Below are 284,836 nucleotides of genomic sequence, written 5' to 3' on the forward strand. Positions count from 1 at the left end.
AGAATCTTTCTACCTGCACCTCCTCGGACCCCCGCTTTCTCGTGCCAGTCGCGCTCGGTCCCCAGGCGGGGTGGAGGGGAGCCGGGGACCCTCCAGGCACTGCGGAGGTGGCGCTAGGACCTTGCAGGGCGGGGTGGGGCGGGGCGGGGCGGGGCTCCGGGCTGGGGCCGCGGTGGCCTCCGCAGCCTGGAAAACACCGAGCCCGGCGCGCGGAGCCCGCGAGCCCCGGAGCCGAGCCGGGGGCGAGGGCGGGCGGGCGGGCGGGGTGGGGGGGCGCGCGGGGCGGAGCGGGGCCGGGCGGGGGACCCACGGCTCCTCCCCCGAGCCCCCGCGCGGCCCCGGTCGCCCGGGGCAGCGGCGATCGCCGAGGCGGCGGCTCCCTCCCTCTCAGCCCCGCGGCCCCGGGGAAGCAGCGGGCACAGGCACAGGTGAGCGCCCCACCCCGCACCCCCACTCGCCCGGGGCGCCCCGCGCGCATCCCGCGCCCGCGGACTTAGTTGAGCGCGTCCAGCGGGGGGTCGGCTCGGCTCCGGGCCCGTCCGGAGTGGCCGGCTGTCACTTGGGGTCCCCGCGCTCCAGCAGCAGCGCCCCAACTCTGGCCCCTGAGGACGACAGCTGGGATCGCGCCTTTGCGGGTGGCCCCCCGCGATCGCCTGCCCGCCGGCAGCCTGTCCTCCGCCGCGGGAGGGAGTCCGCCAGCCAGCCCCCCGCCGGCCACGATGGCTCCACCTCCCCGGGGGGGACCCCGCACTGCCCCACCCGCGCCCCCAGCCGCGCCGCTGACTCCCCGGTCCCCAAACCGGTCTTACAGGTCCCGGGCAGGGAAGGTGGCGTCAGCATCTGCTGCAGCGTCGACGTTGTCAGAGCTTCCCGGGAGGACCCGCGACAGAGCCCGACTGGGACCTGGGCCCCGGGCCTCCCCCCCATGGAGAAGGCAGCCCCGTCCACTGAGCCCCCAGGGCCTCGGCCGGTCCTGGGCCGCGAGAGTGTCCAGGTGCCCGATGACCAGGACTTTCGGAGCTTCCGGACCGAGTGCGAGGCCCAGGAGGGCTGGAACCTGACCTACAGCAAGGCCGGTGTGGCCGTGTGGGTCCAGGCTTTGGAGATGGAACGGAGTTTGCACAAGATCAAGGTAACAGTGGCTGGCTGCAGGTGCAGCTGCGGGACTGTGTGGATGTGTGTTGGTGGGGGAAGGGTTCCCCACAGGGCCACAGGCACCTGGCTCTGCACCTGGGCTGGGCAAAAGACACCAGGAGGAGGCACAGTTTGCTGGGCAAGCCCTCTTGGCGCAGAGGGGCCCACTGAGGCCTGGAGAGGGGAGAATGGGTTCTGTCTGACTCTAGCCTGCTCAGCCCACAGCTTCCAGGTTCCTCTGGGACAAAGTCTCCCTCCCCCCAGAACTCTCTACCCCAGATGGGACCCTGAGCCCTTCTTGCCCTCATTTCTGGTCCTCACTACCCAAACTCTACCTGAGGGTAGGTCATGCTCAGGCCCTGACTTCTTCCTGTTCTAGTTGCTCCCTGAGACTCTTGCAGAGCCCCTCCAGCCTTCAACCCAGGCCCTGTTCTAGAGCCATGAATTGCCTCCAGCAGGGCCCTCTCCCTCAAGGCAAAGAGAGGTCCTCAGCACTGTGGCCTGGAGGCTTGGAGATGGTCCAGTGCATCTGCCATTGCTGTGCTTCCACTGCTGATCTGGCCGGCAGGAGGGCTCCCCTCCCGTCCTTTCCCCCGTCTCCTCATCTCCCCATCTCTGGCCCCTGAAGTCCTCTAAGGAGTGAGGAACATGTTCCTAGATGACTACAAGAGACCCCACTCCATCCCACCCCCAGTCCTGATTCATACTTAGCTCAGGCCTCTTGGGCTCACTGCAGCGCCTGTGTGTGGCCCTGTCTGACCTCCTGTCTCTATGCCTCTATGATGTCTTAGTCATTTTCAGCTTTGTCCATCTGTGCCTTCTTTCTTTTTGCTTTTATGACTCCCCATCTGTACCTGGCAGCCTCCCCAGCCTCCCTTCCCAGCTCTGAGGACTCTGGACTCTGGACTCTGGACTAGGGGGCCCTGGCCTGTGTCTGAGTATGGCTCTACCTCTGAGGACAGGGACTGGCTCATCCTCTTTGTACCCCCAGCATCCAACCCAGACAGCAGGGACAAATTGAATGGACAGTGATCAAAATGGTTATGAGGTCAAGGCTGTTCATGAAAGCCACCTAGAAGAGGCTCTAATGGCCAAGGTGTACCTTTCCAGTGCTAGCTCCCCCAGAAAGGAGGGAAGGGAAGTCTTAAGTGAGACCAGCTTTCCCATCCCCTATGTCAACAGGGTGGAGCCACCTTCCATCTGCCCTGGTTAATCAATACACCAGCCACCACCCAGAGGCCCAGACCTGATGTTGGTAGGTAGGTCTGGGGGCCACACTGCTCTACCACATGCCTGACCACCAGATGCACTTCTGCTTTCCTTGGAAGTGAGGAGTGTTACAAAAGCGGAGGTGGGTGATATGGGCATATACTCTCCCTGACAGCAAGGACCACCAAGCCGAATGGTGGTTGGAGAAACCAAATGGCCCTTTGCAATCCCTTTTGCCTCACCCCATCCCTGTCTTCTCTGGGATGCAAGTAAGGAAACTGAGGTTCAGAATAGGCAGGAACCTGCCCAAGGCACATAGCTGGTGTTGGTACCTGGCTCTACAGCCTTTCACTTTAGACTCCTCTAATTTCTGCCCATTTCGGTACTCAAGTTCTGCTCCCCACATAGCAGAGAGGGTAGGGGACAGGAGCTGAGCAGAACAGGACCCAGGGAGAAGAATGGCCCTTGCTATGGGTATCCTGAAGGCCAGCCCTGCTTTTTGGACGCCTCAGCTTGGAGAGGTAGATGAGATCTTTGAGCTCTCTCACCACCAAGATTCCAGGTTTTGTGTTGTTCTTCCCATTTCTGTTCAGAACCAGGCATTCTCCTCAATCAAATCATTACAGGCTTGTGGGTAAGTGGGCTTGTCTTCACACTACAAAGAAATAGAGGCTGAGAGTGGGTGTGTCACATACCTGAAGTCACAGAGCATGGCTCCCTGCTTGGTATCACCTCTTGGCCAACAGGATGACATTTAACCCCATCAATAACTCTTTGAAGGACACCATGTTCTCATCATCCCTTTCTTGTTTGAAGAATGAGAAAGCATGAGGGGAATGGCTTGCCAAGGTCAGGCTGTAGCAGGCTGGAAGCCAATGTCCTCGGAATGACTGGGCTGCTGCAGGAGCCTGGGCCTTACTCAGGTGTATTTGTATTTCTCTGTCCTCCCTGTCCTCTGCCCCAGCCCCTGCCCGCTGAGCTGGGCAAATCAGTTGGCGCCTGCACAGGCCTGTGCTTGTGATCCCAGGGGGGAGAAGGAATAGGGGCCAGGCCTCCCAGTCTGCCCTTTACATCTCTCCTCATTTCCCTGATGCCTATCCCAGAGATCATTGGTAGCCACTTGAAGCCAGCACTGGCAGCCAGGACAGGGGTAGGGGGCTGCTGGCATATACATCTTTCCTCTCTCCTGGCTTCCCACCAGGCCTACTTGCAGCCTATACTGGGCATTAGATACTGCGATGTCAGGCCCAGTCCCTGAGGCAGATGCTGGACTTGAACCTGAGCCCAAAACAAAGGATCTGGGATTCTGAATCTTCATCTGTAGGCCAAATCAGGTTCCCTGACAGCTCCCACTAATGGTGAGGGTCTGTCTTCTCTCCGTGTGAACATATTGCTCTCTGTATGACCACAGGGAGGTCACCTTTCTAAGTCAGTTATTGAAATTGGTTGGTGTTGGGGGAAGAAAGGCCACACTTGGCAGTGTTCAAAGCCTACTCCTGGCCCTGTGCTCAGAGATGACTCCTGGTGGGTTCAGGGGACTATATGAGGTATTGGGGATCAAATCTGGGTCAGCCGTGTGCAAGGCAAGTAAGTGCCCTACCCACTGTATTGTCTCTGATCATGCATGTCCATCATGTTATCTGTGACAGGTTGGAGGTTAGTCTCATCATGGGTTCTGGGACAGTTCAGGGTGGTCTCTGCCCCCTCTGTGACTTAGTTTTCCCCTCTCAGCCACTTGCAGGGCTGAGCACTTGTGAACACTGTCCTCACTGCAGGCCAAGGCCCAAGGTTTGTTGGTACCTAGATGAAGGGTAGGTGACAAAGTCTTGACATTTGTCCCTCTGAGCCTTGGGCTCTTCTGGTTCCCAGGACCTATCTTAGGACTGGAGCTGGGGCCCATGGGAGAGGGCTAAAAAGTGGTGAACACGGGGCCAGAGAGATGGCACAGGGGTGTTTGCCTACAAGCAGCCGACCCAGGACCCAAGGTGGTTGGTTCGAATCCTGGCATCCCATATGGTCTCCCGTGCCTGCCAGGAGCTATTTCTGAGCAGATATTCCTGAGCACCGCTGGGTGTGGCCCCAAAACCAAAAAACAAACAAACAAACAAAAAAAAGTGGTGAACACAACAGGTGACACAGTCCAGCCCATCTGTCATGGCTGTGCTTGGCTCTGCTGTGTGCTTAATGGAGATCAGGAGGAGATTGGCTCCCTGTTCCCAGAGGTCTCCAGGACTGACCAGAGAGGCCTGACTGTCCCAGGCATCCTTGCCTGCAGTGTGGCAGAAGTCCCCAGAGGCAGAAATTCAGAGGGCAGGCTTACAAGTTTCAGGTGAGCTGGGACCTAGAGGGGACTGGGTGGTGTCGTGGGGGGTGAGGAGAACTCCTAGGGGCAATGTGGCTGAGGATCTGAGGTTCCAGTTCCACTGTGATGTGAAGACCTGTTCCCACTGACTTCCTGTCCTGTAGCTTCACCACTTCCGCAGAGCCTGTCCCTCCCTGTGTCATAGTCTGTCTGTCCCATTCCACAGTTCTTCACTGAGACCTAAATTCCTAAGCCACTTCCTTCTATCCCCCCTGAGTGGCCCATCTCTTTCCACTGTCAAGATAGAACCACCTCAGTGGCCTCTCAGTCTTGAGCAGGACATGGGTGGATGGCTTCTCCCAGATATCTTTATAGCTATCTGGCCTAGGCCTCATGAGCCTCCCAGACACATGTGAAAAATGAGGCACAGAGGTTCACCTCAGAGCTCAGACCATATAACCAGAAACAGGAGTAGGACTTGGAGATCTCCTGGCTCCCTGGGGCTTGGTGAGGTGCCATCAACCCTTCTGCTCACCAGCCCTGGCTTCTGCCTGAGCTTGGTCTATGCCATATCATCATGGGAGGGCACCCTGAGTGTGACTCAGCTGGGCCAGAGCCCAGTTCTTGCCTGTCACCTTTAGGGTCACTCCACCTTTCCAAGTTAGTCTCCTTATCTGGTGGCAGGGTAGAGCTGTTCTGGCCTTAGTTCCTCCTGAGGCTGACTGAGCTAATTTCAGGGCTCCCTTCCTTTTTGGGGCACTATTTCTTCCGTGTGTGTGTGTGTGTGTGTGTGTGTGTGTGTGTGTGTGTGTGTGTGTGTGTATGTGTGTGTGTGTGCAACACCCAGCGATGAACAGGGGTCACTCCCAGATCTGCACTTAGGAATCACTCCTGGAGTTGCTTAAACACCACATGGGATGTGTGGGATTGACCCTGTCAGGATCCTACTTTCTGGGCTATCACTCCAGCCCCTCTTCCTCTTATTTTTATCTACTTATTTATTTTATTTTGTTTTTTGGTGAGGGGGGGCACTATGCAGTGCTGGGAATCCAACCCACCTCCAAAACCTCCAGCACTATGAACTCTCTCCAATCCCATTTTTTTTTTGTTTGTTTTTGGGCCACACCCGGCGGTGCTCAGGGGTTACTCCTGGCTGTCTGCTCAGAAATAGCTCCTGGCAGGCACGGGGGACCGTATGGGACACCGGGATTCGAACCAACCACCTTTGGTCCTGGATTGGCTGCTTGCAAGGCAAACGCCACTGTGCTATCTCTCCGGGCCCCCAATCCCATATTTTTATTGTGGTCAGGGCCACATCCAGCAGTGCATGGGTTCCAGGCAGTACCAGGAGTCTCAAACATACAAGCCACATGCTCCCTGCCAGGCAGTGGCTAGCAGGGGTATGAGAGCTATCAGGAAAGGATTGGACACATAGGGATAACTTTGGTATTCTGGGCTATCAGGGGCCCCTAGCTCTAGAGTTAGTATTCAGGTGCCCTATCCAGGCTGGCTCTGACCTGCTGTGGGGGCAATTAAAGGAAAAAATCCCACTAAGGGCCAGTGCCCAGGTGCCAAGGTCTCAGGTGGCTCCAAGGTGGGCAGGCAGGGAAGGGGGATGTCAAGGTAGCTGAGGGAAGCCCCAGGGAGTGGTTTCTGGCCTGAGGCTGGATGTTAGGAAGCCTGTCCCCTCTTGGGCCCCCATGCCTGCCTCAAGCTTCCAGGACTGTGAAAGGGACCGCTGCCTGCCTGGTACTTCCCTCACTTAATAGCTTTTGCCTAGCAATGTGCAGTTGGGGGTATAGGAGAGAGAATTCAGGGAGGTGGTGCATAGAAGGGACCGGGGTGGGGCATTGCCAGCCTTGTCTCAGGGCATTTTTAGTTGGCTACTGGGATTGCTCCTCCTCCCAGTAGCTGTGAAGGGGCCTCTGGAGGTCTTGGGGGCTAGCCAGGCCTCATAGAGAAGTGCCCCATGACCTCTTTGAGTCTGGGTAGAGACAGAAGAACCTGGAGAGTCAGGAGCAGAAAACAGCAGAAAAGGAGCCATGGGGTTTGGGGGTGTAGGGGGGTGTCTGCTTGGAATGTGTCTGGGGATCAGCCCTGAGGATGTTAAGAAAGCTCATCTGAAGACTCAGCTCCCAGAGTGTGGAGAGGGGTACATAGATTAGAGCCTATAGGGGCTGGGGCACAGAGCAGTCACTCAGAGAAACAAGGGGGGGGTCTGGTAAGGGCAGCATAATGCTCATAGTGCAACATGCAAAATGGGGTACAGACTAGGCTGTGACCTGGTATGGGTATGTGGCCCCTGGGGGTAGGAGTAGGCATCCCAGGTGAGGAACCGTTAGCTGGGCAGACTATATGCCTGTGGGCCCTGCTCCTGCTCTGGCTTTTAAACTTTAACGAGCCAGGCTCAGTTTCCAGCCCAGAGTCTTTAAAGTTTCAGGAGATGAGAGGAAGGAGGAGGCCTGAAGACAGATGGCTTCGCTTTCTTCCCCTGCATCTGTCACTTGTCTCTAAGCCCACCTGGCTCCTCTGGAGCTATGGGCAGTGGGTGCTGGGTCCCCAGAGTCCTGACCCATGCTGGACCTTTCCTGGAATACTCCTACCTGTGCCTAGGTGGCTGGACAGCCACAGACAGGGCACCAGTGATGTTTAAACTTTTCCTATTCATAATCACTTTGCGCCTCGTCACTTTTTGGGGTTTGGGGCTACATCTAGTGATGCTCAGAAGTTACTCCCTGCTCTGTGCTCTGGAGTCACTGCAACATTGCTTAGAGGACCATGAGTTGGCATCTGGAGTCCAACCCCGGCTACCCACTGGAATTGTCTGTGACACCCCACCCTAAGAAATTTCTACCCGGGTATATAGACGTATAAAATAAATATGCAAATCTGGGGCCATGGAGATAGCATAAGATGGAGATAGCGGGCCGGAGAGATAGCACAGTGGCGTTTGCCTTGCAAGCAGCCGATCCAGGACCAAAGGTGGTTGGTTCGAATCCCAGTGTCCCATATGGTCCCCCGTGCCTGCCAGGAGCTGTTTCTGAGCAGACAGCCAGGAGTATCCCCTGAGCACCGCCGGGTGTGGCCCAAAAACCAAAAAAAAAAAAAAAAGATGGAGATAGCATAGAGGTAAGGCATTTGCCTTGCATGCAGAAGGTCAGCGGTTCAAATCCCGGCATCCCATATGGTCCCCAGAGTCTGCCAGGAGCAATTCCTGAACATAGAGCCAGGAGTAACCCCTGAGCGATGCTGGGTGTGACCCTCCCCCCAAAAAAAACAAACAAAAAAATAAATATGCAAATCAAACCTTTGCTGCAAATGAATCATATGGCATTTTACTTTAAACTTGGCCCCCCCCCCCCCCCCCCCGTAGTCAGTTATAAGACACCCTATAGGCCACAACCTGTAGTTTAAGAAGCTAGACCCTAGCTTCAGGATAGAAGTCCTGGTCTAGCCTACCCTTCTGGGTGCAGGGTGAGGATGCAAAGGTGTGAGGTGGCCTCGAGGCCTTGCTTTATTCCCTCTGGCACACATGAGTGGCTCGATCCAGAGAGGAGGAGCTCAGAGCTAAGTGATGGGATTGCACCAAGCCCAGCCTCCTGCCACAGGGACATGGGGCAGGTAGGGTAGGAAATGGGACACAGGGAATGCTCAGTCTAATACACACACACACACACACACACACACACACACACACACACTTATTCACTCACACTCACACTGACACTTGTTTCTCTGCTGCCCAGCCCTTGTTCACTTAGGTGTCTCTAGAATCCCTGCCTGGAGCCATCAATGTATCCTCTACCCCATACAACTGGAATTGGGGACCAAGCTATGCCTCTGTCTTCCTTGGGTTCCTGGAATGTTTCACCTCATTCTCTGGGTTTCACGCCCCTGGTGCTCTAAGATCTTCCTGCCAGTACCTGCACCCCTCTCTGTCTTTGAGCCCCTCCAGGTTGGCTGGGACCTGGTTAAGGAGCAGGAGAGTGTGGGCTCTTCATGGAGGGAAATGCCTGAGCCCCAGAGCAGGCAGAGGCTCACTGAGCATCTCCAGCATTCATACAGCCAGCGATCATTTTTTTTTTGGGGTCACACCCGGCAGTGCTCAGGAGTTACTCCTGTCTCTACGCTCAGAAATTGCTCCTGGCAGGCAGGCTCGGGGGACCATATGGATTGCCAAAATTCAAACCACCGTCCTTCTGCATGCAAGGCAAATGCTTTACCTCCATGCTATCTCTCCGACCCCAGCAGCCAGCAATCTTTAATGAGCATGTACTATATACACTGAGAATTGTGATAGCCAGGAATTTAGCGGCACACCAGACGGATCAGATCTTGCTGTCGTGGGTTGACATCCCGAGGGGGAAACAATTAAAATAAACAACGAGATGAAGTACCAGATGGCTACTGTGTGCTGTGAGGGAAGAGGGTGCCATGGGGTTGTCTGGCCTTCTGTGCAGATCTGGATCCAGAACAGCTGTGCCATATGATCCTTAGTCAGGCACCCTCTAGGGGGCCTTCAGTGACAACCCAGAGCAGGATACGTTTGTGGGGAGTGCTTATGTATAAGTTGCGTGTGTATACATGTATGTGAGCATGTGTTTGTGTATACCTGAGTAAATGTGTGTCTGAGTGTACTGTGTTTCTAAGTATATGCATGCATGTGAATATTAGTGCACTGTATATATGTGAGTGTATGTACATGCATGTTAGTACATATATGTGATTGGGTATATGAGTATAAATGTGTGAGTGCTCCTGTCTAAGGTTGTGTGTGTGTATAGCTCCAAGTGTGAGCTGTGTGTCTGGGCTGCTCTGTGTGAGTCACACCCCCTCACTGCAGCAGAATTGTCTCTGATCCAATTTTGTCTCCTCAGCTGTCTCCCGCCCCCTGGCTCTACTCTGGCTCTGCAACCCTCTCCTCTACCAGCCACCATCCAGCCTCCCTTTTGGCCTCTGGCATCTTCCAGCCTCAGCATCAGCCCCTATAGGGGTATATTTTTTCTGGGTCTGTCACCCTGCCCCAGTCACTGCCTCAGCCTCTCTCTGTCTTTTTGTGCCCCTGTTCTTCCATTTTTTTCCATGTTCAGCTATTTATTCCAGCCCCCTACCCTGCCTCCACCTGCACAGCCAGCTTCTGTACTGGTTGGTGTGAGGGATGTGATGCAGAATGGCTCAGCCCCCAGCCTAGTTTTCAAGGCTTGGGGAATTATCAGGGCTGATGACAGTCTCCCCAACTCAACTTGGTGGTGGTGGGGGCGGGAAAGCTGGTCATTTGGCATGAGAGTGAGGTGGCAGTCAGGGAAGGTCTTGGCTATCTTTCTCTCAGTGGTGTTTGAGCTGAGCAGGAAGGGGAGGAGAGGCAGAGCCCAGAGTGTCAGGACACTTTGGAGTGAAGACATGATGCTGAAGGCAGAAGGGCCAACAGCCAAGACTCTCAGGTTGGGCAGTGCTGGCAGCAGCTCTGGGTTCTAGAAAGCTCCCTAGCTGCAGGATGTGCTCAAAAATTGGGGACCAGAGGGAAGACTTGTAGGGAGGAGTGAGAAATGAGGGTGAGTCCAGGACCTAGCTCAGACTCCTAGCCACAGAAGGGAGCTGATGAGACAGCAGGAGGGAAGGCAGCTGCTGAAGATAGTCTGGAGCTCAGGGCCAGGAGGTCATTGGCAGCCGCAGGATCCGGGAGGTCTGATCTCATTTGTTTCTGTCTTGTATCAGTGTCAGCCCCAGCTTCTGTCATGTGTCACTGGCCTCTCCCTAGCCTGGAGCAGAAGAGCGGAGATCTAAGCCTGTCCTGAGGTTGCCAGGGGGTGCTGGTGGGAGAGGTTAAGGCATGGGGAGGATAGAAAATACAGAGCAATGAGGGAGAACTGCTGAGGGTTCTGAGCACACCTGGGGAGCAGTCTGTAAAGGCTTGGTAGCCCCTCACTCTCCTCCAGTCTCAGGGCAGCCCACATTAGGTGAAGGTGGGGGTGTATGGGACCAGATTTGCTGCTCTGCAGATAAGAAGCCACAGTCACTGCAGCTGGGAAGTTCAGAGACAGCCCTCACCCTGCCAGCTCTGGGTCCTCACCAAGCACAGCCCCAGGAGTATTTTCAGGGTAGGTTTTGAGTCTGTCTGGTTCTTGGCTGCCTCTTCCCTCTTGGTTTTGCTGAGCCACCACTTACAAACGGCCATAATCTTCCTCCCTCCTCCCAGGGCACCGAGGCTGGAGGAGGGGAATTTGCAAAGCTTCAGCACAGATCTGGTACCCTGCGATTGCTTGTATAAGGGATGAATAAATGAGCAGGCTGAGGAGTTCCCCAGCAACAGCACCTCTTCCTCTGGCCTCTTCCCTGGGATTATCTAGTGATACTGTTCATGTCCTCTTTGTGCCAGGCAGGCTCCACCAACTCCTCCACTGGTTCCCTTCCCCATCTTTCCATAAGGGATTGGTTACTCTTCTGTTCTTCTGTTAGGACTCTGATGAGTGTCCCTCCCTGGACCTTCATCCTAAGTTCCCTATGTCCTGTCCTATTTGTTTTTGGGCCACACCTGGTAGTGCTTAGAGGTTACTCCTAGCTCTGCAGTCAGGAATCACTCGTGGAGGGCTTGGGGGACCATAGGGGATGTTGGAATCAAACCCGGGTCTTCAGTGTGCAAGGCAAGCATCCTATCTGCTGTACTATATTTCTTTCTTTTTTGGGGGGTGGGTCCACACCCGGCAGTGCTCAGAGGTTACTTCTGGCTCTATGCTCAGAAGTCGCTCCTAGCAGGCTCAGGGAACCATATGGGATGCCGGATTCAAACCAATGACCTTATGCATGCAAGGCAAACGCTTTACCTCCATGCTATCTCTCTAGCCTCTGTACTATATTTCTGACTATATATCTTTTCTCCCCCCTCCACTTTTCCCTGAAAACAAATTTCTATTCCTGGGGTTCCAGGAACTAAGTTGAAAGATAGATTTTAATGGTTTTTAAAAAATGTTTGCCAAATTGCTTTTCAGAGTAGTGGAGCCAGTGTGTGTGTGTTTGAGTGTGTGTGTGTGTGTGTGTGTGTGTGTGTGTGTGTGTGTGTGTGTGTATTTTTATCTTGTAGGGGGGAAGTGGAACCACACCTGGCAGTACTCTTGAGTCCAGGGGGTGCCAGAAAACACACACTTCAGCTCTTTTAGCCCACTGCCCAGCCCATTATTGAGCCCATTTTTACTGTTCCTAACTATGTGGCATTTTTATCATGTCCTCACAAGCTGTGGGCACTTTGTTAATCTGCTGAATAGCATTTGGCATTTCTGTACAATTATAATTGTCCTTAGCTTTCAGAACTATTAATAATAATCAAGAGCTCCCAAAATTTAGCCTATGACAGCCCTGCCACTGCATTTTACAGTGGTGTAAAATCCTTATCAGCATCATTTCAAGCTAGAAACTCTGATAGGAATCCTGGGGCTTTAAGCTAACCCTTCCCTTTGAAGGCCACTGTAGCCCCAAGGGCCATGGCCAATCTCTCAGTCACAGGGTACAAGTGGCTGACCCCATTTCCATCCAAAGTACAGCATGGGATTGTGATCCCTAAATACAGAACTGAGAATCCCTTTGATCAGTCTTGTGTAGAGTCTCAACCTGCTCCCTCCAGATAAAGTCAGAGAAGAGGCTGGGAAGATGGCCCAAGTAATTGGCCCTAAGTTTCAACCCCCTGTGCTGCATGGCCCCTTCAGCAAGAAGTAGTCCTGGTGACCTCTGAGCACCACCAGCCTGTGACACCTCCTAGAGGCTCTTCTATCTGTCCTGCCATTCAGGTGGCAGCTCTTTCCTAAGCACTCGCTACATGCCAGGCTCTATGCCAGACTGGACAGTGGGCCTGTAATATTGCAGTGTGTGCAAGTGGACTCTAGAAGGATGAGCCCAGTGTCCCCGCCACCCCTCAATCTAAAAGCATTAGGGATGGACAGGCTGCCTGGCGGGCTGCAGGAAACAGCCAGGCTGATCTATGAAGACAAAAATAGCCAAAAAGCTGAAGGTGGGGGTGTCCTGGAAAAGTTTCATGACAGGCTAGGGAGAAAGGGCCTCAGTGGCTCACCCACCAGCCCTCTCTTCTGCCTTGCGCAGGGATCAAGCCTGGCTTTCCACAAGCAAGGCCAGTGTTTTGTAACTGAGCCACCTGCCTGGCCCAGCCTACCCCTGCCCTATCATGAGGCTAGATCTTTGGGGTCTCCATTGTCCCATACAAGAGGCAAGGACAGCTATTCTCGTAGCTTGACTCCATGCCAGCCTTAGAGCAGCAATAGGGGGCCTCAAGGAAAGGCTGTAGCAGCAAGGACAGTGATTGCATCTGGTCCACTGCACACATGGCCCTGTCTGCATCACTTAGGTCTTGCTCCATTTGGACATGTGGGAGCTGAGCCTGGCTGTGGTAGTGAAGGGAAGTGGGTAGGTTGGGTAGGATAGGGTTCTTAGTGAGTGACTGGGACGTTCTTATTGTGTTTAACCATGTCTCTGTTGTCTCTGTGTATTAGGGATGGGGATTATCCAGACCATGGACTACATCAGGTCTGTAAAATCATTTATTTTGGCACCGGTCCCTGTGGGACAGACATGGATGCTTGTCAGCAGCCCATAGCCCTTCTGCCTGGATTGTATGGCCTGGATGTATAATGAATACCCAGATGGCCCTTGGCATAAAAGAGATTCCCTGCTCTTGATTAATATGTTGCCTTTTGGGGGCAGGTGACTAGTATGAAGATGGCCCCTTTGGCAAAGTCTGAGAAGTAGGGAGAGCTCTCCTGGGCTTAAGGCAAAAAAGGAAGGGTTATTTCTGCAAGTGGCTGGGTGTATCAGCCTCACTCTCTTCTCCAAACCCTCTCTAAAGAGAGATGGTCCTAGTCTGTCTGATAGAGGGAGAATTGCAAAGCACTCCAATTGCTGGGGCATCTGACTGGGTCAGGGTCAGGAAAGTGCAGTGGCCAGTGTTTCTTAGAGGGACTTGCCATTTCAGTGGGGACTTCACTCACCACAAAGGCACAGACAGCAAGTTGATATGTGGCTCCTGGCATCTTGTTCATGTCAATTTCTGGACCCACAGTTCCCAGTTTTTCATCTGTACCACCAAGACTGAAGGGCTGGACTGTAAGCATGTGGTGTGACAAGGTGAAGGAGACCATGAATATTGTGGAAGCTATTCTTGTTTTGAATCTAGAAATGGCAAGATCAGCAAGAAGATGATAATTTCTGATTTTGAACAAGTAAAGAAAGGCTTTGATTCTCTTAACCAGTAGATCATTCCATGGGACCGGAGAGATAGCACAGCGGTAGCGCGTTTGCCTTGCAAGCGCTGACCCAGGACCAATGGTGATTTGAATCCCGGCATCCCATATGGTCCCCCGTGCCTGCCAGGAGTGATTTCTTAGCAGAGAGCCAGGAGTAACCCCTGAGCATCGCCGGTGTGGCCCAAAAACAAACAAAACAAAAAAAAAAAAAGAAGAAGAAGAAGAAGAAGATCACTCCTTCCTTCTGCAGCTCAGGAGAACACCCCATCTGCTCCACCAGTGCTGTTTTGGAGCAGCTCAGATCCTGTCTTTGATCCTAGTGAGCTTAGAGGATGAAGCTGGGAATTTTGTTGAGAAGGATCTTAGATCCATTTTGGAGCTGCCAGAATCCCAGCTGCCATGGCAAAAATGAGGATTAATTTTAACTTCTCTACCTTGCCTTTGTGGGATCCTCACTCTCTGGAATCCATTCTGATTATTCCTAGCTGAGACAGCTTCTATGCCAGCTCCTCTGTTTCAGTTGAGCCAATTGGACCCCTGGCCATGCCCTGCACAGGCTCTGGCAATCTCAAAGCATGGGATCTCTCTGGACCTTGATGTCTGCATATGTAGAGTGAGGATGATAACACAGGAGGTGAGTTAGGAAGAGACAAGTTGATTTCTGCATGGGGTACAACTGGGCAACCCTGACAGCCAGCAGAAGTGGTTTGACAGGAAGCTGAGCTCTGTGTGATGATGAATGCGTGATTTGGAGTCTGCGGTAATGGTTTTGAAGCTGTGGCTTTAGCTTAAGACAGAGCTAAATTGCTGTGAGTATCACCCCCCCCCCCCCGCCCCAACCTCACACATACACTGGGCAGGGCCACTTCCTGTAATTTGAATTTGGTTCTGCTGGGAAAGGGTGATTTGCTTAGCAGTTAGCTCTTTACCAGAACTCTGCTGCGGTCAGCACAGCCACAGGACAGGTCAGAGCCCCATGGAGGGTCAGCTTAGGGAGTTTAGGTTCAGGGGACTCTGGAATGACTCCCAGTGACACTTGGCCAACTGACTGGATAGTTCCATCCTTGGCCCCAGTCATAAGATGCTTATAGGGATCAGTGGGACTGAGAGGTGGGACCTCTATGCAGTACAGGAGATCAGACTTGGAGCCTGGCACATGTAAGACTTGAGCCCTTGATCCCTGAGCTATCTACCTAGTGCTCCAAATGAAGTCTTTACACTTCTCTGGCCCTGAGTTTCTTAGGGTTAGCCTGCAGAGTGGGGCAAAAGTGGGACCTTGGAACTTGGGGACAGTCTCTGTGCTCCACATGTCACATGGGCAAGGATAATGGAGACCTTCTATGTGAGAGTCAGATCTGGGGACACCACTTGTGTGTTCATTACTGACCTGACTCATGGTCCTCAGCCCTGCCAGCTCTGCTGAATAACCTGGTCCTCTTCTCTGGTCCTCTGATTCTCGGGGGTCATTGCAGTCCTTTGATGTGGCCCTTCTTCCCTTCAGCCCAAGCCTGGGCTTGACTTCTGAAGAAGCACAGAGTGGGGAAGAAGGAAGAGGTGGACAGAAGGAAGAGGGGATAGTTTACTCTCAGGGCTCCTCAGTCCTTCCTGGTTTAATCCACTGACCCCTCAGTCTGAAATGCCCCAGTTCCCCATTCAGCCATTCTAGCTCCTTTTTTCTGTTTTTTTTTTTTTTGGGGGGGGCACACCCAGCAGCACTCGGGGGCTACTCCTGGCTCTGCACTCAGAAATCGCTCTTAGCAGGCTTGGGGGGACCATATGGGATGCTGGGAATCGAATCCAGGGCCATCCTTGGCGAGGCAAATACCCTACCCGCTGTGCTACGTCTCCGGCCCCGCTAGCTCTTTTTTTTTTTTTTTTTAAGCTTGAGGGTTACTCCTGGCTTGGTGCTCAACCCAATGATGCTTGGTGTGGGGGGGGGGACCCTACTTGATCCAGCTTGAGCCCCCTACAGGTGAATCTTGTGCTCTGCTCACTGAGCCCCCTCTCTGCCCCCCTCTCTGGCCCTCGATCCTCCTGCCTTTAGGCTCAGTGACTATCTGTTTCTACTGTTCCTTGCCTGTTCCTCTCACTACTTGTGCTCTGTCTTTCTCCTCTCTCTTCCTTTTTTTTTTTTTTTTGGTTTTTGGGCCACACCCGTTTGACGCTCAGGGGTTACTCCTGGCTATGTGCTCAGAAATCGCCCCTGGCTTGGGGGGACCATATGGGACGCCGGGGGATCGAACCTTGGTCCGTTCCTTGGTAGCGCTTACAAGGCAGACACCTTATCTCCAGCGCCACCTTCCCGGCCCCCTCTCTCTTCCTTAATTATTGTTAATATCATAGGTTTAGGTTTGGGACCACACCTGGCAGTGCTCAGGACTACTCTGGTGGTGCTCATGGGACCATGCAGTGTCAGAGATCAAACCCAGGTCTTAGACATACACAGCCTGTGCTTTGCCCATTGACACTTCTCCTCCAGACCCTAATTAGCATTTTTATAGGTTCCCCTCCTGGCTCAGAGACCTCTATGTCACAACTCACCCAGGCTAAAGCACACTGCTCTGGGTAAGTGTTCTTCCGCTTGAACCCCAATCTGGGCTCCCTTGCCCAACCTTGTGGGCCTTCACTGGGGCAGGGTCCAGACCTATAACCTACAGCCAGTAGGGCACTTGTCTTTTATGGGACCGACCCCATTTAGGTTTGATCACAAACATTCCATATCATCCCCTGTGCACCACCAGGGGTGATTCCTGAGCACTTCTGGGTGTGGCTCAAAAAGGGGAAGAAAATAAGAGAGATGATTTTGGGGGGTAACTTCCTTAGTAGAGCTTCGGAGCCCTGGAGCACTCTCTAGAGTACTTGGCTGAGCTGAGCCCTGTTGGTTTGGGGCTCTGGCCATGAGGGCTGCCATGAGTGTTTTCAGGAAAGCTATATGTCAGGAATTGGATCCAAGGCCTGTGCTCCAGCTACTATACTCTCCCCTACCCCTAGGAAACTGGGTTTTGAGGATTTACTATGTCCCAGGCATCTCATATGCATAATTCCCTGTAATTTAATTCCAGCATCCCTGTGAGGAGACTATTATTATCCCTATTTTTTATTTGAGGAGAGGAAGCCCTGGGAAGATAGATCCTGCACCCCAAAGCTTTCACTAAAGTTGACTTGGATTGGCAGATGCTGAGCCTCATGAGTGTCCCTCATGGCCATCCTGGCTTGTCCAATCCCTACTCCCCAAGGATCCATGGACACGGGGAATTGGGTATTGGGAAAGCCTATTCTGCAGCAGACAGGATGCCCAATCTAGAGTTTCGCTGGTCACTTATCTGGCTCTTACTTTGCTCATCTATAAAATAGCTGTAGGTCAGCATTCCAGTTCTGTATTAGGCATTAAGGCCTAGGGTTTGGATTGGTAGTACAATGGGTAAGGCACTTATTTTGAACCACTCACATTTGATCCCCAGCATCTCATATGGTCTCACATGCCCATCTAGGAGTTAGACCGAGCATAGAGCCAGGAGTAAGGCCTGAGCACCATGTGGCCCAGACCCCCCCCCCCCCCACCAAATAAAATAAAATCTTTGCAACTGAGACTGGCTCCTTGACTGAGCAAAGCCTACCAGGTCTGGTTTTAGAAGGGGTGTTTCCCTGGCGGTTAGCCACGATGACTGACTTGCTCAGAGCCCAGGGGTTGTGGCTTGCTGGAGAGTGAACTCAAAGGGCTGAGGACGTGCCTTGCATGCAGGAGGTCTGGGTTCCATCTTTTGCGGTGCAGGCAATGCCAGGAATGATCCCTGAGCAGGGAGCTGGAAGTAGGCCCCCTGAACTGCTTGCTGGGTGTGACCCAAAAACCCAAAAAGGAAAAAAACTATGTGGTGGCTTTGCTTCAGAATTGGCTGTGCTACCAGATGCTCTCTGGTTACACAAGACTCCTTAGGTCTCTTAGAATTTCATCTTGCTGCCACCCGGGTATGGCAGCAGGCTGGTTGAGCAGAAACAATGGGGATGTAATTTTCCCCACTTGGCCTGGCTCTGCTGCCTCCTGGGGTCTGTGGAAAGAGATAGACTATGTGTTGTGGGGCAACGGGTACAGATAAGGACTCTTAGGCTTTGCCTGCAAGCCTTCTTCAGTTACCTACCTGCAATGGGCCCGTCAGTGCCAACGTTCTCACCTCCCCAGCAGAACCTTCTGTTGACTACTTTCTAAAGAGTCACCAGTCTGGAGTATGGCTCAGTAATAGGGCACTTGCCTTGTAGGCTACAAATTCTACCCCCAGCACCACAAAAAACAGTCTGCCACCAACCTGGAAGATGTTTTCAGGTTTTCACTTTTATTTTATTATTATTACTATTATTTGGTTTCTGGGCCAAACCAGTGGCACTCAGGGATCACTCCTAGCTCTGCACTCAGAAATCACTCTTGGCGGGGTCGGGGGACTATATGGGATGCTGAGGATTGAACCCAGGTTGGTTGCATGCAAGGCAAACTTCCTACCTGCTGTACCATCACTCTAGACCCAGGTTTTCACTCTTTTTTTTTTTTTATGGTTTTGGGTCATACCTGGCAGAACTCAGGAGGACCATAGGGGATGCTGGGATTCGAACCATCGTCCTTCTGCATGAAAGGCAAACACACCTTATCTTCTCTATGCTATCTCTCCAGTCTCAGGTTTTCACTTTTAAAAGATCATACACACGTGGGCCGGGAAGGTGGCGCTAGAGGTAAGGTGTCTGCCTTGCAAGCGTAGGACGGACTGAGGTTCGATCCCCCGGCGTCCCATATGGTCCCCCCCAAGCCAGGGGCGATTTCTGAGCGTGTAGCCAGGAGTAACCTCTGAGGGTCAAATGGGTGTGGCCCAAAAACCAAAACCAAAACCAAAACAAAACAAAACAAAAAAGATCATACACACATAACTCGATTTATCTAGGTTAGCCTCTCAAATAGAGGGAGAAACAAGGGAGGGCACCAGGACCAAACAGATGTATGATCACTGATAGTAAGCTGGACAAAGAGGGGACCACCTACTCTAGCAGCCTGGGGGGTGATGGTGGGGTATATGGGTTGCAGAAAGGGAACAGGGAAGGGGGGAGGACAAATTTGGTGGTGGGTATTCTCCTGATTCAATGTTAATATGTACCTAAAATACTAATGTGAAAGATATGTAAACCACTATGATCAAAAAAAATCATACAAATGACTGGAAAGATACAAAGAACTTGCTTCGCACATGGCTAACTTGAGTTTAATCCCCAGCACCCCATAATATTCCCTGCGTACTACCAGGAGTGATTCTGAAGCTCAGAGCCAGGAGTAAGCCCTGAGCACTGCTGTATGTGACCCCAAACAAACAAAATGAACTGAGCACGGGCTTTGCATGCAGGAGCCATGGGTTCAAACTTAGCTTGCATCACTAATAACTGAGAGTTCTATCCCAAGAATCACCAGAAATGATACCTGAGCACACAACCCTGAGTACTCCTAGTTGTAGCCCATCCACCTCAGACTGATAATATGGGAGCTGAAGAGTTAGTATAGGGTTAAGGGTTTCCAAATGGCTGACATCAGTTTAATCTTTGCTATCGAATATGATACCAGAGCACTACCAGGGTTGACCTTTGAGCACTGAGCTGGTTGTTGCCTGTGATCACTCCCCCCAAACAATGTTTATTCAGAGCTTTGACTCGGGTCTTGTGACTCCTCATGCTCTAACTATTGTCTGCAGTGCCAGAGGGAGGCCCTGGAGCTAGACACCCGACACCCTCAATCCAGGAGTCCACAGGAGAAGGGGCAATGCTCAGGGGTTCACTCTTCATAGTGCCTCAGGGAAGAGGCATCCAGGATAGGATTCCAATGTACAAATTATCATTCTGAGGTGCAACCTTGACATATGTTCCATATCTAGGAAAGCATGCTTGTAGACTTAGCAAAGCCAAACCAGATTCCAGTCTTTTGTTTTTGGTTTTTGTTTTTAAGCGACACCTGGCAGTGCTCAAGGCTTATTTCTAGCTTTGTGCCCAGGATTATTCAGGCTTGGGGAACCATATGGGGTACCAGGAATCAAACTCATATCAGCCACATGTAAGAAAAAGTCATTGTACCATGCTCTGGCCCCCTCTACCCGCAGCTTCCAGTTTCTGTCTTGGCTTTAGAACAGTCCTACTTTCTTCCCAATGCCCCATCCTGTGAGTGCTATAGGATGGTAGAGAGTACAGGGAGTCCTGTTTTATACCCTCTCTGCTGCTTGCATGCTTTACTTCCTCTCCAATCTACTGAGTCTTCTATCTGTGACACAGAAATAAGATGGGCTCAGAGGCTGAAGTTAAAGTGCATGTGGAAGTGCAGGTCCTGGTTGGCCATGTGGCCTTTGTATGCTCATAGAACTGGCAGCTCTGGTCCCCTCTGTCTTCTCCTGCACTTTTTCTCACCATCCCAGACTTCTCTCCCTTGGTTCATTCACATATGCAGGCAGAAACATACTCACACATTCATACTCTCTTACTCTAATTCATTCACTCATTCATTTACTCTCTCCCATTACTCTTATTCACTCACACTCACACTCACTTGTTCTCATTATTTACTCACTTCTCTCATTCATTCATTCACTTTCACTTACTCTTATTTATTCTCATTTATTCACTTTCACTAGTGTATTCAAGTTTCATGGTCTCCTTTGGTCTGAATTGGTCTTTCCTAGTCTTGATGTTCTATAAAATAGCCCGTATGTTGAGTTTGTCTGTTTTTGTTTTTGTTTTTGTTGTTGTTGTTTGCTTCAGGTTTCCTGAGGGTAAAGTTAACATCCAGAAGTGCTTGGGGGTTGCTCCCATCAGTTCCTAGGGGAGCATGCAGTGCTGGGGATCAAATCTAGGACTCCTGAGTGCAAAGCATGTGCTCAGTCTCTTGAGGCATCTCTTTGGCTCTCTTAGGGTTTGTATGTGTGCCTGATGTTTTCTTTTTCTTTTTTTTTGTTTTTTGTTTTTTGTTTTTTGGGCCACACCCGGCGTTGCTCAGGGATTACTCCTGGCTGTCTGCTCAGAAATAGCTCCTGGCAGGCACGTGGGACCATACGGGACACAGGGATTTGAACCAACCACCTTTGGTCCTGGATCGGCTGCTTGCAAGGCAAACGCCGCTGTGCTATCTCTCCGGGCCTGTCTGATGTTTTCTAAAGATTAGCTGGAGATTATTCATCTTTGGCAGAAATATTATGTCCTACCAGGCATCCAGTTGTGACTGGTCCTGTCACCAATGACTTGTACATTTACTACTTGATAAAAGTGGTACTTACCGGATTTCTCTACTGTGAAGTTACTCAGCTTTTTGTAATAAGCATTTGATTGGTAGTTACCATGAAACTATATAAAGTCTCCACTTCTCTATTTATACAGCAGGGCTCAATGGGCTGAAGTGCTTGCAAGAACTCTAGAAGTAACCACTGACACCAAATTTGCCAGTGCAGGGAATATCCCCTACACACCACTGAGTGTTACCCCTCAAACAACAAACATCTTTATCCCTTGAGAAAGTCTCAGCAAACCTTCAGGCAATGGGTCCTGGGGTGAGTCTCAGGATAGCTCCTGTCTACACCAGGCAAGGGCAAGGTTATCTGAAACTTCCTTACCTTCTGGCCTAATAAGATTTTACATCTTGGGCCAGATGTCCTCCAGCACTGCTTGGAGTAATCCCTGAGTCCACACACATATACCAGGTATCCCCTAGAGCTCCTGCTTCTCTGAGAAGATGTGTCTCTCAGCCCCTTTGATATCAGGCTGTGGGACTTGCAGCAGAGGCAGTGCCTGCAGCTTCCCTTGGGCCACACTGGTCATGCCTAGCCCAAGTGTTCTCTCCGTAGGACCCACAGAGGGGCATTCACCTTCCAGACTGATCTTCCCCATGAATGCTGATGTCCCCCCTCACCCTGGCATGGCTGACCTCTGTGCCCCAACTGGTCTCCCTTTATTTCTACTGATCTCCCCTAACTGGAAGCTTCTCAAGAACAAAGCCGCAGATGTGTTTCCACTATGGGGAAGATGGTTCCTTGGTTAGGTTCCTCAGATCTGCTCCTGGAGCAGGAAGCTAAGGAGGGCAAAGAGGGAGGGCAACTCATTAGGGTCCTGCAGGACATTTTTCAGGCTGGTCCTGGCACTTGTTTTGTTGGGAGGAACCATATCCCTTTTATGGCTGGCTGGTTCTGTACTGTAGGACTAGACATACCAAATGGTTCTCAGAGCTTATCCTGGCTTTATGCTCAGGGATCACTTCTGGTGGACTCAGGGGACACTGTGGGGTGCTAGGAACTGAACCCAGGTCAACTGCCTGTATGACATATGACCTACCTATTGTACTATCGCTCCAGCCCATGTCCTAGAACTTGGGACTCTGCCATGGTGGGTTGTGGTGGACTGTGGGTGGTCCATAGCAGCGCCTGACTATGGATCGTGCTTTTGCAGAATTTCAGGGGTCCTTTGTATTCAAGAGTTTTTTTTTCATGACTACATAAGCAGTACTGTGCATTGTAGAAAGTGAGAAGTATGAACTACAGCAAGAAAATGCTGTACATTTTGCTTTGTTTTCAGTCAACCATGTCTCCGTTTTGTTGTAGTAAATATTCAGCGCAGCTGATACTCAGACCATATGCACACTTCTCCATCTGTCTCAAGTACGGCCTTTAAAGCTGTTGTGTCCAAGCCACCCCTTGTATTTCAGTCCTGTTAGGCTGGCAGAGTCCCTGCCTTATGACATGGACCTGCCAGGGACACAGCCCAACCCCTCAGCTGATGTCCTGATCTAGCTTAGCTTGTATGTATCTATTGTCCTGGAATTGCTTGGCTGGTTCACCTGTCCCTTGAATTTCCTGTTAAGGGATGAGTAAGAACTGGTGCTTGCTGAGAATATTTGAGAGGCAGGATGTTGTATCCTTGGTTTCCATTTATTCTACCAAAGCCTTACCCAAGATTGTGTGTGGGAAAGTATTATTCCCTTCCTTATGGGGGTGCATTCCCTTTTCTGTTCAAAGTAAAGTAAAACATGTGGTTCCCTGGCACCAGGTAAATGCCTAGTGTTGAGAAACCTTATATAAGACCCAAGATGGGCTGGAGAAATAGAACAGGGATAAAGACATGGTTGATCAGGGTTTGATTCTTAGTATCCTATCGCTCCCCCAAACCTACCTCAAATTATTCCTAAACACAGTAAGGAGTAAACCCTGGGAACTGCCAGGTATAGCCCCAACAATTTTCTTTTTTGTTTCGGATCACACCGGGCAGCACTCAGGGGTTACTCCTGGCTCTATGCTCAGAAATTGCTCCTGGCAGGGTCGGGGGAACCATATGGGATGCTGGGATTCGAACCACTGTCCTTCTGCTTGCAAGGTAAACACCTTACCTCCATGCTATCTCTCCAGCCCCCTAACCCCAACATTTTTAAAAATAAGGGCTGGAGAGAAAGTACAGTGGGTACTACTGTGGGTAGATAGCTGGTCTTACATGTAGCCAACCTGAGTTTGATCCTGGCACCCTATACCAGAACTAATTTTTTCGGGGGGGGGGGTCACACCCAGCAGCACTCAGGAGTTACTCCTGGCTAAACACTCAGAAATCGCCTCTGGCAGGCTTGGGGGACCATATGGGATGCCGGGATTCGAACCACCGTCTTTCTGCATGCAAGGCCAACACCTCACCTCCAAGCTATCTTTCCAGCTGCCAGGCCTAATTTTTTAGTGTAGAGCTAGGAATAACCTCTGAGCATCACTGGGTGTGGCCAAAAATAAATAAGCAAATAGTTGACCCAAGGAATTTGCTGAGAGGAATTTGTTTCTGGAGTTTGGGCACTTAGACGAAAAGAGAAAGATCTTAACACACACACACACACACACACACACACACACACACACACACACAAAACAAGTACACAGACTGAGTTTCATCTTGCTGAGTATAAAACTCTTTGGAGCCAGAGTGGTGGTGCAGGCAGTAGGGTGTTTGTCTTGCACATGCTAACCTAGGACAGACCGTGATTTGATCCCCTGGCATCCCATATGGTTCTCCAAGCCAGGGGCGATTTCTGAGCACTTAGCCAGAAGTAACCCCTGAGCATCACCAGGTGTGGCCCAAAATAAAAAAAAAAAAAATAGGGAAGCCTGGTCTTGTTTTTACTTCCTTTCCATACATGTGACTTGAGTTCACTCCCAATTCTGCTGTTTTCCAGTTGAGTGACCTCAGACAAGTTACTTAACCTCTCTGAGCCTCAAGTTCCTCCCTAGATTTCTTGTCTTGCAGAGTTGTTATGAGAGTTAAATTGAAGAAGTATCAGAAGCTATTTTTCTCTTGTAGTTGGGAACCTCTCTGAGGATAGACTATCAAATAGAAACAAATCTTGAAATGTTTGTTAAATGAAAAAAAAAACACACACACCTAAAAACAAAAACAAGGACATCAAAAAAGAAAGGGACCAGAGATATCACTTAGTGATAGAGCACTTGTCTGGCATGTGTGATGTTTTAGCACTACAAAGAAATATAACAGAACAAATGGTGAGACCGGAGTGATAGTACAGCCAGTAGGGCATTTGCCTACTGTTGCCATTTGCATGCTGCCAATCCGGATTGGATTCCTAGTATCCCACATGGTCCCCTGAGCTCTCCAGGAGTGATTCCTGAATATAAAACCAGAAATAAACCCTGACCACCACCAGGTATGGCCCAATAATACCAAAAAGAAAAAGGGACAAATGGTGTTAAGTACCATGGAAGGAAAAAAACATTCAGGGTCCAGAAAGACAGCACTGGGTGTAGGACACTTGTCTTGCATATGACCATCCTGGGTTGTATCCCAGCCATCCTATATGTCCTCCAAGCGTTACCAGGAGTATTTATGTATTTATTTAGGTTTATTTTTTGGTCACACCCAGCAACACTCAAGGGTTACTCCTGGCTCTATTCTCAGAAATCATTCCTGACAGGCTCAGGGGACCACATGGGATGCCGGGATTCCAACCACCGTCCTTCTGCATGCAATGTGAATGCCTTACCTCTATGCAATTTCTCCGGCCCCTATTTATTTATTTTTGTTTTTGGGGTCACACCCGGTGGCACTCAGGGGTTACTCCTGATTCTGCGCTTAGAAATCACTCCTGGCATGCTCAGGGTACCATGTGGGATGCCGGATATTGAACCCTGGTCTGTTCCTGGCCGCGTGCAAGGAAAATGCCCTACCACTGTGCTATTGCCTCAGCCCCAACCAGGAGTAATTCTAAGGCATAGCCAGGAAGAACCTCTGAATACCATCAGGCGTGGTCCCTAAACAAAACAAAACAAATGCAAACAAACCCAGAAAGAAATATCCATTTAGGTTTTTGCTATTGCTATTCAATTGTGTTGTCATTTAATGTGGACCTAGAACCAGACTCTATGATAGAGCTTATCCTCTGCCCTTTAAGTTTTTAGGACAAAAACCTGGGGAAGCTCAGATAGAAACTTAATGTCTAAGAGTCTAAGTGGTCCTCAAACTTTTTAAACAGGGGGCCAGTTCACTGTCCCTTAGACTGTTGGAGGGCTGGACTATAGTAAAAACAAAAAACTATGAACAAATTCCTATGCACACTGCATATACGTATTCTATTTTGAAGTGAAGAAACAAAATGAGAACAAATACAATATGTGGCCCACGGGCTGTAGTTTGAGGACCACTGATCAAGGTCTGGTTGGATAATCAAGGAAGGCTTCCTAGAGGTGGAAATATATATATATATATATGTGTGCATAAATATTATATATGTATATATGTGTATATATCCATATATATGTATATATCCATATATATGTATATATGTATATATGTATATATATATATATATATATATATATATATATATATATATAAAGTTCCATGAGGGAATAGCACGGAGGTGGTTACTGAGTACAGGGGATAGCTGTGTTCTGACCCAATTTCTGGACCATTGGACAGGACTTGTGGCAAGAGGTTAGTCCACTAGCTCCAGAAGTGACAGCTTCTCTTGTTGTCTTCTCCCTGTCCACATTGCCTAGCATCCATCTGGTCCTCCAGCCTCTGAGCCCTGACAACTATGTGTCTGTCCACAGTGCCGGATGGAGTGCCGCGATGTGCCTGCCGAGATCCTCTACGATGTCCTCCATGATATTGACTACCGAAAGAAGTGGGACAGCAACGTTATTGAGACTTTTGACATTGCACGCCTGACAGTCAACGCGGACGTGGGCTACTACTCTTGTGAGCATGCAGCAGCATGCCCAGCCCTGCCTCCTCTGCCTGCCTCCGTCCTTACCTCCCATCTTCTCTCTATCCTGCTCGTCCTCATACACTCATACGCCAGCATTCTGTGGCCAGGAAAGCAGCCTGACTGCCCTCATGATATGCTGGTCCCTACCCATCCGCCCCCTGCTCTGGCACATGCACCACAGCATACATGCATGGTCACATATGCATGTAGAAGGGTCACATCATTACCAGCCAGGCTAGGGCAGAAAGCTAATACAGCAGGTAGGGTGTTGGCTTTGCACACAACCAACTTGGCACTACATATGGTGTCTTGGACCCCACCAGAGCACAGAGTCAGGAGTAAGCTCTGAGCACCATCTGGTATGGCCCCCAAACAAACAAACAAAATCCCAAAACAAAGTCTCCAAAAACACAACTAGCCAGAGAGGAAGGGCACTGGAGATGGTGAAGAGGAGTTAGGATCATAGAGGCCTGAAGGTCTCTGCCCCATTAAGGTGGGGGACCTGTTGGGAGCTGGCAGTTATGAACTTTCTGCCTGGCTGCTCCCTCCTGGGCAGGCAAGCAGGCAGGATCTGGCTGATCTGTCACTTGCCCTCCACAGGGAGGTGTCCAAAACCCCTGAAGAACCGTGATGTCATCACCCTGCGTTCCTGGCTGCCCATGGGCACCGATTACATCATTATGAACTACTCAGTCAAGCATCCTGTGAGTCGTGTTGTTCTCCCCCTCCCTGCTGGGCGGGCATTCCTTCCTCCACAGTGTGAATGATGACTCTCTTCCCTCTCCCCACCCACTGTGGGTGAGTGAGCTGGAGGGAGGGTAGGGAAAGCTTGAGATAAGATAGGGTGCTGCAGCCCTCTGATGCTGGGTCCCTTGAGCTCCTGCAGGCAGGTAGGCAGTTGTCTGGGCTGTGGTGAGGGTGTGGGTGAGTCCTCATGAACTTTTCCTGGGAGAGCAGGACATGCTTAAGGGAGGCAAGGATGACTTGGTTCTAGTCTGACAACTTTCTTTCTGTCCCCTGAGCAATAGGCTTTACCTGAAGTAGATGCCAAGGGGTTAAAAACTGCCTCAATGTATATACATGTGCATGTATGCACATGTGTGTGCATGTGCCTACATTTGCTACATGTGTGTATTTCTACAGAAACCCCCTCCCAACTCCTTCGACCCTGAGTCTCATATCCCTATAATTTCCATTCCCAGAAATACCCACCTCGGAAAGACTTGGTCCGGGCCGTGTCCATCCAGACGGGCTACCTCATCCAGAGCACGGGGCCCAAGAGTTGCATCATCACCTACTTGGCCCAGGTGGACCCCAAAGGTGAGGGGTTGGCCCAAGCAGACTAGTTATACATACATGGATCCTTCCCTATGCCACTGGATATGGGCTTAGCAAACTAGGGATCCAGACATGCCTCTTTAGAAGCAGTTGCATTTGGGGTGGGAGGCACATGCATCCCAAACATCATTTGAACTGAGATATGTTTGAGAAGTGCCAAGGTGCCAAGATGCCACTTCCTGAAAGTACGGGGCTCTCTACCTGGGCTCCTCTTCTCTACCTTGCTCACTGCTTACTAGCTGCTCCTAAACTGTCTGCCATCTGAAGGCCTGAGTTCCCAAGTCTTAGTCCTCTGAACTGTCTTCGTGTGTGAACCACTTGTCACCCAATGTCTGAAAAGTTTCAGTCCCAGCAGTTAACAGGTCTCCTGGGTAGCTTGCTCCCTCAGGATATCTGTTGAGACCTGATATCAGTTGGGACCTGAGATTTAGTGCTATGTCCTATGCTGAGGTCCTTACTTTCTCCTGCCAAGCGTGCACCTAAGTCTCTGCACCACCACCCCCATCCCATCCAGACCAAGAACAATGTGGGTGTCCACTGTAGCTCTTCCATCTACAACTTTGGCCTCTGATTTTTTTGTTTGCTTGTTTTGGGGTCACACCCAGCAGTTCTTACTTCTGGCTCTGTGCTCTGGATTTATCCTGGTAATGTTTGTGGGATCATCTGGTGTGACAGGGATTGAACCCAGGTCATCCACATGCAAGGCATGCACTTTAACCCTCCATCTCTGACACTTTGATTTTACCTCCCGAATAGCTTCAAAATCTGATTTTCTTTCCACTTAGCTACCTTGTCTACCCAGACCCATTACCAGCAGAAATTTTTCAAACCACTTCTTTTTTTTTTTTTTTTGGTTTTTGGGTCGCACCCAGCAGCGCTCAGGGACCATTCTTGACTCTATGCTCAGAAATTGCTCCTGGCAGGCTCGGGAGACCATATGGGATGCTGGGATTCAAACCACCATCTTTCTGCATGCAAGGCAAACACCTTGCCTTCATTCTATCTCTCCGGCCCCTCAAACCACTTCTTTGCCCTGACTCTCTCAGAGGCAAGAATCTTGTGCTGCATTCTGCTCTGACTCTCCATGTCCCTTCTCAAAACTCCCTGTCTACGCAGCCTAGAAATATCTCCTGAGGTACCCCTATTGGGCCAGCCTCAGATATCACCTCCTTTTCCTCGAGGCCCAGTGTGGCAATGATTCCAGGCTCTGCAGGATCATTCCCTTCTCATAGGACACTTGCCACACCTTTGGGACCCTTCAGACAGTCCCTTAGGGCTAGCAAGATTTGGGGGTCTCACTGTGTTACTGTGGAGTGAGTGAATGCTAGCACAGATGACCAGAGCATCTAAGCATGGTACTTGGTTCACACACCTCACTATGCTTAGAGGACTATAAGTTGTACCAGGGATTCAAACCTGGAGTGCTAGAAGTGTGGCTGCATGTAAGGCAAGTACCTTACTTTGGGTACTATTCTCTCCAGATCTCACCCTGAGCATCTTTGTCTATGGTCACTCTGAACTCCCCCTACCCACTGGGCCCAGTGGCTCAGAGCTCCCTGGCACCTGATTGAGGATGCTGAGTGCCAGAGGCAGAGAGGACAAGTGGAAATGAAATGGTAGAGCAGGCTGGGGACTCAATTCAGGTGCCTCTAAAGCCAGACAGACTTTTGGAGCAAAGATCAGAGGAGTGTTGGCCCTTGGGATATCAGTGAAGAGTTGAACATGAGAAAGGGGTGTCAGCAGGAGTAGAGGGGCAGTGGAAGCTACAGCTATGTACCAAAAGTGGGTGAGAATTTCAACTCTAACACAGCCTGTGATCACTCGTTCTCTCCCACTCCCCTACCTCCATGAAGGAACCTCTGGTTTTCTTCTATGTCTTTTGGTATCCAGAAGGGGGTCTGAGGATAGAAATCGCACTTAACCTGAAGATTTTGTTCTTAGGTAGAGTTTGGCCAACCAAGTCTTACAACAGAGCAGTTTCCAAAGCCCCTCATCCCCCAGAGATGAGGACAACCCTCCCCAGGCTGGGGAAGGGGAGGGGATGGTTCCAGAGGCCCCCTTCCATTCTCACCCTTATTCCCCCGCCCTCACAGGCTCTTTACCCAAGTGGGTGGTGAATAAATCTTCTCAGTTCCTGGCACCTAAGGTGAGTGGGCCCAGAGAGAGGATTTCCGGGGTAGGGGGGGCGGAGCAATCAGCGTTGGTGCTAGCTAGGCCAAGAGGGGCGGGGGCGGGACCGGGCCAGAGGTGGGCGGAGCTAGAACAGGGGGCGTGGTTAAGAAACCAAAGTGTCAAGGGCCTCCTACTTCCCTGGGCTGGGCTGCTAAACTAAAGGACCCCTGGCGAGGCCTTAGTCCCAGGCTCCTCATCTCTCACTTGGACTCCGGCTATGCCGTGGGCCCTCAGGCCATGAAGAAGATGTACAAAGCGTGCGTCAAGTACCCCGAGTGGAAGCAGAAGCATCAGCCGCATTTCAAGCCCTGGCTGCACCCGGAGCAGAGCCTCTTGCCCAGCCTGGCTCTGTCGGAGCTGTCAGTGCAGCACGCGGACTCGCTGGAGAACATCGACGAGAGCGCGGTGGCCGAGAGCAGGGAGGAGCGCGTGGGGGGCGCGGGGGGCGAGGGCAGTGACGACGACACCTCGCTCACCTGAACCCCGAAACCATGGCAGGGACCTAGACCACAGAGTGGAGTCCGGGGATGGAGCGGTGGACACCCCCGGCTTTCTCCTCTTCCCCCATCCTACTACGCCTCTGGGGGGAACAACACATTGGGCTCCAGTCTTCCCCGGAGCAGGGAGTCGTAGCTGGACACACCCCCCAAATAAACTTATCCCACCGCCTCAGCCGGCTTGGCTTTACGTTGTGTGCCTGTTTCTCTAGCAGCCAGGAAAAAGCCAATTGTTTTGCCCTTTTGGAAAACGTTCGTTTTGTTAACTTTATTGTTGATCCTTTCTTTCTTTCATTGCCTGTTGTGGAGGTGGGGATGGAGGGGGTTATCTCTTCCTTCTGCCCACACTATGTGTTCCTTTCTCACTCTGTTCTCACTCCACCTGATCAGCCTGTGACATTGACCTTGCACGGCTCTAGGAGGAGCAGTTCTGGCCCAGGGTCAGTTCCTGGGTTCTACAGTGTGACCCTTGGTCCAAATGGGGGTCGGGGACTCCTATTATTGCAGAACAGAAAAGGGGAAGGATTCTGGTCTTGACCACAGGACTGGGGTTGAGGTACAGTTTGTTCAAGAGACTTTGGGAGCCGATGTGAAGGGTACCAGCTCCAGTGTCATGGCAGGATTGGGTGCTGTGATTTATTTTATTTTAGTTTTTGAAACAATCAAACCCAAGGACTCTCATGTAAGCAAGATCCTCTACCACTCAATCATATCTCTGGATTCTGGGTCATTTGGAAGATAACAGTCCTGGACCCGGAGAGATAGCACAGCTGCGTCTGCCTTGCAAGCAGCCGATCCAAGACCAAAGGTGGTTGGTTCGAATCCCGTGTCCCATATGGTCCCCTGTGCCTGCCAGGAGCTATTTCTGAGCAGACAGCCAGGAGTAACCCCTGAGCACCGCTGGGTGTGGCCCAAAAACAAAAAACAACAACAACAACAACAACAAAAAAGATAACAGTCCTAACAGAAAGTGCATGTGTGGGGGTATGTGTCCTAGATATCAGTCCTAAACGAAAGTGTGTGTGTGTGGGGGGGTGTGTATTCTAGCCTCTTGCCTGTTATCAGATACCAATGTCCTGGTCCTTGTTTCTCTGGCTCTTGCCTGTTATCAGATACCAATGTCCTGGTCCTTGTTTCTCTGGCTACTTTGAATCAAAGAAGCTTTCCCCTGTCCTCTGCAGCGCCCTCTGCTCCTCTCCAGTGCTTTTATATCCCAAATGAATTAAGGACTGGCATGTTCTCCTTGAGACATGACCTTGTCTGTCCCTCCCTGGAAGCTCCTTGCCTATGTGACACAATCTACTTGGAGTTGGTGCCTTCTGAGAGGGGCAGGGTGAGTGCCCAATAGGCAGGAGGTTCTAGGGCCCACCAAGATTTGAGTTTTAATCCAGATCAACAACACACACACACACACACACACACACACACACACACACACACACACCCCTCTTTGGCCAAGTTCTGGAATTTTTTTTTTCCTCTCCCACCCCCTGGAACTTTTTTGAACCTTACTCATTTTCTCACCCATAACAGGGCAAGTTTGTGTTCGAGCAAAAGTTAACCAGCATTGGAACTGCCACATAGTTGGCGCTCAAGTGAGCATCTTCTAATCTCCAATCTTCAGTTCTAACACAAAGTATGTGTGTGTATGTGTGTATGCATGCGTACGTGCGTGTGTGTGCACATTCTACCCTGATACTGTCAAGCAGAGGGGGAAATAGAAGCACAGAGAAGTAAAGGTCCCTGCGGTCAGAGAGATAGCATGGAGGTAGTGCATTTGCCTTGCATACAGAAGGTCGTTGGTTCGAATCTGGCATCCCATATGGTCCCCTGAACCTGCCAGGAGAGATTTCTGAGCATGGAGCCAGGAGTAACCCCTAAGCACTGCCGAGTGTGACCCCCCCCCAAAAGACCAAAAAACAAAAACAAAAACAACGAAAAAGAAGTAAAGGTCCCTGACTCGGGAGCCCTGGACCAACCCTTAAATAGCCTCATTCCGCCCCTCCTTGCTCTAGGTGCGCTGATTGGATGGGCGGGGCCTGCACTGCTCTAGGCCATTGATGCTGTTTGGAGCCAAGTTGAGACCGCATGCAACCTTCAGCCAAGGTATTCTTGGCTCTCATTGATTGGAACTCCCCTTATTTACCTGTCAGTGAGCGATAGGGATCTAGGATTGAGGGTGGGGGGGAGTTTTCTCCCAAGATGATGTGCGAAAGAAAAGTCTTAGGGGTGGGGATGGGGGGGCAGATCAGGGACCTTTACCATCCTGTTTCCAAGTCCTCCACTCTTTACCACCCTGGGGGACAGAGCCCCTAGCTGTGACTCCTTTGAACAGAGTTTGACAAGTGGCCTGAAGATTCAGGAAGAAGAGAAGCGGGTGCTGGGAGGTGGGAGGGAGGGAGAGAGAGACACACAGTCGCAAGGGGCCCTGAGTCGGGAGGGGCGGGGCGAGCGCGGGGCGTGCGTGGGCGTGGTCTGTGTACGCCCCGCCCACGGCCCTCCCGGGGCGTGTCACGTGGGGCGGGCGGAAGCGCCCGGCGGGGTGGGCGCGCCCGGCCTGTGGCCGCGAAGTTGGCCGAAGCGGCGGGATTCCCTCCCCGGCGACCCCCGGGAACCCTGCGGGATCGAGTGATTGATTCCCTGCGAGGAGGAATCTTCGCGCCCAACAGGTCAGTGCGACGCGACGACCGGAGCCACCTGAGTGGCTGCTGAGTCCTTCGCCCCTTTGGGGCAGGTGTGGCCCGAATTTCCCCATTCTGCAGACGGGAGCGCCGAGGCCATTGGGTCCCTCTGCGCCCGCCCGGAGCCTGCCTACTTCCGCGGACGCTTCTCCCCGGCCCGAGTGGGTCTGTCTGGAGGAAAGGGGCCTGGAAGTTGCTCCCCAAGGTGGTGCGATCGGACCCGAGGCAGCCCTGATTTAACCCCTGGGTCGGTTCTTGAGGACTTGGGCCTGAGCTCCCAACCTTGTTTTTCTCTCTTTTCCATGAGATGAAGAAGAGCGCCCACCGCTCTTCAAGGTCCCCCAAGACCGCTCCAGCTCTGCAGATTCGCACGACCCCCTGTTATCTGCACCTGAGGCTTCCCTGACCTTGGGCAGAAGATCACTTTCGGTCTCTGCGTCTAAGTGGGGGGTATGGCCTCCCCAGAGCCAGCCACACCACCTGGCCCACTTGCTGGGAAGAGGAAGTGTGTGTTCTCACACACACACACACACACACACACACACACACACACACACACACACAAAATCGGGGTCAAGCCCGGAGTAGGTGCTGCTGAGCAAGGGGGGGGGGGAGCTTCTGCTTGGAATGCAGCCTGGAGGTGTGGTCTGGTTCTAGGGACCCCTGCTTTAGAGCCCTCACAGTCTGGCATCTGCTGCATGCACCCCTTGTCCTGAATCTCCGACCTGGGTAGACATCCCTGACCATCAGATCTGCGGGAGTTTTTCTCAGATCCGGAGCAGTCAAGTCGTCTGGGAAGGATTTGACTGCATTCTGGGCCCCTCCGGGCTGAGGGGCCTTGGAGAGAGCAGAGCGTATCTAGGGGACACCTTCCAGCAAACTCATTATAGGGTAGAAGGGAGACAGGTATGAACAGGTCCAGGGAGGAATGAAGGGGCTAGGACTGTGATAGCCTGGGGGGGAGGGAGAGAGGAAAGGAGGGAGGGAGGGAAGGAAAGGAGGGAGGGAGGGAAGGAAAGAGGGAGGGAGGGAGGGAGAGAGGGAGAGAGAGAGAGAGAGAGAGAGAGAGAGAGAGAGTAATTCTTCAGGATAAAGGTCAGGAAAACTCTGTCATCCCTCCATCAGTCAACCTCTTCAGGGACTGACTTGCAACAGAACTCCGTCATGTGCTGAAGCATGAAAGTTGGATGTGTGGATGTGGCTGTGAGACAGGTGCAGAGAATAGAGAGAATTTATCCCCCTATTGTCAATTGGGGATTGTTCACTTGGGGATTGACCTGGGACCCTCCTCATTGGTGTAGGGTAGCAACGGGGTCGTTCCAGGCAGAGGCTGATGGTGAAGGCAGACTTGCACTCCCCCTCGTCCTGACCATGTCCCACATTTTTTCTAGCTTCATTTTGGTGTTCAGAACGCCCCATTCAGTCCCAGTTGCATCCCCATTGCCTCCTGGACCCAGCCATGCTTTTCCAAATATCAAGCCAAGACTGCTTTCACTGCCTACCCTCCAGTTTCCTTTGCATATGATCTCTCCAGACCTAGGGGGCTTCTGGATGCACTACCTGTCTGGCACAGTGGAAGGAGGGTCTCCTTGAGCTTCAGATGGGGAGTTATATGGGGGAGGGAATGAGAGACCCTGGGGACCTGGCAAGCTTCTACACACTATGCTCTGTGGGTCTCAAAACTCAGAGCCTGTTTCTCCCTTCATACCATGGAATGATACTGGTCCTAGACTCCAAAGAGAGACTTGTATGGGAGCAAGCTTTGGGTCTGTCTGAACCTCCATCCTGCCCTGGTGGAATTTTCTTCATGAACAAAGGGAGAAACCTGGATGGGAAGGGGCATGGATTCCCTAGGGCTCAGACCTCAAATATGTGAGGGGCTAGGGGTAGATGAAGCTAGAAATTGTCCTAGAGTATTCACTGTAGAAGGGAGTCCCCTCATTTGCCTCCCTTTCCCACCCCTCTCTTTCTTTGGCCAAGCTCAAAGCCAGCCGGCTGGTGTTCAGACAAGTGGCCTCTGTTCCCAGGGCAGGGGGAGGGGAGGGAGACACTGGGCTGCAGGCCCGCCTGTCCAGCACTGACCCGGACACCCCCCTTCCCGCTCTCTGCTTTTTGTGCTGCATCTTAACCCTTGGGAGTCTGGATTGGCCCCCGGGGCTGCTAGAGGGCTGATATCCTTCCCACCAACTTTCGTCTCTGCCCCTCTGCAGGTGCCCCATTGGTTTGGTTGCAGCAAGAGTTAGACATGGTGGTGGCTGCATGGGAGGCAGCAAGAGCAGATGTGGCTACTGGCAGGGATCACTTGGCCCGGAAGTGCCTGTCAGATTGGGTGCCAGAGGCCACAGGCTATGGCTGGAGCAGGATGGGCTCAGTACGGCTATCTGGGGAAGGAAGGAGTCAGTAGGAGTGAGCTCAGACCTGAGAACCTACTGTATGTCTATCTGTCCCTGTGCACTTGTGTCTTAACTCAGCCTCGGTCCGTTTGGTAAGGGTCAGAAGGAATGAAGGATGACAGAGGGACAATGGCAGCCAGCAACTTGCTGGATATCTGCATCTCTGTGGACACTAACACATTTTGCAACCCCCTAAACCACTCTGGAGCTGTCTGCAGAGAAGGAAGCTGAGGCCTAGTGAGGCGAGTGCTCTCTTGCTGTCAGTGCACAAGGCAGTGGTCAAAGCTGAATTAGGATCTAGGAGTTCATCTTAGTCTGCTTTCCTCTACCCCCCTGTTTCTCCTCCCCCAGTCTGGTCTGAACCCCTGAAAGGAGCTCAAAATTAGTTGGACTGGGGCCGGAGAGATAGCATGGAGGTAGAGCGTTTGCCTTGCATGCAGAAGGATGGTGGTTTGAATCCCAGCATCCCATATGGTCCCCTGAGCCTGTCAGGAGCGATTTCTGAGCGTAGAACCAGGAGTAACCTCTTGAGTGCTGCAGGGTGTGACCCAAAAACAAAAACAAACAAACAAAAAAAATCAGTTGGACTTAGGCAGGGACTCCTTTGGGTGGTACTCTGGCAGCCCTAAGGTGAGTGGCCGCAACCCTGCAGAGATCCTGGCTTCTCCTTTGAGACAGAGTCAATGTTTGGAGATTACCCTTACCCACTACTCCTGTATCTGTTAGGTTGGACCCAGCTCCTCCATAGTCCTTCATGGGGGTACATGTTTTAGGAAGGAGTTTGGTCCTGAGATTAGATCCTTTAGGCCATGCACAGAGAGTGCATCTGGGGGTCCTTGGAGATCCCCGCGAGGTGTCCCTTCCATCCAGTACATGCTGACTTCATACAAGTACTCCCTGCCTTGTTCAGAATGGACATCCTGTCCACCTAACCCCACTCCTGCCAGACCCCCAGACTCTTCTCTGGGGGATGGTACCAGCCCTGGGAGGAGAGGACTTTCATTAGGGATAGTTGGGAACTGGAGTGGGGAGGAGCTGACGAGGCACAGTGTGAGGCCAGCTTTTTGCATGTCCTTCCTGTGGAATTTCTTTGTCTCATCGCTTGGGCCATAATTCAGAAGGGAAAATCCTGTCCCACAATGAGGACGACTGTCATAGATCATTGGGACAGCAGCGGGGTGGGGCTGTGGGCTGAGTAATCATTTCAGTAATGAACAGCATGAGCAGTAGTAGAACTGTTCCTAGGAATCATGCTCTGGGTTAGACTCTGGGATGTTGTTGACTCTCATGGCGCATCGTGAGGGTGCGCATTGTTCCCGTTTCACAGATGAGGAATTGGGGGCGTGGGGAGTGTTTTGCGATTTGTCTGAGATCCTCCCTGGCAGAGGAGGGAAGGGAGTCTGGATTTCTTCTATGCAAGAGAGAACCCTGAGCTTTGGGACATGCCCTGGACAGTGGAGAATTAGCATCGTCTCACTCCCGGAAAGTCCCCACAGGGGTGTTGGGTAGGGAATGGAGGGCACTTGCTCAGGTGACTTGGTCACCTGCTTGACTTGGTGACTTGGAGACTTACTGAAGGGTGGATAAGGGTGAAGGCACACTGGGCTGGCACTGACATGAGATGAGCCTCCATTAGTCCTGTCCCAAGAGGAACGTCTCCAGAGCTCCCTGCTCTTGTTGTATTCCATTTTTTGTCCTTCCACTTAGGACAAATGTACTTAGCCAATGGCTAAGTACAGTGGTGCACTGGTACGCATGATGCTGATGGATACTTGATCAGAGGTGAAGGTACAGGGTCACAGGCTCTGTGGGAAAGCAATTCAGGGGAAGGAGGGCATTGAGGCCTGTACACCCTTTCCTGCCTCTGAAGACTCAAGCTTCCTTTGGATACTGTTCTCCTCTACCCCTCAACTTGTTCTGGGCTCTTAGTCTTTCTCTCCAGACTCTATTGGGTCATGTTCCTGGGAAGCGGTTCTAGAGCTCAGAGGCCAGAAAAGCAGAGGCCAGCCTTGGTGAGGAGCTTGGTTTTTGAGGGTGAGGGGCCTAGAGGGGATTTGGGGTTCAGAGAGAAGGAGGGGAAACTGAGCATAGAGGCCAACCAGGGAGCCAAGGTATCACTTTAGGGGGCAGGTCTGAGGGCTTCACCCAGGAGAATCCCACAGGCTCTCCAATTTGCTGGAGTAGAGTGTAGAGGAGTGAAGGGAGGGGAGATGGCCCTTTCTCACAGAATCAGGTGTGTCTGCATATGTGTGTGTGTGTGTGTGTGTGTGTGTTAAGAATGTGTGAGTGTGGTCCCAGAGAGATAGCACAGCGGTGTTTGCCTTGCAAGCAGCCGATCCAGGACCAAAGGTGGTTGGTTGGAATCCCGGTGTCCCATATGGTCCCCCGTGCCTGCCAGGAGCTATCTCTGAGCAGACAGCCAGGAGTAACCCCTGAGCACCGCTGGGTGTGGCCCAAAAACCAAAAAAAAAAAAAAAGAAAAAGAAAAAAAGAATGTGTGAGTTTGTGAGATAATGTGTGTGTGAGAGTATGAACAAATATATATGTGAGAGAATGAGTGTATGAATGTGTTTGCATGTACGCTCGTGTGTGGGAGAAATTTATATGATTGGGTATATATGTATGTGTGTGAGGGCATGCACATGTGCAAATATCCTCACACATGTTTCTCTGCCTGTATGTGCTCTGCATTATTCTGGGGATGCTATCTATGTCTGTGTGCATATGGGACTATGTGGGCCTTGCTGCAGAACAGGCCTAGAAATGCCCTGGGATGATCTGGGCTTTTGTCTTCCTGGGAGTTCATTTGCACCTTTTCCCACTGCCTTGGGGAAGAGGGCCAGGCCACACACATGAAGGGCCACACCCTTCATGGTTGTGAGCTGAGGTGAGGCTTCCCCTCACCTGAGTGGGGGCACTCTTCCGGATTTGTGGTTACAAGAATCCTGAGCCTGGTGGGAGGGGCCTCTGTGGGCAGTTGGGGGCTGCTGAGTTTTGCCAGATGACGACAGTACAGTATGAGGGGTCTCCCTCACACTGGGGGTGACTTTCTTCTATTCTCTGCCCTCAGCCTAGTGTTGAGTGGTGACTAGGGTAGACTGCGCTAGAAGCACCTGGTGGTTCCAGTGGTCTGTTCAGGAACATGAAAGAGCTCTCCTCTATCACATGTGTGCCTATGGCCTGAAAAACCACATCTCTTAACTAGGTCTGGCCTAACCCATTTGGAGGTGGGGTTCCTCTACTTACTCTGAGGTCTCTCCCCTCCCAGTTCTTCTAACGAACAGGCCCATAAAGTGTGTGTGTGTGTGTGTGCGTGTGTGTGTGTGCGTGTGCATGTGTGTGTGTGTGTGTGTGTGTGTGTGTGTGTGTGTGTATGTGGGCAATTCCTGCACCTCATTGGAACTCTTTCTCATTCTGGAAGTAGAGAGGGTTGGATTTAAGGGGTTCCTACATGCCCAAATCATAGATGGTTGGGAATATGAGTCTTGGGATCTATGGGCAGGAGCTGTAATGGTATGAGTACCAAGGGGAAAAAGAAGGTGCCGACTATGAGAAGCTAGATGGAGGTTGCATTCCAATCACTCTGTGGCCCCAGGGGGCAGCTTGTCCCACCCAGGCCACCCTTGCTTGGGAGTTGCACCCCTATGGCAAATTGGGGCAGTTTATTTTGTCAGTATCTACTCACCTGGTGCCAGGCTTAGGTTGACAACTATGTACCAACACTAGGTATTAGAAACTGATCTGCCTGCAGACAGCCCCCAGCTCAGCCATACAGGAACAGAAGCACATATAACGACACAGTCTCGATGAATGACAACCTGGTGTGCCCAGGACTGTGATACCTATTGATTACTGACACTGGAGGTAGAGGCAAAAGAAGGTATTATAGGCAGATGTCACTGACCCAGGGAGTAGAATGAACAAAGTCCTACAGATAAAGCCCCTATACAGAAGTGGCTCTAGAGATGCGTAAGTGGAAGGCTCTTCTAACCTTGCTTGCTAATAGGGGGACTCACCATAGAAAGGATAGGCAAACATAAGGAGAGGCAGCTGCTGCCTGGTAGGGAATGTGGGGGTACTTGGCCTCAAGACCCCTGGAAGTGGTTTGGGCCTAAAGGGTACTGGGAACCCAGACATTGTTTATCTGGCCTGCACAGCAGGAAGTGGCTGGGGCAACCTCAGGGGAAAGCAGGCCAGCCCAATGGGAGGGTGTGCATCGTGAGTGGGGCTGGGAGTAGGATCTTTGGCCAGACGTTGACACCTGCTATGTGCAGCTCCCCTTTCCCACCTGGGTGCTGGCCCCATATTGGACACCTGCTGGACCAGTGTCACCACAGGGAGCACAGAATAGAAGGACAATGGACAAGTGACACAGTCTTCCTGGGGTGCTGAGAATTGAAGTAGGGTAAAGAGCTTGAGATCTAGGAGGCATGTTTTATTTTGGAATTTGAAGCTATACCTGGCACTGCTCAGAGGCTACTCCTGACTTTGATCCAGGGGTTGCTATTGGTGGCAGTTGGGACCATGAGGGGCTAGAGATGGAACCCAGCCTTCCAACTGTAAGCCTGGCTTCTGTAGGAGGGAACAGTGGTTCTGGGTGTGAAGCCAGTTCCAATCTGCATGTAAGGTAGATATCTATTCCTCCCTTGCCTCTAGGTGGGAACTGCTATGGTCCTCAGCATCTGGGAGCTGAGACAAAAAAGTTAGGGGAACCTTCATCAGGCTCACAGTAAAGGAAGCTTGTCCCAATATACTGTGTCCCTGCTGTCCCCACAGCTTCCTCTTGTTTGTACCCATGGTTTTCAACTGCTCATCTGTGCAGTCCATGTCCCCAGGAATTTCCTGTGGGTCTGCCAGAAAGTTAGAAAGTTACACTGGCTTAATGCCTACACACCTGGGTCCTTCAGTGGACTGCTGGAAATAATGTCAACATACAGATTTTATTTATTGAGGGGGGCTCCTAGACAGTGTTCAGGATACCTGGGTACCTGTTCAAGTAATCATTTTCTCAGTCTGTGAGATAACTTATCTTTTTTTCTACTGGTTCTCAGGAATAAAAACATTACAGACTGTTGATCTTTACAGTTGTGTGGGCTCTACCATAGCCTTCAGGACCCTTTGGCTGTCTCCATACTGTTCCCCTAGCAAATGGAGTGGCCGGAGGAACTGGAAAGTTCTGGGATTAGATTCTGGCTCTGGTGTGATATTTGGCAAGTGACTCTCAATCTTTCTGAAGCTGTTTATTGGGGGAGGCACAAAGAAGCACTGGCAATGTGTATGGGAGCCATATAGGGCCTAGGATTCATTCATGAAAAACCCGAGCCATCTCCTGACCCCGAAGCTATGTTTCCTTTGTCTGGGCTAAAGCTAGCTACCCGAGGATCATGGAACAGGCTGCACATGGGTCCTCCATCGTCAGGACCTGGCTGCTTTCAGCAAGGGTGGTGAGAATGTACCCTTAGCTGAGGGGAGGGAGTGAGGAGGCACCAGTTCTCTCCAGACCAGGGGGAAGCTGAAGCCCCGACATCAAATTGGGGATCTGAGTCCAAGAGGCTACCCCAGTTCCCTCCCTGCTGGCTCAGTGCTTTCCTTTGGTTCACTGCACTCAGGTACCTTCCAGGTGCCACTTACCTCTGACATCTCTGTCCAGGGCTACCTCAGGAGAGAGCAGGTTCTGGTTTAGTCGGGTGCAGCAAACCCATTGGATAGGGCTGGGGATGGGAATGGGTGTACCCTAAAGGACAGGGTACTTGACCTGGAATTCTGAGGTCACCCTATTTCTCCCACCCTACAGTCACCTCCTTTCTTCCTGCCTCATCTACTATCAGTTCTCCTTATCCCCATGGAAAGTGGAGGTCACAGAGAATCTTCCTAGGGTTTGCCAGTAGCACCTCAGCTGTCTCCATCTCGGCCAGCTCTTCTTGGAGACCTGAGGAGAGCAGGGAGCTTTGTGGGAAGCTGAGCTGATCCTAGAGTAGAGGAGGGGACATGGGTCAGGGTGAGGGGTGAGTAGAAGTCCTGCCTTGACATAGGCTAGCTGTGGGTTTGGGGGGCCATGGCCACATTTGGGTGACAGTAGCAAGTAGGGAGGACATGCAGGGGTCTAGGTAAGGTGGGGCATGTGAGGAGGATGGGAAGTGGGGGTGGAGAGGGGAGTGTATGTCTAAAACCTGGGGAAAATTGTCATAGGCCCAAGAGAAACTTTTGGGCCTATGTGGTAGGGATGGGGGATGATATGTCATAGACTTGGACAAAGTTTGAGTCCAAGCCACTTTACTGCATCCTCCTTTGAGAATGAGCTATTTCAAATGTTCCCACGCTACTGCCCACCCTAGGGAGCTATGGGTAAGGGACCATCTGGGGGCTCTGATGCTGTCTAGAGTCTGGTGTTCTCTAAGGGACCTCAGACCCTTTCCTGCAGGAAAATCTCCTCCAGGGCTTTGCTTCTGGCCCAGGGTCCTAGGAGTGGAGACCTGCAGAGGACAGAGTTGGAATGAGGGAGGTAGGTAGCTGCCGGTCTGTCTCCTTATTCCCTAGTCTAGATGCCCAGAGAAGCAGCTATTTCATTTACAGTAAACAGTTATCTTCTTTGTCTATTGCTACTATTAAAACTAAGTCAACTTTGTAATGCTGATTTTAGAAAACAAATTCAAATTCTAGTAGACTTGAAAAATGCCTTCATGGTTTTTTTCTTTTTAATTATGCAAGTGATAAGCAAGTGTGAAAGTTTCCAAGGGTGTCAACAGGAAAGTTGTAGAAAATGATAGTTTTCCAGGTGGCTGGGAGTGAGAGCGAACTATCTGCTGCCCTTTACTTTTGTTTTTGGTTTCTGTCTTTGGGCCCCACCCAGTGATGCTGTGGGTCTACTCTTGGCTTGTATCTCAGGGGTCCCTCCTGGCGATAAACTGTATGGTGCTGGGAATTTGTTTGCGACTCCTGCATGTCATGTATTGACATGTATTGAGCTCTCTGGCTGGGGGTGCGGGGAGAGCACACCTGGCAGTGCACAGGGCTACTTCTGGCTCTGTGCTCAGGGATCAGTACTAGCAGGCTTGGGGGATTGAACCTGGGTTGGCCTGAGTTACCCAATGGCTGCTGGGACACATCTGATGAAAGTGGAGAGCAGCTTGATTCAGAGAGACAGGCAAAGTGGGGCTGAGGGTGCTCAGGGAAGAACATTGGAGCCATGATTGGACCCACACTTGCTTTATATTCTGTGACCCTTGGGCCCATCTGCATCTGTCTCCATGCCTCTTTTCTACCCTCAGGCCCCCAAACTGACCCACTAGTTATGGCACCTTGTCAGCCTCCATTGCTTGTGCTTTGTCCATTGCCTTGTTCAGTGCCTTCACTGGGATAGGGCAGAGATGTACTGGGCCTCCCTGAGACCTGTGTGTAGTGATCCCCATTCACTGAGAGGAAGAAAATGGGGTTTCTTGGCCTAGAGGTGCTGCTGCCTGACTGGGAGCCCAGCCCCCACCTAGTTCCTCAGCTCTAAGGGAAGTGTTTCCCAGGCCTGTGGCCTGCCTACCAGACTCCTGTGGGGAGCGCCGAGAGCTACCAGGAGTGCAGAGACCCTGGGACCATCCCACAGGTACCCTAGTAGCAGGGATGGGGGGGGGGGGGTCATAGTGGGTATCAGTCTCCAGAGTTAGGCCAGTTGCTGGGCAGAGGGGCGTGGAAGGTGGGCCTGAGTCAATCTCTTCAGGGCAGAGAGGACCTGCTAGTGGTTGTTGGGGCCTTTTGTGTTTGTGTGTGCTCCTGTATATGTGTGTACATCATCTGTTGTGTCTCTGTGTTTGTATCTGTGTGCCTCCTTTTTCAGTGTGTGTGTGTGTGTGTGTGTGTGTGTGTGCGCGCGCGCGCGCGCACTCAAGCGGAGACTGTCAGGGGAGGGTGTGGTTTGCAACTGGGCTGGACCTACCTGGGGGTCTGCTGCTTTTGATTTCATGTGTGGAAGCTCTGAGGGGTTTCCTGAGGTTTGTACATTGGGGGCCAGTGCACCCAGTGGGGTTGGGGTTGGGAGAACACTTCCCTTAGCGCTGAGGAACTAGGGAGAACCACCCCCACCCCATTCCTGTTCTCCATATTTATTCCCTGTGGTGCATCCTTGGATAGCCTGGTGCAAGGGAGTATGGGGACGAGAGAGAAAATTAAAAAATTTAATGATGAAGAAAGAAAAGAGACCATTGCCTGGGGAAGTTGCTGAGGGGTATCCAGAGCCCCAGGCAAGGATCCTCACCGCCTGACTGGCCTGACTCATTCATGCAAATTCCATGCGAGAAGCAGGCTGGCCCCATGCCAGAGCAGGCTCTGGGGCAACACAAGGGCTGCTCCCCAAATGTCTCTGGTATTGTCACTGTCCTTTCACATCCTCTGTTCCTGCCGTTGCACTGCCCTTTCATGTCCTCTGTTCTTGCCTCCCCCAACCTGTTTCCTGTGCCCAGTTCCCTGGGCCCTTTCTCATTTGGGGTTACATGCTGAAGGATACCCCCTCCTGACCTTTCTGGACCCTGTCAGCTCCCTGCTGCCCCCCAGCTCCCAAGTGTCCCCAAGCCAGTTTTCTTTTTCTTTTTCTTTTTTCCTTTTTGGTTTTTGGGTCACACCCTACAGCGTTCAGGGGTTACTCCTGGCTCTATGCTCAGAAATTGCCCTTGGCAGGGGGACCATATGGGATGCTGGGATTTGAACCACTGTCCTTCTGCATGAAAAGCAAACACCTTACTTCCATGCTGTCTCTCTAGCCCCACCCAAGCCAGTTTTCTATCTTGAAGAAGTTGCTTGAAGCAGGATGAGAATCTGAAACCCTGGATGAAGGTGGAACCTTGCAAGTGGCCACTGAGGAAAGGAAGTGGTTATATGCCTCTCCTGGACTGAAGCTCAGGGTCACCTTTCTGTCACACTGGCAGCCATGCACAGGGATAGCTCAAGGAGCTGCTGGACCAGACAGAGATAGGATGTGAGGTGTAGCTCAAGCCTGGGTGGTTGCGGTGGGTTAGGCACTAGAAGGGTGAAAGGTGGGGCTCCAATACAAGGTGCTTGGGGTCAATTCCAGAGGACCCTTCCTTACACCAGGCAGCATACCCTCCTAACCATCCAGGCCTTGGGCTCTACTGTGGAGTGGGGGAAGACGGGCAGGGGTTCAGACACAGGATATCCCAGCTTGGGAGTTAGACCAACCTGGGGAAGGGGTGGTTGGTAGAGATGATCCCTCCATACTGCCCCCAATTACATGGTCTAGGAACCCCCATTCCACCTGAAGAGCAGCTTGAGAGGACTTTTGGAGGAGGCAGCCTGGAATTAGCACCAGAACTTGGGAGGATGTGGTTTACTTACTCACCATCAGCAGTCAACTTAGGGGGCTCCCCTGTGCCACTCCTGGTGCAAAAAAAAGTGAAACAGTTGTGGACAGGGCTGGCCTGTCCACAACTCAGAGACAACTTAAGCAAACCACTTCCCCCTTCATGTTTCTTCATCTGTAAACACCAAGGCTGACAAGGTAGAATGGTGGCTGACATCTGAGGGTAGTGGGGACCCCCAAAGGACTTTGAGCAGGACTGGGACTGAGGTTGGCATTGCTGAAAGGTACTTAGGGGAAATGGAAGAGAAATGGGTAAAGGGAACTATAAAATAAAAGGGACATTGAGGTGGTGCCGTCTGACCTAGGCAGGCCTTTGGAGTGGGGGAAGAAGAGAACCCTAAATTTGTGGCCATGCTGTTGCAACAGGATGATACTTGTCTTTGCATGTTTCTTCTCTCTGAAGTATGGGGACCCAGAGGGTGTCATGTAGCTGACTTGTAGCCTCCCACCAGGGCCAGAACCAGGAATAAGTTTGTGTCTGTACTTGGAATCAGAATATTTATGTGAACTTACATATACATATAGTAGAATATCAACTAGTATGTCGATTGGTTTGGGAAGTCTCACTGGTGGTGCTCAGGGGACCATCTGTAGTGCTAGGAATCGAACCCAGGTAGGCTGCGTGCAAGTACACCTGAACTCTCTCTGGCCCCAGGATGATATTTTTCCGTTTTTATTTTATTTTTTGATTCTGGAGCCACATTCAGATGCTCAAGGCTTACTCCTAGCCTTATGCTTCAGGATTCACTTTTTGCAGTGCTCAAGGGACCATATGTGATACCAGGGATTGAACTCTGAGCTTCTGCTTTCAAAGCATTGAGCTCTGTCTCTGGCCCAAGCAAAGTGTGTGTGTGTGTGTGTGTGTGTGTGTGTGTGTGTGTGTGTGTGTGTGTGTGTGTGTGTGTGATTGAACTTGGGTCAGCCACATGCAAAGCAACCACCTTATCCCACTGTACTATCTCTCAGCATCCTCCAATATAATATATATATATATATATATATATATATATACATATAAATTTTTTTTGTTTTTTTGGGTCACCCCTGCCAGTGCTCAGGGGTCATTCCTAGCTCTACACTCAGAAATTGCTCCTGGCAGGCTCGGGGGACCATATGGGATGCTGGGATTCAAACCACCATCCTTCTGAATGCAGCCCATACAATATTTTTTAAAATAAAAATAATTAATGCCAAGAACAGTCCATGGTAAAACAATGACATTTATTTTGGGAGGTTTTGAATCCTGTCAGTAACCACTGATTACTTAGGGGTTACTCCCAGAAATGTTTAGGACCACACTGTGCCAAGTCCTGTCTCCTTAGTCCAGAAACATTTAAAATACATTTCAAATTACTACATTTCAAATACAGTTCAGTACTGTGGATTCTTGCAGGCACTGTGTGGCTCAGGAGCGCAATGTTTCCAGTTCCTTATCTCAGGGAATTATCTCTTACAGGGAGCCTTTCTGACAACCTATATTGGGAGGTTTCTGGTGGACTGTTCCTTTGCCCAGGTGTTTTCTCAGAGGTATTTGTGCCAGTCTAGGTTAGCTACCTAGCTCTTTCTTTTAGGGCCTTGAATAGGTTATCTTGGAGAAGCATCTCTGGGGTTTCCTTGAGTCTGGTTATGGTCTGAGCAGGAACTTGAGAGAGGCCCAGAAGAGGCTTGCCCCTCCTCAGGGACATTATGATTTCCTGTTTCCCAGATCTGGTCATTTTATTTATTTATTTATTTATTTATTTATTTATTTATTTATTGGCTTTGGGCCATACCCAGAGGTGCTCGGGTCACTTCTGGCTTTGTGCACAGAAGTTGCTCCTAGCAGGGTCAGGGACCAAATGGGATGCCAGGGATTGAACCAGGGTCCGTCCCGGGTTGTCTACATGCAAGGCAAACGCCCTACTGCTGTGTTCTCACTCTGGACCCTGATCTGTTCATGTTATCCCTGGTCAGGGCCTAGGCCTTTGAGCGGCCTGAGCTGTGTGAGTTCTGGGTTTCTTCTAAAAAACTGTGAGCAAAATAGCTTTGAGACCAAAGCTGTATCATCCCATGTAAATACTGTGTGAGCCATGAGTGGAATTTAAAGTTTCCCTGTAGCTCCATTAAAATGAACTAGGTGATATGCTGAAACGGTAGTTCAGCAGGTAGAGTGCTTGCCTTGCATGTGGCCAACCCAGGCTCAATTCCTGGCACCACATCTGGGTATGTTGTAATCCGGAATTAACAGGAGTAATTCCTGAGTGCAAGCCAGGAGTAAGCCCTGAGCATAGCTGGGTATGACCCCAAGTCTGAATAAAATAACAATTAAAAGAACTAAATGATGGGTTGGAGAGACAGTATACTTGCTGGTAAGGTAAGGCACTTGTCTTTCACATAACAGACCCAAATTTAATCCCCAGCATTATATATGGTCCCTTGAGCACTGCCAGATGTGGACTCTGAGCATATAGCCAGAATAACTCCTGAGAAGCCCCAGGTTTGGTCCCCTTAAAGTCCAACCTTCCCCCCAATATAAAGAGCCCAGGGAGAGCTAGAGAGTACAGCAGGTAGCCTTGCATGCTGCTAACCCTAGTTCGATCCCTGGCACTGCATAGGATCCCTCAGGAAGGTCAAGAATGATGTCTGGTTGCTGTGTTGAATGAAGCCAGTATAGACTACATTTTTTTTTGTTTTGTTTTGGGGCACACTCGGCAGTGCTTAGGGGTTACTCCTGGCTCTGTGTTCAGAAACTACTCCTGGCAGGCTCTAGGAACCATATGGCATGCTGGGCATCAATCTTAGGTCTGCCACATGCAAAGCAAATGCCCTATGTGCTGTGCTACATCACACTTGGCCCTAGACTACATTCTGACTGCCCCTTCCAAGCTCTGTGGTTTGGGAAAATTGCTTTTCTTTGTCTCAAGTTATACAAAGGGTAGCTGTATAGATAGAGATGGAATAAGTTGATATAAAGTGTTCGGTGGATGGAGACAGGAACATCTCTGTTGCCTGCTATTCTATTTGAGTAGATCTGCCATTTTTTGTCCAACTTCCTCTGAAGTACTAATTAAAATGTATTTAAAGGCTAGAGAGATAGCACAGGGTTAAGGTGTGACTGGTCCTGTTTCCATCCTTGGTACCCAGATGATCTCCTAAGCACTGCCAGGGACCATATGGGATGCCAGGGATGAATCAAAATCCTGTCCCCCAAAATGTATTAAATCTATTTTAAGAGGTTTACCTGTTTTAGCCCCATCCTAAGAAGTGGTGTGATCGGTGAAGGAAACTCTTTCCCCCTTCATTAGCCACTTCCAGATACTCCCAGCCTCCAGTGAGAAACTCTGTGGACTCCAGCTGTCTGCCTCAGTTCAGGCAGCTTATGTGGCCCCCTCCTTTTCTGGTGTCTCTAAGCTGTAAACACCCCATTTTCTGTCCTCCCCGCATAGGGGAGCAGGCTCCTGAGGTCTCATGCTCCGAATGCAGATGCTTCTTTATTCCTCTGGGTTGGACTCCCAGACGGGTACAGAGTGTTTCTCTGAGCAGAGCCCCTTGCTCTTCTCTAGCTGAAGGAGCCACTGCATCATTTCTTCTCGAGCCAGGCCCTATAGTCCCTACACATGTTCAAATCCTCTGTTCCCACACATGTATCTAACCCAACCCACTACAAGTCCAACCCCCACACCCACATATTCAACCTCCCATTCCTCATATGTCCATCCTTATCCTACACAGGTTCTCTTCCCACACATGTCTAATTCACCACCTCATTTCTAAATAGGTCCAGTCCCTTCTCCCCATTCTGTCGGGGGGGGGGGCAGAAAATAAAGAGTCTGACTTCCTTTTCTCACTTGGGTGCTCCCCTTTGGCAGGCTGATCTCTGCCCCCCACTGCAGCCAGCTGATCAGGAGAAATGGCCACAAGACAGCTTCTAGGTTCCCTGAGTCTCTTCTTCCTTCCTGTCTCTAAACTTCCCCAGATCCATTGTTCCCCCTTCTCTCTCTCTCCCAGCTGCCCCCTCACTTATCTTCTCCCCCAGCTATCCCCCCTTTTCTCTCCCCTTCCCTGATTGTCCCCTTCTTCTCCCCCCCCCCCCCCCCCCCCCCCCCCCCCCCCGCATATTGTTTACACTCCAGCCTAGTTCTCTATGTGCTAGGGCAAGGGTTTTCCTCTGGCCTTTCTTGCTCTGGCGAGTCTCACATTCCCATTCATATGCTCCCTTCAGAAACACTATTTGACCTCAGAACACCCTGGTGCCTGCCTCACTGTCTCCCTCTGTCCTTACAGCTTCCACACGAGATGAAGAGTCTTTGGGAGTAGGTGCAGCCTGTGGGAGCCACATCCGGGGCAGCCCAGCTGTGAGTATATTGGAGAAGGGCAGGGGAGATATGGACACAGAGGTGTGAGGTTCCATTTTCCATGTGAAAATGGAGGTTGAGGAACTAGAGAGGTTGTACAGGAGGCAACCTTGCCTTGTACATGTCCAACCCTGGTTTGATTACAGTCCCTGAGATGTTCCCCTGAGCACTGTTAGGAGTGATCCCTGAATGCAGGGCTAGGAGTAGTCCTTAAGCACTGCTAGATGGTATGACTTAACCTCTTCCTCTCATTAAAAATGATCCAGAAGGACCTTGTGAAAGGTAGCCCTCCCTCTTGACCTTGCAGCTGTGAAGATGAGAGGTGATCTTTGAGAGCATGTGTAATGTGTGTGTTTATGCATGTTGGGGTTTGTGTGTGTGTGTGTGTGTGTGTGTGTGTGTCACACCTGGCTATGTGCTGAGAGTTAACTCAGGGGAATACATGGGGTACAGGGATCAAACCCAGGTTGGCTGCTTGCAAGGTGAATACCCCCCCAAATGCTCACATGATACAACACTCCTCTGTACCTTATTCCCCACCCCTGACAATCAGTCTTATCTGTCTTTCATGTCACTGTCTCTGAAGTTGGCTGCTAGTAGATACATTTCTCTAGCATTGTATTCACTGTTACTTAACCCTGGAAGAACTTCTGCCTTTATCTTGCTGAGGGTTGACTTACCCAGGAACCTCTTCTGTACTTCTCATGGTTTGCATCTTCTAAAAGAAAAAGAATTCACCTGGCATGAAATAAATATGATAGGGCTGAAGCCACAATACAACAGGCAGGAGAGTGTGTTGATAGTACCTGATGTACCAAAGACAGCAGGAAGAGCAAAGGGCAGAGCCTCTGGGGCTTATTTAGCTTTGTGCTTTGTGCTCCCCAGAGAGACAGAGACATATTCACAGGAGGAAGGGGACCTTCCTCACCCCATCGCTATCAGGCAGAAAGTGGTTCCTCAGTCTAGTTTACATCCAGATTCATTTTCATATGGAAGTTCCTTTTCGTGTGCTTAAGACTCAGTCAGTACTTACGTACTTATTTTTCTTTCTGCAAACCCCCCTCCTCATTCTCTCTATATATACATATGCATATACACACATATGCATTACATATGCATACATCGATTTGTGAGGAGGAGTACCACCACACTCTGGTTCTCTTTGGCTAGTACTGGTTCAGTGTATGGGGCTCACTTCTGACAGCATTGGGGGAACTTGCAGTTCCTGTCCAAGCACACACTCCATACCTCCTCTCCTCACACCTCTCTGTTCATGTTATTTGGTTGTTTTTCTGTATGTTTATTGATTTAGTTGTTATTTCTAGGTGTTTTCCAAGTTCTAGGGACAGTATCTCTGGATTCAGAATATGAATGGCTGATTTCCTTCCTTTTCACCATGCGGGAATGTTTGACTACTTGGTGGATATTACCTGTCTGGTGATCAGGGGCTGCTCCTGGCCTGATGCTCGGAGTAGGATTGCTGCTCCTGGTTTGTGCCCTTGATTTCTATCCCAACCCAGGGATACTTAGCTTTTTTGTTTTTTGTTTTTGGGTCACACTCGGCGGTGCTCAGGGGTTACTCTTGGCTATCTGTTCAGAAAGAGTTCCTAGCCGGAGAGATAGCATGGAGGAAAGGTGTTTGCCTTTCATACAGAAGGACGGTGGTTCGAATCCTGGCATTCCATTTGGTCCCCTGTGCCTGCCAGGGGCGATTTCTGAATATGGAGCCAGGAGTAACCCCTGAGTGCCACCGGGTGTGACCCAAAAACAAAAATACAAACAAACAAACAAAAAAAAAAAAGATTTCAGAAATAGCTCCTGGCAGGCACAGGGGACCATATGGGATGCCGGGATTCGAACCAACCACCTTAGGTCCTGGGTTGGCTGCTTGCAAGGCAAACACCGATACTTGACTTTTTGCATAGCTGAATGTTCATTTTCTGAGTATTGTTGCTAGAGGTTTTGGGAATATTTAAAATCTTTTTATGGTTTTGTATTTTACAATGAAATCTTTGCTTCCTCAGTAACTTTTTCTACTGTAGGTAGGTAAGTCAACAGCGAGGGCCTGGTTTCAACAGGCCTGGTTTCAATCTGTCTAGTTTGTGCCCCATCTATCCTAGCAGCATAATGATCTGTCTTTCCTCCTGTACTTCCAGACACTCCTGTGAATTCACTGAATTCACGTTTTTTTTTGTTTTCGTTTTGAATTTTGAGCCATATTTGACAATGCTCTGTGCTCACAGGCTCAGGTAATCATATGGGATGCTGGGGATTGAACCTGGGCTGACTAGTTGCAAGGCAAATGCCCTACCCACTGTACTATTGCTCCAGCCCGTGAATCATGGTTAAATGTATGGCACAGTGAGTTTCACTTATTTTTTTCCTTCGGTGAAAGGCATGGGACCCGGGTTTCATACATACAAGTCTGATTCTCACACTTTATTCATTCTTTCCCCTACCTCCTGTATTCAGACTTTGCCTGTCTTTCTGCTTAAATATTTTTCCACATGAACTTTCACAGAGCTTATCTAGCCCTCAAGACTCACATGTGCATTTAGCAGTATTGTGTACACTTTCATAAAGTCATAAATTCACTGGGAATCCATTGTCTTCCTAGAAAATATTTTTTTTGTTTTGTTTTTGGGCCACATCCAGCGATACTCAGAGGGTCACTCCTAGCTATGTGCTCAAAAATCGCTCCTGGCTTGGGGGACCATATGGAATGCCAGGGCATTGAACTGTGGTCCATCCTAGGCTAGTGCAGGCAAGGCAGACGCCTTACCACTAGCACCACCTCTCCTACCCCCTCCACCCCCAGCAATGTTTTTTGTTTTTGTTTTTGTTTGTTTGTTTGTTTGTTTTGGCTTCTGGGTCACACCCGGCAGCACTCAAGGGTTACTCCTGGCTCTACACGCAGAAATCGCCCCTGGCAGGCTTGGGGGACCATATGGGATGCCAGGATTCGAACCACCGTCCTTCTGAAAGCAAGGCAAATGTCCTACATCCATGCTATCTCTCCAGCCCCACAGCAATGTTTTATTACATTTTTTTGTTTTTGTTTCTGGGTTATACCTGGTGATACTCAGGGCTTACTCCTGGCTCTGCACTTCAGGAATCACTCCTGGTGGGCTGGGGGACCATATGGAATACCAGGAATGGAACCAGCTTGGCTGCGTACAAGTTAAACGCCCTACTTTCTGTACTATTGCTCTGGTCCCTCAAGTGAAATAAAACAAATTGTTTTAGTACATTACTGTTAAAGGTTGGGCTTCTTGTAGAAAACATTCAGCACTATACCTTCCACCTAAGTGTCTGCTTCTTCCTACCATTGTCCCAATGACTTCCTCCTACCCAGCTGTCCCATGGTAAGCTTCCTACTCAAGACCAGTTCTGCTTTCTTTATTGTTGCCTTTATCATTCCTCTGCTATGTTTATTTATATCCTGCATATGAGAAATTATTCTGTGTTTTCTCTCTCCTTTTGTCTAACTCTTTATCAGCATGAAACTCTCCAGATCCATCCATATAGTAGCAAATTGCATAATTTCATTTTTCCTTTTTTTTTTTTTTTTTTGTGAAGCAAGGTAATTTTTACTGAAACTTGTTTAGAAAGATGTGAGGCAAGAAAGAGGGAGAAGTATGTGTTCAAGAGAGAACACAGGCTTGAAGAGCAAGCCATGATTTAATTTTAAATTTTAGTTAAGTTATATTCCTTTGCATTTACATGACATTTGTGGGGACATACCCAGCAGTGCTTAGGTCTTACTTTTTGCTCAGGGATCACTTTTGGTGGGAGTGGGGGACCATATAATGCTAGAGATTAAATTCTGGTCAGCTGCATTACTCTGGTCCAACACCATCTATTCTTTTTTTGTTGTTGCTTTTGGGCCATACCCCGAATCACTCAGGGGTTCCTTCTGGCTATGTGCTCAGAAATTGCTCCTCAAAAAACAAAAAACAAAAAACAAAAAACAATTTGGGCCGGGCGGTGGCGCTAAAGGTAAGGTGCCTGCCTTGCCTGTGCTAGCCTTGGACGGACCGCGGTTCGATCCCCCGGTGTCCCATATGGTCCCCCAAGCCAGGAGCAACTTCTGAGCACATAGCCAGGAGTAACCCCTGAGCGTTACCGGGTGTGGCCCAAAAACCAAAACAAACAAACAAACAAACAAACAAAACAGAAATTGCTCCTGGCAGGCTCAGGGGACCATATGGGATGCCGGGATTTGAACCACTGTCCTTCTGCATGCAAGGCAAACGCTCTATCTCCATGTCATCTCTCTGGCTCCAACATTATCTATTTTTTTTGTTTGTTTGTTTTTGGTTTTGGTTTTGGTTCACACTCGGCGGTGCTCAGGGGTTACTCTTGGCTGTCTGCTCAGAAATAGCTCCTGGCGGGCCGGCAAGGTGGTGCTAGAGGTAAGGTGTCTGCCTTGCAAGCGCTAGCCAAGAAAGGACAGCGGTTCGATCCCCCAGCGTCCCATCATATGGTCCCCTCAAGCCAGGGGCAATTTCTGAGTGCTTAGCCAGGAGTAACCCCTGAGCATCAAACAGGTATGGCCCGAAAAGCAAAAACAAAAAAAACAAACAAAAAAACAAACAAACAAACAAAAAAGAAATAGCTCTTGGCAGACATGGGGGACCATATACACCCCTGTGCTATCTCTCCGGGCCCCAACACCATCTATTCTTAACTCTTACCAGGCTAGAATCCCTGAACACAGGGATAGAGCCTGAGGGCCCTGTGCCTAGTGCTAGCCAGACTGCTATAAAACTATGTCTGGACTGGTGCTGTAAGGAGATAAAGTGATATGCATGAAATATATAGAGAAGAAAAATGGCTGCCAGAGTCACATTAGAGTTCGTCTGTAGGGTGGGGAGTGAGAGGGAAACTGGGAAAAGGACACTGGTAGAAAGGAGATGTGTTGGAAGATTGTATGCCTGAAATTCACTCATGAACAACTTTGTAATTGTGTATCTCATGGTGATTCAATTAAAAATTTATTAATAAAAATATATACAAAAAAGTTTATAAAAAATCTTGTCTGAGTGAGCTTTTCTGTGCTCTCCCATTTCTCTCTTCGGTAGAAGTAGAGGGCTCCTCAGTCTCAGTCTCAGGACTCAGAGGCCATGTGGTACAAGAAGGGTCCTGTCCTTCTTGAATATTCTGCTTCCTCAGGGGCGGGAGGAGGGAGTGGAACTTGCAGAAGACCATAGTGATATGGTTCATCCCACTTGTACTGGCGAAAACCCAGGCCCTGACCCTGTCCTTGGAGCTATTCCTGCTCAAGACACAGGGCTCTTGCCTCGGCTTTGACAAGGTCAGTTGCAGGTCTTTGTGCCCAACAGGGCACCAGTCCTTCATTAGCCAGCCTGCAATAGTGACCATGGCTATGGATTTGGTGAGGAATGGTACTAGCCCCAGAAGTCCTGGGGGGCTTTATAGAGAGGAGGTGTGAGCTGATGTTAGTAGAAAATGTGTGTGGTAGGTTTCTGTCAAGGATTTGTATTCAGAACTTGGCAGTTCCTGAACTAGTAGCCCAGGTCATGGGGCTCAAGCCCCATGTCCTGGAAGCACCTCAGAGTGCTGCTGAGTGGAAGGCTATGACTGGACAACTATGCCCCTGACTGTGCCCCTCCATTTCTTTGCAGGTCTGGACAGAAGGAAGCATGGCAGAGGTAGGGGACTCAGCACTCTCAGTAGCTGAGTGGTTACAGGCCCTGCACCTGGAGCAGTACACGGGGCTCTTCGAGCAGCATGGACTGGTGTGGGCTGCTGAATGCCATGGACTTAGCGATGCCCACCTGGTGGACATGGGCCTGCAGCTCCCTGGCCACCGTCGCCGCATCCTGGCTGGCCTGCATCGAGCCCACGCCCCTCCCACCCCTGTTCCACAGCCCACGCCTCGGCCAGTGCCCATGAAGCGACACATCTTCCGTTCACCGCCTGCATCCACCTCTCCTCCCGAGCACTTGGCCACTTCTTGTGAGGCCCTGCCCACAGCACCCCCCATCCCACCCCGGAGGAGCTGCCCACACCCCACCTGCTTCTCTGACCCAACCCCCATTGCCACCCCGAGCCTGGCTGCTCCAGCTCCTGTGCTGCCCCCGCTACCTGCTAAGCGGCACCTGGTGGAGCCAAGTGTCCCTCCTGTGCCCCCTCGTGCTGGGCCACCCTCCCTGCTGGTGAGGTGAGTGGGAGCCATCCAGAGTAGGAGGCGCTGGGCAGCAGAGGGGCTTGTAGCCTTCAGACTAGTGTCAGAAAGGCATCTTGGGGGTGGGAACTGTCTTAGCACAGCCTTAGGGTGCCCTAAGTAGATGTTGGGGCTGAACTGTGATGTGGGGCAGTTGCCAGAAGCACTGCTGGAACTGGCTGTGAAGACCAGCAAGTGGGGGGGGGGCGGGGGGAGGAGCCAAGGCACAATAGGGCTACAGCTTGTTCTCAGAATGCCTGCCTGCTGGTGAGGTTGGTAACCAGGGAGGTAAGGAGAGGCCCTACTGGGCTGGGATGAGGCCAGCAGCAGGAACAGAACTGCCTTGGGGAGAGATACCTCTGCTGATCCAAGAGCCAGAGAGAGAAGTGCATTGGGAACTGGTCTGATGTTCTTTCCTCATGGGGTCTGTGAGTGAGACTAAGAGACGGGCTACAGGCTGCAGTCAGGAGGTGGCAAGTGTGAGCAATGTGCCCATGCCAGAGCACATGGTTGTGATCCTTGACAGTTTTCTCAGACTTTATCCTACTATATAGCAAGGGCTGCTCTGCATATCTCTGCTCTCTCCTTTGCCCTCTAGTTCTTTGTTTCTGTGAGTTTCTTCTGGCCCTGTGCCTGTCCTGCTCACTTGCCATTCTGCCTGTCCTTGGCTGGGATGCCCATTGAAGGGGCACCTGTGTGGGGACTGGTGTTCAGGATGCTGGAGGTGGCCGGAGGCTGGAAATTCATCATCAGCCCCATGTGGGATTGGCTTCCCGGAGGAGGAAGGGGCAGGTCTCAGATCTTCTTTTCTTATTGTTGGGGTGTGCAGGGCGGCCTTATAGGGGCTTCTTTGCTCCCAACAGCAAGCCTGAGGTGGTGGGACTGTTGTACCCCATTTTCTGATAACCTGAGGCTCAGAAGGGAGGTGACCTAGCTGTATCTCTGCTGTGTGCTGGCACAGGGAGCACCTAGGCAGGGCTTGGGGCTGTGCCCACCCCAAAGGGGTATGGAGCTGGGGCCCCTTGAAGGCCAAGAAGAGCTGTAGTGTTTTGAGATTTGATTGGTAGAAGCATAAAAAGGGTGTTCCTGGGTTCACACAACCAGGGATCCATCAGATGGTTCCTTGAGAACCAAGCAAGAACCAGCTTCCAGCTCCTATCAGTTTTCTGGTAGCACCTCGCCCTCTAGTGGTCACGTTTCCTCATGTAGGCTAGAGAGTGAACGTTGAGTGTGTGTGTGACTGTGTGTGTATGTGTGTGTGTGTGTGTGTATGTGTGTGTGTGTGAGAGAGAGTGTATTTGTGTGACTCTGTGTGTGTGTGTGTGTGTGTGTGTGTGTGTGTGTAGTTATAGTGTCCACTGGGTGAAGTGTAGGTCTGGATTCTACTTGGGAGGCAGGATTCCTGACACAGAAGCTGCCCCTCCAGGCCTATTACTCCCTCAAATGCTCCCCATCCCAACCCCTACTTTCCAGGACTTCTGTTTTGTTTTGGTGCCACACTTGGTTGTGCTTGGGGATACCCCTGACTCTGCACTCAGGAATTACTCCTGGCAGTGCTTGGGTGGGGGTCATACAGGCTACCAGGATCTAGTATGGGTCAGCTGCATGCAAGACAAATGTCCTACTCGCTCTATCACTCTGGCTCTATTCCAGGACTCTTCTGGGTATCAGGAGCCTAGCTCTCCCAGGGTACTGGACCCAATGTTGGCCTCTGCCTCAGTCAGCCCTTAAACATGACTGGGGGGCCCAGAATCCTGTTCCTTGTGGTGAAAGCTCAAAAATTCATTCCACAGAGAGAATTTGAAGTTAGATCTTGTAAAAAAAAATTGTTGTTGTTGTTTTTGGGCCACACCTGGCAGCATTTAGGGATTATTCCTGGCTTGTGCTCAGAAATTGCTTCTGGCAGGCTCAGGGGACCATATGAGGTGCTGTGGATCAAACCTGGGTGTTCCAGGTTGGCTGCATGCGAGGCAAATGCCCTACCACTGTGCTAACACTCCAACCCCTACATCTTGCAAATTTGGACTCTTCTTTAGGGTAGTGTGGTGAGATGGGAGCTGCCAAGCTTAATTCCTGGATCCTCAGGAGCTTTCATCTTGGAATACTAGGTATTCGGGGTTCTAGAAGTATGGATTCTGGGGGTATATGCAGCCCTTTGGGCCTGGGGGTAAGAAAACTCAGGATTATAGGATGTCTTATAGGCACTGATGAACCTGGCTGGCTGCCCCCGGCCCTCCAGTACTTCTTATGAAGCCTGTCCTTGGCCTTCATGTCCTGACTTAGTCCTGGAGATGGGTCAGGTCTCAGAAATCTCAGCCCTCTCTTCCCGGTGATAAGGTGGCCACAGAGCATTTCTGCCTGACTCCCATGTTCCAGGCTCCCAAAAGCCTTCGAGGCTTGTAGGCCCTGAGGTCATGGACTACACATACCCCAGTTCTGAGGAGTTTGGGCAGTTTCGTTGGTGACAGGCACGAGGACCAGGTATGCACACTTATATGCACTAATATACATATGTGTAGGAATCTCTGGGAGGTGAGTGGCACATGTGTTGTGTGTATCGGGCAGGTAAGAGTCAAGCAAGCAATCCACTGTGTCGTGTGAATGTGTTTCAGTATAAGTGTGCATGTATGTATGAGTGTAATCCTGTGTGTCTGCTGTGCATCTATCTGCCTGTGTGTTCTGTGCATATGTTTCTGTGTGTGCATGAATGTATATGATGTGTGATTCTGTGTGAGTGTGTCAGTGTGTAAGTACATGAGTATATGAGTGGCTGGGTATGACAGTATATGTTCAATGTGAGTATCTATGTGTGTATACGTGAGACTGTATATGATATATGTGTGCGTGTCCGTAAGAGTGGATATGTGCTATGAATGACTCTGATGTGTGTATGTAAATTGATGTGATGTGTATGTGTGTGTCTATGAGTGTATCTAATGTATATGTGTACCAATTTGTGTGTGAACTTGTGTGTGTGAATATATGTGATGTACGTGTGTGTGGTCTCTGTAAGTGTGTCTGTGAGCTTTTGTCTGTGGGAGTCTATATGTGTCTGTGTATTTCTGTATAACTATGTATGAGTGTGTGTGTGTGTGTGTGCGCGTGCGTGCATGTGTGTGTGTATGTGCGTGCCCATGTCAGCTCCCCAACAGTGAGCCTTTATTCTTGTTTCTATGTTTCCCAGTGCTCTGGACATGTTTGCTGGTAGCCAGAGCTGAGTAAGCAGACCCCAAATTCCCACACAACCCTACTAGTATCTCTGCAGCTGTCTTGGAGAAAAGGAGTTTTCCATGAGGCAGGAGTGATGGGGCTTGCACTCCCTCCTGCCCCAGACAGGCCAGCATTCAGGAAACAGCACTGTTGGTTGGACCCAGCCTGGGAGAGCTGCTCCCTACCACTAATTAGTTGGTATTGTTGGGCCATACCCAGCAGTGCTCAGGGCACTGCTCTGGGCAGTGCTGCAGGGGACCTTGCCTTTCTGCGGATGATCCCACTGCTTGTCAGCACCAAAGAATGTGATCTAGCCCTTTGAACATCTCCCATCTGTTCTCCCCCACCCAGCACTATTGAAGCTGGTGATGGTGATGGTTCTCAGGTGCCCATAAGTGCTCAGGTGCTTCCTGAGTCCCAGCACCCAGCGTGGCAGCAGCACTATTTAGAAGTAGCCTCTGTGTCTGCAATTGAGTTTTCTTCCCTGATACCTGGAGAAACTGGAGTCAAGGTATCTCTGGACGGTCCTGATCCCAGCCAATCCCTGCTCCTTCTGGAGGCGGGTCACTTGTTGCCAGGACAGAGCTTGATCTCTTCCTAGAGTTTTTTTCCCCTGCTTCCCTGGGCCTCCTGGTGGTCTGGAGTTGGAGCAGCCTTGATCAGGGTTTCCTGGGCGTCCCCCAACCCCAGGCCAGCTCCCCTGTGGCCATTGTCCTGTTCCCGCTGGAGATGGGGGCGGCCTTGGGGTGGGGAGGAAGTGCGCCCCGGGGGATTCTGGGTGACTTTCCTTTTTCTCAGGCCGGTTTCAGGAAGTGTGTGTCTTGGCTAGGGCTGCAGGGGGTGGGGTGCCGAGAGCAGGAAGCTGTGGGAGAGAGAGCTGGACGCTCAAGTTCAGTGGCTCGCTGGGTGGAAGCCCCAGTGACACTTGGGGACCCACTCGCAGATACCTGCTCCCGGGTCTGCAGGGACCCTGGTCCTAGCTGGGCAGAACCCTCCCTGCCCCACACTTGGCCTCACACCCTTCCCGGAGCCCACTGGAGCTACAAGCTAGTCCCAGTACCTGCTGCCGCCTGCAGGAGCCCCTGGCGTCTGAGGGTGAGCTTGGCCTGCGGGGCTCAGCTAGGCCTAGGAGGGCAGGAACCCCACCTGTTAGTGCCTTCCACCCAAGGGCTGGACTTTCTCTGCTACAGCCCTCCTACTCTCAGAAGTTTCTCTCCTTCCACTTTCTCCCACATTTCTGTATTTCTTCTGCCTTTTCCCTTCTCCCTCTTCTCTTTGCACTGGGCTGCCCAGTCTCCATTTCCCCACCTGGGTTCTCAGCTGTGACTAACGGCGCCTATGGTCCTGTTTTCTGGCCTTTCTTGGACTCTGCTGGCCCCTTCTCTCTAGGTGTTTGAGGGACTCTGCTGAGGGTTCCTTAGAGGCTCCGAGAGTGCTTCTCTCTGTCAGGTTCAAGGGGCTATGGCTCCTGGTAGGTCCTATCTGATGCCTTGAGTCCCAGATGCGGGGGAGCTGTCCAGGACAGATGCTTATTTGCCCTCCTCCTGGGCTGGTAGCCTGATTCATGGGTGCTTGTGTTGTCAGGCCCTGGACTGGCCTCCCCTCTCTGCAGTAAACTCAGGATCCTTTACTGGTGTCCTGGGACTCACTGATTCCCCAACCCTGTGCCCACGGCTCACCTTTCATTGGGCCTAGCACTCATTGTCCTCTCTGTCTTCTGCTGGGGCTGGGCACTTGGGATGTGGCTCTCACAGCAGAGCCCCGTCTGCTCTAAGGCTGACCTTCCCTCCCACTGAAGCCCTCTGGGGCCAGCATGGGCCGTGCAGGATGTGTAGCTGCATTTGAAAATCCAGATAGTGGCCTTCTCCTGCCCACCACAGCTTTTGGCTTGTGGGAACGCTCCGTGTCTGCTTGAGGATAGATGCACCAGACTAAGTGGAGGGAGCTGCTGGTTGGACTTCCTAGAGGAAAAGGCATGTCATGAGCCCCACGGAGTTGATCCTGGTCTATATAGGGGTTGAATGGGAAAAGGCCCTTAGCAGAATGCTTGGCATATAGCAGGTATTTAGCAAGTAGAAGATATTGCTTGGGGGAGAAAAGCAGAGGGACAGGGGTGGTACCTCCAGGGGCTGGAGCACATGCTGGGCATGCACAGGGCCCTGGGTTCAATCCCTGCACAAAGCAACTTCCTCAGAACCATGGGGTATAGGTGGCCCTGGTGACCCTCATCCCTGCTGGGGAGGCCTTCTCCAAAACCTAACAAGAACGAGCCAAATCAATAGTACAGTGGGCAGGGCATTTGCCTTGTACCACATGTGACCCAGGTTTGATCCCTGGCAACATGTTTCTTCCAAGCCTGCCAGAAGTGATCCCTGAGTGTAGAATCAGAAGTAAACCCTGAGTACTCAGGTGTGGCTTCCAAACTGAAACAAAACAGAAAACAAAAATCAAAGAGGCAAGAGAGATACTGAGACTTGGGTGATGCCTTGGTTGTTAGTGAGGCAAGTGGGGTGCTGCTGGGGGGTATTTCTGAAGGTTCTGAGCAGGTGCTAATTAGCACAGACTCCCAGCTGCACCCTTTGTGCTGGTGATGAGAGGGGTGCTTTGTGGGCTCACAGTCTGTGCAGAACAAGGCAGCAGGCTTCCAGGGGCCCCTGCGAGGCAGATGTTTCCAGAAGGGGTTCCAGTGCTGTGTCCTGAGTGGCAGGGAGAGCAGAATGGGGACCCTGGTGGAGCAGACCTTGGGTCTCATGATGGAGAGGAGAGGAAGGGCCGGGACAGCTACAGAGGAAGCTCAGGTCCAGGCCTAGACATGGGCCTATGGAACAGGGCACAAATGCGGAAGTGGGCAGTTGGGACAGCAGATCCGGGAAGGACTGGGAGAGGATTGTGTGTCTAGATCACTGGGACCCCTTCCTGGTCTTGATTCTGCTGACCAGAGACCAAGAGAGGTCCTGGGCAAGGTCCTCCCAGAGCCCAGTGATGCATTCTGGGTGCTCATTCCTCCAAGCTCCCTTCAGTGAACTGGATGTTGGCAGACAATAGCTGTTTTGAGTGATGGAAGTGAGGGGGGTGGAGGGAGCCCCAGGGAGGCCCCAGACCAACCCCGAGCCTGAGTGGTATCTCATAGCACTGGGAAAGGATGTGTGGCTTAAATCACTTACTTGACCTACCACCCCCTGTCAGAGAACATCACTCAGTACCCATCCCCCAATCTGTCTTCTTCAAGAAAACCAATAGGAGAGCACCCACTGCTGCCCCTGCTGGGGAAGGGGGCATTGCCCACTTGGGCAAATACTGATTCTGTCCTTTGGAGGGATGCCAGGAGTTGTCTGGGGGAAGGAATAGCACATGTAAAAGCTGGAAATATGCTTTAGGGCAGGGGTCCTCAAACTTTTTAAACAGGGGGCCAGTTCACTGTCCCTCAGACCATTGGAGGGTCTGACTATAGTAAAAACAAAACTTATGAATGAATTCTTATGCACACTGCATATATCTTATTTTGCAATGAAGAAACAAAACAGATACAAATACAATATGTGGCCCGTGGGCCATAGTTTGAGGACCACTGCTTTAGGGGATGCAGCTCACATTAGGGTATTGGAATGTAAGGGGGTGCATTAGGTAGGGTTCAGGGCCCCCCACTCTGCAGGCTACCATCTTTAGGGTCTCTGAGTCATTGCTGGTACTGGGGTAGGGACTACTTTGAGTTCTGTGCTTGGGGACCATGGAACTCTGGGATTGAACAAAAAAGCCTTTGCTTCTATCCATTGAGCCCTTTTCTCTGGCCCTGATCTATATCTTCCGAGGAGCGTGACACCTCCCCACTTCCCCCACTCTGCCTGGGATGGGCCTTCTGGTGCTGACGAGCTGGTGCAGTTGTGGATGGGCCTCTTGCAGCACGTAGCACTCGCTCTATGACTAGAACTCTAGCCCCTGCAGAATGCATCTGGGTGCAGTTGCCCTGAGCCAGGGAGGCAGTTCTTCGATGGATGACCTCAAGCCCTGCTTCAAGTGCCCAGACTTGCAGTGGAGGCATAGAAGGAACTAGAGACTAGAGATGGGCTCCTTTGTCATGTGGAGGGAGGAAAAAGGCTCCTGGGAGAACTGGAGAGCCAAGGTGGGGCAAGAGGTTACCTCTGTTTGGGTGTCGCAGGGATTGTTAAAGGCACCTGAGTCAATAGAGGGTGGAGGCTTAGCTGTAGATTGGAACTGGGGATACAGAGGGGAGCAGGCCCTGAGCATCTAAAGCTCAGGCTGGGTTGGGGCCTCAATGGGCACTCCTTCCTTTTGGGGTTTTCCCTCTCTGTTTGTGACTTCAGTGCTACTTCTCCCTTCCCGTCTGGCTCTGACTCCTGCTACCCTGTGGGCCAGCAAATGGGGTCAGCCAGGAGGCTTCCTGAGGAAGTGTCTATGTAAAGCCTGGCAGTCCGTAAGGGACCCTTTGCTCTTACTATCTTGGTACATCAGGTCTGTTCTGCAAAGACTCTGCCAGTCTTCCTGCCAAAGTCATGGCAGGCTCTCAGAGCTTTCATGGGTTTCTCAGAGCTGAGACTGCATGTCTCCCCAAGTGTCCCCCAACTTGGCCAAGAGTGTGTGTCCTGGGCAGCCCTCAATGACCCTGATGTCAGCCATGGCCTTGGTCCTGCTAGCTGAGCTTAGAGGGTGCTCCTGGGTCTGCCTAGCTTCAAATCTAAGGACATATCACCTAGGATCCTGTGCCTCAGTTTCTTCCACTTTGCAAAGAACCAGTGGGAAAGTCCATGTCACACAGAGTATATGAGTTAAAAAAAATTCCATGGGGCCGGGTAGGTGGCGCTGGAGGTAAGGTGTCTGCCTTGCAAGCGCTAGCCAAGGAAGGACCGCGGTTCGATCCCCCGGCGTCCCATATGGTCCCCCCAAGCCAGGGGCGATTTCTGAACACATAGCCAGGAGTAACCCCTGAGCGTCAAACGGGTGTGGCCCAAAAACCAAAAAAAAAAAAAAAAAAAAATTCCATGATCAGGGGCCGGAAAGATTGCATAGCAGGTATGACACTTGCCTTGCACATGGCCAACCTTAATCCCTGGCATCTCATATGGTCTCCTGAGCTGGCTAGGAGTAATTCCTGAGTGTAGAGCCAGAAATAACTTTTGAGCACTGCTGGGTGCAGTCCAAAAACAAACAAAATGAAATTATTCCATATTTGGATCTCATTTGTTTATATAGTCCTTGCCCCATTCGTGACTCCTTCTTGTGGGGTCTCAGCAGGGGGCTGGGGTGGCAGAGACAGAGGTGGTGTTTGTCTCAGAATTCCACATGTTGGGTGGTCTTGGGACAGCAGGGCCATCCTGAAGTTCAGGGCAGGCATGGAGGAGGAGGTGGGGCACACATGCCGAGGATGGGGAGGAGCAGAGGTCAGTTTTGAGGGAGGCCACCTGCGCCTGGGTGTGAGGTGTGAAGGCTGCCCCCCTCCTCAGGGTTAGGCTAAGTGATCCTGGACCATAGCTCAGAGTTCAGCATCAATAGGTCAGGGCCAAAGGCTCCTTCCCTTGATTCTGTCTGTCAAGAATTCTTCCTGATTGCATTTATCTTGCATGTAGGTGATCCTGGTTAGATCCCTGCCATTGTATAGGGTCCCTTGAGCATTGTCAGGAATGAACCCTGAGAACAGAACCATAAGTGACCTGTAGACAATTTCAGGTATAGCCCAATTTCCTCCCAAATTTCCTCCCATTCTGCAAAGACTCTGCCAGTCTTCCCACCAAAATCATGGCAGGCTCTCAGAGCTTTCGTGGGTTTCTCAGAGCTGAGACTGCATGTCTCCCCAAGTGTCCCTTGGATCATTATCCACCTTTCATCTGTTTCCCCCACAAATTTAGTGTCATCTTCTTCAGCTAACCACCCACCCATCCACCTGTCCATCTGACTGCCTTTCTGTCCGTCTCTCCATCTATTCATCCATCCATCCATCCCTCCATCTTCCATCCATCCATCCATCCATCCATCCATCCATCCATCCATCCATCCATCTTCCATCCATCCATCCATCCATCCATCCATCCATCCATCCATCCATCCATCCATCTCCCACCCTCCTACCTCCTATGTCAGGCCCTGAACTAGGCTGTGGGAGAGTGATCAGATGCAGCCACTCCCTAAAGGTGCTCAGAGGCTAGAGTGGGAGGTTCATCCTGCTCTGGTACCTACTAGAGCAGGGGTGGCTAACACACAGCTCTCAAACCACATGCAGCTCACGGCCAAAATGAATGTGGCTCTTTGCCTCTTATCATTATTTTTTATACTGTGGCTCTTTGCCAAGTTTGGATTTTGTTGTGCTGCTTCTGAGGAGGGACCTCTGAGGAGAGATCTCTGAGCGCACAGTCCCACCCCCAGGACTGCATGGGCCAGCAAGCGGGGGACCCGTGTGTCACATGTTGGGTCACATCTTGCCATTAGTTCTTAGTGTGGAGGACGCAGCACACCCTCACCATCACTGCAGGATTTTTGCCCTCATTCAAAATAGCAAAATGCAATATGTATTTAATAGATTATTGTTAAAATTATATGCTTTTATGTGAGTGTTTGTATGTTTTGGCAGGTCATTGCCTGGTGTGGCTCTCTGACTCTCACAGTTTAAAATTTTGGCTCTTTGTGTCGAACTTGTTCACCACCCCTGTACTAGAGGATTACTTAGTGCAGGGACAGTTCAGACGTTCTTGAAGTTCTCTGAAGAACATGTCTCCCTCCATTGGGGGCTCCTTGTTATTGCAATACCACTGTCCATGCAGCTCTCCTGGGGCCAGATATGTGGGAGGGACCAAGGCTCAGTGTGCAAGATGTGAGCCCCCCTGGCACCAAACCTCTCTCTTCATGGAAGCTATATGCTCTGACGGCTGCACAGGGCCTGTATACTCTGTATAACACAGAGCCTTTTTGCTTTGATAGCTGTGTGGGGCCTCTGCGCTCTGATGGCTGCATGGAGCCTGTATGCTCTGATGGCTGCACGAGGTCTGTGCACTCTTTAATGGCTACATAGAGCCTGTATGCTTTCTGATGGCTGCATGGGGCCTGTACACTCTAATGGCTGCACAGAGCCCGTACAGTCTCTGATATCCACATGGGCAGCTTTAGCTTCCTATTTAGGCTGTGCCCAAAGACCTGCTTCATGGAATCTGGTTTATCCTCAGTGGTCAGGGGTTTATGGATGTAGCTACACCCTAAGAAGCACAAGGTCCTGGGAGCCAGTAGGCTGGTCCTGGCATAGGGGGGCTAGTCCAAAGGTTGATGGGCTGGTTCTGGCAAAGGTGGTTCGAAGGACATTCTTGTACTGTGAGACTGCTTGTGGGGGAATCCTGACTGTGCTGCAACGTCTCAGTAACCACACATAGGCTGGAGCTCATGGGAGTCACAGCAATGCTCACATACATGCCCGCTGGAAGACACTCTTTCTGGCAGGTGCTCACACATCTTTTATGTCTTGGTGCCCACCCACTGTGGGTGGGGGCATAGCTTTGTGAGGCTGATGTACCTACCCCTGGCTGCTCCATGATGGGAAATTACAGTGTCAGCAGTGTCATAAGCAGTAAAGTTTCAGCAGCATAGATTCATGGGGGAGAACCTGTGACCGTATGCTTTCAAGGCACCATGTTCCTCCAGGTCTCAGGATAAGTCAGAGGATGAGAGAAACCAGAGGAATCAGAAATCCTCCCCATACAGAAGAGGAAGGCAGGGCTTGGGTTTGTCTCTAGGATAGGTCACCTGAGGAACGAGATTTCCTTCCCTTCTATGGCTGGAGCCTGTCCTGGGAGATATAGCCTGTAAGGGGCGCTGTGTCCTATGCTGACTTGAACAGGCCAGCTAGCTGCTGGAGCCCTGTGAAGCCCAAACCTATCCTGGGAGAGGGAAGGTTCCTGAGGAAGGAGCAGCAGATGAGGCGCTGGTGTGGGAAGTGTGTTATAGGATGAGTTTGAGGGGTCTGGGGAATCCCCTTCTGGAGCAGGAGAGAAGGTGGTCTTCATTGCCTTTTTCCATTCAGTGCCACCATCATTGTGCCAGGCAACACCTTCTGAGCCTTAAGTGCTTGGGTTGGTTCTGGGCACATGGCTTCATGACAGAACACAGACCTTCAAGTGCATAGCCTGGATTTGACCCCCAACACCAGGTGACTCCTGAGCATGGTCAGGGGTGGGCCCCCGCAGCTCACCGGAAACAAACCTGTCTCTAGTCAGACTCCCTGAAGTCCTCTTGAGCTCCCCAGACTAGAGTGTGACCCCATCCCCACATCTCTTCATCGCATCTAGCTAAAGTTGGTGCTGTGGGGTGACTCCTGTAGGCCCCAGAAGGTGACCCACTTCCTGCAGCCTCCAGGGCTTGGGGCATGGAGGGTGTGGGTGAGCAGAGTGAGATGGACATGGCTCCTTGGGATGTGGGGCTTGTAGGGGGAACGGTGAGCTGGGGTCCTAGGCTGTATAGGCTTAGCTCCTGGTTTGGGCTATTCTACAGCTAATCTTTTACTGCCTGCCTTCCTTCTGGCCCAGCCTGCCTTCTGAGGAGGAGCCGCCGCTGCCGCCACTGTTGTCCCCGCTCCGACCAGAAATTGCTGAGCCCCCATCGCCACCTCATAGTCCCCCAAAGATCCCCCCAAAGCCTCTTCATCTGCTGCCAGAGTTTGGTAAGGATCACTGCCTGGGGAGGGGGGCATCTGGGATCTTACTCCCCTTTCTGTTGGGCATTCCCTCCCTTGCTGTGAAACCCCTTGAGTACAGGGGAGTGTCCTGGTAGGCCTCCGAGACTGTATGCCCTCTCTCTCCCTGCTCCTCACTCATCTCTTGCCTTGACCCACCCCAGGCTTATTCCAAGACTTGGGGCAGGCTGTGGTGACTGCTCCCCCCCATCCACACCCGCACCCCCTTGCAGTCCACCAGTATAAACTTAGAAATAGCACTTCCTGTCCCTGGTGTCTTCTGAAAGCAGGTCTGGGTGGGGGTAGGGTAGGACCTTCTTGGGCTGAGGGTAACTTGTATGAGGGAGGTCCAAGTGCCCCCCAGAGGGGAGCTGGCCCTTTATCTTGCTTTATGAGTCTCCCTAATCCTTTTTTCTCTCCAGATGACTCTGACTACGATGAGTTCCCAGAGGAGAGGCTGGGGGCCCCAGCCAGCGTGATGACCAAGAAGGTGGGGAATGGTGCAGATGGTGTGGATTGTGGATCAGAGGAAGGGCAGGGGGCTTATCCAGATGCCTTTTAAGCTCTGGGGGTCACCAGATAGAGAAAAGGGCATTGTTCAGGAAAGTCCCCTTGCCCTTTGCAGGGGTCGAGGGCCAATGCAGCTCCTGGATGATGCGAGAGGTTTTGGAGGCCTGAGAGTCCTAGGGTATTACCGTTCTGGGATTCTAGGGGCCTGAGGACCCTGGTTTCCTGGTCTGGGCTTCTCCAAGCCCTGGGCTTCGCTGCACCTACTGTGCTCCTTTGGCCCCTGCTTGGTTATTTGCGTCCATTCTTTCACTTTCTGTGTTGCTAAATCTCCCTGAGTGACTGTCTCCATCCCCGAATCTTTCTTCACCCCCCACTAAATATATTTAGATATAGCTATGTTTGTTGGTGTTGGTTGAGGTGATGGTATTTTGGGACCACACCCAGCAGTGCTCAGGGCTGCTATGACTTCTTGCTCAGCAGCTGCTCAAGGCCAGGGATCGTGTGGAGCTCTTGCATGCAGAGTGTGTTCAGCCCATTGAGATCTCAATCAATTGAGATCTCTGGGATCTCAATCCCTTTAGCCATATTTTTTGTCTGAGCCCTGGGCCCTGCCTCCTCCCCCCCCACCCCCCAGTTTTTTCTGGCCCTAAGGTTTAAGTGGAACATCTGATGCTGGGTGGGTCTGGGATGCAGGACGAGCCCCGAGGGAGTCCACTGCACCTACTGCCACGGGCTGTGCGTGTGGCCAGTCTGCTGAGCGAGGGAGAAGAGCTTTCCGGGGGCGAGCAGGAGGACGAGGAAGAACCTGACCATGCCTACGAGGGCATCCCCAGGTGAGTCTCCCTCAACTGGGTCCTCTCCCCCTGGGTGGATGAGACACCCACAGCCTGAGCCCACCTTTGCTTGACAGCCTCCTGATCACCGAGCTCCCGCCACACTCCATGGACAGGCTGCCCGGGGGTTCCACCCCTGTGCCCACGGTGCTCAAGGCTGGCTGGCTGGACAAGAATCCGCCACAAGGGTGAGTGAGGCTCAAGGGGCCCGCAGGGTCTGCAGGACCCGCTTCATTGGGGGCCACATCCTAGAGCAGCTTTTTCCCCTGGGCCACTGGGAGGTCCTTCTCTTCAAGATCCTTTTTCCCACCGGGCCTGGCTCTGCCGGACTCTGCTTCTGACTGCCAGAGGGACAGAGTTCCCTCAGTTCCCTCTGAACTTTCTTGCTTTTTCTTTTTTTCTCTCTCTGTTTTGGGGCCACACCTGGTGACATTCAGGGTGGCTCTGAAGTACTCCTGGCAGTCTGGGTGGAGGGAGGGATCATATGGGATGCTGAGATCTAACTCAGAGCCTCAAAGCGAATGCCCTTCCAGCTGTGCTAACCCTCCAGGCACCAAATAGATGCTGCTCTCCCTCTGAACTTTCAACTTTGTTCTGTGCTGCCTCTGCTCCCTCAGATCCTACATTTACCAGAAGCGATGGGTGAGACTGGATGCTGAGAACTTGTGCTACTTTGATAACAACAAGGTGAGCTCTCCCAACCCCCGATCTGTCTCTGATGGGACTCCCAACACTCAGTGATTCCTCCCCAGGGTCCAGTCCTCCCTTGACCTATGCCCTCCAGCCCCACTGGCCAGCCATGGTTTCTACCTGGGGCTTGAATCCCCAAGAGAGGGGTGGCCACTTGGCTTTAGCCAAGTCTGGGGGTACTGAGGAGCATGTCCCAAAGTGCAGTTCCCTCTTTTGCCCAGGACGCCTACTCCAAGCGATTTGTCTCTGTTGCTGGCATCTCTCGTGTGGCTGCCATTGGGGACCAGAAGTTTGAAGTGATCACGCATAATCGGACCTTCACCTTTCGAGCAGAGAGCGATGGTACGGAGATATGGGGATGCACAACCCACAGGGATTTGGGAATTATGGGGGGTGTGAACGTGAAGGGGACAGAAGGCAGACAGTTTGGCCAGAGGAGTGGGGAGGAGAGAACCAGGGCACCTGTGCTCCTATGTCAAACTCAGAGGAGCCTCCCCTCGGGGCAAGGGGGCAGCACTCCATGACTGGCCCCCTGACTAAAGTCCTCAGTATGAGCCCCTTTTCATGGTGTGGCAAGGCCTGGAGCCTGAGCTCATGCAGCACGAGAACTCATAGCAGGTGCTGGCCCAAGATCTGCTTCTAGCAGAGGCGTTACCCAAGGGGCTGGCTGGGGACCCCTTCAGGTATTCTGAGCTTGGCTCACATCTCCTTTTCCCTCAGTGGAGCGGAAGGAGTGGCTGCAGGCTCTGCAACAGGCTGTGGCTGAGCATCGGGCCCAGGCCCGGCTGTCCAGTGCCTACCCATTGGGTATTCAAGGCCCGGAGCCACCTGACCATGCGGGCAGTCTGGAGCTCCGTGGCTTCAAGAATAAACTCTATGTGGTCGTGGCCAGGGACAAAGTGCAGCTTTACAAGAATCTGGAGGTATGACAGGGTTGGCTGGACACCTGAACTTTTCCCCCAGCTCCCCTTGCTCACCTAATCCTCCAGACCTCACCCATACACACCTAGTCCCTTCCCATTCCCATGTAGACCTGAACCTACTTTTTTCTGTCTTCTTTTTAACCTGGGCCTTTGTCTGCCTCCTTTCTCCTTTCTGGGCACTATCGCCCCTTCAGGGATCATGCCCCTCTATGTCCCACTATGTCGCTGCCTGGGCCCTAGTGCCACCTCTGCCCTCCCCTCTCCTGCAGGAGTACCAGATGGGCATTGGCATCACCTTTATTGACATGAGTGTGGGCAATGTAAAGGAAGCAGATCGGCGCAGCTTCGACCTCACCACGCCCTACCGCATCTTCAGGTGCTCTTACCTCTGCTGCCAGCAGCAAACATCCCCACCTCCCCCAATCAACCACTTTCCCTCCTGTATTTCCTTCTTTTTTTTGTTTTTGGGTCACACCTGGCAGTGCTTAGGGGCGGTACTCAGGGGTTACTCCTGGCTCTGTGCTCAGAAGTAGCTTCTGGCAGGCACGGGGGTCCACTTGGGATGCTGGGATTTGAACTGCTGTCTGTTTGAATCAGCTGCATGCAAGGCAAATGCCCTACCGCTGTGCTATCTCTCTGGACTTGTATTTTCTTCTTAAGCTGTGGGAGCTTCTCTTTCTTGGGGTCTTTCCCCTTCCTGCTCCGCCCCTCACCTCACTCTATTCTCTCTGCCCATCCCTATTTTGCTGCTCCTAGAGTTCCCCCTTCATGACCCGGCCCTCCTCCCTCAAAATATTCCTCTGCCCCAGGGGGCTGGTGTGCATGCTTCTTTCATGGGAGGCTCAGACTGGATCCCCAGCACTGCTTGGTACCCCAAGAACTGCCAGGAACTGCAGCTCCCCTGAGCCGCATACCAGGAGCAGCCTCTGAGCTTACTGGCATATGTTCCTCTAGGGGCCAAAGTGACAGTGCACAGTGAGAGACCTGGAGTTCATTCCCTTCCCTGGATTCCAGCCTGGTGACCCGAGTAGTGCTGTATCTATGGCTGAACAGCTAGCCATGGAAGGGCTCTATTTAAAATGGAAAAAATCTCCCCTGGTTCACCAATGAGACCTCTGCTGCTTTTTCCTCCTTGTCTCCTGGGACCATTCTGGACATGCCTCTGGGAGCCTGAGACTCTTGTCTGGTCCTCTCTGACCTTGCCTGTCCCTCAGGCTTCTCACTGGCCTCCACCCTGCCCGGGCTGCCTGCCAGGGCCTGCCTTCCTCCCCAGCCTTCCTGCGGTGTCTGGGCTCTGCTCCATACTCGAGCTTTGCCAGCACGGCTTCCACAACACAGAACCACACCCTGGGCCTTGGATGCACCACGTTCCATTTCTCAAGGTCCTCCCTGTGAACTCAGGTCCCAGGATAGGGTGGGCTTCTGGTGCAGGCAGGTCTATTTGGGCAATGACCTCACACAGCCTTTCCTCAGCCTCCTGGAGAGGGGTGTGCCTTGGGGTCCTTCCCGTTTTTGTTTTTTTTTTGGGGGGGAAACCAGCCTCAGCATCATAGAGCCCCCCTTCTTTAGACATTGTGTACCCTTCACCGCAGACCCACCTTGCAGAGCTGCAGTGGGGTCTTGTACCCACTGTCCCCACAGCTGAGTGAGTTCCGGGAATTGTTTGGTATCTTAGTGCCTAAAAAACATGGTGTTTACTCTCAGTTGTAGCCAGCTAAGTGTGCTGTGGCTTCGTGTCTTAAAAAAAAAAACATTCCGGGGTCGGCGAGGTGGCGCTAGAGGTAAGGTGTCTGCCTTGCAAGCGCTAGCCAAGGAACGGACCTCGGTTAGATCCCCCGGCGTCCCATATGGTCCCCCCAAGCCAGGGGCGATTTCTGAGTGCTTAGCCAGGAGTAATCCCTGAGCATCAAACGGGTGTGGTCCAAAAAAAAAAACAAAAACATTCCTTCATGAGATCAGGAGTAGATTTGGCTGCTGGATCCCATAGGCTTGCTCCGGGAAGGGAGGCTTCGTCCATCACTGAAGTGAGGAGCAAAGCAAAAGGGCAGCTGGTGTCACCCTGCACACTTTAGTCCATGGAGGTGGGGCTACCTGTCTGTAACCTCCTGGGTCCACCCTGGGATACCTGGTGACCTGAGTAAATTGTGTGGCCACATTGTGCTTCAGTTTCCCTGACTGCACACAGGATCACAACTATGTGTGCAAAGCTGTTCTATGACACAAGATGCAGAGCTTGCCTGAGGAGCAAAGATACCGCCTGCCTCAGGCCAACACCCACTTTGTTCTCAGCCCTCCTTTGTCTCCAGCAGCTCTTGTCTCCAGCCATTATGCCCCAGACCTCACTTTAACCTCACCACCTAAGTTGTTCTCTAACCCTTGTGCCCTTCACACCTGTGCCTGCTTAGGGTCCTTTCCCCTTTGCTCTGTCTTCAACAGCCTCTGGTTTGTGTTTACTTTTATGAGCAAAGCTCCTTCTGGCCTCTCCTGTATCTTACTGATGTACTTTGGGAGTTGGTTGGTTCTTTGGGATGCCCCAGAAGTGCTGGGCGCCACCAGGATTCTTTCTGATTTGCCTGGAAAGTTTGGGGTACGGAGTTAGAACCCAGAACATGCTCCAGCTTCTGGCACCTTCTCCCGAACTTTAATCTCCACTGCCTATCCCAGACTGTTACTATCACTGTCTTTTGGCCTTTGGCTGCCTGACCTGCCCAGCCTGCCCCTTGCCCAGTTCCCTCAGCCTGGACCTCTCTTCTCATTTTTCAGGTCTGAGCCAGGGCGTCACTTCTCCCGGAATTCCTTTGTACTTCCTGGAAACCTCTCTGGCCACCTTGTGTATCACATTTCTGGTGTCCTTGCTTCGTCCCCTCCTGCCTTCGGCATAGACCTAGGTTGTCTTCTGAGCAATCCTGAGCACCTTGTTCTCTCCTTTTATCCCTACCCTCTAGCATCTCCCCCAGAGCCCTCAGACTCCTGCCCCGCCTCACTTCTCTCCTATGTTCCCAGCTTCTCCACTGAGTCGGAGCAAGAGAAGGAGCAGTGGCTGGAGGCCATGCAAGGTGCCATTGCTGAGGCCCTGTCCACCTCGGAGGTGGCCGAGCGCATCTGGGCCGCAGACCCCAATAGGTTCTGTGCGGACTGTGGGGCTCCCCAGCCCGACTGGGCCTCCATCAACCTCTGTATTGTCATCTGTAAGCGATGTGCAGGTATGTGGGGGTGGGCACGTATGTGTGTGTGTGTGTGTGTGTGTGTGTGTGTGTGTGTGTGATTGGGGTGGGAGCAGATGGAGGATGAGGCAGGTTGGGGGAATGGGCAGGTATAGGGGGCAGTTTGTGGAGGATGGGGCAAGTTGTATGGGGGTGGAGGATGGCAGCATCTCCAGAATGGTCTATGGAGTGGCAGAAGGGAGTCAGAGGTTCTTGTCTGGAGTAGTTCTCTCCCTGTTAAACTGCAGCCCCCATGTTACCAAATGGGGGCTTCCCAGTTGGTTGGGACACTGAGGTAGTAAGGAAAAGTGGCTCATTCAGGTACTGCTGGAAGTGAGAGAATGTGAATTTGGTCTGTTGGGACGCTGTGCCTGGGCCTAATTGGGCATTGGAAGGGGCCAGACAGATAATACAGCGATAAGGCACCTGCCTTGCATGCACAGTTGAATCCTGGCACTCCATATGGTCCTATGAGAGTCAGCCCTAAGTACAGTGTCAGGAATAAGCCCTGAGCACTGCCAGGCATGGGTTCCTAATCTCTCAAAAAACAAAACAAAACAAAAAGAACAGGAAGTGAGGTGAGGGAGGAGCCATTGTGTCCTAGGAAGCTGGATCCCTGGCTGTGGATAGAAGCCGAGTTTGAGGGAGTGAGACTGGACACCAGTTCCCCCTCAGCTCTGAAAGAATGAGGCTCCTGTTTGGGACTTGGAGGACATTCAGAACTGGGGTCTATACTGAGAATGTCTTTAGTGGAACATGGGGTGAGGAGGAGGAACTGGTACAAGAGCCCGAATTCATTCATCTGCCTTCATGGTGGGCCCAGGGGTCCCTGGTGGCTGCTTGGATGACTGGAGGTGATAACTGTATAGGAACAGTCTAAACAGTCTGTGCACCCAGGCCTGTTGGGTATCTCAGATGAATGTCCAGGAGCCCAGGCTGTACCTTGATGGGGAGATTAGAGTGTGAAGAGGAAACAGAAAAGAGCAGGGATGCCGGGGTGGGGGAGGGCTTCAAGTACCTGAGCCTCCTCCCCTCTCTTGAGCTCCTTTATGGGCACCTGGAGTTGAGCAAGGCTCTTCTCTCTTGGCCCTGACACTCCCTCTGCCCTTTCTTCCTCAGAGATGCACCCATGTTCACTGAGCCAAGCTTTGTTCTGGACGGCTGGTGCCATACCTATAGTCACAGTCTCATTCCGTTCACATCATAAGGGCACAGGCAAAAAGACATATAAGAGCTCATAGACATAGCAGGAAGTAACATGCAGGGAATGTGCTAGGGTTCTGGAGGAGAAGCCCCCAAGGAGGTACAGGTAAGATCTGAGGTGCAGTTCTGGGATAGGAGGGAGCCCAGAAACTAGGAGGAGGAGGAGAAGGAGGAGGAAGAGGAGACAGAGGAGTGGGATTGAGGGAAAGAAGAAAAATGAGATGATATTGGAGAACCAATTAAAGAATTTATATCTAATTTATTAGAAGCTCTAAAGCAGGGATTTGAAGGAAAATTACTTCATTTGAAAGAGATTATTCCAGGCTGGAGCCATAGTACACTGGGTAGGTTATTTACCTTACATGTGGCTGACATGGATTTGATCCCCAACATCTCATACAATCCACTGAACATGCCAGGAATAATCCTGTGTGCAGAACCAGGAATAATTCCCAAGTACTGTTGGCTGTGGCCCCAAAACAAAAATAAAAGGATTCTTCCAGGCCCTGAAAGAGTACAGGAGATAAGGCACTTGTCTCGCACACAGCCAACCTGGTTTGATCCCAGACAACTCATATGGTTCTGCAAGTAGTGATGGAAGTGACACCAAACACCACTGAGTAGACTCACCTCCTTCCTCCAAAAATAGGAGAGATTCTCCTAGTTAGCTACTGAAGAGTGGCCTACTGAGGTTTGATTAGGGGGTGCTTCAGAAGCCCTGGGAACACCCCAAGCAGAGGTATGTGAATTCTAGAGCTGCCACTCAGCCTCTATATAGACTCAAGGCTTAGGGCTTATTCCCATGTGAAAGGTCCCCAATGATTCCAGGTGTGACACTCTGTCCACAGGGGAGCACCGTGGCCTGGGCGCTGGCATCTCCAAGGTGCGGAGCCTCAAGATGGACAAGAAGGTGTGGACAGAAACACTCATCCAGGTGGGGAATCCCTGCTTACCTCATTCAACCACTGCCTGTCTCCAGATCCCCTGTCCCCCGTTTCACTGACCCCAGCACTCAAAAACTGGCTAGCAGCACCGAGACCCTTGGGTTCATCGAAAGAGTGGGAACTTAGAGGAGAGACAAATAGTTTCTAGCACCAGAGACTGCATCTCCTTAAAAGTAAAGCATTTTGGGCCCGGAGAGATAGCACAGCGGTGTTTACCTTGTAAGCAGCCGATCCAAGGACCAAAGGTGGTTGGTTCGAATCCCGGTGTCCCATATGGTCCCCCGTGCCTGCCAGGAGCTATTTCTGAGCAGACAGCCAGGAGTAACCCCTGAGCACCGCCGGGTGTGGCCCAAAAACCAAAAAAAAAAAAAAAAAAAGTAAAGCATTTTGGGACTGGAGAGATAGCATGGAGGTAGGGCATCTGCCTTGCATGCAGAAGGACATCCCTCCCCCGAGCCTGCCAGGAGCGATTTCTGAGCGTAGAGCTAGGAGGAACCTCTGAGCACTGTCAGGTGTGACCAGAAAACAAACAAACAAGCAAACAAAACAAACAAAAAACAAAACAAACAAAAAATGTAAAGCATTTCTTTTTATCTCTCCTGTGCCTGCTTACATACAGGCCTGAGTTGGGAGAGGGGAGACACTTGGGCCTCAGTCTGGGGTTCCCAGGTATGTACTTATGCTAGTTACAGGGAGACCCTTCAACAGGAGGCTGGCCCAGGACCTGGCCCTTCCCAAGAGCCAACTGTAGATCCCCAGAGCAGTGTGGGTGGCACTGCCCCTGTGGGTGTGTTTGGAGCCGCTGGTTTCAGGCAAGAGAATACAGAGGCCCAGAGGCAGACTTGCCCATAGTCACAGAGATAGTTTGGTGGTGGCAGCTGTGGGCCCAGCAACCCATATAGAACCTGATGAGGAGGCAAGGTGAGGTGGATGGAGGTAGGGTCCAGGCTGAAGCTCTGGGATGGGGAATGGCTAGAAGAGATAATGACTCACTGATTTCCAGGCCCTGTGTGCCTGCATCCTGCTCTGCCCGCATGCCCTGAGCCCTGAGGAATGAACATCAGGTGGTGTTTCCATTTCTGGCCACCTAACTGGCTCCCAGACTAGCCACAGCCCCTGACCTGTGCTAGTGGTGAATGCTGAGTGTTCGCTGAGAGTGGGCAGGGCTCCAACAAGTCTCTCAGCAGGCCACTGCCTCTGGTCCTGCCTCTGGGTCAGCACTCAGTGTGGTTACAGGGTTGGTCTATCCCTTTAGAAACCACAGCCCCTGGCCAGTAGCTGCTCTTCTATGCCCCTGTCTATACCCACAGCTTTTCCTCCAGCTGGGCAATGGTGCTGGGAATCACTTCTGGGCAGCCAATGTGCCTCCCAGTGAGGCCCTACAGCCCAGCAGCAACCCTGGAGCCCGGCGGCACCACCTGGAGGCCAAGTACCGTGAGGGCAAATACCGGCGCTACCATCCACTCTTCGGCAACCAGGAGGAGCTGGACAAGGTTAGGGCACTGGCTTCTGGGGCTCCTTGAGACCATCCTTTTGCCTCCTGTCTGATCCCTCACCTCCTTTCCCTATTTTCTCTCAGCCCATCTTTTCCACCAGCTCAGTCCAACCTTCAGTAAGCCAGTACCTGGGGAAACTGAGGCCTAGAGGGTGGATGTGCCAACCCCCAAGACACATGTAGAACTGGGGGAGGGTGTGGAGAGTCCAGATTCAGCCTAAGGCCAAGGCCACGTCCCCAACATCTGTCTGCCTCTCTCCCAACTCCTCTGATTCTGATCCTCTCTCTCCCGCACCCTGTCCTGCTCTTTCTGGACGCTGCCAAAAGGAGGGAGCTTGACAGGATGCTATTTCCTGTCAGGCTCATGAAAAACAGCTGCTCTCCCACCACCCGTCTCCACCCTGCTCAGATGAGGGCTGCAGGCTGGAAGCCCCAGGCCATAGTCTGCCTGCAAACTGAGAGGCGGCTGGCCCCAGGCTAGGGGATGCCACTCGTGACCTCCGGTCAGCCTGTGGCCGCCTGCACAAGCCAACTCCACACAGCCACCCAGCGGGCTGGAGTCAGGCCTTCATCTCCCAGGAACCCCAGGCATCCAGCCCCCAGCCCTGCCCAGTCCAGCGGACAGCCAGGAGGGGCGGAAACTCCCATTGGTTAGAAGGGCTGGGCAGGCAGTAAGGAATTCAAATGTGGGAGGAATTAGCTACAAAGCACCCCCCTCGGTCCCTCCATCAGACAGAAAGAGCTTGAGATCCTCTGGAGAACAGGTTTGGCAACTGAGGGGGGTCTAGGGGTAGGGCCTGGGACACCCCCCTCCCAGTCTCTGAGGCCCACCTGGCCACTCCCCTGCTGGCCCCTGACCTTTCTTTTTTTCTTTCTCTCATCTTAAAGAAGGACCCCTATATCTTGTTCCTCTTGCTTCTCCCCTCCCACCCTTCTGCCCCCCTATAAGAGGTGACCCTTCTCTCTTCACAGGCCCTGTGTGCAGCAGTCACCACCTCAGATCTAGCTGAGACCCAAGCGCTCCTGGGCTGTGGGGCTGGAGTCAACTGCTTCTCGGGGGACCCCGAAGCCCCCACACCGCTGGCTCTGGCTGAGCAAGCGGGCCAGACACTGCAGATGGAGTTCCTCAGGAACAACCGAACCACGGGTAAGCAGCGGTGCAGCTCTGCTTTGGGGCAGGAGTCGGGTTCTGGCTGGGGTGAGACCCTCCTCTGGGGGCTGTGGACCTTCCTTTTATGAAGTATGAGTTCTGCTGCCCACTGGGCAGTGCTTGTGGTATGCACGTTATATATCGCCTGCACTGCCCCCAAGGTGCGTGCTTGCATCTGAGGCTGCAGCTGCGTGGCGTCCAGTGTGGGTGCCTTTAAGCTGCCATGGCTGTGTGTCCCTGCCCCCAGAGGCGCAGAGGGGTTGAGGCGCGGGGTGTGTAGAGCCTGTGTGAGCTGCTGGGTGGGCGTGGTGTGGCATTTCTCCATGCGTGGGTGACCCGCCAGGGCAGCCCCTCTGCTGTCTCTCTGGGTGGGGCTTTGTCTCAGACTGGGTCTGGCTTCCATTCTCTCTCTGGGTGGGGATGAGTAGAGCTGGTTAGGGCCCAGACCTGGCCTTGTGGGGGGGCCATGTCCCAGGACTGAGAGTACAGCTTGGCCGGAACTCTGGGCTTGGGGCCACACTGGGTGGGGTTTGCTGGACTAGAGCAATCCCAGGTGTTCAGATCAACATGGGAGACCACCCAGCTGGCCCTAGCTTTGGGAGCCTCAGGATCAGGACTGGAACCAGACTGCATCCTTGGCTTTGCATAGTCTGGAACCAACCCACCATCTCCCAGAACTGTTTGTGGGCTGGACCTGGACCTCCTGCTTTGGGACTATGGAGTGAGGGGGACTGGATGGAAGGGGAGGGTATAAGTGACCCTGAGACTGGGGTGGGGTTTGCTTAGGTGGGAAGGGGAAGCCTTACTTGGGTGGAACTTTGGGGTGGTAGGTAAAACCTGAGGTCACAAGAAGCAGGGCAAAAGCCAGGCTGGTGACCTGAATGCCCAGCCCAACTAGAGACACTCCACAGAGGAAATGAGACCAACTAATCTCTGTCCAACTTCTCCAAAGAGGTCCCCCGACTGGACTCGGGGAGGCCCCTAGAAAAGCACTACTCCGTGGTTCTGCCCACGGTCAGCCACAGTGGCTTCCTCTACAAGACTGCCTCCGCTGCCAAACTTCTGCAGGACCGACGTGCCCGGGAAGGTAGGTGCCAACCATGCCAGTACCAGCATCAGGGGAGCCCTGGTAGCCAGGCTGGTCGATCCATGAGGGGGTCCCAGTGCATACTGAAGGGTCCCTGGCAAGCTTCCAGAATGTGGTCTCTAGTACACAGCAAATGCTTAATAAGTGGGCCTGGGGAGAGTGGAGTAGACTGTGGCACTGCAAAGTATGTCACTGCCAGCTTTCTATTGACTAAAGATGCCTTTATTGGACCCCTGGCCCCTCCTGGGTATGGCTTTGCATCCAGTCCTTGAAGCCATGGGGAAAGTTGAGGCCCGAACTATCTCTCTGACTTGCTGCTACTTCAGCTCAGACAAATTCACAATTTTGGATCACTGGCACCTGTGTGTCTTGACAACCAGTCAGCAGGCCCCTCTGACTTCCCATACACCACTTTTACACCCCTTTATGCCTCTCCAGTGAGCACCTCAGAACCACTGGATATGGTGCTACTGCAATCTGCTGGCCTCCCTCCCTCCCTCCCATTCTCCCACCTTCCTTCCTTCTTTCCTTCTTTCCCCTCTCTTTCTTACTTCCACTTTAGGATTCAACCCAGATCTCAATCCTGTGCTTTACCATTGAGCCACATCTCAATCTTGGGTTTCTAAAAAGGTGGTTCCTCCGAAACTTCATCCCCACCCCTCTTCCTGTACTGCCCACTTACCCCACTTCCACAAACACACAAACACACCACTTACCTGATGTTTGTTTGTCTAGAGCAGAAGTTCCTAAATCGTGTGGTCTACCACCCCTATTTTAGAAAAGAAATGACTCATTCACCCCCACCCCAGTTGTACCAGAAGCTACTACTGCTCTCCTGGATCATTCCAGCTCCCTGGGTGGGGTGGGGGTTCACCCACTTGAGCAAATACTGGATTAGTACTAGGTTTCTCTTTTGATACTCTGTGCCCCACTAGAATGTCCTCCCCTTGGCTGCCCGTCTCCCTAGTGTCTAGATGGTGTCTTGCATAGAGTGGGCACCCGGCAGGAATCTGCAAGGCTCAGCTCCTGGAGGGAGCCTGTCTTGGGGGGAATTATCTAGGATACTGTGCTCTCAGAGAATAAATGTCATTTTCTCCGGACAGGACAAGATGGTGGGGGGCAGCAAGGGGGTGCATGTGAGTGACTGGAAGCCTTCATGTGGTAGCATTTGCATTGTCTTCGAGGAGGGAAGGGGTGAAAGTTAAGGGTCAGCCCCAGGAGACTTGGGAGAGAGTGAATTGCTGACCTAGCAGGGTTTTGAAGGCTGTGCTGCTGTGGGTGGGGTGGGGCAGGCAGGGCCTGAGCAGTCTAGGACAGAGTGTAGTTTTTGCTGGGTCATTTTCAAAGATTATAATAAATGAGGCTAGCCCAGATGACTCAGTGCTTCTGAAGCATCTCTAGGTGTAAACCTTTTGCATCAGAGAAATTGTTTTGGGATTTGGATCACAATGGTGGTGGTGGTGGTGGTGGTGGTGGTGGGAAGAGGGGCTATTCCTGACTTAGTGCTCAGGGCTCCATGCAGTGATGGGGATTGAACCAAGGAATCCTGCCTACAAAACATGCCAGCCTGTTTCTCAAGTCCTGTAAGCTCTTTCCTTAGCCTAGACTAAGATATTTTAATGTGACCATAGGTATTAGGTATCCAAGTCCAACATTTCTGAAGAGATGACTCAAAGGACTGAGCTCATGTTTTGTATATGGGGGCATGGGTTGATCCCTAACCCTGCACAGTATTCCCAGTATGACCATTTCCCAGCATGGACCTGGGAAAAGGACCCAGCCCTGCCAACTTTACTGTTCCCCATCAAGAAGTTACTGATGGGGACTGGAGAGATAGCATGGAGGTAAGGCATTTGCCTTTCATGCAGAAGGTCATTGGTTCGAATCCCGGCATCCCATATGGTCCTCTGTGCCTGCTGGGGGCGATTTCTGAGCAAGGAGCCAGGAGTAACCCCTGAGCACTGCCGGGTGTGACCCAAAAACCAAAGAAAAAATTAAAATTAAAATAAAAAAAAATAAAAATAAGTTACTGATGACAACAAATTAATTTTTAAAAATATTTTAAAGAAAATTATGGAGTCTTAACCTATAGTTTAAGAAACTACTAGGTTTATGGGCTGGGCAAATAGTGCAGCAGTAAGGCTCTTGCCTTGTAGGCAGATGATCACACTGCCAAACTGGGTTCTCCAAGCCCTGTCCAGAGTAGTCCCTGAGTACAGAGCAAGAATTAATCCCAGATACCATCAGCTATGACCCAAAAACAACAAATAAGTGAATAAATGAAAAGGAATTGAGTTTTAAGGGAGGGTGTAGACTGAACTGGACCAATGGGAGGAGGGTCAGTCTGGTGAACTGGTGAGTTAGAATGAAGCTGAGGCTACAGTGCGGGTGGGACTTAGGGTCTCTGCAAAGGTGGCTCCAGGGGAGCATGGCAGTTCTCTCAGGGATTCCCTGCTTTCCCCAGAGTTCAGTCGGCGTTGGTGTGTTCTTGGTGATGGGATCCTGCACTACTACGAAAATGAGAGGGCAGTGACCCCTAATGGAGAGATTCGAGCCAATGAAATCGTGTGTCTTGCTGTACTTCCTCCTGACACGCATGGGTGAGCCCTTTGGAAAGAATCATAGACTTACTGCTCAGGTCCAACTACCCCATTTGGGAGACAGGAAATAAGGCTCTGAGTGACCATGGGAGGCATTTGCAAACTGCTCCACATGCCTGAGGCCTCAGCCTGGGCTTCTCTACTACTTGTGCTTTTATTTGGGGGTTGGGGGACTCCCAGACAGTGCTGAGGGGTCCTTAAGGCCACTCTCAGGGTTCCTTAGTCCCCCTGGGAGCCTGGCAGAGCAGGAGATAGTGGGCATATGCTGGTGGCCTGGAGCAGACAAAGATGACTTCCATCATGTCTTTTGAGCTGTCTGTTCAGCTCTCCCATGTTTTTAGGTGGGAGGGGGCAATACTTCGTGGTTTTGGGGGAACTACTGGTCTAGTGCTGGAACTTCAGCTTCCTGCATGCAAAGCCTACTGTCCCCCCCTCCCCCCCACACACACACTGGACAAGTGCTCTCTTTCTTGCTTCTCTGTTTTTTTCCTGGGCCAGCAGTTCAATGCAAGGATGCAGAGCTGACTGGGCCCTGTGGTGCTGGAGAGACCCAGGGCCACCTCAGCTTGGCAGTGCTGTCTTCAAGAGCCTTTCCTAGTGATGGTTGGGTTCCTCCAAGGCTGCACCCACAGATGGTCCAGGAAACATGTGGCACTGTTCAAATCGAATTGGATGTATGCTAGGCTTGCACTTTAACTACGTTGCCACCTCCTAGCCCCTTTGTTTCAAGGATGCAGGGAGGTAGGGGGGTGGGGAGTCTAGAGGGTAGAGTGGGATGGATGGACTGAGTGGTGAGGACCTGAACCCTGATGTACATGTCCCGCAGCTTTGAGTACACCTTTGAGGTATATACCGAAGGCGAGCGACTGTACCTGTTTGGGCTGGAGAGTGCGGAGCTGGCTCGTGAGTGGGTGAAGTGCCTTGCTAAGGTGAGCCTGGGTTGACAGGTATGGGAGGATCTGACAGGGTCCTGGACATCCCTTGGCCAGTTCCCTGGGTTCTCTACTCCCCGCTCCATGAAGCAAGATCTGTAGCCCCTGACTGGGAGGGATGAGCTGTCTCAACCTGAAGGGTCTTGGTTTTCCTCCTGGTTTCATCACCAATACTGACTGTGCATGAGGGCATACAGTACAGTTTCCAGGGAAGCAGGGTTCTTGTTTAAGGTGCCTATCCTGGGGACCAGAGCCAGGAGCCCCCTAAAGAACTTGGTGCAGTTTGTCAGTTTTCTGGCTGGTGGAGGAGACAAATAATGTGATTAATGCCACTGTGAGGCCTCCCTCTGGACCCCAGAGAAGGGGCTTCACTGACTATCCAGTAACTTTCTGGAGAAGAGCAGAGCCAGGGGGCTGTGAAGGGGAGTTGAGTTTGCTCTCTATTCTGTCAGACTTTGTCCAGAGAGGCAGCAGCTGGATGAGAAAAGGGAAGGAGTCCCCAAGCATAGAGCTAAGTGTCCAAGTCTACATTGCCACTGGCTAATGGTTTTTCTTGGCCACCTTTCCTTCTTTGGCCTCCTCCCAGGCATTCGTGCCTCCCCTGGCTGAGGATCTGCTGGCCCGGGACTTTGAGCGGCTTGGGCGTCTCCCCTATAAAGCCGGCCTGAGCCTACAGTGGGCCCAGGAAGGCTGGTTCTCCCTGGCTGGCTCCGAGCTCCACGTCGTCTTCCCAGAGGGACCTTGTGAGGAGCCATTGCAACTTCGGAAACTGCAGGAGCTCTGTGCGTGTTCTTGTGTGTCTTGGGGTGGGGGCATTGGTGACCCTTAGGAGGGAGCAGGTTGGAGATCATGAGCCAGATCTAGACGTCATCTCCACTGGCCTTTTCACAGCCATCCAAGGGGATGCTGAGAACCAGGTTTTGGTGCTGGTGGAACGAAGGAGGTAAGTCTTGCTTGCCTAGGGTGTGTGTGGGAGGTGGTTCACAAGTAGTGCCCATCACCCCAAGTAATTGATTACCCCCTCTGTGCAGGACACTTTATATCCAGGGAGAACGGCGGCTGGACTTCATGGGTTGGCTGGGAGCCATCCAGAAAGCAGCGGCCAGCTCAGGGGACACGCTGTCGGAGCAGCAGCTGGGAGAGTCTGATATCCCAGTGATCGTGTATCGCTGTGTGGACTACATCACTCAGTGTGGTGAGTCCTGCCCCACTCACTGTCTTTTGGACACAAGCCTCAGCTTCCCACTAGCTGAAAATAGCTGCAGGGTCCCACCCCATGACCAATATCTGGGCACCCCTGGTTGGACCCGCCATCTTAGCCTCGTGCCTCTCTAGGCCTAACCTCTGAGGGCATCTACCGCAAGTGTGGCCAGACCTCGAAGACTCAGCGGCTGCTGGAAAGCTTGCGGCAGGACGCTCGGTCCGTACGCCTCAAGGAGGGAGAGCAGCACGTGGACGATGTATCCTCTGCACTCAAACGCTTCCTGCGGGACCTGCCTGATGGACTCTTCACTCGAGCACAGCGCCTATCCTGGCTGGCAGCCTCAGGTAGGCCCTAAACTGGGCTCCACTCTGAGGACCACTAACCCCCACCCTACCCCAAACCTTGTCTATCTTGGTCTGTGTTTCTGCCCCTCACCCTCATACACTTGGACATTCCCTAACACATCGGCCACATTGCCCTCTCTTTCTCCCCTTGGCATCAGACTGAGCCAGGGGACAGGGAGTTTCTTCCCCTTGAGAAGTGCCAGGCTTAGTTTGATACTGAGGAGGGACAGAGAATGCCACCTCCTAGGAGGTGTGGCAAAACAGCCTGGAGATGCGACAGGACCCCAGAGTAGAGATACTTCCTGACTTGCTGTTTCCCCACCCAGAGATTGAGGAGGAAGAGGACAAGATCTCCAGGTACCGAGAGCTCCTGGCATGTCTGCCTCCAGTCAACCGGGCCACAGTGAAAGCCCTTATCAGCCACCTGTACTGGTGAGGCCCTGAGGGTGGCCTGAGAAAGTGCCTGCTTCTAGCCCAACATAGAGCCCTGCTCCAGGACCCAAGTGGGCCTGGGAACTGAACTCTGGTCCTGGATCCATCATCTCCCACCTTGTCCTCTCATCCCCTTAACTTTGGTTTCCCTCACCCTGCACTAGGGACTTCTGGCTTCACACTAAGCGTTGGCTGCTCAGGAACTGGGGGTGCAGGTGGGGCCTTTCTGGGCTGATGCCTCACTCCATGTTTTCCTCCTCCCCAACTAGTGTCCAGTGCTTCTCAGACACGAACCAGATGAACACACACAACCTGGCCATCGTGTTCGGGCCCACACTCTTCCAGACTGATGGGCAGGACTCCAAGGCTGGCCATGTGGTGGAAGACCTCATTGGCCACTACGTGGTGGTGTTCAGTGTGAGTCCCCCTCCAGCGGGCTTGCTGTCCAGCGGGACAGAATGGAGCTCTGTTAAGTGACCATCCATTTCTGCCCCTCCCCTTTGCACAGGTGGACGAGGAGGAGCTGAGGAAGCAGCGGGAGGAAGTCACTGCCATTGTGAAGATGCGTGTGGCTGGCACTGCTAGTGGGACCCAGGTGAAAGACAGGGCCCTGGGTGGGGACTCATGGCAGCCTGGCCTTCTTCAGCTACTCTTAGATCTTCACTGGGGCCTTGATTGTTCACAGCATGCCGGTGACTTTATCTGCACTGTGTACCTGGAGGAGAAGAAGGCAGAGGCAGAACAGCACATCAAGGTGGGCCGGGAGAAGTGGGCCTGCCCTAACCCTTATGACTTCTGGATGGAGCCCCAATGTGGGACCTCTATCTGGTCTGGCACTTGGACCAGGCCTCTCACTTCCTTGACCCAGCACCATCAGGGTCTCTTAGGAGACATGCAAGTCCAGGGATCCTGCAGGAGTGGGGGATGTTCAGGTCCTGACTCACACAGGGAGTCTATGGCTGGGCAGAGCTTCTAAAGAGGGTCCACATCTTCCCTTCCCTCCACTTTTCACAGATCCCTGCATCCATGACTGCTGAGGAGCTCGCACTGGAGCTCCTGGATCGCAGGAATGTGTGCGTCAGGGAGAAGGACTATTGGGTCTGCTTCGAGGTCAATGAGAGGGAGGAGACAGGTGGGTGAGCCCCCAGGTGGCATGGGGTGTGGTGCCACCTCTTCTCCACAGGTCTGTGGCCCAATGTGCGTGCCCTACCTAGTAGAGAGTCCACATCCATTGGTGTCACACTGTGAACTCATGGGACATTACTGTGTTGGAGGCAGGGGGATGGCTGGCATGACAGAGGGACAGTAAAGAGGCAGATGGTGTGACCATGCCTTCTTTGTTGTCCTAATGGATGGTAAGATGGTGAAACTGAATTTGCCTGTGGGATTGCTCTGGGGGTGATGGGTTGTGTGTGTATATGGGGTGGGGGATGGCTATGGGAGAAATGGCTGTGCAAGTAAGTGTATGTAAGGGTAGTAATTTGGTTTTGTGTTTGTGGGTTTGTGGTGCTGAGCCTAGAAGCTGAGGCCTCTCTCATGCAAGTGCTCTGGGACCAGAGAGATAGTGCGGTGTTAAAAGATAGTAGGGGCTGCTTTCCTGGCACACAGCTAATCCTAGTTTGATCCCTGATCTTCCAAACCTGAGCACTGCTAGAAACAATCCTGTACCACAGAGCCACGAGTAAACCCTAAATACAGCCCATTGTGACCCAAAAACAAATGAAAGAGAACAACAACAACAAAGGCAAAGAAACTCCTCTGCCACTGAGCCATATTCCTGCCTCCAAAGGCATTTGTGATGGCAAGGGTGAAGGGGGTGATAAAGGCAATTCAGGCCCAAGGGAAGTCTTGATGGCCATTATGTGGACATTATTGTTTAGTACTCACTAGAGCCAGGGCCTGGGCTGCAGCAGCAGACACAGATCTCTCCCCTGGAGAGTCATCTACTGTGGCACAGACACATTAATCCTGTGATCACACTTCTGAGTGCCCAACTGCTGTGTAATGCATTAGCTGATGTGGAAAGAGGTCTTGGTGCCAGCAGAGCTGAGAACAGGGTCTCCATGGGCCAGAGGACAGACAATTCAGGCTTAAGGTACTGGTGTATTGGCCTTGCAAACTAATGTTCCCAGTTCATTCCCTGGAGCCACCAGGAGTGACCTAAATATAAAGCCAGAGATTAGCCCTGAACACAGAGCCTCGAACATAGAGCCCTGAGCACTCTTGAGTATGGCCCAACATCACTACCTGCCCCCCCCCATCCAAAAATGCATAGTGCCTCCATCTTTGGAATCCCTAAGCTGGGAGGTAACAGAAGGGCAATGCTGAGTTTACCTGGTGAAAGAGGTAGAGAAGTGCTTCTAGGACATGAGGACAAGCAACTCTCAGAGCCAGAACACTGCAATGGCCAGGACACAAATCTTACAGGGAGCTTGCATTGTGCCAGTGCTGAGGCTGGAGACAGATAAAGGTTGCCTCTCAGGGCCTCATAGCAGAGCAAAGCCATTAAAGAGGGGGGGGGGGGGACATAGGGGAGTTTGCAAAGGGGTTAACAAGGGATCACAGATGGGAGGTCACTGGGAAGCCCTGGTGTTCAGTCAGATGAGTCCTGGGCCAGCGTGGTACCAGGGAAGATGCTGGAAGCTGAGTAGTACGGGAGGGTGAGAGGGAGCAGCAGCCTTTGTTTCTCTGGCTATAGAACATCTGGGCTGGGTGTTTTAGACGGGTGTTATATCCCTGAGCCCTTTGTTTCTCTGGCTAGAGAACATCTGGGCTGGGTGTTTTAGATGGGTGTTATATCCCTGAGCCCTAGTGACAGCTTTGTGACCTCTCCCCAGAGCGGCCCCTGCACTTTGCAGAGAAGGTACTGCCCATCCTGCACGGGCTGGGCACCGAGAGCTACCTGGTGGTGAAGAAGTACCAGTCCATGGAGGCCATTCTTCTGTACCTGGGTAGGTGCTCTCCAGCGTCCTACAGGCTGTGGGTTTCCTGCATTCTGGGAGTGCCTTCTGGTGCCACAGACATGTGGTTCATGCTCACCCATTCCTCCCCCAGCCAGCCACGTGGGAGATAGCAAGCATGGCATGATGAAGTTTCGTGAAGACAGAAGCCTCCTGGGCCTCGGCCTGCCCTCAGGTGGCTTCCATGACCGCTACTTTATCCTCAATAGCAGCTGCCTTCGGCTCTATAAGGAGATCCGGGTGAGTGACCTGTGTCCTGCCCCTGAGTCAAGGTCTTACACACAAGGGTCTGCAGGGTTGTAGTGTGTGCCTATAGCCCTGTGCATGGGTCATTGGGCTGTAATGAGGTAACCTAACACCTGCACATGGATCTCTTGGGCTATAAATGGGTGACCTCCCTCCTGCACATGGTTTCCTGGACTATAATATGTGACCTGACTCTGCACATGGATCCCTGGACTATAGTGGGATGACCTCACCCCTGCATGAAGGTCCCTTAAGCTATAATAGGGTGCCCTCGCCTTCACAGGGTCTGGTCTGGTGATGGCTGAGTGATGGGAGAGTTTGGACCTTTATTTCCCCCTGTGGTGGCTTGGTGGCTACTGCTGTGTGCTGAGCCCCATGACATCTTGCTCCCTGGAGCTGTCCCCTCATCACTCTCTGTGCCACATGGGCCTTGTTCCTTCCCAGGTCATGTCCCTCCCCATTCTCCCACTCTGACCAGGTGTCTGGTGTCCCCACAAAGACTCCGTCCTGCCCCATACCTGCACACATGGACCCCCATGCACATGACTGTGTGTGCCATGCCACCTTCCTCTGTAACCCCAACCCTCTATCAAACAGAGCCAGAGGCCGTGGAGCGGGGTCCCTGACACCGTGAGTAGCCGCAGGCCTCCTGCCAGCTGCCTTACACCACCTGGGGGCCAAGCGAGCCTGGTGGGGACAGGCAGGGCTAGCATCCCACAGTCCCAGGCATGACTCCCTAACTGCTTGTCAGTTGGCATCCAGGTCTGCTCTCCTGCCCCTTCTTTCTCAGTCCGGTATCTGAACTGCCTCTTTTCCCCCCAACTTTGTCGGATTCCCCTTTGGAGATGTCCCCAGGGTCTCTACAGATGGTTTGTGGAATTTGGCCAGCAGGGGGACATGAGTCTGAGTTCAGAACATCCTCGCAGTGATGGCTAACCTTTTTGAGCCCGAGTGCCCAAACTGCTGCACAAAACCAAAGAATTTCCTCAAAGTGCCAGTATGTCAATTAAACCTTAATAACAAGATTTTAGTATCTAAAAACTCTTTATAAATTTTATAAATTTATTAATTGCAGACCTTTCCGCGTGCCAGCTGAAAGGCTTTCGCATGCCACAGCTGGCATGCGTGCTATAGGTTCGCCATTGCTGCTCTAGGGGGTTGCACTCCTCTTAGTCCTGCAGAGAGATAGTCCTTGGGAGTGCCCTTGTCACAGCCCTGACCTTTCTGCCCTATGGGACTAGAGGCCCAGGGCATACTCCCAACCCACAGCAGCTGTCCTTCTATCTCCTCACAGGGGCTGCTCTTATTTGCAACTCCATCCTGGAGAGGATGCTCAAGAGCTCCTCTTTGGGCCCTGCTTTGCCAGAAGAAGGTTGGGCTTCTAGAAGCAAGGGCTCAGGTTCAGCTAAAAGTCCGTCTCCTTGAGATCCTGAGCCCAGTAGCACAGGCTCCTTAAGAAGGAAAGAGCTGCTCTCTCTCCTTTCCCTCCCCACTCCCTTTTCCCTCTCTCCCTCCCTCCTTCCCTCACCCTCTCCTCCTTCTTCCTCCCTCCTTCCCCTCTTCCTGCTTTCCTTCCTTCCTACCTTCCTTCCTCTTTCCCATCCTTCCTCTTTTTCATTCTTCTTTTCTGCCTTTCTTCTTTCCTCTTTTCCTCCCTCCCTCTCTTCCTTTCTCTTTCTTAACCTTCCTCTTTTTCATCCTTCTTGCCTTTCTTCCCTCCCTCCCTCCCTTCCTCTACCTTCCCTCTCTCCTTTCTTTCCCTCCTTCCTTCCTTCCCTCCTTCCTTCCTTCCTTCCTTCCTTCCTCTCTCCCTCCCTCCCTTCTTCCTTCCTTCCTAAAAAAAAAAGAAGGAAAGAGAGCTGTGTCTTCCCAGGAGTCTAGCCTGAGACCCTACTGCTGTTTCATCAACTAACAATATCTGGATTTCTCAGGCTGCTTGGGCAAGGAGAGGTGGAGCAGATCAGCCAGAGCAATACCCTCCTCTTCTTTTCTCTACATGCTATACCTCTGTTAATGTGGTGGCCTACCCAGTTGTGGGGAATGCTGCTTCCTCCCCCACTCCATAGTCACACCATCATTCCTGGGCTTCTCCCTCTGTCAGTGCTCCTCTGTCCTGGGTTGGCTGTCCCCACCTTCAGATCCCTAGGAAAGCACCTTCTAGGAGTTGGTCCCAGCAGAGGTCTTTGGATATCAGGGGTGAATTTTCCTTACCATGACCTCAGACCTCAGAGATGCCAGGAATCTAAGCTGTTTGGTGAGAGATCACACTTTGGAGCCAGAGGTCTCACTGGTCACCTGTGGCCCCAGCCCTTGTGGCGATCTTCTCCCTGCCTGTGCTGCCGCATGTTCATCCCTTGAGCCTCAGGAAATGAGACCTGAGGACTGTGTCAATTTCCCACGGAGCTACTCCTGCGGCTTGTTTCCTCCCATCTCTGTGGTTCTCTCCCTTCTCTTTCTGGAACCTTCCTTCCTATCTCAACCTTGGGCCTGCTTCATCAACTCTGTATTCACTTTGCTCCTGGCTCTCACTAGTGCCCAGCCTGCTGCATCCTCAGGCTCTGGGAGAATTAATGTCCCTGCCCCTGCCACCCCCAGCTTTCTCCAGCCATACCCTGGTGTGACCTTTCTGTCCTTGTAGATTAGCCTGGTCCAGTTGTCTGTTCTTCCCTTCCTGCTTCCTGACTTCTCCTATGCTGTGGCCTGGCTTCTCCAAATATTATATTTCCATACATTTTTCCTCCTCTGCCCACCTCGTGCCTATAACCTACTTTTTTCCCAACCCTCTTGGGCACATGCCCATTGCCTGGGCAGGCATCTGTGTAGGAGACATAGAGTATCACCATCCCCAATGCCCCCAGTTAGGGCCTTAGTTATTAAGGATGAGTAAATATTTCTAAACCACATCCCTGACTGCACCAAAGTCTCCTGGGTTCCCTCGTTCCCTGGAGACTTTCTTTTCTTTTATTCTTTTTTTCATGTGTGTGGTGGGGCAGTACTCAAGGCTTACTCCTGGCTCCTGACTCTGCTCAGGGATCATTCCTGGTGGGCTGAGGGACCTTATAGGATATCAGGGATTGAATCTAGGTGAGCCACGTGCAAGGCAAGTGTCCTCCCTGCTGTGCTGTCACTCTGGCCCCTACAGCTTCTTTCACAGCCTCATAGGAAGCCCCCCAAACCCCAACCCTCCCCTCCCTACCCTTTTTGTGCCTACCGAGGAGCCATGCCTGGAGGTAGCTGGGAGCAGCTATGGGAACAGGATGGGGATGGCTCAGTCTTTGGCCCCCAGTTTTGGTTGTAAGTGAGTCCCCGCTCCCCTGCTCCTCACCTTGGCACCATGGGTGCCTGGTGGGGACAGGGTGGCAAGCAAGTGGCTCCCAGAGCAGGAGGAGATTTAGGAGCTGGACCTGGGCCTCATTGGTCCTGGGCCCTGCCTGTGAGCCAACCTGCTCCTTATCACCCAGACTCATCCGCTAGGTGATCTGGAGCCCCCACTTGGACACGGTCTCGGAAACTTGGCCTTTGGCCTCCTGACTGCTGTCCCGCTTCAGCTTGACCCTTTGCCTTCCCCTGGGGCAGCTCAGGGAGGACTTGCTGGCCAAGCGGTCTCCAGTCACACAGTCAACTCTGAGCCCAGGAGGGCCTAGGGCGGGACCACCAGACTGGGATCCAGGTCAGCTTCCAAATGGAACTGGCTGGCTCAGGCCACGGGCCATCTTCCTGTCTGGGTCCACAGCTCCGGGTTGACTGTCTGACTCTGCTGCACAGAAGCTGGAACCTCCCTGGGGCTGGATGATGCGCAGGGAGGGCTGACCAGGAGGGTTTCTTGGAGGAGATGCCCCACAAGGGGTTAAGGGTTGGGAGGAGGCCTCAGGATCCACTCTGGCATGAACTTATCTATGGCTTGCCCTGCCCTCTCCACCCACCAGAGTCACCGGCCTGAGAAGGAATGGCCTGTCAGGAGCCTCAGAGTCTACCTGGGGGTGAAGAAGAAGCTTCGACCTCCCACCTGGTGAGGGGTCTGCAGGGGGTTGTAGGCTCAGTGCTCAGAGGGAAGGCACGGCCAGGGGCTGTGAGCTTAGCAGGCTGAGTTTAGAGATCCTCATAGTATAGCTACACATGCCGTCTCTGTCCTGGGAACTGCCGGCCTGCACTCAGCCCAGTCACTACTGGGGCCTTGTAGCCTCGAACCCCACATCCAGGAAAGGTCTGGGTGGTTTGCCTCCCCAGTGGTGCCACATGTGCCTTCTGGGAAGTGAAGCGGAGAGGCTGCCCCGAGGAGGCGACCTCACTGCAGTGTCCCTTCATACTGTCACTCTCACTGCTTCGACACTGCAGGTAGAACCCAGGGCTCCCATGAACTAGCTTTCCCTCTTGTCACAATTCATTACAGTTGCCAGATTTATTCCTCATAAACCCATAAAGCCATGCCTCCCTTGGAACTGAGCAGGCTTGGTCTGGGGGCAGTGGGGGGTGAGAGGGAGTATGTGGAGGATCCTAGGTCCTGAAAGGCCTGAAGAGGTGTGGTCAGGGCATGCCTCTCTGTCCTGGGTGCCCAGGCTGTGTGACCCCAGATGAATCCGGATACTCCCCTTTTTCCCTGCAGTTGGGGCTTCACAGTGGTGCATGAGACGGAGAAGCATGAGAAGCAGCAATGGTGAGCAAAGAACTAGCCTTGGAGAGGCGCTAGGCTGGGATTGGGCAGGGCAGCCCCATGCAAGCCCTTGACAGTGCCCAGAGCTGTGCCCCACCACTCACAGGTACCTGTGCTGCGAGACCCAGATGGAGCTCCGGGAGTGGTTCGCTACCTTCCTCTTCGTGCAGGTACTGGGTGCAGGCAGGGAAGGATGGAGGTATGGGGCCTGTTAGGAGATGGGGCTGTTGTTGGAGGACCATAGGAAATGCCAGAATCGAACTCAGATGGGGCACATGCAATGCCCTACCCACTATACCAGCTCTAACTTCCAGGAACTTTAGAGTTGCTTTATTCCTTCACTGGTCTGGCCCACCCTGGGATGGGCAACCTAGAGACAGATGCTAACCCCTGCCCTCAACAAACAGCCTCCATGTGGTTGGTGTGGCAGATAGAGGTGCAAGAGGAAGGCTTAGGAGAGGGTGTCCTGAAAGTAGGATCTCTGGGGAGAAGGAAGCACTTAGCAAGGCAGAAATGAAGCCCACAGAGGGTATGGTATATGCAGAGAAATGCCAGTTGTCAAATTGGGGGGTGGGGGGAGAGGTGGGGATTGTGGAAGGGATGAAGTGCAAGTGCCAGAAGCTGGCACCGGAAAGTGATGCAGCAGAGCCCCAATGGGTCTTGAAGGTTGTTCAGTTCAAAGGAACTGAACTTGATTTTATGTGTAGTGTGAAGGAAGAATGTAAGCAAGGAAGTGGGATGTGCAGGGTGAGTCTGAGAGGTTGTTTCTCAGTCAAGCAGTGTGCCAGGAGGGTGGACTGAGGGCTGAGCTGGAGGCCAGGTGAGGTGAGGTGAGGTGAGGTGAGAGGTGGTGGCTGGTGTTCACCTAGCAGAAGCCAGCACTGAAGACCACCATGTTGTCCTGCTGCAGGTCACACCCAAAATAGCCTGTTAAGGGAGCTCCGAAATGCTTAAGGAATCAGTAGACGGAATAGTCTTAGTGCCCTCCCCTCAGTTCTTAAACTTTTTTCTATTTGGTTTGGGGCCAGAGTGATAATACATTTGCCTTGCATATAGCCAACCCAGGTTGGATCCCCAGCATCCCTTATGTTACCTGAGCACCTCCAGGAACAATCCCCCTGAGCACTGCTGAGTGTGGCCCATATATCAAAACAAACAAACAAACAAACAAACAAAAACACTGAAAAAACCCACTTGTCTTTTGTTTTGGGAGTTCCATCTGGCTCAGTGCTATATGGTTCTCTGCCAGTGTTGCTGGGTATCAGGGGCTCCTGGCCCTAGTAGTTTGTCCTTTTGACCCGGAGCTTCCCCTCCTGGTCATCAAGTCCTAGAGGAAAATGGGTAGATCCTGGGTTTTCTTTGCTTCCCAGGGAGAGGAGGTGCAGACTGGTTCCCAAAGATCAGTTTTCTGGGAAGGCCTTCCCAAAGCAGCAATGTTCAGGGTCAGGATGCTTGGGCCACCTGTCAACTCAGTGTTAGAGCCAGGGATGTCTTGTGGCACCCAGTATTATCCGTGGTGCTGCTGGGTCCAGACTTGGTCCCACTACATCCTGCTGCACCCTCAAGTGCTACCTTGCTGCTGCAGTAGAGTACTAAGAGCTGAGGAGGAGGCTTGAATTACGTGATTGTCAGAGCTTTGCTAGGGACCTGGACATGTCCACAGAGATGCTTCTCCTGGCACAGGCTTCAAAGCTGGGGTGTCACTACCCGGCAGAGTCACAGGCATTTCTGGGAAGTGGGTTGGGTCTGGAGCCAAGCATCTGAGCCAGTGGCAGCCCAGCCTAAGCCCCAGCACCTCTCTTCTCCCCTCAACCCCCAGCACAAAGGCCAGGTATGGCCCTCGGAGCCCTCACGAGTGTCCCGGGCAGTGCCTGAAGTTCGTCTGGGCAGTGTGTCACTGATACCTTTGCGTGGCAGCGAGAACGAGATGCGCCGAAGCGTGGCCGCCTTCACCACAGACCCCCTCTCGGTATGTGGCTCCCAGAGGATGAACTAGGGCGCAACTGGAGATCATCGTCAGCCTGACTCACCTCTTGGGGCCCTTCTGTGCTCTGTTCCCTCCCACAGCTCCTCCACAACGCCTGAGCAAGAGCCGGAGCTGGACTCAGTCATGGTCAAGCTCTGGTTCTGCCACCCTGTTGTATCACAGGCTGGTGAAGATCTGCAGCGCCCCACACCTGTGTCCTGATGGCAGCTGGAAATCCCAGGCCAGGTGGGGACAGCTGAGCCTCTCTGGGGAGGAGCCTTCCACCTGCTCTGTCCAGCTTGGCCCTCCTCCCCAAGAGTGGGGCTGGGGGCATAGGTCACAGGCTGGAGGACTCCCATCTAAGAGGCCTGAGGCCCCGGGGCCCCGCTGGAAGGGAGCCCATGGCACCCCTTCCCCCTTCTCCAGAACCTCACAAAGATGTTGTAAAAGGACATTCAATGGGGATGGGGGCTTGTGGGCAAGTTTTCTCCAGGACAAGAAACTGGACGGGGACATCAGCCATCCCTTTTGGTCTGAATTGGCTGGAAAGGGCCAGGTTGCCCATTACCCCTGTCATACTTGGGGACCTTTTGATAATATAAATATATCTGTATATTTTACCCTGTGCCGCTGAGGCCTATGATTGGGAGGGGTTTCAGGTAGCCTGAGGAGACAGGCCTGAGTGTGGGGAAACATGCCCTAACCCTCCTATGTGCTGGGCAGGGCACTATTCTGTCGGAAGGTGGAGCGGGACCAGTGTGGGAAAGGTGGCCCCAACCTGCCTCCACAATTTATCAGAGCCCAATGCTTGGTCACTTAGTTCCATGGCCAATAGAAGCGGAAAGGGTCTGCTCCCGCCTGGAGTGAAAGTAAGCTGCTCAGAGCTGGGCTTCTGGAAAGGGCCAAGTTCCACATTCCCACCTCTGCCTAGAGTATCTTTGTAGACCTCATCAGAGACCTGCAGGCAGGTCTGGGGGTGGGCAGAGGGCAGGTCACCCAACCTTGGGTTCTAGGAGGGCGGGGCTGGGTGCACAGGGGCTAGTGCTGGACTCCAGGCCCCTCCTTCCTGCCTCTGCAGGGTTCCTGGCTGGTTTTAGCCCCCAGAGTGTCCCATGGCTCTTTTGGGGAGAGCAGAAAGGAGATTATGTCATGCATGGCCCTGCTCAGGGTCTACACCAGTGCAGAGCTTGGGTGTCCTGATGCAACTTGGGGTCCAGTGGTACCCAGTATTGAAGATGGGCTTCCTGCCTGTAAAGCCTGAGCATCAAACCTTTGTGCTATCTCCCTGAGAACCCCCAAGTTTCCTGACCTTGTCCAGCATGAATGGGCTGCCCTGGGTCATGCCAACCATCTCACCAGCAGTCAGGACAGGGTGCATGGCCAAGTCCTAGGGGTGGAATTCTTTTCCAGATCTGACTTCTGAGAGAAGGGAGGAGGTTGGATCAGGCCTCCCCACACCCCCATGCTCCTCACTGCTGTCCCAGTGGAGAGTTTCAGCTGGTCTTCTCCCAGCTCCCAGCTGAGCTCCCAGCTCGGGATTGGCTGCAGTGACTGCATTGGGCCACAAGGGGGTAGCCTCGGACAATTCAACATGGATGCTGGCCAGGGCACTTCTCTGTTGAAGGTGGGGCAGGACCTGGCCCTGCCTCTGCCTGTTCCCCAAAGGCTGGTTCTTGATTTCCTGGAAGGCAGCACAGTGTAGGGATATGCTCTGGATGCCAAGAGGAGCTCTACTGTGGGCTCGTACCTGTGTTCTGTGCTCTTTTCTGGCAGACAGATGAGTTTGGAGACAGGAGGCAACTTGTCTAATGTCATACAGCTCTTCTAGATCGAGTTAAGATCTACTTCAGCACTCTACTCGCCTCCCTTCTACACCAACCCTGGCTGTTCTTTTTATAAGTGACCCAATGGGTCTCCCAGGTTAGGGACCAGCCTAGAAGGAATCCTCACAGCTTCCACCTTGGTGAATATTGGTGCAAACAGAGGTGTTGGGTGGATGCGTTCGGGCACTCTGCTTTTTGTCTCAGATTCCTAGAAATAGGACCCCTTGTTTACCTATAGTCTGAGGTTGGGTTGGGTCTGGGTGAGGCCCAGCAGACCTGTGTCTATTCTAAGCTTTGCGGGCATGGGTGATGACAGTTCTGAGTCTGGGGAAAACAGGAGACTGGAGAGAAGTGGGGAGAGGGGGCTGTTGTGCCTGTCTCCCTCCCCTTCCTGCCTTTCCTGCAAAGTGTTCAGAAGCTAGTGAAGGCACCCAGGCCTCCAGACCTAGCAGATTGCTAACTCCACAGGCAATTATTGGGCTGGGGAGGGGGTACTGAACCACCTCTACCCCCACCCTAGAGTAGGAGGCCAGGGGCCGAGTCCCTTGCTTGGCTCTCTGAGCTGATGGTTCCGGAGTCTTGTGCACTCGGGGTGTGGTGTGTTTCAGTGGCTGCTAATCCTCTGGCTCTCACCGGTGCTCAGGAGAGGTTAATGGTCCCTACTAAGGGGAGGATACAATAAGATACTCAGTGTGAAGTGCCTCTCACCATCTCTGATAATCCCCCTAACTGCCCCCAAATAAGTCTGGGGATACTTGGTGGCATGAGCCCTCTCCCAGCACATTTTCATTCTCCTGGCATGGAACCTCGACTGTATGTGGGGGGATTATCGAACTCCACTCCGAGACCACATGGAGTGCAGTGAGTGGAGTAGGCAGGCAAGGCTTTGCTGCTGACAGATTGTGGCAGGAGTGTAGAAGGACGAGCCTGCAGGGGTGAAAGGGATCCCAGGAGAGGATATAAGTGGAAGCTCAGGGGACAGGACCCTTTGTAGGGCCTATGGGTGTTGTGTTGGGGTTTTCGTGACCATCCCCAGCCCAATGGGCTCCCCTAGAATAATTCCTGTTCCTCACTCAGCTCTGCCCTGGGCCCTACGTGATGCCTTACATACATAAATAAAGTGGCATGGACCTTTTCAATCCTGTTGTACTGTGCACTCAGGCTTTGTGTGTGCCTGTGTGTGTGTGTGTGTGTGTGTGTGTGTGTGTGTGTGTGTGTATTGACCCAGGGGCACTGGCAGGGCACTACTCCCTGTTAGCCCATTCTCATCCAGCCCCAGCCTGACCCCTCTCCCACTCTACTTTGAGCTTGTGGAAATTTCCGCGCTTTCTCTGCCCTGGTTACAGCTCTTACTGCTGTATTTATCACCCTGGAGACACAGTGGCACTGGCGCACGCATGCTACACACACACATGCGCGCGCACATACACATACACACAGGCCTGCACACTCGTACCTAAACACCACAGCCTACACACTCTTATACACACACACAGTTCTGCACATGTGTGTGCCTGCGTGCCACAGCTCTCTCCACCCCCCCCCCCCATGCATCACAGTCGGGACACGTGGAGGAGCACCCCCATGCACGCACAGAGCTCTCTAGGAAAATGGTACCCCCTCTCTGCTCCTCCCCCAACCACCCACCTCAGAACCAGGAGACCAAGGAGAGGGGCTGGGCGGCACCTCCCACTACTGTCATCCTAAGACAAGAAGCTTCTGCCTCCGTCTCTTGAAATTGTTCCCTACAACACCCCACTTCTCTGCACTCCTGTCCATGTCTCCTCCCTCTGTCACTTTCAACCCTCTGTGGAAGAAGCTCCTCCTCTGGCTGCCCCTCCTGGAAGCTGAGAGGGCCTGGGACCTGAGTGGCCTCCGCTTTGTCACTCTCAGTCCCTTCCCCCTGGGTAAGAAGTCTGCACTGCCACTATGGAGACCAGCGTCATAGCAACACAGCTTGGGTGGGTGCAGCTCCCCCCCCCACCCGCCCTTCCCCAGCAGTCAGAAGCCATCGCAAGCGAGCATGTGCTGGGTTGGTTACCACCCCACCTAGTTCTGCAGACGCCCCATGGACACCCCTACCTGCCCGACTCTGCCTGCCTAACAGCTTCTAGCTTCAGCATGTGTGTTGGGGGAATTTTCCCACAAATGCTGGAGCAGGGCCCTGAGGGCTTGTTTCTAGATGGAGGCTTGGGGTGGCCCAAAGCCTGGCAGATCTCCCGAATCACATCCTGCTGAGTATTTTTTGGTTCCGTTTTCTCTGTGAGAAACCTAAGGCTCATCTGGCCCATGCTAGGTGACTAGGCCAGGGTGGAGCTGGGAAGAAACATGGGTCCAGCAGGTGGCGCAGGGGTATCAAGGCTTCATGCTGTGCCCTCCCAACACCTTTTTCCCCAGTAGGAGGCAAACTTAGCTCTCAGGTCTGGTTTCCTTCTGGAGAGTTTTGGGAAGATCCAGACGGAGCCTAGTCGCTGCCTGGCCTCTGCCTTTTGTAGTTCTGAAAACCAGGATGTTTGTTTTCTTTTTTTGTTTGTTTTGTTTTGGGGCCACACCCTGGCAGGGGTGTACTCCCCTGGCACTGTGCTCAGAAATAGCTCCTGGCAGGTTCAGGGGACTATATGGGAATCTGGGGGTTGAACCCAGGTCAGCAGTTTGCAAGGCAAACGCTATACCCTCTGTGCTATTGCTCTGGCACCAGGATGTTTTCAGTGGAGATGGAGAAGCACAGAGCCTTCTCATGTGGCCCACAGAGCCGAGCCTTTTTGGGAGCCCTGAGGGAGAGTGGCACACCCCCTTTTGCTTTCTGCAATCATTCAAATTCAGTGGCTGCTGGGCCTGGCCAAAACCCACTGTGCTCCTGCCCCTCTCAGGTGCCAGGAGTTAGGGTAGTAGATCTGGGTTTAATTGGGCTGGACTCTTAGCAAGGATTCAGAGTGCTGGGTGGGAGCAGGGAGAGCACTGAATGGGGCTCTTCCTCCAACTCACTCCACTGCCAAAGATACCCCCCCCCCCCACACACACACACTGTCCCAACAGCTTCCTTTGCAGCTCTGACCCTGCTGTGCTGAAGGTGGGCAGGTGGGGAAGTGGAGGAGCCATAACCTGAAGTCAACTCTGCCCGTGCCTAGGGGTGATCTGGGCACATTGCTGACTTCGTGCCCCAGTTCCAGCCTCTATGATAAGGGCTCCATGTCTCATGTTTCTGGGGAGAACTCCTACCTGACCTAGCCCTGCACCCCAGGCTTTCTTCCTGTTCCTGCCTTTCACTTGTCAACCCCCAGGGGTTTCCCAGATTCTAGGTGAAACAGATTAAAGTGCCTCACTCCCCTCAGCTTTTTACCACTTCCTCCCCAGCTCCCCATTCCCACCAGGGCAACTCCCAGCTGGAAGCAGGGCTCAGATCAGATTTGTCTGGAGGCGGGGCTGCCTTTTGTCAGGCACGGGGAGCTTTGTGTCTAGTGGGGGCTAGAACGTTCTAACTCAGAACCTGGGCTCCTCTGGAGCCCAGAGAGCAGCTTCTAGCTGAGGAGGGAGGATGAGATGGAGAAACTGAGCCCCCCCCCACAGCTGCTTTGACCCCCCTCACCAGCAAGCAAGTGGCACCTGTTGCCAAGACCCAGATGTGCCCTTCCTGGCTCCCAGCCAGAGTGAGTCACATAGGGGTTTTCAGGCTGACCTTCCGTGAAATCCATGTTCAGCCAATTACCAGCCACCCCCAGGAGAGCTACAGCTGCTTTCACGCTTCACGGACTCAGTCAGCCCCAAGGTGGGGGCAATTTCCACGGCAGCTCAGAGGCCCCCCCACCCCACCTGCTGCCCCACATCCACCTGTGGCCTCTCATCCAGGGTCTGCTCCTCTGGGATCCATTGCTGAGCTCTGATGGGCGCCATCTTTTTCTTGGCATGATCTTCCTGCCTCCTTTTCTTCATTATGTTCTTATACCTGATGTAGCAGGCCAAAGGCTGAAGATGGACTGAGCACAGGGGCTGTGGCCTGTCATCAAGAAAAGCATGAGCCAGAAGAGGAGGTAAAGTCAACGTGAATAAAATGCATCTCGGCACTACAGAACACCTGGGTGGAGTAAGGCCCAGGGTTTGATATCACAAACACACCATAGCACACACACATCCAAGTATGCATGCTCACGCACATATCATATACATATCACACTACACATATAGGCATGTTTTTACATGTACATATACACACCCTGAGCAGGGGGTGGTGAGATGGTGGGACAGATAAAAGTTAGGGAATGGAGGTACAACCAGAGACTCTCAGGCCAGAGGCCTGTCCTGCCTCCCTTTTTCTTGGAATAGATTCAGGCATGTACTAAGCTGGCCTAGGAAGGAATGTTTGGTCTGTGGAGGGCAGTGTTAAAGAAGAGAGGGATGGGAGCTGGAGCAATAGTACAATGGATAAGGCACTTGTCTTGCACACAGCTTACAGGCTCGATCTCTAGCATCCCATATAGTCCCCCAAGCCAGCCAGCAGTAATTCCTGAGTGCAGAATCAGGAGTAAACCCTAAGCACTTCCATATGTGACCCCCCCCTCCAAAAAACAAACAAAAGAAGAGAGGAGAGAGATGTTATACAGTGGAAGAAAGCTAACCAGGTCAAGGAGAGGATGGGTATGCATAGGGCCAAGGACAGAGGCGTCATCTGGGTAAGGGGAGGCCTTGTGCCAGGTTAAGAGTTCACCCTTTATCCCAGAACTACCCTCTGGGAGCCCTGCAAGGGCTTAGAGGAAGTGTCAGGTAAGCCCAGGTACTTGTGGGAACTGCTCAGGGTTGGACTGGAATTGGGGTTGGAGTGTGGGGAGTCAGTGCTGAAGGTAACAGACAAGGGAGCATTATGGGGCAGAGAGCTGACAGCCTTGGAGGCGAAGGAAGAGGCAAAGTGACTTTGAAGTTTCCAGACAGGGGATTAGAAGTGGGCTGATGCCTTTGATAGAGACAAAAGCCGTGTTGGATGTTGGATGTTGGGAGACCAGAGCGAGCTAGGGGCTGCGGGGGTGTCCCCACAAGCTGCCATCCGGAGCTCTGGAGAAGCCTGGTCTGGGGAGTCCCTTGGAATTTGGGGGGTTTGGGGGAAGACTCTGTGCTTCATAGGGGTGCAGTGGAGAATGGGGGGACAAACCAGTGAACTGGGCAGAGGAGGAATGATGGCAGGGTGGTGGTTGAGGGCCTTGGTGATAAAACATTGCTAGAGTCAGGGAGCTTGCAGGCAGCTGGGGGTGCTCCCCAGATAGCAAAGCAGAGGAACAGAGATGCAGGCGCTAGGACTGTGACCCTTGCAAGTCGGATCAGCACCACGGAGAGCGCCTGGGCGGATTCTCTAGTTCCGGGGCGGGGCCTGCGCTGCCCTCGTTGGCCACAAAGGACACATACCTGAGCAGTCTCTGCCCTCTCCCCGCTGCATCTCCCTTGTTCAGAAGTGCCTCCACTCCAACATTTGGTCCCTTTAGCAGTGGAGAAGGGACATTGAGAAGAAACCTGACAGAAATTACCCAGACCCCACAACTCACAGACCCCCACACCTTGGAGCTTTGGGACCCCTTCTGAAGATCACAGAGATTAAACAACACCCTCAGGATCCATGCAGAGCTGAGGACTCAGCAATCAGTGTTTGTGCCTGTCCCTGCATACTTCTCCTTTCTGGGCAGCTGTGTGGCCTGCCAGAGACCCTCCCAGCACCTGACTAGGTGGATTATATTTTGGGAAGCATTTTTTTGTTTTTATTTGGGGGCCATATACGTGATGCTTGGGGGTAACTCCTGGCTTTACATATGGGAATCATTCCTGGTGAGCTCAGGAGGACCATATGGGATACTGGAGATTGAATTTGGATCGGCTGCATTCAAGGCAAATGACCCACCCACTGTACTATCTCTCTGACCCCACTTGGAAGAGTTTGAAGCCCCAGGGCCATCATTTCCAGAGTAGCAGGGCAGAAAGGAAGCTCGGCTACCCCCACCCCCAGGGGGCACCTTCCACTTTCTTCCTCTGATTCTGCAGTCGGGCCCTGTGAGAGCTGTGGGGCAGCTTGGTCCAGGACTCACTCATTTTCCCAAGTCCCCAGTTGGCCTTTCCACTAGGGGCTCAGTCTATATGTAGCCAGACTGCAGGAGGCTCAGACTGGGAAGCAAGGACCTGCCTTTCCAGCTTGGAACATAGATAAGCCCCAGTTGGGACCCTGATGCCCCTGCAAGGAAGCAGTGTGCCTGGAGCAAAGGGACCTGCCTTCTGAGGCCAAGAAGGAAGCAAAGCTTGCTGACAAAGCCTTCTGGACACTTCCTAACTTCAAGACAGCTGCTTTTGTGTAGCACTGGGTGGACAGACATCTGCACAAATCTTGTTCCTGTCCTGCTCTGTCCCACCCCTGGGCCCCTGGTCCTCAAGTTCAGCTTTCTACCATATTTTTCTGCCTGGATCATGGTAGGAACAGGGGTGGGATTCCCTGCAAGGCTCACAGAGGAGAGGTGGAGCTATTGGGAGTCTATGTCATTCCTTTATTATTATTATTATTATTATTATTATTATTAAAGTTATTTCAGTTTTTATTTGGGGGAGTGACATCCAGCTTGGCTTGGGCCTTATTCCTGGCTCTGTACTCAGGAATCACTCCTGGTGGGCTCAAAGGACCATATGGGATGCCGAGAATCAAACCTGGGTCCTCTGCACTTAAGGCAAGCACTCTACCTGCTATGCTATTTATTGCTAGGGCTCCACACATTGATCCTTTATTAGAAAACACATGCCCTTCTCCTAGGATCCACTCCATATCCTTAAGGACCCAGCTCATTTCCTTTCCTACTTCCACTTCAAGCTGAGTCAAAGGTTCCCTTTGCTTGTCACAGAGTCAGCACCTCCCCCCTTCTCTCTCTCTCTCTCTCTCTCTCTCTCTCTCTCTCTCTCTCTCTCTCTCTCCTCTCCCTTACACACACAAACACACACACAATCACACTCGTGCCTCTTCCAAACTCAGAACAGTGGGAGCTGAGCCTGCCGAGGTTGGCTCATGGGCCAGTGGCAGGTGTTTGAATGAATGAATTATTAAGTGCAGGAGCCACATCCCAGTCCCTCATCTCCTACCTCAAGTGTGGAGCCTCTCCATGTGCCTTATACAGGAGCTCTGCCAAGCATAACTCCCTGCCTATCCCATCTCTGAGAAATGTCCCCATTCCATTGGGGTCAGGGTTCACAGGCCTCCCCCTGCCTGTATCCCCAAAGGCCTCATAGCAAGGCCCAGCTTATGTTTCGGCATCTACTCTCACTACATATCCACTTAGAGCCCCTCAAATCTCACTCTGACAGGTTCCAAATGCTTAGACTCTGATGTACCCAACTCCATTGGGTGGGGAGTGAGCCTAGGACATGATACAGGAGGGGAACCCAGAGGTTGCAGCCAGCTGGCCCGGAGACCTAGCACTGAGGGCATCCCTACCAGAGTCCTTGGTAATGAAATAGCAGTGGGCTCAAGCTTTGGGCGTCCCCTCCCACTCCTCAGAACCCTGCTCAGTTCCAGTTCCTGAGGATTGCTAATCCCTCACCACACCTTTTTTGGGGTTCCCCACCTCCTTTCCCCCTCTGCCTTTTCTTCTTGTTCTTTGCAGTCTTTGTTCCCGTCTGTTTTCCCCTCTGCCTCTCTGACGTCTTCCCCTTCCCAGTGTGATCTCTCCAAGGCTCTGCACCCACTCTCCTCTCCTCCTTCCCGGGTTGCTCCCCTCTGCCTGGCTCTGTCTGCTTCTGTGTCTTTACCCACTCTCTCCCAGTAAGTCTCCACCCCTCCTACCTCTCTCCCTCTCTGTCTGGGCCTCTCTGTGCCTCCGCCCTCCTCCCTCCCCCTCTGCATTATCAGCCCTGCTCCAGCCTCCTCCCAAAGCCCGCCTAGCGGCAGAGGCAGCGGCTGCGGGAGAGGCGGGAGCGGCCCGGCCAGCAGAGCTGGATCGGGCTGTGGAGTCCGGGCTGAGTAGGGCACAGACGGCAGCTTCTGGTCCCCGTGCTGGCTGGGCAAGGCACCCTGCCTGGAATCCTAGGTGGGGTGCTCGGGGCGAGGTGCCACCTTGCTCTGGCTGGGGAGGCGGACGATGAAGAGTGATGGGGCAGGCGTGCGGCCACTCCATCCTCTGCAGGAGCCAGCAGTACCCGTCAGCGCGGCCAGCTGAGCCGTGAGTACTACAGGGGTACAGGGAGCTGCGGTGGGGGGGGCGCTGTCCGGGAAGCGACTGCAAGGGGTGCCACGGACGGTCCCAGGAGTCCTCCAAGGAGCTGAGCTTGGCATGAAGCTGAGCCACGTGGGAGGAGCGATGTTGCTCCGGCGGCCAGTTGTAGCCTGGATGGAGGGACTCTAGGTGGGTGAGGGGTGCCTGGTGTCAGCCTAGTGGTTGGAGACCCACGGAAGGGCTGGTGGTAAGTGAAGGAAGGGGTGGGTAACAACCTCAAATTGTCCCTTCAGGGGTTGGGGGTGGGGAAGTCAACATTAAGGGGAGATCTGGGGAGCTCTGGGAGCTGAGAGAGACTAATTCAGGACCCTGGAGAGGGAAGGTGTCCCAATGGGGAGCGGGATTGAGAGTCTGTGTGTGTGTGTGTGTGTGTGTGTGTGTGTGTGTGTGTGTGTGTGTGTGTGTGTGTGTGTGTGTGTGTGAGAGAGAGAGAGAGAGAGAGAGAGAGAGGGGGGGGAGGAAGAGAGAGAAAGAGAGAGAGAGAATATGTATGTATAGATCAGGGAGAGGTAGGTACTCATGGATAGACTCATAGATAGGAATAACTGTAGCCCCAAGCAGGCAGCTGCACTGCATGGAATTGGTACTGGATTCACAGCCACCAATTTCGGCAACTTCCTTCCCCCAACCCCGCACCCATCCAGAAAGTACCTTGAGGCTGAAGGAAACAAGGCCCCATGTGCCAGCTCGTGTGCTTCCACGTGTGGGAATCGCGTGGATTGGAGGGGGCTGCTGGGGGTTTCTTCTCTGGGCGCCGCCAAGAGGGCAGGCAAGTGACAGGTTTGTCTTGAAGTTATGGAGGGACAGATCTGAGGGACAGACACCTGGCTTCTCAGGGCCATATGACTGTGCGGGTGTTGGGTGCATGGGGACACAGAATGGAGGGGACCATGGAGTTCTGGGGTCCTTTGGTGGTCACTGTGCAGCAGGCTGTTAGGGTGTGTGAGCTTTCTGGCCACAGTGTGAGTTCGGACATGTCTGGATGCGGTGTGTGTACATTTGATTTCTGTGGTGTGCGTATTAGTATGGGTATAAAAAGCATGGCTCAGTCTTGAGCGTATGGCTTGAGTCCATGTGTGTGCAGATACTGGTCTGTGTGTGATTGTCAGTGCTGCTATGTGGGTGCCTGTGAGTGCTATGTGTGAGTGCCTGCTGTGTTAGCAGAAGCAGTCCAGGTTTGGTGTGTGCTTGTTTGTGCGGTGGTCACCTGTGCTGGCCCTCAGTATCTGTGTGTCTGGGGCATGGGTCTCTGTGTGCTTATTTATCTGAGTGTGGGCAACCCCACTCAGGGAAGACACTTGCCTTCCCCAGATTGCTGAGGACAAATATGAGACACCAGGGCCCACTGAGGCAGAGCGGAGTGTGACAATGTGTGAGCACCTCCAGGAGCACAGGACAATTCATTCTCCACCCTGTGGGGAAATGCAGAAAAGAAATAGGCAATCATTGTTGTGCCCTCTGGGGCCTCCTAAACTTCAGAGACATGAAGTAGCTTGAGGGTAATTAAGCCACATAGACCAGGACCAAGGGAACAGTAGGTGGCAACAGTGGGAGCCAGGCCTCGGCTGGAAGGAACAGTCTAGAGCCTGAGCAGGGGGTTGGATGGGCTGCAGGGGTCCTTCCTGCAGGACTTTGAGCTCCAGGCCTTTTGAGAGTGAGACAGTATCAGATTTGGGTTTAGAAAACTGCCTCAGTGGGACCATGAACTCTAAACTGTAGGGAGGATAGTACAGGGGTTAGGGCACTTACCTTATAAGCAGCAACCTGAGTTTGATCCCTGGTACCACACCTGGTCCCCCGAGTCCTGCCAGAAGTGATGCCTGAGTACAGAGCCATGGACCCAAAATAAATAAATAATTAAATAAATAAACAAAAGATCTTTCTGCAATATACTGCTGTAGAGATCTCAGCCAACGAAGAACATCAGCTGTCAATTCTCTTCTGAAGACACCAATAAAATGTTTGGGAGAAAATTTTGAAAAAACAAAACTAAGCTGCAGGAGGATGGAGGCAGAGACGGCTGCACTCCTGTGTCTATGAAGGTGTCTGGGGGCCTGGGAGACTTCCAAAACCAGAGAGTGGGAAGGCTTGGGGGAAGAGGATGGAAAAAGACTTGAACTGGTGGAGAGCACAGTGGTAGGACCTTGAGCCCCCAGTATGTTGGGAGGAAAAGCCCTTAGAAGACCCAGACAGGCAGAGCAATAGTACAGCAGTAGGGGGCTTGCCTTACATGCAGCCAACCCAGGTCCAATCTCCAGCATCCCATATGGTCCCCTCAAGCACTTCGCAGGAGCGATCCCTGAGCTCAGAACCAGAAGTTATCTGAGCATTGCAGTGTAACCCCAAAACCAACCAAGCCCCAAAACAGCTCCAGTAAGCAAGACAGTAGAGAGACCCCTGTAGGGGGTGGGGGATTGTGAAGAGAAAAGGACACCGTTTTCTAGGCAGGGAAATGGAGGCAGTGGATTTGTCACCCTTCTCTGGTTGCAAGGTTGGGAGACTTAATTAAACCTGAGCCTCACACTCCTCTTCAGTGGCTCTCCACTTCTTGGCCACCTGAGCTGGCACTGGGAGGGTTAATTGCCTTTGTGCTCCGTTGCACCCCCAGTCTCCTGCCCACCCAGCAGCTCCTGCCTCTCTTCCTGCTTCCCACTCCAGCCTCCTGTCCCTGGGGGCTGCTGATGGCTTGGCTGGGATCTAGCCAAATGGGGGAGGCTGCACTCCCTGCAGTACCCCCTTCAATCTTAATGGACTGGGACTCTCCCCTCCATAGCTGCTGTCAGCCCCTCTTGGCTGCCCTATTCCTGCCCCCATCATCCATCCACACCTCATCCAGGCCACATCTCATCCATGCTCCCCACAGTGACTCAGGGTCCATGGAGTCAGTCCAGGAGACAGAGAGAGTCCTTACCCCCACCTTGCTCTCAGAAGTGCCCAAGCCCTGGAGGGAGGCAGGAGTGGAGACCCACAGCCCTGTGGTGTGAGCAGAGCATCGAAGGCCTGGGAACTGTCCACACCTAGCCAGAGCTTTGGGGGAAAGAATATTTGAGCTGGGTATTTTTTTGAGGAAGTTACTTTGTTTTTGATTTGGGGGCATATCTGATAGTGGTCAGGGGCCTGCAGTACCAGAAATGGAACCAGACCTCCTGCATGCAAAGTCTACTTACTGCTCTATAGCCCACTAAGCTATCTCTGTGACCATGGGCCAGATTTTCAGGTGCCAGGTCTCAGATGCCAGGCTGAGAAACTTGGAGTTTCTCATAGGATTAGGGAGCTAGGAAAAGTCTTTTGAAAAGAAATTCTCTCACAGGCAGCCATCCTTGATTTTCCTGCCCTCTGACCCCTATAGCCTATCCTGATGTCTTTCTCTGTGATAATACAGGATCAAGAATACTTTAAAGGGCCAGAGATAGCACAACGGTAAGGTGTTTGCCTTGCACACAGCTAATCCAGGACTGACAGTGGTCTTAATCCCAGCATCCCATATGGTCCTCCGTGCCTGCCAGGAATGATTTCTGAGCACAGAGGCAGGAGTAACCCCTGAGCACTGCCGGGTGTAACCCCATAACCCAAAAGAATACTTTCCACAAACTGGTAGGTGGGAGACATATAGGGGTCTGGGGTTCATTGGTGGAAGGAAGTGTACACTGGTGAAGGGATCGGTGTCAAAACAGTGTATACCTGAAACCTATACTATATATATATATATATATACATATATATATATACAGGTATACTATATTGTATACCTGAATAGCTTTGTAAATTCACAAAAAAAATTTTTTTTCAAGGGCTGTAGAGAGAGTACATCAGGTAGGGTGCTTTTGTTGCATCTGGTCAAACCAGGCTCGGTCCTTGGTACTCCATATATACCTGAATTCCCACCAGTAGTAATCTCTGAGCACAGAGCCAGGAGTAATCCTTGAGTTTAGCCAGGTGTGCTCCCCCCAGCAAAAATAAGAATGCTTGGAATGTGTATTTCCCTTGGATAACCATTTGTGAGTGCCTTATCTGGCCAGCTGAGGGGTCCCCAAAGGAAGGGGAATCTCATTATACATCTTTTCCTTTTCCACCCATGACCCAGGGCTGAGAATCTGGGTTTGGTGCAGCCTCTGAGTGGGCAAGGAAGTAAGGGGCCTCTGAGTTGCCTTCTTGCATATCTGCCCAGCCTTTGCTTCTTTGCTTTCCTATCCCAGGGACAAAACACCTATACCTTCCTTTATAGAGTGGATAAATACCAAATTCTACTTTAGAGTAGGGTTTGGTATGCTTTCTCTTTCCTGGGCTACTGAGGGAAAAACTCTCTAGCTGGGTTGTGGCGTGAGAGACAGTTCCCTCTCTCCCTCCTTCTGCTTCCTCCTGTGGATGAGAGGAATCATCCAGAAAAGGTGACTGGGACTCATTCATTCAGTTATTCATTCACTCATTCGTTCACTCAGCAGTCTCTGACTGGTACTACAGTCACGCAGAGAGGAGTCAAGCCAGTGACTCCATGGAGAAAGCCCCTGATTGCCCCACCCATTCTCCCATGTTGGGGGGGGGGGCACAGGCACTTGAGAAGAGGAGACAATGGGCCAAGTTTAGAGGTAGAGTTGCTTCTCCAGCTCCAAGAAAAGGGAACATGAGTGCTGGGCCCTAAGGTGCTACAACTGGGTTTGCTGTGTGAGGGTCTGGGAAGTCCTCCTCCCTATGCAAGAAGTAGACCCTGCTCAAAGCTCTGAGTCCATTCCCAGCACCAATGCATGGCTCCCTGAGTACCACTGGGGGTAGCCCTGGTGGTCCCCAAGCACCAAACCACTGAGTCTGAGCATCGCACCATCAAGTCTGTGTTGCTGAGTGAAGCATCACCAGAGGTGCACCCACTCCAGACCCCAGTGGGTGCAATTCCTATAATTAAAATAAATAAAACAAGAGGCCGGAGAGATAGCATGGAGGTAAGGCATTTGCCTTGCATGCAGAAGGACGGTGGTTCGAATCCTGGCATCCTATATGGTCCCCTGTGCCTGCCAGGAGTGATTTCTGAGCATAGATCCAGTAGTAATTAATCCCTGAGCGCTGCCAGGTATAACCCAAAAACAAAAAAAACCACGCAAACAAAAATAAATAAATAAAATAGGATGGGAAGAGTAGGATGCTTGTCTTGCAAGTGGTCCACCTGGGTTTGTTTTTGTTTTTTGTTTTGTTGGTTTTTGGGCCACACCCAGCGGTGCTCAGGGGCTACTCCTGGCTGTCTGCTCAGAAATAGCTCCTGGCAGGCACGGGGGACCATATGGGACACCGGGATTCGAACCAACCACCTTTGGTCCTGGATCGGCTGCTTGCAAGGCAAACTCCGCTGTGCTATCTCTCCGGGCCCGGTCCACCTGGGTTTGATCTCAGGCATATCATATGGTTCCCCCATGCATCACTAGGAGTGATCCCTAAGTGCAGAGCTAGGAGTAAGCCTAAGCACTGCTGCCAGCTCCCACACCAAAAAAATAAGTAAAACAAAGTGACATGTGCACGAAGCATAGGGACAGAGACGGAGCAGAAGAGGAGCTAGGGATTGAGGTTAGACCAAGTGAAGCACTTTCTGCCACCAAGAAATTCTCCCCACAGTTTTTTTTGACAAGGGGGAGGTCATTATCAATGTGCAATTTTGTGATTCCTCAAGGTGCCTCAATGAAGCCTTCTTGTTTGAGAATGGGGTATTCACCAAATACTCTAAAAATGGGATAGAGATGGGCCCGAGAATATGGGCCACTTGCAGAAAGTAGAATGCAAATGAATGCGAAGAAATATGTAAATCATCTGGCTGGGGCCTGGCAGCTTTGTCTGGGAGGATGAGCTATCATCCCTTTCCATACTGTCCTATCCCTCTCCCCTTGCCCTCGGAGCCGGCCAGCCTGAGTCTTGTCTGCTGCCTTGAGCCCTGCAGCTTGTTTAAGCCACGAGATTGTGACCTTCAGGGTGGGGGCCACGAGCTCCCTGTCAGCACCCACATTCTCTGGGGAGGCTGATATATTTAGTAACAGGGATGTTTTTAACACATTTATCTCCCATTGTTCAGCTGCCCACTCCCTGGGAAAGGCCAGGTCCCCAGTGATGTGACCCATTTCTGGAAGTCCCTGAAATCACCCTCTCCTTGCTCCCTCTCACCCCTTAAAATAAGAGGCAATGGGGGGGGGGGGACAGGGAGTGTTTGTGCAGCAGGAAGTATTCGAGACAGACATCTGGGAGAACCAACCAACCAGGGTAGTTGCTCGAGTAAGTGGCTTCTTGGCTTCTCACTTTTTGAAGGGATGCCCTGAGCCTCAGAGGTGCCTTTGAAACTGGAATGGAGATGGTGTCACGTCAGACATATACATACATGTTCTCATTTTGTTCCCATGGCTCTGACGCTGTGATTCTGGGAAAGTTACTTGACTTCTCTAAGCCCAGTAGAAAGAAAGGGGTGGGACTATGGCTTTTATTCCTGGCAGGACGACTAGGAAGAATCTGGAAGTGGAGAAACTTAGTGCCAGGCATGCAGCAGGTGCTCATAAAGGTTAGCTGCTGCCATGATGAACTCCCACACTCACCTCCACTTTTAGAAAGATTCAGTGGGGCTGGGAGGGGGAGAGACCAGAGTGAAGAGCCCAGAAGCTGTCACTGTGTGGGAGAGACAAGAAATTCTGAAATGGTACCTAGGTGGTGGCTGTAGTGCTCTGGTGGGGGTGGGCAAGGGGTGCAGAAGCAGGTAACCTCCTTTCATGGCTGCCCCACCGTGCTGAGAGACCTAATCTCTAGAGAATATAATGGATGAAGGTCACTGGGGAGGAAGGGGTTAAGCTTGAGGCTACCTCCATGCAATCTGTGAGTCATGCTGGGAGTTGTAGTTCAGCAAGGATTTGCACTGCTCACACTGGTTCCTTGGGGCCCAATCCGTAGCCGAGGCAGGGCAGGCCGTGGTTGGTGTTGGGGCAGGAATGGGATAGGAAGTTGTGAAGCCTACAGCGAAGCAGTTTTAGTCCCTTCCCTCAGGGATCCCTCAGTTTGTTCTGTGTTGGGGCATACAGGTGAGGGCAGGGATAAAAGGATTAAGCCATAATTATGACTCTTCACACATTCGCATCAAAATTTGCAGTTTCCAGAGCATTGTTTTCACATCTATGATCTCATTTAATCCCCACCACCAGCCCAAGAGACTGCTGCTTTCTGGATGAAGGAGCAGGATCTGAGAGGGGGAATAAGTTGCCCAGAGATAATCAGCCCGTGGCTGCTAGAGCTGGGCCTGGAATAGAGATCTGCCTGCCCCTAGAGCACTCCTCTTCCAGCGGATTAGCCATCCAGATGGGAAAAGTAAGCCCTGAAGAACCTGTGTAGTGTGGACAATTAAAGTTAGGGCTGAGGCATTTCAGCAGGAGCAGCTGAGCTCAGACCTGGCTCAAAAGTGCGGATGCAAAGAAAGATCTGTCTCTCCTTGCAGTGAGATTCAAAGGAACACAAACCGGGTCTGAGATGAGAACTGATTCCAGGCTGAGAGCCAAGAGGATCTACTTAGTGGCTGCTTGAGGAGGGTCAGGACTTACCAAACATGGGTTTTGTGTGGGTCAGCCTTGCCCCTGGACTCACTAAAGTGGAGAAACAAAATACAGCAGGAGGTTCCAGACTCCCTCTTTGGTGCTCCCAACACTTGGCTCCTCTTTCTCCTCTACTAATTTGTTGTTGTAATTGGTTTTTGGGCCACATTTGGTTGTGCTTTTCTGTTTTTTTTTTTTTCGGGCCACACCCGTTTGATGCTCAGGGGTTACTCCTGGCTAAGCGCTCAGAAATTGCCCCTGGCTTGGGGGGGACCATATGGGACTCCGGGGATCGAACCGAGGTCCTTCCTTGGCTAGCGCTTGCAAGGCAGGCACTTTACCTGTAGTGCCACCTCGCCGGCCCCATCTGGTTGTGCTTAAGGCTTACTCCTGTATGTATGCTTGGGCCTTACTCCTGGCAGTGCTTAGGGGACCATATAGGATGCTAGGGATAAAACCTGGGTCAACAATCTGCAAGGCAAGCAGTCTACTTGCTATGTCTCCAACCCCTTTTCACTTTGTCATTAAAAAAATGTCTTGTCTATAAAATGCACAGGGCTAGTCTTGGCAATGCTTGATCCAACTGTGTGGTCCCAGCAGTGTTGGAACCACATGGCTACACCTATTAGTGCTTGGGATGGGGGAAGTGGGTTAAATGCAGTGCTGGAGACTCAAACTTGCAACAGAAAACTTATCAGACCTGCACTCCAGCCCTCTGTACTATCCTCCTGGCCCCTCCACTCTTCTGACCTTCTACCCTTCTCTCTTCCTCTCCCTTTCTACTCTGCTCTCCACTTTGGCTTGTGAAGTGCAGACTACACTCTAGAGCTGAGTTGTAATGACCCATATATCTCCACTGAGGGCACTGTCCATACTGTCTGCTCTAGCCTGGATCTTCCTTCTTGGTTGATGGGCCAGAAGGAAAAAAAGAATCTGAGAGGGGGTTGGGGTGAACAGTACCTCCTGCAAGATCATTGGGAGGGAGGAAGTAGAGAAGAGACTGAAGTACACAGCAGGGACAGACACACAGAATAGGCTAATACAGGAAACAAGATCTTTTCTTGCAGATCTGGGGCAGGCTTAGTTTGAACATGGCTTTAGAATGACACGCAGTTGGGCCCTGGGTTTCTAGAGAATGATAGATTGCTTGATACTGAGATGAGAGAGTGAGATGGTTTGGTTTGTATTTTATTCTCTGTGTGCATATGTGTAAAAGTGTTGTATAGTCATACATTTGGCCTAAGAAGGTATGAGGGTATAGTCAAGTGTTTGTATAGAAATGTGCACACACCCACATATGTGAATATGTCATTTTGGGGGGTCACACTTGGCAGCGTTCAGGGGTTACTCCCGGCTCTATGCTCAGAAATAACTCCTGGCAGGCCCGGGGGACCATATGGGGTGCCAGGATTCGAACCACTATCCTTCTACATGCAAGGCAAACGCCCTACCTCCATGCTATCTCTCTGGCCCCTATCAGTGTCATTTTTATACCCGGCCATGTGGGAATATGTGTGATATATATCTGTGTGGGGTGTGTTGTGTACATAGAAGAACTGGGTGTGGTTTTTGTATGTGGGTGTCTGTGTTAAATGTGAGTAGGGATGGGTGAGAGTGTGTGAAGGCCCATCCCGACTCCACTGATGTGGCCCAAGGTCACACCCCACATCTAACTATACTTCTTTTCCTGGTCCTTCCTGCCTGGCAGGAGGTATGGGCTCAGACGGAAGGGGTATAATGTCTGCACTGCTTTTCCTCAGGGACCTTTGAACCCTTCCCAGTCAGTGAGACTCTGGAGGACTAGGGTGCAGGAACTGAGACTCTGTTGGAGCAACAGAGCTGAGAGGGACCCAGGTTTCATCCTCCCCATGATATCTTCCTGGATACCTGTTCTTCTGAGGATCTAGACCAGGGGTCTTCAAACTACGGCCCGAGGGCCACATGCAGCCCACAGAGGAGTCTGATCCGGCCGGCCAGCAGTGAGCGCTATTTGGTTGCCAAGATACCTGCCAGCATATACACTCAGTGTATATCCAAATATCAGGAACCATGCACTCAAAATGGTAACCATCTTTGGTAGCACTTATGCCTGTGAACAGACTTTTTCAAGAATGAAACATCTGAAATCTCCAACCAGATCCAGATTAACTGATGCCCACTTGCATCACTTGTTACGGCTGGCAGTGACAAATATGGAACCGGACATTGACCATCTCTTTAGCCAAAAGCAGGTCCACAGTTCCCATTGAAATACTGGTGCATGATCTGTTTATTTATAAATGGTTTTCATTTTATTTATAGAAGATATGTGCAGTGTGAGTAGGAATTAGTAGCTCATATAGTCCAGCCCTCCAGCTCCCTAAGGGACCGTAATCCGGCCCCCACTTTAAAAAGTTTGAAGACCCCTGATCTAGACCCTGACCTCTTGTAACAATACAAATACTGAGGCTCAGGGAGGGGTTGCAGAGCAGGCTAGGGGCCAAGAAGGACTTGGAGCAGTAAGGGACACGTCTGGCTTGAGAGCTTTTTTTCCTCCAGGCTGTGAGCAGAAGCGATGCTCTGAGGGACATCCATATCTGTGGGAGGAGGACCCTTCTGCCCCACCATCGGACCAGCTGCTGTCTTTTTGGTCTGTTTTAGTTTTGGGGGCACACCTGACGATATTCAGGGGCTACTTCTGGATCTGAGCTTGGGGAAATCACTCTATGCAGTGCTCAGGGGCCTATATGGTATTCTGGGGATTGAACCCTCGTCAGTTGCATGCAAGAGACGTGTCCAGTTGTGCTTGCTCCGGCTCCCACACCTACTGGGAAACACTTGAGCCCAGCCTTGGGAAGAATTAAGGGGAAGGGCCTTACTGAAAGTCACCGTGTTTCTCTATTAGGGGCAGGGGGTGGGAAGTTGTCCTAATATTTGATCCTTTTCCTCTCAGTCTCCTTGCCTTCTGAGGAGTCACAAGGGTCAGCAGCATCCAGAGGCCCAGTGTGGTTGCATGAGAGGGTGGAGGTTGCCCCCTAGAGGTGGTCCTAGGAAGGAGGGAGCAGCTGCCGATGAGAGGCAGGGTTTTGAGGAGGCTGCAGGTGAGGATCCAGAGGGGTCCTGGGAAGCTGGTTCCAACAAACTGGAGGTGCCAAGGGAGAATGGGGGCGTCCTAGTACACACCTCTGCCATTCAGCACAGAGGTCGCTTCCCATGGGGCTAGGCAGCAAGACACTGGCAGGGCTGTGGGTGCAATGGGAAAATCAGACAGTTCCGCTGTGGTTCTGAGGCTGAGCACCCATGGCAAAGGGAGCCCATGGCAGACAAAGGCAACCTGGGAGACCCAAGACTGAGCTCAGGTGTCAGCTCTGGGGGCTAGATGCAGACTGGTGCTGGGATCAGGGCAAAGTGGGCAGGAGAGGAGAGGCAGATGTCGGTGCATTCAGTCACTCCTTCATTGTGGCCAACTCCATGGGCCAGGAGGAGGGCCATACATTTCAGAGTGGGCTTAAGTTTAAAACTACCCAGTAGGGCTACAGCAGTTTGGGCAATTGCCTTGCATGCAGCTGACTGGATTCAATCCTCAGCATTCTGGTGGTTCCTCAAACACCACCAGGAGTATTTCCTGAGCACTGTGCTGAGCATGGAGCCAGGAATAACCACTGAGCACTGCCAGGTCTGATTCCCCTCAAATAAAATAAAAACTTGAGATTGAGAAACTCAATCTGTCCTCAGGATCTGGTCTGTTTAGGGGGGTGGAGGTAGAGTATATGACTTGCTCCATTGTAGGCTGTTTGGTGATGCAACTAATGTGGGGGTACAGCAGAATTAAGGCTTCAAAAGGGTGGAGCAGATACTCAGGATTAGTCCCCTGAGGCAAGCGTGAAGGGCTCTTCCTCCTCACACAGGCGTGCACAATCTTGCCAGCCTTCTGACAGAGGCCAGGGAGACTGCAAATGCTACTAGCCATCATCAGCCCTGGAGCAAAAAAGGGACAAAGGAAGTGCCAAATCTCGCTGCTGGTTGGTCTCCAAGTGAAGCCAGACCCTTGCTCTGAACATCTATTTGGTTATATTGGGGGCTGGAGAGATAGCATGGATATAAAGCATTTGCCTTGCATGCAGAGAAGGTCAGTGGTTCGAATCTCGGCATCTCATATGGTCCCCTGAGCCTGCCAGGAGCAATTTCTGAGCACAGAGCCAGAAGTAACTCCTGAGTGCTTCCGGTTGTGACCCAAAAACAAAACAAAAAACAAAAACAAAAACAAAAAAAAGACTTTCTATTTGATTATATTAGCTGAGGCTTGCTGCTTCCTGAGTGTCCCACATGCTCCAGGGCCACTTGGACAGGTGGTCCTGTTCTCCTTTTTGTTAGAAACACGCGGGTCCTGTGCAAGGAAGGAGGGGAACCCAAGTCCAAATGGACTCCCAATCAGGAAACTTCTAGGAGAAGGTGTTTTGGGGAGCCTACAAAGTCCAGTGGGAGTTTTCAGGAGTGAGACCAGATAGGAACTTCCCAGGGGAGGAGGATCAGGTGGCACAGGGCAAGGACAGGCAGAAGTGGGTGTGTGTGGGAAGGTGGCAGAGGCCGCACGGCTGCCTGGGCACAGCAACTCCCCCACATCCCAGGAGGTTTTCAGCCATGACCTGCTTGGTGTTTTGGAAGTTCTATGTGGAGGTGAGTGGGGGAGCAGTGGGGAAACTGGTGTGTGAAAACCCAAGTGAGAGGCAATGAGGCTGAAGGGGGTGACTGAGGACCTGTGAGAACTGTGTACAGTCAGAGGAGGACAGATACCCTCCCACTGATGGGGCCAAGATCCTCAGCATCCCAGCACCACTGCAGCAGCGAGCGGCCACTCTAGAGCTGTGTCTCCTTGCCTGTGAACACGCAGCAATGGCCCTCAAACAAAGCTGTCTCTGCCATTTCATCTCTTGCTAGTGCTCTGACCTGGTTGTGCCCTGCTAGTGCCCTGCCGAGTTGAATCAATCCTCTCTTTTGAAATCTTCAACCTGGAGCTTGAGCTCAATCTTTTCTGACTCTCTCTGGATCCTGAGATTTGGGACTCCCCAGGTGATAAGTCAGTGGAAGATGACTCCCTCCTGGGTCTGGGGGTTAGGGAGCTTGGCCCATGCCAGCATGTTAGAATGTTTCAGAGTGCTGGGGACCACGTTGTCACTTCTCCCAGGTCTCCCACTGCTGACTCATTATCCATATAACTAGCTTCTCCAGGGCTGCCTTTGGGTCCCTGAACTGCTCGACGGTCATTAGAAGCTACTGTGCACCACTGAATTTGGCTCAATTCTCCCCACTCCATCCCCTACCCCGCCTTGGACTTCTCCAGCTCCAGTTGCTTGAACTAAAAGAGCAAGAGCCCCAACCACAAAGGAAGCTCCAGGCAGGAAAAGGAAAGACCAAACCCAGTGAAAAGCACCAAACAGGCACCAATTCTCGCTCCCCAAGAAGCTAAATACTAGAACAGGCACCAACATCACTCTGTGCAGGAGGGGCCCTGACAGGTGATCGAGAAGCTAGGCCAGAAGAACCACATCACCTTCGCATGAGGCCAAGGGTACATGTCACTCTCTACACCTGGTATTGACCCCCAGAGATACACAGGCATAAAGCTGGGTGGCCAGGTGGCAGCTAAAGGGATGAACTCATAGAGGGGTGAGACTTAGTTTAGGGAACACACCCTTTCTTGCAATCCCCTCCCATCTGGCAACTTCTTCTTTTTTTTTTTTTTTTTTTGAGTCACACCCGGCAGTGTTCAGGGGTTACTCTTGGCTCCACGCTCAGAAATCGCTCCTGGCAGGCACGGGGGACCATATGGGACACCGGGATTTGAACCAATGACCTTCTACATGAAAGGCAAACACCTTACCTCCATGCTATCTCTGGGCCCCTGGCAACTTCTTATCACTCTACCTTGCTCACCCTCCCTGATCTACAACCATAGTAGCCTTTCCCAGGCAAACTTGTGCCTAGTGAGGATGACTATGGCCATGAGTTGACAATTAGGGCCAAGACAGGGCAACTCTGTAGGATACAAGAATACTAATTCAAAAAGAAATCCGCATGTCAACATTCAAATAAACATTATTCAGAATAGCCCAGCCAAAACAATGGAATAAGCCCAAGTGCCCCTAGATTAGTAACTATTCAAAAAAGAAGTTATGAAATGCGGCTGATTAGAACACCACTCTTCCTTTAAAACTCAGATTAAATTGTGCTCTTTAGGACAAAATGGAAGGAACTTGAAGTGATTATGATTGTGCTAAGTGAAATAAGTAAGTAAAAGACACATACTGGATGGTTTCACTTGTGGAATATAAATAACTAAAGCAAACACACTAGCAAAACTTAAAACTATTCTCTACACTCAGAGAAAACTATGGTGGTTAGCAAAAGAAAGGGTCATGGATAAAAGAGAGGCCTTTAGGGTGGTGAGCTGGCATTGCAACTTGGTGGTAAATGTGGTGGATCTTATATAGTCAAGTGTGTGGTGGGGTGTTTGTGCCCAGGCTGCTTGAGGTCTGCATAGACTTTTGTCTCTCAGGCTGGAGTCTGCCCTCTGCTTCCTTTTCTCAGGCTGTGCTTCATTTCTTGGGTGTTTATTCCAGGCTCACTGCCTGACCCAGTTCCCTCCTTCCTGAGCCAGCCCTGCCCCCCACTCTCTTCGGTGCCCACACTCTCACTTGGCTTCTCTGTTGGGGTGCATCTGCCTCTTACTTTGAGATCTGGGGGGAGGCCCATTATTTCAGGCCCGGGATTGGAGGCAGGCCCAGTGTCCTGACCTCCTAACTCCGTGTTGTTTGAGGCCTGGGTGAAAGAGGCGTAAGTACTGTGTGCTCCCTGTGAATGCCAGCTTCGGGCTAGCTCCAGGTTTGACTCTCAGCTCCACTGTTGCTTAGCTGCAGGACCAGAGCGAGTGCTGCCACCTTTATTTCTTCCTCTGTAATGAAGGATGAGAACAGCGGAGGATGAACTGAGACCAGTGGTCAGGGTCAGGCATCAGCAGCTCACTCCTGCAAGTAGGGGCACAGCTGATGGATCAGGGACACTTGTGGGGCAGGAGGGGTTGCTCTCCCAAGGGAAACAGACCTTGGCTGCCTGAATATCTGCTCTGCAACCCCCTCCCCAGCTGCTGGGTTTGAACCTGGGCTGTGTTGGGAGGGGGCAGAAGACAGAGCTGTGGCGTCTTTCTTTTAAAATCATTAAGATATTTTTACATGTCTTATGTTTTTAAATTTACATACAATAACATCACCTTTCTTTAGCATATCAGTCAATGCATTCTGGTCAATAGATGTGGTCAGGTTACCATCATTTTCATAAAGAAAAGAATCTTGTCATCCCCTCAAACTCCCTTTGTGCCTTTGGCATTAGTCCTCAGTTCTGTTTTGGGGGGGAATATATTGCAAGGATGTGAGAGGTCGTGGGTTTTCTTGACATACTGCAAGGAGGTTAAATCTGTTGGTCTCCCTGGGCATGGTGCCCAAGAAATGGCAGAACAGTGGAGTCAAAGAGGCCCAGCATGCTCAGGCTACACTCCCTTATTATCAGGCCACACCCCCTGGGCTAGCCAGCTGGAGGAGGTGACCTCAAGGAAGAGCGAGGCTCATATCTCTGGACCAGGGTGCTCTGTGGCCCTAGTGTCATTTGCTGTCTGTCACCCCAGACTCAAGTGTGGTCCTCAATCAGCTTCACTCTTCCCCCTTGTCTTCTCCCTGCCAGAGGCCATAAATCCCTATTTTGATGAGCAATTCCCTGAAAAGAAGGGGACACTTTTGTTCCCCAGTTCTAGAACCAAATATTAAAGCAATTATGTAACTAGCAATAAATTACTTAAAGTAGTGACTCACTCAGCTTAATTAGAGCGCAAGCAGGGAGGGATTAAGGTATTTTTAGAGCACACACCTCGCTCCCTCCTGTGGAGGGAGGCCTCAGTGCGAGCTGGGGGTGGAGAACAGACTGGGAGCTCATGGAAGCACCCCAGGTGTCTGCAAAGAGATGAAAGTTGATCCCCACCCCCGGGCCTCCACAGATAAGGCCAGGTCAGAGCAGCAGCGGGAGTGAGTCAGGTCAAACCCCAGGACCACTCTGCAGGGACTTCCTGGAGAACTGGGCAGGTAAACTGGAACTCCCAGAAGCCCAGAAGGCAGGCTGAGATTGCTGACCCCACCTCACCACAGGAAGAGACCAGGAATGAGAATCGGGGCCCTATTCTGGGTTTGATGTCCGTCTTCACTTCTAGGGAGCTGTGTGGGCCTAGCTAGCTTCCTTGACCACCCCACCATTTCTTGCACCATTCAGTGGAAATAAGAACCACCTTCCAATGGATCATAGGGATCCGGTGGGATAACTTGTGTAAAGCAAAGCCTGGATCTGATTTCTCCAAAAGAAAAGGAGTGAGGTGGTTCTGTTGACTATGTGTTACCAGCGAATTTCATGGGGTGGCAAATAAAGGCACATGAGCACATCCTGTAACCAGTCTCATCTGCATTCTCCTGCTCCAGATGGGCTCCTTGTCCTGAATTATTGTGAGTGGAGAACATAGTGAGAAGAGGGCAGGGATGCCCTTGCAGGTGCACTGGCTGGCCTTTCTCCTGCCAACAACAGAGGAGGAGCAGGTGTTTTTCAACAGAGGAAAGGTGGTTGGCTCTTCAGACAGGCCAGAAAGTGCTCCAGATGCTGCACAGTTACAGCAGCAGTGATGGGTGTGGTTCTATTATCTTGGTATTTTGACCCTTGCACGTAACTGGCAGGGGAGGCCCAGACCCACCCACCATATCTGGAGGTTCACAGTGGGGGGACAGGAGCAACCCAGAGGTGGGACATCCTGAAGGGGTTCCAAGAAGAAAGGTGGGTTCACCTGTGAGGGTTTAAGTGGAGAAGAGCTGCTCAGCCTCTATCAAACAAACCTGGAACTGTAGGTTTCCTGAAAGGGGATCCCTCAGGCTTATTTCCCATTCCTATTTTCCACACCTTTTCTATCCTGTAACCTGAGGAGGGATTACTGCCTCTATGGGGCAGGCAGAGCCTGAGTTCCAGCTCTCTGTTTCCCCTCAGCTTCCACAGAATCCATCTCTGCAGTTGGACAGAGCACAGGATATTGAGGAAGGACAGAGCACAGCCTCCCTCCCTCCATGGGTGAAGGCCCAGGAGAGGATCCAGAAGGATATGGGGCTGGAGTCATCCCCGACCCTCCCCCAAGACTCATGTCCCCAGAGGCCACTTAGATCAGCTCCCACCAGCCTTCCTCACACCTCTGACCTCCCATGGCCCTAGTGATGAATTAGCGATGACAGCATCTCTGCATTGCTATGACGACCAGCAAGTGCTTGGCCTCCTGATGGGGGCTCCGTGGCAGAGGCCAGACACCCCCCATTTGGCTCTGGGTCTTGGTGACAGAGGTTGAGGCCCAAAGGGAAATGTGGGGCAGTGGGGAATGGGGAAGGGACAGGAGTCAGGGCATGGGGCAGGCAATATTGCCCTTAATTCAAAGGACCTGGGAGCGGGGAATAGATGTTTCCCTCCTTCCCACTTCTCTCTCTCTCTCTCTCTCTCTCTCTCTCTCTCTCTCTCTCTCTCTCTCTCTCTCTCTCCACTCCTCAGTTCCTCCCCCTTTCCTTCCATTTTTCCCCAGGGCTTTATCCCTGTGTGAGCCCCTAAACTTCTCTTCCCCAGCCTGGCCTTCAACCTTTGCAGCTCTTAGTGAGAACGAACCTAGTGGGGCCCAGAAAATACATGGGGAGAGGGGACCTCTGCAGGTGGGTCTGGTGTGTACCTATGGCTCTGCAGAAGTGGGAATTCTGGTCTAACTGTGAGTGAGGAGGAGCAGGGAGGGTTTCCAGTGGAGATATAGAGACCCCCAGCCGAGATCAAGTGGACTGGAGAGAGGCAGAATCCTGAGTAGTCTGGGTGTAGGGGGAATGAGAGAAGCCTTCTGGGTGGGGTCTGTCAGCTGGGGCCTGCTGGCCAGAGAGGGAGTGCAAAGCTCCTGAAGCTTCTACTGTGGTTTGGTTTTAGAGATGGGAAAATGGAGGCCCGGAGAGGCACAGGGACTTGTTCTACCCTGCAAGGCCGCACACTCCAAGCTCTAGCTAGGACCTCCTGCCCCAGACTGTTAGTCCAGAACTAATCCTGAAGCGATACTTCCACAAGCTGGGGTGGGGATATTGGTCCAGGGACAGGGGGCTTTGCTCTGAATCAGTGGGATTTGCATAGGCAGATCTCTGTCAGATGGAGTGATAGTCCTGGCATGCAGATGGTGTTAGTGGAGTGGGTACTCCAAGAACCAGGGAAAACTTGGCTAAGGGGGTTCAGATCAGAAATGGATATAGAACTGGTGCAACAGTATAGCAGGTAAAGTATTTGCCTTGCACACAGCCAGCCCAGGTTCAATCTCTGGTACCCCATATGGTACCTTGTGATGGAATCCTCATGTTTCAAGACCAGGACATTGGAGAGACATGATCAGGTGCAAATGCTGATGTGCAGGAAATAACCCACACACACTGAAGGGGGTGAAATGGATTCAGAAATTCCAACATTCAAGCCTTCTGCTCCTAAGAAGTAGAGAGTTCAGTGGAGGAAAACAGGAAAGGCAAGAGAGCCTTTTCCTAGACCCAGGATTTTTATTAGGAAGAATCCTGACCACCCTCTGGAGTGGATAATAGGGGGACCTGGTTAATTCAATATCTACCTCTAATTGACTATAGAAAAATGCATAAAGATGAGGTAAAACAGTAATTTTCATCCCGAGATTCTAGGAAAAGGGCGCATGCCTCTAACTAAAAGATTTAAAGATTGGCAACATTTTTCATAGACACAGCAAAAGTTGGAAAAATAGAAAAATAATTTTGACCTAAAAACTGGGTATCCCTACCCACGAAGCATCCTGCCATAAAATCAACTACAGGCTCCAGGTATACTAAAAGTATTTCTTCAAGGTCCCAGGAAAGGTTCTCCTCAATCCCAGTTTCCCTGTCAGATATCAGTAATTGGAGATCTTGGTGTTAGCACATATCTTATGTCAAGTCAGGATGACCTGAGGTGTCTCCGGATTTCAGTACCTTAGCTATCAGGAGTCACTCATGAACACAGAGCCAGGAGTAAACCCTGAGAACTATCAGGTGTTACCCCAAAACAAACGAACAAAAAGAGTTGTGGATGCTGATGTAGATCTTGGGGCATCCAGCTCACTCTACCACAGGCCCTTACTCCACTCCCTTAGGAGACAAGGGGACCCCTAAGGCCCCTGGTCCCAAGGATTCTGCCTGGAGCTGCGGTATATACCAGTGTAACCCATTGTTCTGGTGAAGACAAGGCTTCTGTGGTAATGACAACTCTTTCTGGGGACTAAAGATCCTTAGCAGGGCTGCCCAACACTCTGCTTGCCTATATTTCCCTCCTCGCAGCAGTACCATTGCCTCGCTTCCAGCCTGCTGTGCATTGCCCAGGCCTGCTGGCTTTGATGGATGCTGGCGGTGGGGCCCCCTCCTGGCCTCCCCGAATGCCAGACTGTGAGCCTCTAATCACCAGCCTGCCCGGTGGCTGCCAAGCCATCCATCACCCCACATCACCTCGCCTGGCACAGGTGGCTTTGGGGAAGGGTGTGTGTAGAGCAGGTCCTCTTTTTCTGAGGTAGAGCTCAGAGTGGGACCTTAGCCCCCATCTTTGGGGAGTCAGGGCCAGGACGTAACCATGCGGGGTCACCCAGGGTGGCTGAACATGTGCATGTGCACAGGACACACACACACACACACATGCATACACTCACAGTGACAGGAATTAGAACCTTCACGTGTCACCAACATGCCATGCACCCAGCGTTGTGCCAGCTCCTCTGATTGATCTTGCTTGTTAGTGAGAAGCCATAGGCCTCTTCAGGGTGCAGATTGGGAAACAGGTTCTGAGAGGCTCAGTGACTTCTGGGTGTCACTTAGGGAGGGAATAAGGTACCAGGATTTGCACCCAGATTTGTCATGCTCACAGCTTGCATTTGCAGCTCCTCCACCCTGCTGACTTGCCCTATGTGTGTCCACGCGAGCTCACACATCCATGCACAAACATGAGCCTTTTTTAGGAGCCCCAGAGAGATCTCTGACATGGCCTGCCAGACCAGCTAGGGACTGCATGGAAGAGGCAGCCTCCAGGCAGCGATGGTGAGAGGGGGCTGGGAAACTGTAGAGCCATCGATCAGACCAGCAGCATTATCACCTTCCAGGAATGGGGTCCCAGGGGAGCATGGGTCGATTTTCTAGGCTATGGCTCAGGTCCAGAGAGGCCCAGACTCTAGTGCAGTAGCCTCCACCTCCCTCTTGCCTGCTTCCTCTTCCCCTCTCCCCACACTGCCTCCACCACACCAAGGCAGACTCCACATTCTAACTCCTGGTTCTCAGACATATGTGTACCTGCTGTTGAGGTCTACCCTGGTGTCCCCCAAAAATATGGGATGGGCACTGAGAGGGCTACTCTGCAGGGGTGGGGGGGCTGGGGTCAGAAACCGTGCAGGTTGGGGCCAGCCCCAAGAGGATGCAAGAACAACAGATGCCATCACCTTTGGGGATTGTCTTTTGTTTCATTCCTGCCTTAGGATCCTGGAGTAAGTGAGGCTGCTGAGGGAAGCTGGGGCGTCTCTGAGAGCACGTGAGCTCTGGAGGCGGCTGTGAGGTGCTGCTGGCAGTGTGAACATCCCAAGAACACTAAGCACTGAGCAAGAGATTAGTACCTGACAGTCTAACCAAGCGCCTGACATAGGGATGTAAGATTCTGGGGGCAGCAGAGACCCAGGCAAGGTTGAGATCTGTTCCCCAGAGGCTTCATGCCCTGTAAGCCTCAGCTTGCACTGGATTCAAGCCTCGAGTTAAGGGCATATGTAGGCCCTCATTCTGCCGGGGGGAGGGGGGTGATTCAATCATATCTATAAGTTAGTTAAATGATATTCACCGGGCCGGAGAGATAGCACAGCGGCGTTTGCCTTGCAAGCAGCCAATCCAGGACCAAAGGTGGTTGGTTCGAATCCCGGTGTCCCATATGGTCCCCCGTGCCTGCCAGGAGCTATTTCTGAGCAGACAGCCAGGAGTAACCCCTGAGCACCGCCGGGTGTGACCCAAAAACGAAAAAATAAAAAATAAAAAAGATATTCACCCAATACATGTCTGCCTTTCCTTGTTCCCCAATGAGGCTGGCTACCGTGGCTTCCCCACAGATGCTGAGCTCTCTACCTGATGCTGTCTGCTCACTTTGGGGGCTCTGGCACCCCCTCACAGGGAAGTAAATTGAGGGAGAAGTAAAGGGAGTCCTGTCTTAGGCGCTATCATCTCAGTCGTTCTGGTGGAGGGGACACGTGTGCCTCTCTGTGCTATGGGATGGCAGTCCTAGGTTTGCGGGGTGGGGTGGAGATGGGGATGGGGTGGAGTGGGGTGGGGAGGAGTGCTGGGCTTCGATTCCAAGGCCTAAACCCTGCTGCATGCGGCTGTTTGCTGTCTCTGGGGGTGAGACACAGGCAATCTTCGATCCGAATCTCTGTTTCAGTGATACCCAGGCCGCTTAGGACCTCTGGGCCTCTGTGGCCTAGCGCCTGGGGGACTTATCTCAGCTGTGGTCTGTCCCCCTCCGCTGAGAGTGCCCCCTCAACCCCCCATCTTGTTCTCATTAGTTGCCTCTTGCCTTCTCCTAGGACTAATTCTCTCCCCTAGGACTTTCTCCAGTGCTCATGGATGCCCCCTTCCTCCCTCAGGTGGGAGTGAATCTTCCTCCCCCAAGGGTCCCTCTAGTTTGTCTCCTCTCTAAAGCTTCCAGGCTCTGTCTTCACCGTCTCTGGATTCTCTCTCTGGTTCTCAGGATCTCTGGCTCCCAGCGTGATAGCGGGGCCGCCCCCCTCTGCCCGCTGCCTCCCGGGTGGGGCATCAGGTCAAGACCCGAAGCCTGCAGAAGCGAGGGGTCCGTCCCCGCTCTCGCGCCAGCCTCACACCACACCTCTGCCGTTGCTAGGCTTGGGGCTGATAGCACCTGGCTTCCATAGCAACGGCTGCTTAGAAACAGACGCCGCGACTCCCGGATCCAGGGCCTTCCCGATCAATCAAAACAGAAAGCAGGGCCGCTAGCAGCTTGGGGAGGAGAGAGAACGAGGAGAGGAGGCCACAATCTCCGCCTCCTGGTGCTTGGGGACCCGCTGGGATGGAAGGAGGGGGTGGTCCTGAAGCCTGGAGGGGCGACCCCTGCTGAAAGCACACACAAGGGTTCGTTAGCAAGGGGCCGTTTTGGGTGGCTGTAGTAGCTGTGGGACTTGAGCCAAATGACCTCCTGCCCTTAGTTTTGTCAAGTGTAAAATCATTGTGATGACAGAGGATTAAACGCAGAGAGCTACTGGTGGGTGATAGAGATTGTGAACATGGGCACACAATCTTTCCATCCTTCTTCTTTAACGAAAAGAGGTCAAAGAGGGGCCTGAGCTATAGCACAGCTGGTAGGGCATTTGCTGACACGGGTTTGATCCTCAGCATCCCATGTGGAGCCTGCCAGGAGTAATTTCTGAGCATAGAGAAGGAGTAACTCCTGAGCACGACTGGATGTGGCCCCCCAACCAAAAATATATAAAGTTGAAGATTGCATTTGAGGAGAGGGAGGACAGGAGGAGGGGGAGGTGCTGGTGTAAACACAAAGGCAGGGGCTGGCTATGCATGCAGGAGCCATGTCCCTACATTCCCCGAACTCAAGCCTGCAGACCACCCCCACAGAGGGGCCACTCAGGAAGTTGGAATAAAAGAAGGCTGGAATCGGAAGCTCTGACATCCACCAGGCTCTGGCATTCACTGAGTTTAAGAAACAGATTCTTCAAATAATGGAACCCGTAATAGAGACTCTGATGTTCTTAGAACATGCACTCCAGGAGTTCTGGGAAGCTCCAAAGCCCCACAGACTGGGCTTTTCTGTGTGACTCTCTCGGTTGGGAGGCAGTTTGCAGAACATGGACCTTGATCCCTGTTGCTTAGATTTTCTTTTCTTAGTATCCCTCATGGGTTCAGCTCTGAGCAGTGTGTGTGTGTGTGTGTGTGTGTGTGTGTACATGCTCATGTGCTCACCGTTATGCACATAGATATATATATATATATATATGTTTGTCTACATGTGTGCATGTGGGGGTGTTCGGGGAATTAGAGCCAATGATGGATGCAGCGTGAGGCCTTCTGGAGCAGGATTAGCACAGGAATTCAGCAAGGAAAGTGGGCAGATCATGCTAAGATCTTTTCTCCCTCCTTTATCCACCAGCTCTGGGCTCTGGTTTTGCATTCATCTATCCTGGATTCGTCCAGTGTTCTATTCCTGGCTCTAGCTCTCGACCCTGCACATGGCACGGCAGGAGCATTGAGGGCCTGAAAGGTGGGGACCAGGGCTCCAGCTTTGTCACAGGCAGTGAGGACTCACAGGGTTGTGAGTGAGGTCTAGTTAGATTTGGGCAAAGTCTGACTTTACCCGAGAAGGTGACGATCCCCACTATGGGCTTTGGGGGGAGGGGACAACATGGTTCCTGGAAGAGGCTCTGGGGCAGGTGTACCTACCTGGGCCTCTATGTACTGAAGTCATGTGAGCAAGAGTGTGAGGATGTCTTTGTATGTGTGTGAACGATGGGAGTGAAGGGATGTGCACAAATTCTGTGTGAATGAGTGTGGAGTGTGTGTGGATATGCACACATGTACATACCTGTATGACTGCATGTGTTTGCCTGTGCTTATGCCTGTGTGCAAGAATATGCATGCCTGAGTGTGTGTACCAATGTGTGCTGTGCTTGCTGCAGGCTGGCACAGTCTTATAGGAAGGGAGCATCCTGAGGTGAGAAGATGGTAAGGAGCAGATGCCATGTCCCTGGGTGTGCCAGAGTGTGAGTACTCTGTGGAGTTAAATGTCTTAACCCTGATGAGAACTGTCAGGGTTATGATACAAGGCCCGCAGGCTCCCTTCCCTCTGTAAGACCCTGGAGCAGGCCATCTGCTATAGACAAGACCGATATCTATGTAGACCTGGGATGGGACCCACTCTCCCTACATAGTCTTAGGCCTTCATTCAACTCAACCTGTAACTGTCCCAACCAGAGACACTGATGGGGGTCCAGAGCAGACTTGCTTTCCCAGAGACCAAATTCATTGCCCCCTGTACCCTGCCTATGACCCAATTCTTCTCTGCAGGTACCAATCCACATCTGGGGCTACAGTTGGCAAATGGTTGGCTACCTGACTAGTGATCTCAAGTAGCCCCTGTTCAAGGTGTGTCTGAGCACATCCCACACACAGAGTCTTCTTTGCTTTGGTACCACACTGCAGTGCTCAGGGCTCACTCCTAGATTTGTGTGCAGGAATCACTCCTGGCCATTCTTTTTTTTTTTTTGGTTTTTGGGCCACACCCAGCGGTACTCAGGGTTACTCCTGGCTGTCTGCTCAGAAATAGCTCCTGGCAGGCACGGGGGACCATATGGGACACCGGGATTCGAACCAACCACCTTTGGTCCTGGATCGGCTGCTTGCAAGGCAAACGCCGCTGTGCTAACTCTCCGACCCCCCCCCCTTTTTTTTGTTTTTTTGGGTCACACCCGGCAGTGCTCAGGGATTACTCCTGGTTCTACGCTCAGAAATCACTCCTAGCAGGCTTGGGGGACCATATGGGATGCCGGGATTTGAACCACCATCCTTCTGCATGCAAGGCAAATGCTCTACCTCCATGCTATCTCTCCGGCCCCTTTCCTGGCCATTCTTGGAGGACCATATGGAGTGTCAGGGATCGAACCAGGGATTGAACCAGATGTATACAAGGCAAGCACCCACTGCACTATCTCTCCAGCCCCCCATGCCTCCTTCTGCCCATCTAGGTTCCCCTGAAATACCTGTAAGTACCCCTAAGCTGCCTGAACCCTGAAAGAAAACCAGGCCAACGTAAGAAGCTGCCAAGCAATTTGAAGCCAGAAGCAGCCAGAGCTTTGCTTGAAGTCCCACAGCAGAGTAGAGCCAGCTCAGTTTTAAGGATGCTCACCTTGATGGCAGTCAAAGGAGAGATGTGTGTCAGGTACTAGAAGGTGTCTAGCAGCAGGACAGAGAGTTATGGGAGTAGGAGTAGATTTGGGGTGTTTATGGAGGATATGCTGGTGCTCAAGTGGGAGCCGGATATGACACCAGAAGGCAAGGCTACTGTCCAGTCCTGGTGAACAATTAAGTGCTTGCTTCATGGATGGGACCAGAGGTCAAGTGAATATAGTGTTCATCCCAGTCACCTGGGAATACTTACTCAGGGGTAGGTAGGCCACTGGGTAGCTCAAAGTAGCACTTCAGTGGGGAGATGCGAGGAGGTAAGTGAAGAGCTGGGTCAGGAACTGCTGAATCCACTGGTAGGGACAGTGAATGCTGGGCTGCCTCATGACAGAGCTAGGCAGAAGATGTAGGGACTGGAAATTACACTCCTCAGTGTCAGAGAAAAGAGAACAGGGGGATTAACTTTTCTGACTTGCCTTTCTCAAGAGGGGATGTGAGAATTTAAGGCAGATTGGAGCCAGGAGACTTGGGCTTGAGCTTTGACTCCACTGCTTTCGAGCTGCTCTGTGACTGTGTGGAAGTGATTTATAATCCAGCTAATAGTAGATCATACCTTAGACCATCTTTGAGAAGCTCAAATGTGAGGCAAGTCTAAGTTCCTGGTAAATATGAAAACTCCTGTGACACAGATCCCCAAGCAGAGGCATGTTTAGAGGCCAACCTTAACCTTGCAGGGAACCAGGTTCCATAGTAGGGAGAAGTGTGTAACCCAGGGTTACACACTCATCATTTTGGGTTATCATTATCATTATAAAAAAAAGTAGGTATGTGGTGGTATCTGGAAAGAGGTCAATAGCCTGATCATGTGATTTACATGCAGGAGTCCTGGTTCAGTTGCCAGTACCTCCTAAGCACAGAGCAGAAAGTAGTCCCTAAGTACTGATGAATAGGAACCCAAACCAAGCAGAAGTGTGTCAAGGAGTCTAGGGAGCAGGCTGAAAGGGTCTTGCACATGTGAGGATCCAGAGTCCATCTCTACACTACTTGACCTTCAAAGACCACCAGGTCTCAAAAAGTATGGGGTCATGGTCCAAGAACCTAGCAGATGATCTACAATGCCAGGAGTGACCCTCAGCTCTGGAGACAATTGAGGAGCCCCTCCAAAGATCCCAGGGGTAGGCTTCCCAGGTACAGGTGTTTTTAAATGGATTCTAGCATAACCCAGCGTAGAATCCTAGGGCATAGAGCTGGGAGCCCAAAACCAAGCCAGAGAGAGTTGGGGAAGTGGAGGAGTCCTAGTTTAGGGACAAAGGTTCCTCCCTAATGGAAGTTTGGGCAAGACCTGTCACTTTCCCATCTTGTGCAACCTCAGCAGCCTTTCCTCAAGGAGGGCTGGCTAGTGAATGTCACCAACCACATGTGGAAGCCATAGTGCTAATCCAAACTTCCAAAGAAAGAAGTTTGCTTATGGAGTTCAGCCTCTCACAGGTGGAGAGATGGAGACCAGAGAGGAATTGTGACCTGCCCAGAGTCACACAGCAAGGGTATAGCAGGGTAAGATGCCTGCCCCCTGGGGAGTGCTTAAGTCTGCAGCATTGTTGTTGTGGAATGCCTCTCTCTGTGTTTGGGGAGAAATAGTGCAGGTGCTTGGTGCTCCAGCCATTGAGCAGCAACAAGAAGACAAGAAAGAAACACCTTTGAGACTAGAGAGACAATAATAGGTAAGGTGTTTTGGCTTCATCTTGCATTCCATACAGTCCACCAAGCTCAACCAGGAATGATTCCTGAGCACAGTCAGGACTGGCATTCCCCATGGAGAAAAAAATCCCAATCAGGCCAGAGAGACTGTACAACAGTAGGGCATTTGCCTTGTACGTGGCTGAGTGGTTGACCCAGTTCAATCGCTAGTAGAATACATGGTACCCTAAGCCCCATGAGAAATGATCCCTGAGCCTGCTAGGTGTGGCCCCTCAACCAGCAAATGAACCCCCTCAAATTTTTCCCTGAGGACTATTGGCTCAGATTAATGATTATAATAGGCACCTCCTGGACAATTATGCTCCATCCCCAGTCCAGGATTCATCCTTAGTCCAGGATTGAGCCCATCTGGGTCTTGAGATTTACCAAGACCTGTGAACTGTGGATTCAGTCTGAGTTCTTATAATAGCTCCTACATTGATCGTCCCCTTTCCCAGAGAAGGAAATTAATGCCACAAGAATAACAAGTAAAGATAGTAAAGAGAGCACAACAGGTAAGGTGCTGGTCTTGTATGTGGCTTACCCAGGTTCCATTTCCAGTACCCTATATGTTCCCCAAGTCCTATCAGGAGTGAGCCCTGAGCATAGGAGCCAGAAGTTAGCCCTGAACACCTCCAGGTATGTCCCCCAAATGAAACAAAATAAAAAATTAAAAGGGGGAGAAAGGCCCTTCATGGACTAGAACCTTCCTTTACACATCCTTGCCATGGAATTTCTGTACAGTGCCCAAAAGTAGGGCACTTCCCTGAGTCTGAAGATGTCCTTGGTGGGGATGCCTTTGTGATAGGCATACTACTTGCTCTCCTATGAGCTCCTGCTCTGCCTCTGGGATGTAACTCGGGAAAGAGGCAAGAAGGAAGACTCAGGGGCAAGGTAGACTTTGAGAGGTAGGCTGACCTGAGTGATAAGCAGGTTGGAAGGATTAGGAGGGACCAGGGTGGATAGAGGCTGCAGATGAGGATGAGTCAGAGCAGAAAGCTTATATTTAAGGGGTGAAGGCCCAAGCTGGAAAAGAAGAGGCCAAAGACAATGGATCCTAAAGTCTGAAGCCATAGGAGCCAGCAGGAGGGCCCTTACTTTGCATGTGGTTGACCTGGGTTGATCCCTGGGTTGAACCCTATACTTTGTCAGGAGTGATCCCAGAGTACAGAGCCAGGAGTAAGCCCTGAGCAGCCCCCCAAACAGACAAACAAACAAATAGGGTAAGTCCTGCACATGGGAGTGGGGGCAATCTGCTGGTGGTGGAAAGTCATCAAGGACAACGAGTTTTTCCGCTGCCCTGGAGAAAGAGACAGACTGTCTTTCCCGGTGCAGGGGACACAATCAGGATACATCCCAGCCGGGATGCCAGGTGCCTGGACCATGTCCAGAACTGGGATGGGTGACTCAATATTGAGGAAATCATTCCCCAGTGAAAATGCGCCCAGATGAATCAGTCTGGGAGGAGAGGGGCTAACTGAGTCACCCTGGGAGGGAGATACAGAGAGAGAGAGAGAGAAAACCCCCCTTCTTTCAAGGGCTATGGAGCGGATTTAGAGCACACGCCGCCGCCAGAAGGTTCGGGGCGGTTCAAGGTTCAAGGTTCAAGGTTCGGGGCGGGAGAGATAGCATGGAGGTAAGGCGTTTGCCTTGCATGCAGAAGGTCGGTGGTTCGAATCCCGGCGTCCCATATGGTCCCCCGAGCCTGCCAGGAGCGATTTCTGAGCCAGGAGTTCCACTGTGCGCTGCCGGGTATGACCCAAAAATAAAATAACAAATAAAAGAATGTCAAGGTTACTGTCTACCCTCCCATGAGCATAGAATTGGGCTGTCCTGCAGTTCTGGGAAGAAGATGGGAAACTGAGGCCCAACAATTTCAAAGAGGATCTGACCAAGGTCACGCAGCCATTCACTCCTTCAGTCTGGACAGACCCGAGCGAGCGCTTCCTCCAAAGCCTCCCGCCGACTCCTGACACGCCTAGTGAAGCCTGGAGACTTGGGGGGTGCCGTCCAGACCCCATGGAGTTTACCTCCAGGACCCCACACACACACCCCAGTCTCCGCCAAGGCCAAGTCGACAGACCGACCGCAAACAGGGTCGCGGCGCGCTGCGTTGCGCGGACGGCAGGAGGCGCAGGAGCGCCAGGGTTGCCGCAGGAACCCAAGCCCAGAGGCGGCTCTGCGGAGAAATAACGCTCCTGGAGCTCGGGTTGCCCCCTTCGGAGCTGCACCCTGGTTGTGGGGTGAGGGGTGCTCTAGGCCTGGCCCCCGAGGACTCCCTCGAGCGGCTGCCCAGCCCACCCTGCTCAGCGCGACCCCCGGGGTTCCTACCCGCACGCGAGAGCGGCGCGCGCTAGCCCGTTAGCTTAGCGCCCCGGGGGCCGGTGCGCGCGTGCCAGACGCGCATTTTTAGCAATTGACCCCTTGCAACTTGGTCCGTCACGGAGCGACCCCCCCCCTTCCAAACTTCTCCGACTCCCCCTTTTTCTTTTTTATTTCCTGCTGGAAGAGCAAACCCAGGATCCCTCGCATCCCTTCCTCCCGCTTTGGCCGGCCGGTCCCTCCACCCCCACTCAGGACTGGTCTCTGCGTGCAGGCGTAGGCTTGGCACGTGGTAGTGGGGCCCTGGAGATTGAGGGGCCGTGATCAGGAACCCCGAAAGACCACCTCCTGCTAAGTAGCGACAGGAGGGACCCGAGGAAGGGGCTTAGCAAACCTGGTGGACTCCTGAAAGCGGGCTGGACTCCTGGAGAAGGGAGGACTCTGGAGAGGGGCGCAAGAATGGAGTGAGAGCCGGTGGTGGGGTGAAGTGGTGGTGGTCGGGGGGGGTCCGGGGTCCCGACCGCGCATGCAGCTCGGTCCGGGGCAGCGGGAGGACAGGCGGGGCCCGGGCGGTCTAGGGGCGGGACCGAGGCGGGGCTGGACATACTCGATCGGACCCAGCGAAGCGTTTTTTGCGGACGCGCTGACCGAGCGCGGCAGCCGGAGACACGGCCGGGCAGGCGGGAGGGTGGCTGCGAGCATGGTCCTGGTGCTGCACCACATCCTCATCGCTGTTGTCCAATTCCTCAGGCGGGGCCAGCAGGTCTTCCTCAAGCCGGACGAGCCGCCGCCGCCGCAGCCATGCGCCGACAGCTTGCAGGTAGGAGGCCCCCCCCCACCCCACCCCAAGCCGCGCATCGGAGATCTGGGAAGGGTATTGGGATAAGGGAGTACCTACCCAGTGGGCTCCTCTAAGGAGCTCTTAGCCCACTCCCCTATTCTCCGGGTCCCCTTACTGGGGACCCCTCCTCTAGTTGGGAACCACCCCTCCCACCCCACTCCTTGGATTGGGATGGCATTGATGGAGCTCAAGCATCACCCCAGATCTGAACCCCCATGGCACCCAGGACTCCACCCAAACATTGCTTTCCCATCTATGATGGGATCCACGATACACACACACAGAGTTCTGCTCAAGCCTGGAACCCAGGAGTCTCCAAACAGTGGAAGACCCCCAGCCCCCCAGCTCCTCTGCGATATCTCTCGCTCCAGGCACACCTAGAACACCAGAGCCCCCAACTCTTGACCAGGACCATACCTCAGAACTGGGGCCTTCCTCCAAGCACGTGAACCTCCACTTCACAGTCTCAGCTGCACCTCCTTCCAGATTCCTTCGCACTCAGACCCCCAGGGTCTGACCCTCAAATCCTGGGGATCTGAGTCCAAATGCCCTCCACCCCACCTCATTCTCTGCAGGACCCCTTAACCTTCTCCCCCCCTCTCTCTGGTAGAAAGGTCTCAAATCTTCTCTCATCTGTCTCATCTTTCCCTGTTTCTCTTGGGGTTTGGTGGTCTCACTTTATTGATGCTTTTTCTGAGCCTGTCTGTGTGTCTGTCTGTGGACCACACGCCCACCTTCCTCCCATTCCCTCTATGTCTCTATCTTTGTTCTACGGTCTTTCCCTGGGTTCACTCCTACCCCTCATACTTGCCTCTGCTGGGGTGAGGAGAGGCAGGTTCAAAGTTGCCAGTTGAAGCCCACAGACATGGCACAGTGTAGGCGTTAGTTGAAGGGTTAAACATGAGCAGCCCCAAATATCAAGCATGAGGGGATGCGATCTGGTAAGCAATGGGGTTCATAATGTTATTCCCTGCTCCGCTGATTTTAACAGGGCTGTGGAGGATTGGGGTGAGGGGACAGCCAGCAACCTGATTTTTGTCATCTGGTGGGGCTGTCCAGAATTGGAGGGAGTCTAGGATGTCTGTGTTTGCACAGAACAGGCTGGGTGACGTGTGCTGGGCATGTGCTGTGTATTGTGTCATAGAGTGAGGCATGTGTTACTGTGAGCACAAGTGTTTCAAGGGCTTTGTGTGGGGTTACAGTGAGGACTGTGTGGCGTAGCTGTGCGCAGCTAGAAAGGCCATTGTGGGGTGGCTGTAGAGGGGTCGCTGCTGGCATGGCTATCGTGTGTGTGTAGGCTACTTGAGTGGCTGCCGTGGTGGAGTTGTTGCCAGGCCAGCTTGCACGGGGGATTGTGTGTGGTTGTGTGATCTTGGCTTCTGTGGTACTGGAAAAGAGGCACTAGAGGGGGCTGAGGAAAGGTTTTGTGGTGTCTTGGCTCAGGGAAGTGGGGATGGGGGAGACCTGTGGGTTTAGGCCCCAGTGACTGGCTCCAAGAGGTGGTACTGCCTGGGCATGCCTAAGACATCTCCCAGGACCTGTGTGAAGGGCTGTGGCTGGTGTGTGTGTATGTGTGTGTGTGTGTGTGTGTGTGTGTGTGTGTGTGTGTGTTGAATGAAATCGACTGTGTGTGTTTGCCTAAGACATTTCCCAGGACCTGTGTGAAGGGCTATGGCTGGTGTGTGTGTGTGTGAGTGTGTGTTTGTGTGTGTGTGTGTGTATGTGTGTGTGTTGAATGAAATCGACTGTGTGTGTTTGCAGCCGGGATGTGAGTGTGGAATGGCAGACTAGTACAAGTGAGGTGCAAGGTATGTATAAGATCTGGGCAGCTTTTCTGTGTGACATGTGAATTGTGTAATCTTTTCTGTGTGTGGGTCTGGTCTGAGGGAGTTATAGAACCTGAGGTGAGAGTGTGTTTGGGAGAGGAGTTGCGAGGAGAATGAGATATGTGGTTTAGGGGTGTGGAATACAGCTGGTTTGTCCCATCAATGTTGCTAAGTGCCACATGTTTGCTGGCAGGACTCTGTGGCCCTCCTGTCCTTGTTTCACTTCCAGTTAGGTCCCCTGAGATGCCCAATGACGTTCTCCCATGACCCCCTGGGGCTGGGCTACTCTCCCCTTTGCCCTTCATCTCCCTTGCTCTGACCAAGGCCTTTGTCTGGCGTTTCCGGTGGAGCAGGCACTGGACAGGCGGGCGGCGGGTGATGTCGTGAGCCAGGAACCTTTGTTCTTTTCCTCCCAGCCTGTTTTGTGTCAGGGGCCGGTGTTTGTCAGGGCTGGGGAGAGGATGCACATGTCCAGGGTCACTGTGTTTATTGTCATTTCTCAGTGCTCCATGAAGGGAAGGGGTCCTTAGTGTTGTCCTCACAACCCCCCCCCCTTGGGCTGGACTGGGAGTTGGGTTCATTTGAGTGAGTGGCCCGTGAGAGGTCCAGTGTCATTCCTGGCTTCCATTTCCCCCAGGACCTTTGAACAATCAGCAGTATCCCTTCAGCAGTCTGGCCTGGGCCCTTTCTCTATGTGGCTCCTCCAACAAGAAACCGAGAGACACTTGGGCCCGAAGGCATAGAGTCTCACAAGTTAGCTGCTTCCGTGTCATATTCCAGAAAATTCTTTGGGTGTTGAAGGAAGGGCTGGACTGTTTGGCGGGCCTGGGACTGTGAAAAATTCTGGCCCATGTCAAGACAGGAGTCTAAAGGGAACTGGTCCTTCCCCAGCAGTATTGCTATGACTTCAGTTGACCTTTCAGGGCCGCCCACCTGCTCAAACCTTCATTCACTTTTCCCCATCTTTGACTGGGTTTTTTGTCATCATTGTTGCCATCATCGTCATCTCTGAGACAGCTCTTTTCAAGTTCCACGTCCTTTCACAAATGTCTCGTTAAGCAGATGAGCACATTCAGTAATCTGAAAGCAGCCGGTGAGGCCCCAGACAGCATGGTTTTGAATGTGGGGTCAGAGCTGTAGCTAAATATTGACTTACGGGGGGCTTTCACTCCTGTGCCTTCTAGCCCAGTTGTACTGTCCATCCCCAGGTCCTGGGCAGATGACCCTGCCTGCTGTGTGTCCATCCCCTCCATGCTGTGCACCTGGCCTGTGAGCTCCTGCCACAGTTCCACCTCCTTAGAGACCCAGCAGGTCTCCCCCTCTTATCTCAAGCCCCTTGTGGGCTCCCCGTAGTCCAGAGGCTCAAATCTGTCACCAGATGTCCCTAACCTAACCAGAGGGTAGGCAAGACATAGGCAAGTAGAGGGGAATTAGAGTAGTCTGATCTTTTTTTGGGTGGCATATCAGCATGCTCAGGGCTTATTTGTTGCTCTGTATCACTCCTGGTGGGCTCAGGGGACCAAATGAGACGCCGAGAATTGAACCCAGGTCAACCATGTGCAAGGCAAATACCCTATCTGCTGTACTATTGCTTCAGCCCCCTTGATATTCAGGTTTTAATTAATTTATTTTTTTATGAATTTAGGTCTACACCCGGGGGCTACTCCCTGCTCAATGCTTGGGGGACGAGGTGGACCTGGGAGGATTGACCCCAAACCTCCTGCATGGGAAGCAAAATAGCTTGTTGAGCATTTTCTCTGGTCCCCCGCCTTTTCTTTAGACCTTCTTTACCAGCATGACCAGGGACCAGAGGTCGGGTGGCTTGTCCAGGGTTAACAGAGAGGTGGCCAGGTTGGCTTTGGGAAGCAGCACTCCTTGCCACCAGACTGGGCTCTGGCCCCAACATCTTGGCTTCTGGCTGGCTTCCACTCTGCCTGTGGCGGGTAAACGATTATTAATGACCCCCCTGGCAAGGAGACAGAAAATGCTTCCCAGCCCAGCTGGGGACCTGCTCCCTGCCAACCCTAACTCTCTAAGCCTGCCCGGTCCAGCAGAGGGTACCAATGGGATCCTTATTCTTCCCATTCTCTTCCTGATTCCCTGTTCTTATAGGGGTGAAGGAACTGAAGAGCTAGGGTGGTATAGTATGGTGGGTAGGGTGCTTGCCTTGCACACGGATGGCCAGGATTTGTCCCTGACACCCCATCTGGTCTCCGAGCCCTGCTGGTAAGTGATTCCTGAGTGCAGAACAAGGAGTAAATCTTGAGCATCTCTTAAGTTCTTCTCTGCTCCAAACAAGCTAGAAGTGTATCCTCCTCTAGTAACTCTTTCCCAAATATATTGCCATACCCTCCCAATGTCCCACTTGGGCCTGTCCTCTGACTCTCCCTCGATGCAGACTCTGGTCCACATTGATAGTTGACTTTGATGGTACTAAGTCTGGGCTCTTTTAGGACTGACACTTGGAGGTTATTAGATGCCTCCTCCAGGCAGGCCCCTGCCCTGAACAAGGAGTGTCTTCTCCTAAAAGAATCTAGCCTTGCCTGTCTTTGCCACACACAGCATACATGTCTGTCTTTTCTCAGTGCCATTAGGTGATGCCTGGCAGAGAACATGAGTAGAGTGAGCACTATGGAAGCTTTAAAGATCTACCATTCAGAACAGACATATAGTATAGGTTCAGACTCTTGCCTTGCATCACACTGACCCCAATTTGAATCCCTGGCACCACATATAGTCATCCTGAGCACAGAGCCAGGAATAGCCTTGTTGGGTGTTACCCTTGCCCCCTGAAAATGCTTTTAAAGACAGATCTACCATTCAGGGGCTGGAGAGATAGTACAGTGGGTAGAGCACTTGCCTTGCACCAACCTGAGTTTGATCCCCAGCACCAAGCACCATATATGATCCACCGAGCAACACCAGGAGTGATCACTGAGTGCAGAGCTAGGATTAAGCCCTGAGCACTGTTGGGTGTGGCTCCCTGAAAAAAAAAAGAAATCTATCACACACACACACACACACACACACACACACACACACACACACACACACACACACACAGCCAAGTTGGAGTAACAATGCCTCTATCCTGTGGCAGGGCTACTGGTGGGCAAGTGATGAGATGGGTTTGGGCTGCTGGCCAAAACCAAGAGTGTTAGGAGAATGTGGCCAGATAAACAGGGTGCCGCGGTAGGGCAGAGCAGGGCCTCTGATTTAGAGCAGAGGGAGGGGTAAGTTGGAGAACTCCCTGGAGAAAACTTCTAAACTGGGAGCTAAGAGCTGGAGCAGAATAAGGACTGGATGGGGAGTATAGACACAGGCTACTGCATGAGCAGCTGGCCACAGGCCGAGGAAGGGGAGTGAGTCCCCTCCCTGAGCTGGATCCTGATCCCTGGTGACTGAATTGCGGGAGTGGGGTGGTGGGACAGGAGGTACAGCATCAAGAGGCTAGGCTGGCAGGGCCAGATGGCACAGGACTTAGAAGCCATGGCAAAGCTTGGACTTTTCCCAGGGGTGAGCAAGCTGAGGAGAAGAGTTGAAAGTGGGGCTGTGGGGCCCCACAGGGTGAGGTGAGAAGCACAGCCTGTTCAGGGCAGTCTTGACAATGCTGATGAGGGGGGCAGTGGGGAGACTGCCTATCGGAAAGATGGAAGGAGAGGGGATACTGGTCTCTGCCCAGGTGGGCATTCCAGGAAAACAAGGAGAGGAGGGGCACAGTCTCAGGAAAGCCTTCTGGTAGGGGGTCCTAAGCCCCGAGATACACAGGCCAGGAATCCCACAGGCTATCCCCAGTCCTCCAGAGCACTGCATTTTCATCTGTGACAGGGCCTGAGGGGGGGTGGGGAGACTGAGGCTCTACCCTGAACAGAGTCTTCAGAATTCAAAAATTAAAACAATCTGTGAAATGTGATCTTTAATAAAATTCAACTGGAAAAATCGCACGCCGTTACACTTTCCAAAATGAGTTAAAATGTAAATTTATGAGAATGCTCAGCATACATGATGGTCCTAGTATCAGTCAGAAGCTATAGCCCTTCTCACCACGTTGGCAGCCACTCCCCCTAAGCAGCTGCCTCCAGTTTGGCTGGGCTTCCACTGCTGTGTGGAGTTGCCTTCCCTGGACACCCCTCCCATGTCCACCCCTGACCCCCTCTGTGGCCCCTAGTGTGTGGCATTTGGCAAGCCTGTCCCTACTCTGAGGGAGTGATCCCTGCACTTCCCCCATCTATGGTCTTCATTTGGGGATAGACCAGGAGAGGAAGTTGTAGCTGTTGAAGGTAAGAGAGTTGAGGTGTAGGCTCCAGGGCCTCCTGGAAGTGAGGAGCAGGAGGAGTCAGGGAGGGACTGTGAAGGGAAGTGAGCAGAAGTGAGAAGGGCTGCATGACCCCCAGTTGCATGGTGTGTTTCTCAGAGTTGCCCCATTTCCGCTGACTGGGCAGCTCAACCTGCAATCTCAGGGCTTGATCCCCGCACTTGGTCCTCTTGCACAAGGTCTTTTGGGAACCTGCATTTTCTCACCTAGCAAGGGAGGAAGTTGCAATACGTGTTTCCAGAGAAGGTAGAGCTCTTGGGGGGTATAGGGTTTTGTGCTGTGGTCCATTTGTGAGGTGCTAGCTTCCCACCCTCACCCCATTCCTGGCTCAGGTGTGGGGGTGGGGCGAGCTGGGTGCTGTGATCCCAACATTCTGTGCCTTGAAGATGCTGAGGCATCAGCAGCCAAAGGCATGGACATTCTGTGAATCCAGGATTCTAGGATTTGATGGTTTGATGATTCAATGATTCTAAATGGGGCTGCTGGGAAGAGCTGCAGCCACCTGCCTTGTTAATGTCAGTGTTCAGTTATTAAAAACATAACGAGAGGCAATGGAGACAGCGCGGAATGCGCTGCCACCATCCCAGCAGGAGGGGCTGTGGCGGCATGAAGTGGGGGCACGGGCCAGCTGGTGTGTGGGTGCTGTGGATCCGGCCACTCCCTGAGCTTCTTAGGTAGGGTTCCCTGCATCCAGGGGAAGTGGGGAGCGCCTTCCCTCCCTGTCCTGCCTCTCAGCACTGCTCCCACTCGCCCCCCTTCCCCACCAAGCCAGTCTGAGGGGGAAAACAGGACGTGAGCACTTCCTGCAGGACGCAGAAACACTCAGCCCTGCCCACGAGGCCCTGTGAGGCAGCTCACTGGGGCAGAAGCTAGGTAGACAGGGGGACAATGTGGCCTCCACCTGATACCTTAGCACCTCCTTGTTTGTAGCTGAGGTGATCTGGACCCTGTTTTTTACTGGGGTGGGGAGCAGTGGGAAAGGCTTATGGAAGGAGGGCCAAACCAGAAGGCCCAGGACCAACGCTAAGCCAGGTGCCCACCTCGCCAGCCTGTTGTAGACCACTCATTTGCCCCCGGGTGTTGCCCAGACCCAGTGCTGAGGTACTGAGGGTGGGTGGCAGGTCAGGAGAGCACAGATGAGGTGGGAGGAGGAAGGAGTTGACCATGTTTTCTTTCTGTTCCTGCTCCCTGGGTCCCTGTTGGCTGTCCAGGCTCCTGTCCTGGCAGGATTTCTGCCTGGTACCCTGGGAGTATTCTGGGGCCCACAGCAGGGTGTAGGGCCTCTGATAGAGATATTGTGCTCTAGCTTGTCCCAGGGGTGCCATTGAAGCCGGAGGCCCAGTCCAGTGGCAGAACCTGGTAGCAAATACATGGTCCCCTCTACCTGCAAGTGTCCCCTTTCTTCTGATTCCAAAGAGGTACCGGTCTCAGAGAAAGGATCAGGATACCTCTTTGCTCTCCTCCTGCCCCTTCCACAGGCCCTGCTATCCCTCAGAACTTCTAGTGCAGTGCAGTCTGAGCCCCTTCCCAGCTACCCTTCCCAGAGGTGTGTGTGTGGGACCTCTCTTTTCTGCTGTCCCTTCTCTCATCTCTGCCTGCCTGTGTGGAATTCAATCTCACAGTTTGGCTTGGAAGGCGCAACCCCTTCATTCCTGGGAGTAGGAGCGCAGGGCCAGCAGGGATATACTCTGCACACCCATCTCAGCCCACACCCCACCTCACATTCCTCACACAATACCCCAGCCCTCACCCATACCCCACACCCCACACCCCACACTCCCTCCCATACCTGCATCCCCTTCTTACTCCATCACGCCATCACCCCTGCTCACACTTTATCACACTCCTAACCCTATCACTCCCCATACTTTGCACCTCCCAGCCCACATCTGCACCCACCTTTACTCCACACCTCCATTCCAGCCCACTCTGCCACCCTGCACCCTAGCCCCACTCCACACCCATACCCCCAAACAAACCTCTACCTATCCCACCCACCCACCCACACACTCACCCTAGGCCTCTTCTCTGCATCCCACACTCTCACTTCAGACCTGTACCCCACACCTTTCACTCTGCAATCTGCCCTGGCCCTGCACCCTGAACCTTTCACCCAGTACCCATACCTGACACCCTCACCAGCTGCCTGGTCTCTGTGTTCTAGAGCCCATAGCCCCTTCTCCTTCACCACCCAGAATCTCTGTCCCTCCTGGCACACCTGCCCTGCCTGGATCATAGAGTGGAAGAGGTGCTCCCTCTCAGTGTTTATTCAGCACTACTGCCCAGTGCTCAGACATACAGTCCCCTAGAGAACCTGTAGTCAAGAGCCCCCAGAGAACCTGTAGTCAAGAGCCCCCATTGTACCCCCAGGGTCTCCGAGGTAGTTTCTTCCACTGGTTTCTTCCTGCCGTTAAGTGCAGGACCCTAATTTTCTCCTGTTCGACTGAATCCTGGATCCCTCCTGGAGTGTCTCCTCCTTTGCCACCAGACCAGGTGGGGCTCAGTTTCCTGTGGCTGTGGGGGTGGACCAGCCTGGAGGTCCCCCAGAGGGCAGTAGACAATGGGGGAGGCGGTGTTAGATGAGACACTGCATTTGCCCCACAGTGGGCTCCACCCTGCCCTGATCTGAACGCTGTCAGTGGACATCGTCCTGCCTGAGTTCTGCTCTCACCACACCCGCCCTGAGCTGTCAGCAGAGTAGCAGAGGTCACAGGATTAGAGCCCCTGGATTTCCTCCCTCACTGCATGCTTTCCACTCCCCCCTCCCCATGCTGGCAGACATTATGGAGTCCAGATCTCTGGGATGGGAGAGCTGGACTGAGTAGTGGGTGGGAAGGGGAGCCCCTTTTGACATGTTTCCGACATTCTAAGGCAGGCATGAGGCGCTTGTCAGCGGGTGGTGGGGAGGCCTTGAGAGTCAGCTGGAGAATCTTGAAAGGAGGAAACTGTTCCTGGGACAACGCAATGGGTGGCCCTAAAGGAGGCTGGAAAAGAAAACTCAGGCTTGTTGTGGGGGAGAGGGTCAGCCCCGGGGACAAAAGGGACAGCCCTGGGGTTAGGTACTTATCTTGGCCCTTTGCTCCCTTGTCATTTCCTGTCCGGACTCTGTCTAGAACAGACAGAGCCAGTGTCCACAGGGCCCTGCGTAGAATTGGGTCCGGCTGTCGTCAGCAGAGGCCCAGGCCTTACATCAGAGTCCCCCAGGAGACAGCCATTTCCAGACCCCCAGCCTTGACATGGGCCCAGTTGCAGACAGGACAGAGTTGGGTGATGACACCAGCGCACAGGGACATGTGGGCCTGCCAGACACACTGCCACACCACAGGCATGCACGCGCCAGGTGCTGTGCCTGCCACCCTCTCCTGACCCTGTCATACCAACAGGCGTGGGCAGGCCTCCAGGGCACAGTGAGAAGAGGAAAGGGGTGCCAGGACAGGGACCCAGACACTACCTGCCTGCCTGTCTACCCCCTCACCCCCTGGCAGTCCTTATGAGCCTGAGACTGTTTATTTTCTAGCAGCGGGCAAGGGAGTCGTATCCCACTCCCCTTCTCCACCACCCGCTGCCGAAGCTGCCAAATCAAATCAGCCCCTGCGCCCGCGCCAGGCTGGCATGGCGGCCAGCAGCTGATGGGCACGGAGCCAGGCTCAGAATATCCTGCCGCCTGTGCCTGTCCGAGCTGGGGTGTGCTTGTGTTAAAGGGGTGGGGGCGGGGAAGGGTGGCTGGCCTAAGAGGGATGGGATTTTTATTTTTTGTTTGTTTTTGTTTATTTTTGGCTTTTCTTGCCACACCCAGGGGGTGCTCAGGGGTTACTCCTGGCTCTTAGCTCAAGGAATCACTCTGCGTGCTCAGGGAACTATAGAGTGTGCTGAGAATCGAACCCAGTGGCCTTGTGTAATGCAAGCACTATACTATTGCTCCAGCCCCATGACAGGGCTTTCTGGCAATGTTGCCTGGGTGCTGGGTTCCCCAAGAACCACAGAAGGGCTCTCGATTGCCTCTGGGGGATGCTCCTGGAATGGGGAGGGTCCAACTGGAGCTCAGAGGACAGGGGAGCAGGTTGGGGCACACATAATCAACTCCATTTCTAGATTCCCCAGCTGGGAGCCCAGGTCAGTGACTGAGCTCGACTGCCAGAAACCCCATTTTATGGAAAGGGAAGTGAGTAGTAAGTGAGGTTCCTTGAGGAGATACAGAAGTGGAGGAGAGGGCCTCAGAAGAGGGTAAACACTGGTATTGTTTGCACTCCATAGGAACAAGGAACAAGGAGGCGGTGTGCAGAGACAGCAGGTGTGATCAGGCAAAGCTTCCTGGAGGAGGTGGCCTGTAGCAGACATGAAGCCTGGGTGCTATTGGGGGTATGGTATGAGGGAGGAGGGGAGCTAGCCTGGCATGCCTCAGCCCCCTGGCCTTCTTGTCTCTGCAGCCTGCCCAGAGCCAGAGCACCCAGGGAGCAGAGATGGCCGACTGGAGGTGAGAACTCAGTGGCGGGTGGTTGGGTGGGCTTGGAGGGTGTGAGGGCACAGACTGGGTCAGTCTGACTGTGGCCCCACCCCAGGAGGACTGGGAGGCTAGAGCCCAACCCACACCCTTTGCACTCCCCCCTTCCTCCTGCTGAAGCCTCCCGGCCCCCGCCCCCCGGCCCTTCAGAGATCTGGGAACCATGTCAGACCCCTCCCTCTGTGCCACCCCTCACCTGCTCCAATCATCCATTCCCTGTGGCTCTTCTGCCTTTCTACTCTTGACCTTTGGCTGCGCTTCCCAGAGTGCTCCCTGGCTGTCCACTCTCAGTGCTCCTTCACTCTATGTGATTGCCACAAGAATCTAAAACAACACAATCCTGTGCTTGATCTTCTCTTGTACTTCCCATCATTCTGCCAGGCCGCACCCCAGCCTGATTCCTGACTCCCTGGAATCCAAACTGCTCTTTGGAGCCTCTTTCCTGACTTGTCCTTCTGGGTTCTGCTCTAGCCTCACCTCCTCCAAGAAGCCCTCCCTTCTACCTCCTCTGAATTCTTTCTCTCTGATGGGGGTACTCGGCTGCCTGTGCCACTAATGCTATTTTTGCACCATGACATGACTGTCTGATCTTTAGTTGGGGATAGTGGTCAGGCCACACTTGGTGTGCTCCGGAAGGAAGCAATGCTGGGGGTTAAGGGGCAGGGCTTGCTCCCAGTAAGGCTCTGTTCCTGGGACCACATGGTGCTGGGGACATGTGCATTGGTCCTTTGAGCCATCTCAACTGGTCTAGAATATGCCTTTTAATTCCCCCATCTGCCTCAATTCTCCAGTGGGTGTATTTCCTTTGGTATTTGTGATGCTATCTTCAGCCTTGACATGTCAGCAGGGTGCTGAACTTAGAGGGGCCTTAAGCAACACACATGGAGTGGACTGGAAGTTGGGCACTAATGTTTGGGGGCTGGAGCAATAGATAGTATAGCAGATAGGGAACTTGCATAGCATGGGTCCCATCAGGGTTCGATCCCTGACACAGCATAAGTTCCTCTGAGCCCCAGGAGTGCTCCCTGAGTGAAAAGCCAAGAACATTCCCTGAGCACCATTAGGTATACCCCTCCCCAAAAAACATGTGTGTGAGAGCAGAGACAGAAGCTGAGTCAGAGCCTTCTGGCTGGAGCAAGCGGCAGGTAGAGCAGCGTGAGGAGGGGGCAACATCAAGGCAGCTCCCCATCTCTGCAGGTAGAGGCCCCACTTGGGGAAAGGGGCCCAGTGGTCTTTTGAGCCACGAGCATGTCCTGATGGGTCTGACACCCAAGCTACTTTCTGCACCCTTTGGTCAGAGCCGGAAGAAGATTGCCCACACAGGGCCTGGTGCAGGGGGAGCCAGCAAGCTCTCTGGGCCACTCTGTTGCTGTCACTATCACTGTTGCTGCTCTGGGCTAGGGAGGGAGGGAGAGCGGGCGAGGGCCTGGCAGTCCTTCATTTAATGTGGTGGCATCCCCTATGGGTGGAGCCCCCCCTGAGCGGGGACAGATGGTTTTTCGGGAAGCCAGCAATATCTCAGCATTCGTGCCACCCACCAGCAAAGGCGGGGTCTGCCTCCCTTTTCAGGGGAGAGGGCTGTGGAGCAGCTGAACCTCCTTTGAGGGGTTGGTCTCAGTCATAGTCCCTTAGCCTGGGCCTCATCCTTACAGTGAAAGTTCAAGTTCTTCTGCTCCTCATTTCCGCCCTCAGATTTCCTTGGTGCACCTCATTCACTCCCTTTTCTGCCCATCCTGCCTGTGCCTTGCTACCTCTTCCCTCAGACAGCGTCTCTTTGGCCCTTAATCTTGCACTACCCCAAAGATGCCAGGTGTCTGCCCAGCCTCTTGAGGGAGCTGTGTATTTCAGGGTTCTACCTTGGGGGGAGTGGCAAGAGATGGTAAGTGTCTCCGAAAGTGGGTGATCTGCTCCGTGGGCAAAGGACTGGAACGATCAAGCAGGGTTGGCAGCCTTGGGTGCAACAGGGGCCATGTTGTGCTTGTTTCCTTAAAATGGTGATCCTCAAACTTTTTTATTTATTTATTTATTTTTATTTTATTTTATTTTATTTATTTATTTTTTTTTTGGTTTTTGGGCCACACCCAGTGACGTTCAGGGGTTACTCCTGGCTATGCGCTCAGAAGTCGCTCCTGGCTTGGGGGACCATATGGGATGCCGGGGGATCGAAGCACGGTTCGTCCTAGGCTAGCGCTGGCAAGGCAGACACCTTACCTCTAGTGCCACCAGGCCGGCCCCCCTCAAACTTTTTAAACAGGGGCCCAGTTCACTGTCCCTCAGAACGTTGGAGGGCCGGACTATAGTAAAAACAAAAACTATGAACGAATTCCTCTGCACATTGCATATATCTTATTTTGAAGTGAAGAAACAAAACGGGAACAAATACAATATGTGGCCCATGGACTGTAGTTTGAGGATCACTGCTTAAAAGGAATAAACTGGGGTGAAGCACCAAGTTGGTTTTTTTCTGTAAAAGGGGCTTAGGCCAGGTGAGTTTGAATACATCTGCTCTAGGGCAGAGACTTAGGGGGGACAGGGAGGAGAGGCCCTGTTGAGGAGCCATTTGGGTCGCACTGGCACATTGCACAGTCTTACTCGCAGAGAGAGATCATGCGGGTGGGGTGCTGCTCCCTGTGCCACTGCTTTTGAGGTGTGTGACCTCAGCCAGAAGCTTCTTGTGACCTGGGCCTCACATTTCTCACTTGCTGGAAAGTGCCACTGATGGCCTTTGGGGTCTTACTCCTGCTGAGCTGCTAAGAGATGAGGCAGGACAGTGTGTGTGGCACTTGGCCATGAGCCAACCCTGTACCTCCAGGGGCCAGGGCTAGTTTGCTTCTGGGAGACACAGGGCATCCGAGGCTGGAAAGGTTCCGGGTGTGTGTGTGTCTATGAGCATGGCCCAGACTGGCCTAAAGGACTAAGGCAAGATGACAGAACGGCTGGCATTGGCCCTCTCCTTGTAGACATCTGTCATACTTGCACAAGGCACAAATGCATGCATCAACACGTGCATACATGCTCAAGTATGCATGCAAACACACACATGCACTGGTCTCTGGGGCTGATGTCCAGTCTCAGCTCAGGAGCCTCCTTTAGAGCAGGACCTTTCTGCTTGGAGGATGTATGGTCAACAGTGTGAGTCTGTGCTGGTGCCCTCTGTGTACTGACTTTGTATACTGTACTCAGCCTCATTGGGCTGAGAGTGAGGTTGATGCACACCAGATATTCACAGGAAGCTGCCACATGGGCAGCTGGTACTGGATCCTCCATTGCTGCCCCTGGGATCAGGAGTCGCAAGCCCTGGCATGGCATTGCTGTACAGGCTGCTGGGCCCCTCAGGCCTGCCCCTCACCCCTACATGGCAATGTTAGCTCTCCAGGATACAGGCTCCTCCTTGCCACTGAGCTGGCCTGGCCCTGACCTACTGTCTCTGACACCCACTCCCTTTGCCAGCCTAAGGCCAGTTGTCATCTCTGACCCTAGATCCTCTGACACGGCTTCTTTCCACTCTGCTTGTTTCTGTCTCTCCCCTTTCCAGACATGCAGACCCCAGCTTATGCTCCTGTAACTTGCCAGCTCACATGGTTCTATTTTCTAGTTTCCATATGTAGTAGGACACACCATGGCCTTAGGAACTAAAGCTGAGACTCTCCATGAGCCACATGGATCCTGGCATAGGTGTAGCATAAAGTAGGTGCTTAGCAAACACTTACTGATACACTTGAGAATGACTGACGGGATTGGAGTAACTCCAAGAAAAGATTGAAAGCTGAGTGGGGCCAGTCAGGGAGACTTTCTAGAAGAAACACATGGGAGGGACTTTAGACTGATCCTCTGGAGAGTCTGATAGGACCTCCTATAGGCAACCAAAACAAGCCCCTGTGGGAACCAGCAGAGAGAGAAGCTGGAACAAGGTTAGCCCAGGGGCTGGAAAGCTAGCACAAAGGGTGGGGCACTTGCCTTGCCAGCAACTGACCCAGGCCTGATCCCTGACATTACATATGAGCCCCCCAGGAGTGATCCTGGAATACAGAGTCAGGAGTAAACCCTGAGCACCACTAGGTGCGAACCTCAAATCAAAACAAACAACTTAAGTGCTCCACTTGGAACAGAAGGCAAGAGGGGAACTTCAAAGACCCCTCTCTCCTGAGCTGAGGGAAACTGGTTCACAGTCTGGGGCATGACTGAGGCCACTAATGCCCAGTGAGGGGGCTGGTGGTAGATGGTCTGGGGCCAGGTCCAGGCTGGCAGTGAAAGGAGGATCTCTGGGAATGTTCCACAAGTGAAGCAGCAGCTGGGTTGGGCAGGTGGACAGACCGCCCCCAAGTCTCCAGGGGACCTACTAGCCTGGCAGTGACGGGTTGGGGGCGGGAGGAGCAGAAATTTTAGGGATGACCAAAGGGCCCACAGCAGTACAGTGGTGGTCTCAGACATTCAGGAGTGACTGTTCCCCGCTAGCAGCTGTGCATTCCTCCATTCCCATTGCATCTGCACATCAGGAGCTGTGGCCTCAAAGCCCAGGGGGCTCTGCCAGCATCTTGGCCTGAGCACCTGGCATCCATGGGGGCCCTGAGACCCTGCCATCTGTCTGTGCCCACCTGTTGGCTACACAGGCCGGGGTGGAGAGGCTCTCAGCTGTCTTCTGGCTGTTCATTCCTTCATCTGCCCACAGCCCTGACTTGTAACGGGACAAAGCAGAGATGTACAGACACAAGTCCTACCGTCAGGAGGTTGCATCTGAAGTAGGATAGAGTCTTATACCTGGGCAAGGTGCTGACCCAGACGGAGATGCAAGAGAGAGGGGGCAGGGACCTCTGCAGGGCAGCAGCAGCTGGAAGGGTTCATGCTGGGCTAGTGCTCTCGGCCATGCTGGGCTTTGAGCTGTGTTGGGCTGGTACTCTGGGCTGTGCTGGGCTCTGGGCCATGCTGGGCTAGTGCTTTGTCCTGTGCTGGGATAGTGCTCTGGATCATGCTGGGCCCTGAGCCATGCTGGCTACTGCTCTGGGCCCCGGGCCGAGGTGCCTCTGAGGCCCTCCCCCACCACCCTGCCTGGCCCTTGGCTGTAAACACTGAGAGAACAAGTTCCGTTTCCCGGGAAATATTTATCTCAGGCCGTGTGGGGAGCATGTGCTGGCCTCGCCGTGTCCTTCCTGCGGGCTGGCCTGGGGCAGGAGGGAGGGGGGCTTGGCAGCTCCCCTGTCCCCCTGTGCCCAGGCAGGGTCAGGGAGGTTTGACCTGAGGTCCCTCCCTCCCCTTTGGCGATGGAACCTGAGCATCGGTCTGGGGGTTTCTTCCTCATGCCCTTGCTCAGACTCCTATTTTCTCACTTATGCTCTGGGGCCACCCGCACCTGCTATGATTTTCCTCCTCCTTCCTGGGTTTTCCCAGCTTTCCAGTCTTCTGGGACACTCGCTCTCACCACTAACCCTAGGCCATCCTCCTCTGGGTGCTGCAGCTGCAGTCAGCCCCCACACTGTCTTAATCTTGTCTAGTGGTGTTCTAGCGGCTTCCAGGCTGCTGGCACGCCCCTTCCCGGGGAAGTGCAGGCCAGAAACCCCTGGAGCGGGTGAGCCATGCAGTTTATACAATATAAGCCCAGGGGGTCAGGCTGGTGGAATTAGTGTATGACGGGACCTAGCCAGAAGGAAAGGGGGTCATCATCCCTGCTGGCTGGCTTCTAGGCTGCAGGCTGGGTCTCCCACACTGGGCCAGCTCTGCCTGGGGCCCTGACAACCGGAAATCCTTGAAGGAACAAGCAGTGGCCGAGACTTTCTCAGCACAACAACAGGAAACTGTCTTGACATGGGCCAGCACTTCTGGCTATGGCGCCCATCAGGGTGGGGGAGTCTGGGGTGGTTCAATACTGAAGGTGACAAGGAAACCCTGACTGACTGGCATCACACCTGTAGGTGACCTCAGCCGTAGGATACTGTGTGGGGGGTGGCAAGTCCCTGGGGTGTCCCACTGTGTGAGGATGGGCAACAAGTGGGCCGTAGTTCATCCTGAGGTTGAGGTCCTGCGTGCTGGGGTGATGCTGAGTGAGCACGGATGTGATACGGAGGGTGTAACGTCGTCAAACAAGCAGATGACGTGCGTACTCACAATGGTGGCCCCGAGTGTGCACCCTGAGGCTGTCCCTGGCCAGCGAGGGGACGTGAAGGGATGTCAGGAGTGTGATAACTGGAGTTGTGAGACCCGGTGACCTCAAAGTTGTCATGCACCATGTTTTCTGTGGTCACTGCATGAAATGATGTGGTACCGGGCCCTGGCACCGAAAGCCTGCTGGGTGTGGGCAGTGGAGGGGCATGTCTAGTGCATGTCTGAAAGATGGACCTGGTACAGGGCGTGTGGGGGGCTGAGTGGAGATCTTGGGAGGAGACCTCAGTGGCTTCAGTGGGGTAGCTTCAGTGGGGATGGGGTGCACAGAGAAATAAATGTACTTTGGAGATACAGGGGAGGCAGAACTGGCTTATGACCCGTTGGAAAATAAAGATTGATTCCCAAATTTCTGGATTGATGAGCAAGTGATGACACAGGTAACAGCAAAAGGGGCCAGGGCATAGGGCAGGGTGAACAGAAGAAGATTGGGCCTTGTTCGGGAGGGACATGGGTATTGAAGATAAGTGAAAATCTGGTGAGCAGTAACTGTTGATTGAGTCACAGACCTAACCAGGGTAGCAATTGGGAGACAAGTTGGCAAGTGACAAAGGGGAAAGTAGGCATGTGGTATTGAGCTTTATATTCTCCATTGTCGGGGGGCTGGAGAGGTGGATCAGAGGAGCCAAGTGATGGAGGAAGAACAACCAGAAGGGAGCAAGAGATGGGATTGAGAGCCAGAGTTCATGGGGAACAGGGAAAGGTCCTATGGAACAGTCACCCCAAGAACCATGCGCCAGGGATAGGGTCAGAAATCTTAGGCCCTGGTGGGTAGTTTGGAGGGGCAGGAGGTGAGATGAGAGCCGAGTCGGTCTTTTAAGATGTCTGGCTCCGAAGAGGTGCAAAGAAGGGGCGCGGTTGCTAGAGAGAAATGTGAGGTCAGGAGAGAGGAATTTTTCTCCCCTATGGAATATTTTCAACACACACAATGGTAGAGAGAACAATACGATAAACTTGCCACATCCCGATGTCACCCGAATTCAAAAGTCATCAAGCTTTGTCTGCATTTAGTTCTACTCTCCCTCCCCCACCTTTTCTTTTCATTCTTCTTCCCTGCAGGGCTTTGTTTTTATTTTAAATCTTTTCAATTTTACTGAGAAATCAAAGGCATATCTGACTGTCAGGTTTTTAAGGTGCACCGCATAATGGTATCTTGTGAAATGATAACCACAGTTGACTTGGCTAACATCCATCCTAGGGGGCTGGGGAGATAGAACAGTAGGTAAGTGATTGCTTTGCATGCAACCAGCCTGTGTTCAAGCCCCAGCACTCTACATGGTTCTTGGATCATAGTGCACAGTGATGAGTAGGTCTTGAGCATGGGTAAAAACATAAAATGAAGAAACAAACTAACACTCATCCTGTGTAGAAGCAATGAAAAAAAAAAAAAAAAAGAAGAACAGGGCTGGGGATAAGGCTCAAGTGGTAGAACATATGTTTTCTGTGTTTGAAAGCCTGAATATGATCCCCAAAACCAACAGGTCTTCTGAGGACCTCTTAGCATGGCCCTAGTGATCTGAACTCTTAGTATTTAATCGTTACAGTTTCCTTATAGAATCACACAGTCAGTGGTGACTAGATATTAGGCCAACATCTTTATTTTTCTTCAATCTGGAAATTTTATACCTTTAGTTCCTTTTTCTCTGTTTTCCCTTTACTTGCTCTTTGCCTCTGGTAGCAGCAGTTTGATCACTGTGCCTATGGTTTTGTTTTTCCCTTTTTTTTCTCATTGTAGTTTTTTGTTGTTGTTGCTGTTTTTTGTTTTTTTGTTTTTTTGTTTTTTTGTTTTTTTGTTTTTTTTTTTTTTTTTTTTTTGGTTTTTGGGCCACACCCGGCCGTGCTCAGGGGTTACTCCTGGCCGTCTGCTCAGAAATAGCTCCTGGCAGGCACGGGGGACCATATGGGACACCGGGATTCGAACCAACCACCTTAGGTTCTGGATCGGCTGCTTGCAAGGAAAGCACCGCTGTGCTATCTCTACGGGCTTCTCATTGTAGTTTTGAGGTCACACCTGGTGGTGCTGGGGGTTACTCCCAACTCTGTGCTTGGGGGTCATTTCTGGCAATGTTTTCAATTGATCAGTGGTTTAATGATCAAGCCTAGCTTGTCCACATGCAAGTGCTCAGCCCTGTGAATTGTCTATATATCCTATTTTTCTCTCTTCTCTCTCTCTCTCTCTCTCTCTCTTCTCTCTCTTTCTCTCTCTCTCTCTTTCTCTCTCTCTCCCCCTCTCTCCTATTTCCCTCTCTCTCACCTCTCTCTCTCTCCCACATCCAACAGTGTTCAGGACTACTGACTTTGTGCTGAGAGATCACTCATAATGGGGCTCAGGGGACCATATGCAGTCCTGTGGATCTAACCTGGGTATGCCATGTGCAAACTAAGCATCTTACCCACTGTACTATCTTTCTGGCCCCTACACTACGATGATTACTTTATAGTACAGCTTGGAATTAGGAAGTGTAAAACCTCCTGCTTTGTTCTTTTATTGACTGATTGATTGATTGTTTTGTGGGGGCCACACCCAGTGATACTCCATAGTTACTCTTGTTTCTGCACTCAGGAATCATGCCTGGTGGTGCTTGGGGGGGGGGGCATTTACATGGGATGCTGGAATCGAACCCAGATTGGTCAATGCAAGGCAAATGCCCTATCTGTAATATTATTGCTCTGGCCCTCTGCTTTGCGCTTTTAATCTCAGAATTTCTTTGACTATTCAATGTCTTTTGTGATTCCAAATACATTTTAGGAGTCTGTCTTCTGTTTCTGTGAAGATGCTATTGAAGGGCTTAAGAAACAATTAAAAATATTTAAAACTGGGCCTGGAGAGATAGCACAGCAGTGTTTGCCTTGCAAGCAGCTGATCCAGGACCTAAGGTGGTTGGTTCGAATCCCGGTGTCCCAGATGGTCCCCCGTGCCTGCCAGGAGCTATTTCTGAGCAGATAGCCAGGAGTAACCCCTGAGCACTGCCGGGTATGGCCCAAAAAACCAAAAAAAAAAAAAAAAAAAAAATTAAAACTTAGAAAAAATACAGGAGTTAAGGCACTGTCCTTCGATGCTGCCAACATTAAATTCTGTAGTGTTACTGAATCACTTGACTAGATTTAACAGTTATGATTGTTTCTAAAATTTTCTACATAGAAAATCTTGTCATTACAAATGAAGACAATTTTACTATTTTGGGGTTTTTTTTTTTGGGCCCCACCTGTTTGATGCTTAGGGGTTACTCCTGTCTAAGCGCTCAGAAATTGCCCCTGGCTTGGGGGGACTATATGGGACGCTGGGGTATCAAACTGTGGTCCTTCCTTGGCTAGCGCTTGCAAGGCAGATACCTTACCTCTAGTGCCACCTCACCGGCCCTGTCAATTTTACTTTTTTTTTTTTTTTTGGTTTTTGGGCCACACCCGGCCGTGCTCAGGGGTTACTCCTGGCTGTCTGCTCAGAAATAGCTCCTGGCAGGCACGGGGGACCATATGGGACACCGGGATTCGAACCAATCACCTTAGGTCCTGGATCGGCTGCTTTCAAGGCAAACACCGCTGTGCTATCTCTCCGGGCCCTCAATTTTACTTTTTTAAAAAAATTTTTTCCCCACACTTGGCTTGTCTTAGGGCTTACTCCTGACTGTGGTCAGGGGTCCCTCCTGGAGGAGCTTGTGGGGCAGTTGCATGCAAGGCAAGCATCTAAACCTTTGTACTACCTCTTCTGCCCATTATTTAAAAATATTATTGTAACATGGTGATTTACTAAGTTGTTCACAATACAGTCATCTCAGGCAGTAAATGTTCAAATGCCAATCCCACCACCAGTGTGACCTTTTCTTTACCAGTGTTCCCAATGTTCTACCCACCACCATAGCCTGCCTCCATGCAGTCATAAACAAAATTACTTCATATTGTTTCTTACAACAATGAGGCAAATGGAATGATCAAAACAGCATCAATAAGGGTCAATTTGAAATCATTGTTATATTTCTTCATGATTTTTAAGGTATTGTGCAGCCAGTTGCAGCCACACAGTCCAGGGTTTTTAGATCTGAAATAAATTTGGTGGTTAGACAATGTGATAAGGTTAAATCTTAAGAGCTGGGCCATTTCTGTCAAAGGGTGTGAGGGTGTGATGCTGGGCTGCTGTGGTTCATGCAGAAAGGGAAATCTGTCCCAATCCATTTTGAAAATTCCACAAAAGTATCAGCCCAGACCCGACTATCTGGGATGTTTTGGTGGCCATTATTTTTTTTTCTGCCTATTTTTTCTTTATTGCCTGATAAAATGCACTCTTGGCTTGTTACAAAGTTTGATATAGGGGCCAGAGAAATAGCACAGAAGTAGTGTGTTCACCTTGCATGTGGCAGACCCGGGAGGGACTCAGTTCGATTCCTGACGTCTCTATGTGGTCCCCAGCCTTCCAGGGGCGATTTCTGAGTGCAGAGCTAGGAGTAATCTCTGAGTGCCGCTGGGTGTGGCTCAACAACCAATAAATTAATAAAGTTAAAAAATGTTAGATATAGTACAGCAGGTAAGATGCTTGCATTGCATCTAGGTGTGACCAAAACAAAAATATTTCAACCTTTCATTATTAAGTATGATGTTAACTGTGAGCTTGTCTTATATGTTACTTATGATATTGCAATATGAATGCAAATAAGAATGTATATCATGAATGGCTATTAGATTTAATCAAATGCTTTTTCAGCATCTGATGATATAATTCTATTATTCCTTTTACTCCATTATGTGATATATTACATTGACTTGTATATGTTTTTTTTGGGTTTTTTTTGGGGGGGTTGGTTTTGGGGTCACACCTGGTGGCGCTTGTTGCAAGTCAGCCCCTGAAGAGGTTGACTGATGGAGGATGAGGTCTTTCCCCTCCAGCTCGGAGCTGCCACCCCGTCCAGCCGACGGTTCTGAGGTGAAATGGCGGGTAAACAGCTTGCAGACAGTCAGTCTTGTGGAGATATTGGCTTTATTCATTGGACAAGACTGAAGTCCAAGGTCTCAGCCTTAGTTCCAGCAAAAAGTCTCCCGCCTTCCACAGACCCTTGTTTTTATCCCCCAGAATCAGGTACCACCCAATGGTGGGATCAGATACCACTCAGTGGTGGAAGCAGAATCAGGTACTACCCTAGGGTGGGGGCAGAATGCCAGGTCACACCCTAGGGTAGGGCACAATCACCGATCATATTAGGGTCAGTAACATACTAATCCCCTAAAATATTTACATACACAACATCGCTCAGGGGTTACTCCTGGCTCTAGGCCAGGGGTCTCAAACTCGCGGCCCTCTGGCCATTTGCGGCCCTTCGTACAACATTTTGTGGCCCTGCCCTAGAGGAATCTTTTTTTGTTTTGTTTTAGTTGTTTGGGTCACACACCACCCCCCAATGATCAAGGCTTACTACTGACTTTGCACTCAAGGATCACCCCGACTTTGCCTCCTGCGGCCCCCAGGTAAACAGAGTTTGAGACCCCTGCCTAGGCTCCTGACAGGCTCGGGGGACCATATGGTATGCCGGGATTCAAACCACCATCCTTCTGCATGAAAGGCAAATGCCCTACCTACCTCCATGCTATCTCTCCAGCCCCAGACTTGTATACGTTGAACCATCCTTGCATCTGAGGTATAAATTCCACTTGCTCTATTGGATTGTTTAATTCAATTTTATGGAATATTGTTGAGATTTGGAAAGGAGAGATAGTACAGCAGGTAGGTCGTTTCTCTGATGTAGTAGGTCAATCTTTGGCACCTGGTATGGTTCCCTGGACCTGCCACTGAGTGCTCAAGGACCACTCTCAACAGTACTCAGGGGACCATATATGAGTACAAGGGTTCCAACCTGACCTGGCCACATGCAAGGCAAGCACTTTAACTTCTGTACATCCTAAGTAGTCTTGTTTTGCTTGGGCTTTTTTGGGTCACACCCAACAGTACTCAAGGCTGACTTCTGGCTCTTCACTTGAGTTATTCCTGGCAATGCGTGGGGGGCCATATGGGATACAGAGTATTGAACCCAGGTCAGCTGCATGCAAAGTAAATGTCCTTCCCACTGGACACTATAACCCCCAAAGTGTTTTTAGAGGTTTGTGTTTTTTTTTACATTTCAAGTAGGCTTTATTGATAAGAACTTTCCTCCTAGAACTGCTTTTCTACATTTCATAAGTTCTGTTTGTGTTTTCTTTTTCTTTTTCTTTTTTTTTTTTTTTGTGGCTTTTTGGGTCACACCCGGCAGTGCTCAGGGGTTACTCCTGGCTCCATTCTCAGAAATTGCTCCTGGCAGGCACGGGGGACCATATGGGACGCCGGGATTCGAACTGATGACCTTCTGCATGAAAGGCAAACGCCTTACCTCCATGCTACCTCTCCGGCCCCTCTGTTTGTGTTTTCATTTTAATCTATCTCAACAAATTCCCCCATTAAAATGATTTGTTGTTGCTTTTTGGGCCATATCTGACAGTGTTCAGGGGTTATTCCTGGTCTGCATTCAGATATCACTCCTGGTAGACTCAGGGACCATATGGGATGCTGGGGATCGAACCCAGGTTCGTTGCATGCAAGACAAGCACCCTACCCACGTGCTATATATAGCTCCAGCCTCTCATTTAAAACATTTTAACTATAAAAGTATATAACACAAATTAACCACTTTGGGGCCGGAGAGATAGCTTGGAGGTAAGGCGTTTGCCTTACATCCAGAAGGATGGTGGTTTGAATCCCGGCATCCATATGGTCCCTCATGCCTGCTAGGGGCGATTTCTGAGCCCAGAATAGAGTAACCCCTGAGCGCTGCTGGGTTTGATCCAAAAAACAAACAAACAAACAAACAAATTAACCATTTAAACAACATACTTAAGTAATGTTAATTATATTCACATTGATGCTCAATAAACACCTTGCAATGCTCAGAGGTTACTCCTGACTCTGCTCAGGAATTACTCCTGCCTCTGTGCTTAGGGGACTGACTATATGGGATGCTGAGGATCAAACTTAGGTTGGACACATGCAAGGCCTACCCGTTTGTGCTATGGCTCTGGCCCCTCTAGAACTTTTATTTTAATTTCTTTTATTTTGGGGGGGGGCAGTTGGGTGTTTTGGGCCACACCTGGTATGCTCAGGGGTTACTCTTGGCTATGCACTCGAAATCACACCTGGTCACGATCCAAGTCTGTCCTGGATCTGCGTGTGCACGGCAAACGCCCTACCACTGCTAACGTTCTGACCCACCCCGTAGAACTTTTTGAACTCCCCCCTCCCAAGTTCCAGTCTACTTTCAGCCTTAATGATTTTGAATACTCTAAATATCTCAGATAAATTGAATCCTGCATGATTTGATTTTTTTTTTTTACCCACCTCCCCCACCCCACTTGGGCTTCACACACCGGCCACTCTCTCTCTCCCTGCCTCCTCCAGCCCAACTCACTATGATTTGCTTTTCTGTACTTTATTCCTTCCGGCTTTTGTCCAATGTCCTTTATGGTTGTCCAGGTTGTAGCATGTGTCATATTTATTTTTGTGAACTGAGTGATAATCCTTATGTCTGTCACATTTATTTTTTTTATCACCCATTGATGGTTACTGTCCCATAGCCATTAAGAATCATGCTATGGGGACTGGAGTGGTGGCGCAAGCAATAGGGCATTTGTCTTGCACGTGCTAGCCTAGGACGGACCACAGTTCGATCCCCGGGCATTCCAAGCCAGGAGTGATTTCTGAACACTTAGCCAGGAGTAACCCCTGAGTGTCACCATGTGTGCCCCCCCCAAAAAAAAGAATCATGCTACTGTGTATAAGCATTGATGTATAATTCTCTTCAAACGTCAAGATAATACTTTCAGAGGTAGAGCACTTGCCTTGCCTGGCATGTCTGAGGTTCCAGGTTCAATCCATGGCACAGAAAAAAAGTTTTTGCTTTTTATTTTTTTGGTTTTTCAGGCCACACCCATTTGATGCTCAGGGGTTACTCCTGGCTAAGCGCTCAGAAATTGCTCTGGCTTGGGGGAACCATATGGGATGCCGGGGGATTGAACCGCAGTCCTTTCTTGGCTAGCACTTGCAAGGCAGACACCTTATCTCTAGTGCCACCTCGCTGGCCCCAAGTGGGGGATATTTTGGGGGAGGGGGAAGTTTTTGCTTTCAATGATCTTGGGTATACGCCCAGAATTTCTGGATCATAAGGTAATTACATTTTTTATTTCTGAAGAGCCTCTTATGGCTTTCCATGGCAGTGGTTTGATCTTACATTCCCACCAGTATCTGGGTTCAAATTTTTCCATTGCCTCATAAGCATTGTTATTTTCTGTCTCTTTCCTTGTTTTATATTAGCTATTTTAATGGGTGTGAGTAGGAATCTCATTATGGCCTTCATTTGCATTTCCCTAATGACCATTAATGTTGAGCATCTTTTCATGTGCTGATGGCCTTTTGTGTATTTTTGTTAAGAAAATGACTATTCTAGTCCTCTGCCCATATTAAAATAAGATTTGGCTTTTTTCCCCTGTTATTGAGTTTTGTTATGTAGTTGATAATGTAGTTGAGTTCTTTACTAGATATTAATCTCTTAGCAGGCATATGTTTTGCAAGGATTTATTCTTTTTCATAAGCTGCTTTACTGGCATATTGAATGACTTTTTTCTTTCTTTTTTCTTTTTTTCCCCCCACACCCCCTTTTTTCTTTCTTTTTTTTTTTAACTTAGGGATTACACCCAGAATTGTTTGGGTGTCCTTATAATGCTAGGACTAGAATTCTGGTCTCACATATACCAGGCATGTTTTCTGTGCTTCAGCTCTTTTTCCAGACTCTCCTGTATAGTATATCATTTTATCATGTTATTTCACCAACAACATTGTTGTTTTGTTTTGTTTTGTTTGGGGGTCACTCCTGGCAGTGCACAGGGGTTACTTCTGGCTCTGCACTCAGGAATCACTCCTGGCAGTGACTGGGGGACCATATGGGGTGCTGGGGATCAAATCTAGGTAGGTCATATGCAAGACAAGTCCTCTGTACTATCCTCTAGCCCCTCCAAGAGTAGATATTTTTTGGAAGCTCAGAATCCCTTTTCATTATGCTGATGAATGCCTCCACATGATACAGAGCTGGTCTGGAGCTAAGTGTGACATGTAGTGTCAGGGTGGCTTGGACACTGGGTATGTGGGGTGTGACACTGAGGGTGTGAGACCCTGTCAGGCTGATAGCAATATCTTCTGAAAGGGGCTCCTGTACACTCAGTAAGGTGGGGGCTCTCTATGCCTCCTGAGCTGACTGACTATGTCACTTAACTAAGTAGAAGCTGGTGGCAATAATCAAGTCCCTGTGTCATTTTGGAAGAATTAGTGTGACGCAGATGGGGGCTACTGTGCAGATTCCCAGGTATGCTCTGAGTAGAGTGGTTATGGGGCAGGGGGAAATGATGATGGGATCAGCTCTGACCTCTAGTACTGACCAGGAGAGGGAAGAGAGTCTTTGTAGTAGAGCACACCCGAGGAAAAATTCTGACCCTTCCAAACCAGAGGGAACCTTTTGGTATTGGGTAAGAGCAAGATCCGTGATGTCTTTCACACATCATGTCTAAGCACTGACATTTAAAACATATAGTAAATTCCTTCCTTCCTTATTTCCTTATTTCCTTCCCTCCTTCCTTCCCTCCTTCCTTCCTTCCTTCCTTCCTTCCTTCCTTCCTTCCTTCCTTCCTTCCCTCCTTTCCTCCTTCCCTCCTTCCTTCCTTCCTTCCTTCCTTCCTTCCTTCCTTCCTTCCTTCCTTCCTTCCTTCCTTCCTTCCTTCCTTCCTTCCTTCTGCCCTCCCTCCCTTCTTTCTTTCCTTCCTTTCTCCTTCCCTCCCTTCTTTCCTCCCTTCTGCCCTCCCTTTCTCCCTTCTTTCTTTCTTTCTTTCCTTCCTTCCTTCCTATCTCCCTTCTTTCCTTCCTTCCTTCCTCACTCCCTTTCTTCTTTCCTTCCCCCCTCCCTCCCTCCCTCCCTCCCTCCCTCCCTCCCTCCCTCCCTTCCTTCCTTCCTTCCTTCCTTCCTTCCTTCCTTCCTTCCTTCCTTCCTTCCTTCCTTCCTTCCTCCCTTCCTTCCTTCCTTCCTTCCTTCCTTCCTTCCTTCCTTCCTTCCTTCCTTCCCTTCTTCCTCCCTCCCTTATTTCCTTTCTTCCTTCCTTTTTGGATTTTTGAGTTATACCTATCAGTGCTCAGGCTTACTCCTGGTTCTCCACTCAGGGATCACTCTTGCTGGACTAGAGGGACCATATGGTATATAGGGGATATTGAACTTTTCCTCCTTAGTCTTTAAAAACAAACAAATGACAACTCTCTGCAGAGTGTGCCCACACTAGCTGTGATGTTTTTAAGAATTCAGATATTTGGTTATAGATATTTGGGGATATTTATTCAAAAGAACACACATTTTGGTTGTGGCACCTGGAACAAAGGGCAGTGCCTCTGGGTGACTTGATGCATGTGCATTATTACAGGATAGCATCATAGCTAATGAGGTGGCTCACATAGTGCAGCTTCTTCCTAGTACGTGAGAGACCTCAAATTTGATCCCCTTTGCTGTATGCATGGGCTGCTGACTTGACACAGCCTACTAAAAAAAGTACCAAACAATCACCACTACTTTCTCATACCCAAAAGGCAGGTGCTTTACTGCTGAACTTTCCCTGGACTTTCTTTTTATTTATTTATTTTTTTGTGTTTGTTTTTGGGCCACACCCGGTAACGCTCAGGGGTTACTCCTGGCTATGCGCTCAGAAGTTGCTCCTGGCTTGGGGGACCGTATGGGACACCGGGGGATCGAACCGCGATCCGTCCAAGGCTAGCGCAGGCAAGGCAGGCACCTTACCTCTAGCGCCACCGCCCGGCCCTTCCCTGGACTTTCATTTGCTCTCTTAAACCTCAGTTCCCTCAATTCTGAAATGTGTTTTTGGGAAGAATTACCCTCAATAGTGTCTGGGAAGTGAACCCAGAGCCTGGCACCTGACTCAGTGGCTTTGCAGGCCATGCATTCCTCAGGTCTGTCTGCCCAGGCACCTCTGGGTATCCAGGGAAGACTGAATAAGTGTCTGTGTGTCTCCTGCCTCCCTTTCTCCACCCCATCTGTCTCCAGCTCAGCCTTGTCAGTGTCCGACTCCAACTTTCCCCCATTTTCTTCTTTCCCAGCTCTGCCCTCCACACCCACATCAGCCTCCAGCCCCAGCTCCTGCTGTTTCATTCAATTAGGCCGATGCAATTTGTTCAAGAAAAAAAACTCCATGTAATTTGCTTAACCACACTAGTAGGGGTTCTGGCTTGGGTAGGGGAATGGGGGTGGGTGGAAGGTCCATACCCATAGCTGAGGCCTTAGGTTTCTGAGAAATGTGTCTTCCACCTTGCCTTGGAGTCTCCCAACTAGCTGCACAGACCTTGACATAAGAGCTTAAACTGATAGTCATTGGTGTCATCAGAATGAACCCTGGCCCTCATCCATACCTCTCCCTGTTTTACAGTGGAGGTGGCACTGAAGGAGGCTCTGAAGTCTCTGGCCAGCCTCACAGAATCCCATAGGGCCTTTTCTTGGGAAGGAAGCCTGGAGGGTCAGCCAAGGGACAGCTCAGGGAAGTTGAAGGGAAAACAACCTTAGAACCATCTCTGGAATACAGGCAGGAGTAGGGGAGGAGGGGGGCATTGGTGGTGGGAATGTTGCACTGGTGAAGGGGGATATTCTACAACTACAATCATCCTTGTAATTATGGTGCTTAAATAAAGATTTTATATATTAAAAAAAAAAAAAGAACCACCTCTGGAACTTGCCCACCATGTTCTAGAGTCAGACCTCATTGCTGAAGAGGCAGACATGCTGGATGCCACCATTCCAGTCACCTGCAGGGTCCCTGCCCCACAGACCATATCTTGTACAAGGCTCCCATGGTGAGATGTTAATACTCAGTCCACCTTCTCTGCCAAGCTCTTCATGGCTGCATTAGTAGAGGGCTGGGGGCAAGTGAGGGGAGTGGAGTTTCTTCCAAGAAACTGCTTGGAGTCAGCTTAGACATGACTATGTGTTCCGGTTGACTGTTCTCAGTAGCTTTGATAGAAAGCACTGTTTTAGATAAAGATACTGAGCCAAAGAAGGTGAAGATACTTGTCTGATGTCATTTGTGGGACATGTGGTGAGGCAGAGATAGAGACCCAGGTATGGTGAAGCTAATGATGGAGAAAGTGATAGAGAGGGTAATGAGGGAGGTTAGGGGAGATGCTACAGGAGAGATGATGAGGGTAGTACTGAGAATGAGATGAGGGGCAATGGGAGAAATGATGGGATGGATAGTGAAAAGGGAAATGATGAAGGAGGGAATGGCGGGGTGATGGAGGAGATGGAAGAAGTTTGGGGAAGGTGATGGAGGAAGTGATGAAGAGGCAATGGCGAGAGGGCAGTAAAGTGCTGGAGGGAGTAATGGAATGGGCAAGGAAGATGCACTCATAGTCCCTCAGATAGCTGCAGGATTTCTGCACATTCCTAGACTCACAGATCCTGATGACCCAACTGGACTCAAACATACGGACACATGTTTGATGCATGGATATGAATTCAGGTCCATGCTCATGTTCTCCTCAGAATCCTTGCCAAGGTACATTCACAGGACACTCTTCCAGTGAGTCGAGGACAGATCTGCTGTGTGTGGTTTCAGAGAGGAGATGATGAGTTGCAGGCCACACAGTGTTTAAGTCACCAGAAAAACATGAGCTCCCACAAAAACAGCTGGTTTGGGGCCAGAGAGATAGCATGGAGGTAGGGCATTTGCCTTACATGCAGAAGGTTGGTGGTTCAAATCCCTGCATCCCATATGGTCCCCCAAGCCTTCCAGGAGCGATTTCTGAGCACAGAGCCAGGAGTAACCTCCGAGAGCTGCCAGGAGTGACCCAAAAACCAAAAGCCAAAACAAAACAAAACAAAAGACAGCTGGTTTTGATGTGATCCAGAAGTTTGCAGAAAAGCTTGTAAAAGTGGTGTGAAGGTTCATTTTGAAGACAGGTTACATAGGTCCTGTGGGCCGCGTCATTTCTTTCAGAGTTTGTGGTCTCTGTAGAGTCCCACAGGCACCTCTGATTCATGAGACCCTCTGGACTCACCTTTATCCAGCCTGATAAAATCTGAGTGTGGGGGCCAGAGAGATAGCATGGAGGTAGGTCGTTTGCCTTTCATGCAGAAGGATGGTGGTTTGAATCCCAGCATCCCTTATGGTCCCCTGTGCCTGCCAGGGGCGATTTCTGAGCACAGAGCCTGGAGTAACCCCTGAGTGCTGCCGGGTGTGACCCCCCCCAAAAAAAAATCTGAGTGTGAACTGTGAGAGTTGTGATGGTATGAGAATGTGATTGTATGTATGTGTGTGAGCAACTGAGCATATGCATTCATGAAGGAAAGAGTCTTGAGTAAGCATAAGTGTGTAAATGAGTGTGAATGTGTATGTACAAATGTATAAATGTGAGACTGTGTGGGCGGGTGTGGGCAGAAGTGTGAGGATGTGTGAGTGAGTGAATGTCTGTGTGAGTGTTGTGTGAGAAGTGTGAGTGCATTTATGAATGTGTGTACAAGAAGGTAAGAGAGGGGCCGGCGAGGTGGGCCTAGAGGTAAGGTGTCTGCCTTGCAAGCGCTAGCCAAGGAAAGGACCATGTCCCATATGGTCCCCCCAAGCCAGGGGCAATTTCTGAGTGCGTAGCCAGGAGTAACCCCTGAGCATCAAACGGGTGTGACCCGAAAAACCAAAAAAAAAAAAAAAAGAAGAAGAAGAAGGTAAGAGAACGTGAATGAGAAAATTGGAGCATGTGTTGAAAAGTGTGTGAAAATGTCAGTATATATATGACTGAGGTAAGAGAAAGTGTGTATGAATATGAGAATAGGAGAGAGGGTGTTAGGGTAGGAGAGAGTAAGTGTAAGTGTGTTTATAAGTGTGAGTGAGAGTGCCCCGTGTTCAGCTCAGTGGCTCCAGGATCCTGCCTGTGAAGGGAGAGAAGTTGCAGAGACTCCGGATGTTTGCTCTCAGCTTCCTGGGCCCTCCAAAGACAAATAACTGCCTGTCTGCCAGCCGGGCGGGGCGGGCAGAGGCGCTGGTGAGGGCTCTGTTGAGGGGGCAGCATGACAGAAACCCTGGCTTGGGGACCCCATTTTCTGGCTTAGTACCCCATCTGAATGTTTGGGAACAATGTCTGTGAGACATTGGAAACAGTGAGTGAGTGGAAAATAGAGTGAAAGAGGGACTGGAGTGATAGTACTGCAGACTTGATTTTTACCTTGCACACTGCTAATACAGGTTCAATTTCCTTTACCCTATGTGGTCTCCCCAAACACTTGCAAAGAGTAGTTTCTAAGTGAAGAGTCAGGAGTCAACTCTGAGCATTGCTGGGTGTAGTCCAAAACCTAAAATAATAATGATAATGATAATGATAAGAGGAGAGATTATGCCCTCTGGTGCAGAGGAAAATCCAAAGTGGAGTCATTGGAGGGGTCTGTTGGTACAGACCTCCTTCTCAGAATCATGGTCAGCCATACTGAGAGTGGATGGGGCAGTGAGTGGCAGGGTAGGATAAGCCCTGGGCAGTAGTGTGGCACAGTGATGATGGGGCACACAGGACAGATCCTGGGAGGACAGAAGGGGTGAAGTGGACCTGAGGGTACAGAGATGTGTGTGTAGGTGCCAGGGCCAGGGGTAAGGACAATGGGGTAACAGGCTGGAAAATGGCCAGGAGACTTCTGCTGAGTGTTCGCTGTGCTGAGAGGCCCTTACTTCCCTCCACCTTGCCTGAGCAGACCAGAGGCCCTTTCAGAGCCCCTTTTACCTCAGGCCAGATCAGGTAGCAGTGGTTGCCCTCTGCACAGAGCAGCAGGTGGGGGCACTCTCTAGGGCCCCTCTGGACCACACAGTGTGCAAGAGTAGGGGCAGCCCAGAGAATGTTGCCTGGAAGATTCTGCACCTCAACCCTATCCAGGAGAGCTATTCTTAGGGACAATAAAACTGCTCTCACATTCCTGCAGGGGCAGAGAGAAGGAAGGGGGGTCAGAGCCTGCACTCCTCCACCCAATTCTAGGAGTGTCTTCAGGTGCTCCCCACAAGGTCCAAGAGATCCAAAGACCCCTAAGACCTGTCCCCCTGCCCTGTTCCCTGGGTCCCCGACTCCCAGCCTCTGAACACTCCCTCTCCAAACCTTCCTGCCCCAACCCCAAGATTTGGGAAACAACTGAGACCTGGGCTGGGCCATCAAAAGAACCAAATACTTGCATGGGGACTGCCAGGGAGATGTGGGAGTGACACTTGTCTGCTCAGACAGCAGAGAAGGCAGGCCTGTGGGGGTGGGGGGTGGGCCTGGGAGACAGCAGCCAGCTCGGCACAGGTGGGTGCTCCAAATCTCATTGTTCTCCTGGGTCATAGGAACAAGTTTGAACAGGCCTTCCATGCCCTGCCCACAACAGCCCCTGCCCTCTGCCACACGAACCCTGTGCCAGGTAGCTGCCAATCAATCTCTGTCACCCACTTTGGACACTGTCTGGCACGGAGGGGAGAGACTGTCCCTGGCCTGGAAGAGCACCTGACCCCATCCTGCATCTCAGAGACATTGACCCCTCCTGAGGCGAAAATGGATTTGGAGGGGCCCGGAGAGATAGCACAGCGATGTTTGCCTTGCAAGCAGCTGATCCAGGACCGAAGGTGGTTGGTTCGAATCCCAGTGTCCCATATGGTCCCCCGTGCGTGCCAGGAGCTATTTCTGAGCAGGCAGCCAGGAGTAACCCCTGAGCACTGCCGGGTGTGGCCCAAAAACCAAAACCAAAACAAAACAAAAAACAAAAACCAAAAAAAATGGATTTGGAGGGTGTACATTAGAGAAGAAAAATTGGGAGAGTGAGGGCCTAGTGTATTCTCAAGGGATCTGGACTGGCACATGGGACTTCAGATAATGGGGGTGAGAGGAAGCCTTGGAATGAGCATACCCCATTATCCAGAAGGCCTATGAACCTATGGGAACTCTGATTCTGGAATAAGGCATGTGGCTCATTCAGGAGTGTTACCTGGAGGAGGAGGTTTCATTCCTAGCAGATGTGAGTGGTCCCCTGGGCAAGAGTCTCTTCCCCCTAACACTAGTGTGCTGAGGGACAACTCTGAAATACAGAGGAGATGCTTGACGAGGTTGCTCTGTTTCTCCTCTTCATCTTGGTGTGAAACTTGGACATGCTTTAGCTGTCCTTCTGGGGGGTCTTGCGGGTTCACATATCCCAGCCTTTTGTTTTGTGATGTTGTGTTCTCCACACTCATGCCCATTTGATCATTCATGGCTTGGCAAACCTCCTGCTTTGGGACTTTCTGGGCACACCCTAAGGACCTGGAGCAGAATGAAACGCAACTGTGTCCACAGAGTCTGGTGGGGAGCAAGTCCGGAAGGAGTGGAAACGATTGACACATGCAGGGCTCTGATGGGAGAGAACTGGGTTTAGAGCTCCAGGCAGGCAAGAGAGATTTGTGCAGTGTTCCTGCAATCTAAGTGTAGCTCACTCGCTTGCTCACTCTCACTTGCTCACTCTCATTTTCTCTCTCACACAATCACATTTACACATTGACTCACACATACACTCACTTGCTCACATACACACACTGACTTAGACATTCACTTTCTCATTCACTGACTAACTCACATGCTCATTCACTCAATCATTCACTCACACAAATTCACTCACTCATTCAACCCACACTTACACTTACACTCACACACACGCACACACACCTACAGACATAAGTGGTCATACTCACACTCGCTCATTTATGAATTTACTCACTCACACTGACTCGCTCATTCTCCACTCACTTTTTCTCTCTCCATTGTTTTTTTGATTTGGGGCCACACATGATGATGCTCGGGGGTTACTCCTGGCTCTGCACTCTGGGATTTGGGGTAGCATATGGGATGCCAGGAATTGAACCCAGGTTGGCCATGTGCAAGCCAAGTACCTTATCCATTGTACTATGATTCCAGTTCCTCTTGACTCACTTTGTTATTAACTTGTTCACTTCTTTGATTTATTCACTCATTCATTCCCAAACTCATTCTCTCACCCACTCACTCATTCACGGAATCACTCTCACACATTTATTTATGCACTCATTCACTCTTTTAGTTGTTCCACTCATTCCACTGACACACTTATTTAACAGGTTGTTCCTTTGACCTTCACTTCCTGAGTTATAAACTCTTTCCTGACATGGGTCCTACCAGTCACGTAACAACATTCTCTCTCATAGGGTCCACTGTGGTCCTGATTGTAACCAATCACAGAGGTGGGGTGGGTGGGTGGATGGGTGGCACTCCCAACCCAGGCCTCATCCTTTTGGGTATCCCTCAGTGATGGGGTACACAGACTTACCTCCTGTCTAGACCTTGCCTTGCCACTTGATCTTAGAGGATCTTGCCTGATTCTAGAGATTGATTTCTGGGGCAGGGAAATTTGAGCCTACCGGAGACCAAGCTGAGTGGGAGGGACAGCAGTGTGACAGCATGGGTGGTGGGAGGGTAGAGAAGCCTTAAGCCTGTCTGGTCCCTTAATCTAAGATCTGTGCTCCCCATCCTGCCTCCTTCACCCTCAGCTCTCACCTCAGCCCCTTGGCACCTTCTATTTTTAATTTTTTCCCCTTTCCCGACCACATGTCCACTTCTAGGGACTGGAATAAGTTGGACCTAGGAGTTGGACCCTCTCTCCCCAGGTCCTTCTTCCTCACCTTCATACACCCCTTAATCTAAGGACCTAGAACAATTTGGGATGCATTTTGGAGGTGGCAGGAGCTGGTGAAAGTGAGCAGGGGTGAGAAAGAATAGGGAGTTGGCAGTGAAGAGTGGAAAAGGGAGTGCTTAGGGGGACCTCCTTCTGGGCTGGGGGGGGGCGCCAGGACTGGGCTCAGGTGTATTCTACAGTGCACGTGTCTCCAGTGTGGCTCGGAGGCTGGGGACGCGGGCCTGTCGGAGTAACAACTGAAGCCGGAGTCTGCGGAGAGCCCGGGACACGGCCCAGTGGTGGGAGGAGGGTGAGAGAAAGTCTAGCGGGGCAGACAGAGCTCCAAGAGGTCCCTCCTAGTGCCCTTCCATAGGCCTGGCCCCCTGTCATTCTGCTGTCACCCCTCATTTTCTCCTCTTGGGGGTTTCCTTCAGGGCCTCCTTTTCAGTCAGAGGAGGGGCCTTCACCTCTGAACCTGGTTACTTCCTTCGTCCCTGAGTCCAGTCAACTCTCAAATGGGGCCACTGAGGCCTATGAGGTGGCCCTAGGCCATAGGCCTATAATGTGGAGCCTAGGCTTGGCAGACTGGAGCCTGGCTTTTATTCCTGCACTGCACCGGGTGTGTGTTCATTCTCCCTAGAATGATAGTGAAACAGGGTGAGCCTAGCATCTATAGGTGGCTGGAGATGGCTCAGGGCTTTTTTATGTGGTTCTGGCTGGCAGCTTGGAGGAAAAGCTAGACATTGGGTTCAGGGCCTCCTTATCACCCAAGTGGGAAAGGGGTGGGGTCAATAATTCGTATGTTAACAAGTCCCTTCCAGGGATTCTAGGGTCCTCTTAAATTTGAAATCCTCTGGCAGATGCCTCTAGCTTTCCTCTCCCTTTGCCTGAGGTCCGGTGTATGTGTGCATGCGTGCATGTATGTGTATGAACATTTGAGCTAGTCCTATCATTACCAAATCATCCCTCATTAGCTCTTTTCTTTCTTTCTTTCTTTCTTTCTTTTTTTTTTGTCTTTAAAAATTGGGGGGGGGGGCACACCATCGGTGCTCAGGTATCTCTCCTAGCAGGACTCACACCACCTTATGGAGTACTTGGGACTGCATCCAGATGGGCTGCATGCAAACCAAGTGTCCTATTGAACTATCTCTCTGACCCCTCACTAGCTTTCCTGCTCCAAGAAATGTGTGTGTCCATGTCCAAGAAATTTGTGTGTGTGTATGAGAGAGAGAGGGGGGGGGGATACAGCTTTCTGTACCTCCAGGCAATGCTCCTGAAATATTTCAGGCTCTGTGCCTGCAGAGGTGGCTTTCAAGCAGGTGGTAGACCCAAGGGAGCCTACTGTTTCCTTCCTCACAGTCTCCTTTCTCCATAGCAGCCACAGCCAGGAGCCAGCACTCTGTGAACTAAACTCTGAGATACCACCATGACAGCCAGGCAGGTTGTCAGGAAGGCTTTATTTAAGGAAGTTCTGCCACCCTTCTCACAGAGTATGTGGCTTGCTGGTGCCAAGCGTGTTCTGGTTACAGCCACCATCCATTCTCCCCACCTCTTGGAGGACCCTGTTTTCTGGTACCATCTGAAGGTGTGAGGCTCATTGGGACAGGAACAAAGGAGTCTAGATGGCATTTGTCCTGGTACCTTGGGCTTCTTTCATCATGGCTCCTCTCCTGGGATCCCCCATTCAGTGGGTATTTAGCTAGGAAATGAGTATCCACGCCATGTTCTCAGGTTAGATTGGATGAGAGGAGGACAGGAGAACCATCTGGGAAGACAGGTGGCAGATGAGGAGGAGACTTGGGACTCAGAACAGAAATAGCTGTGGGAAGAGGGGGCTTGGTGGTGAAGGGCAGTACAAACAAACCAGGAGAGAGACTGAGGAACACTGAGGAAGGAGAGAGGTATAGGGGAGGGCTCTGAGATCCTGGGAATCTTAAGGCTCTGCCTGTAGGAAAGAGGTCTGAAAGACCCCAGATGGGGACTCTACCCCAGGATGTACCTGGGGGCCTCCCACAAGCATTGCTGCTGTCCTGTCTCTGAAGCACTTTGTGTCTTTGGTAGTACTGGGTGGTTGGGTTTGATATTCTTTGTTTTGTTTTGTGTTTGGGCCATACCTGAAAGTGCTCAGGGATCACTTCTGAGGGGCTCAGGGGACCATATGGGGTACAGGAGATTGAACCTGGGTTAGTTGCATGCAAGGCAAGTGCCTTGCCCACTGTACTGTCATTCTGGCCTTGGGTTTGATGGTTTTATCTTCTAGGAAGACAGGAAGGTCTCCTTCCCAGAGGGGAACTTGGGCAGGTCCAGGCAACATGAGGGCAATCAGGGGAGTAGTGCATGACAGTGCCCTGTCTGACCTTGAAGAACATTCACACCTCTGTAAGCAGCACCAAAGCTAAGCCAAGGTCTCTGGTTTCTGAAGGCTTTAGGTGCTAAGGAGTTAGGGGTCCTTTATTCTAGAGCAGGGGTCCTCAAACTCTTTAAATAGGGGGCTAGTTCACTGCCTTCAGACCGTTGGAGGGCCAGACTATAATTTAAAAAAAAACTATGACGGGGCCGGGTAGGTGGCGCTGGAGGTAAGGTGTCTGCCTTGCAAGCGCTAGCCAAGGAAGGACCGCGGTTCGATCCCCCGGCGTCCCATATGGTCCCCCCAAGCCAGGGGCGATTTCTGAGCGCTTAGCCAGGAGTAACCCCTGAGCGTCAAACGGGTGTGGCCCAAAAACCAAAAAAAAAAACTATGAACAAATCCCTATGCACACTAAACATATATTACTTTGATACCAAACATGGAAACAAGTACAATATTTAAAATGAAGAACAAATAAAGTTAAACCAACAAATTTAACAGTATTTTAGTGGGAACTAGGGGTCTATTTTTAATGGGAACTATGAGTCTGCTTTTGAGGACCCCTGCCCTGAGAGGAGGAATCAAGAGACAGAGAGAAGGAGGGGAGTTAGAGTGTGCAGTGCACATCCACACATGTTGCACTGCTGGCCTGGGATGAGTTGCCTGCTAAGCAGGACAGGCATTAGCAGCAAACCCACCCAGTGGACCTGATAAATGTCGTCTGCAGGCCACATGTGGCTGTAGTTTGAGGACCCTTGTTCTAGAGCCTCTCCCCAGCACAGAACCTGGCTCAGAGCTGGTTGCATTACCTGGTACCTGGAATCAAAGATAAGCACAGGGGCATATCTGTAGTACTGACTGGCTCCATTTCTTGTCACAGGACTGCAGATGGGGAACAGGGAATGCTGTAGTTCCATGTGCCCAAGAACTCACCTACCAACTGACCCATGTGCCCATTCACACGTTCACCCACCCACTCACCTACCTACCAATTGACCTACTTATCCACCCACCCGTCTACCACCAACTCACTCACCTATCCACTTATCCACCCATCAACTGATCCACTTACCTACCCAACCATCAATTTATCCCCTCACCATATATTGACCCACTGACCCATCAATTCACCCATCCACTCACCAATCCATTCACTTACACCTGCACCCATCAAGTGCCCATCCGTTCACTCCCCACCCACTCACATTCATTTATCTGTCCATCCATCCGTGCACTCACCCAACTATCCATCCACCCATCCACTCACTGACCCACTTACCCATCCATTCGTCCATCCATACACCCACTCACCAGTTTGCCCACCCACACATTTATTTATTCACTCATCCTTCCAACCATTCCCATACCCACCCGCCCATCCTGCCAAACTAAGCCATAAACCTGGAGAATGATTTGTTGCAGAGCTGAAAGAGCCCATTTTTCTGAATGAGGAAATGAGGTTCAGAAGGAAAGGGCTTGGAGACATGGCAGGGAATTGCTGCTCCTTCCTGGACACCACAAGTTCTACCCTGTGCCTGGGCATGGAATCATGTTTAAAAAGCTGCCAGGGCAGGTATGACCGAGTGAGCGAATGATGAAGTGTGAATGTGTGAGTGTTGTATTAGTGTGTTTGCATTTCGCCTGTGTGCATGTGGGTCTGTCTGCATGTATATGGTTATGTGAGAGAGTGACTGTGTGTCGCATTTGAGTGTGTGGACATTTGGCCTCTGTGCGCATGTGGGAGAGTACACATGTGTTGCATAGCTCTGCAGAGAGCAGTACATCTAAGTATGGAAGCACGTGAGAACAGGTATTGCTCTGTGCTCTTCCTTTCCTTCTGCTAAGATTTCTTGGGCAACCTAAATCCGAGCATAACCTTTACATTTTATTCGTCACCTCTCTGATCCTCTCTCCCTGTACTGGCCAGCCCTTTGTTTCTATTGGAGTAATTTCTTTTGTATCTAAGGGAGATTCAGAGCGGAGATGGTATTTTTGCAGGTGTTGAAGGCCCCTTTGAGAGCCAGGTGAAAAATGACTTTTCCAGCACTAATTCCTGTACCCAGCACCCTATTTCCAGGTGGGCAGTGCAGGAAGTAGACGGACAGAAAATATGGACAGAGAACTCTGGATCTCCAACCCATACCAGTCAAGGACCTAGCTCCCTGCAGCCTGCTGCCCCCAGCCACCCTCAAGTCGCTTCCTTTTTCCCTCTCTTGCTCCCCAACCCCAAGAGCTACAGAAAACAGGCCAATCCAAACAAAGGCTTCTCAGACACCCACCAATTCTGGTAAAGGACAGGTCAGAGCATTGCCCAATCGATGCAAAGGGCATGTGGAGGAGCCCACCAATGAAAACAAAGGACACAGCAGGCTTTCTAAGCCTGGGGTGTGTGTGTAGGGAGCGGGCTGCTGTGAGCAGAAGGCAAAGAGGGCCAGGAGATTCTGGATGTGGATTCTGGACCTGGTTCTGCCCTGACTGATTGGCTGACCCCAGAGGGGCTGTGGCTTCTTTGGGAGGCCTCAGTGTTCTCATCTGCTAAATGGGAGACTCGGCTGCCTCAAGCCTGCAGCTCTGAACAACGTCTTTGCTCACCTGGGTTACTCCCACAGTGGACGCCATGGAGGGGGACCCCTTAGGGCCTGTCCCACCCCAGTCGGAATACACTGTGTTAGCACCTGCTTGGGAGGTGTTCTGGGTTTTCCCGATTTCAGTGTCTTCAGCTGGCTGACTTGGGGGTCACAGTAGCTTGTATATGTGCTGTGAGGGTGATGTGGAAGCTCGGCTCAGGTGAACTAGAAAATAATTGGTATCTGTGTGGACCTTAGGGCTTTAAGAGACTGTGTATATGAGGCTGAGTATGGTTGGTATTGAGAACAGTTGATGTGTGAACAGCAAACAAGGACAAATAACCAAGGGTTCGACTTAGACCTAGTCTGTGTGGGGATTGTCTTTCTTTTTTCTTTTTTGTTTATTTGAGTCACATCCAGCTATGCTCAGGCCTTCCTCCCATCTGGGGTGTCTGATATTGAACCTGGGCTGGCAACCTGCAAGGTAAGCCACCACTACCACTACTCTGGTTCCCAAGGGATTGTCTTGACTGGATTTAGTAAGTTCTTGAGGACAGAGTAATAGCCCCAAGACAGAAATAGGAGGTAGGTGTGAAGAGGAGAGTGGTTGGGAAGGCCATGCCAAGTGAGCTTTGGAAGGAAAAGCAGCCCTACAGCTCCCTCCTGGAAACCTAGGAATGAGGACCAAGATGGAGGGTGAGGGAAGGACACTGGAAGACAACAAGATACAAGGGGCAAAATTTGGAGCTGAAGGCTGTACCCCAATCTCCTCTGGAAGCTAAAGCAGGAGCCTCCCTGCAAATTCTGAAAAGGGGCACTTAGCCCATTCTTGCACACCTGCTCACTTTCTCCTTTCCTCCTGATGGACTCAACCTATGTAATTTAAACACACACATACACTCAAGTACGCGCGCACACTCTCTCTGTCTCTCTCTCTCTCTCTCTGTCTCTCTGTCTGTCTCTCTCTCTCTGTCTCTCTGTCTCTCTGTCTCTCTCTGTCTCTCTGTCTCTCTGTCTCTCTGTCTCTCTCTCTCAGCTATCCCTGGACCTTAGTCAGAAGAAAGAAATTGGAGACTGAGAGTCCTTTATCTGCGTGGTTCAGTATACTCTGTGCAACATCTTAATCTCCACTCTCCATCTCATGCTGGACAGTTTCTGGTCCCTCCTTCAGGGTGGATCTCCTTCTCTGGACAAGTCTCATCTTGTTCTCCTAGAGCATAACCACTGACAATGGTTCTGTCAACCAATAGAAATAAGGCCATGGTTATTTCCCCTTGATTAGGGTCCAAGGGATAGCATCAATGGGTAGGGCACTTGCCTTGTACATGGTCAAATTTCTTCAATTCCTGGCATCCCATATGGTCTCCCTAGCTTGCCAGGAATAATTTCTTAGTGCAGAGCCTAGACCCTAGCAGGGGTCTGCAACCTTTCAGACATAAAGAGCCACTTGGACCCGTTTCCGAAGGAAACTGGGAGCCGCAAAACCATTGCAACATTTAAAACAAATATAACACTGCATATATTGTTTCTTACCTTAATGCTATATACGTCACCAGGTACGGCTGCCTCCATTGGCTCCGCTCCTCAGCTCCGCCTCACTGCTATAGATATAGCGGAGAGAAGCGGAGCTGAGATTAAAGCAGTATTTTTTTTTTCTGACATCGGCTCCGGAGCCGCGGCAAGCCTTCAAAAGAGCCGCATGCGGCTCCGGAGCCGCAGGTTGCCGACACCTGCCCTAGAGTAACCACAAAGCATGCTGGCTGTTTTATTAACTCAAAAGTTTTATTAACTCACCTGCACTCCCAGGATTGTAATTATCATTTTATTTTATTTTTGTTTTTGTTTTGGGGTCACACCTGGCAGTGTTCCGGGATTATTCCTGGCTCTGCACTCAGAAATCATTCCTGGCAGGCTTGGGGGATCATATGGGATACCAAGGATCTAACCCAGGTCAATCGCATGCAAGGCAAATGTCTTACCCTCTGTACTATAGCTCTGGACCAGCATTGTAATTTTTGATCATTCACAATATCGCTGTGGGTTCATGCTGTGCTGTGGTCCACTAAGACCCCCAATCTCATTGTGTTTTTATATGGTTGGGAACCAAGCTGTATTCCTTGCCATCTTCCAGTTCATCACTTTGCATTTGGATGATGATAGTTTGAGCCCAGTTGGTGGTGTTCAGAGCCCTGTTCCTTGCTTGTGGTCACTCCCCATCAGTGCTCAGGGGATCATGTGGTACCTGAGCACCTGCAAGCAAAGCATTTTCTGGAGCTCTTTGAGTCATTGCCCCACTCCTGCCTTTGCATAATGAGCACAGGCCCCGATCTCCAGGGGTAGACAGCAGAGGGAACATTCAAGGGCTGGTGAGGAGAAAGGATCCAGCTGAGCAGTGATATGAGTCACAGGACTGCCTTGGCCCAGGGACCCCCTGTTCCATTACCTTCCTCTTTGATCCCAGTGGTTTTGGCCAAGTTAATAGAGCAAGAAGCACAGAGCTTTGTTGTTCCTTTTCCGGCTCTCCAAGGACGGGGCTTGGGCAAGGCTGGAGGCAGTCAAGGCTGACTTCAACACTCTCCACTGTCTTGCCCAGGGCTGGCCCCACTGTCACTTTTTCTTCTTGGGGGCTCAGGCACCCTTTTGGCCTCCAGTTTTTCCAGCCCAACCCATCACTATACTGAGAAATGAGACCAGAAACCAGCGCCTGTAGGGAGAGTAGTGAGCAGGATGTCTCCATCCTATACCTACCTACCTGCTGTGTGCTGAGCCCCAAGCTGTGCACCTCTCTCATTCCCATCAGCCCTGGCATGGTTGTCCCTAATGTACAAAGAGAAGCTGAATTCTAGTTAAGGGCCAGAGTGAAGCTGGGGTGCAGGTTGAGGGGAATTGTTACATGCTTTCTCATGCTTTGTGGGAGCTTGTGCTTCCCCTGCTCTGCTGGGGCTGTGGGAGTAAAAACCAAGAGAGCAGAGTCTGGTCTAGTCTTGCACTCTGGGCTCTCTTGCTGTTTTTTGTTAGGTCCTGGGCCCTTCTTGGATCCTCAGTTTCCACATGTGAAAGAGAAGGGATGTGAACTGTGGAACTAAAGGCTTATTATAAGGCTTCAGGTTCCCATGTCTAAGAGCAGGGGTCCTCAAACATTTTAAACAGGGAGATAGTTCACTGTTCCTCAGATTGTTGAAGAGCCAGACTATAGTTTTATTTATTTTTTAAAAAAACTATGAACAAATCTTATTTTGAAGTAAATAAAAAGGGAACAAGTACAGCATTTAAAATGAAGAACAAATAAAGTTAATTCAACAAACTCACCAGTATTTCAGTGGAAACTATGGGTCTGTTTTTGACAATCTGTAGTTTGAGGACCCCTGCCTGAGACTGAGAAGAGCAGTTGAGAGACAGAGAGAAGGAGGGGAGTCAGATGTGCACTGCTGGTCTGGGATGAGTTGACGGCTAAGTAGGACAGGCAGTGGTGGCAAAATCACTCAGTGGGCCTGCTAAATGCTCTTGGCCTGTGGCCCATAGGCTGTAGTTTGAGATTCCTGCCTAAGATCCTCAGGACCTTCTCTAGGCCACAGTCAGGGCTCAGAGCACTGCGGCACACAGGGCTTGGCTGATTTGGCTGTTGGGGCTTCTCACAGCTCTTTCCTCTCTTCCAGGATGCTCTGCTGAACCTGGGCTCTGTCATCGATGTGGTGGGCCTGCAGCGTGCTGTCAAGGAGGCCTTCTCCTCTGTACTTCCCAAAGTGGTAGGTGCCTGGCCCCATATTTCCTGCTGGTCCCCAGACCTTCACCTTGCTCTGTACCACCTCTCCCAGACTTGAAAAGAAAGACTCCTTTTATCCCTATCCATGTTTCCAACCCAGAAGTATCTTGAGGGGAAGTGAAGGGTATGAGGATAGTGTTCTGAGGGGATGACCTGGAAGAGGAGGAAGAGGGCTGAAGCAAGGCACAAAGAATGCTCTCTTGTGGGAATCTAGGGATGGTCAAGTCAGGCAGGACTTTGAATAGGCCAACCAAACCATGCAGGAAAGGACGAGAGGCTCTGGTGGGATCTGGGAACAATGGAAGGGCTTGTGGGTAGACTTACAGAAGAGCTACCTGGCTGTTGATTCAGGGAGGTGCAGCCATGTGACCTGCCCAAATGGCCTGGGTCCCATCACGGCTCCAAAATGACAAGAGAGTCCAGGGGCCAGACAGATAGCATGGAGAAGGATGGTGGTTCGAATGCTGGCATCCCATATGGTCCCCCAATCCTGCCAGGAGCAATTTCTGAGCTTAGAGCCAGGAGTAACCCCTAAGCGCTGTCAGTTGTGACCTAAAAACCAAAATAATAATAATAATAATAATAATAATAATAATAAAAAGAGTCCACCCAAACACCAATCAAGGTGTCCAATCTAGAAATGCTGTTTCCCTCTGACCCATTGAAGCACAGAACATAAGGCTTAATTTCAGAGGAGATGGCAGATGAGGCATGTGGAGGGGCACTGGGGGACAGCATAATTGGAGACAGCCCCAGGCCATGCCCAGCCTGCCTCTAAGGGCCACCACTCTTCCACTGGGCGGGAAGAACTGATCCTCCAGGCCACTGAACCTACATAGTACAGAAGAGAGAAACAGGGGTCTTCAAGGGGCCTGGGGAGGGTTTTTTTTTTTGGTTTCTGGGCCACACCTGGCGGTGCTCAGGGGTTACTCCTGGCTGTCTGCTCAGAAATAGCTCCTGGCAGGCTCGGGGGACCATATGGGACACCGGGATTTGAACCAACCACCTTTGGTCCTGGATCAGCTGCTTGCAAGGCAAACGCCGCTGAGCTATCTCTCCGGGCCCTGGGGAGGGTTTTGACCTGGCCCAAGGAGCACGAGCAGAAGAGATGTTCACACAGAGATCCCACATCCTCTCCACTTCTGCTAAGCAATACCTCAGCCTCTACTCCAGGAACTACAGCTCATTCAGAAGATTCCTCCTCCTGCCACTGCTCTGCTGCTTGATGAATGAACCCCTGGAGGCCCAGAGAGGGAGGGCACTTCTCCAAGGTCACACAGCACTGGGCCCAGAGACAAATGATGCTTGGCATCTAATTCTCCCTCCCCACCTTACACCCCCATTCCCTTCCCCAGCGCTGCCTTCTCAAAACCCTAGAAGTTCAGAGCCCAAGAGGAAGGCTAATGAGTGAGCTTTATTGGGCGTGAAATTGGTAGGAAGTGGGTGGTGTGTTGGCACCCAGAAATAAATCCTCACGGAGAAGGATGGGACTGAGGCAGCACCTATCCCTGGCAGAAGCACATCTAGAAATGGGGAGGGGGCAGCAGCCACCGGACCCTCTGTCCTCACGGGCAGGGTGCCCTGGACTTGTGCCAGCCTGACACTTGATGAGAATTAACAGTGCCTTGTGGCTGAGCAGAAGACAGCAGTGCCCAGAGAATGACTCCGGGGTGATGGGAAAGCCCACCTGGAGACCGTAGGAACTAAGGCAGCTAGCACTGGGGGGAGTCCTAGCACCGACCCCCCACAACACAGTGGTTGGGGGAAATGGGGAGTCATCCCTGTGCCCAAGGAGATGGAGGTCAGCTCTGGACACCACACAGACACACCCTGTAGTGTGAGAGGGGAGAAATGCTTGCCCTCAGCACCTGGCCCCCTCATTAGCACCCATTGTAGCAGAGGCCCAGAGCCCCAGCCCCAGCCTGGATGACACAAGCAGAGATGCAGATGGCGCTGCGGACCGCGGAGATGCCTCCCTGCTTCGCTCCAGTCAGCTCCGCTAATTTTATCCCTGGCTGAAGGCGAGGGGGCGGGAGACAGACGGACACTCGGAAGTGAGGCTCTGTCCTCGCACCCCCTCTCTGTGGGATCCAGGGCGGGTGGGGTTTCACCAAGCCTCTCAGGAGGAGCCCTGAGCAAGGGAGCAGTTGGCAGTGCTCCCAGTTGATGAATCCTGAGGCTCCACCCAGGTCTCCGCAGGACCTGGCATTGCTGGCGTCCTTGCCCCTCATTCTCCTGGGACTCCAGAGGTCCCTGACTGGGGTTGATTGGCCAGGGTGAGCCTTGGGGATCCACCCTCGTGTCGCTCCCCATGGCACCCTCTGTCAACGCAGAGATGAGCACACTCAAGGCAGTGGGATGTCTGGCTGTGGGAAATAAATCCTGTGGCTCCCCAAACACCGGTGCTCCCTCCTGGCTTCTTGCCCTCCCAGTGTCGATAGGCCTTTCTAGCTAGCCCAGGAGATCCTAAGCCTGCCTCTTGTGACCCCTAACCCCCTCTCTCAGCTTACTGAGAGAGAGCCCCCATTCCTAGAATGTGTCCTTTACAGTGCTTTCAGAAAGCTATTTTGGTTTGCCTGTGTCCCCATGGTAGGAGGCACATTTCTGGGGCACCCTGAGATCTTCCTCTGAGTAGATGCTTGCTTATGTTTGTTGAGGCTAAGACGGGTAAGAAAGTGTGTGTGTGTGTGTGTGTGTGTGTGTGTGTGTGTGTGTGTGTGTGTGTGTGTGTCCTTCCCTGAACTTTGGTTTCATGGGGGGTAAGTAAGGACATTGATTCCCTACCTGTTCAGAATGGAGGCAGGGGGAACAGAGAGAAACAAGGAGAGAGAGAGTGAGAGAGAGAGAGAGATACTGTCTTTTTTTTTTGGGGGGGGGGGTCACACCCGGCGGTGCTCAGGGGTTACTCCTGGCTGTCTGCTCAGAAATAGCTCCTGGCAGGCACGGGGGACCATATGGGACACCGGGATTCGAACCAACCACCTTTGGTCCTGGATGGGCTGCTTGCAAGGCAAACGCCGCTGTGCTATCTCTCCGTGAGATACTGTCTTAAAGGAATTTCCCACACTGGTCTCACGTCAGTCTCTGTGACCTGGCAACTAGAAGCCAGTGTTGGGCTTTATTGGTCCACACAGGGACCTGTCACTAGGCTGTGTGCAACTGGGCTGGGCAGGGATATGCATCTCACCAGGACTTTCTGTTCTAGGAAACTGTCTACACCTACCTGCTGGATGGTCAGTCCCGGCTGGTATGTGAGGACCCACCGCATGAGCTGCCCCAGGAGGGACAAGTCCGGTAAGCTCTTTCCCAAGATCTCAAGACCATGCCAGCCCTCTCCTGCTAGAAGAACCTCCCTCCTCCCTGGGCTCCAGTACTGCAGGGAGAATCATCAGGATCCCCCCTTATGGGTGGTATCTTTCTAGAGCATTTGTAAATCTACACGGCCTCCTTAAAACATTTGGGGGTATTGGGGCTCAGAGGCCTTACAGACTGGAGAAGCTCAATTCGGGGTTCTCCTAGTGAGAGGAGGCTGGGCCTAGAGTTCATGTCTGGTTTTAGGGCAGCAGTGTCCAGGAACTGCTGCTGGCCAGGAGCCAGGTACTCCTCGCTCAAACCCCTGCTTACCAGCAGTGGGCTCTTGACCTTGGGCAAATACCACCCACCTCTCTGCATCTCATCCTGCTGCTGCTTGTAAAGAGATGTGGGCTGGTGAGATGGAGCCAAGGCCAGAACACCTGTGTCACATGTCAGTCCCTGGGTTCAAGTCCCAGCTCTTCATGGTCCGAGCACTATTGGTGTGACCCCAAAATAAACCAATAGAAGAGGGTTGCTGGAGATAAAAGTGAGTTGAGTACATAGGAGGCGCTTAAAGCTGATTCTATGAGTATGAAACTTCGCATTACAAGAGAATATAGAGGCCATGGACTTGAGGTGCTTGCTCTGCCTTCACTCCCAATCCCTTGGATCCCTCAGAATTGAGCTTCTTTATTATGCACATGGGTGAACCGGGTGGACTGAGTCCAAGCCCACAGGCATGGAGCAAAGTGGGTCTGGGACAGTGTCCTGGCTGCTGGCCTTTTGGGGGGATCAGTTGGGGGGAGTCAGTTTGGTCAAAAAAAAAGAGTGTGCTGAGGGCAGGAAAGCTAATTTCAGGGTAGAGCAGATGAGAGACATATGGCCACTACTTTCTTCACATCCTGGGTGATGGTTGGGAGATAAGGAGCTGAAGCCTAGATGGCAGAGGGGGCCACATCCCAGGTCCCTGGGAACAAAGGGGTAGTCTAGATAAGGGTGAGGAAGTCTCAGAGGAACCTGCATTGTGCTGGCCCCTCTCATGCTCCAGACCTTACCCTCAGAGGTGCTGGGCACCCACTCACTTGGATTCTAGCAGCACTGAAGGAGATGTTTTAGACACCCCAGGGGAGACATAGAGAGATGTGAAGGAGGAAGAGCACTGGAATGGGAGTCAGCCTTTGCTTATCTGATCCTTCCTTTTCTTTGTTATTTTTACCTCGGGGTGCTGGGAAGGGTGACTGATGCCAGGCTGCTCAGGGTTCAACAGTGCTTGGAACGACCAGGGCCTCTCCTGGTGGTGCTAGGGGACTCAGTGACTATAATCCACTCTGATGGACCATGAGATGCTGTGACCATATAGGCTAGACCTGGGTGCCACCCCAGGGCCTCTTTACAGCCTGTGGACCTGCAGGTTCTTATTTACAAAACGGAGATAACAGAAGGACCTTTCAGCATAGCTGCTAATAGGTGTCCCTGAGTAACCAGCCCAGAGACCCTCAGAGCATCTCATATCTGTCCTGCCCTTACACACAAGAGGCCCTCAGGCCCTCCAGCCCCTTATCCAACATACTTCCTCTGGATCACTATGCAAGGAGGAGGCCTTGGTCTGGCCTCCATCCTCTTTCCTATGGAATGGGTGTGGCTGACCTGGAGATAGTGCCCATCCAGGTAGGCTGGAGGGTTGGCAGGCTGCAAACAGTGGCAGGTGGGAAGACAGATAAGGCTCAAGGACAGATAAAGGGCCCATGGGGGCCTGAGGAAGGACACCAGCCCCTCTCTCCACCCTGCCCATCCTGGTCTCTCAGATACCCAGTTTCTTCCTACAAATGATCTTGCTGCTCCCTCCTCCCTCTTAGGACAGGCCCCGGGCTGCAATTCTGTGCTTCCGGAGGATTGATTCTGGCTTCAGAGAAAGTGACAGGGTGGGTTGGAGCCACAGCACAGTGGGTAGGGAGCTTACCTTGCATACGCTGACCTGGGTTCAATCCCTGGCATCTCTAAGTCATCCCTGGCACCTCCGAATGATCCCTGAGCACTGCTGGGTGTAGCCTCCAAACCGGAAATAAACAAAAATAGAGTATGCAGGGGTGTGAGGACAGAGGCTTGGGCTACATTCATCAGAGCCTCCGAACCTCCTTTCTTGCAAAGCCCTCTGAGGGCTGCCAGGACCTGAACACAGGGAATCCTGGCAGGCTGCCTTTGAGGGGCATCTTTGAAAGCTTTACCTACTGCTTTTTGACGTTCCCTGGTGCCGGTGCCCCCTTTGCCAGATCTCCCACCCTATTTCAGGTCCCAGCCCCACTGCCTCCTCCTTATTGTGTCTTCTGCCATCTTCAAGTTGCTGATTACCCACTGCTGAGCCCAGCAGATCTGGAACCTTCCAGCTGCAGCGAGACGCCGCCCACGCCAGCCTGAGATGCTTGTCTCGCTCAGCCATCAACAGGGGGTTGGGGAGACTCAACCTCAGGAAACTTCTCCCTCAGTGACTCCCCCCACCTCTTTTCGCTGCCTTAGGGACCCCTGGGCCTGTGGTGGTGGTGTTACAGGGAAGACTCTTCCTAGTATCCCCATTCCAAGGCAAGTGAAGGGAACCCCAGGGCCCTAGTCATGGTTTGTCCTCAGAAAGTGGAAAGGTTTTTTTAGGGAGCTCAGAGCTCCAACCTTTCATCACACAGTCTCCCAGGCACGGAGTCCCACACCAGAAGGCCAGAGCAGAGCAAGGATGTGGTTCCAGGACGGGGTGCTCAGTGAGACAGAGGAGCCCGGACTCTCAGCTCTCCCTTCGCAGGGAGAGACGTTCCCTTTATTCATCTTGACTGAACAAATAGTTGCTAAAGGGACGGAGCCGCCATAAAACCCACGCCCATCCTCCTGCGCTCTGTGCCCATCTGTCTACCTTCTCGGGCACACCATGACCCAGTCATTAGCCCTCACCTGGACAGCTGGCCGGACCCTGCCCCCACCTACCACCTCAACCTGGCAGGTGGGGCAGGAAGTGGGGAGCCAGGAGGGTGAAAGAGGGAGAGCCAGCGGGGGCATGAGCAGTGTGCAGCCCCCACTCAGAGGATGGGGGAGACTGGGTCTGTGAATGCCACTGGAGCACCCAGGGTTCATAGCTGTGGGATGGATTTAGGTGAGCCGGGCCTGGCACACTCCAGCCTGGACTGTGACATGTGGATGGGCCCTGGGAGGCAGGGGCAGAACAGAATGCCCAGGCTGGTCTTCAGAAGATGTTTGGTGTCAGGCAGACCCTCCCAAGTTCCCAGCCCTGCTGCTAAGGTCTGAGTGGGTCCCTCCTGGGACTTGCTTTCTGGACTCTCTCAGATTATCACCATCACTTGCTAAAAATCCTTCCTGGGTCCTGCCCCCTTCATGAATCAAACCCCACACTTCTGCCTGGGTCTCTCCCTCCAGTCACAAAATCCTTGTAGCTCCACCTCCAGAAGATAAGCCAGCTCACTTCTGAGCCTTTGCACTTGCTATTTTATAGCCTGCACATAGCCTTTCCTGCTGCCCGGGCAGCCTTTCTTCAGAATAGGCATCTCATCCTCTAGGAAGTCTTCTCAGACTCCACTTCCGTCTTTTCCCTAGAAGGACTGAGGCTGTCCTTCCTCCCTTTGTCATGCCCCTTATCCCGACACTCACATGTGGCTCTGTGTACCCGTCAGTGCCCATATTTCTGCAGGGCTCTCAGAGTCAGCTGCATATTGACACTAACATGGTGGAATGACAGGCTTTCAGGACATGCTATGGAGGCTGTCTCCAGTGGGAATACTTGCTGTGGCTCCGGCATGGAGGATGGGTTTGGGTAGGGATGGGTGATTGATGGGCCTTAGGCCACAACGGGGAGTGTTCAAGTGTTCTAAGGCTACTCCAGCTCATTGCTAGGGGTCGCTGCTGGTGGTGCCAGGGATCTAACCCAGCTTCCCATGTACAAAGCATTCGATCCACCTGCCTTTTGAGCTTTCTCTTTAGCTCTGTTTTGGTGTATTTTTTCCCCATGGAGTGGCTTCCCCAGTAGTGCTCAGAAACTGTGGGGTGCACTCCCAGAGATACTCAGCCTAGTGGCTGGGGCCAGAGACTGGTGCCTCAGAAGTGTGGAGGACTCTAGGGGGCTGCATCCAGTGGGTCAGGGGACAACCCATGCAGCGCTGGGGATCAGACTTATTCTTCAGTCCCTGGACCCATCTCCCGAGGACCCTGGAGGGTGGGTCTAAGGGACCCAATGGGAACATAAAGCTAGGGGAGGGGCCCTTGCAGGCTTAGGGGACATGGGTCATATTTGATACTACACTTGATCTTAGCCAGAAGGCCGAGAAGCAATGACATGGATCATATTTGAGTTGGGTAGTGGCTTAGAAGTGCAGACAGGGCAATGATAAGGGTTACACAGGGGACAAGGCAGCCACTGAAAGGGGGAGAAGGGATGAGGAGGTAGGTTAGGACGGCATGTGTAGTTGCAAGGGATGGTGCTCATGAGAAGGGAGCACAGAAGCAGGTCTTGAGGGAGTGTCTTAGGGTGCAGGGTTTGGGGCTCAGGAAAGGGGCTGAGAGTTATAACAACTTGGTAGTGGAGAAGAGGATTTTGCGGAAGAAAGGCTGGGGCAGAATTCTACAGTTCTGCACAGGGCACACAGGGCTGCTCCGGTAGGTGCAAGTGTTGTCCTCAAGGACGGGCAATGCCAACAGCGCTCCCTAGTGGCAGCCCAATAACCTAGTAGCATCTAAGGGTCACCTAAGCCAGAGCTTGCCCATAATGAAGCCTAAGGGGTTGCTCCCAGGACTAGAGGGAGAAGGCTCAATGGAATGGACAGTTAATCACCAGGGAGTCACATTTGGTGAAGAATCAGGTTCAGTGGCCACATATTTTTCCTGTGAGAGCCTGGAGTGAGATCTCTGACACCTCGTGATCACCTGAAAGACTGCTTGGAACAATTTCTCAGCTAGAAGTAGGTCTTGAGAGCATGGCCAGGAAATTCAAGGAGCCGGAGAGAGGGTACAGTGAGTAAGGCCTCACATGAGGCTGACAGGCTTTGATCCCCAGGAACCCATATGGCTCCTCAAGCACCACCAGGAGTAATTCCTGAATATCACCTCGTTTGGCCAAACAAAAGAGAACAAAACAAAAACCCAATAAAAGCAAACCAAAAAACAAAGGCTAAGAAGTGGCAGGGCCCCCGAAATCCAGGCCTAGAGGTCCAAGTGGTGCAGGTGGGAAGTGGAGAAATACCTCAGGTTCTTGTGGATTCAAAACTGGCCAACAACCCAGGAGAGACCATCAGGTTCAGAAGCCATGAGGCCTGCACAACTGTGGTCCCTCATGAGGCCTCACCTCCTTGGTACCATTTTTTTTTCTGGTGTCTGGGATCTAGGCTGACCCCTGCTCTGGAGACTTGCCCTTCGCTTTCCTCATCTCATCTCTGCAGGGCTCCCCTGGGGGACTCCACACACATACTGAAGCCCCAGAGCCCCCAAGCTTCTCCTCTGCCCAACCCACACAGTTGCCACATGAACACCAATAAGTGGAGGCAAACATTAAGAATGAAGAAACTTGGACAATTAATCACCAAGGAGTGACATTTGGTGAAGAATAGGAGCTTAATTAATCACGAAGAGCCAGAGCCGAGGTGGGGATGCCATGAGGATGAAGAGCAGCTCCCTCCGGCATCCTCCCTGCCACTTCGTCCCCCACACTGTTCCTCCTTGCCTTCCTCAGACCTTGCTCCTGCCACACTCCCCAGGTCAGATCAAGGGTGAAAGCTGAGGCCAATTCCTGGACCATTGATAGATTCATGGATGAATGTTAAAGAATTTCTTGGCGGGGCCGGAGAGATAGCATGGAGGTAAAGCGTTTGCCTTTCATGCATAAGGTCATCGGTTCAAATCCCGGCGTCCCATATGGTCCCCCGTGCCTGCCAGGAGCAATTTCTGAGCATGAAGCCAGGAGTAACCCCTGAGCACTGCCGGGTGTGACCCAAAAATCACAAAAAAAAAAAAAAAAAAAAAAAAAAAAAAAAAAAAAAAAAAAGAATTTCTTGGCATCGTATTATTTATTTTTATAATATCTTTATTTAAGCACCATGATTACAAACATGTTTGTAGTTGGGTTTCAGATATAAAAAATAACATCTTCCTTCACCAGTGCAAACTTCCTACCACCAATGCCCCCATCTCTCTCCTCCACACAAGAGTTTTTCCATCTGAAAGTGGAGATTCATTCAGTTAGGGACAGGAATACTTTTGTGTTCAGACCACACTCGGCTGTGCTCAGGATTTACTATTACTGATACTCAGGGGACTATATGAGGTGCTGGAGTTTAAAACTGGGTCAGTCGTGTGCTTGGCAAGTGCCCTGCCCGCTGTACAATTGCTCTGGCCAGAAATTCTTAGGCTATGCATAATACAGCAGAAATATCTGGAAAACTTTAGTTATGATGATTTTTCTGTGGATCTCCTTCCTCCACTTAGCAGTAGAAGTTGTTAAGTGTTTTTCTAAGGAAGGTGGTGGTTCCTCTGCCAAGTTCTCCCTCCAAGACTCAAAGAGACTAGGCTGCTTGCCCCAGGTCGAAGAGCAGAGAAGGATTTAACCCAAACAGCCTGGCTCTGTGCCTTGACTTTACTGACCCTGTGTGAGGCTCAGAGGTAACTTCTGCCCAGAGACATCAGCAACAAGAGACTCCAGAGACTGCACTGGGTCTGCCTGTCCCCCTATCCGGGACACAGGGGCTCCCCAATCTTTTCATTCATGTCCACCCTACAGCAGGTTGACCTGTCCAGCTCCTCAGTGATGTGCAGGGTCCTACTTGCTATGACGCCGATTCACAGAGGTGGTTTGTGTCCCCCTTTCCAGAGAGGTGGTGACCTCCAGGAAGCGACTGACCTGCAATGGGCTGAACAATTCAGATAGGCTTGGGAAGCCATTGGCCGAACTGGGAGCTCCGCTGACTCCTGACACCCAAGGTAAGGACAGGGCACTGAGCTAGACTGGGTGGGCCTTGGGCCCTGCAGCCCAGAGCACGTGGGTTTCCCAGCCTGTCTTCACCTCTGTTACTCTCTCTCTCTCTCTCTTTCTATCTCCTTGCTCTGTGTCTTTTACAATCAATTCACCTAACTCACTCTCATGCCCCTAACCTCTCTGAGCCTCAACCTATCAGTCTGTGAGATGGGCACAGTAGCACCCAGCAGAAAGGCTGATGCTTGTGAAGGGTCTGGCATATTCCAGGGCTGGTGGCTAGTGCTGTAGGGGGATGTGTGCTTTGTGCCTGTGTCTCCTGGGCTGTCCTGCTCTCTGCTTTGCTCTGTCTCTCTTCCCCTCCCTTCCTCTCCATACCCCCTGTCCTCCACGTCTCTCTGCCTCGTGTCTCAGTCTCTCTAGGTCTCTGTCTTCTGTCTCGATGTGGAAAGTGCACAAGCCCGGGAGGCAGGAGACCTGACTTGCTGGGTGATCTTGGGCAAGTCACTTCCCCTTTCCCAACCTCAGTTTCCCAATCTGTAAGACAGGGGTGCTTAGTCGTACCTGCCTCCTTTCTCCCAGGGATCACGAGCAAGTTTTCAAGAGAGGGGGGCCTCCTTCTGATGCAGGGGTTGTTCATTGTCACTGCCTCAGGACAGCCCACCCCACCCCACTTCTCTCTGGGTCTCCGGGTCTGTGTGTGTCTCTGTCCCGGCCTCTTTCTGTATCTTTGTCTCCTCTCCGGGTCTCAGCTCAGAATGTCTGAGCTCCTCAGGCCCTGCAGGACCACCTCACTGCCCTCTCCCCCTCAGTGCTGCTCATCCCGCTGGTGGACACGGAGGCTGGGGCTGTGGCAGCCATCATTCTGGTAAGAGCCACCTCCGGGTGACACTTGCATATGTGTGTTTGTGTGCATACACGTGTGCATATGGGAGTGGGCACAGTGTGTGTGTGTGTGTGTGTGTGTGTGTGTGTGTGTGTGTGTGTGTGTGTGTACTCTTAGAGCAAGCAATGAACTAGGGTCTGGGAAGATATGTGGGTTTGTCTCATATCCCAATGTCCTCCCTCTGTGGGCAGGTCCCAGTCACCAACACCCGCTAGATAGAGGATCATATGAGCCTCGTGGGTGTGCTTGCCCCAGAGAGAGTGAAGCCTAGGTCAGGCCCATCCCTGTCTCCTTCTTATATATCTCCACCAAGATATGTAATATCCAGAGGGGCAGGAAGGTGGGAAGGGACTGAAAAGACTTGGATGTCTGGGTAACCACAACTCTCACAGGTCTGTGTTGAAAAGACCATCATAAATACAGTGGCAGGAGTTTGGGGTCTCAAGGGTGGGCCCCCACTCTATGGGTTTCCCAGAAAGCTTGGACCCTTGGCCCTCAGCTGGGCCAAGCTGCAGGGTGGAGGTGTGGGGGTGTGCTGCCTCGGAGAGCAGGGATGGGCTCTTCTTGGACTCCCCTGCTTTCTGCTGCTGCTCCTCACAGTGGCGGACCTGGAAGTGTGGTTCTGTAGGATGCTCTGGGCCAAGGTCATGGCTCAGAAGACTGAGTGAATGGACTGGAGCAATAGTACAGTGGGTAGAACACTTGTCTTTCACATGGCTGACCAGGGTTCGATCCTCAGCATTCATATTGTCCCCTGAACACCACCAGGAGTGATCCCTGAACCCAGAACCCAGCACCTCCAGGAGTGGCCCAAAAAGCTAACAAACCAACAAAACGGCTGAACTCAGGCTTTGTATGCAGAAGTCGTGGGTTTGAATCCTGGCTCCGGAGCACTAAGCAGAGAGTAGCCCCAAAGCACCACCAGCTCTGCCCCCTCCAAAGGAAACAACAATGAGAGAGAGGCTAAAGATCCCCTAAGCCAAATATTTGTCCTGCTGAGGTATAGGAGGGCTAGCATCCTGCAAATCGCCATTGGGGAGTTTAGATCTCACCCCAATGACAGCCACCTCAGTAAGAGGCGGGGGGGGGGGGGCAGATAAATGAGCAGATCTTGGTGTGTCCCAGGGAGCCCTCCTGAGCTCATTAAAATGGAATTAAAGGTTTCGAGGTGTCTGACCTTTCCAGAACTGCTGGCTGTGGAGGCCAGTGGTGGGAAGAGGAGGGGAGAGAGGAGGAAGGAAGGGCATTGTTTTGCGCCCATCTGCCTGGCTGAGGGAGATGCACCACTACTTGGTTTCTCCCACAAGCTGCTCCCCACCCCCCTAGCTTCTGTTCCATGAGGAACGGAGCTGCCGTTGGCACCAACTGCACATCCCTGTTCCCCACTCTCTCCATCCAAGCTGCGCCAGAGCCCGTGGCTTCCAAGAGGATCAGGGCTGGGGGTGGATGTGCAGGGTGGGTGGGGTGGGTAGGAGCACTGGCTTTGTCAAGAGGGAAGCAGTGGGGATGGGCACCAGGTTCTTCAACTGATTTTCTAGTGGCCCTGAGAGTGGACCAGTAAGGCAGGTGCCTCCTGCTCCTTTGAGGATACCACTGCTCAGCTGTCTGTGCCAAGGACAGTATTGTAGCCATGACTGTTGCCCACGGGGCTCAGAGCATGCCCAGAGGTCTAGTACCAGTTTTCTTTGGTGTGTGAGGAGGGGGGTGGCAGGAAGAAGTGTGGGGTCTGAGCTCTTATACACCTAAGGAAAGCCCCACTCTGCTGGGTGCTGGGGCAGAGACAGGAGTCAATCATTTCTGCTCGCGAAAACTCAGCAAAGTGAAAGTGGGATGTCCTAGGACTTCCAGAGTCCCAATGAAACAATGCTGCCAGTAGGAGCCCATGAGGCAGAGGTGGGAGCAGCTCAGGGCAAGGCAGTGTTGGAGGATGGTTTGGGCATGGCCAAGAGGAGAGCGGGTTCACTCAGGCAGAGGGAACAAAGGAAGGAAGAGAGTGGGGGTACCAAATGAGGTGGAAGGTGGGGTACATTCTGTTAAACTGGGGTGGGCCGCCGGGAATCATATCCAAACACTCTTTGCCTCTCAGTCTCTGGGGGTTCATGAGAAGCTCTTGAATCCAGATTGTTCCTGATCAGCCTCTTCCCCAACCAAGCTCCTCCACATTATTCAAATAGAGACTATTCCTCCGTTTCTCTGGGCTCTCCCTCGCCTCAGGGCATGCACTGTGGCTAGATCTTTCCCGCCCACTCAGCAACCCCAGAGCTGCCCACGGCAGCCATGCGACCAGCTGTCTGCAGAGCAGAAGGTGGGAGTGTTCTGTGTGGGGGCAGCTTTGCCATCTCCTGCCCCCTTCCTCTCTCAGAGTTACTGCCTTAGGTATCCCTCCCTCTCTCCCCATCCACCCACTGGGCCAAGTCTGTATGCCACAGGCTTTGGAGCAGAGTTCATGGCCATGCAGTCCAGGATGCTGTGAGTGATGGCACTGGACAGGCGACAATAAAGGGCAGAAGGACAACAGTGGTGCCCTCATGAGGCAATTGGGAGCCCTGCAGGGACACTGGGGCCAAGGGGATGCTGGTGCATATATGTGTATGCATATGTATATGCGCATATAAGTGTGTGTATATATGAGTGTGTGTGCATATGTGGCAGCTGTGGGACTTCTCCCAGCACCATGCAGGGGTGCCCGGCAGAGGTCTGGGCCTCCATAACTGCTGCTCCTGGCGCCTTGATTACAGATTCTTTGTGTGAAAAGACTTTTGCTGTGCTCTCCAGTTCTGGGATAATAAGTCCCTTTGAGGAGTGGGCGGCCCTTGGTCTCTAGCATTTGATGTGTGATTTGTGCCTACTCCCCCCCATCTTCCCCCCCCCCAGCTGTGCCAGCCACATCGACTCCTTCTATGGGCATGTGGGGTTCATGCAATCAGCCGTGCTGAACTTAGTGGTGGTGGGGGACAGGGATGGGGGCTGATGCGGCCCAGAGCCCATTACTGAGTGCTAGGCAGTACCTCCCCACTCCTGATGAGAGAGAGAGAGAGAGCTGGGGTCAGTGTGTTTAAACCGTGTTTGAGTGGGGGTGGTGTAGCCCAGGAATGTCTGACTGTGGATGCTGTGTGCAGGCCCGAGCTAGAGAGGAGTAGGCAGGGGAAAGGAGTTGGGGGGAGGGCGGTGTTACAGAGGGTCTCCATGAACATGTGCTTTATACACAAGATTATCCAGGAGTGTGTGATTCCATGGCCCACTTCTGCTCCCCAGCCTTCAGCGGCTCCCATGCCTTCAGTTCTGTGTCTTGATCAGGCTGTTCTGGCAGCCAAGGAACCAACAGGCTCCCAGCCCTGGAGGGGTCCCAACCCTCCATTTTCCTGAGAGGTGGGAAGAGATGATAGAAACCACCAAAATGACATTCTCCCTCCACTACTAGCAGCCGGGTGCCAAACTATTTCTGTGATGCTCTCGCCTCTCCCCATGCCCTATTCCACAGGATCCTTGCACCCTCCAGAGCCCTACCCTGTACCCATCCTTAGCAGCCCAAACCTCTCCCAGCTCTCGCTAAAACCTCCCTTAAGTGCATTCTGTGTGCCGTCACCGCTATCTGTGTGAATGCTGTGGATGCCCAGTACCAGGGAACTAAAGTCTAATTTCATAGCCAGCCACAGAAAGCTCATCTCTTGGGGAACCATGAATCTCAGTCCTGGCAGGGTCCTTGGAGTCCTGGAGTGCCACCAGCACTGCCAGCACTACTTCCTGCCTGCCCTGGCACTCTCTCCAGGCTCTGCCTGTCTGCTTCATGCCCCTGCCAGTTCTCGAAGCCTTCCTGAAGAGGCTCCCACTCAGCTCCCTCAGACTTTAGATTCCCCCATCCAGTCTTGCCCTCTACTCCCTCAGGTGTGAGGTTGCCACTCCCAGCTGAGCCCCACACACCAGCCAGACGGTGAGCGTCTGAGAACCTGTGAGCCTCCTCCTCCCCATCTGTCCCCAGTCTAATAGACTAGAGAGGCAGGCAGGGGCTGCAGAGTGAGGCAGGGATGGAGGCCCTGCAGGCAGTGGACTACTCAGGGCAGGTCCAGGAGCAGTGATGCAGGAGGACAGTGTCAGTGGCATGGCTAGCAGCGAGGCCTGGAACTGAGGCCTTTCTAGGAACCCAGATAGGCATGAATGAGGGAAGTCACAGAGTAGAGAACATGGCAGAATAGGACCGGAGGAGGATGTGGTCAGGGTGGAACTGGATTTGGGGAGGGGATAATGAAGTGAGTGGAGAGTGTACCCTAACTCTGCCATCACCACTCTGATGGCCTTAGACTAGTCTCCCAAACTTCGGGGCCTTAGTTCATCTACAGAGTAGAAGCTTACCTGCCAGGGTGATAAGAAGCTCATGTAAGGCAAGTATTTTGTTACTTTTCTCCCTTTCTCCTTCACCCCCATTCTTGAGGGCAACCGAGCTGCATCTTCTGACTCTAAACAGAGAACTCAAACGCTCACTCAGAAAGGAGGGAACTGAGTCTAAAGCCACTGATTTTATAACCAGTCAGGGTCTGAAGGGTACCAGGAGCTGGAAGGCAGAGCCCCTAGTTCCTGCCTATATTCCTGGGTGATGCTTCTGAAGGCCCACTGGAAAGACTGGCATAAAAAAGTTTTACTTCTTTGGATCAGCCCTAGGAGTCTTCCTGGAAGAGGAGATTTTCTTGGTACCATCTGCTTGCTCAGGATGGGCAATCACTGGGATCCACAGACGTGTGTGTGTGTGTGTGTGTGTGTGTGTGTGCCTGTTAGTGGGGACAGGGCTATGCTGGGCATGGGGAGGGCATGCTGCCAGAGCCAGGAAGCCAGCATTCATAGCTAGTCACCTGCCTATGCCCTTCAGGTGCATTGTGGCCAGCTGAGTGACCATGAAGAGTGGAGCCTGCAGACCGTGGAGAAGCATGTGAGTGGGTATGGAGGAGATGGGCTTATCATAGCAGGTCAGTGGACCTGGACAAGCTTCCTGGTGCTGTGCTCCACTCTTGTGCTAGGTGTTGGGCAGGTCACATGGCCTCTCTGAGCAAGAAGAAAGCGACAGGCACTGACCCACGAGGTGGATGAGGCCAGACACCTCGTCCATGGGAAGCTGCTCCCCATTATGATATTAAGCCTCTCCTGCCTGAGAGTTTGCGATTTTGCTAGTCACGAACCACACTCTTCCAGAGTCCTGCCTGGGGCTGGCAGCAAATCCTGCATTTACTTACCTGTACATAGTCAGAGGAGCCCTCTAGGGCATTGCAGCAGGATTGAGGGATAGGGGTGATGGGCACAGCAAGCAGGGCCTACAGCTCGAGCAGGCAGCTAGTTCAGGAGAGGGGGGCATGGCTCTCTGACCTCCACCTTGCCCACTCTAGACCCTGGTTGCCCTGCGGAGGGTGCTGACACTGCAGCAGCGCGAGTGCCGCGCGACCCCCGAAGCAACCCAGAACCCCCCGGAGGCGGATGGCAGAGACCAGAAGGACGGTGTGGTCTACACGGAGCAGGACCAAAAGATTCTGCAGCTATGCGGTGAGGGCTAGACTGGGATGGTTGGGCTAGTGGGCATGACTACTGCTTGGCAGGGGCGGCTCGTCTCGCCTGGGGCGGACTGGGAGCCGCAGGGAGGTCTCTTAGCAGAACTGGCAGGTGGAGCCAGAAGTTATACCAAAGCCTAACGGGGAACCCATGGGTCGACTCTGACCCTCGTCCCATCCCTCTATCATAGGAGAACTCTATGACCTGGATGCCTCTTCCTTGCAGCTCAAAATACTCCAATATGTGAGTCCCTTGCCCTGCATGCCCTCCTCCCTCCACCAAGTCACTGGGCTCTGTCTCAGTTTATTCCCATATCCCACCCCACCTCTGTTTATTCCCACATTAACCAGAGGGGCCAGAGAAAAGTGAGTGGGTGGCAACTGGGGGTGCCCCGGATCTGCTGTCAGCCTCTGGCTCTGCCTCAATTCTCACAGGTGCAGCAGGAGACCCAGGCCTCCCGCTGCTGCCTCCTGCTGGTGTCCGAGGACAATCTCCAGCTTTCCTGTAAGGTGAGGACTGATGGCTGTGGCAGGAGGGGACATCCTGGGCCAGGTCTCTGCACCTGTCTCTCCCAGGAGAAATGTCCTGGACCCTCTCACATCTCTCCCTCTACTCTCTCAGGTCATGGGAGATAAAGTGCTGGAAGAAGAGATCAGTTTTCCGGTGAGTCCAGAGTCATAGGGCCACAGCCTGTGGAGTGGCTAAGGCTGACTAGCTGCTACTGAACTCTGATGGCATCTCTTGGAACCTGAAAGAATTATCTGGATTTTGGGGTCCACTTACAAGAGCACACAGCCTCCATGGTTGGGCCCCTTAGAACTGTCTTTCCATCCACAGAAAGGCTCACTGGGATCAGCTTGCCCCTGTGGATGTAACATGACTTGGGGGCTCTATTGAGATTCATGCAAGGCTTGGGCTCTGCTTCCTCTTCCCTGTTACAGTGCTCTTCCCTTCTCTGCTTCCTCTTCCCTGTTACAGAGGGAGGAGGTTCCTGTCTGGCATGTGTGAGGCCCTGAGTGTGATCCCCAGAATCTCATGTAAAAAAAAAGATAATTAAAAACTCACCCCAGAGGGATTCTGGCTGAGGGAGGGCAGACTCGCCTTCTCTCTGATATTCTGGGTGACTCCACTCATCATGGATATAGAGGAGAATACTGAAACTTTCTAAGACCCTAATTTGGGGGGTTCAGGACTCTGACTCAGTCTCCCCTTATCTGCAGCTGACCACAGGACGGCTAGGCCAGGTGGTGGAAGACAAGCAGTCCATCCAGCTAAAAGACCTCACCTCTGTAAGTGAGATCAGGGGGTAAGGCAGGGGGAGGAGGCTACGGGTCCCCAAAGTCAGATTCTCTGGGACCCAGTATGGGGTTGCCAAAATCCAGGACCCAAGACCCTTTTCCATCAGTCACCTTGGATCCTAGTTTGGAGCTTCAAGGTACAGAGAGTTGGGGAAGGAGCCACGTTCCCCTTTACCTCACCCTGACGCTATGACCCTTTGTAGGAGGATGTGCAGCAGCTGCAAAGCATGGTGGGCTGTGAGTTGCAGGCCATGCTCTGTGTCCCTGTCATCAGTCGGGCCACTGACCAGGTGGTAGCCTTGGCCTGCGCCTTCAACAAGCCAGAAGGAGACTTGTGAGTCTGGGTGGGGCAATGCAGATCAGGAGTGAGGACATAGATCTGAGGGCCTGGGCAGTGCTGTCCTGGGACAAAGTGCTGGAAGAGGGAGTCTGACAGGGGGTTATTTGATTGTTATGGTGGGATAAATAGTTGATGGTGTAAAAGACAATGAAAAGGACTAAAAAGACAGTACAGTAGACAATGCACTTACCTTGCTTACAGTGCTCTGGCATACCTGAGCTTCACCAGGAATTATCCCTCAGCACAGAGCCAGGAGTAAACTCTGAGTATCGATATGGCTTTAAAAATCACACACACACACACACACACACACACACACACACACACACACACACACACACACACACACACACACATGGGGCTGGAGAAATAGCATGGAGGTAAGGCATTTGCCTTTCATGCAGAAGGACGTTGGTTCAAATGGCATCCCATAAAGTCCCCTATTTCTGCCAGGGGCGATTTCTGAGTAGAGCCAGGAGTAACCCCTGAGCACTGCTGGTTGTGACCCAAAAAAACAAACAAAAAAATCACACACACACACACACACACACACAAAGATGATTGTATTGGTCCAGAAATATGGTATAAAGGTTAAGGTATTTGCCTATCATATATTTTCATGGTGACCCTGGTTCAAATCTCAGTAACTACTTATGATCTCCTGAGCAGCACCAGTCATGGCCTCTGAACAAGGCCACTGAACAGTGCCCCTGTGCACTGCGAGGTATAGGACTAAAACATAGACCTTGGGGCTATAGGGGTACTAGGTCTTGCAGCTGCTGTGAGGATAGTAGCTCATGGCTACACCAACTATTTGGAATTATTTAAGTCATGTTGCAATTTAACTCTCTTTACCTACTTCTGCAATTTGGATTATCCACTCTCGGGCACTCACCACTACCACATACACTCCTCCCGCAACCATTTGTTTTAACATTGCTGTTGGGAACTGCCTGAAAGTCTTGAGGGGATGGAAATGCTTGAAATAAGCATACTCCCTGGGATCCACAGAGCATGACTGACATGGTGACAGTGGCAAAAGAAATTGTTCTAAGGTCTGAGCTAAGTGGAGGCTCTTTAAAGGTGCTGGCACCCACAGGAAATGAATGGACAGTGCAAAGTCAGATAAATAGCTTAATAGGAAGTTTATCCCAAGAACTGAGATAAGATCTGGGGTCTAGAAGTATACATGGGTTTAGTGTCCTTCACCAATTCATGAATAGGTCACAGCTGTCTGGAACAGTGCGTTGAGCATCAGAGTTGATGTCTGTCCTGGGCACCAGGTAGCTTCATTGGTATATGTCAATAACCAGATAGGGAGATGACCCATATTCCAGGATCTGGAGATGCCGACAAGAAGTTTGGGTCCTGGCATGGAGAGATGTGGAGGATTATCATGGGCATCCCAGAGATAGGATCTATAGGGATAGGCAGAGAGATCTGGGGATGGTAGAGATAATGGGACCTGCCTTTTGAGGCACTTGGAGGTAGAGTTGAGGCAGTGTCTGCAGAGACGAGGAGGATGTGGGGTCTGGGTTAGCTAGAACTGATGAACACCCTTGTGGCAAGCATTGATGCCACTTAGGAAGCATGTGGTGAGCACACCTGTTTCCAGATCCAAGTGTTCTCATGGCCTAGGAAGGTCCTTGCAGAGGGGCATGCAGAATGAGTTGAGTGTGGAGATCACATGGGTTGGAATGGGCAGGTGGCAGCTTCTGGGTTCTGGGATGTCCCTGGAGAAGAAGTGGTATCAGAGTGTCTTTTCTAGTGACAATAAAGGGTCTAGTGACAGCCTATCCCTGAGCATCTCTAAGTCCTACTATGTCAGAGAGTAGAGGCTGATTTCAGGGACCAGAGATGCTGCCTGAAGCCCAAGAATGGGGACCCATTCAGCTGAGGCAGGTGGCAAAAGTAGAGGTGAAATTGCTGTGAAGACTTTTGCAAACACCTGCCAAAAGCTTCCCAGAGCCATAATCTGTATTAGGTCTAGCGTGATCCATTCATGGTTCCTGTATTGTTACACAGAGGAAAGAGGGTGGGTGGGAAAGTAGGTGGAAAGAACAATATGGAGAAAGCATGCAGGTATGAATGCAATGTTGGGGTTTCTCAGAAGGATGGGGATATCACTGGGGCTGAAGCTGAGAGATAAGGGGAGAAAGGAGGGTGGGAGCAGACAGCAAGGCCTCTAGTGACCTAGTAAGGAAGGCCAGTGGATACACACAGATGGAGACAGGGTCTAGTTCTCTTATCACCCACACACTGAGGAGGAAAACTGACCCAATTCACTTGGAGGGAACACCCTGAGCAACAGAACTAGCTGGTGTGTCTGAGCAGAATGGAATCAGAAGATGGGGAGGCCTCTAGCGTCTCATATGCCCTCCTGCACCCAGGTTCACAGAACAGGAAGAGCACTTGATCCGGCACTGCTTCCACTATACCAGCACTGTGCTCACTAGCACCCTGGCCTTCCAGAAGGAGCAGAAACTCAAGCGTGAGTGCCAGGTGAGTGACCTGCCTTGCTCCTCTGTCTGGAACAGGCACCCAGCCCTCGAGAGGCATTGGCAAGGGAAAGGTCTGGTGTCTGGGCCCTGGCCAAGGGGAGGCTGGTGTCCTAGGAGAGTTCTCCCAGCAGCTGGCGCTGTGTGCAAGCTCCCTCTAGTGTTCAAACTGTGCTCTGGGTGACTGGAACACATAGGACTTGAGGCTCTTAGCCCCCTATTCCTAGTCACTGGGGCTATTTCTCCTGCTCCTTTAGTGTAGTGATCATATGTTTTATTTTGTGCCCATAAATATGCCTGGAGAGTCAGAGAGGAGTGAGAGGATTCTAGGGTTGTTGCAACAGGGGCTGGGAGAGAATGGTCCCTGCCATTCGAACCCTCTTTGACCTTTATTTCTCTCCATTCCAGGCTCTTCTCCAAGTGGCAAAGAACCTCTTCACTCACCTGGGTGAGTGCACAGCTCTCCTGAACGTGACTGTAGGGTACATGTGCATGTAGGGTGCTCATGGGGCTGATGTCAGAGGGTGTGTCCCCCTGCCTTTGAGTCTGTCTCTCACCTCTGTCCTGCATCTCTCCCCACAGACGATGTCTCTGTTCTGCTCCAGGAAATCATCACGGAGGCAAGAAACCTCAGTAATGCCGAGATGTGAGTGCATTTCGCTGGGAGTAGGGGTGGCATGAGAGTCCCCAGCAGCGCCCTCACCCTTTTCTTCCTGCCCTTCCCCTGTCCACTTTTGCATGAACCTCTCCACTTGACTACTGTCTCCCAGGCTCAGCTGTAACCTTAGTGACAGTAGTGGTGGGATATGCTTGCTTGGCACTGACCCTCTGCTCCAAACAAAGTGCTGGGCACATAGTAGGGCCCACAGAAAGGAACAATAATTCTGGGATGGAGTCAGTTAGTATGGAGAAGAGCCATCATGGATTGCTCTTTCCATGACTCAGAAATTTGGGCATTGCTGCAAGTCATAGAGAAGTGGGGGTGACTGGGGAGGGGTATCAGAACCCTGTGAACCGAGCATGTCTTCCTGCAGCTGCTCCGTGTTCCTGCTGGATCAGAATGAGCTGGTGGCCAAAGTGTTCGATGGGGGCGTGGTGGATGATGAGGTGAGGCTGAGGTGAGGGTGGGGGGCTGTGGTTCTGTGAGGACAGAGCTGTGCAGACTGGCACAGAGAAGTTGCATGATGGTGCATTGTGTGGCCATGTCAGTCACCAACTTCTTCCCCTCCTTCCCTCCTGTGCCCACAGACTTACGAAATCCGCATCCCTGCCGACCAGGGCATCGCAGGTCATGTGGCGACCACCGGACAGATCCTGAACATCCCAGATGCCTATGCACACCCTCTTTTCTACCGAGGCGTGGATGACAGCACAGGCTTCCGCACGCGCAACATTCTTTGCTTTCCAATTAAGAATGAAAACCAGGGTGCGCCCTCCCTCATGCACACAGCCAGGGGACTGGTGGGGCCTAATCAGGCTGGGATAGGGCCTGGATAGAATAGGGTTGTTTCTGGGTAGGTTAGGGCGGGGCCTGAGATGGATGGGACTGGGCCCAATGGAAGGTTTTACATCTTGGTCACTGCCTCAGCTTCCCTGAATTAAGGGCTGTAGTGCTGCTGTATAGAGCTGTGTAGGGCACAATGGAAGGGCAGGTCCTTGGGAGACACCATCCTAGCCCTTCATCCAAGTCCTTTCTGGCTTTCAGAGGTCATCGGTGTGGCTGAGCTGGTGAACAAGATAAACGGTCCATGGTTCAGCAAGTTTGATGAGGACCTGGCCACCGCCTTCTCCATCTACTGCGGCATCAGCATCGCCCATGTGAGCGGGCACATAGGCGGGCTTGTGCAGGACCCTCTGTTCTCCTGGCACTGACCCCCCTCTGCTCTGTCCAAATGGCTCCTTTCCTGGCCTGAGTCTCAGAACCCCCATGCTGGGTTTTTGGTCAAGCTACGGTTCACCCTGGCCACTTCTGGCCTGTTTTTCATCTAAAAACTGGGGATATTATTAGCTGCCCTATCAGTCAACCTCCAGGATCCTGAAAACCCCATTTGTCATTTCCTTCCTTCTCTGGAAGAAACCTCACCCCAATGCCCCTGGTTGGCTTCATTTTAGGAAATATTGGGTGTGGGAATCCAAATCCCATATCCCTATCCCTGTCCCTTCCTCCTTGCTTTTCTCTGCCAGGAGGCTCAGACTTCACCATTGATTGGTACAAATGCAAATGCTAGGAGGATATGGGGAAAGGGTTCCAGGGGAAGTCTGGATGTAAGCCTGGAGGGAGAGGGGATCCCTAGTGTGAACTGGGGTTTGAAGGCTCAGAATGAGCCAGCACAGGGAAGGAAAGGCATTCTGAGACTTCACAGCTCCCATCTTTCCCTCTCATCTCCCCAGTCCCTCCTGTACAAGAAAGTGAATGAGGCCCAATATAGAAGCCATCTGGCCAACGAGATGATGATGTACCACATGAAGGTGAGGCTACAAACAGCTTCTGCCCTTTTTGCCAGGTTCCCAGGCAAAGTTTCCATCTGTTTCCTTCCTTGTCCTCACACCCCTGATGACTAGACTGGGGAAGATGCTTTTTTAGATTTATTTTCAAAACCCACCACGCCCAGGGAGACTGGGGCAGTCAGCCACTTCCCACTTACAGGGACAATTCTCATCTCAGGATTCCTGAAGGCAGGAGAGCCCTCCCCAGAGTTATCTTCTATAAGTGCCCACAGCAGCCCACTGAACTTCCTGCCTATCCCTGACCCCTGTGGTAAGCAGCATTGCCCTAGGGGTCTAGTTCCAGAATGATGGCCACTGTTTCCACATTGCCTGCCATCTAAGTAGGTCCTGACCCGAGCATTTCAGACCTGCTGTGACAACAGTCACAAGAAGGTCATGAGGATGGATGTCTGTCCCCTACACCAAAGGAGTTGTTGATTTTGTGCCTATAAAAAGCCATTGTTGGGGCCAGAGAGATAGCACAGAGAGGTAGGGTGTTTGCCTTGTATGCCACCAGGACAATGAATCTCAGCATCCCATACAGTTCCCTGTGCCTGTCTGGAGAGATTTCTGAATGCAGAACCAGGAGTAACCCCTGAGCACCGCAGGGTGTGATACAAAAACAAAACAAAACAAAAAAAGCCATTGTATTTGGGAGGGGGTGTCACAATGGTTGTCTCTAACATGTTCTGGAAGGGATAGTTCACAGCCAGGAGTGCAGGAAGGTGAATGATTACTGTGATAAGTGATGGTTCCCAAAGTGGAAGACCTACTGAGGCATATCCTAAAGGAGGAAGTCTCTAAGGCTGGGTGCAGTGGGTCATCTTCAAATGCCCTTGTGGTGTCCTCTAGGTCTCAGATGACGAGTATACCAAACTGCTCCTTGACGGTATCCAGCCCGTTTCGGCTATTGATGCCAACTTTGCCAATTTCACCTACACACCACGTTCCCTGCCTGAGGATGACACTTCCATGGTAAGCCACCAGCCTAGAAAGATACTTTCCCAAGAGGTAGTTCTGTGTGGTAGGCCGCACATCATTTGAGGTCATCACTCCTCTCCCAGAGACAATTTGTCTGCCCACCTGGGCTAGTAGCCTCACCAGAGCCCTACTGAGGGCTACTTCAGAACCACCTAGGCCCAGAGATCAGGGTTAAAACCCGACTTTCTATGGTTTTCTGTGAGTTTGGTTCTGAGAGTGCTAAGATCCCATTCCTCTACAATGAGGATGTGAAATGCTCCAATTTGAGGGTTCTCTAAGTTAGATTTAAAGTTCTAAGATTGCAAAATTTATGAGTTTAGAACTTTAAGTGGAGGGGTCATCCTGAAACAGACAGTGTCTCTCATCTCTGCTTCTGTTCACCCTTTCCAGGCCATCCTCAGCATGTTGCAGGACATGAATTTCATCAATAACTACAAAATTGACTGTCCAACACTGGCCCGGTATGTGCCCCAAAATCGCCCCCACCCCCTGTGCTGGATTGCTTCCCTCTCTCCAGTAATGGGAATATATTTTGGGATGACTTGAGGACCATTTGGGGAGGGTGGACTGAGTGGTGCTCAGGTCACTCCTGGTGGTACGGGGTGGGGGGGGACCCACTTAGTGCCATGAATCAAACCAAGACCTCTTGTGTGCAAAGCATGAGCTCCAGCCTCTCTGAGAGGGACATATCTCTCTTCAGCTCTGTGAGCCAAGTCTTGAGGAGATGGGGGGTAATCTGTGAGAGATAATTCCAAGAGTCTGAGACCATGAAGGAAAAAAAGACACGGCTGGACGCAGAACCTGGAGGACTTCGTGAAGGACTGCTGAACTCTGTCTCGCTTCTGCTCCAGGTTCTGTTTGATGGTGAAGAAGGGCTACCGGGATCCCCCCTACCACAACTGGATGCATGCCTTCTCTGTCTCTCACTTCTGCTACCTGCTCTACAAGAACCTGGAGCTCTCCAACTACCTCGAGTGAGTGGCTGCATTGCCTCCCCTGAGCCCTACACATAGTATCTGGGTCTTTCTCGAAGAACCCTGGATGGAAAGTACCTTCTGTGAATGTGTTGGGTGTTAGTGGGGGGAGATCTTACCACCTTATGGGACCTATGGAGGAAGGTTGTACAGCCCCACTTTCATCGGCCATATTCATGGTCGCCAGCAGGATGGCCCACCCACACCACAGATCACTGTGCCCCAGGACAGTGACACTGGGGTCCAACCCTCTTACCCCGCTGCAATCTCTCTCCCCACTAGGGATATCGAGATCTTTGCCTTGTTTGTGTCCTGCATGTGTCATGATCTGGACCACAGAGGCACCAACAACTCATTCCAGGTGGCCTCGGTGAGCACATGCCCTGGGGTACCTGGGGAGTTGCCCTCCAGCTGAAAGAAGGTGGCAGCTGGGGATACCAGAAGGCCAGGAGGCAGTTTGGCTCCAGGGATGGGGTGGGGGCTGAAAGAGGAGAGATAACTGGCTGGGGAGAAAAGGAATGGCTGGGTGAAGAGGGAAGGGGAGGGAGGGGAGAGAAGCAAAACCTGGGTGGGGAGAGGAAGGGAGAGGAGGGCAGTGTTGGGCTGTCCCTCAGATCTGGACCAGTGATGGGATTTTTCTGGACTTCTCTAGAAATCTGTGCTGGCTGCACTCTACAGCTCTGAAGGCTCTGTCATGGAGGTACCTCCCACTCTGCCCCAGACCTTATCTCTGTACCCAACCTTCATCCTCCTCATTTCCTAAAAACCAGTAACTTGCAAGTCAGAGACCCAGCTTATGGTTCCCCAATTGTCTGCAGACAAGTCCTACCATAGTCCAAATCTGCAAAGGCAGGGCATCAGCAGCCGAAGGGCTGCTCTTGCATCACACCAGCTTACCTTCCCCAGATTGCTTGGGTTCTGCCCACACTAAATGTGGCTCCTTGGGGGATAGTCTAAGATATCTGAGGCCCCCTCACTTCCATGCTCCCCAAGCCCCCAGATTTACCCCCTCCAGATTCCCAGAGAGCAGGAGCCATTCCCTCCTGGAGGCAGCCTGCTCTACCTGAGTGACAGTGCAGGGATATGGGTCCTGCCTGTCATGTCCCCTCCATCACCCTTGCCAACAATAGAGGTTGCATGAATGTGTGTCTGGGACTTGGTGGGATCTTCTCAGCAAGTAGTCCTCAGGATGTCTCGTCCTGTCCTTGTGTGACAACTGAGGCCCTTAAACTCTGAGCCATTAGAGGAGGGGACTTACTAGGGTCACTCAGAAAGTGGCAAGAGCAGAATGGCTCCAGCCCCACACTCCTGGGCTTTGCACTGGAGCACGTTGGGGTTGTTGATGCCAAGCTAAGCCCTACTCCCCTGTCCCCCATAGAGGCACCACTTTGCACAGGCCATTGCCATCCTCAACACCCACGGATGTAACATCTTTGACCACTTTTCACGGAAGGTAAGTGTGGTTGGGGGCCGGCCAGTAGGCTGGAGGTACAACAATTCTAGGCTGCTGGAGAGGTCCTGCAGGAGGCATGACAGCCCCCTCTCTGCCCAGGATTATCAGCGTATGCTGGACCTCATGCGGGACATCATCCTGGCCACGGACCTGGCCCACCACCTGCGTATCTTCAAGGACCTGCAGCGCATGGCAGAAGGTGCCAGCCCAGAGCCCTGCAGGGCTCACACCATCCCCTGGGGCACAGGCAGACCCTGTGCAGCCCCTCCTCACCCTTCTGGGGCATGGGATACCTAGTGTCACTTTAGGGGGGGGCCTGGGTGCCTTGCTCTGAGAGTGGCGGCCAGGACCCCGCCTTCTCCCCACAGTGGGCTATGATCGAAACAACAAGCAGCACCACAGCCTGCTCCTGTGTCTTCTCATGACCTCCTGCGACCTTTCGGACCAGACCAAAGGCTGGAAGACCACTCGCAAGATCGCGGTGCGTGGGGCTGCCCCTGCTCCTGAGACTCCCTGCAGTCCCTGTTTGTGCTGAGTTCAGTGGGAAGCACAAGCTGATCAGCACACAACGGGATGGGGGGCTTGGAAAGGGCACTGGCCCCCCCCCCAGAGTGCACAGCAATCCCAGGAGCTGGAAGGGGCATCAGACCCCAGAAACCCCTCCTCCCCTAGGGCCCCCTGCCCAGCCAGGAATGGTGTGGATAAACCCCAAGAGAAGGCCCCCTCAGTGTGTCCTAGAGAAGGGTTGATGGGAGGCGTGGGGTTATAGAGACTCCCTCCAGGGAAGTGACGTATGTGTTGGCCTTTCAGGAGCTGATCTACAAAGAGTTCTTCTCCCAGGGAGATCTGGTATGTGGGGAGCGACTCAGGGTTCCGGTGAGACTGGGAGGGGCTGGGCCTGCCCCTACCGGGAACTGAACTGACACAGGGTGCCCACAGGAGAAGGCCATGGGCAACCGGCCAATGGAGATGATGGACCGGGAGAAGGCCTACATCCCTGAGCTGCAGATCAGCTTCATGGAGCACATCGCCATGCCCATCTACAAGTGAGTCTCCAAGCCCCAGGGGTGAAGCTGGCTATGGCCATCATAGGCCTAGCTCCAGCTCATGCCAACCTCTCCTGGACACAGCTCTTTGCTGCTTGGCCCTCCCAGGGGACTCCCTGCAGACTATCCTGCTCTCTCAACCCTAAGCTCCATGCCCCACTCTGCCCAGTTGATTTCTTGGTGGTTGGTCCCTCCCAAGGTCCCATAAAGCATGGACTACAGCCCCATGCTCTGCCTGCTGATCAATGTGTGAGGCTCCCAGGCTGGTCTCACTGCCTTAGTTCTGACATCTCTCCCTGCCCTCCTGTTCCCTCCGCAGGCTGCTGCAGGATCTGTTCCCCAAGGCCGCGGAGCTGTATGAGCGTGTGGCCTCCAACCGCGAGCACTGGACCAAGGTGTCCCATAAGTTCACCATCCGCGGCCTCCCGAGCAACAACTCTTTGGACTTCTTGGACGAGGAGTATGAGGTGCCAGGGCTGGATGGCTCGGGGGGCCCCATCAATGGCTGCTTCAGCCTGGATGCAGAGTGAGCCCCCCCCCCCATCTCTTCCTCACTGCCCAGCCTCTTCCCAACACTTCTGCTTGGAAGTGGGTGGAGGCTCAGGGGTTCTAGAACAGGACATCTCATGGGATCCTGGGCCAGCCCAGCTTTCTGGCCTCCTCGACTGTGTAATGGAAAGAAGACTGAATCAGACTTTGTCATTTGTTCTCTGAGAACATAAGGACCAGTGACGACTGTGGGTCAGCTCTGGCCTCTGCCTGGGCAGGTCCTCCTGTATCCCTCCTTAGAGTCTCTTTGGTCCCTCCTGCCCCATGTGTCTGTGACCATCTCCTGGCTCCTCACACAAGGAGGGGTACCCTGAGCAGAGGGGCAGCTTAGACACATCATGCCCTCTGCTGATGTTGAGAGCTGCAGGGAACCTCCACCCCAAGGCACATGCCAAGAGGGAGGAAGCGAGCTAGGGAACATGCAGGCTGGCATCACTGGCCATGGGGAGCAGAACTGCCTCCTTCAGGCTCTGTGACTCCTCGGCAAGACCCTTCCCCACTCTGGGCAGAGCTGGAGGGGGAGACTGTTCATTCCTTAAGACCACTTTTAGATCAAAGACCCATTGCTCTGTGGGGTTCCAGGAGGGGCCCTGGAAGGCCCCTGCACCCCAGGACAGAGCCCATCCTGAGTCCCTCAATGGCCCCTAGAATAACCCTTCTCCTGAGTGGCTCCCCCATTCCTGCAGCCTAAGAAGAACCTGGCCTCTGCCCAAACAAGACTTCCCTCCTGTTCAAGGCCATAACTACCCACTCCCAGCTCGGGGGGAACCCCCCACTGGCCTCCTAAGTCAGTGGCTTCAGTACCCCCTCTCTGTTCTGTTCTGTATGTGTTGTGGGGGGGAGGGGGCACCTGCCTTACCTATTCTGAGTTGCCTTTAGAGACGCATTTTTCTAGGACTCTGTGCAACTGTCGTTATGGTCCTGTGGGCTGACCGCTTTGTACATGAGAATAAATCTATTTCTTTCTACCAGCCCTTCCCTGTGGGCCTGTTTGCAGCCTGTGTGCATGGGCTAGGGAGCAATTGAAGCAGCAGAGGTGAACATCCTTCAGCATCCCTGGTCTAAAGGTGCCTAACTCCTTTTCTGGGAGGAGACATAGACCAGTTTGGGTATCCTGTATCAGTCCTGTCGCGTTTAGTATGGGGGCTTAGGGGTAGTTGAACATGGAACATTGTAATATGTTGGCAGGCAGAGATTGGGGATGGAATGGGGCCATCATGGGTCTGGGGGAACAACATGGAACTGAGAGCACCTACCTTGGGAGCATATGGTTACAAGTTCAAACCCTCAGGACATCATATGTGCCACGTGCTAGCCCTGATACAAGCCATTTCCAACTGCACTGGTCAGGTGTGTGAGCAACATCAAAAGGAGTGTGAATCCCCTTCTCCCTTCCTTCCCCAGCAAGCACTGACTCTCAGAAGCTGAGTGGTCCCTGTGGCCTGGAGAGCTCAGGTGTGAGGCATCAGTGGCCTCTGGTGACTGGGCACCATGATGGCAACTATTGAGCCTCGACTCAGTAGTTGCTTCAGGGAGCTCTACGACTAAAGGAGAACAAGGCTCGACCAGGGAGCATTACAATGGAAAAACCCATCACCTCTGGCCAGAATGACAACATCAGCAACTATAAAGGGAAGGTGGGGAGAGATAACATCAGGATAGTGTGTGGCCAACCCTTGTTCAAATCCCAGCACCAAACAGAAACAACAAAAATTTCAGCATTGCATATGGTCCCCTCAGCACTACCTGAGCACAGAGCCAGGAGTGAATCTTGAGCATGGCTGGGTAAGGCCCAAAATCTGAAATCAAAAGGAAGGAGGAAGAAGGGAGGACTGAATATGAGCAGGGAGACTACCTGGAAGAGGTGGACTCCAAATCTTCCCAGACTTTCTGTCAGCTGGTCTGTTGGTCTTGTGCCTAGCCAGGACTTGGACCTCTGGACTACCTACTGCCCTCAGGAATGCCTTTCTGTGTCCTTGAAATCAAGGTCCACATCTCTGTGTCCCACTGAATGGGGCAGAAAAAGGCTCTTTGAGAGGGGCATGTGGGATTTATTCTGTCCTCCCTGAGCATAAAGCCCCCCCCCACAAGAGGCAGGCTCTGGGGTCTCTCTCTTTCTCTCTCCCCTCTCTTTCTCACCCTCACCCACTCAACCACCCACACCTACATACCACACCCACAACTACCCCCATCCCACCCACTGTCACACACACTATTTTCTCCCAGAACATAGTTGTTTGGTCAAGTCTGGACTCAGGCATCTCCTTTCCTAAGGTGAGAAAAGGGGGCCTAGATGAGAGAGGTTCAGAACTCCCAACCCCACCACACCTCTCTCTCAGGCTGCCTTTTGTGCTCATCGAGTCTGGCTGCTTCTCCTCCTCTACATCTGGTCAAGGTTTGGACTCCATCCTCTAATGGAGGATGGTCTAGACTCTAAATGATCTCAGGCTTCTCTTGGGTGCATAAGGTTTGGGCGCCCCTTGTGTTGCCCCTGTCTTGGGCTCCCCAGTCTATCTCTGCTCTTACAGAGATTAAAGGGCGCAGACTGACCTACAAACTCCAGGTGAAGTGCTAGGGTGCGGCCACCCAAGGCTGCAAGGATGGTTCCTTTAACAGTGCCTGTGGAGAGCCCCAACTTCGTGCTAACACACCTCTCTGAGACAGAGAAGAGCCAGGCAGGGTTTAACTCCCCTCCAGCCTTGTCAGCCTGTCACTTCGCATTGAAACCCTGATGTTCTTGCTGGGACCATTCCACCTCCCTTGCCACCAACGACAATAAGTAAACCGAATAGAAGGGTCTGGGGTCAACTCTCCAGGTCTTGTGGATCCATGCAGGTACTGGGAGGTAGTTGTGGGAAGAGAGGGAGGAAGGCTCAATGTTAACAATAGCCACCAGGTGGCACCCAGCCCCGCTGTGCTTGAAGCCCCAGTCTGCATTTTGGGGGGAGGGATGGCCCAGCAAAATCCACGCTGGCTCACACACACAACTCCTCTCACACTCCTGAACATGGCGACACTCACAGACACTCGCACCTGAATCTCTCTTTCATTCTATAACACACAGAACTCACAGTACTCCTGGGAGGCCTTAATGATGCTAAAGGTGAAATGGGAACTCCAGCCCTTTTAGCAGGTCTCTGAGCAGGGTGGCATCAGGTCCACTTGAGTGACATCCCCTGTGTCCTGGGTAGTCCGTGCCAGTCTGTAAGGGTTTGCAGAGTGCCATCTGCAGGCACGAAGTCATCACAGGGAGTGATACTGGGTGTGCTAGAGTGAGAGCAAGTGGGGCTGTGGAGTCTCAGGTGCAGCTGCGAGTGGGCCAGAGCTGGCAGCTAGGTGAGGTTGCAGATAGGTAGGAAAGCAGGTGGTAGGATGAGGGCTCAGGGACTGTGTTCAAGTCTCAACTTTCCAGAATTCAGCACTGACCCCCAGATCTCAGAACATCCCTGGTCTCCGTCGCCTGCGTCCTCTTCCTGTCCCCCAGCTCAGTCTCTTTGAGGTGAGGCCAGTGCTGGGAGCCAGGAGGGAAGAACAAGGTTCCGGGATGATGCATACAAAGTAGATGCGTGAGATTCAGCGCCACTGTAGGTGCCTAGCACCCCGGTGAGAGTTAGAGCCCAGCTCTGAGTTGGAGCTGTCCTCTGGCGATCTGGGGAGCTCTGCTCAGAAAGATTGGACAGTTGGAGCAACAAAGGAGGAAGGAGGAGGGCTTGGAGGCAGCCTGGGAGTATGGGGGTGGGAGATCCAAGATGGACAGAGGAGGCAGAAATCAGCACACCTGGATTTCTGAAGCCCTTCAGAAACAAGAGGAGACACCAGCCCAGCTGTCTTTGAGACTGGGAAAGGAGAAAGTAAATAACCCCACAGCACAGGGACACAGAAAAACTAGTGAATACTGTTGGGGCAGAGAGCTGGACACTTCCAGCCCTGCCCTTTGGGTCCTGAACCAAGAGGGAAGCCCTGCGGCCCCTGCCCCTCTGACTGCCCTTGCGAACTTAATCTGATCCTCTGAGTTCAGTGTCTTTCAACCCGCTTAAAGGTGCCCATTTGCTCTTAGGTGTTTGGGTGTGGGGTGTTTGGAAATGATCAAAATGCTATCCATTCAAATGAGGGATAATAGCACATCAGAACTCCCGCCCCCTAACCTGCTTTATCATATCCAATAGAACTGTTCTGCTCACAGAGGGTGGGAGATTGGAGCTTCTATCTGGCCATGGCACCTGGGATGCTTCCTGAAGCATGAAGTGGAGAGGGAGTTTAGCAGATTAAAAAAGAGGTGAGGGTTGGGGCTGGATTGGTAGTGAGTGCAATGGTAGGGTGTTTGCCTTGCATGCGGGTGACCCAGGGTGATGTGAGTTTGATCCCCGACATCCCATATGGTCCCCCAAGCCAGGAGAGATTTCTGAATAACTCCTGAGTGCCACCAGTTGTGACCCATAAAACAGAAACAAAGAAAAAAGGTGAGGGGCTGGAGAGATAGCACTATAGATAAAGCACTTGCCTTGCACATATGCCCCCACCTAAGCCTACTAGGAGTTTTTTGAACACAGAGCGAGTAGTAAACTCTGAACACTGACAGGTGTGGCCCCAAAACTGAGAGAGATGAACAAACTTGTAAGTGAATAAGCATGCAAGTAATAGGTATAAGTAATATGAATGCAAGATAATAAATATGTGGGGTCGGAGAGATATCTTGGAGGTAGGGCATTTGCCTTGCATACAGAAGGACTGTGGTTCGAATCCCAGCATCCCATATGGTCCCCTGAGCCTGCCAGGAGAGATATCTGAGTGCAGAGCCATAGTAATCCCTGAGCGCTGCAGGGTGTGACCCAAACCCCCCAAAAAGATAATAAATAGGTGAATGCATGCAGGGCTGCATGTAAGTGTGAACAAGTGAGCTTTGCTGCTCAAATCTGTGCAAGGAGGAAAGTGGGCCATGATGGGGGGGCCTAGGCTGTCTCCCAACATGGTCACATGTGCGGGTTGTCTCTGGTGCTTCTGTGAAATGGTATCCTTGTCCATAAGGCCATGAGGGTGCCCTTCCTGTTCATATCCCCTCCCTTGGTAGGAAGCAGCTGCAGGGCTGACTGATACTTTTAAGGTCTCCAGGATGAGTTTTTCTCCCCACTGGAAGATGGGAGATGCTGAACCCCAAAGCTTCATGGAGAGGACCCAGAATCCCATTCCTCAGGAAGGCCAGCAGGGCCGACTGAAGAGCTGCAGGACAAAAATGGGGGTTCTCAGCACTGAGGCCATCTAGGGGAGATGGAGGTGAACTAGGTGATCAGACTCTGACCCAGGCCCCTTCCCCACAGTGATAGGAGCACCAGGGTGGGTGAAAACACCAGGCAGGCTTTGGAAGGAGGGCACACCTGAAGCAGGGTCCTCCAGTCAGGGACCAGATGGGGAGCTCGATGAGTGTGGAGGTGCACAAGGCATTGGACTAGAGTGTCCTTTCCCTACCTGTTGGCTTTTCTCTACCATTAGGGTTATTTCTCCCTCCCCTCACCCCCCAGCCTGTGGTGCTCAGGGCTTACTCCTGACTCTGGAATTACTCTTAGAGGGACTCGAGGGACCATATGGGATGCCAGAGATTCAACCCAGGTCGACTGTGCAAGGCAAATGCCCTACCCATTTGCTATCACTCCAGCCAAGGGGCGTATGTCTTCATTTCACTTGTTTTTTCAATGTCCATGAGGGAAGCCAGCGCCTCACTCATGCAAGGCATCTGCGCTACCGCTGAGTGAGCTGCCAGCTACCCTGTGGGGAATCTTTATAAACTGAAGTTTATTTCTAAAATGAAAGTTCTTTCTGGGATGATACCTTCATTACACTCTTGTCATCTAGTCATTGCTTTATTTGAATCGTTCTCCCAGTCTGCCTTTTATGTAATAAAGCTGACGGGTGACTGCCGGAGAATGTGGAGGAATGTATTCCACTGATTCCTGGAGTGGCACTTTGTCTGTGCCTTCATGTTAACTATTTTCCTAAATTCTTGCCCTCTGGAGGAATGAATAAAATGAAATCTTGCCCTCCGGAGGAATGAATACAATGCAACACTGGGCATTTATTATGCTTTATTTTATTTTATTTTAAAACAGTATTTTGTTGAAGCCAGAGAGATAGTAGAGAATAGGGCTTTGCATGCAACAGGCTCTGGATGGTTAGATCTTAGGCACCACATAAGGTCCCCTGAGCACTGCTAGGAGTGATTTTTGAACACAGAGTCAGGAGCACTACTGGGTCTGGTCCCAATCCAGTATTCTGTTTCTAAGAAAATCTGAATATTGTAATCCCTCTAAAAGGGTGGGGACAGGGAGCCAGCCCGGGATTGGCTATGCCTTACATTCCCTTCCACAGCCTTGTCTCTCGAAGTCCTTAATCTTTTTTTTTTAAATATCTTTATTTAAACACCATGATTACAAACATGATTATGGTTGGGTTTCAGTCATGTAAAGAACACCTCCCTTCACCAGTGCAACATTCCCATCCCCAATGTCCTAAATCTTCCTCTTCCCTGCCCACCCCTCACCTGTACTCTAGACAGGCTTTCTACTTCCCTCATTCATTCTCATTGTTAGGATAGTTCACAATGTAGTTATTTCTCTAACTAAACTCATCACTCTTTGTGGTGAGCTTCATGAAGTGAGCTGGAACTTTCAGCCCTCCTCTCTTTTGTCTCTGAAAATTATTGTAAGAATGTCTATTATTTTTCTTAAAACCCATAGATAAGTGAGACTATTCTGTGTCTTTCTCTCTCCCTCTGACTTATTTCACTCAGCATAATAGATTCCATGTACATCCATGTATAGGAAAATTTCATGACTTCATCTCTCCTGACGGCTGCATAATATTCCGTTGTGTATATGTACCACAGTTTCTTTAGCCATTCATCTGTTGAAGGGCATCTTGGTTGGGAAACCTTAATTTTCTACATTTTATTCTCTTTTTTTGTTTGTTTGTTTTGGGGACATACCCAGTGATGCTCAGGACTTATGCCTGGCTTTTTACTCAGTAATCACTCCTGTGGTGCTCATGAGACATACGGGGGTGCTAGAGATAGAACCTGGGTCAGCAGCATGCAAAGCAAACACCTTGACTGCTATTCTATATATCTCTCTCTCCAGTTTCTATTTTGTTCTCTTTTGTTGTTGCTATTGTTGTTATTTTGGGCAGGAGGTAAAAATAGTCTAAATTACTCCTTGTTGTATGGGAATGTAAGTATTTTTGTTTTAACTTATTGCGAAACAGCACTCCAGATATGAATGATGGTAGACATTTGGATATTAAAATCTATTAGACACAATTTTCCATAAACGGTCTTGTGTAATATTCTGATCATTTCATTTCTGTCTAGATTTATTTTTCTTTTCTCCTGTTTATGTATATCTACAACCTTAATCTGAACCATTTCTTTCTATCTAAAATGACATTTTGGGTTTGCTTTAATGCATGTCTGCTGCCGCCAAAGTCTCTTGGTTCCTGTTCAGTTGACAATGTTCTGTTTCTCCTTTATTCTCGAAGGACACTTTTTGCAGTCACTGAATTTTAGGTTGGGGAGGTTTTACTGTGCCCATTTTGAAGATAGCATTTTACTCTCTTGACTGTTTTTCTCTCTTTTGACTGTTGACTCTCTTTTTGCTGTTTCTACCAGTCTTAAAAAAAATCTGTCTCTTACTGGGACTGCTTTTAAGATTTTATCTTTGTTTTCGGATTCCAGCAGTAAGATCACAGCATGTTCGGGATAGTTTTTCTTTGTCTTTATCCTGCTTGAAATTCCTAGTAGGTCTTGACTTGGTGACAATTTTCCTTTTCCATGTCAATCTTCATCAGATGCTGACAAGTGCATTTCCCACATTCCCAAAGCACTCCAGATAAGTTCTGCAAATGTACTAAAATCCTAGAATGACAAGAGAAAAACCATAATGCAGAGGTGGGGGAAAATATTTTAAACTAACCATAAGATTCTTTTTCAAAGGCAACACCCTTCCTTGGGTCACTAGTGGTCTTGCCTGTATTCTGATGTATAGCTGAAGAATAGTCCCTGGACAGACATTCCTGCCTAGGCTCAGTGAGCTGTATCCTGTCTAGTGACAGTTGAGAGGGAAAAAGTGACCTTCTCTGGGTTTCTCTAGTTTATCTTTGCTTCTAGGCAATACATTACATATGTTTTGTTTGAGTATCTTACCTGGTAGTGGTCGGGGTTTATTCCTGGGTTCTGTACTTAGCGATCATGCTTGGTCATGCTCAGGGAATATATGTGGTGTTGGTGATTGAACTGGGGTCGGCCATGTACAAGCAACTGCCTTAACATTATCCTGTACTATCTCTCAAGCCCCAGTACACTTATTTCATTTCACTTATTTTTTTTAATATAGGGGCCAGAGTGATTGTACAATGGGTAGGATGCTTGCCTTGCATGCTGCCAATCAGGATTCAATCCCTGACTTCACATATGCGCCCCGAGTTTGCAAAGAGTAATTCCTGAATGCAGAACCAGGAGTAAGCATCTTTATTATTATTATTATTATTATTATTTTTTTTTAGGAGTAAGCCTCTAGCATCATCAAAAGGTATTGACCCAGAACCAAAAGTAAATTTTTTTGTTTTGTTTTTGGGACACACTCAGTGGTACTCTGGGCCCATCCCTAGCTTTGAACTAAGAGATCACTCTGGTGTTCAGGGGATTATTATCTGGTAATACAGGGTGTTGGGAATTGAACAGAATCAGTTGCATGCAAGGCAAGTATTTCACCCCCTTATTGTCTCTCTGGCCCCTTGACCAGCATGTTGTAAAAACATTGATCACTGGATAGTTATATAGTTTCAGACTCCTAGCCAAAACAGGACTGAATTTACTTGGGAGGAGGAACTCCCTTCATGCCCCCATGTGGATCCCTGTGTGCTCAGTTCTCACTCAGCAGATAAAAAGCAGCCGGCATGCAGCCAACAATTCCCTGCCCTGGCATTCTTTCCCTCTTTGCTTTGACATCTAGGTTGCACACATGTCTGTGGCAGGAGTCAGGGAGGCATCAGGCAACTGTCTGAGCACTTCTATGAGCAAACTACAGTTTGATCTGAGTCACCATAATCACCCATGTCTGTACCCAGTGATCTAGTCCTTGGATCCAAGAATACATCGTTCCTGCTGCCAGGACACTAATATTCCATTGCTCAACCCATTTTGCCCTGCACAGGAGAGGCTGAAAACTAAAGCAACTCTGAATTGGGAAAGAATGTGCAAACACTCAAATGAGGCATCAGTGTGAAGCCAATTGGAGGGGCTGCAGCTGCAGACCAGTCCACGCCAATGTCTTCTGAAGAGGACCTAAGGGGGTGAGGTGGGGACACAACAGAATTTGCTCATTCTCCAGAGAGATGGGTCTGTTCCTGGTCAGTCTTGCATGGCCAGCTGTCCCGTTCCCCCAGCAGAGAGAACCGTGTTCACAGCGGGATCAGGCCAGCGTGACCAGCACAAACATCCATCAACACAAAGCGCCTTCCAAATCAGGCAGCCTCTGGGAGGAAATACAAGGGCATGAGGTGGATAAAAGTAGGCCAGAGGAAAATAAGCTGTTTACATTCTATTATCGTCAAGTCAATCTTATAACGTCCCCCATAGAAAATTCCTCCTGAATAAACTCCATTCCAAATGGTTCCTAAGCCTCTGTTTACCATCACATGACCTGTTATGACCAAATCTTTATACCTAGGTCATTCTAGTAATAAAAGCAGGACCCCAATTCTATTCTTTTCCTTACTCTTAGCAATTTTTCTGTTTGGTTTATGGGCTATATCTCTGGTAATCAGTGGAATAGCCTCTGGGCTCAGGAGGGACCCCTAGTGGTGCGTGAGGGATCAGACTTACATCAAGTCCCTTAACCCCCCTGTGGATCCCTCTAGGGCTGAGCATGTTTTCACCACACTCTTTTAAGTTCCACAATGGTTTTCATGGGCCCTCTTTTCATTATGTTTAAAAATTAATTTAAACACAGTGATTTACAAAACTGTTCATAATACAGTCGTTTCAGGCACTCAATGTTCCAAACACCATTCCTGTCACCGGTATGACTTTCCCTCTACCGTGTCCCCACCCCCCAAGGCGGCCTCCTTAGCAGGCACAAAATAATTTATACTATATTGCTTGGAACAACATATATCTCACTATGGTGTTACTAAAGTCATTATCTGAGGATTTACTAAGCTGTTTGGTGCCAGTTGAACCTTCTGTGTCATTGTTTTTACTCATTGAGCTTAGTGGGCTTCCCATAACTTTCCCATCTAATTAGCTGTGCTCCTACTGGGCTGTCAGTACTATGAAATTAGGAGTGTTGGGTGGCTGTGCACTCCAGGAGCTGCAAAACTGGGACCATTCAGCAGCTTGGGTTTTCTTCGAGATTAGTTGTGGAGCTGTGAAGGTGTGTCAGTTATGTGCTGCAGGAAGCCAGGTGTATGTGTGCAAGATGTTGGGTGTGTATATGTGTGTGTGGAGGAGGAGAGGGTACTGGGCCCCTGATCAGGGCAGAGAATCCAACCACACCATCCCAAGCAAGCTCCAGAGACCTCAGCCCAGAGACTGGGTACCTGGGCAATTCAGCATTGGTGTCTCCTGCAGATTTGCATGGACCTTCCTGACGGTTGGTGAATATCCATACAGAAACTCAATTGAGCGATGAAGTTTTGGGCTGGTGTCTCATGTCAGACTTGCCCTTGGTCTCCTGCTGGGATAATGTTTTGTCAGGTTGTGACTTAATCTGAGTCTTTTGTTTCTTCCTCTTTATATTGGAGATAAGAATGAGCTTGTTAAAATTAAAAAAAAAAAAAAAAAGAGAATGAGCTTGTTGGTGCAAGTATTGCCTGAGCACATGGTAGCCAAGCACATGGTGCCTTCATCTCCCTTCCTGAGATGTGCATTTTTCTACTTTCATGTTGGGTTATGTAGCACCTTTGAAGAAACCTGTGTTCTCCCTTGGGCTTGTTACTTTTCTCTCTTTTCTCTCTCTCTTTTCTCTCTCTCTTTTTTCTTTCTCCATCTCTCATCTTCTCTCCCTTTTCCTCAGTATCTCCACAAAAAAAAAAAGAGAGAGAAGAAAAAAGAATGATCTTGTCTGGGGATAGAGTTAGTATAGGGGCTAAGTGTCTTGTATGTGAAAGACCTGGGTTCGATTCCCTAGCATCTCATATAGAGCTGCACCAGGAGTCATTCCTGACTCATGTGGGGACTATGAATATGGAGAGGGAAGGAAAAGAGGAGGAGGAGGAGGACAAGATGGTAAAGGAGGAAAAGAAGGAGCAAGAGGTGGAGGAGGAGGAGGAGGTGTATAAGCTGAAACAAGGATGAAATAGATAATGGGCAATCAGTTGTGGAGCTGCCACTGTCACTGTGGGTTTGAGAAGAGCTGGAAAGTGGGCAGGCAGTTGGGGGAACTGGAGTAGTGGAGCAGGTGAGAGAGAGCCAGTCAACCAGCCACAGGGACTGAAGCCTGGAGGAGGCTGGAGACAAGCACGTGAGAACCAGCCCTGGGGACTGTTGGGCAGGATGTGTGGGAGAAAAGTGGGTGTGAGTGACGGTGAGTTTTTTGGTTTGGACAATTGAGTGCATGTTCATACCATCTGCTGGGAGAAGGCGCCCTGGAAGAGGACCAGATTTGGAAGAGAAACTCCTAAATCCAGACAAAGTTCTTTGTAAACCAGATGGTTACAGCAAAATCAGCTGTTCCTATCAACTCATTCAAAAAAATATTTAGTAAATTCTTGTGATGTACCATACCTGGGCCAAGTGCTGCGGTTTCAGGGGAGGAGAGTAAAATCAGTGCAGGATTACCTGCTCTTCAAGGGGACTTGAACAGTCCAATTGGGATGAAGAGCTCTGGAGGAGGAGAAGGAGGACTTTGGGTCGAAGGCAAAGCAGGGATCTTCCCACACTGCAGCCAGTGTCTGCAGTGTACAGCTTGTGGGAAGGGTGAGGGGGTTCCCAGGAGCCTGCACTTATGGAAGAGGGGACAGGGATCTCTGGTGGGGAGGGCAGAAAGGAGTGGCAAGGTCTTTGGAGACTTGGGTTCAGGAGCTGAGGGCTCTCAAAGCAAGTTACCCAATGTTAGCCAGGTCTGAGTTTGTCCACTCCCAAGCTTTCCTTCTTTTATCATCCTTCCACCCCAGGGAACAGGTCTCTGAGGCCCTGTGCTGTCTGCCATCTGTTCTCTGTTGCATCTGCAGAACATGAAGCTGCTTCTGCTCCCCAGAAGATGCTCAGTGTCTGTTAAAGAACAAGGGAAAAAAATTGCCAGGATGGCAGCTCTGTCTCCACAGGAGCCACAGTGTTCCAGTCCCTGTGCAGAATTGCCATCTTCTTCCTCTTCTGAAATCTGCTGCATGCCCCTGGGAACTGCATGCCCCTGCCCTGCCGGCCTGTTCTGTAACCTGGAGGAAATTCAGCTCTTCCACCCTTTTGTAAACATGGGAGAACAGAAGCCCCTCCTTTCTTTTCCCCAGAGAACCCAGCGCCCAGCTAAACACAGACAGTATCTCTGGGTGCTGGCCATTGATGAGCTCCTTGTGAACCTGCAGACCTTTGGCACTGACATCCAAGATGGGCAACTGGTTCCTGCAGCTCTGGGTTCCTTCTCAAGGAGAAAGGCTCTAGATGGCCTGCTTAGCTGTGTCTTTAACAATGAGGTTAAACCAACCCTCTCGCCCAGGAGAACTGGAAACAGGCTATCTGAAGGCCCAGCTAGGATTCTAAAATGCCACCAGAAGCTCAGCCTCACTATGGTTCTCTGTACCTCAGTCCTCAGTCTTCTGGCTTTTCTCATAGCACAAGGTAGCTGATGAAGTTCTGGCCTTTATGGCTGGCTTCCAGGGCTAGGAAGATAGCTCAAAGGATTGGAGCATGCTTTGCATGTGGGAATTTTGAGCACCTCTGGGATTCCTCTCTACTTCCCACGCCCTGCACATCTAAACAGCTGCATTTCAGACACAAAAATATGAAAAATACGGCTAGACCAGCTTAGTAAGACAAGTATCCTTTTGATGTGAAAAGTCAAAGCTTTTCCCAGAATGCATCAACAGGTCAAGCTTCAGCTTCTTCTCATTGGCTAAATTTATCACATGGTCACAACTTCCTATCAGGGAGCCTGGGAAGTCTATTTAGGTTTTCCAGCCTCTGGTTATGAAGACAAAGCCTCTGGTTATGTGGCTGGAGGAGGAGAGTTGCTTAGCAATCATCAGTAACTGCTCTATTTTGTAGAAGGGAGAAAGGGAAAAAGAACTTGACTTGTCTTGTGTTCAGAAACCTTAGTAGTGAGACCTGGAGAGATGGCACAGTGGGGAAGGTTTAATCTCCCACAACACATGATCTCCAGAGACAGGAGTGAGTCCAGAGCCCTAGGTGTGGCCCAAAACTAAAAGGCCCACTTTGATGACATATGGAGTGTCTCTCAGAGGACCCTTGAGGTCTTAGAGAAATGATTCCAGATATGCAAGATCCTTACACATTCATAGGACCATAGGCCAGCAAACCTGGCCATGCCTCTGTGCATCAGCAATCAACTCTGAGAATGTGTGCCTGAGACTGAACAGCAGTGATTATAGAGGGAGCCTATCTATCACGGGCAGGATGGGGAGAAATCTAGACAGACCTAGGTAGCTGCTGTGAAAGGAAATGGTATATTCAGGCCCAAGGAGACCTAGAAAGCACATGGAACCCTCAGCAGCAAGTGCTCAGAGCTTGTCAACAACCCCCAAGTTCTCCTGCATCTCCTGCTGAGCTTCAGGGCCTTCATCTGCCTCCTGTTGCCACAGACAAGAGTGACCCTAAGGGTAGTAGTGAAGGAAACCCCCAGAGAGAAGGGGGTCTGAGATAGAGGTAGAGATACTTCTGAGCAGGGGAGTCACTGGCTGTAGGCTTAGGGGTCAGAAGAAAGCAAAGTCAGAAGAGGAATTGAGAGACCAGAGAGATAATACAGTAGGTAAGGTACTTGCCTTGCAGGTGGCAGACCTGAGTAGAACCCCCGGCATGCCATATGGTCTCCTGAGCCCCCAGGAATGAGATCCCTGGATGCAAAGCCAAGAGTAAACACTGAACACTACTGGGTGCGGCCCAGCAAAACAAAGCAAAACAAAAACAAAAAGGAACTGCAGGGGGTGGTGGGAGAGGCAGTTCTGTGGACTGAGTACAGGTGTATAGGCTGGCTTGAATTTGATTTCTAGCACTGCATGGTCCCTAGAGCAGTTCTGAGCACCATGGTCACTGTGGCCACCAAATGAAAGAACATATAAAAAAAGATGTGGTGGGAGGCCTGGGGAAGGGCTGATAGGTGAGCACCATTGTAGAAGAACTTGATAGCCACCCAACTGTCAGTTGCCTGGTGCACAGGAAAAGTCTGGTGAATATCAGTAGCTGGTCCCAACCATTTGCAGACTTGAGCCACAGACCCAGAATTGGAGTGCTCAGGTAGGAGTGATAGTATAGAGGGTAAGGCACTGGTCTTGCATATAGCCAACCAATTTGATTCCTAGCACCCCATCCATCATGATCCCCTAAACCCCACCTAGAGTGATCCCTGAACAATGAGCCACTCACCATCTCCCTCCTAGTTCCCTACTTCTGCTGATCCCTTAACTGTCGCCAAAAATATTCCTGGGGTGGCTTCATCCTTCAGCATCATACACGCTGGCTCCATCTGTTTCTTCTTCCCTGCAGGAGTTGAATCTAACACTGCTCATGGTCTAACTTCCCAGCCTGCAGGCCACTGCTTTGAGCTACTGGAGAGGATGGCACCTATCAAAGCAACCTGTCTCCACCACTGCAAGCCTATGGACCTCTTCTATAGTGAAAAATGTGTGGGAGGGGAAGAGTCCAGGAGAGATAGTACATTGTTTGGGTGATTGCTTTGGAAGCAGTCGACCCAGGTTTTATATCTGGCAGCCCATATGGTCCTTGGAGCACCTTGAGAAGGGATTACTGTGTGCAGAACCAGGAGTAAGCCTGAACAATGCCAGGTGTGGCCCCCTACTGTTGGGTCCCGTTTACTCCTTGATTGCTTATCAATGAATCCTCAAAGAACTCCCAGAATGAGAAATTGATTCCCATTCCCCTATCCCCTTGTGGGGAGGAGATCTTGCTAATATTTATCCGCAGCAAATAACCCACACAGACAGGAGGGTAAAGGGGCAAGCAGGTCTGATGCAGAGACCTTTGTCAGTCTACTGCCAGCTCCAAAAACATCTGGAGCCAGCTAGTAAACTCTACCAAAAGACCCTGAGCACCTCGGTCCCAAACTATTTATTAGGCTGTCAACAGCGCCCCCACCTGGAAGGTAGTAGGCAGGACAACAGGCAGAGATAATAATCTTATGAAAATGCTTTCATATATAACACCCTACAAAAGAAAAATAATAAAGAAAGAAAAAGGGACAGCCAGAGGTACCTCTAGAGACTGAGTTGCTAAGGGGGCTGCTACCTCAAAGCTGGGCATTGTACTTGAAGTTCTCTCACCACCACTCTCTGCTGTGGGTGGGGTCTGTCTGATCCTCTGGAGCAGGAACCCTCAAAATTTTAAACTGGGGCCAGTTCACTGTTCCTCAGACCATTGGAAGGCCAGACTATAGTTTAAAAAATATTAACTGGAGTGATAGCACAGTGGTAGGGCATTTGTCTTACATGCAGCTGACCGTGGAAGGACCCGGGTTCAGTTCCCGGCATCCCATATGGTCCCCTAAGCCTGCCAGGAGCGATTTCTGAGCACAGAGCCAGGAGTAACCTTTGAGTGCCACCGGATGTGGTCCCAAAACCAAAAAAAAGAATAATAGTGACCTGTAGTTTGAGGACTCCTGCCCAAGACTAAGAAGAGGAGGAGAAGGAGGAGGGAGGAAGACAGAGAGAGGAGTTGGAGAATGCCCAGAATGACTTGACTGCTAAGCAGGACTGGCAGAGGTGACCAAAACACCGAGAAGGCTGGATAAATGGGCCACAAGTGTCCAGTGGGCCATAGTTTGAAGACCCCTTATCTGGATGAAGAGGTTTAGAAGTACAGGGCAGAAGGAGAGGAGGTCCTCTCCTGTCATCCCCAACAAGCTCTTGCAGAACTTTCTCTCAAGCCCCTATAAGATTGGGCTTTGCAGCACAGAAGCCCTGATTTCCCAGGTAGGGGATAATCTCTGTCATGGATGGTCCTGTGAGCTGAAACTACAAGTGCTAGTTGGCCACATTTGGGCCATAAGTCACAGTTCTTGGAAGCAAATGGGTTGAACACAGTGACTGGGTGTCACTAAGCCTAATTTAATACCTCAGCAGGGTGGCCAGCATTGAGTGACATGGGAAGGAGAATGTCTAAAGCACAAGGATCTCCAGGAGTGCTTCTGTGCTATGTGAGAGTCTTAGACCCATCCCTTTGGTCTACCTGATAGAGTTGAGGCCACTGTGATTCAGTCTCCACAGGAACAATAGGGGAATAACAGGATGCAGGGACATCCCAAGATGTTTGCACCATGTTTCCAAGATGCATCCCCTGGGCATGAGAATGGTTTTGAGGTACAATCCATTGAGGCCTGTGGTTGGGGTAGGACTCTCAAGTTGTGCTCAGGAAATCTGGGGCACCACTGGTAATTGTTGGCCCATCTAACAGCTCAATGTAAGGGCTTGAGGTTGTGATGATGCTTAGGGTCTGTGGTGCTGAAGATACTCTGGTTATCTCAGTAGTGCTGGGAGTCTCTAGGGTCATACCTGGTGCTGCTTAGGGGGCTTCAGGGCTGCATCCAACATCCTTGTGGTGTTGAGATTCCTATCCAACTCAATTTCTGAGCATGAACTCTAGTCGCTGTACTATTTCCAACCCCACGGATCTGGATTCTAGAATCTGGAGAGATAGTAAAGGGGTTAAAGTATTTGCCTTATAGTTGACACATACTGTCACCAAATATGGTCCCCAAGCCCTTCCAGGAGTGACCCTGGAAGAGCTAGGAGTAAGCCCTAACCATCACTATGGATGGCCTAAAAATAAATAAATAAATAAATAAATAAATAAATAAATAAATAAATAAATAAATAAATAAATAAATAAATAAATGGAATCTGGAGGTCTGGAGTGATAGTACAGCAGGTAGGTTACTTGCTTTGCACATGGACTTTGGGTTTGATCCATAACACCCCATTTGGTCCCTGAACATGGCCAGGACTGATCCCTGACCATCAACCAGGTGAGTCCCTCCAAAAAAATCTGCTTATTAAGCACCCAGTACTTGCATGAGACTTCCATGGATTCTTAGGCCTCTGTCCCACTCAGTACTCTGAATAAAAACCCTCTTCCATTCCATTTACTCTAGAATTTGCAGCCATCTAAAGTCTCCATACATATGCAATGAAATTTGTTCTTTTTCTTCAACTAATCTGTTTGATGCTAATTTGCTTGCTCAGCTAGCCCGAGACAATGAAGAATGGGGTGGGGGGGGAATTTCCTCTCCACCCTGGGTCTGGGTCATCTCCTTATCAGGCAGCTAGACCAGCTGAAGTGCTGAGCACAAATAAAGGGAAAAAGAGATGGGCCATGGCAGAAGGGAGTGAGTAGTATCCACTTAAAATGCAAATCCAAACCACATCAAGAGACCAATTCTCATCCAACAGCTAAGTATCAGTCCCAGAGTTGGATAACAATTACTTCCAGGATGAAAAGACAGTAGTACAGTAGATAGGGCATTTACCTTTCATATGGCTGACTTGTTCCCCCTGAATATCACCAGGAGTGATCCCTGAGTGCTGAGCCCAAGAAATAAGCCCCACGCATAGCTATATGTGGCCCCAAAGCAAAAACAAAACACAATTGCTTTCACTGGGCTGTGAGGAAGACTCGTGTGTATATGTGTGTGTGTGCGTGTGCTACTGCATATGTGTGCACATTGGTATGACCTCTATGATGGCAACATTTAGCAAAACAACACACACGTCTTCCAATTTCTAAGAATCTATTCCTAATACATGCCAAGAAGAGCGCACTATGTGTATCTGCTCTGTTTTCTGCAAAGGACCAAGAGAATGTAATGGAGAGAGATGCCCTTCCTTGTGGCAGCTGTAGGGAAGGGGTTGGAATCTTGACAAAATCCCAGGCAGTCCACCTATTTCTAATCAACATGTACTGAATCCTTGCTTGATAGTTCACTTATGTCACTGGGCTGAACCTCTTCAACAGCACAGCATACTTTCCTGGAAACAAATTTGTTCTGCAATCTCTAACACGCAAATTCTAAGAATACATCATGAAAACATAACCCAAAATGGCAACTATTCTTTATGCATAAAAAACGTTTACTGCAGTATTATTTCTCAGAATTTCTTAGGCTTTTGCAAAGTTAGGCATGTGGTTATTTATAAAAAGAAAAAAACGTTTAGAAAGTCTTGGGGTTGAGGCCATGTAGCTCAGTGGTAGCACTTGCTTTGTATATGTTTAGTCCTGAACTTTATTTACAGCACTTCAAAAATAAAGAGGGGAAGGGAGAGAAGGAAGGAAGGGAGAGGAAGGGAAGAAGGGAGGATAAGGAAAGAAGCAAGGATGAAAGAAGGGAGGGAAGGGGGAAGGGAGAGGATGGAGGGAGGGGGAGAAAAAGGGAGGAAGAGGAAGGAGGCAAGATGGAAGGAGGGAGGGAAGGAGGGAGGGAAGGAGAGAAGTAAGGAAGGGAGGAAAGAAGAGAAAAAGGGAGGGAAGAAGGAAGGAAGAAGTCAACAGCAGGAGATCTTGTAAAGAATCAACAAACCAGGCCCGGAGAGATAGCACAGCGGCGTTTGCCTTGCAAGCAGCCAATCCAGGACCAAAGGTGGTTGGTTCGAATCCCAGTGTCCCATATGGTCCCCCCCCCCACCCCCCGTGCCTGCCAGGAGCTATTTCTGAGCAGACAGCCAGGAGTAACCCCTGAGCACCGCCAGGTGTGGCCCAAAAAACAAAAACAAAAACAAAAAAGAATCAACAAACCTGAGTTCTGTGTCTTCCTGTCCCAAGGCCATCCCTGTGAGCCATTTCTGGTGTTATACCTGCAAAGGTTTCCTTCAGTTTTTGGTTTTGATCCACAGTCACCAGTATTCAGGGGTCACTCCTGGCCATGCTCGGGGTACCATATGCACTGCAGTACAAAACAAGTGCCTTACCCTCTGTACCATCTTTCTGGCTCCTTCTATGTTTATAAGTAGTATGCTTGTGTGCATCTACATTTGTCAAGTTTATAGATTATGGCTTGACTTCCTGCTAGAGGAATTTCTTCAACAGCAAGCACTATTTTTAATGCTTTCCAACCCTGGGGAGTTGGGCTGGAGACTGGGGGGGTTGCTCAGTTCTGAAGCATCCTCTTATCTTTTATCCTTAAGATTAGGATCCCAATCCCTGCAGTGAAAGCCTGCAATCACAGACTGTACCAAACCCTCTGACTGTTGTTTTCCCTTCTATACATGTACCTAAGCACTTATGGTAAAATTTGACCTATAAATATCCTTCAGGAGAGAATAAAACAGTAACTGATAACAAAATAAAGCAATCATAACAATTTGCCTGAATAAAGGTTATGTAAATGTAATATCTCTCAAAACATCTCTTTTGCGATGTTTTTGGACTTGCAGTTAGCTGGCTGGTGGTAACAAAAACTGTGGAAAGGGAAACTGAGGCTCACAAAATTGCAAATCTTTGTGAAAGGGTGGATTGGCATGCAAAGCAGTAAGGAAAGCGTGGCAGAAGACCAAATAGCTCTTCTTTCTGACATACAGTAAGTACCTGGGTCTAGCTCACAGTGGTCATGCCCCCACTAAAAACTGCTTCTCTCCCACAATGCCTTGCAGCAAACTGGTATCACATGACTGCCCATCCAAGGAGATGTAGGTAGGAGTTGCTTAGCAGAGCCTCTGTAAAAGGCTATTCAAAGGAAACCGGAAACAGCCGGCACAATTGCGGGTACTTTCTGCTTTCTTCTCACTTTCCCATCTGCAACAAGGATGCAATTTCTGGAGTCTTACCGCCATTTTGTAACCACATTCTAAAGATGGAGAACCAAATCCACAAACAGAACTGAAATGTCAAAGGTAATACCCAGTTTTACTGTAACCTGATTAGCTCATCTCTAGGTTTTATGTTACCTGAGATGAATAATGATTTTATTTAGAGCCACTTGTATTTTTGCTGTTTATTGCTTTGTGCATTCTTCCCTCTTTCCTGTTGATACTGTCACTACTATAATTGGGTTTGCACACAACAAACCCATTCTTGGTGTTTCTACTCACATATTTCAAGGTGGTTCTGACTGGGAGTCATGAGACAGGTAAATATTCAGTTTGAGGACTCTTGGCAATGAGTTTTGGGAAATAATAAAGCTATGATTTAATCTAAAAAGTTTTTGTATCACTGGACTTCTAGCATCAACATCCCACCCCCAAGCATGAAAGTTGGACCTTGGTTGTAGATGCAGAAAATGAGGCCTGATAAGATTGACTCATTACAGACCATCCTGAGAGCTGGACCCCTCGGGAAAAGAGAAGTCTCAGCAGAAAAAAATTGCCATGATAGGGCTGAAAGAAGACTCCAAAGTCCTTCCCATTGATCGCACCCTGGAAACATCTCTTATCTGTGCAGAAAACTATAGACCAAGGCATTGAGAGAAAACCAGAGCATAACTCTGTGTTGCATTAAATAATAAAGAGGCCCTTTGGATGGAGCTGGATGGTGATGGGATGAATGAAGGGACCTTTTTCTCTGCCGTCCCAGGCCACTTGGCTCCAATCCTCTCCAGCTGACGGGTATCTGGATTTAGGAGAGCGGCAGGTAGAAAACTCACATGCAGTCAGGCTTCCAAAGAGATCATCTTTATTCAGCCCTGGCCAACATATGTGGTCTATATCATAACTATTTACGCTGGATCCCTATTCAGCCCTGCATTCTAACTTGTCTTTCAGCCATCTCTTCTCCTGCCTCCTTCTCCATCCTCCATCCATGCAAATCCCCCTTTTCCCCTGAGGCCTAACCTTTTGCAACCTTCCCAAGACCCCTCCCAGAAATGGGAGGGTCTCTCTTGTAGGTAAGGTTACACGAAGAATTCGGGGTGGGGTTACAACTCTGTACCCAAGACCCAGAAGCTCATGTGCTTTCTCTAATGTTTTCTTTTGTTCCTGCCCTTCTAACAAAATTTATCTTCTACACTATTTATCTTTCTCTTCCTTTCTGCAAATGTAGACACTGAACTTGGTCCCCCTGAGCAGAGTTAAGGAATAACTTTCATTTTCCTACAAAGAGGGAACCCTCTCTCTGCAGAGGCCACAGCTACCTGGGAACTCAGGTCATGAGGACCAATTCCTGCACCATGTGCATATACTGGACCTTGGGTGCAGCTTGGCACTGTTTCGTGGGGATGGGGGACCCTACTGTGCACAAGATGTAGGAACTCACCTCGGACACTTCCCCACTGAGGCGGAGGTGATGCAAATGGGGCAGGCAGTTGTTCTTACTCTGTTATGGCCCCTGAGACCCCACACCCCTTGTTTCCCACCAGCGAATAAGTCCTTTAACTGTGATATTGGAGAACACTCTGGTCATTTTGCTGAGGCTGTACCGGGGCCCCAGAGGATACATTTCTTTGGTTGTCCAAGGGTGCTTGCAGGCTGGTATACTTGCACTGCATGTATGAGGCAGTAAGTTTAATTCCTGGCACGCGCACACAGACACAGACACACAGACACAGACACACACAGACACATACACACACACACACACACACACACACATGCACACACACACAATTGGCTGTGGGGGTTGGAGAGATAATACAGTGGGTAAGGCACTTGCTTGCATGTGGCTGACCTCGGATCAATCTGTGGCACCCATATTGTCCCCAAACACCCCCCCCAGAGGGTTCCCTAAGTGCAGAGTTAGGTGTAAGCCTTGAGTACCATTGGTGAGACCTGAAAACTTAAAAAAAATTCAGTTGTAAGGCTCCCTGGGGATCATCCCCTTCAATGTCAGTGCTTACCCTCACCTGGGAGAGTTGCGCCTGTAAATCATGTACAGTGTTTCTAGGCAGAGACAGTTGTCTTTATGTGTCCTTTGCCCACAAGGCCTAAGGACAGGTTGAACCTTCACTCAGAAACCTCCCCTGGCTTGTAGATGAGCTGGAGTATCCACATAAAAGTCACTGCTTGCTCTGGTTTCCACCAGCTTGTAGTCCACCCCTCCTAAAAGTGGGCTTCCCTTTTCTCTTTTCCTATAAAATAGCTTCTTGTAATTGGGTTTGGGGGTGACAAGTCCATTATACTTGTCTTCTTGGGTTGCTAGCCCCTGAATAAACTAGTGTTTTTTGTTTGTTTATTTGTGTTTGTTTCTTATCTCTTGGATATGAAAAGGAAAAAGTTTAAAAAGTCTCTGCATATGCCCGGTTAAGGTGACCGCAACTGAAAATTCACTGAACCTGTACCACCTGTTATTGTATGTGATAAATGTTCCAAATGTTCCCTGAAATGTAAAAGTCACTAAACTTCCTGAAATCAATAGTCATGCTGTGTTCTGTATATTTTCCATTGTACTGGACGTGTTATAAAAGAACTGCTAGATTTGTGATCAGGGCTCTCAGCCTCTAGCCATATGGCCATGCTGGGTGCCCAGGCATATATGCTTGAACAATAAACCCCTTGCTTTTGCATGAACTTCGAGTCTTGGTGTCACTGAACAGCTCTCCGGTCCTTTCAGATATTGGCTTCAAACAATGAGCACCAATGGAACTTAGGTTCAGTGGCAAGTTAGTTTATTTCTCAGGGTTAGATCCCAGGATCCTAGAAAACAGCTTGGCTCAATTTGCTTGGAAATTCCATGAGTTTTTTTTCTCCAAAGACCCCTTCTTCTAGACAACCTTTCAATCTTTTAGTCCTCAAAACAAAACCAAAAACAATCCCCCTAATTGCCTGTGGGTGGAGTAATAATATAGCCATAAGTAGAGCACTTGCCTAGCATACCACCAACCAGATTTGATCCTCAGCACCCCATATGGTTCCCTTAGCCCACCAGGAGTAAACCCTGAGGATAGCTGGGTATAACCCCCAAACTAAACAAATAAACAACAACAACTCAAATCACTCTACCAGCTCCTGCATCTTGGAATCACCACCAAACTAATCTCCAGACAAATCTGTCTTAGGCCATTGTCAGAAAGAAACCAGGTGACAATCCTTCTGTCCCACTCACTGCCAACCACCCTCCAAAGTCATTCAAACCAGCACAAATTCCATTGCTTTCCATTGTAGCTGGCTAAGAACCTCGAGAGCAGCAGGAGGTGAGCTCTGGCTTCTATTTTTATGTCTTGTGGCCTTTGTCCAACAATTCTAACTATGAATCTAAGGAACCCAGATGAACTTTAAAAAGAAAAATTTATGAACACTTGAAGGAATGGATTATGGAACATTGTATGATAGAAATTCAACCATCAACAAGTTTTTAACTCTGTATCTCACAGTAATTCGATTAAAAAGTGTTTTGGGGAGGGGAGTTGGGCCAAACCCGGTGGTGCTCAGAGATTACTCCTGGCTCTGCACTCAGAAATCGCTCCTGGTGGAGGACCATATGGGGTGCTGGGAATCAAACCAGAGTCTGTTTCAGACTGATTGCATGCAAGGCAAATGCCCTACCGGCCCCTAAAAAGTGTTTTTGAATTGAAGCATTGTGACCTAAAATATTTTGTTAATGATAAGGCATCATTCATAACACCACGCCCTCCACCAGAGCACCCCCACTCATCAACACTCTAGCCCCCCACCCAGGCCTATCATGGTCCCAGGTAAACCTGCAAGTTAGAGAAGACAGAAGTGCTCTTGTGCTTTGTCTTCAATGCGCCACAGAGTTATTTTTGCCTGTGTGATGCCAGAAACTAAATCCAGTACTCACGGTTCTTAGTTTCTGGGACAACCTATATTATTCAAAGCTAGATTTATTTATTTATTTATTTTCTGTTATAATTAAGACCCCACTAAATAAATTTTCCCTATATGCTAGGAGGGGCAAAATTATTACTATTTTTTTTTGTCTCCAAGAATTAGGGAGCTACCGCCCCCTGGTGGATAAAATATGTATTCATCTGGGAAGCTGGGCAGTTTTTGCTTTTATGAAGGCACGCATGGTCCTTTCTATTGAGAGGGAAACCGCTATTGCTTAATTTTAACTTTATCCAATAACTCAAAAGAATTTTAGATTTGTGTAGTAAGTTTTCTCCCATTGTACAGACTTAGAGGGATTATGATGTAATTGGTAGCATCAAGGGATTAGGAGTGGAAAGCTCAAGGAATTGATTGGAGTCCATTTGCAAGCTTGTTCTGAGTTTCATCTGGACTCAGCACAGTTGAGACTGAAATTAAATTGATTTTATTGTTTATTTTGGGGAGCTACACCACCAGGCCAATACTTAGGTATCAATCTTGGCAGGGTTCAAGGGACCATAGGGAGTGCCAGGGATCTAACTCAGGTCTGCAACATACAAGACAAGCATTTTATCTGCTGTTCTATTGCTCTGGCCCTGAGCTTGAATTTTCTTTGTTTGTTTGTTTCTGTTTTTTTGTTTTTGAGCCACACATCGTGGTGCTCAGGGGTTACTCTTGGCTCTGCACTCAGAAATCACTCCTGGCAGTGAGACCATATGGAATACGAAGGATTGAATCCAAGTCCATTCCAGGTTGGCCCCATGCAAGGCAAATGCCTTACCGCTGTACTATCACTCCAGCCCCGTGATATTATTTTTAAAAGAAATATCAGGACAGAAATGGTCCAGTTCTGTGACTGGACTCAAATATGAGAAGCTGAAACTTTTCAGGAACTACACTATAAGCTGAAAACTTTGGGATATTTAAAGAATAGGGATGAGCAAGCTCCCTTTCCCCTACTCCTTGACTGGAAAACACAGCAGCCTCCACCTCCAGCTGCCATCTTCCTAGCAGATAAATATCTGAGTTCCTCTACCAAACTCCAAAAGAAAATAATGGTTGTTGACTCTTCCCAGGTAGTCTGGTCCAAGCTGATTCCTCTGGGGCCTTCTCAGAATGGGTGGAGGGCAGATTCCCCTTTCTGCATGAACCAAGCCACCCACAGCCATACCCTACACCCTCCAATAGAAATAGCTCAACTCCACAACTTAACCTTATCAAACTGCCAAACTACCCAATTTGTTTCAGATGTAAAAATCCTTGACACCTTAAAATTTTATAGTTGTGTCAGCCAAGTGATATCACAGGAAATCACATAGGAAAGTTACACAGTAATTTACCAACCTTGGTGAGCCTATATAGTAACATAGAAGGCTTATCGAACACCAATCACAGTCCAGTACATTCTTAAACACTGACTTTAGTAATATCTTGAGAGATACAATTATTTCAAGGTGTCCCTTGTTGATCTATACTTTGATCATTCCATTTGCCTTTGTGTTCTAATGAACAATATGCAGTTGATGCAGATGTCGAAGTGACAGTGGGTCTCTATGTTGGTCCATATTCCCAAGTTCATAATGAGTAATAAAGATGCTGAGACTCAGAGTTACAAGATAGAATAGTTTATTGGAAAATAGAGGAGAAAGGAGAAGGAAGAGTTTAGTATAGGACTAAATTAAGTCTGGCTCATTTTGGGGGGTGTTTTATAGGAAAACTGAGTCTTTGTGCAGGCCTTAGAAAGTTCTTTTTGGGGGTGGAGAGATAGCACAGCTGTGGGGCATTTGCCTTGCATATGGCCGACCTGGGGAGGGACCTGGTTCAATTCCTAGCATCCTATATGGCCCCCTAGACTGCCAGGGGCGACTTCTGAGTGCAGGGCCAGGAGCAATCCCTGAGCACCAATGGGTGTGGCCCAAAAAACAATTAATCAATAAATAAAGCTTTAAAAACAAGTTCTTTGCATCTTTATTAACTGATAAGCATGTTACAAATACAAGGATCCTAAGAGTAGCCTGGTAGGTCTGATTTTTTTTTTTTTTTTGGTTTAGCCATTTGCTTTAAGTATTGCCTATTATTTTAGTCTTCTAGTGAGTGAGCTTACATGCAAGGCCAGAATTCTATGGTCTTGAGGGATTATAGGAATGTTTAAAAATTTTTTCTTGTAAAGTTCTGTCAGTGCCTTGTATATCTTGGATATTAGCTCCTTATCTGATGAGTATTGGGTGAATAGTTTCTCCCACTCAGTGGGTGGCTCTTCTATTCTGGGTACTATTTCCTTTGAGGTGTAGAAGCTTCTCAACTTAATATAGTCCTATTTGTTTATTTCTGTTTTCACTTGTTTGGGGAGTGCTGTTTCCTCCTTAAAGATGTCATGGAGCATTTCACCTACATGTTGTTCTATATACTTTATGGTTTCAGGTTTGATATCTAGATCTTTAATCCCCATCAAGAAATGGGGAGAAGAAATGAATAGACACTTTGACAAAAAAAGAAATACAAATGGCTAAAGGCACATGAAAAAATGCTCCACATCACTAATCATCAGGGAGATGCAAATCAAAACAACTATGAGGTACCATCTCACACCACAGAGATTGGCACACATCACAAAGAATGAGAACAAGCAGTGCTGGCAGGGATGTGGAGAGAAAGGAACTCTTATTCACTGCAATGCCATCTAGTCCAACCTTTATGGAAAGCTATATGGAGATTCCTCCAAAAGCTGGAAGTTGAGCTCCCATATGATCCAGCTATATAACTCCTAGGGATATACCCTAGGAACTCAAAAATACATACAAAAATCCCTTCCTCACACCTATATTCACTGCAGCGCTGTTTACAATAGCCAGACTCTGGAAACAGCCTAGATGCCTCTCAATAGATGAATGACTAAAGAAACTGTGGTACATATATACAATGAAATATTATGCAGCCATCAGGAGAGATGAAGTCATGAAATTTTCTTATACATGGATATATATGGAATCTATTATGCTGAGTGAAATAAGTCAGAGGGAGAGAGATAAACACAGAATGGTCTCACTCATCTATGGGTTTTGAGAAAAATAAAAGACATGCTTGTAATGATTCTCAGAGACAAAATAGAGGAGGACTGGAAGGTCCAGCTTATGACATGAAGCTCACCACAGAATGATGAGTGCAGTTACAGAAATAATTACACTGAGAACCATCATAACAAAATGTGACTGAATGTGGGAAGAAGAAAGCCTGTCTAGAGCACAGGCTGGTGTGGGGTAGTGAGGAGGGACACTTGGGACATTGGTGACGGGAATGTTGCACCAGTAAAGGGTCTTTTTTACATATTAAAAAATGTAATATAGGGGCAGTCAAAAATAGGACTTTAGGGCTGGAGTAATACCACAATGGATAGGGCCTTTGTATTGCATGCAGCCGACCCTAATGTGATCCCCTATCCTGTATAGTCCCTGAGCCTGCCACGAATAATTTTTTAGCTCAGCACTAGGTGTAATCCCTGAACACTGATGGGTGTGGCCTCACAACAAAAACTAAAACAATAACAAAAATTAAAAAAAAAAAAAACAAGAGACTTCTCATAGCATCTAGCAAGGGAGAAATTGAGGTTTCCTTTTTCAAAAAGGAAAGCTACTGCTTTCTATCCACCTCTGCCTCCCCAGGAACATCTGGAAGATCTAGGACCAGGGATTCTGTTTATGAATTCCTGCATGACCTGGATATTAATATCTTGTAGCCCCAGAAGCAGTGCCAAGCTGCACCTGATGTACACTAGTTCTAAGGGGCATGGAAATTGATCTCTACCACTTGGTTTCTTCTAGAAACATGGACTCAGGCTGGAATGGGAATTGCTCTTTGTATGAAAGGAGTCTTTCCCCAAACATTTCAGTCCTTTGACTTTCTCTCACAGAAAAGAATTTCAGGAGGAGACCAATAGTGAAGTATATTGCAAGTTTATTGAGAAATAAAGGGAGATAGAGAGGTAAGTTAAGATACTTGCTCAAGAGAGAACATGGGCTCCCCCAGAGTGAAAAGAACTAAAGGGTCACACACAAGGGGAGATGTGGGCAGTATGTACCCGGGTAACACTTGCTCCTGGCAGTAACACATCTGAGCTTCCTTTGTCTGAGCCAGTATATATAAACTATTCTCAAACTGCCCACTGCCCTCCCCTCTACCACCACCCCTGCTCAATCTGTAGCTCGGATGGTTTGCAAGAGGAAGTTTGGGAACAGTTGATGGTCTTCTTTAGATATCCTCCTCCTGGCCTTTGCTGCAGTGGTCCTAAAGCCTCTCCTCCGCAGGGATCCAGACACTTCTCTCTTTAGGAAGCTTCTGCACTTCACCTGGAATTCTGCATCTCAGTGGCTTTCCAGGATCCAGAGATGGGTCATTTGTATCAAAGGCCTACAGGGTAGTTCAGATTTTAGATGCTGCTTTCCCCAAAATATATGTTACCAAGGCTCCCCTATATTCCTACCTGCAGCAGAAGCATCAGATAACAGCCCAGTCTTCATGTCAACCAGGGGTCTAATGTCAATGGGATTGACACTTTCAGCTGGCTAGACTGAAGAATAGGTCAAATGGACTGAATAAAGTCAGTCGCAGAGAATGATACAAGCAAACACTGTCCATGCTTTAAGGTCTCCAGAAAAGCCATCAGTAATCTCACAGGCTTACCATTTACTCAGTATAATTTCACCCCCCACACACACATACATACACACTGGGATCCCAATAGATGAGCCATTATTTAAAGTTGGCAGAAACAATAAGAGCCGTTTGAGAACATCAACATTGAATAGATAAAGAGCAGAGGCTAACAGAAGGCACCATGAAGAAATAAAGCCGAGGACAGTTTCCTATTCTATTTTTTGCCTATGCTGTCCCTACATCAAAAGGGACCCAAACAGACTTATTCACATTTGCCTTGTTCACATTTGCAACCAGCAGATATTTATCATCTATTTTATTCTTTTCATGCTAGTCTTTTCTGGGTGTATATGCAAACCTTTTTCCTTGTAAGACCCAAACTATTACACCTATGGGTATACTCTATCCTTGTTTTGTTTTGTTTTGTGAGAGGGACACATTCATACAACAAGATGTCTTGTTGGAAAGTTAGTACAGTAGATAAGAAGATGTTTGCCTTGCATGTGGCTGACCCAGGTCCAATCTCTAATACCACCATATGATTCCCTAAGCACCACCAGGAATGGTCCTTAAGTGTAGAGCCACGAGAAAACCCTGAGCACAGCTAGATTTGGCCATCCAAAAAATGTCTTGTTCCCTGACTTGGAAAAGAATTGTCATCAATTTCTATACCAGGATAAGCATCTTTGAACTAGAGACTCAAAATAGAAGTAGAAGAACAATGTAGTGATTGGGTACATGGGGTCACTGTCTTCAGATCATTAAACAAGGGACAAATTGCTTTGGGGGAGGGAATTCTGGAAAGGAAATAAGGGTGCACAGGGGGTGCCAAAAGGATCATTCAAATGAAAATTTTTGGATCAAGCATTAGTTGGGTGGGGATTTTATGTGCAGCAAGGAAAGGAAGCCTCATGCAGAGGACCCTAGGAAGCAGCACCTGGTCCTGGCTGTGCACAGCCTCCTGGCAACTGAGCAAAAGCTTCCTTTTATTTATTTTAGAATAACAGAATTCTGCAACCTTGATTGGAAGTCTCAGCACTGAAGCTTTGTGACTCCCTATGATAGGCCTGGCATAGATTTGCATATCATTGAGTCTGATCTGCATACTTGTTTTGTAACTCAGTAGGAATCATGAAGCCATTAAAACAAAGTTAGATTTTCCATTTCCCATCCAAAAGCAGTTTGAAGAAAAGACTTAGATTTGAAAACAGGAACTGTGTTTGAAGCTGATTTAATAACTCGGTTTACTCTCCAGTGTTAGACATATTTTATTGTGTGTTTATAAGATGTTACAGGTAGGAAGATGGGAGGCCTGGGTAATGTGTGTTTTGGGAAAAACAGATTGAAACCTGAACCAGCCTGAAGGTTATGATGGAGACTTCTGATACAAAAGACCTATTTTAGGAGCCATTGAAATACAAAAGTCCAGGCCAAGTGAAGGAGAAGATTTTGAACCCTCTGCATTAGGGTGTTTGCCTTGCACAGCAGCCTACCAGGTTCCATCCTAGGCATCCCACATGGTCTCCCAGAGCCCACCAGGAGCTCTGAGTGCAGAGCCTGGAATAACCCCTGAGTGACCCCACCTTAAGCAGCCCAAGAACAAAACAACAAAAAAAGCCAACTCGAACAAAAGAAGCAATCACCTGTGAGCCCGTCCCTGTGTATTGCTTCTGAGTACGTGCACATGCTGTCTGCATCTCCCCTCTTGAGATAGGTACTTTTTGGCTCTCTCCACCCTGGAGAAGCCTGTGTTCTTTCTTGAGCAGATATCTTATCTCACCATTCTCTTTGCTTCCTAATAAGTCTGTTTTCACTTTGTTGCTCTATCCTCTTGAAATTCCTTTCTGAGAGAAAGGCAACAGATCTGAAAGTCCTGAAAAGAGCAGGCTCCAGTCTGGTGGGGATCAACTCCCACTGCAGGCAGAACAAGTGGACATCAGATGCAGCTTGACGATTGCCTGTGGGGCTGGTCAGATGTGATATCTGTGCCGTGTAGGGGCTCACTCTAGACTTCAGCAGTTCTCTACCATTCCCAGGACATCAAGAAGGGGAGAGAGGGAAAGCAGTAGATTTCCTTCTTGAAGCTGTCACCTCTTTCTTCCCAGTTCATATAAATCCCCATGGGCCCCCCCCCAGCATTGTTGGTAAAACTGATCTTTCACCTAAAGCTTCAAATACTTGATAAGTTTTCTTTTTTCTTTTTCCTACTGAGAAGACATTTTTTTTCTCCCTAAGGAAAAACAAGTGCTAAAAGATTCATGTTTCTATCATCTATGTAAATGATTAACATAATTTAAAGTGTGATTTCCAACTCCAGTTTTCCTTTGTTTTCTTCCATCCTGGAATGCTTTTGTAAAGGATTATAGCATTTAAAGCATTGGAGGTGTGGCTTATTTCCTCCTTTTTCCTCCTAGGAGATGCCAAAACCATGCACCATAGATTTATGCAGCACTCAGCGGTCTCTTGAAACCAATTCAAGCAGGAAACACATTGAGGCTGAGAGGCGTTGTGGAAGTATTATCTATAAATCTACAAAAGCGGCCTAATGAATCTAAAGTATCTTTGATACTGTAAAGAAATCTTTTCAGCTGAATAAATGTAGAGACTGAATTGACTTTCTTACACAATTCCTGAGGTGGGTAGCATCCCCTTTCATCAGCAAAGTGGAAGGCATTCAGAGTTAGAGGTTGGACAAGGGGATTAGGGAAGAAAAGGGAAGAAAGATTGAGGCAGAGTTATTTCCTTATTAGGTGAGGGCTGGAGGGTCTTATCAAGCTGAGCCTTTTAATAACTATGACTAGGCAACTCCATGTTGATTGGTTTAAAATTCCAATGTGGGAGAGATTGAAGTTGCAATTAAATTGGATGTTAAGTCCTCCTGGCATTGACTAAAAGAATCACTGCTGTAGTGAGTTGAGAGGTTATTTATTTATTTATTTATTTATTTGAGGTTTAAGGGCCATGCTTGGTTGTGGTCAGAGTTTACTCTGGACTCTGCACTTGGAAATTATTTCTAGTAGTGCTTGGGGGACCTTATAGGGTACTGGGGATAAAGTCCTAGGCTGGCTGTGTGTGTGTACCAACCCACAGTACTACCTCTCTGTTCCTGGTGTTTGGAATTCTGAAGAAACTTAACAGAATCTTTCAGAGCCCAGAATGGGAAATTTTGCATTGGCAGAGTTGGTTTTCCCCCAACGGCCCCTGCTTACAGATTTCTGTATAGGTTTAAGTCTGTTACTAGGGTGTTGTTAAGGGAAAGAGTATTTTAGAAGTCTTCTTTTGTGTTCTTGCCTTTGTTTTGGGGCCACATATAGTGGTGATCAAGGATCATTCCTGGTAGGCTTAGAGGACTATATGAGGCACTGGGGTTTGATCTTTGTGGACTACATACAAGGCAAGTGCCCTACTCACTATACTATCACTCTGGCCCCTTCTTTCATATACTTATTACAGCTTTTGTTTTTATTAAAGTTCTTTCTATCCCTTTTATTTTGGGGGTAGGAAGATGCACTCTATTCTGGGCCAGAGGTGGAGTCAGTTTGTTTTTATATCCACAGTGGTGTGCCATGCATTTGGGTTACTTCAGTACTTGTCAAAAAGCAGCTTTTCTTTTTTTAATTTTTTTTTTTTATATTTTGGTTTTGGGCCACATCCAGCAATGCTCATGGTTTACTCCTGGCTCTATGCTCAGGGATTACTCCTGGCAGGGCTCAGGGAACCATATGGAGTTGGGAGTCAAATCCATACAAGGCAAATGCCCCCCCTGCCTGCTGTACTTTGGTCCCTGAGAAACTTCTTTAGTTTTCATTTTGTTTGGGGTGATATGGAGAAGGGTTACATCCAGCTGTGTTTAGGACTTATTTCTGGTTCTGGGTTCAGGGATCACTCTGGTAGATCACTCAGGGGATCACATGCAGTGCCAGGAATTGAGGAATTGTACCTGGGACTGCTGCATGCTGTGCTATTTATCTAGCTATAGATCTAGAGCTCATCTTTTTTTTTTTTTTTTTTTTGGCCAGGGAAGAACATGAACACAGTCCCCCACTACCACAAATTATGCAATCAAGTTTCCCACATTTGGGGAAATCGCAGGTGTCAGCACATCCGGAGTGCAATGGATAAGCCTCACCCTGGGGAAACTACCTTCGTGATCATGGTATCTCCGTTTCCAGGTAAGTATTAGATCTCATCTTGATTTTATTTTATTTTATTTTATTTTATTTTATTGGTGTTTAGGTCACACCCAGTGGTGCTCAGGGATTACTCCTGGCTCTGAACTCAGAAATAGCTCCTGATTGGGGGCCAGAGCAATAACACCATGGTAGGGCATTTGCCTTGCTCATGGCTAACCCAGGACGGACCTGGGTTCTATTCCCAGTGTCCCATATGGTTCCCCAAGCCAGGAGCTATTTCTGAGCACATAGCCAGGAGTAATCTCTGAGCATCACTGGGTGTGGCACAAATAAACAAATAAGCAAAAAAAAAGAAATAGCTCTTGACAGGAGTGGGGGGACCATATGGGATGCCAGGGATCGAACCCGTGTCTGTCCTGGGTCAGCCATGTGCAAAGCAAATGCCCTACCACTGTGCTTTTGTTCAAGCCCCTTATCTTGATTTTATTAATTTAAAAGAAAAACCACTGCCAGGGTTGGGGCAATAGTACAGTGGGTGGGCGACTTGCATTGCATGTGACTGATCTGGGTTTGATCTCAGGCAACCTATATGGTCCCTGAGCACCTGACCACCATTGAGTGTGTCTCTCAAAAAGATAAACCTATTACCAATGTAAGGTTTGCAGGGGTTAAAAATTAGGTAGTCCCTACCTCTGCCAGGAGAAGGGTCAGTCATGATTGAAGACATCGGTATTGGTTGGAGTTAGGAATGAAAAACAGGACATTTGCCTAGTCATGTGGACTAACTACAAAAAAGTAGCAGGATATTGGCTCATACCATAAGTCATAGGATTGACCACATTGAGACCCCACCTGACCTTTTTGTTGGGTCAATGGTCAACCTAAACAAGAACATGTCAGCACATACCATTTCCAGCCTCTATACTCTTTCCTACCAGATGCAGCTATATAAACCTGTTACAGGCTGCAGACCTCTGCAGAGATTGTCAGACATGTCCAGAAGTGTTCCTTGCCCACCACAATAAAGACCCAGTTGGTCAAATCTATCTCTGTCTCTGACTTCTATTCTGCCACCTTTCAGCCAACTCATTCTACCTGCCTGCTTTAGTGTGACGCCCAATTTCCAAGCAAAACTACTTGGTTGGATCTATCTTTGACTGGGTCAAAACATACTTGTACTGATTAGGACATCAGGCTGTTCCAGCCAAAAGACCACTGAGCAGGAGAGGCTCCTTAGCATCTACTCTCTCTCCTATTCACCACTGCATTAACAATCACACTTAGGACATTTCTCTGACACTTTTGGTACATGAAGTGTTTGTTCAGTGTGTGTTCTTCAGCTGGTCCCCTCATCCTTCATAAATATGCAAGTATTTTCTGGAAAAACTGCCAAAATATGAGCATCCTTAGGTCTGTGGGCATAAAACCAGAGCCCAAATTACTCTTGTGGTGTTCATGGGATCATACAGGATTTTGAAGATCAAAACCAGGTAGGCTGCTTGCAAGGCAAGTACCCTACTTGCTATACTATCTCTCCAAATACTTGTTCTTAACAAAGAAAATGAAGACATCTGTGAATGTCTAACATTTACAGTTACCTGAAAAAGGTTGGTTTCTAACAGACATAGCTGACTGATGTCCATAGTTAAATGGATAATATGGTAGAAGTCCTAGGAGACTAAGAAAGGATTGGAAGAAACAAAATAGGCTAACAGAATTGTTCTAGCATTAAAATTTTATTTTGGATGGTTTTGAGCCATACCTAATGTCATCAGGGCTTATTCTTGATAAAGGCTTTATGCTCGGGGTCATTTCTTGCAGAGCTCAGGGCACCATATCCAGGGCTGGATATCAAATCAGGGCCTTGTGCAAGGGACATGCCTTAACCCTGTAGCATCTCTCCGGTCCTGCCCTAGTATTTAAACATATCCTTGAGCAGAGCAATGCCAGAGTTTACCAAGAGTAGAATCCCAGAATTATGGAAATTATATTAATAAAATGTCACCCACTTTACATTCCCTAGGAAGATCTCTCTTGTTAGCCTCATCCAGGTTGAGGCCTGATGGGATAAATTCATAAATTCTTCCCTCACGAGGACCAGGTGCAGTTGCATAAAGATAGACTCTGAGAAGATTGTTTTATAGACTCCCGTGCAGATAAATAAACCCTGTGTGCTGCTTAGGATTGATGCCTTGCAAACTTGTAGCTTACTCAGTGTGTCTGGCCTGGTCATGTCCCTATGCCATTCTCTCTGCAGTGTACACTTTCCTAGACTAAGATCTTGTTACTGGGCCTACCTTGGACTGTTCCCCAGTAGTTTCTTCTCACCCCAACATTCCTAATCTCTGATCACAGCACATACTTGTGGGTGAGACACCTGTGTTCAGTACCTTACACAGTCTAGGCTTCCAAGCCTACCGGATTCTGCAGTGTGGGGTTAAGTGTGTGTGTGTGTGTGTGTGTGTGTGTGTGTGTGTGTGTGTGTGTGTGTGTGTGTGTGAGATTATAACTGACCATCTTAATAGTTATTTCACTTGGCATTCTCCTCCTGCTGTACCAACTGCAATAAAAGGCAGTTTGGAAAATGTAATCTAATTGTTGCTGGTGGGAGAGCTGATTTCCACCAGCGATGGAGCAGGGTTCCCCAGGTGAGTTATGTGAAGTGAGGAGGAGACAGGTGGCTGCCTCTAGAAGGAAAACTACTGCTTTCCCTTTTTACCCACCTGGGTCACCCGGGGATGTCTAGGACTGATGAGAGACTGTGATGAGCCCCTGCAAGGTACAACCTCAGGTCTCATCAGCCCCATTAGGTGGTTGTCAAACTGATGCTGGTGGGGGTCCCGGTGTGACTTATGTGAACGAGGGAAGAGAGAGGAGCAGCCCTGAGAAGGAAATCTAGCAGTTTCTGTCTTCCTACCTCTACTACTCTGGGGTAGCTGGTTAGTGTATTGTCCCAGATTGGCAAGGATGAAAGCACTTGGCAAAGCTTAAGTCGGGAATTCTATATTTGCCTCATGGTGACTGCACTTCACGAAAATGAAGGCAAAGTACAGCCCCAAATGCAGTTCTTCCAGCCCTTTTAAGGTGTGGGGTACATCCTTCCAAAGAAAATATGCACAAGTAGATAAATAAGTTCACAATAATGAGAATGTGATTACAAGGTCAATAATTACAAGGTCAATAAGTGGCTAGTCCTCAGTAAAACTTCAATAGATGGTTGTCAGAAGGAGGTCTCTGTCTCGGGATCTGATTAATAAAGAGAGTTCCTACAATAAAACAAGCAAGCCCTGGGCCAGAGCGATAGCACAGCAGGTAGGACATTTGCCTTGCACACGGTCAACCCAGGTTCGATCCCTGGCATTCTATATGGTTCATGAGTCTGCCAGAAGTGATTCCTGGGCGCTGAGTCTGGAGTAACCCCTGAGTACCGCTGAGTATAGTCCAAAAACCAATAACAACAAACAAACAAAACAAAAAAAACAATCAAACCCTGAAAGAAAGTTATCTCTGCAGCAATAAATCAAACAATAATTGAAAATTCAATATTTATGGTTAGCAGACAGGTTTACTGAAGAGTAGCTGAATGGGTGCCAGGGTGAGGGCAGGGAGGATCTCTAAAAAGAAAGTTCACCAACAAACTCCATAACCATAAGTCAGCAATAATGTTCATTTATCTGGGCCTAGGTTTCACAGGTAGAGCTAGGACTGCTAAGTCTGATATAAGTCTTCTATGCATCCCTTCACAACACAGACACCAAGTTTTGCTAGCCCCACTAGGCTGTCAAACCTTACCTGTTGCCCACTTGGCACAGGACTTAACCCCCACTACCTAAATCTTCTTGAGGAGACATGAACTCAGGCTGGAGTGAGGAAATGCTTTTTGCAGTAAAGTAAAGCCAGTTCTATACCTTGCCAAGGTCTTTCTAATTCATTGCCTTCCCTCACTAAAAAGAATTTCAGGAGGAGATCTTTTTTTTTTTAATATTTTATTTAAACACCTTGATTACATACATGATTGTGTTTGGGTTTCAGTCATGGAAAGAACACCACCCATCACCAGTGCAACATTCCCATCACCAATGTCCCAAGTCTCCCTCCTCCCCACCCGACCCCCGCCTGTACTCTAAACAGGCTTTCCATTTCCCTCGTACATTCTCATTATTAGGACAGTTCAAAATGTAGTTATTTCTCTAACTAAACTCATCACTCTTTGTGGTGAGCTTCCTGAGGTGAGCTGGAACTTCCAGCTCTTTTCTCTTTTGTGTCTGAGAATTATTATTGCAAGAATGTCTTTCATTTTTCTTAAAACCCAGAGATGAGTGAGACCATTCTGCATTTCTCTCTCTCTCTCTCTCTCTCTCTCTCTCTCTCTCTCTCTCTCTCTCTCTCTCTCTCTGACTTATTTCACTCAGCATAATAGATTCCATGTACATCCATGTATAGGAAAATTTCATGACTTCATCTCTCCTGACAGCTGCATTATATTCCATTGTGTATATGTACCACAGTTTCTTTAGTCATTCGTCTGTTGAAGGGCATCTTGGTTGTTTCCAGAGTCTTGCTATGGTAAATAGTGCTGCAATGAATATAGGTGTAAGGAATGGGTTTTTGTATTGTATTTTTGTGTTCCTAGGGTATATTCAGGAGGAGATCTTAAGTGAAGCAAAAACAGATTTTATGGAGCCCGGAGAGATAGCACAGCGGCATTTGCCTTGGAAGCAGCCGATCCAGGACCAAAGGTGGTTGGTTCGAATCCCGGTGTCCCATATGGTCCCCCGTGCCTGCCAGGAGCTATTTCTGAGCAGATAGCCAAGAGTAACCCGAGCACCGCTGGGTGTGGCCCAAAAACCAAAAAAACAAAACAAACAAAAAAAAATAACAGATTTTATTTGGAGGTACTGAGGAAGGGGAGGGAGAGGATAAAAGAGAAAGCAAACATCTCAGGAGGGGAGATGTAGGCAACGTGTGAGTCCAGACACGACGTATGTGACTGGCAACACACATGTGCACCTTCCTTTGTTCCTGCCCTTTGGGTTTAACCCAGATGAGCTAGATTACTTGTTAGGGTGGTTGCCAGGAGGGAATGTTAAGGATAGTTGAAGCTCTTCTTTGATTTTCCATTCCTGGCCTTTGTTCCTGTTGGAGCTTCCTCTCAGAGGAAGTCTGAGGAGGTCCAACCTTCTCTGGGCTGCAGTAGTGCCAGGTGAAACTTTTATCATGACAAAGTGACTCCTCCAATTTCTTCTCTTGGTTTTATTACATCCTAAGAACTCTCACTATCAGCCAGAGCAATAGCACAGTAGTAGGGTATTTGCCTTGAACAAGTCCAACCCCCATGGACCTCGCTTAGATTTCCGGCAACCCATATGGTTGGTCCCCTGAGCCTGCCAGGGGCGATTTCTGAGTGCAGAGCCAGGAGTAACCCCTGAGCACTGCCGGGTGTGACCCAAAACCAAACCAAACCAAACAAAAAAAATCTTTGTTTTGTTTTTGTTTCTTTGGATTGTACCTGGTTGCAAAGGACCATACGGAAGACTCACTCCTACTCCTTGCTCTGTGCTTAGGCATCCCTCCTGGTGCAGTGGACTGAACTAGGGTTATCCACAAGCTTATCAAGCACCTTAACTCTGTTTGATCTCTCTGGTTCAGTTTTATTTATATTTTTGTTTGTTTTCAGGCCACACCCAAAGGTACTCAGGAGTTACTCCTGGCTTTGCTCTCAGAAATTTCTCCTGGTAGATTTGGGGAATCATATGGGGTGCCATGGACCCAATTTGTGTTGGCTACATACAAGGCAAACACCTACTCCTGTGTTACTGCTTCAGCCCTTCTGGTCCAGTTTTTGAAATTCTCTTTTTGTTCATTTATTTGTTTTGTTTATCTATTTTGGGGCAACACTGAGTAATCTCAGAGCTTACTCCTTTCTCTGTGCTCAGGAATTACTCCAGGTGGGTTTTGGGGTACCGTTTGGGGTCCTGGAGATTAAACCTAGGTAAGCTTCATGCAAAGCAAGTGCTCTACCTGCTGTGGTATCTCACTGGCTCTTATTCATTCTTTTTTTTTTTTTGTCTTTTCTATTCTGTTCTCTTTTATTCTTTCTTCCTTTCTCTGACAAATGAAGAAATAAATACAAAGGAAATAAATTTGATAAATGTCTCCTTAATATTCTCAATCAGGATAAAGCTTCTGATATAATCAAGTAGATTGTGATTTTCAGTTCAATATTACTATAGATGTTCTCCTTGACATACCACAGAAGGAAGTATAAGCCAACGGTGTCATTCAATTATTTTAAGATTTGAATCATTTATTTTTTATATTTAGGGGTCATTCTGGATATGCTCAATCCGGCTGCATGGACTAGGCTCAGTACTTGAACCAGATGTGCACCCCCCCAAAAAAAAAAAAAAAAAACAAAAACAGTGACACAGAATGTTCAACTAACAAAAAACAGATTGGTAAATCTCTGAAAATGATTTAATTATGCTAGTGTGAAAGATGTCAATTTTGGTGAAATTTCCCCCCTAAAATTCTATACTGTTTTGTTATAAAAAGCAATTTGTACCTGCCAAGGGGTAGGCTTGGGGAAGGGTGGGAAACAGGACAATGGTAGAGGGAATGTTACACTGGTGGTGAGATTGGTGTTGGAACATGGAACACCAAAAACAACTGTATTCTGAATAACTTTGTAAACCATGGTGTTTAAATAAAGAAAATTTATAAAAACAATACTTGATTTCCTCACAAATGGCTCTTTCTCACAAATTGTGGTAAAAAATTATGAGCTTTTAGTGACTCTTGTATTCCAGAACCCAACTGACAACTGTCTTCACTGAAATGGGATTCACAGTGGCCCACGTAGGGTCTCTGTCCCTTAAGGTGAGGGTCTCACTGTCCCCTTAGCATGATGCCTCAAACCCTGAAACTAAGATCTCTCCTGAGCAAAGATATGATCCCTCTTTTGGTTCTTATCCTTACTTCATTCATTTTTTTTCTCCCCACCCCTACTTCATTCTTTCATAGTCTATCATCTCTGTTTCTTCTGTTTGTTTTGTTTTTTGGGGTCACACCCGGCAGCGCTCAGGGGTTACTCCTGGCTTCAGACTCAGAAATCGCTCCTGGCAGGCTCAGGAGACCATATAGGATGCCAGGATTCGAACCATGATCTTCTGTATGAAAGGCAAACGCCTTACCTCCATGCTATCTCTCCGTTCCATTCTTGATTAAAAATTAATAGTTTCCTGCTGCATAGGATTATTTTGCAGCCTTAATGAGTAAACAGGCAACATGTTTAGATAATGAGTGCCAAATTTTAGTTATTTATAATGTCAAGTTTATTAACTTCCTTTATGTTCTGTACTTTTCAGTTTATTGAAGAAATCTGTCTCCATTAAGATTATCATAAATTGGGGCTGGAGAGATAGCATGGAGGTAAGGCGTCTGCCTTCCATGCAGAAGGTCGATGATTCAAATCTCAGCATCCCATATGATCCCCTGAGCAATTTCTGAGCATAGAGCCAGAAATAACCCCTGAGCGCAGTCGGGTGTGACCCAAAAACCAAATAAAAAAAAAAAGATTATCATAAATTTTTTTGATTTGTTTAATGCTCAGGCACTTTATTGGCCCTTTTTGGAGTAAGGTGAAGGCAGGTAGCTTCATTTGGTGAAGGAAATATCAAGAGAGGTGCTGAGCTCTAGGAATGAAGTTATTTTTTGTTTGTTTGTTTGTTTGTTTTATGGGATGCCAAACGTCAGTTTTATTTAGGCATAAATTACATAAAGTATGACTGGGTTTTGACAAAGGCCATCTTGTAGTTCAGTCCAGGTAATCGGGCAAACCCCCTTGACAGCAGGAAGGTGTTATCGCTAAGTTACCAGAATTGACAGAGACTGTTCTTCTATTCCCTGGTTCAGAGTTAAAAACTTCAACTGGCATACTAATGCTAGGGACTACTTTGTCCAAAGAAACCGCTTATAAATTTAATAAAACTGCATCCTTCCCTAAACCAAAATCTGCTTGCTAACTGCTATCTTTTAAAGCCCATACAACATTAAACACATCACATCTCTGAGAAGTGTTAATTTTGCTAATAAATGACAAAGCAATGAAATATACAGTATTCCACTCTCCTCCCTAGCAGATGAACTTCCAAAAATTGATCACTTACAATATTTTATCTTTTATTGTTACATTTAATGTATTATATAGATTATACTCTTGATTGAAAAAGGGCAGCTGTGAAATTTCTAGAATACTGCAATAGTCAAGATCCAAGTAAAGGCACTGTTACTTGAAATTCAGCTTTTATTTAAATTTAAAACAATTCTTAAAAAATTGTACTTGAGCACAAACGACTACTGTGTAAGGCAAGAAGTATTCTATGCTAACAAGACCAGATTTAACTTTGGAGTTTAGTCTTCAAATTATAAAGAATGAAGAGGAAAAAATAAGATTATTTACAGAAAATATCTACACATGAACCTAAAAGGTACAAATTTGGTGACAAAAGATACTTGAGTAAATGCTGGCATCTCAGAAGCTGTTCTCAAAGAACCTGTTTCATTTTGTTGAATCATAAGAACATTTAAGATCTTTCTTCATCCTCAGTCTTGGGAGCCAGATAGTACTTTAAATGTCCCATATCGGCAATTTTATACTCTACAACCAGGGGAACATCCACAGACATGCTGAGTGTCACTGTAGAAGAGAGTGGAGTAGCTTTTGTGAAGAAGTTCAGATACCTTAGTGCGAAAGTTAGCTGGACTGGTTCATGCATGTGGAAGGTAACAGCTTCCTCTTCTTTATCAACGTTACTTGTCTGTGACAACTTAATATTTCCATTTCTAAGCTCTCCACTTGCAGAAAATTCCACTCCATCTTTTGCACAAGAAATTACCACAGCATCTCCAATATGACTGAGATCTCGGCATATGTGTGCAAATTCACCAGAGTACACAACTGTACTCTTCTTCTGGAATTCCAAGTTGTTCAACATCTAAATCCATTAATTTCATTTCATAGTCTGAAACTTTTTCTTGATTTGGAGCTTCAAACACGAGAGCCAAGGTGTCTGCATTATCTTCAGCTCTCAGTGTAATGATGTCTTCATTGCCAGCACATTTCAGGATTTTGGACATACTGGTGAGGTTGACGCCCATGGCGAGGTTGCGGTGGCAGCGGTAGGTGTCCAAGCCCTCGGAGCGCATCGTAAGGGCTTTTCATGCTTTAGTGATCCCAGAAATCTGTTATGGGTGGGACCCTCAGTTATGGATGGGACTCCTAGCATACTGCTCTCCTGAACTGCCATGAGCAGCGCCCTCAGAAATTGAATGGCCGGGGCTGGAGCAATGGCACAAGGGGTTAGGCAGTTGCCTTGTGCGCTAGCCTAGGACAGACTGTGGTTCTATCTACCGGCGTCCCATATGGTCCCCCAAGCCAGTAGCAATTTCTGAGCACATAGCCAGGAGTAACCCCTGAGAATCACTGGGTGTGGCCCCAAAATCAAAAGACCAAAAAACAAAACAAAACAAAACAAAAAACTGAATGGCCATGAAATATTTTGATTTCTTACTACTCGGGAGTTATCAACATGTTCTTCAAGTCAGTGTTTCCTTCAGTGGCTAGTAGAGACTCTTGGAGGTACTGCAACAACTGTTTTTGGGAGGGTGGTATTAGTCTTGGATGTAAATGGGGGAAAGGCACATGTTTTTTTGTTTGTTCACTAGGGTGGCACTGATTTATTAAAAATGTAAACAATACAGGAGGCCTGATATAAAAAGATGGGGAGATTTTGTCCTTCATTTGATTCATGTTTAGCTCTTCAGCTGCTTCTCAAAGCACTTGCTACATGTGTTACATAGGAAACCAATTCATTTTTCACATGGAGAGCTGGTTGTTCTAACATCATTCATGATCTCTCATTGCTATGTGGGGATATCCAGATCATAGTGCAGTGCTTGATTTTGTATGTTTGTTTTCTTTAATTGACTTGTTTTCTTCTGGTGGTTTGATTCTTGTTAATCTATTATTCTACTTTATAGGTTTTTTTTGTTTTGGCTTGGTTTTTTGAGCCATACTCAGCAATGCTCAGGGGTTACTTCTGGTTCTGCTCTCAGGAATCACTCCTGGCAGGGATTGGGGGATCATACAGAATGCCAAAGATTAAACTTGGATCAGCCATGTGCAAGGCAAATCTCTTATCCACTGTACTATTGACCCCTTTATTTTATGTTTTTACTTGATTTGTTTTTGCCATTGGCCTCAGTAGTTCAGCAGTGGTATAAGGGCAGGTATTGTTAGGTGTGAAGAGTGGGTTAAGTTCTCTGTGTGTGTGTGTGTGTGTATATATATATATATATATATATATATATATATATATATATATATATATGTATATATATACACACATGTATGTATATATATTGGTTTTAGGTTTTTGGTCCACACCTGGTGACGCTCAGGGGTTATTCCTGGCTATGTGCTCAAAATTGCTCTGGCTTAGGGAGCCATATGGGACACAAGGGATCAAACTGAGATCCATCCCGGGTCAGCTGCATGCAAGGCAAACGCCCTACCACTGTGCTATTGTTCCGGCCCCAAATTCTATATATCTTAACCAAAACCCATGAAGGCATCAGGCTCAGGACCTAGATTTCTGCCTATCCTGTGATAATCAGAGTAAGAAGCCAGCGATATATCTGATATTTATTGTTTTTGTTATTATTATTATTATTATCTTAGTTGGGGATCATATAGTGGTCCCAAGGGCTATTCCTGGCTTTGTGCTCAGAAATGACCTTGGCAGTGCTGACAGGCCCATATGTGGTGTTGGCATTTAGAACTAGGGCCTGTTGCATGCATAGCAAATTTTGTAAACCTTATACTATCTCTCTGGTCTTGGGAATGCTTATTAAAGTGAATTGTCAAGACTTGATGGTTGCTTGGGATTTCTGATGAGCTAGTTCAAAGGCAAGTAATTTATTTGCGACAACTTTGGCTTACTAGACCAAGAACAGCAAGAATTATCAATGAGAAGTCAAAGCCAGGAACTTTCTCAATTATGAAAAATACCAACATCAAATAGAATGCCTTGGGGAACTTCTTTGAACAAATAATATAAACCATAGAAATATCTAATCACAGAAAAGCAATCAAGGTGTGATTACCATAATTTATTTCTTTAGATTAGAACATTCATCACAATTAAGTTTCATTTTTAAAGACTATGAATGTAGACAGTATATTAAATATGATTTTTTAATTATAGCAGAGTGCAAGAGAATGGGATTAATCTCATGGAATAAAACTGGAGACAGATCATATAATTTTTTTTTACACCCAGCACATTCAGGGGTTACTCATGGTTCCGTGCTCAGAAATAGCTACTGGCTTAGGGGACCATATGGGATGCTGGGGATCAACCCTGCTTCCATCTTGGGTCAGCTGCATGCAAAGCAAATGCCCTACCACTGTGCTACCACTCCAGCTCCAGATCACATACTTCTGTGCTGACACCAAGTCATAAGCTCTCCAGGAGGTTCTGAAGCACATGAGCATTTACATAGACCACTCAAAGTTTCCTCTGTCTCCTCCCTGATACTACTGATGCTGGCTAGTAGGCCAGTTCCCAGCCCTTGCCCATCTCTGACACCTTCATGGAGCCTATCAGAGCTAGGTTTCAGTAGGAAGGTCACAGCTCTGCAGGGAGGATCAGAGGCAGGAGGAGGCCAGGCAGCAGCAACAGCAGAAAACATAGAACTTTCAAACATTCCTGTAGCTGGAGAGAGAGAGAGAGAGAGAGAGAGAGAGAGAGAGAGAGAGAGAGAGAGAGAGAGAGAGAGAGAGAGAGAAAAGGGAAGGTTACTCAGTTCGTGGAGGTTCATAATATGATTCTCTCAAATGTCTTCCTCATATGTTAAAGAGAGAGAGAGAGAGAGAGAGAGAGAGAGAGAGAGAGAGAGACCTGAGCAATAACACCACAGGTAAGTCATCAGACCTTGAGCCCTCAGACAACTCAAGGGACCTTAAATTCAGAGATGCAGAATGGTATGTGTCCTCTCCCATGAGGCAGGAGGATTGGCTCACTGATGGTCTGTCATTGGGAATCACAATCCCCCACCCCACTTCTCCCTTCAACTCATCCATTGCCTTTTTTTGGTTGGTTGGTTGGGTTTTGGGAATTCACATCTGCTGATGTCCAGGGCTTATTCCTGATTTTACATTCAGGGATCACTTCTGTTTGGCTTGGGAGATCATAGGAGGTGTTGGGGATCAAACCCAGGTCCACCAGAGTGAGGTAGAGATAGATGAAAATGTACCATCCAGAGGTGGCTGGGAGAGGCCCAGGTTCAAAAAAGAGAAAAATGGATAGATACTGCAGGCCATAGGGAACAATGACTAGGGACAGCTGGACATAAGGACACCCAGGAGAAAGTTGGGTAAAACAAAGGTTGCTTCTAGTTAAGGCGCTTGCCTTACACACAGCAGACCAAGGTTTGATCTTTGGTATCTCGGGTGGTCTCCTAAGCATTGCTGGAGTAATTTTTGAATACAGAGCCAGGACTAAACCCTTAGCATCTCAAACCCAAACCAAACCAAGCAAACACAAATCCCACAGAGACTGCTTCTTGTGGCCTATCTCACCTGTCACGGGTTGGAGAAGTTACAGCCTTTTTCTCTGCTCTTCCAGATACTCAGAACCTGTGTATTACCCTTTCTGAATTTCTCAAAGTCCATCATTCTTCCTTCCTTCCTTTCTCCATCATTCTTTCTTTCCTTTCTTTTCTTTCTCCTTCCTTCCTTTCTCCATCATTCTTTCTTTCTCTCCTTTCCTTCCTTCTTTCTCCTTTCTTCTCCTTCCTTCTTTCTCCTTTCTTTCTTTCTTTCTTTTTCTTTCTTTCTTTCTTCTTTCTTTTCTTTTCTTCTTCTTTCTTTCTTTCTTTCTTTCTTTCTTTTCTTTCTTTCTTTCTTTTTTCTTTCTTTCTTTCTTTCTTTCTTTCTTTTCTTCTTTCTTTCTTTCTTTCTTTCTTTCTTTCTTTCTTTCTCTTTCTTTCTTCTTCTTCTTTCTCTCTTTCTTTCTTAATTTCTTTCTTTCTTTCTCACACCCAGTGGCACTCAGGGGTTACTACTGGCAGGCTCAGAGGACCATATGAGATGCCAGGAATCAAACCCAGTTCTGTTCTGGATTTGTCCCAGGTTTTTGTCCTTGTGCAATGCAAATGCCCTATCACTGTGCTATCTCCTCCTCATGCTTTCTGACCTTATCACTCAATCTGTGCAGCCTCTGCTCACTTTCTCTCAGCATACCTCTTAGAGAGAACACAATTTCTGACCTCCTTCCCTCACCAGGCTTCCCCTTATCCAAATCCCTTTTTGGGGGGGGCGGGCTCACACCCAGCAGCGTTCAGGGGTTACTCCTGGCTCTAGACTCAGAAATCCCCCCGGCAGGCTTGGGGAACCATATAGGTTGCCTGGATTCGAACCACCGACCTTCTGCATGCAAGACAAATGCCCTACTTCCATGCTATCTCTCTGGCCCCCAAGTCCCCTTTTCTACTGATAGGATTACAACAGGGGACACCCCATTCTGCTTTGATCCAGGTCCCTGATTATGCCCTTTACCTATTCCCAGGGGCATATTTATTATGTTCATGATTCCTGTTCCATGCTGTCCTCTATATCCCCTCACTCCCCTCACCCCCAGATTATCAGCCCTGGATTTTTAGGAATCTAATACTTGACAGCACTGAGTTGATGGTCCCATTGTTCTTTGGTCTGGTGGCTTCTGGGGTCAGAACTCCCTCCCTCTCCTGTTTTAAAAATACCCCTCCTGGAACATAGACCCGGTCTTACCTGTGTTGTTGATGTTGTTACTGAGTTCACTACCCTGTGCGGAGGAAACATAAAAGCAATTGTATTTACTCCTTCCTTTTTTGGTTTTCTAAGTGAAATTCTATCATACTTTTTAAAAACTTGCTGATCAACCTGCTGATAGACCTCATACCCTGGAATCAGCACTTCCTCTTCCTCTGGATAGTGAGAGAAATGCTTAATATATATGCCCAAGCAAGTTTCGATGGTAAACAATGTCCCTGAATAATGTCTAAATTCATCAGCTATCGTCTTATTCAAAGATGCTGAGGCAAATTGCCCAAAACGTACATTTTCACTTCCAGAGTACCGAAACTTGGTGGAGCAACCCCTGTAAACTGAGTGACACTTTCCTTTGCTAAGAAGCTGGAGAGCTCATGTCAAATAATAATGAAAGGCTTTGAAATGAAAGTTGCTTGGATTTTGATCAAATTCTTTTATAGCTTTGTTAAATTCATCTGAAATGTCCCCAGGATAGGCCACTAGAGGTATTCCATGAAAATCATTGAATGGTTGGGAACTAATCTTTGTGATTGATTCATTGTTCTTCATGTTCATCCAGTGGTTCTTTGACTTTAGCCACTGCTTTTTAAATTCTTTATTCATATTCAGTTCTTCTTCCAACAGTTGTGGTGCCCTTTCATCCATTTGTTGGATACAGCCTTCATACTGATCATCAAATGCATCTCTAGCCATGTCTAGCTGACATGATTCTGGTTTCAGTTTCAGGTCAGTCATCTGCAAAAGAGTAGTTGTCCCTTGACCCACTTGCTTAGGAACTGATGTGTATAGGCTGATACAGAGCCCTTGAGTCAACTTCTGGCTCAGTATGGATGTACCACGTACCTGTCACTGGGCTTGTAGATGGAACATGTATGAATAGGGGCTCATTACAATATAAGTAGTATAAAGGGAAATGCTCAGATTGTGATTGCTTTGTGTTAGCATGTTATTTATTTTGGGGGTGGAAACACCCTGGGGATATCATGGTCTACTTCTGGCAATGTTTGGGGATCATGAGATGCCAGATTTGAACAAAGGCTCTAGCATACAAAACATGCACACCAGCCCTCTGAGCCATCTTCTAGGTACAGTGTATATGGGGTGGGGGAGCTAGTGAGATAGAGGGGAGGGTGCCTGCAGCTGACCCAGGTTCAATCCTCAGCAACTCATAAGGTGTCCTGAGCTTGCCAGGACTCAGAGCCAAGAATAAAGTCTGAGTATCACCAGGTATGGTCCCACCCTCCCCTCAAGAATAATTAATTTAAAATATTTTCAGATTCCCATCTCTAAATAGTTCTCTACAGATACACTATGGATTCATTCTCATTTCAGGAGCATGAGGAAGAGGAAGGTGAACATTGTGGGGTGAGGACTGGTGGGGAGGTTGTATTACCTGCTGTGTTAACCATGGAATTAGAATCACAAAGTGAATGATGGCTGTCATCTCCAAAGCAGAAACTGCTGCAGGAAAATATAAGAACATGGGCCCATGATCAGTAGCTTCCTTGAGTGTAGCTGACCCACCGTGCTCATGAATCTCTGCTACAAATACAATCAAAGCTCCTATTTATGTTGCTTTTCTTTACAACCAATCAAGATTTTTCCATAAGCAACTCTGCCTGGGCCCTGCATCAGAAACAAGGTCTACTGACTGCTGTAACCCAATAGAGTGTTTGGATAGAAAACAACCTGTCCTGGTAACAGGTAAGACCTGTGAGTCATGCAGATGTCCAGCAGAGAGACAGATCATGTTTCTGCAGCCCCTTCATAGGTCCTGACACTGACTCCCCTTAAAGAAATTCTGAAGGTCTAAAGGCCTAGTGGGTATGAGCCTTGCTGATCTGGGTTCTAGCCCAGCATCTCAGTATAATTAACTAAGACTGCTAGAAGTGATCTCTGAGCTCAGAGCCAAGAGTAAACTCTGAACATTGCCAGATATGGCCCTAAAACAAAAACAAAACAAAGAAATACTGAAGGTATCTTTACTACTGCTTAAAACTGTACTTCTCAACGTTTTGTCAACTGGGCTCAACCAAAACTCATTCCTTCTAAATAACTATAGCTACAGTGTCTAGCTGGAAGGACTAATATTCGTTGAGCTTTTTGGGCCTTCTTGCTATAAGAGAAATACAAGTTGGTATATGCATGGAGCTAGAAGGAAAAGGGGAACTAATTTTCTTATTTCAGCAGGGCCCTTTGCACAAAGAACTGTGTGAAACTCAGGTGCCCAGAGTATAGCTTCAAGGATTCTGTGCAACCTTTCATGACCCACAATTAAGCTTTTTAAATTTTGAGAGTAGGGGCTGGAGAGATTGTGCAATGCTAAGTTGTTTGCCTTGTATGTGGCCAACCCAGGAGAAACCTAGTTTGATTCCTGGAATCCCATATGTTCCCCCAACCTGCCAGGGTTGATTTCTGAGTGCAGAACCAGAAGTGACCCCTGAGCACTGCTTGTTGTGGCCCCAAAACTCAATCAAATCAATAAATACAGTTTTTTTGGGGGGGCCACACCCAGTGTTGCTCAGGGGTTACTCCTGGCTGTCTGCTCAGAAATAGATCCTGGCAGGCACGGGGGACCATATGGGACACCGGGATTCGAACCAACCACCTTTGGTCCTGGATCGGCTGCTTGCAAGGCAAACACTGCTGTGCTATCTCTCCGGGCCCAAATACAGTTTTTTAAAAATAATTTTTGAGAGTAATGGTTATATTGCATTCTTTTATTTTATATAGTTCCTGTTTTGCAATTTCTTTTTTTGTTTGTTTTGGGGCCAAACCTGGTGGTGTTCAGGGATTACTTCTGGCTCTGTGCTCAGGGATCACACCTGGGATGGCTAAGGAGAACGTATAGGGTGCTAGGGATCAAATCTAGGCTGGCTTCATGCAAGGCAAATGTCCTACCTGCTGTACTATTTCTCCAGCCCCACCATTTTACAAGTTCTTGATCTCACCTTCCTTTCTGATAGATTTCTTATACACTGTACACTGCTAACAGTGGCTTTTATTCTTAACACAAATTTCCACTCCTGCCATCATCCAAACTTTAGCTATTTTGTCCTGTCTTATTGAGACAAGTATGTAAATAAGGGGTCTCTGGGATTGAGTTGAAGAATGTGGTTGAGGAGGAAGGAAGAAGGAAGAAAAAGAAGGAATAAAGAAAGAAAATTAGAAAGAAGAAAATAGAAGTAGGAAGAGAGAAGAGGAAGAATGAAGAAGAAGAAGAATGAAGAAGAAGAAGAAGAAGAAGAAGAAAAAGAAGAAGAAGAAGAAGAAGAAGAAGAAGAAGAAGAAGAAGAAGAAGAAGAAGAAGAAGAAGAAGGAGGAGGAGGAGGAGGAGGAAGAGGAGGAGGAGGAGGAGGAAGAGGAGGAGAAGGAGGAGGAGGAGGAGAAGGAGGAGGAGAAGGAGGAGGAGAAGGAGGAGTGGTTGCAGGGATCAAGTCTCACACTTTGTAGATCAGGTGCAATCCTCCTAAGGCTGCTTATGGGACTGGTGGGACCTAGTGTCTACTCAACTGCAGGTGCTCATAGCCAACTTTTATCATCCTAAGCACTCACTTTATCTAGACTGATAACCTCCCTTTCTCCCCTCATCTCCCACCTTCTTTTTTTATCCTAGCTCCAGTCTCTCCCTTAGAAATCTCTCACTTTTCCTCACTCAGATACCCTTCCCTTACAAGACAGATTTCAATCTTTGGTACCTGATTTCCTGTTGCTCCTCGCTGATTCAGTTCTGGTCACCTCTGATAAGGCATCTGAGAAGTTAATGCCCTTTTATATTTGGGGGAATGTACTTTCACTTTCATATGCTAAATGAAGAGAGGGAATAACCTCATATGTTTTGTGATTGTACATTTACCATCCTCCACCTGAAAGAGTAAAGACTTTCATAACTTCATGTCTTCTCCGCATAGCCTATGAAGTGTGTGTGTGTGTGTGTGTGTGTGTGTGTGTGTGTGTGTGTGTGTGTGCTTGCAGGTAGATCTTATGAAGAAGAGATTTCTGGTAGAGCTTTAATGTCTTACTTTTGATTTTACAGATGGCCCAAACCCTTTGAAGAGATGGATCAAGGGAAAGAATGGAGAGGTGAGTGTTTTTAAGGATCCTCTTTGCTCTTGCCTTAGTATGAATCTAGTACCTAGAAGAACTTCGCACAAAAACTGTCTAAAGCATAAAAATGATTGATTTTCTATACAATTTCCATTGGGAACCACCCAGATTCTTTTGGTTCAAAATTCTCTAAGGACTAGTTGCTTTATTGGAGTTGACAAGAGGTAAATTTATAGTTGGCATGACTGCCAGAAAACTAAAAAGAATGTTTCCCAAACAGGACTCAGGAGCTACTGTGATATCTAATCTTTGTAACTGAACTTACACAAATAGGATATGGAAAAAAACAATTATGCAGTTCTCCTATTTTTTTTTTCAATTTCATGGCCTTGTAAAGATACTTGACAACTTTTATTGCAATAGATTGTGAACCTTCAGTTGTTCAGGTACTCAATGTTATCAACAAAGACATAAAATACTTTATAAAGGTAAACCAGATTGGGGGCCAGAGTGGTAGAACAGCAAGTAGGACATTTGCCTTGCACATAGCCTACCTGGGTTCAATCCTCAGCATCCCATATGGTCCCCTGCACTTGCCAGGAGCAATTTCTGAGCATAGAGTCAAGAGTAACCCTTGAGCACCAATGGGTGTGCTCTCCCCCCCCCCAAAAAAAAGTAAGCCAGATAAATTGTATTTATATGACCTTTGACAATATGAACTTATTGGCATCTAAGAAATGCTATGGTGATGTAGACACAATGGTTTAGTATTATCTAACTGACTGACTTTGGGGAGAGCACATCTGGTGGCGCTCAGGAATTACTCCCAGCTCTGCACTCAAAAATCGCTCCTAGCAGGTTTGGGGGACCATATGGAATGCCAGGGATTGAACTCTGTCTGTCCCGGGTTGGCCGTGTGCAAGGCAAACACCCTACCACTGTGTTATCACTCCAGCCCTACTGACTGACTGTTAATAAAAGCTCAATATAGCTGTTCTAGTTCTGTCACTCTCCCTCGCAGAAAAGAATTTCAGGAGGAGGTGAAGTATTAAAGCAAAATAATTTTGACTGAAAGAAAGTTACTTTAAAAAGTGTGAAAGGGGGCCCGGAGAGATAGCACAGCGGTGTTTGCCTTGCAAGCAGCCGATCCAGGACCAAAGGTGGTTGGTTCGAATCCCGGTGTCCCCTATGGTTCCCCGTGCCTGCCAGGAGCTATTTCTGAGAAGACAGCCAGGAGAAACCCCTGAGCAACGCTGGGTGTGGCCCAAAAACCAAAAAAAAAAAAAAGTGTGAAAGGGGGGCCGGAGATATAGCATGGAGGTAAGGGAATAGCCACTGCCTCCCTTAATTTGCCTTGCATTCAGAAGGACAGTGATTCGAATCCCAGCATTCCATATGGTCCCCTGAGCCTGCCAGGAGCGATTTCTGAGTGTAGAGCCAGGAGTAACCCCTGAGCGCTGCCAGGTGTGACCCTCAAAAAATGTGAAAGGGAGGGGTTGGAGAGATAGCACGGTGGTAGGGCATTTGCCTTGTATGCGGAAGAACAGTGGTTCGAATCCCAGCATCCCATATTGTCCCCTGAGCCTACCAGAAACGATTTCTGAGTGTAGGGCCAGGAGTAACCCCTGAGCGCTGCTGGGTGTGACCCCAAAAAAAAACAAAACAAACAAAAAAAAAAAGGCTGGAACAACTGTAGTGATTTTCATATTTAGTTTGACTATATAGAATTTGTTGTTTATTTTAGTTCTTGTTTGGTTTTTTGTTTTGAGGGCACACCTGCTGGCACTCAGTGGTTAATCCTGGCTTCATGCTCAGAAATCGCTCCTAGGCTAAGGGATGCTGTGGATTAAAACCCTGGTGTTGTGTGCAAGACAAATGCCCTACCCACTGTGCTATTGCTCTCATAAAATTTAGGCAAAGCTCCCAATCAAGAGCCATACTCAGAGAGCTGTGCCCATAGGGGAGGGTTCCTGGGACAGAATCAAAATTGGTATACCACTAGGCAGGAGGATCCTTCTGTCCCTGCAAAACAAACACTTGCCCTTTGCTCCAGGCAAAGCTCAGCTTTTCCAGTTACCTACTCAACAAAACCCATATTTTCCTCTTAGAATTCAACAGGGCCCAGTTGTACCAGATATTTCCCAAGAAAGTGAAAAACTTAAGAATAGGAGTTAGGGGGCCGGAGAGATAGCATGGAGGTAAGGCGTTTGCCTTTCATGCAGGATGTCATCGGTTCGAATCCCGGTGTCCCATATGGTCCCCCGGGCTTGCCAGGAGCAATTTCTGAGCATGGAGCCAGGAGTAACCCCTGAGCACAGCCGGTTGAGACCCAAAAACCTAAAAAAAAAAAAAAAAAAGAATAGGAGTTAGGTTGATTGGTGGTGAGCAAGAGCAGAAGTATTTCTAGTCAGAAAGCAGATTTGTTCAGAGGATGGTAAATGCCGTGGTGTTTCCTTAAATGAGCGAGTGAAAACCCAGGCCCTCATTAAAACACTTAGTTGTTCGACATAGCAGCCACTGAGTTTTCTCATTACCCAATCAATTAAAAATTATATTTTGGAGGCTGGAGAGATAGCATGAAGGTAGGGCATTTGCCTTGCATGCAGAAGGATGGTGGTTCAAATCCCAGCATCCCATATGGTCCCCGGAGCCTGCCAGGAGCGATTTCTGATCATAGAGCCAGGAGTAACCCCTGAGTGCTACTGGTTGTGAACCAAAAACCAAAAACCAAAAAAAAAAAAAAAATAAATAAATAAAAAGAAGCTCTGGCCCCTAATATGACCTTTTGAGTAAGACCTGAATTTACTTTAGGTGTTTGTGCCGGATGTGGTTGAAACACCAAAAATAAAAAATAAGTACAATAAAATGAAATGTCTGGTCTGAATGATGTTAAAAATAACCCTGACTTTTATGAGTACACACGGGAAGTAGTTTAGATGATCTAAGAGGCATCACCAAGAAAAGCCTGACTGTGAGAACTAAAATGATGAGTTTGATGAGTCTTTCTCAGATGCCCACTATCCCTGAGTGTGGACGCAGCCTCTCTAGAGCTGGGTTGCAGAACCGGTGGTAGAGAAATTCTGCTTAGTCCTCAAGCATCTCCCCATGGTAACAGTTTTCCCTTGGCCAAGTACTCTCTCTACCAATGTCCCATCTCCTGGTTTTTTCCTCCTTACATACCAGTAGGAGTTTTGGTCTTTAATGCAATCCAATTACACAGATCATAGAATGGTATGTATTTGTCTGAAACACACCTATGAAATTATAGAATAGTGTAAAATCTTATGCTCTGCATCAAAAATGATTTGATACCAGACCAAATTTATAGCATCAAGACCATTAGGTGTTTTTAGGATAAAAGAAAACTTGGAATACTTGCTTGTGTTTTTCCTTTGTTTGGGGGCCATAGCTAGTGTCATTTATCCCTGCTTTTTACTCAGGGGTCATTGCTGCCAGCATTTAGGGGGTCTTGGGGTGCCAGGGATAAAACCCAGGTATTCTGCATGCATACATGCATGGGATTCTTACTTTTAAGATCTGTACAAGTGATCTGTTGTGAATAAAAACCAGAAAGTTATTTCTCTCTCTCCTCTCTCTCTCCTCTCTCTCTCCCCCTGGCTGTCTGCTCAGAAATAGCTCCTGGCAGGCGCAGGGGACCATATGGGACACCGGGATTCGAACTAACCACCTTTGGTCCTGGATTGGCTGCTTGCAAGGCAAACGCCGCTGTGCTATCTCTCCGGGCCCTCCCCCCTTTTTCTAAAAGTTTATTCTTAAGCTTAGATTGCCCTTATCTGTGAATAGTTTGATTTATGAGTTGTTGGATTAATCAGCTTTCACCCTAAACTGTAATGGCATATCAGCCTTCACTCTCAACCATTCTGGCTCCCTGTTTTACACATCAAAAACCCACTTAAGAAAAACTTCTAGATAGGTTCTTCACCTTAACCTATTCTCCTCCCCTATTGGTCCCATATTTCCAATAAATACTATGGTCCCTGCCAGCTTTCTTTCTCTTTTCACATGGTGGAAAGGTCCCCGACCCGTGTTTCATCTCTCTTCAGCCTGATTTGGATTATTTCCTGTGATGGTCCTGCTCCAGATCTGCTTCCCCTTTCCCCATGGGATTGTGGCAAGCACAATTATTTATAATGAGTGAATTTATAGCTCATGTTATATGGAACCAGAAAAGGTGATGAAAATCAAAATGGAATTATAAAAAAGATTGTAAATGGGGCTGGAGAGATAGCACAGCAGTAAGGCATTTGCCTTAGACGCAGAAGGATGATGATTTGAATCCTGGCATCCCATATGGTCCCCCGAGCCTGCCAGGAGCGATTTCTGAGCATGGAGCCAGGAGTAACCCCTGAGCACTTCAGATGTGACCCAAAGACCAAAAGAAAAAAAAAGATTGTAAATTGTATTTATTTATTTATTTATTTATTTATTTTTGGTTTTTGGGTCACACCAGGCAGTGCTCAGGGGGTTACTCCTGAGTATGCACTCAGAAATCACTCCTAGAAGGCTCAAAGGAACATATGGGATGCCGGGATTCAAACCACCGTCCTTCTGCATGCAAACCAAATGCCCTGCCCCTATGCTATCTCTCTGGCCCCCTATTCTATTTTATTTGAACCATATTCAAAGATGCTCAGAGTTAACCCTAGCTCTGCACTCAGAAATCATTCCTGGAGGATTTGAGGGGCCTATGGAACTCTGAGGATCAAATCCTGGCAAGGCATGCAAGGCAGACACCCTACTCACTCTACTATCACTCTGGCCCAGATTATAAATTTTTATTTATTTTAGTTATTTGGGTTTTGGGGGGCCACACCCAGCAGTGCTCAGGGTTACTCCTGGCTCTTCACTCAGAAATTGCTCCTCGCAGGCTCATGAGACTATATGGGATAATAGGAACCAAACCTAGTTCATCGGCCACATGCAAGGCAAACACCCTGCTGCTGTGCTATCACTCTAGCCCCAAATTATTAATTTTTAAAAGGGGAACTCTACCTTTATTTAAAGTTGGGAAATGGGGGCCAGAGAGATAGCATGGAGGTAGGGCGTTTGCCTTTCATGCAGAAGGATGGTAGTTCGAATCCCAGCATCCCATAGGGTCCCCTGAGCCTGCCAGGAGCGATTTCTGAGCGTAGAGCCAGGAGTAACCCCTGAGCACTGCCAGTTGTGACCCAAAAATAAAACAAAACAAAAGGGCCCGGAGAGATAGCACAGCGGTGCTTGCCTTGCAAGCAGCCGATCCAGAACCTAAGGTGGTTGGTTCGAATCCCGGTGTCCCATATGGTCCCCTATGCCTGCCAGGAGCTATTTCTGAGAAGACAGCCAGGAGTGACCCCTGAGCACCGCCGGGTGTGACCCAAAAACCAAAAAAAAAAAAAAAACAAACAAAACAAAAAACTTGGGGAATGACTACTTTATCTTGGATAGACTACTTCAAAGGATGATGAAGCCAACAAACTAATGGAATAAAGCTAGAAATGTCTGGAGAAATCACACTAGGAGTGTGCTCCTGTCCAATCTTTTTTTTGTTGTTGGTGGTGGTGGTTTTTGGCTCACACCCAGTGACTCTCAGTGACTCTTGGCTAAACTCTCAGAAATCGCTCTTGGCTTGGGGGACCATATGGGACACTGGAGGATTGAACCGCTATCTGTCCTAGGCTATTGCAGGCAAGGCAGATGCCTTACCGCTTGCACCACGGCTTCGACCCCCCAAAATTATTTTTTATGATTACTTTATTTAAGCACCATGATTATGAAATTGTTTATGATTGAGTTTATGTACACCACCCTTCAACAGTACACTTTTTCTGCCACCAATGCCCCAGTTTCCCAATGACACACCCACCCCTGCCTGCCTCTAAGGTAGGCATTCTCTTCTCTCTCACTTTTTCTCTCTCCTTTTTGACACTGTGGTTTGCACTATTGTTAATAAAGGGGTGCTTTGATGTCACTTTATTGCCTTTCAGCACCCAGTTCTTGTCCAGTAATCAGTCCTAATATCATTGACATAGTAAGTAGAATCTTCTTTATCCTAATTGCATTCACAGTTCTTTGTGGCAAGCTTCCTAGTAAGGACTAGTCCTGGCTCTCACTCATCTCTATTGTCTCTGGATATTATTACCATACTATCTAGTTTTATGATGCATGTGAACCTGGCTATGAACATAGACTCAAAATCTTCTTTGCAGCTTCCCAGTTCCTATTCATACAACTTTATAAAACTTGTTCTGTTTTTGTTGTTACTTTGGGATTGACAGTCTATTCATATCTATTCAGTCTTGGACTGAGTTGCTCAGAGACCACACTCTTTTTTTTTTTTTTTTTTTTGTTTTTGGGCCACACCCGGCTGTGCTCAGGGATTACTCCTGGCTGTCTGCTCAGAAATAGCTCCTGGCAGGCACGGGGGACCATATGGAACACCGGGATCGAACCAACCACCTTTGGTCCTGGATCGGCTGCTTGCAAGGCAAACGCCGATGTGCTATCTCTCCAGGCTTGAGACCACACTCTTAACTCCCATTTCATTCTTCCTCTTTAGGCTTTTCACCAAATCATTTGCTAGACCATTGCTTCTCAATTATTTTCTGTCATGCCCCCCTAGGAAGAAGAAAACATTTTTGCACCCCCCGCATGACTATAAATAGTATTTACTAAAAAAAAAAAAAAACAAAAAAAACTTTAACCTGCAAAACAAAAATATATAAAATAATTTGAGTTATACTTACCTGGCAGGGGAGATACCATGATCACAAAGGTGGTTTTTCCAGGGTGAGGCTTATCCATTGCACTCCGGATGTGCTGACTCCTGCGATTTCCCCAAATGTGGGAAACTCGACTGCATAATTTGTGGTAGTGTGTTGGAGACTGTTTGGAATAATTAAAAAGCCCTCTCACTAATCAAAATGAAGTTTCTGAAAGTCTTAGCCAAAGTGCTTACAAGCTGCATGTGGCCTTCTTTGCCCTTGGACCCAAAGAAATAGAAATAGCCGAGAGCTAGGGAGTTACTAGGCTCCAAGATGTCCTTGTAAAGACAGGGGTCAAAAGGCCCAAGCTGAGATTAGATTTTGTATTTTGTTGCTCAAAAATAATGTAAATCTCTTGACTGATGATAATCTTATTAACCTTGGAAAATTAAGATGTTCCCGTGGAAAATTACAGCAATTCCTACTGTGCCTCGCCCCTACTCTCTCTGTTTTGCATTGTCTATAAAAGGTCTACTTTTTCTTTTATTAAACGGACTCCTGATCGGAAACCCTCGTCTCGAGTCTCATTATTTCCCAGTCCCTCTTCTATTTCAGGCCTGATTCTTCTTCGAGAATTGCGAATTACTGACATGGTCCCCAGCTTTACCCGCTGGTCGGGGTCTTTGGAAGACCACAGTAGTGGGGGGCTTAAATTAAAAAAAATAGGGGCCGGAGAGATAGCATGGAGGAAAGGTGTTTGCCTTTCATGCAGAAGGATGGTGGTTCAAATCCCAGCATCCCATATGGTCCCCTGTGCCTGCCAGGGGCGATTTCTGATCATAGAGCCAGGAGTAACCGCTGAGCAGTGCTGGGTGTGACCCCCAAAAAAATTAATTAAAAAAATAATAATTTGAGCTGATTTTTTTAATCAGAGGTAATGTCTGGATTAATGGCTACAATGAGCATGTTTTGTAATGCATAGCTTTTCCAAGTGGGGTTTGAAGCAGGACACAGCAAATCTCAGCTCCAGAGACATACAGAAGCATAAACATGGGGCTTAGCTTGTTATGACAGTGTTTGCTGAGGTCAAACGTGCCCCCCTTTACGGAACCCCACTATTTGAGAAGCACTGTGCTAGACTAACTTTTATTGTTTAGTTTTTGGGTCAAATCCAGAGTGATCAGGGATTACTCCTGGCTCTGATCTCAGGGATCTCTCTTGGCAGGGCTTGGGGGACCTACCCCACTGTAGTATATCTCTGGCTCCAGTGAGCATTTTAAAATGTTTTCATCACTGAAGAGTCTGTTCATTTCTCTCTCTCTCTCTCTCTCTCTCTCTCTCTCTCTCTCTCTCTCTCTCTCTCTCTCTCTCTCTCTCTCTCTCTCTCTCTCCCCCTCTCTCCCTCTCTCCCTCCCTCCTTCTCCCTTCCTACCCTTCCTCTCTCTTCACATTTCTCTAAACAAAGTTCTTTTTTTTTGGTTTTTGGGCCACACCCGGTGGTGCTCAGGGATTACTCCTGGCGGTCTGCTCAGAAATAGCTCCTGGCAGGCACGGGGGACCATATGGGACACTGGGATTCGAACCAACCACCTTAGGTCCTGGATCGGCTGCTTGCAAGGCAAACACCCCTGTGCTATCTCTCCGGGCCCAAGTTCTTTTAAAATAATAATAAAAAAAAAAAAACAAAAAAAAACAAAAAAACAAACAAACTATTTTCTTTTGGGCCTGGAGAGATAGTACAGTAGGGAAGGCATTTGTTTTGCATGTGGCTGATCTGGATTTGGTCTCTGGCATTCCATATAGTCTCCTGAGCACTGTAAGGAATAATTCCTAAATGCAGAACCAGGAGTAACTCTGGTTTTATCACCAGGTATGGCTTCAAAATAAAAATTAAAACCAGAAATTTTTGCTTCACGAAAAACATATATAGAGGTTAATATTGATTTGTAACATTAAAGTTTTAGGGTTTTTTTTGTATTTTTGGGGGGGTCACACCTGTTTGATGCTCAGGGGTTACTCCTGGCTAAGCACTCAGAAATTGCCCCTGGCTTGGGGGGACCATATGGGACGCCGGGGGATAGAACCGTGGTCCTTCCTTGGCTAGCACTTGTAAGGCAGACACCTTACCTCTAGCGCCACCTCTCTAGCCCCTCTTTTTTGTATTTTTCAAGAGAAGTTCTCCAATAGGGCTTGGGCCCATCCAGCTTATAGGGAATCAAACTTTGCATGCCAGCATGTGCTCAGATTTTTTTTTTTAGCTACTTCTCATTGCCCCAATGTGTGTGTGTGTGTGTGTGTGTGTGTGTGTGTGTGTGTGTGTGTGTGTGTGTTAGGTTTGGAGATTACATCCATGGTAACTCAAGGGCTATTCCTGGTTTTGTGCTCAGGACTGACCCATGGTGGTATGTAGTACCAGGGACTCAAACAAGGATTAGTAAAATGCAAGACAAGTGCTTCCATCCTTATACAATCTCTCAGATCCCTAGATATTCTTTACATGTTATCTGCATTTTGCAAACATCTTTACCCATTCAGCTTCTGCATTTACAGTTTATTTGGGTGAAGCTATTTAAAGCTTCAGATATTTGATCCTCACTTTATTTACTTGCTGCATAAAAAAAGAAAACTGACTCACAGAGGCACTTGGAGAGATATGAGAAATAAATACTTCATCACAAATAGTTCTCTCCCACAAAGAAAGGTAAAAATTGTGAACTTTTTTTTTTTTTTGGGCCACACCCGTTTGACGCTCAGGGGTTACTCCTGGCTATGCGCTCAGAAATCGCCCCTGGCTTGGGGGGACCATATGGGACACCGGGGGATCGAACCGAGGTCCTTCCTTGGCTAGCGCTTGCAAGGCAGACACCTTACCTCCAGCGCCACCTACCCGGCCCCAAATTGTGAACTTTTAATGACTCCTGTATTTCAGACAACTGTCTTCACCCCAGTGCAATTCACACTGGCCCCACATATACAGCCCTGTGGAGTCTCTGTCTCTCTGGGAGAGGAAGTGGTTGTCATTCCCCCATTAGCATGATGACTCAACTCCTGAAACCAGGATATCTCCTGAGAGAAGGTATGGTCCTGCTTTTATTTATTTATTTTTTTTGTTTGTTTGTTTGTTTTTTAACCTCTACATCATTCTTTGGTAGTTCATTATGTAATCTCTCTCTCTCTCTCTCTTTCTCTCTCTCTTTCTTTTTTTGGTTTTTGGGTCACACCCAGTGATGCTCAGGGGTTGCTCCTGGCTATGCACTCAGAAGTCGCTCCTGGCTTGGGGGACCATACAGGACACCGGGGGGATCGAACCTCGGTCTTTCCTTGGCTAGCGCTGGCAAGGCAGACACCTTATCTCTAGCGCCACTGCACTGGCCCCAACATTATGTAATCTCTTAATTAAAAAATAATAGTCATTTCATAGGGTTACTATGCAACTCAAATATATAAAAATATGCAACATGCTTAGAATGAGTGTCTAGTAAAATTGAGCACTGATTTTAATTTTTTATAATGTCAATTTTGCAGGGGGGTTGGGTCACACTTCAGGGCTTAGGGGTTACTCCTGGCTCTATGCTCAGAAATTGCTCCTAGCAGGCTCGGGGGACCAATGGGATGCTGGAATTTGAACCACCGTCCTTCTGCATGCAAGGCAAATGCCCTACCTCCATGCTATCTCTCTGGCTCTCAAATTTTTTTTTTTTTTTGCCCCTGGTGTTGCTCAGGTATTACTCCTGACTCAGCGCTTAGGAATCACTCCTGGCAGATTCAAGGTGCCTTATGGGATGCTGGGGATCAAAGCCAGGTCAGCTGAGTGATAGCAAGCATCCCATCCTCACTGTGCTTTTCCTCAAGCCTCTTTTAAAAAATTTAATGTCAAATTTCTTGATATTCTTTATAACCTGCGCTTTTTAGTTTATTGAAGAAATCATCCCCAATAGGTTGTTTTTATTTTATTTTTTAAAATAAATTTCCTTTCTTCTACTCCTATGTATTTTGTTGGCCTCTTTTGGAGTTAAATGTGGCCATGTGACTCCATTTGATAAAGGTAAAATGAGAGAAGTGATAACCCAGGGATGAAGTGAACTTAGTTTGTTGTGGGTGAAGCCTTCAAATCCTGCTCTCCTGAGTAGTGTCCCAAGAAGGTTAAATAAGACATAACCATGAAATACTTTAGCTTCTGTTATCTTCTACTCTGTGGCTTTAAACAACTTCTACATCAGTATTTCTCTTCTTGGACAAATATAAATTTGGGAGACAAAGGAAAAAATGAGGGAAGAGGGAGGAGTAATAGAAACCTCTGATAAATTGGTGATCCTCTGCTTCTCAAAAAGACACTTTTTTTTTTCAAATAAAAAGGTGATCGGCCAAATATTTGGAAATTTTAGTCTAATGTTTTCACTTCAGATCTTTAGTTTCTGTGGGATTACCTCAATGTATGGTACAACACTGAAAACAATTTGATTATGTTTTCATGTGGAGAGCTTGTTGTCCCAATACCATTCACAGGCTCTCATCTTTCATCATATTGATTTATGAGATTATTCCTTCATAGCTGAAGTTCCTGTGTTTTCATGGGTCTTTTTCTTTGTTCTATTCTCTCTGATAATCAATTATCTTTTTTTTTATTTAGTCACTGTGAAATTACAAAGTTATTCATGATTTGTTTCAGGCATACAGTGTTCCTACACCACAATCTTCACAAGTGAACCTTTGTTCACTTTCTCCACCAAAGCTTCCCTATCCCCAGATAATCAATAAACTATTCATTTAATATTCAAAACTTAATAGTTTTACATACTATATCTTTGTCATTTATTTCAATAGCTGGTAGGTCAGAGCAGGTACTGTTAGATATGAAGAGTGAATTAAGTTCTTTGCATTTTAGTCAAAATTACAAGACAACAAGCTCAGAACGAAGACTTTCTGTTGTCTTTTCAATACAATATGTCTAACCACTTTCCTGGATAATCAGGTAATTATCAGAGGGGTAATCAGGAATCATCAGAGAGAGTGAGAAGCCAGGCATAGATTTGGGATCTATTATTGAAATGAAGAGTTAGGACTTGGTAATTGCTTGAATTTCTGTTGAACTAATGAAAAGAGAGAGACTTATCTGTGACAGCTCTGGATCATTCAATCAAGAACAACAAGAATTATCAGTGATAAATTTAAGCCTGGAACTTAAGGAAAATTACGAAAAAATCAAACATCAAATTTAATGTCTTGGGAAGAATTTGTGAAGCAAATTCTATAATCTATAGAAATATCTGGTCACAGAGGAACAAGCAGTTGTGATAATAAGTGGTTTTATTTGTTAGATTATAACTTTGATCGCAATTAAATTGCATGTTAAGACTAATGCCCCCCCAAATAAATGAGTACTAATGCTGACAGTATATGAAATATTGCTTTTATTCATAGCAAAGTGGCCAGAGAACATGACTTATCAGAGAGTAAAGTTTGAGACAGAGAATATACATATGTGGTGACACCCAGTAGCTTCTCTGAATGTCTTGGAGGCTGTGAGCACTAAGATAAACTATCCGAATTTTCCTGTTTTCCCCCATCTCCCAGCCAGTTCCCAACCCCTTGCCCACCTCTAACCATCCTCTTCATGGAGCCTGTCAGAACTAGGTTTTAGCAGGAAGGTCACAGCTCTGCGGGAAAGAGCAGAGGCAGGAGAAGGCTAGGCAGTAGAAGCAGCAGCAGCAGAAACATGGAGCTTTCCATCATTCCTGAAGTTAGGAGGGGAGAGAAGAAACCATGTTTATGAGCCAATGTCTGTCTTCTACTAAATTCTCAACTACTCTTCTTTAATTCTCCTTTAGTACTATGGAGGTCTGTGTAACTTATAACTTCTTTTACAGATGAAGCCCTGAGATAAAGATTGTTCAGAGAATTTATGTAGAGTCACAGAGTTTTGGAGGTTAAGGTTGGTTCCCACTGGGGACTACTGACTCCAAACCTTTGGCATGGAACTTGCTTCGATGTTTAATTTCCTTAAAAGAAATAAGGAAGGCTTACCATTGCAATAATGTTTGAGCTTGGGTTTTTTTTTTTTTTAAAGAATGACCTGTCTTTTAAGTCAATCATTTCTTTTTTTTTTTTTTTTTTTTTGGTTTTTGGGTCACACCCGGCATTGCTCAGGGGTTACTCCTGGCTGTCTGCTCAGAAATAGCTCCTGGCAGGCACGGGGGACCATATGGGACACCGGGATTTGAACCAACCACCTTTGGTCCTGGATCGGCTGCTTGCAAGGCAAACGCCGCTGTGCTATCTCTCCGGGCCCAAGTCAATCATTTCTTATAGTGACCATATACAATAGGAAGTCAAAGAGACTACAGGTCATAGGTAACTAATACCTGAATACCAATACCAGGATACCTGGGAGAAGGTTGGGTAAAGCAGAAGCTGCTCCTGGTGACCTATCTCACCTGCCATGGGCTAGAAAAGATCAGTTTCTTGCTGTTCTATTTTCCACCAGTACTAATGTCTTCACTAAGGAATGTGTCCTCTGGTTTTATCATTTCTAACTTCACCAGGCAGGGTGATGTGATCTGGAGTCTCGCCCATCGATGGAAACTTGTCAATTCTTTCATCTTAGTTCCAGCATTGCTACCTGCTCTCTAATATTGCTAAAAACTTCAGGAATTGATTCCAATTTACTCAGAACCCAAAAATATCTCCTCCTAAAAGTCTCAATGTTTTTCTGAATGTACCAGTCAGTCTGTCCAGCCTGCACTCTCTTCCTCCCAGCATACCTCAAAAACAACACTCGTTGATGAACTTCCTTTTCTCACCACAACTGCTTCTCATTCTAGACCCTGTTTCTTTTGATAGGAATCCTGCACAAGAACCTCATCTCCTAGAATCAGCATCTTATTCCCTGATTCTTTCCTACATACCTGCTCATATTAATAATTATATAATAATTATATAAATATATCATAATATATTACATATCATAATATAATATATAATAATGATATAAAATATAATAAAACAAAAAAAGGGGAAGGAACATAGAGATAGGTCAATGACCAGGAGTGCATGTTTAGCTACAGAATCCCTGGGTCCTATCCTGCCAACCACATAGTTTCTTGTGCATTGCTGAAAATAATCCCAAGTGTTGTGTGAGGGCAGCCCCCAAGCACTACTGGGTGTGTACACCCCAAGCCCCAAAACTGATGACTCATATTCCTTAGTGCTTGGAAGAAATTTTTTTTTTCATTAAAAAGATTTTTTCCAGGGGCCGGGCAGTGGCGCTAGAGGTAAGGTGTCTGCCTTGCCAGCGCTAGCCTAGGAAGGACCGCGGTTCGATCCCCGGTGCCCCATATGGTCCCCCGGTCCCCCAAGCCAGGAGCAACTTCTGAGCGCATAGCCAGGAGTAACCCCTGAGCATCACCGGGTGTGGCCCAAAAACCAAAAACAAAACAAAAACAAAAGATTTTTTCTGGGCCCGAAGAGATAGCACAGCGGCATTTGCCTTGCAAGCAGCCGATCCAGGACCAAAGGTGGTTGGTTCGAATCCCGGTGTCCCATATGGTCCCCCGTGCCTGCCAGGAGCTATTTCTGAGCAGACAGCCAGGAGTAACCCCTGAGCACCGCCCGGTGTGGCCAAAAAAAATGATTTTTTTCTTCCTATTTATTTATTTATTTGGTTTTTGGGCCACACCCGGCGGTGCTCAGGGGTTACTCCTGGCTATCTGCTCAGAAATAGCTCCTGGCAGGCATAGGGACCATATGGGACACCGGGATTCGAACCAACCACCTTTGGTCCTGGATCGGCTGTGCTGTGCTATCTCTCCCTTTTATTTTAACTTGAGGCTATATTTAGTGGTACTTGGGGGCTGCTACTCCTAGTGCAGTGCTTGGATGAGGTGATTCCTGAGGGTATCTGGAGATCATGCAGTGCTGTGGATTGAACTTGGGCCTCCTGCAAACAAAGCCTCCCACTCATCACTTTGAGTCATTTCCCTGACCTCCAGCAAGTTTTTCTGACCTTTATCAGAACAGGGAGTTCAGAAATTTCGCTGGACCAGTGATTGCCCTAGTTCTATCCCAGGATATCAGCCCTCTTTTTAGGAACCTAATACTTGGCAGCTCTGAGCTAACTCCATTCTTGTGAACAGTGGTCTCATTATTCTCTGCCCTGATAGCTTCTAATGGCTGAGCACTCTTTCACAATAGCCCCAAATTTCCCATCAAGAATACATTCCCCATTCACTGGAGCTGTTCTTTTTTTTTTTTTTTTTTTTTTTTTTTTTGTTTTGGGCCACACCCGTTTGACGCTCAGGGGTTACTCCTGGCTATGTGCTCAGAAATCGCCCCTGGCTTGGGGGGACCATATGGGACACCGGGGGATCGAACCGCGGTCCTTCCTTGGCTAGCGCTTGCAAGGCAGACACCTTACCTCCAGCGCCACCTACCCGGCCCCCACTGGAGCTGTTCTCACCGGAGCTGGAGCACTGTGGCAATGCTGGATTGTCAGAATAAAGATAGAAGCAGTTGAAGTTACTCTTAACTTTTTGGGGATTTTCAAGTGTAATTTCATGATGTTCTTGAGTGATTTTGTTATAAACCTCATATCCAGGAATTAGCACTTCCTGTTCATCTGGAAATTCAGAGAAATGCTCAATATGAACACCCAAGCAGGTTTTGATGGTGAACAATGTCCCAGAATTTCCTCGAAAATTAATAGCTTGAGTTTTATTTAAAGATGATGAGGTAAATTGCCCAAAACGCATCTTTCCACTCCCAGAGTACCAAAATGTATTCTTAGTACCTCTATAAACTGTGTAACACTTTCCTGAGTTTAGATACTGAACGGCTCTTGTTAGATAATAATGGAAGGCTTTGAAGTGAAAGTTCTTAGCATTCTTACAGAATTCTCTTACTTTTTTGTTAAATTCCCTTGCAAGATCTTTGTTCCCAGTATAGGTCACTAGAGCTATTCCAGAATAATTATCAATTGGCGGTGTATATTTAATGTTGTTCTTGATTTGCATCCAGCGTTGCTGTGCCTCTTCCCATGCACTTTTAAACATTTTGTTCTCTTTCAGGTCTTTTTGCAACAGGTTGTATGCCCTGCTTTGCATTTCTGTTGTACAGCCCTGATATTGATCATCAAATGCCTTTTGAGCCATGTCTATGGCTACCAAGCCAGCAATGACCTGCAAAGAAACAGATATTTCTTAATCCATTTGATAAGTTTAATCATATACTACTTTGTTGAGTTACACCTTATTTTTACCTAAAACTAACTTTACCCCTGGTTTCTTTGTATGTTTGTTTACAACTTGGTTTCACCCAAAACAAAGATTGTCTTACTTGGATGGGTTTACTAGCCCACCCAAGGGGTGATCTTTGTACTCAATAAAAATGGTAGTTCTGGCAGGCAGCAAGGTCTAGACTAGGTAGAAGACTGCCAGACTACACATGTTTCACCCTCAGCCTGGTCTGGATTATTTCTTGTGCAACCCTGATTCAGACTCATTCACCTGGGCTTGGATATATGATGTTTGGTGTGATTTTACACTACTTGATGCCCAGATCTCTAATATGATGTCTAGCTCAGCATGAAATGTGCCATATTACCACATATGGAACATGTATAGAGATGGGCTTCTGACACTATGAGTAGTGTAAAGGGAAATGCTCAGCTTTGTAAGTTTAATTTACTGACATTATTAGTGTTTGGGGGGGGTGAACAAACATAGTGGAACTCAGGTGCCATTTTTGTGTTGTTCTGGGCACTATGCAGTATCAAAATGAAACCCAGGACTCCTACATACAAAATGTGCCCTCTAGTCATTTGAACATTTCCCCATATCCCAAGTATACTAATTTTTAAAATGGTTTCACATTCTCATCTCTAAGTGATTTTGATATGGACTCACCTATGTTTTTTGTTTCAGTAATATGAGGTGAGCAGTGTGGGGTAGAAACTGGGGAATCTATTACCTGCTGGTTTAGCCATGGAGTGAAGATCACAAAGTGAATGACGAGTGCAAGATCTGTCATCTCTGAAGCAGAAATAGCTGCCAGCAAACACAAGCACATGAGCGTTATGTGTGAACATTAGTTCCTTGTGTGGAAGCTGACCCATTAGTTCTGTGCTCATGATTCACTGCTGTAAATACAATCCAGGATCCTATTTCTTTTTCTTTTAATTGAATCATGAGATACACAGTTACAAAGTTTTTCATAATTGAGTTTCAATCATACTCTGTTCCAGTACCCATCACTTCATCAGTGTACATTTCCCCTATCAATATTCCCGTTTTCCCTCTCCTGTCTCCCAGCCTTCCTCTATGGCAGACATGCTTCCACACTTCTCTCTCTCTCTCTCTCTCTCTCTCTCTCTCTCTCTCTCTCTCTGTCTCTCTGTCTCTCTCTCTCCCTCTCTTTCCTTTTATTCTTTTTAGACACTATGGTTTGGACTGTTACTGAAAGGGTGTCACTCATATCACTTTACAACTATCATTTAAAAATATCATTGTGTTTGAGTCCACCCAGGGATGCCAAATATATATATATCATTGTGGGGACCGGAGAGATAGCACAGTGCTAGGGCATTTGCCTTGCAAGCAGCTGACCCCAGAACCAATGGGACCAACAGTGGTTCGAACCCTGGCATCTCATTTGATCCCCGTGCCTGCCAGGAGTGATTTCTGAGCAGAGAGCCAGGAGTAACCCCTGAGTGCCACCGGCTGTGCCCCCAAAACCAAAAATAAATAAATAAACAAAACAAAAAACTACAGTTATAGTGAGTGGTCCCTTCCCTGTCTTAATTCCTCAGTCCTCCCTTTTCCTTGCCTTCTTACCTGTGGCAAGCTTCCTGCCATAGACCTTGTTTCTATTGTCTTTGGGTATTAGTATCATACTAATTTTTATATTTCTACAAATGAGTATGATCACTCTATGTCTGGATCTCTTCCTGTGACTCGTTTCACTCAGTATGATGCTCTTTATGTTATCCATATATAAATAAAGTCTCCTATTTTTTGTTGCTTTTTTTTGGGGGGCACACAGTGCTCAGGGGTTACTCCTGCTTCTGTGCTCAGATATCACTCACTCTGTGCACAGAAATAACTTACTCTGCACTTCAAAATTGCTTCTGGCAGGCTTGAGGGAGCATATAGGATGTCAGAAATCAAACCTGGGTCCATCTCGGGTCAGCCACGTGCAAAGCAAACACCCTACCACTGTGCTAACACTCTGGCCCTTTCTTGCTTTTCTTTACTATTCACCAGGATTCCCAGCAAGCAACTCTATCTGGGCCCTGTACCAAAGACAAGATCCACTGTCTGCTGGGATAGAAAACAACCTGTCCTGGAGTTGGAGAAAAAGTACAGCAGATTAGGGCGTTTATCTTGTAAGTGCTCACCCTTGTTTTATCTCCAGTAAATCATATGGTCTCTGGACCCCCACCAAGAGTGATCCCTAGTGCAGATCCCCAGGAATAAGCTCTGGGTACTACCAAGGGTGATCCCAAAACAGAACAAACAAAAAACTCAGACCCAAAATAACCTGTCCTGGTAATAGGCAGAGTTACAGGTCATGCAGATGGCCAGTAGAAAGATAGATCATGTTTCTGCAGCCCTTTCGTAGGTCCTGTTATGGACTCATTGAAATACTGGAGGTCTCTTCACCACAGCTTTAACTTATACTTCTCAAAGTCATGTTAACTGGGTCCACACAGAATTCAATTCTTTCAAGTGTCTATTGGTAATAATGTTCTTTCTTTTTTTCTTTTTTTGGTTTTTGGGTCACACCCGGCAGTGCTCAAGGGTTACTCCCAGCTCTGCACTCAGAAATCGCTCTTGGCAGGCTCAGAGGACCATATGGAATGCTGGAGATGGAACCTGTGTCCATCCTGGGTCAATCATATGTAAGGCAAATTCTCTACCATTGTGCTATCACTTCAGCCCCCAAAATGCACTTTAAAAAAAATCTAAAGGAAAATTTCTTATATACCGCTGACTTTGTGGCACTGGTTTCTGTGCCATATATATATATATATATATATATATATATATATATATATATATATATATATATATATATATATCCCTATTCCTGCAACTGTCCCAAATGTCATAGGGGGTCCCTGATAATGAGTAAGTTATAAAACAACATCTTACCTAAAGGAAAGAAGTTGGGGCCGGAGAGATAGCACTGCGGCGTTTGCCTTGCAAGCAGCCAATCCAGGACCTAAGGTGGTTGGTTCGAATCCCGGTGCCCCATATGGTCCCCGGGCCTGCCAGGAGCTATTTCTTTTTTCTTTTCTTTTTTATTTTTGGGGGGGGGGGGGGCACACTCGGCAGTGCTCAGGGGTTACTCCTGGCTGTCTGCTCAGAAATAGCTCCTGGCAGGCACGGGGGACCATATGGGACACCAGGATTCAAACCAACCACCTGTGGTCCTGGATCGACTGCTTGCAAGGCCAACGCCACTGGTTCGACCCTTGGCATCCCATATGGTCCCCCGAGCCAGGAACTATTTCTGAGTGCATAGCCAGGAGTAAATTCCTGAGCATCACTGGGTGTGGCTCCAAAAAAGATCATCAAAGTTTAAAGCTTCTTCCCAGTTCACAATACCATGATAACTCTTGTATGCAGAGACCAGGCCAGGTCTGAGGAGAATATCAAGGTGCAACCCCATCCTAAAAGTTGGTCAGGTTTCTCTACTCACTGGAGAAGTTTTTGTTCTCTCTTTAACAGGTGACTCCTGCTCTTTTTGCTTTCCTCCCTTCCTCCCTCTGTGTCTTTGTCTCGTTCCTTTCATATTTAATAAATAACACCATTTTCCTTTACTATTTTCTCCTCCTCTCTCTGTGAGGTTAGATGACAAATCTAGAAACTCTGGACTGACTTTCCATTTCATGCAAAAAGCAATCTCTCAGTCCTACCCAAATGTGTAGATTCCTGCAAATTTTGGTAGTAGGGACCAACTCTTGTGCTGGTCGGATCAAATGGACCTCAGATGCTGTTCGATAGTTGCCTTTTGGAGCTGATGGAATGCTAGTATCTACAGTGAACAGGTGCTCACAGCAGACTTAGCAGTCCTAGCACTCTCATCCTTCATAAAGTGAGGAGATGGGGCAAGCAGGTGGGTAGTAGCTCTCTCTCTGTTGAGGCTCCTGCCTCCTTTCTCCACATCTCCCATCATCACTATCCTAGCTTTCCTTAGGGGACTTTCCTACTCTCTTTTTTTCTACTCTCTACTCTTTCTACTTTCCTACTTACTTCAGAGACATTTCCCTTTAGAGGACAGAGTTAGAGTTTGCGTACCTGGTTTCCTGTGGCTCCTTCGTGTAGTTCGTTTTAGTCACAACTGGTAGCAGATCTGAAAAGTTAGTGCTCTTTTATGTTGGGGGATTATACTTTCACTTTCATATGTTAATCAAGGGAGGGAACAAGTTCGTGTGTGTCACATTTTACTTTACCTGACCTGAAAGAGGGTAAGGACCTTTGTATCTTTTTTTTACTTTTTACATTTTACTTTACCTGACCTGAAAGAGGGTAAGGAACTTTGTATCTTCCCCCCCCCCATGGTGTGTGTGTGTGTGTGTGTGCGCGCGTATGTGCGTGTGTGTGTGTGTGTGTGCGTGTGCATGTGTGCGTGCATGCGTGCGTGCATGCGTGTGTGTGTGTGTGTGTGTGTGTGTGTGTGTGTGTGTGTTGCTTTTTACAGGTAGATCCTGGTAGAGCCTTTAACTCTTTTTTTTTTTTTTTTTTAGGTTTTTGGGTCACACCCAGCCAGCGCTCAGGGGTTACTCCTGGCTCTATGCTCAGATATTGCTCCTGGCAGGCACAGGGAACCATATGGGATGCCGGGATTCGAACCATTGACCTTCCGCATGAAAGGCAAATGCCTTACCTCCATGCTATCTCTCCGGCCCCTAACTCTTTTGTTTTAATTTTACAAGTGGCCTGAGATCTTTTAGGGCAGGGGTGGCGAACAAGTTCAACACAAAGAGCCAAAATTTTAAACTGTGAGAGTCAGAGAGCCACACCATGCAGTGACCTGCCAAAACAGACAAACACTCATACAAAAGCATCTAATTTTAACAATAATAACTTAAACACATATTGCATTTTGCCATTTTGAGTGAGGGTCAAAAACCTGCAGTGATGGTGAGGGTGTGCTGCGTCCTCCACACTAAGAACTAATAGAAAGATGTGACACAACATGTGCCACACGGGTCCCTCCCCTCACTGGCCCGTGCAGTTTCCGAGGGATGGAAGACGGGACTACGCGCTCCGAGATCTCTCCTCAGAGGTACCTCCTCAGAAGCAGCAGAACAAAATCCAAACTTGGCAAAGAGCCACAGTATACAAAATAATGATAAGAGGCAAAGAGCCACATTCATTCTGGCCTGGAGCCGCATGCGGCTCAAGAGCTGCGTGTTCGCCACCCCTGTTTTAGGGGATGAATCAAGGAAAAGAATGGAGAAGTGAATGCTTTTACAGATTGTTTTTTGTTATTTTGTTTGTTTGTTTACCTCTTGTTCTTTCCTTAGTATGAGTTGAAACTTGACTACACTTTGCTTGTTATCTAAAACATAACAAAAATCATTATTGATTTTCAATTGTTCCAAGATCCAAGTTGCTTTCCTGGGAAAACTAGACTTGACTACTAGGTAACCTTTTTTTGCAATGGTGGGGGAAGAGGTATTGGACAGAGAGGAGAGTCACACCCATCAATTCTCAGTAATTACTCCTGGCTCTGCTCTTAGGAATCATTCCTGCAGACTTGAGGGATCATATGGGATATGAGGGATCAAACCGAGTTAGCCAATTGCAAAACAAGTGCCCTACCTACCTACCTACATACCTACCTGGAAGGTAGCACTCCATCTCCTAGATAATTTTTTAGATGTGATACTGCACAGTAGAAATATAAAATGCCCTGTCCTGTCATATTTACAAAGGAATATACAAAAATAATTCTTATAAGTGGTGGCACAGCAGTAGGGCATTTGCATTGCACGTGGCTGACCTAGGATGGACTGCGGTTTGATCCCCCAGTGTCCCAGGTGGTCCCTCAAGCCAGGAGTGATTTCTGAGTGCATAGCCAGGAGTAACCCCTGAGCATCACCGGGTGTGGCCCAAAATAATAACAACCCCCCAAAAAAGAAAAAAAAATCTTGGGGGTACTTTGTGTTATCCAACTTCTGTAACTGAACTTTCATATAATAGGATGTAGAAGAGATTTATATGTAGGTTTCCATTACCACTGTATTTTGGGAGCACTGGTTTTTGTTCTTGTTTTTTGGGTTTTTAATAACTTTTATTGTGACCAAAGTGAATTACAGATCTTTCACAGTAATATTTTAGGTACATAGTGACATTGAATCAGGGGAATTCCCACCACCAGTGTTGTCCTCCCTCTACCTCTGTTCTGAGCAAGCATCCCATATCCCCTTCTTATGGCCCCCGGACTGCTAATATAAGTAGTTCCCTCTGTGTCTAGCTTGTTGTAGATTGGGTATCGATTTTGTTGTCATTGACTATAGATTTGGTGTTTAAGTCTGATCATTTTTTTATTTCTACTCAATATTCATACGACTGTTTGATCTTGGTACCATCCATTTGTTTCCCTCAATTTATGACAATATGGTTCAGGTTATGTGATTCAGTTTGAAAAGGAAAAGGAAAAAGAAAGAAAAAAAAGGAAAATACTTACCTGGCAGGGGAGATACCATGATCACGAAGGTGGTTTTCCCAGGGTGAGGCTTATCCATTGCACTCCGGATGTGCTGACCCCTGCAATTTCCCCAAATGTGGGAAACTCGACTGCATAATTTGTGGTAGTGGGGGACTGCATTCGCACTCTCCCCTGATTAAAAAAAAAAAGAAGAAAGGAAAATAAACAAATGAAAAACAAACAAATAAAAATGGAGGAGTCCAATTAGAGGTTATAAATATCAATTTAAAAGAAGAAAGGAAAAAAAGAAGAAAAATATGACAAAAATACAAAAAAAGGAAACAGAAAAACAAAACAAAAAAAAACTATGACAATAACAACAAAGAAATCAAACAAAAAAATACCCAAAACCAGCAACTACAAAAAAAGCACTGCAGCAATGAATACCAGCTACCAAACAATAATCACGAGCATGAAATAGAGAGAGAGAGAGAAAAAAGAAAATAACTGTGCTTTTTGGGGGTTTTTTGTTTGTTTGTTTCTTTTCACAGGCACAGTAAATTTTGGGGGGATTAGAAAGGAAGTTTCGGCTTTTTTCTGGGGCTAATTCTGGGGCTTTTGGCTTCAGTCATGTCCACTGAATAAAGCTGATATCTTCTGAAAAAAAAAAAAAAAAAAAGAAAGGAAGTTTCCTTAGCCTAAGAGATGCAGGGTTTCTCTGGCCCTTGAAACATACTGTCATGGGAATAACTACAGGCTCCATACATGCTCTTTTTCACTCCCCCAGGTCTTTTTTGTTTTGTTTTGTTTTTTCGGGCCACACCCATTTGATGCTCAGGGGTTACTCCTGGCTAAACGTTCAGGAATTGCCCCTGGCTTGGGGGAACCATATGGGACACCGGGGGATCGAATCTTGGTCCTTCCTTGGCTAGCGCTTGCAAGGCAGACACCTTACCTCTAGCACCACCTCGCCAGCCCCTCCCCTAGGTCTTTTTATGGTGTCAGGAAACTTTCTGCTCAGTCGTGGATGATAAAATCAAAACTCTGTAACTAGAGGTCTTGGTATTTGCACAGGTCATAGGATGAAGCCTGGGATATAGTCTCATTATGTTTCCAGAAGTTCTGCTCAGTCGCAGTTGTCACAGTCAGACCTCTGGAATTAGAGCTCTTGGTGGGAGCACTGTTTTTATAGAGCTTATTATCCAAACTTATCTTTTACTTGATATCTACAAAATGATCCTGCTGGTGGGGCCAGACAAATAGCATGAAGGTAGGGTGTTTGCCTTGCATGCAGAAGGATGGTGGTTCGAATCCTGGCATCCCATATGGCCCCCTGTGCCTGCCAGGAGTGATTTCTGAGCAGTGAGCCAGAAGTAACCCCTGAGTGCAGCCGAATGTGACCCCCCCAAAAATTGATCCTGATGGTATAAATTTAATGTCTACTACTAAGAAATTATTCTTGATGATTGATAGTGTTGTACAATGTTATAGGCTTATTTGGGACAAAACATACCATTCTGTGATCCCAATGACTAGCATTGAATTAAAAATGCATAAACCTACTGATTATGTTGGGAAGGAAAATGTGAGTGTAGACATTAATAGAGAAAGTCTTTATTAATGGGTACCCTGCAGTGGGCAGATGCTCAGAATCTAAACAGAATGTCTCAGGGAATAAGAGGGCATGGTTTTTATAGGATTATTGATACAATTTCATCTTATTGATTTTTATGGGGGTATATTTTATAGCCAAGCATTTGGAGAATGACCCATCTGTGCTTGAGAAAATGGTTACAAGGCTTTTTGGTGGTGTGGTGTAGAAATACATATTTATTATAGAGTCCAGGATGGTGATGGATAGATGGTGAGGCCTTTCTCCTCTAGCCCGGGCCAGGTGCCTGCATCCCCTTCCAGCCAGCAGGTCTCAGGGTTCAGGTTAGCCATGAGGAAATGATCCACAGGCAGTCAGGTTTTAGGAGACACCAACTTTATTAAGGTTCTAGCCACTATGTTAACACATAGTGGCTTTAATCTAATCTTATAAACAGGCTCTCTTCAGCTGCCCTGCCATCTCAACTTGTTTCTTCTCTCTCCATCCTGCTTCTTCCTCTCCTGCTGCTTCTCCCTGAATCTCCTCTTATACACCCCTGAGGCAACTCATTTGTTTTCTTCCATAGACCCCTCTCAGATTAAAATTAGCATTTTGCCCTGGGAGGGATTGACAGTATAGTACCCATATTTGTCTGCTAAACCCATCTCTTCTGTTTTTTTCTTCAAAGCCAGTGTTTTCTTACTGAGTTTTAATCTAGTTGGTTTATCTAGGCGTGATAAAGTGGTGCTTCTATCTCCAACTACAATACCTTCTTTCAGATCTGGTAGTAGTGTTTTAAATATTTTATGGTTCCTCACTAAATACATAAGTGTTTTGGAGTGTGAGATCTTCGTGATGTATAAATCCCTTGATCATTAAGAAATGGTCATCCGGGGCCAGAGAGATAGCATGGGGGTAAAGCGTTTGCCTTTCATGCAGGAGGTCATAGGTTCGAATCCCGGCATCCCATATGGTCCCCCGTGCCTGCCAGGAGCAATTTCTGAGCCTGGAACCAGGGATAACCCCTGAACACTGCCGGGTGTGACCCAAAAACCACAAAAAAAAACAAAAAATAAAGAAATGGTCATCCCTGTCTCTTACAACTTTTAAAACTTGAAGTCTATGTTATCTAAGTATGCCCATATTTGCTTTTCTCAGGAAATTATTTGCCTGAAATATTGTTTTCTTTTTTAAAATTTTTTTATTTTATTTTATTTAAACACCTTGATTACATACATGATTGTGTTTGGGTTTCAGTCATGTAAAGAACACCACCCATCACCAGTGCAACATTCCCATCACCAATGTCCCAAGTCTCCTTCCTCCCCACCCGACCCCCGCCTGTACTCTAAATAGGCTCTCCATTTCCCTCATACATTCTCATTATTAGGACAGTTCAAAATGTAGTTATTTCTCTAACTAAACTCATCACTCTTTGTGGTGAGCTTCCTGAGGTGAGCTGGAACTTCCAGCTCTTTTCTCTTTTGTGTCTGAAAATTATTATTGCAAGAATGTCTTTCAAGAAATATTGTTTTCTATCCTTTGTCTTTGAGCCTATAATTGTCCTGACTTTTCAAATGTCCTTCTTTTTTTTTTTTTTTTTTGGATTTTGGGCCACACCCAGTAACGCTCAGGGGTTACTCCTGGCTATGTGCTCAGAAGTTGCTCCTGGCTTGGGGGACCATATGGGACACCGGGGGATCGAACCGCGGTCCGTCCAAGGTTAGCGCAGGCAAGGCAGGCACCTTACCTTTAGCGCCACCGCCCGGCCCCTCAAATGTCCTTCTTTTAAAGACAGCAGAAATTTAGAAAGTTGGGTTCACTTTTCTGATCCATCCTGTCAATCTGTGTCATTTGATTAGTGAGGTTTGACCATTAATGTTAAATGAGATCTTTGAGGTGAAGGAATTTATTTCCATTATTTTGTAAAAATTTTAAGTGTTAGTAAAGTTTGTCTTATCTTTTTTGTTTGTTTGTTTTATTTTTTGGGCCACTCCCAGTGATGCTCAGTGGTTACTCTTGGCTATGTGCTCAGAAATTGCTCCTGGATTGGGGGACTATATGGAACTCCAGGGGATTGAACATCCTAGGTTAGCACATGCAAGGCAAGTGCCCTACCGCTTGTGCCACCACTCTGGGTCCAAGTTTGTCTTGTCTTAAGCCTCTTTAATGAATCTTGTCAATTTAGTTTCAATGATATCAAGTTCCTGGGCTATTGCTCATCTGTGAAGCTCTGTGTCAGTCCTTCAAATATGAATGATAGTCTTATTGCATAGTATATCCTTGGTGAGATGTTCATATTACTGAGTTGTTTTTGTTTCACAATATCCCACCATTTTCTTCTGGCTTGTAGAGTTTTATTTGATAAATATGTTATGAATATTAATGAAACTCTTTTGCATGTAATTTTCTTCTTTGATCTAGCTTTCAATATTCTATGTCTTTCTTCGGCTTTTATCATTCTGATTATGATGTGTCTTGCAGTATTATTATTTGTATTTCTTCTGGCTAAAACTTTCTGGGCCTCCTGAATTTGGGTTCATGCATTCTTCAATTCTGGGAATTGATCAGCTATAATTTATTTGACTAATGATTTGAGGGAGCACAGTCATAGATACTCAGGGCTTACTTCTATTATGCGCTCAGTGATCACTCCTGGTAGGGCTTGGGGAATGATGCTGGAAATCAAGTCTAGGTTGGTGGCATACAAGACAAGCACTTTACCGATGTACTGTTTCTCTGTCTCCTTGACTAGTTATTCTATATTAAAATTGCCTTCCTCTTCCTCAAGGACTCTGGTGGTTTCATGTTGTCCCTTTTGAACTTGTATAATTCTGTTGTGGGCTGTTAATTGATTTTGAGACATTTTTTCCATCGTCATTTGCCTTTTTTTTTTTTTTTTTTTTTGGTTTTTTGTTTTTGGGTCACACTCGGCAGCACTCAGGGTTACTCCTGGCTCTACACTCAGAAATCACTCCTGGCAAGCTCGGGTGACCATATGGGATGCTGAGATTCAAACGCCGTCTTTCTGCATGCAAGGCAAACACCCTACCTCCTTGCTATCTCTCCGGCCCCAATCACTTGCTTTTTTAAATGTTCCCTTACCCCATCTTGGAGATCTATAATTTTATCCTCAGCTGCTATTTCTCTGTTAGGATTTTTATAGAGTTTTTTTTTTTACTTCATTTATCAAACTCTTTCCTTCTCTCGCTTGTTTGTTTTGTTTTTGGGCCACACCAGCAGCGCTCAGGTTTTACTCCTGGCTCTGAGCTCAGAAATTGCTCCTGGCAGGCTTGGGGGATCATATGGGATGCCGGGAATCAAACCCAGGTCCATCCTGGGTTGGCCTTGTGCAAGGCAAATGCCCTACTGCTGTGCTATCTCTCTGGCCTCTTCTCTCACTTTTTTTTCAGGCCACACCCAGTGACATTCAGGGGTTACTCCTGGCTATGTGCTCAGAAATTTCTCCTGACTTGGGAGACAATATGGGATCTGGGGAATGGAACTGCAGTCTGTCCTAGGCTAATGCCAGCAAGGCAGATGCCTTATCACTCCACACCGCTGCTCTGGCCCCTTCTCTCACTTCTGATTGTTGTTTTCTCATTTCCGACCACAGCCTTCTTTGCACCTGTACCTTTATCATTGTTTCTTTGAATGCATTAAACAACTGAAACATATTCTCTCTAAATTCTGTATCTCAGAGATTATAGAGCTTATTAATACTTGTTGAGTCTTCTGGGCTATTATCTTCATCCATTAAGTTTTGCAGGGTTCCTCGCTGCTTCCTTATTATGTTTGTGGAAGTCTGGATATGAGTCTTTTTAATTTGCTAACTCTCCCCACCTCCCTGCAAAAAAGATGTCTGAGAGACTCAGATGAATATTGTTTTCTTCTTTCCCTGCCAGATCTATGGCAGCCAATTTTGTTGTGACTACTTATTTGGAGTTGCATAGGGGAGTTTTATGTCATTGGCTCTGCCTCTTTCTCAGTAATTTAGGTTTCTTACTTCCATGACTATCTTTGTGACTTTTTGTGGCAATACATGAATAGATATAGGATTAGTTTGGTGTAGTTGGGAACTTCAAACCATTCCAGAATCTCTGAATTCACTATAAAAGTTTAACAAGTGTGGAGGAGGTAAGTATCAGTCATGTTTCTGGGAAACTGGAAAGAGGATCCTGTAGTTGAAAGGTTGGGGGATAAAAAGTTGGGGGTGAAAGTTGAAAGGTTGGGGATTCATGCAGTGGCCTCAGCAGGTCTTTTTTGACTTATAAAAAAGGATGGCATGAGAAAAGATTTCTGAATACTGTCCATCTGCCTCTTGCTCCAATAAGGAGGTCCCAGGGATTCTGGGCATAAGGTGCAACAATTCTACTCTTGGGGTGTTTCTCTAACATGGACACGACTCATGAATATGACTCAGCACCCCTTCCCAGACACAGTACCCTTTCTCATTATTCATGGGGAGAAACAGCAACTCGGGCTCAGGGTCAGCATTCAGCACATACTCTGGCTACCCTTCTTGAGCAATTGCAGTGCCCAAAATCAAGATTCCCACTACACATTTTTTCTACAACCCCTGTTCATCCTTTTCCCTCCCAAGTGAGGAATGGGCTTAGGAGTTCCACTCCCTCATTCTGGGCCATCACATAGCTAAAGATGAAGACAGTTTATTTCCTCTTCCACAAGAGCAAATACTCAGTCTTTAATCACAGTCCAATGCATTGTAGGGTCCTTAGCTCACACCTTTGCCACCATGTCCAGTTTCTCAGGTGATCAGGTAAATTCTCCAGCATAGTCCATTGTCTTTGCAACTTCTATTTTTGTTGCTATGGCTCCTGGTCCTGCTATAACCACTACTACAGTCATTTTAACACCCTAGTAGAAGTTCTCTGGTCAGTGCCTGGAAAACAATCGGCAATCTCATCCAC

The 284,836-nt window shown here is 49.6% G+C and overlaps 4 protein-coding genes, 2 non-coding genes and 1 pseudogene across 6 annotated transcripts; 5 read left to right on the forward strand and 2 right to left on the reverse strand.

Annotated features, from left to right (window-relative positions):
• Positions 1–302: 302 nt before the first annotated feature.
• On the forward strand, positions 303–30,325 carry STARD10 (StAR related lipid transfer domain containing 10). The gene is made up of 7 exons (XM_049780423.1): positions 303–422; positions 812–1,132; positions 25,986–26,133; positions 26,744–26,847; positions 27,346–27,463; positions 29,575–29,627; positions 29,888–30,325. The coding sequence occupies exons 2-7, from the start codon at positions 926–928 to the stop codon at positions 30,131–30,133; spliced, it is 876 nt and encodes a 291-aa protein (XP_049636380.1). The 5' UTR covers positions 303–422; positions 812–925; the 3' UTR covers positions 30,134–30,325.
• A 2,377-nt stretch (positions 30,326–32,702) lies between these two features.
• On the forward strand, positions 32,703–94,982 carry ARAP1 (ArfGAP with RhoGAP domain, ankyrin repeat and PH domain 1). The gene is made up of 35 exons (XM_049780250.1): positions 32,703–32,823; positions 48,849–48,919; positions 54,568–55,106; positions 66,839–66,972; positions 67,407–67,474; positions 68,188–68,327; positions 68,405–68,515; positions 68,945–69,014; positions 69,239–69,359; positions 69,738–69,940; positions 70,210–70,316; positions 72,944–73,143; positions 75,195–75,280; positions 76,601–76,783; positions 77,758–77,932; positions 78,888–79,022; positions 81,487–81,622; positions 82,449–82,551; positions 83,141–83,336; positions 83,446–83,497; positions 83,586–83,749; positions 83,890–84,102; positions 84,429–84,534; positions 84,804–84,951; positions 85,043–85,129; positions 85,220–85,288; positions 85,549–85,666; positions 87,372–87,485; positions 87,589–87,734; positions 88,338–88,370; positions 91,667–91,749; positions 92,344–92,394; positions 92,498–92,561; positions 94,211–94,360; positions 94,459–94,982. The coding sequence occupies exons 3-35, from the start codon at positions 54,586–54,588 to the stop codon at positions 94,474–94,476; spliced, it is 4,305 nt and encodes a 1,434-aa protein (XP_049636207.1). The 5' UTR covers positions 32,703–32,823; positions 48,849–48,919; positions 54,568–54,585; the 3' UTR covers positions 94,477–94,982.
• Positions 94,983–104,099: 9,117 nt separating this feature from the next.
• On the forward strand, positions 104,100–206,310 carry PDE2A (phosphodiesterase 2A). Its single transcript, XM_049780258.1, has 31 exons — positions 104,100–104,351; positions 133,759–133,828; positions 176,941–177,030; positions 180,253–180,341; positions 187,192–187,301; positions 188,106–188,161; positions 193,041–193,100; positions 193,552–193,705; positions 193,902–193,954; positions 194,146–194,220; positions 194,333–194,374; positions 194,932–195,000; positions 195,213–195,343; positions 197,740–197,851; positions 198,256–198,295; positions 198,430–198,493; positions 198,882–198,954; positions 199,096–199,273; positions 199,553–199,665; positions 200,239–200,316; positions 201,187–201,309; positions 201,706–201,776; positions 202,167–202,289; positions 202,572–202,659; positions 202,942–202,989; positions 203,668–203,742; positions 203,842–203,941; positions 204,111–204,223; positions 204,553–204,591; positions 204,682–204,788; positions 205,108–206,310. Exons 1-31 carry the CDS (start codon positions 104,281–104,283, stop codon positions 205,316–205,318), a joined length of 2,826 nt encoding a protein of 941 aa, XP_049636215.1. The 5' UTR covers positions 104,100–104,280; the 3' UTR covers positions 205,319–206,310.
• A 31,612-nt stretch (positions 206,311–237,922) lies between these two features.
• LOC126019265 (U1 spliceosomal RNA) lies at positions 237,923–238,086 on the reverse strand. Its single transcript, XR_007498997.1, has one exon. It is a non-coding gene; the product is annotated as a U1 spliceosomal RNA (small nuclear RNA).
• Positions 238,087–246,486: 8,400 nt separating this feature from the next.
• On the reverse strand, positions 246,487–247,246 carry LOC126018296 (proliferating cell nuclear antigen-like). Its single transcript, XM_049780449.1, is given in 2 exon segments — positions 246,487–246,991; positions 246,993–247,246. Coding segments are annotated over 2 exon segments (621 nt in total). The 3' UTR covers positions 246,487–246,624.
• A 15,448-nt stretch (positions 247,247–262,694) lies between these two features.
• On the forward strand, positions 262,695–262,872 carry LOC126019216 (uncharacterized; annotated as a pseudogene).
• Positions 262,873–278,345: 15,473 nt separating this feature from the next.
• Positions 278,346–278,509, forward strand: LOC126019766 (U1 spliceosomal RNA). The gene has a single exon (XR_007499390.1). It is a non-coding gene; the product is annotated as a U1 spliceosomal RNA (small nuclear RNA).
• The last annotated feature ends 6,327 nt before the right edge of the window (positions 278,510–284,836 follow it).

This window comes from Suncus etruscus, chromosome 9 (assembly GCF_024139225.1).
Source record: "Suncus etruscus isolate mSunEtr1 chromosome 9, mSunEtr1.pri.cur, whole genome shotgun sequence".
Lineage (NCBI taxonomy): Eukaryota > Metazoa > Chordata > Mammalia > Eulipotyphla > Soricidae > Suncus > Suncus etruscus.

Bases quoted from the DNA above. Each gene is read 5' to 3' on its own strand.
- PDE2A (XM_049780258.1), top strand. From the start codon at position 104,281: ATGGGGCAGGCGTGCGGCCACTCCATCCTCTGCAGGAGCCAGCAGTAC. The intron at 197,852-198,255 runs GTGAGTGACCTG...TCTCCATTCCAG, and splicing joins AACTCAAGCGTGAGTGCCAG to GCTCTTCTCCAAGTGGCAAA. The intron at 198,296-198,429 runs GTGAGTGCACAG...CTCTCCCCACAG, and splicing joins GAACCTCTTCACTCACCTGG to ACGATGTCTCTGTTCTGCTC.
- STARD10 (XM_049780423.1), top strand. From the start codon at position 926: ATGGAGAAGGCAGCCCCGTCCACTGAGCCCCCAGGGCCTCGGCCGGTC. The intron at 26,848-27,345 runs GTGAGTCGTGTT...TTCCATTCCCAG, and splicing joins ACTACTCAGTCAAGCATCCT to AAATACCCACCTCGGAAAGA. The intron at 29,628-29,887 runs GTGAGTGGGCCC...GTGGGCCCTCAG, and splicing joins CTCAGTTCCTGGCACCTAAG to GCCATGAAGAAGATGTACAA.
- ARAP1 (XM_049780250.1), top strand. From the start codon at position 54,586: ATGGCAGAGGTAGGGGACTCAGCACTCTCAGTAGCTGAGTGGTTACAG. The intron at 76,784-77,757 runs GTTAGGGCACTG...CTCTCTTCACAG, and splicing joins ACCAGGAGGAGCTGGACAAG to GCCCTGTGTGCAGCAGTCAC. The intron at 83,498-83,585 runs GTAAGTCTTGCT...CCCTCTGTGCAG, and splicing joins GTGCTGGTGGAACGAAGGAG to GACACTTTATATCCAGGGAG.